Below are 267530 nucleotides of genomic sequence, written 5' to 3' on the forward strand. Positions count from 1 at the left end.
ACACTAGTAAGCGGTCTCTTCCATATTTGCACTTGGCAGAACTTCACGTCGCAGCAAAGCGTTCCTACAGTAAGTGCAGAGTCAAATGGAGGCGTTAGAAGCATAACCTGCAAAACAGTAATGAAGAAAAGCTTGAATCAAAGCCAAATTAACTTATACTAACAAAATTCAAAATCCAGCAAGATAACACTATAAAGAAAATTCAAAATTCCTGGAGAGAAGGGAAATACATTTCCTAGATCTCCAGGTGAAAGGTGGATAAACAACTTAGAAAGCTTCACCCCAAAAGGCCTCCTCATAGACAGCAACCTAGGGTGGTCTCACTGTTATTACTAAGAAGCTGAGCTACAGCCCACTACCAAGAACACAAAGAAGCTGAGCTACAGCCCACTACCAAGAACACAAACCACAGACGACCAATAACGCCTTAAATCATAATGTGCCTTTCTCTTAAAGTGAAGAAGGCTGAAGAAGAAAGTTACTGGGATGCTCTCGGCATTCTATATAAAATGATTGAAAGCAATCCCTGCCCCCAAAAAGAGGTACAGAGGGCTTTGGGTGGGTGGAACCTCTTCTTGGGGGCAGGGAATTCCCACCACTATTTCTAGGATGCCCTAATGTCTCGGGTGCATGGGGTATGTAATACCAATGTGATCCTTCCTTTAGACTGCTAGTGAGAATTTGCACACTAGTAAGCGGTCTCTTCCATATCTGCACTTGGCAGAATTGCACGTCGCAGCAAAGCGTTCCTACAGTTAGTGCAGAGTCAAATGGATTCTTTAGAAGCATAACCTGCAAAACAGTAATGAAGAGAAGCTTGAATCAAATAACCAAATTAACTTCTACTAACAAAATCCAAAATCCAGCAAGAGAACACTATAAAGAAAATTCAAATTTCCTGGAGAGAAGGGAAATGAATTTCCTAGATCTCCAGATGGAAGGTGGATAAGCAACTTAGGAAGCTTCACCCCAAAAGGCCTCCTCATAAACATCGACCTAGAGAGGTCTCACTGTTATTACTAAGAAGCTGAGCTACAGCCCACTACCAAGAACACAAAGAAGCTGAGCTACAGCCCACTACTGAGAACACAAACCACAGACGACCAATAATGCCTTAAATCATAATGTGCCTTTCTCTTAAAGTGAAGAAGGCTGAAGAAGAAAGTTACTGGGATGCTCTCGGCATTCTATATAAAATGATTTAAAGCCATCCCTGCCCCCAAAAAGAGGTACAGAGGGCTTTGGGTGGGTGGAACCTCTTCTTGGGGGCAGGGAATTCCCACCATTATTTCTAGGATGCCCTAATGTCTCGGGTGCATGGGGTAGGTAAAACCAATGTGATCCTTCCTTTAGACTGCTAGTGAGAATTTGCACACCAGTAAGCGGTCTCTTCCATATTTGCACTTGGCAGAACTTCACATCACAGAAAAGCGTTCCTACAGTTAGTGCAGAGTCAAATGGATTCTTTAGAAGCATAACCTGCAAAACAGTAATGAAGAAAAGCTTGAATCAAATAACCAAATTAACTTCTACTAACAAAATCCAAAATCCAGCAAGAGAACACTATAAAGAAAATTCAAAATTCCTGGAGAGAAGGGAAATGAATTTCCTAGATCTCCAGATGGAAGGTGGATAAGCAACTTAGGAAGCTTCACCCCAAAAGGCCTCCTCATAGACATCGACCTAGAGAGGTCTCACTGTTATTACTAAGAAGCTGTGCTACCGCCCACTACCAGGAACACAAAGAAGCTGAGCTACAGCCCACTACCAGGAGCACAAACCACAGACGACCAATAACGCCTTAAATCATAATGTGCCTTTCTCTTAAAGTGAAGAAGGCTGAAGAAGAAAGTTACTGGGATGCTCTCGGCATTCTATATAAAATGATTGAAAGCCATCCCTGCCCCCAAAAAGAGGTACAGAGGGCTTTGGGTGGGTGGAACCTCTTCTTGGGGGCAAGGAATTCGCAACACTATAACTAGGATGCCCTAATGTCTCGGGTGCATGGGGTAGGCAAAAACAATGCGATCCTTCCTTTAGACTGCTAGTGAGAATTTATACACTATTAAGCGGTCTCTTCCATATTTCCACTTGGCAGAACTTCAGGTTGCAGCAAAGCGTTCCTACAGTTAATGCAGAGTCAAATGGAGGCTTTAGAAGAATAACCTGCAAAACAGTAATGAAGAAAAGCTTGAATCAAATACTTCTACTAACAAAATCCAGAAAGAGAACACTATAAAGAAAATTCAAATTTCCTGGAGAGAAGGGAAATAAATTTCCTAGATCTCCAGATGGAAGGTGGATAAACAATTTAGGAAGCTTCACCCCAAAATGCCTCCTCATAGACATCGACCTAGGGTGGTCTCACTGTTATTACTAAGAAGCTGAGCTATAGCCCACTATCAAGAACACAAAGAAGCTGAGCTACAGCCCACTACCAAGAACACAAACCACAGACGACCAATAACGCCTTAAATCATAATATGCCTTTCTATTAAAGTGAAGAAGGCTGAAGAAGAAAGTTACTGGGATGCTCTCGGCATTCTATATAAAATGATTGAAAGCAATCCCTGCCCCCAAAAAGAGGTACAGAGGGCTTTGGGTGGGTGGAACCTCTTCTTGGGGGCAAGGAATTCGCAACACTATAACTAGGATGCCCTAATGTCTCGGGTGCATGGGGTAGGCAAAAACAATGCGATCCTTCCTTTAGACTGCTAGTGAGAATTTGTACACTAGTAAGCGGTCTCTTCCATATTTCCACTTGGCAGAAATTCACGTTGCAGCAAAGCGTTCCTACAGTTAATGCAGAGTCAAATGGAGGCTTTAGAAGAATAATCTGCTAAACAGTAATGAAGAAAAGCTTGAATCAAACACTTCTACTAACAAAATCCAGAAAGAGAACACTATAAAGAAAATTCAAATTTCCTGGAGAGAAGGGAAATAAATTTCCTAGATCTCGAGATGGAAGGTGGATAAATAACTTAGGAAGCTTCACCTCAAAAGGCCTCCTCATAGACAGCAACCTAGGGTGGTCTCACTGTTATTACTAAGAAGCTGAGCTACAGCCCACTACCAAGAACACAAAGAAGCTGAGCTACAGCCCACTACCAAGAACACAAACCACAGACGACCAATAACGCCTTAAATCATAATGTGCCTTTCTCTTAAAGTGAAGAAGGCTGAAGAAGAAAGTTACTGGGATGCTCTCGGCATTCTATATAAAATGATTGAAAGCAATCCCTGCCCCCAAAAAGAGGTACAGAGGGCTTTGGGTGGGTGGAACCTCTTCTTGGGGGCAGGGAATTCCCACCACTATTTCTAGGATGCCCTAATGTCTCGGGTGCATGGGGTATGTAATACCAATGTGATCCTTCCTTTAGACTGCTAGTGAGAATTTGCACACTAGTAAGCGGTCTCTTCCATATCTGCACTTGGCAGAATTGCACGTCGCAGCAAAGCGTTCCTACAGTTAGTGCAGAGTCAAATGGATTCTTTAGAAGCATAACCTGCAAAACAGTAATGAAGAGAAGCTTGAATCAAATAACCAAATTAACTTCTACTAACAAAATCCAAAATCCAGCAAGAGAACACTATAAAGAAAATTTAAATTTCCTGGAGAGAAGGGAAATGAATTTCCTAGATCTCCAGATGGAAGGTGGATAAGCAACTTAGGAAGCTTCAACCCAAAAGGCCTCCTCATAAACATCGACCTAGAGAGGTCTCACTGTTATTACTAAGAAGCTGAGCTACAGCCCACTACCAAGAACACAAAGAAGCTGAGCTACAGCCCACTACTGAGAACACAAACCACAGACGACCAATAATGCCTTAAATCATAATGTGCCTTTCTCTTAAAGTGAAGAAGGCTGAAGAAGAAAGTTACTGGGATGCTCTCGGCATTCTATATAAAATGATTTAAAGCCATCCCTGCCCCCAAAAAGAGGTACAGAGGGCTTTGGGTGGGTGGAACCTCTTCTTGGGGGCAGGGAATTCCCACCATTATTTCTAGGATGCCCTAATGTCTCTGGTGCATGGGGTAGGTAAAACCAATGTGATCCTTCCTTTAGACTGCTAGTGAGAATTTGCACACCAGTAAGCGGTCTCTTCCATATTTGCACTTGGCAGAACTTCACATCACAGCAAAGCGTTCCTACAGTTAGTGCAGAGTCAAATGGATTCTTTAGAAGCATAACCTGCAAAACAGTAATGAAGAAAAGCTTGAATCAAATAACCAAATTAACTTCTACTAACAAAATCCAAAATCCAGCAAGAGAACACTATAAAGAAAATTCAAAATTCCTGGAGAGAAGGGAAATGAATTTCCTAGATCTCCAGATGGAAGGTGGATAAGCAACTTAGGAAGCTTCACCCCAAAAGGCCTCCTCATAGACATCGACCTAGAGAGGTCTCACTGTTATTACTAAGAAGCTGTGCTACCGCCCACTACCAGGAACACAAAGAAGCTGAGCTACAGCCCACTACCAGGAGCACAAACCACAGACGACCAATAACGCCTTAAATCATAATGTGCCTTTCTCTTAAAGTGAAGAAGGCTGAAGAAGAAAGTTACTGGGATGCTCTCGGCATTCTATATAAAATGATTGAAAGCCATCCCTGCCCCCAAAAAGAGGTACAGAGGGCTTTGGGTGGGTGGAACCTCTTCTTGGGGGCAAGGAATTCGCAACACTATAACTAGGATGCCCTAATGTCTCGGGTGCATGGGGTAGGCAAAAACAATGCGATCCTTCCTTTAGACTGCTAGTGAGAATTTATACACTATTAAGCGGTCTCTTCCATATTTCCACTTGGCAGAACTTCAGGTTGCAGCAAAGCGTTCCTACAGTTAATGCAGAGTCAAATGGAGGCTTTAGAAGAATAACCTGCAAAACAGTAATGAAGAAAAGCTTGAATCAAATACTTCTACTAACAAAATCCAGAAAGAGAACACTATAAAGAAAATTCAAATTTCCTGGAGAGAAGGGAAATAAATTTCCTAGATCTCCAGATGGAAGGTGGATAAACAATTTAGGAAGCTTCACCCCAAAATGCCTCCTTATAGACATCGACCTAGGGTGGTCTCACTGTTATTACTAAGAAGCTGAGCTATAGCCCACTATCAAGAACACAAAGAAGCTGAGCTACAGCCCACTACCAAGAACACAAACCACAGACGACCAATAACGCCTTAATTCATAATGTGCCTTTCTCTTAAAGTGAAGAAGGCTGAAGAAGAAAGTTACTGGGATGCTCTTGGCATTCTATATAAAATAATTGAAAGCCATCCCTGCCCCCAAAAAGAGGTACAGAGGGCTTTGGGTGGGTGGAACCTCTTCTTGGGGGCAGGGAATTTGCAACACTATAACTAGGATGCCCTAATGTCTCGGGTGCATGGGGTAGGCAAAAACAATGCGATCCTTCCTTTAGACTGCTAGTGAGAATTTCTACACTAGTAAGCGGTCTCTTCCATATTTCCACTTGGCAGAACTTCACGTTGCAGCAAAGCGTTCCTACAGTTAATGCAGAGTCAAATGGAGGCTTTAGAAGAATAATCTGCAAAACAGCAATGAAGAAACGCTTGAATCAAACACTTCTACTAACAAAATCCAGAAAGAGAACACTATAAAGAAAATTCAAATTTCCTTGAGAGAAGGGAAATAAATTTCCTAGATCTCGAGATGGAAGGTGGATAAACAACTTAGGAAGCTTCACCCTAAAAGGCCTCCTCATAGACATCAACCTAGGGTGGTCTCACTGTTATTACTAAGAAGCTGAGCTACAGCCCACTACCAAGAACACAAAGAAGCTGAGCTACGGCCCACTACCAAGAACATAAACCACAGACGACCAATAACGCCTTAAATCATAATATGCCTTTCTATTAAAGTGAAGAAGGCTGAAGAAGAAAGTTACTGGGATGCTCTCGGCATTCTATATAAAATGATTGAAAGCAATCCCTGCCCCCAAAAAGAGGTACAGAGGGCTTTGGGTGGGTGGAACCTCTTCTTGGGGGCAGGGAATTCCCACCATTATTTCTAGGATGCCCTAATGTCTAGGGTGCATGGGGTAGGTAAAACCAATGTGATCCTTCCTTTAGACTGATAGTGAGAATTTGTACACTAGTAAGCGGTCTATTCCATATTTGCACTTGGCAGAACTTCACGTCGCAGCAAAGCGTTCCTACAGTTAGTGCAGAGTCAAATGGATTCTTTAGAAGCATAACCTGCAAAACAGTAATGAAGAAAAGCTTGAATCAAATAACCAAATTAACTTCTACTAACAAAATCCACAATCCAGCAAGAGAACACTATAAAGAAAATTCAAAATTGCTGGAGAGAAGGGAAATAAATTTCCTAGATCTCCAGATGGAAGGTGGATAAGCAACTTAGGATGCTTCACCCCAAAAGACCTCCTCATAGACATCGACCTAGAGAGGTCTCACTGTTATTACTAAGAAGCTGTGCTACAGCCCACTACCAGGAACACAAAGAAGCTGAGCTACAGCTCACTACTTAGAACACAATCCACAGACGACTAATAACGCCTTAAATCATAATGTGCCTTTCTCTTAAAGTGAAGAAGGCTGAAGAAGAAAGTTACTAGGATGCTCTCGGCATTCTATATAAAATGATTGAAAGCCATCCCTGCCCCCAAAAAGAGGTACAGAGGGCTTTGGGTGGGTGGAACCTCTTCTTGGGGGCAGGGAATTCCCACCACTATTTCTAGGATGCCCTAATGTCTAGGGTGCATGGGGTAGGTAAAACCAATGCAATCCTTCCTTTAGACTGCTAGTGAGAATTTGCACACTAGTAAGCGGTCTCTTCCATATTTCCACTTGGCAGAACTTCACGTCGCAGCAAAGCGTTCCTACAGTTAGTGCAGAGTCAAATGTATTCTTTAGAAGCATAACCTGCAAAACAGTAATGAAGAAAAGCTTGAATCAAATACATCTACTAACAAAATCCAGCAAGAGAACACTATAAAGAAAATTCAAAATTGCTGGAGAGAAGGGACATGAATTTCCTAGATCTCCATATGGAAGTTGGATAAGCAACTTAGGAAGCTTCACCCCAAAAGGCCTCCTCATAAACATCGACCTAGAGAGGTCTCACTGTTATTACTAAGAAGCTGAGCTACAGCCCACTACCAAGAACACAAAGAAGCTGAGCTACAGCCCACTACTAAGAACACAAACCACAGTCGACCAATAACGCCTTAAATCATAATATGCCTTTCTATTAAAGTGAAGAAGGCTGAAGAAGAAAGTTACTGGGATGCTCTCGGCATTCTATATAAAATGATTGAAAGCAATCCCTGCCCCCAAAAAGAGGTACAGAGGGCTTTGGGTGGGTGGAACCTCTTCTTGGGGGCAGGGAATTCCCACAATTATTTGTAGGATGCCCTAATGTCTAGGGTGCATGGGGTAGGTAAAACCAATGTGATCCTTCCTTTAGACTGATAGTGAGAATTTGTACACTAGTAAACGGTCTCTTCCATATTTGCACTTGGCAGAACTTCACGTCGCAGCAAAGCGTTCCTACAGTTAGTTTAGAGTCAAATGGATTCTTTAGACGCATAACCTGCAAAACAGTAATGAAGAAAAGCTTGAATCAAATAACCAAATTAACTTCTACTAACAAAATCCACAATCCAGCAAGAGAACACTATAAAGAAAATTCAAAAATGCTGGAGAGAAGGGACATGAATTTCCTAGATCTCCATATGGAAGTTGGATAAGCAACTTAGGAAGCTTCACCCCAAAAGGCCTCCTCATAAATATCGACCTAGAGAGGTCTCACTGTTATTACTTAGAAGCTGAGCTACAGCCCACTACCAAGAACACAAAGAAGCTGAGCTACAGCCCACTACTAAGAACACAAACCACAGACGACCAATAATGCCTTAAATCATAATGTGCCTTTCTCTTAAAGTGAAGAAGGCTGAAGAAGAAAGTTACTAGGATGCTCTCGGCATTCTATATAAAATGATTTAAAGCCATCCCTGCCCCCAAAAAGAGGTACAGAGGGCTTTGGGTGGGTGGAACCTCTTCTTGGGGGCAAGGAATTCGCAACACTATAACTAGGATGCCCTAATGTCTCGGGTGCATGGGGTAGGCAAAAACAATGCGATCCTTCCTTTAGACTGCTAGTGAGAATTTATACACTAGCAAGCGGTCTCTTCCATATTTCCACTTGGCAGAACTTCACGTTGCAGCAAAGCGTTCCTACAGTTAATGCAGAGTCAAATGGAGGCTTTAGAAGAATAACCTGCAAAACAGTAATGAAGAAAAGCTTGAATCAAATACTTCTACTAACAAAATCCAGAAAGAGAACACTATAAAGAAAATTCAAATTTCCTGGAGAGAAGGGAAATAAATTTCCTAGATCTCCAGATGGAAGGTGGATAAACAATTTAGGAAGCTTCACCCCAAAATGCCTCCTCATAGACATCGACCTAGGGTGGTCTCACTGTTATTACTAAGAAGCTGAGCTATAGCCCACTATCAAGAACACAAAGAAGCTGAGCTACAGCCCACTACCAAGAACACAAACCACAGACGACCAATAACGCCTTAATTCATAATGTGCCTTTCTCTTAAAGTGAAGAAGGCTGAAGAAGAAAGTTACTGGGATGCTCTTGGCATTCTATATAAAATAATTGAAAGCCATCCCTGCCCCCAAAAAGAGGTACAGAGGGCTTTGGGTGGGTGGAACCTCTTCTTGGGGGCAGGGAATTTGCAACACTATAACTAGGATGCCCTAATGTCTCGGGTGCATGGGGTAGGCAAAAACAATGCGATCCTTCCTTTAGACTGCTAGTGAGAATTTCTACACTAGTAAGCGGTCTCTTCCATATTTCCACTTGGCAGAACTTCACGTTGCAGCAAAGCGTTCCTACAGTTAATGCAGAGTCAAATGGAGGCTTTAGAAGAATAATCTGCAAAACAGCAATGAAGAAACGCTTGAATCAAACACTTCTACTAACAAAATCCAGAAAGAGAACACTATAAAGAAAATTCAAATTTCCTTTGAGAGAAGGGAAATAAATTTCCTAGATCTCGAGATGGAAGGTGGATAAACAACTTAGGAAGCTTCACCCTAAAAGGCCTCCTCATAGACATCAACCTAGGGTGGTCTCACTGTTATTACTAAGAAGCTGAGCTACAGCCCACTACCAAGAACACAAAGAAGCTGAGCTACGGCCCACTACCAAGAACATAAACCACAGACGACCAATAACGCCTTAAATCATAATATGCCTTTCTATTAAAGTGAAGAAGGCTGAAGAAGAAAGTTACTGGGATGCTCTCGGCATTCTATATAAAATGATTGAAAGCCATCCCTGCCCCCAAAAAGAGGTACAGAGGGCTTTGGGTGGGTGGAACCTCTTCTTGGGGGCAAGGAATTCGCAACACTATAACTAGGATGCCCTAATGTCTCGGGTGCATGGGGTAGGCAAAAACAATGCGATCCTTCCTTTAGACTGCTAGTGAGAATTTATACACTAGTAAGCGGTCTCTTCCATATTTCCACTTGGCAGAACTTCACGTTGCAGCAAAGCGTTCCTACAGTTAATGCAGAGTCAAATGGATTCTTTAGAAGCATAACCTGCAAAACAGTAATGAAGAAAAGCTTGAATCAAATAACCAAATTAACTTCTACTAACAAAATCCACAATCCAGCAAGAGAACACTATAAAGAAAATTCAAAATTGCTGGAGAGAAGGGAAATAAATTTCCTAGATCTCCAGATGGAAGGTGGATAAGCAACTTAGGATGCTTCACCCCAAAAGACCTCCTCATAGACATCGACCTAGAGAGGTCTCACTGTTATTACTAAGAAGCTGTGCTACAGCCCACTACCAGGAACACAAAGAAGCTGAGCTACAGCTCACTACTTAGAACACAATCCACAGACGACTAATAACGCCTTAAATCATAATGTGCCTTTCTCTTAAAGTGAAGAAGGCTGAAGAAGAAAGTTACTAGGATGCTCTCGGCATTCTATATAAAATGATTGAAAGCCATCCCTGCCCCCAAAAAGAGGTACAGAGGGCTTTGGGTGGGTGGAACCTCTTCTTGGGGGCAGGGAATTCCCACCACTATTTCTAGGATGCCCTAATGTCTAGGGTGCATGGGGTAGGTAAAACCAATGCAATCCTTCCTTTAGACTGCTAGTGAGAATTTGCACACTAGTAAGCGGTCTCTTCCATATTTCCACTTGGCAGAACTTCACGTCGCAGCAAAGCGTTCCTACAGTTAGTGCAGAGTCAAATGTATTCTTTAGAAGCATAACCTGCAAAACAGTAATGAAGAAAAGCTTGAATCAAATACATCTACTAACAAAATCCAGCAAGAGAACACTATAAAGAAAATTCAAAATTGCTGGAGAGAAGGGACATGAATTTCCTAGATCTCCATATGGAAGTTGGATAAGCAACTTAGGAAGCTTCACCCCAAAAGGCCTCCTCATAAACATCGACCTAGAGAGGTCTCACTGTTATTACTAAGAAGCTGAGCTACAGCCCACTACCAAGAACACAAAGAAGCTGAGCTACAGCCCACTACTAAGAACATAAACCACAGTCGACCAATAACGCCTTAAATCATAATATGCCTTTCTAATAAAGTGAAGAAGGCTGAAGAAGAAAGTTACTGGGATGCTCTCGGCATTCTATATAAAATGATTGAAAGCAATCCCTGCCCCCAAAAAGAGGTACAGAGGGCTTTGGGTGGGTGGAACCTCTTCTTGGGGGCAGGGAATTCCCACCATTATTTCTAGGATGCCCTAATGTCTAGGGTGCATGGGGTAGGTAAAACCAATGTGATCCTTCCTTTAGACTGATAGTGAGAATTTGTACACTAGTAAGCGGTCTCTTCCATATTTGCACTTGGCAGAACTTCACGTCGCAGCAAAGCGTTCCTACAGTTAGTGCAGAGTCAAATGGATTCTTTAGACGCATAACCTGCAAAACAGTAATGAAGAAAAGCTTGAATCAAATAACCAAATTAACTTCTACTAACAAAATCCACAATCCAGCAAGAGAACACTATAAAGAAAATTCAAAAATGCTGGAGAGAAGGGACATGAATTTCCTAGATCTCCATATGGAAGTTGGATAAGCAACTTAGGAAGCTTCACCCCAAAAGGCCTCCTCATAAATATCGACCTAGAGAGGTCTCACTGTTATTACTTAGAAGCTGAGCTACAGCCCACTACCAAGAACACAAAGAAGCTGAGCTACAGCCCACTACTAAGAACACAAACCACAGTCGACCAATAACGCCTTAAATCATAATGTGCCTTTCTCTTAAAGTGAAGAAGGCTGAAGAAGAAAGTTACTGGGATGCTCTCGGCATTCTATATAAAATGATTTAAAGCCATCCTTGCCCCCAAAAAGAGGTACAGAGGGCTTTGGGTGGGTGGAACCTCTTCTTGGGGGCAGGGAATTCCCACCACTATTTCTAGGATGCCCTAATGTCTAGGGTGCATGGGGTATGTAAAACCAATGTGATCCTTCCTTTAGACTGCTAGTGAGAATTTGCACACTAGTAAGCAGTCTCTTCCATATTTGCACTTGGCAGAACTTCACGTCGCAGCAAAGCGTTCCTACAGTTAGTGCAGAGTCAAATGGATTCTTTAGAAGCATAACCTGCAAAACAGTAATGAAGAAAAGCTTGAATCAAATAACCAAATTAACTTCTACTAACAAAATCCAAAATCCAGCAAGAGAACACTATAAAGAAAATTCAAATTTCCTGGAGAGAAGGGAAATAAATTTCCTAGATCTCCAGATGGAAGGTGGATAAGCAACTTAGGAAGCTTCACCCCAAAAGGCCTCCTCATAAACATCGACCTAGAGAGGTCTCACTGTTATTACTTAGAAGCTGAGCTACAGCCCACTACCAAGAACACAAAGTAGCTGAGCTACAGCCCACTACTAAGAACACAAACCACAGACGACCAATAATGCCTTAAATCATAATGTGCCTTTCTCTTAAAGTGAAGAAGGCTGAAGAAGAAAGTTACTGGGATGCTCTCGGCATTCTATATAAAATGATTTAAAGCCATCCCTGCCCCCAAAAAGAGGTACAGAGGGCTTTGGGTGGGTGGAACCTCTTCTTGGGGGCAGGGAATTCCCACCATTATTTCTAGGATGCCCTAATGTCTCGGGTGCATGGGGTAGGTAAAACCAATGTGATCCTTCCTTTAGACTGCTAGTGAGAATTTGCACACCAGTAAGCGGTCTCTTCCATATTTGCACTTGGCAGAACTTCACGTCACAGCAAAGTGTTCTTACAGTTAGTGTAGAGTCAAATGGATTCTTTAGAAGCATAACCTGCAAAACAGTAATGAAGAAAAGCTTGAATCAAATAACCAAATTAACTTCTACTAATAAAATCCAAAATCCAGCAAGAGAACACTATAAAGAAAATTCAAAATTCCTGGAGAGAAGGGAAATGAATTTCCAAGATCTCCAGATGGAAGGTGGATAAGCAACTTAGGAAGCTTCACCCCAAAAGGCCTCCTCATAGACATCGACCTAGAGCGGTCTCACTGTTATTACTAAGAAGCTGTGCTACCGCCCACTACCAGGAACACAAAGAAGCTGAGCTACAGCCCACTACCAAGAGCACAAACCACAGACGACCAATAACGCCTTAAATCATAATGTGCCTTTCTCTTAAAGTGAAGAAGGCTGAAGAAGAAAGTTACTGGGATGCTCTCGGCATTCTATATAAAATGATTTAAAGCCATCCCTGCCCCCAAAAAGAGGTACAGAGGGCTTTGGGTGGGTGGAACCTCTTCTTGGGGGCAAGGAATTCGCAACACTATAACTAGGATGCCCTAATGTCTCGGGTGCATGGGGTAGGCAAAAACAATGCGATCCTTCCTTTAGACTGCTAGTGAGAATTTATACACTAGTAAGCGGTCTCTTCCATATTTCCACTTGGCAGAACTTCACGTTGCAGCAAAGCGTTCCTACAGTTAATGCAGAGTCAAATGGAGGCTTTAGAAGAATAATCTGCAAAACAGTAATGAAGAAACGCTTGAATCAAATACTTCTAACAAAATCCAGAAAGAGAACACTATAAAGAAAATTCAAATTTCCTGGAGAGAAGGGAAATAAATTTCCTAGATCTCGAGATGGAAGGTGGATAAACAACTTAGGAAGCTTCACCCTAAAAGGCCTCCTCATAGACATAAACCTAGGGTGGTCTCACTGTTATTACTAAGAAGCTGAGCTACAGCCCACTACCAAGAACACAAAGAAGCTGAGCTACAGCCCACTACCAAGAACACAAACCACAGACGACCAATAACGCCTTAAATCATAATATGCCTTTCTCTTAAAGTGAAGAAGGCTGAAGAAGAAAGTTACTGGGATGCTCTCGGCATTCTATATAAAATGATTGAAAGCAATCCCTGCCCCCAAAAAGAGGTACAGAGGGCTTTGGGTGGGTGGAACCTCTTCTTGTGGGCAGGGAATTCCCACCATTATTTCTAGGATGCCCTAATGTCTAGGGTGCATGGGGTAGGTAAAACCAATGTGAACCTTCCTTTAGACTGATAGTGAGAATTTGTACACTAGTAAGCGGTCTCTTCCATATATGCACTTGGCAGAACTTCACGTCGCAGCAAAGCGTTCCTACAGTTAGTGCAGAGTCAAATGGATTCTTTAGAAGCATAACCTGCAAAACAGTAATGAAGAAAAGCTTGAATCAAATAACCAAATTAACTTCTACTAACAAAATCCACAATCCAGCAAGAGAACACTATAAAGAAAATTCAAAATTGCTGGAGAGAAGGGAAATAAATTTCCTAGATCTCCAGATGGAAGGTGGATAAGCAACTTAGGATGCTTCACCCCAAAAGACCTCCTCATAGACATCGACCTAGAGAGGTCTCACTGTTATTAACTAAGAAGCTGTGCTACAGCCCACTACCAGGAACACAAAGAAGCTGAGCTACAGCACACTACCAAGAGCACAAACCACAGACGACCAATAATGCCTTAATTCATAATGTGCCTTTCTCTTAAAGTGAAGAAGGCTGAAGAAGAAAGTTACTAGGATGCTCTCGGCATTCTATATAAAATGATTGAAAGCCATCCCTGCCCCCAAAAAGAGGTACATAGGGCTTTGGGTGGGTGGAACCTCTTCTTGGGGGCAGGGAATTCCCACCACTATTTCTAGGATGCCCTAATGTCTAGGGTGCATGGGGTAGGTAAAACCAATGCAATCCTTCCTTTAGACTGCTAGTGAGATTTTGCACACTAGTAAGCGGTCTCTTCCATATTTCCACTTGGCAGAACTTCACGTCGCAGCAAAGCGTTCCTACAGTTAGTGCAGAGTCAAATGTATTCTTTAGAAGCATAACCTGCAAAACAGTAATGAAGAAAAGCTTGAATCAAATACATCTACTAACAAAATCCAGCAAGAGAACACTATAAAGAAAATTCAAAATTGCTGGAGAGAAGGGAAATGAATTTCCTAGATCTCCATATGGAAGTTGGATAAGCAACTTAGCATGCTTCACCCCAAAAGACCTCCTCATAGACATCGACCTAGAGAGGTCTCACTGTTATTACTAAGAAGCTGAGCTACAGCCCACTACCAAGAACACAAAGAAGCTGAGCTACAGCCCACTACTAAGAACACAAACCACAGTCGACCAATAACGCCTTAAATCATAATGTGCCTTTCTCTTAAAGTGAAGAAGGCTGAAGAAGAAAGTTACTGGGATGCTCTCGGCATTCTATATAAAATGATTTAAAGCCATCCTTGCCCCCAAAAAGAGGTACAGAGGGCTTTGGGTGGGTGGAACCTCTTCTTGGGGGCAGGGAATTCGCAACACTATAACTAGGATGCCCTAATGTCTCGGGTGCATGGGGTAGGCAAAAACAATGCGATCCTTCCTTTAGACTGCTAGTGAGAATTTCTACACTAGTAAGCGGTCTCTTCCATATTTCCACTTGGCAGAACTTCACGTTGCAGCAAAGCGTTCCTACAGTTAATGCAGAGTCAAATGGAGGCTTTAGAAGAATAATCTGCAAAACAGTAATGAAGAAACGCTTGAATCAAATACTTCTACTAACAAAATCCAGAAAGAGAACACTATAAAGAAAATTCAAATTTCCTGGAGAGAAGGGAAATAAATTTCCTAGATCTCGAGATGGAAGGTGGATAAACAACTTAGGAAGCTTCACCCCAAAAGGCCTCCTCATAGACAGCAACCTAGGGTGGTCTCACTGTTATTACTAAGAAGCTGAGCTACAGCCCACTACCAAGAACACAAAGAAGCTGAGCTACAGCCCACTACCAAGAACACAAACCACAGACGACCAATAACGCCTTAAATCATAATGTGCCTTTCTCTTAAAGTGAAGAAGGCTGAAGAAGAAAGTTACTGGGATGCTCTCGGCATTCTATATAAAATGATTGAAAGCAATCCCTGCCCCCAAAAAGAGGTACAGAGGGCTTTGGGTGGGTGGAACCTCTTCTTGGGGGCAGGGAATTCCCACCATTATTTCTAGGATGCCCTAATGTCTTGGGTGCATGGGGTAGGTAAAACCAATGTGATCCTTCCTTTAGACTGCTAGTGAGAATTTGCACACCAGTAAGCGGTCTCTTCCATATTTGCACTTGGCAGAACTTCACGTCACAGCAAAGCGTTCTTACAGTTAGTGCAGAGTCAAATGGATTCTTTAGAAGCATAACCTGCAAAACAGTAATGAAGAAAAGCTTGAATCAAATAACCAAATTAACTTCTACTAACAAAATCCAAAATCCAGCAACAGAACACTATAAAGAAAATTCAAAATTCCTGGAGGGAAGGGAAATGAATTTCCAAGATCTCCAGATGGAAGGTGGATAAGCAACTTAGGAAGCTTCACCCCAAAAGGCCTCCTCATAGACATCGACCTAGAGAGGTCTCACTGTTATTACTAAGAAGCTGTGCTACCGCCCACTACCAGGAACACAAAGAAGCTGAGCTACAGCCCACTACCAAGAGCACAAACCACAGACGACCAATAACGCCTTAAATCATAATGTGCCTTTCTCTTAAAGTGAAGAAGGCTGAAGAAGAAAGTTACTGGGATGCTCTCGGCATTCTATATAAAATGATTTAAAGCCATCCCTGCCCCCAAAAAGAGGTACAGAGGGCTTTGGGTGGGTGGAACCTCTTCTTGGGGGCAAGGAATTCGCAACACTATAACTAGGATGCCCTAATGTCTCGGGTGCATGGGGTAGGCAAAAACAATGCGATCCTTCCTTTAGACTGCTAGTGAGAATTCGTACACTAGTAAGCGGTCTGTTCCATATTTCCACTTGGCAGAACTTCACGTTGCAGCAAAGCGTTCCTACAGTTAATGCAGAGTCAAATGGAGGCTTTAGAAGAATAATCTGCTAAACAGTAATGAAGAAAAGCTTGAATCAAATACTTCTACTAACAAAATCCAGAAAGAGAACACTATAAAGAAAATTCAAATTTCCTGGAGAGAAGGGAAATAAATTTCCTAGATCTCGAGATGGAAGGTGGATAAACAACTTAGGAAGCTTCACCCTAAAAGGCCTCCTCATAGACAGCAACCTAGGGTGGTCTCACTGTTATTACTAAGAAGCTGAGCTACAGCCCACTACCAAGAACACAACGAAGCTGAGCTACAGCCCACTACCAAGAACAGAAACCACAGACGACCAATAACGCCTTAAATCATAATGTGCCTTTCTCTTAAAGTGAAGAAGGCTGAAGAAGAAAGTTACTGGGATGCTCTCGGCATTCTATATAAAATGATTGAAAGCAATCCCTGCCCCCAAAAAGAGGTACAGAGGGCTTTGGGTGGGTGGAACCTCTTCTTGGGGGCAGGGAATTCCCACCACTATTTCTAGGATGCCCTAATGTCTCGGGTGCATGGGGTATGTAATACCAATGTGATCCTTCCTTTAGACTGCTAGTGAGAATTTGCACACTAGTAAGCGGTCTCTTCCATATCTGCACTTGGCAGAATTGCACGTCGCAGCACAGCGTTCCTACAGTTAGTGCAGAGTCAAATGGATTCTTTAGAAGCATAACCTGCAAAACAGTAATGAAGAAAAGCTTGAATCAAATAACCAAATTAACTTCTACTAACAAAATCCAAAATCCAGCAAGAGAACACTATAAAGAAAATTCAAATTTCCTGGAGAAAAGGGAAATGAATTTCCTAGATCTCCAGATGGAAGGTGGATAAGCAACTTAGGAAGCTTCACCCCAAAAGGCCTCCTCATAAACATCGACCTAGAGAGGTCTCACTGTTATTACTAAGAAGCTGAGCTACAGTCCACTACCAAGAACACAAAGAAGCTGAGCTACAGCCCACTACTAAGAACACAAACCACAGACGACCAATAATGCCTTAAATCATAATGTGCCTTTCTCTTAAAGTGAAGAAGGCTGAAGAAGAAAGTTACTGGGATGCTCTCGGCATTCTATATAAAATGATTTAAAGCCATCCCTGCCCCCAAAAAGAGGTACATAGGGCTTTGGGTGGGTGGAACCTCTTCTTGGGGGCAGGGAATTCCCACCATTATTTCTAGGATGCCCTAATGTCTCGGGTGCATGGGGTAGGTAAAACCAATGTGATCCTTCCTTTAGACTGCTAGTGAGAATTTGCACACCAGTAAGCGGTCTCTTCCATATTTGCACTTGGCAGAACTTCACATCACAGCAAAGCGTTCCTACAGTTAGTGCAGAGTCAAATGGATTCTTTAGAAGCATAACCTGCAAAACAGTAATGAAGAAAAGCTTGAATCAAATAACCAAATTAACTTCTACTAACAAAATCCAAAATCCAGCAAGAGAACACTATAAAGAAAATTCAAAATTCCTGGAGAGAAGGGAAATGAATTTCCTAGATCTCCAGATGGAAGGTGGATAAGCAACTTAGGAAGCTTCACCCCAAAAGGCCTCCTCATAGACATCGACCTAGAGAGGTCTCACTGTTATTACTAAGAAGCTGTGCTACCGCCCACTACCAGGAACACAAAGAAGCTGAGCTACAGCCCACTACCAGGAGCACAAACCACAGACGACCAATAACGCCTTAAATCATAATGTGCCTTTCTCTTAAAGTGAAGAAGGCTGAAGAAGAAAGTTACTGGGATGCTCTCGGCATTCTATATAAAATGATTGAAAGCCATCCCTGCCCCCAAAAAGAGGTACAGAGGGCTTTGGGTGGGTGGAACCTCTTCTTGGGGGCAAGGAATTCGCAACACTATAACTAGGATGCCCTAATGTCTCGGGTGCATGGGGTAGGCAAAAACAATGCGATCCTTCCTTTAGACTGCTAGTGAGAATTTATACACTAGTAAGCGGTCTCTTCCATATTTCCACTTGCAGGAACTTCACGTTGCAGCAAAGCGTTCCTACAGTTAATGCAGAGTCAAATGGAGGCTTTAGAAGAATAACCTGCAAAACAGTAATGAAGAAAATCTTGAATCAAATACTTCTACTAACAAAATCCAGAAAGAGAACACTATAAAGAAAATTCAAAATTGCTGGAGAGAAGGGAAATAAATTTACTAGATCTCCAGATGGAAGGTGGATAAACAACTTAGGAAGCTTCACCCCAAAAGGCCTCCTCATCGACATCAACCTAGGGAGGTCTCACTGTTATTACTAAGAAGGTGAGCTACAGCCCACTACTAAGAACACAAACCACAGACGACCAATAACGCCTTAAATCATAATGTGCCTTTCTCTTAAAGTGAAGAAGGCTGAAGAAGAAAGTTACTGGGATGCTCTCGGCATTCTATATAAAATGATTTAAAGCCATCCCTGCCCCCAAAAAGAGGTACAGAGGGCTTTGGGTGGGTGGAACCTCTTCTTGGTGGCAGGGAATTCGCAACAATATATATAGGATGCCCTAATGTCTCGGGTGCATGAGGTAGGCAAAAACAATGCGATCCATCCTTTAGACTGCTAGTGAGAATTTGCACACTAGTAAGCGGTCTCTTCCATATTTCCACTTGGCAGAACTTCACGTCGCAGCAATGCGTTCCTACAATTAGTGCAGAGTGAAATGGAGGCTTTAGAAGAATAATCTGCAAAACAGTAATGAAGAAAATCTTGAATCAAATAGCCAAATTAACTTCTACTAACAAAATCCAAAATCCAGCAAGAGAACACTATAAAGAAAATTCAAATTTCCTGGAGAAAAGGGAAATGAATTTCCTAGATCTCCAGATGGAAGGTGGATAAGCAACTTAGGAAGCTTCACCCCAAAAGGCCTCCTCATAAACATCAACCTAGAGAGGTCTCACTGTTATTACTAAGAAGCTGTGCTACAGCCCACTACCAGGAACACATAGAAGCTGAGCTACAGCACACTACCAAGAGCACAAACCACAGATGACCAATAATGCCTTAATTCATAAAGTGCCTTTCTCTTAAAGTGAAGAAGGCTGAAGAAGAAAGTTACTAGGATGCTCTCGGCATTCTATATAAAATGATTGAAAGCCATCCCTGCCCCCAAAAAGAGGTACAGAGGGCTTTGGGTGGGTGGAACCTCTTCTTGGGGGCAGGGAATTCCCACCACTATATCTAGGATGCCCTAATGTCTCCGGTGCATGAGGTAGGCAAAAACAATGCGATCCATCCTTTAGACTGCTAGTGAGAATTTGCACACTAGTAAGCGGTTTCTTCCATATTTCCACTTGGCAGAACTTCACGTCGCAGCAATGCGTTCCTACAGTTAGTGCAGAGTCAAATGTATTCATTAGAAGCATAACCTGCAAAACAGTAATGAAGAAAAGCTTGAATTAAATACTTCTACTAACAAAATCCAGAAAGAGAACACTATAAAGAAAATTCAAATTTCCTGGAGAGAAGTGAAATAATTTTCCTAGATCTCCAGATGGAAGGTGGATAAACAACTTAGGAAGCTTCACCCCAAAAGGCCTCCTCATAGACATCAACCTAGAGAGGTCTCACTGTTATTACTAAGAACCTGAGCTACAGCCCACTACTAGGAACACAAAGAAGCTGAGCTACAGCACACTACCAAGAGTACACAACACAGACGACCAATAACGCCTTAATTTATAATGTGCCTTTCTCTTAAAGTGAAGAAGGCTGAAGAAGAAAGTTACTAGGATGCTCTCGGCATTCTATATAAAATGATTGAAAGCCATCCCTGCCCCCAAAAAGAGGTACAGAGGGCTTTGGGTGGGTGGAACCTCTTCTTGGGGGCAGGGAATTCCCACCACTATATCTAAGATGCCCTAATGTCTCTGGTGCATGGGGTAGGCAAAAACAATGCGATCCTTCCTTTAGACTGCTAGTGAGAATTTGCACACTAGTAAGCGGTCTCTTCCATATTTCCACTTGGCAGAACTTCACGTCGCAGCAATGCGTTCCTACAGTTAGTGCAGAGTCAAATGGAGGCTTTAGAAGAATAATCTGCAAAACAGTAAAGAAGAAAAGTTTGAATCAAATAACCAAATTAACTACTACTAACAAAATCCAGAAAGAGAACACTATAAAGAAAATTCAAAATTCCTGGAGAGAAGGGAAATAAATTTCCTAGATCTCCAGATGGAAGGTGGATAAACAACTTAGGAAGCTTTACCCCAAAAGGCCTCCTCATAGATATCGACCTAGAGAGGTCTCACTGTTATTACCAAGAAGCTGAGCTACAGCCCACTACCAAAAACACAAAGAAGCTGAGCTACAGCCCACTACCAAGAACACAAACCACAGATGACCAGTAACGCCTTAAATCATAATGTGCCTTTCTCTTAAAGTGAAGAAGGCTGAAGAAGAAAGTTACTGGGATGCTCTTGGTATTCTATATAAAATGATTTAAAGCCATCCCTGCCCCCAAAAAGAGGTACAGAGGGCTTTGGGTGGGTGGAACCTCTTCTTGGGGGCAGGGAATTCGCAACACTATATCTAGGATGCCCTAATGTCTCGGGTGCATGAGGTAGGCAAAAACAATGCGATCCTTCCTTTAGACTGCTAGTGAGAATTTGCACAATAGTAAGCGGTCTCTTCCATATTTCCACTTGGCAGAACTTCACGTCGCAGCAAAGCGTTCCTACAGTTAGTGCAGAGTCAAATGTATTCTTTAGAAGCATAACCTGCAAAACAGTAATGAAGAAAAGCTTGAATCAAATACTTCTACTATCAAAATCCAGAAAGAGAACACTATAAAGAAAATTCAATTTTCCTCGAGAGAAGGGAAATAAATTTCCTAGATCTCCAGATGGAAGGTGGATAAACAACTTAGGATGCTTCACCCCAAAAGGCTTCCTCATAGACATCGACCTAGGGTGGTCTCACTGTTATTACTAAGAAGCTGAGCTACAGCCCACTACCAAGAACACAAACCACAGACGACCAATAACGCCTTAATTCATAATGTGCCTTTCTCTTAAAGTGAAGAAGGCTGAAGAAGAAAGTTACTAGGATGCTCTCGGCATTCTATATAAAATGATTTAAAGCCATCCCTGCCCCCAAAAAGAGGTACAGAGGGCTTTGGGTGGGTGGAACCTCTTCTTGGGGGCAGGGAATTCCCACCACTATTTCTAGGATGCCCTAATGTCTCGGGTGCATGGGGTAGGTAAAACCAATGTGATCTTTCGTTTAGACTGCTAGTGAGAATTTGTACACTGGTAAGCGGTCTCTTCCATATTTCCACTTGCCAGAACTTCACGTTGCAGCAAAGCGTTCCTACAGTTAGTGCAGAGTCAAATGGAGGCTTTAGAAGAATAATCTGCAAAACAGTAATGAAGAAAAGCTTGAATAAAATAACCAAATTAACTACTAACAAAATACAAAATCCAGAAAGAGAACACTATAAAGAAAATTTTAAATTCCTGGAGAGAAGGGAAATAAATATCCTAGATCTCCAGATGGAAGGTGGATAAACAACTTAGGAAGCTTCACCCCAAAAGGCCTCCTCATAGACATTGACGTAGAGAGGTCTCACTGTTATTACCAAGAAGCTGAGCTACAGCCCACTACCAAGAACACAAAGAAGCTGAGCTACAGCCCACTACCAAGAACACAAACCACAGACGACCAGTAACGCCTTAAATCATAATGTGCCTTTCTCTTAAAGTGAAGAAGGCTGAAGAAGAAAATTACTAGGATGCACTCGGCATTCTATATAAAATGATTGAAAGCCATCCCTGCCCCCAAAAAGAGGTACAGAGGGCTTTGGGTGGGTGGAACCTCTTCTTGGGGGGCAGGGAACTCCCACCACTATTTCTAGGATGCCCTAATGTCTCGGGTGCATGAGGTAGGCAAAAACAATGCGATCCATCCTTTAGACTGCTAGTGAGAATTTGCACACTAGTAAGCGGTTTCTTCCATATTTCCACTTGGCAGAACTTCACGTCGCAGCAATGCGTTCCTACAGTTAGTGCAGAGTCAAATGTATTCATTAGAAGCATAACCTGCAAAACAGTAATGAAGAAAAGCTTGAATCAAATACATCTACTAACAAAATCCAGCAAGAGAACACTATAAAGAAAATTCAAAATTGCTGGAGAGAAGGGAAATGAATTTCCTAGATCTCCATATGGAAGTTGGATAAGCAACTTAGCATGCTTCACCCCAAAAGACCTCCTCATAGACATCGACCTAGAGAGGTCTCACTGTTATTACTAAGAAGCTGAGCTACAGCCCACTACCAAGAACACAAAGAAGCTGAGCTACAGCCCACTACTAAGAACACAAACCACAGTCGACCAATAACGCCTTAAATCATAATGTGCCTTTCTCTTAAAGTGAAGAAGGCTGAAGAAGAAAGTTACTGGGATGCTCTCGGCATTCTATATAAAATGATTTAAAGCCATCCTTGCCCCCAAAAAGAGGTACAGAGGGCTTTGGGTGGGTGGAACCTCTTCTTGGGGGCAGGGAATTCGCAACACTATAACTAGGATGCCCTAATGTCTCGGGTGCATGGGGTAGGCAAAAACAATGCGATCCTTCCTTTAGACTGCTAGTGAGAATTTCTACACTAGTAAGCGGTCTCTTCCATATTTCCACTTGGCAGAACTTCACGTTGCAGCAAAGCGTTCCTACAGTTAATGCAGAGTCAAATGGAGGCTTTAGAAGAATAATCTGCAAAACAGTAATGAAGAAACGCTTGAATCAAATACTTCTACTAACAAAATCCAGAAAGAGAACACTATAAAGAAAATTCAAATTTCCTGGAGAGAAGGGAAATAAATTTCCTAGATCTCGAGATGGAAGGTGGATAAACAACTTAGGAAGCTTCACCCCAAAAGGCCTCCTCATAGACAGCAACCTAGGGTGGTCTCACTGTTATTACTAAGAAGCTGAGCTACAGCCCACTACCAAGAACACAAAGAAGCTGAGCTACAGCCCACTACCAAGAACACAAACCACAGACGACCAATAACGCCTTAAATCATAATGTGCCTTTCTCTTAAAGTGAAGAAGGCTGAAGAAGAAAGTTACTGGGATGCTCTCGGCATTCTATATAAAATGATTGAAAGCAATCCCTGCCCCCAAAAAGAGGTACAGAGGGCTTTGGGTGGGTGGAACCTCTTCTTGGGGGCAGGGAATTCCCACCATTATTTCTAGGATGCCCTAATGTCTTGGGTGCATGGGGTAGGTAAAACCAATGTGATCCTTCCTTTAGACTGCTAGTGAGAATTTGCACACCAGTAAGCGGTCTCTTCCATATTTGCACTTGGCAGAACTTCACGTCACAGCAAAGCGTTCTTACAGTTAGTGCAGAGTCAAATGGATTCTTTAGAAGCATAACCTGCAAAACAGTAATGAAGAAAAGCTTGAATCAAATAACCAAATTAACTTCTACTAACAAAATCCAAAATCCAGCAACAGAACACTATAAAGAAAATTCAAAATTCCTGGAGGGAAGGGAAATGAATTTCCAAGATCTCCAGATGGAAGGTGGATAAGCAACTTAGGAAGCTTCACCCCAAAAGGCCTCCTCATAGACATCGACCTAGAGAGGTCTCACTGTTATTACTAAGAAGCTGTGCTACCGCCCACTACCAGGAACACAAAGAAGCTGAGCTACAGCCCACTACCAAGAGCACAAACCACAGACGACCAATAACGCCTTAAATCATAATGTGCCTTTCTCTTAAAGTGAAGAAGGCTGAAGAAGAAAGTTACTGGGATGCTCTCGGCATTCTATATAAAATGATTTAAAGCCATCCCTGCCCCCAAAAAGAGGTACAGAGGGCTTTGGGTGGGTGGAACCTCTTCTTGGGGGCAAGGAATTCGCAACACTATAACTAGGATGCCCTAATGTCTCGGGTGCATGGGGTAGGCAAAAACAATGCGATCCTTCCTTTAGACTGCTAGTGAGAATTCGTACACTAGTAAGCGGTCTGTTCCATATTTCCACTTGGCAGAACTTCACGTTGCAGCAAAGCGTTCCTACAGTTAATGCAGAGTCAAATGGAGGCTTTAGAAGAATAATCTGCTAAACAGTAATGAAGAAAAGCTTGAATCAAATACTTCTACTAACAAAATCCAGAAAGAGAACACTATAAAGAAAATTCAAATTTCCTGGAGAGAAGGGAAATAAATTTCCTAGATCTCGAGATGGAAGGTGGATAAACAACTTAGGAAGCTTCACCCCAAAAGGCCTCCTCATAGACAGCAACCTAGGGTGGTCTCACTGTTATTACTAAGAAGCTGAGCTACAGCCCACTACCAAGAACACAACGAAGCTGAGCTACAGCCCACTACCAAGAACAGAAACCACAGACGACCAATAACGCCTTAAATCATAATGTGCCTTTCTCTTAAAGTGAAGAAGGCTGAAGAAGAAAGTTACTGGGATGCTCTCGGCATTCTATATAAAATGATTGAAAGCAATCCCTGCCCCCAAAAAGAGGTACAGAGGGCTTTGGGTGGGTGGAACCTCTTCTTGGGGGCAGGGAATTCCCACCACTATTTCTAGGATGCCCTAATGTCTCGGGTGCATGGGGTATGTAATACCAATGTGATCCTTCCTTTAGACTGCTAGTGAGAATTTGCACACTAGTAAGCGGTCTCTTCCATATCTGCACTTGGCAGAATTGCACGTCGCAGCACAGCGTTCCTACAGTTAGTGCAGAGTCAAATGGATTCTTTAGAAGCATAACCTGCAAAACAGTAATGAAGAAAAGCTTGAATCAAATAACCAAATTAACTTCTACTAACAAAATCCAAAATCCAGCAAGAGAACACTATAAAGAAAATTCAAATTTCCTGGAGAAAAGGGAAATGAATTTCCTAGATCTCCAGATGGAAGGTGGATAAGAAACTTAGGAAGCTTCACCCCAAAAGGCCTCCTCATAAACATCGACCTAGAGAGGTCTCACTGTTATTACTAAGAAGCTGAGCTACAGTCCACTACCAAGAACACAAAGAAGCTGAGCTACAGCCCACTACTAAGAACACAAACCACAGACGACCAATAACGCCTTAAATCATAATGTGCCTTTCTCTTAAAGTGAAGAAGGCTGAAGAAGAAAGTTACTGGGATGCTCTCGGCATTCTATATAAAATGATTTAAAGCCATCCCTGCCCCCAAAAAGAGGTACAGAGGGCTTTGGGTGGGTGGAACCTCTTCTTGGGGGCAAGGAATTCCCACCATTATTTCTAGGATGCCCTAATGTCTCGGGTGCATGGGGTAGGTAAAACCAATGTGATCCTTCCTTTAGACTGCTAGTGAGAATTTGCACACCAGTAAGCGGTCTCTTCCATATTTGCACTTGGCAGAACTTCACATCACAGCAAAGCGTTCCTACAGTTAGTGCAGAGTCAAATGGATTCTTTAGAAGCATAACCTGCAAAACAGTAATGAAGAAAAGCTTGAATCAAATAACCAAATTAACTTCTACTAACAAAATCCAAAATCCAGCAAGAGAACACTATAAAGAAAATTCAAAATTCCTGGAGAGAAGGGAAATGAATTTCCTAGATCTCCAGATGGAAGGTGGATAAGCAACTTAGGAAGCTTCACCCCAAAAGGCCTCCTCATAGACATCGACCTAGAGAGGTCTCACTGTTATTACTAAGAAGCTGTGCTACCGCCCACTACCAGGAACACAAAGAAGCTGAGCTACAGCCCACTACCAGGAGCACAAACCACAGACGACCAATAACGCCTTAAATCATAATGTGCCTTTCTCTTAAAGTGAAGAAGGCTGAAGAAGAAAGTTACTGGGATGCTCTCGGCATTCTATATAAAATGATTGAAAGCCATCCCTGCCCCCAAAAAGAGGTACAGAGGGCTTTGGGTGGGTGGAACCTCTTCTTGGGGGCAAGGAATTCGCAACACTATAACTAGGATGCCCTAATGTCTCGGGTGCATGGGGTAGGCAAAAACAATGCGATCCTTCCTTTAGACTGCTAGTGAGAATTTATACACTAGTAAGCGGTCTCTTCCATATTTCCACTTGGCAGAACTTCACGTTGCAGCAAAGCGTTCCTACAGTTAATGCAGAGTCAAATGGAGGCTTTAGAAGAATAACCTGCAAAACAGTAATGAAGAAAAGCTTGAATCAAATACTTCTACTAACAAAATCCAGAAAGAGAACACTATAAAGAAAATTCAAAATTGCTGGAGAGAAGGGAAATAAATTTACTAGATCTCCAGATGGAAGGTGGATAAACAACTTAGGAAGCTTCACCCCAAAAGGCCTCCTCATCGACATCAACCTAGGGAGGTCTCACTATTATTACTAAGAAGGTGAGCTACAGCCCACTACTAAGAACACAAACCACAGACGACCAATAACGCCTTAAATCATAATGTGCCTTTCTCTTAAAGTGAAGAAGGCTGAAGAAGAAAGTTACTGGGATGCTCTCGGCATTCTATATAAAATGATTTAAAGCCATCCCTGCCCCCAAAAAGAGGTACAGAGGGCTTTGGGTGGGTGGAACCTCTTCTTGGTGGCAGGGAATTCGCAACAATATATATAGGATGCCCTAATGTCTCGGGTGCATGAGGTAGGCAAAAACAATGCGATCCATCCTTTAGACTGCTAGTGAGAATTTGCACACTAGTAAGCGGTCTCTTCCATATTTCCACTTGGCAGAACTTCACGTCGCAGCAATGCGTTCCTACAATTAGTGCAGAGTGAAATGGAGGCTTTAGAAGAATAATCTGCAAAACAGTAATGAAGAAAATCTTGAATCAAATAGCCAAATTAACTTCTACTAACAAAATCCAAAATCCAGCAAGAGAACACTATAAAGAAAATTCAAATTTCCTGGAGAAAAGGGAAATGAATTTCCTAGATCTCCAGATGGAAGGTGGATAAGCAACTTAGGAAGCTTCACCCCAAAAGGCCTCCTCATAAACATCAACCTAGAGAGGTCTCACTGTTATTACTAAGAAGCTGTGCTACAGCCCACTACCAGGAACACATAGAAGCTGAGCTACAGCACACTACCAAGAGCACAAACCACAGACGACCAATAATGCCTTAATTCATAAAGTGCCTTTCTCTTAAAGTGAAGAAGGCTGAAGAAGAAAGTTACTAGGATGCTCTCGGCATTCTATATAAAATGATTGAAAGCCATCCCTGCCCCCAAAAAGAGGTACAGAGGGCTTTGGGTGGGTGGAACCTCTTCTTGGGGGCAGGGAATTCCCACCACTATATCTAGGATGCCCTAATGTCTCCGGTGCATGAGGTAGGCAAAAACAATGCGATCCATCCTTTAGACTGCTAGTGAGAATTTGCACACTAGTAAGCGGTTTCTTCCATATTTCCACTTGGCAGAACTTCACGTCGCAGCAATGCGTTCCTACAGTTAGTGCAGAGTCAAATGTATTCATTAGAAGCATAACCTGCAAAACAGTAATGAAGAAAAGCTTGAATTAAATACTTCTACTAACAAAATCCAGAAAGAGAACACTATAAAGAAAATTCAAATTTCCTGGAGAGAAGTGAAATAATTTTCCTAGATCTCCAGATGGAAGGTGGATAAACAACTTAGGAAGCTTCACCCCAAAAGGCCTCCTCATAGACAGCAACCTAGAGAGGTCTCACTGTTATTACTAAGAACCTGAGCTACAGCCCACTACCAGGAACACATAGAAGCTGAGCTACAGCACACTACCAAGAGCACAAACCACAGACGACCAATAATGCCTTAATTCATAAAGTGCCTTTCTCTTAAAGTGAAGAAGGCTGAAGAAGAAAGTTACTAGGATGCTCTCGGCATTCTATATAAAATAATTTAAAGCCATCCCTGCCCCCAAAAAGAGGTACAGAGGGCTTTGGGTGGGTGGAACCTCTTCTTGGGGGCAGGGAATTCGCAACACTATATCTAGGATGCCCTAATGTCTAGGGTGCATGGGGTAGGTAAAACCAATGCAATCCTTCATTTAGACTGCTAGTGAGAATGTGCACACTAGTAAGCGGTCTCTTCCATATTTCCACGTGGCAGAACTTCACGTTGCAGCAAAGCGTTCCTACAGTTAGTGCAGAGTCAAATGGAGGCTTTAGAAGCATAATCTGCAAAACAGTAATGAAGAAAAGCTTGAATCAAATAACCACATTAACCTCTACTAACAAAACCAGAAATACAACACGAAGGAAAAATGAATACGTGAAATTAAGAATTGTACCGATTATATAGAGTCCATCTGTCCTTCAGAAGAACTAGGCATAACAATAAGGAGTCTGAAGAGAACTATCACGTAGCAACCAGGTAACATCAACACCATGATCTCATGGTATGATCCTTCATAGGTATAAAGAAAATTCAAAAATCCTGGATAGAAGGGATCTAAATTTCCTAGATCTCCAGTTGGAAGGTGGATAAACAATGTACGAAGCCTCACTCCAAAAGGCCTCCTCATAGACATCGACCTAGGGAGCTCTGACTGTTATTACTAGAGATGCTCACTGACCCCCGTGAAGTGGTTTTAGATCTGGATTAACTTTGTGTTTTGGTTTTGTTTTTGTTTTTTAGAAAAAAATGCTAAAATATGCTAAAATTACATAATTTTGCTCTTTTTTTGTTCCTACATTATTATTAAGTTCAATAACACTTATTTCAAGTCATTTGCAGTCAATTTGGATTAGAGATGGGCGGGTCTGGTTCTCCGAGAACCGAACCCACCCGAACTTTGGGTATCCGAGTACCGAGCTGAGTAGCTCGGTACTCTCCCGCCCATTCCGAATCCAAATCGAGGCCGAACGTCATTGTGACGTCGTCGGATCTCGGGGCTCGGTTCTCGCGATACTTCAACTTTATAAATACACGCCTCCACAGCAATCCATCGCCATTTGACAGAGGGAGAGAGCAGGGTGTAGTCATAGGCTAATTAGAGCAGGGACAGAGAATACAATATTGTTCTTGCAATTGCTCTAACCAAAATCGCTAGTGCAGAGAGGAGGATAGAGGTTTATTATTTTTTCTTCATATTTGGCACTCCCCAGCGCTTTTGGGGTGTCCCCCATAATTGTGCATTAATATTTCTGGCTGTCAAAAGTCATATCTGCCAGCAGTATCTACTAAATAATTTTTAGCACTCCTCAGTGCTTTTGGGGTGTCCTCCCTAATTGTGCATTAATATTTCTGGCTGTCAAAAGTCATATCTGTCAGCAGTATCTACTAAATAATTTTTAGCACTCCTCAGTGCTTTTGGGGTGTCCTCCCTAATTGTGCATTAATATTTCTGGCTGTCAAAAGTCATATCTGTCAGCAGTATCTACTAAATAATTTTTAGCACTCCTCAGTGCTTTTGGGGTGTCCTCCCTAATTGTGCATTAATATTTCTGGCTGTCAAAAGTCATATCTGTCAGCAGTATCTACTAAATAATTTTAAGCACTCCTCAGTGCTTTTGGGGTGTCCTCCCTAATTGTGCATTAATATTTCTGGCTGTCAAAAGTCATATCTGTCGGCAGTATCTACTAAATAATTTTTAGCACTCCTCAGTGCTTTTGGGGTGTCCTCCCTAATTGTGCATTAATATTTCTGGCTGTCAAAAGTCATAACTGTCAGCAGTATCTACTAAATAATTTTTAGCACTCCTTAGTGCTTTTGGGGTGTCCTCCTTAATTGTGCATTAATATTTCTGGCTGTCAAAAGTCATATCTGTCAGCAGTATCTACTAAATAATTTTTAGCACTCCTCAGTGCTTTTGGGGTGTCCTCCCTAATTGTGCATTAATATTTCTGGCTGTCAAAAGTCATATCTGTCAGCAGTATCTACTAAATAGTTTTTAGCACTCCTCAGTGCTTTTGGGGTGTCCTCCCTAATTGTGCATTAATATTTCTGGCTGTCAAAAGTCATATCTGTCAGCAGTATCTACTAAATAATTTTTAGCACTCCCCAGTGGTTTGCGCTCAGAATGGATTCAAAGCAGTCCACATATGATCTGAATGAGCAACCAGGTTCTGTCACCAGTCCTGATGTTAGTGTTCCCAGTACGTCATCTGGCCAAGGCGATGTCAAACAACAGAGTGTTTTCAAATTAGTGCAAAAAACAAAAACCCAAAAAAAAATTACTGTATTGAAGCGAAAAAGAAGTGTAACTGAGCAAAAGTTAAGTGACGATAAAAAAAAAATTGCAAGCATGCCATTCTACACACGCAGTGGCAAAGAGAGAATGAGGCCTTCACCTTTGGCTATTAGTGGCAGATCCCAAAAAGTTACCCAGCCTACAATTGGTGCACAACTACTGTTACGCGTCAAAGCCGAGCTGCAAGATAACAGTGAGGCATTACAGGAGAATATTTGCTCTGATTCACAAATGACAACAATCCCTGTGGAGAGTCCATCCAACAGTGGGATGTCTAATCGTGAGCATTCTGCTGATGTGTGCCTTAATAGCCCGAGTGTAGCCGGTGATACCCAAATTGAGGATGCCACTTTGGAATTAGAAGAGGATGAGGGGGAGATTTGTGTAGGCGACGAGGGCGCTAATGATGATGTTGATGATTATGATGCAGACAGATACCAAATTGCCTTTCTCAATTTCTATTTATATTCTAGATTATATAACGGCTGAATAGTTTTCTATTTTACTCCTAGTGGAGAGAGGATCTGATGCAGACAGATACCAAACTGCCTTTGTCCATTTCAATTTATATTGTACAGTATATAACGGCTGAATTTATTAGTATTTTATACAAGTGGAGGGGGGCCTAGAGAGACAGAAACCAAACTGGCTTTCTCCATGTCAATTAATATTGTACAGTCTATAACGGCTGGATTTTTTTGTATTTTATACAAGTGGAGGGGGGCCTAGAGAGACAGAAACCAAACTGTCTTTCTCCATGTCAATTAATATTGTACAGTCTATAATGGCTGAATTTTTTAGTATTTTATACAAGTGGAGGGGGGCCTAGAGAGACAGAAACCAAACTGGCTTTCTCCATGTCAATTAATATTGTACAGTCTATAATGGCTGAATTTTTTGGTATTTTATACAAGTGGAGGGGGGCCTTGAGAGACAGAAACCAAACTGGCTTTTTCCATTTCTTTACATATTTAACTATAAGTGTAGGGTGTAATATACATTCAAAGACGATGGCTGCATTGCCAATATGCATAGATGGAGAGGAAGACAATCTGTTTTGTGTGTAGAATAGGCCTACCAACGAAGAATTAAACTGTTTTTTTGGATGATTTATTACCTCAACAATTAGATTACTTGTCTCTAAAACAGTTGGAGCACTAAATTGGGTTAATTTAGGCCCAAAAACATGGATTTTCCAAAAAAATAGCAAAACAAAACCAAACAAAACCAAAACCAAAACCAAAACACGCAATGGCAGTTTTGCAAAACCAAAACCAAAACCAAAACACGACGGTAATCCAGATCCAAAACTGAATCCAAAACCAAAACACGGGGATCAGTGACCATCTCTAATTTGGATCACCTTACAGGTTACATTATTATTTTTATACACTTTCGGACAAATACTGTAGCGACCTTGTGGATGCTAAGCGACAGACCAATGACTCATACACTGCAGTTCCTACCACATCTATGACACATTGACACACACAGCAGTGGCAGAAAAGAAAAGTCAGAAGAAAAGCCTGCAAGGCCTAGTATTTTTTATTTTAGCAATGACAATTAGCAATGGTGCTCTTCTCTTTGTGTGTAACCTATATAACACCGTACAATTTGTCTGCAAAGTCAGAAGAAAAGCGTGCCAGCACTAGTATTTGTATTTTTCTGCAATAAGAATTACCAACACAGCTCTCCTTTTTGTGTGTTACCTATATAACACAGTAGAATTTGACTGCAGAATTACACCCACTCCCTGACAGAATTAGTATTTGTATTTTTCTGCAATGAGAATTACCAATGGAGCTCTCCTGAATGTCACTGTAGACTTTCTTGAACACTGCTACCCCCTCCTCTTTCAATTCTATCTACTTGGATGACCAACTGCTCTACACAGTGTGCTACCCCTTCTGTGTCTGTCTTTCAATGGCGCTAGATCGTCGCAGAGGGCGGTATTTATAGATTCCAAAACTCGTGAGATCCGACAACGTAACAATGACGTTTTGCCTCATTTTCGATTCCGAAAAAGCGCTAAAGTACCGAGCCGGCTCGGCTCGGTACTCGGATCCACCAAGTTCAGGTGTGTTCGGTTCCCGAGGAACCGAGCCTGAGCATCTCTAACATTTATACAAACTGCATTGAGCAGTGTTTATAAATGGCCCATGAATAGCAGTTTGCTCTTGTCCTATCCCAGTCCTGACATAGGACAAATATCTTTATCGTTAACAGGTTTTTTTGGTGAAAGTGCTAAAAATCTTTCATAAATGTTTTTTTTTTTTTTTTAAATAAAACCTGACCAGTCTGCAGTAAGCAGGAGAGGATGGAGGTGATGGAAATGTTCTGGAAACACTATTTCATAGATATAAGCAGATTTAATTTGCCTTATTGTGGTTTGTACCTGTGTACCTTGATAAAGGTATTTCCACCAGTGTTACCTGTGTACTGACCAGGGCCTGATTATCCAATAGGCTGACTAGGCTGCAGTCTAGGGTGCAAGGCTCTTGGGGGGTGCAAAATTGTGGCAGTGAGAGGTATACACTGAAATCCATTTTAAAGGATAAGAGAATAGCTGTAAAAAGATGACATGAAAGAAAAAAAACTTAGTAAGGTTTTTATCTTGACGTAGTCCCATGGTAAAGGCTAAAGACAAGCGCCAGCGCAGGCAGGCGAATAAGTGAGAAGGAGAAACACGGATAGTGACAGATACAGATGTGAAAGCCCCTGCACATCTTCACCATCAGTAAACTCTCCCGGAATGCCCGGGAGATTCCCGAATTCTGGGACTCCCAGGAGAGCTGACGATTCTCCCGCATCTGCCCACTTCCTAGTGAAGTGGGCAGATTTGAAGCCTCCATGATGCAATTCTCTGGGAATCGCATCATTTTGGTCCACCCTCTGTGCTAAAATTACGCATTTGCATCATTACGTCACGGGGAACAGGGCCAAAATGATGCGATTCGCTGAGCCCCGCCCCCTCACGCCCACCTCTAGACCTAGGCTCCCGGAGGCCAATCGTTAAAGGTTGGCAACTATGCAGTAGCTCTCACACAGGATCATAAACATTGGTGATAGTGAGGGGGCGGGTGAAAAAAAGTCAGATTTAAAATTTAGGAGGAGTTTGTTTTTACCTTCCGCATATAAGACCCGGTGTGGAGGCCGAAGGGTCATCACTACGAGCGTATTGTCGAAGTCAGCAAATTGGATAGAGTCATTTCAATTAATATCGAGCAAATTTGGTTGTCTTTGTCTGAAATTATGCGTAGAGCACGCTACGGCGTGGAAGGGCGTATCCAGCCGCAACACGTGGCAATAACAGGTTTTTACACTTTTACACACATTCACACTAACACACACATTTGTAATTAGTACACATTAATAGTAGTTGCAACACATAGTTATTTATGTCAAAATATAGCAGTATTTATGTTTAATTAGATAAGATATATGCATTTTAGTGAAACCCAAGGTTCAGGTTGCAGGAACTGTGTCATGTTTAGTATAATTTTAATCCCCTATTCATCGACAGCTGTCCGGTTCATTCGCCGAAGAGATCGCACATTGCATACTCTAGTTATTGATATTAGGGAATAAATGTTTAAAGTGATACCAACTGTAAAATGCTAATAGACTAGTTGAAACTGGATTCTTGGCGGGAAAGTCGGAGCACATCCCCTGGAGAGATGACCCCCACCTTTGGATATTTTGGTTTGAACTGGCCTATGACCTGCAGTACACTGGACCTTCCTGAAGCCTGGACCAATAGAAGCAAGCCACATCATCTGCATTGTTGTACTGTATTTCTGACTGCATATAAGCAGGGGCTCTGTGCTTAGTGACCAGTCTTCCTTGACCACAGCCTTCAGACCTGAATGACTGTTCACTGGATCCAGAGCTCCTGCGATAAGTAACGGCTGTACTTATTATTATTTCGCTTGAATTATTCTGCTACTTTTGGATAATGAATTATGATACATTCTCTCATCATCTCCCGTCTTGACTATTGAAACCTCCTGCTCTCTGGCATTTCCAACACCCATATAGCCACACTTCAATCCATCCTAAATGCTGCTGCAAGACTGATCTTCCTCTCTCACCACTCCACATCTGCTGCACCACTTTGCAAATCCCTACACATGTTCCCTGTGTCCTCCAGAATCAAATTACTCATCTTTACTTACAAAGCCCTCAACACCACCATCCCTTTATACATCTCAAATCAAAATACTCTCCCTCCCGCCCTATTAGATCTACCTCTGACCTGCTCCTTGTCTCGTTTCTGTTAATCACTTCTCACTACCGCCTACAGGATTTCTCCCGTGCTGCTTCCCACTTATGGAATTCCCTACCACACTCAGACTTTCCCCCAGCTTTCAAATCTTTAGACGCCCTCTGAAAACCCATCTCTTTTTTTAGAGCTCACCTTATCCCAGACAATACTACTTATACTAAGGCTTCTTCACAACTTCCCAATTCCCACTCTGAGCAAAACCTGCTTCTCTTGTTCCAACTGTGTCCTCTTCCATTTAAAATGCAAGCTCTCCAATGAGCAAGGTTCTTCATACCCTTTGTTTTCATGTCTGCATTTATTTGGTCTACCGTCAGGCACGGGCTGGGAGAGGCGTGGCCGGGGGGCACACAGGCGGCCGCATCTCATGAAAAGGGATGCGGCCGCGTCATTGATCCCCTGTCATGTGATGCGGCCGCCTGTGCGCTGACACGGCCGTATCTGATGTCATCAAATGCGGCCACGGGTGAAAGCATAGTATTTTGCAGCCGGGGGCGGCCGGCCGGCCTACCCCCCGCCCTAATAGCGGCCTGACCAAGCGGCCCGGGGGGCCGATGCCCCCCTGCCCCCCGGGCCAGCCCGCTCCTGTCTACCGTGTATGTCCAAGTTTTACGTATGTACAGTTTTCCCTACTGTTTGCCGCTGTGGAGCACTGTGGTGCCTTACAAATCTATGATCATATCATTATCCTATATTGTTATTTGGTCCATTGATAGCAATTTATTTGCATTATGGTGTTACCATGTCATTTTTTTTTCTGGATCCACCCCTGACCAAAAGCAACTTTTCCTGGTAGCGTTACTTCACACTCACCATTGTCACTTGTATTCAATGCAGTATCTCTCGTCGCCACTGCAGTTTCTTACATTTGGGTTAGACTAGACTGGACACTGGGGGGTAAATGTATCAATATGCGGGTTCTTCAACACCCGCGCGTTCAGCCTCTTCCGCGATTAAATTTCAAGCGGCGCTGCATTGTAAAGGGTTGAAGAACCCACATATTGATACATTTACCCCTGGATGTCATTTTGTACTTTGCTTCCACTGATTACTGAAAAATATGAAATAAATGATTAATTGTACATTGCTCTTCAAAAACGAATGAGATCTATACTATACCTCCAATCCTAACATCCATTGGCCGAATTACCATGAAAAATGCAAAGCTTCATTAGGTATGTAAAACAAGGGGGCACCATCTACTTATCTGTACTCTCTTTCAAGGTCCATATAGTTGAATAGATTTCACTCTAAGAGGAGACATGTTGGGGTGTCCTACACAAAGTGTTTGTTCATTTCCTTCCACTTTCTGAGAGCAGTTAAAAACACCACAGTTGAAAAACCTCTGATGCTGCCAATAACTAACTTCACCTGCTGAACTTATTTCATGTTCCTGGACATTGTGACCAATAATTACATCTTGTGCTTTTTTTGTAAGAAAAAGGTGCCGGAACTCACATCAAGTAGTCAACGCTGAAGGGGGCGCAATTTAGGAATATTTTAGGTTCATTCGGTTAAAATTGAGGGCTAGGGGGGCGGCATTTGTCTTTCTCGCCCCAGGCGCTAGAATTCTAAGTTACGGCTCTGGAGCAGAGGTGCCTACTTTTTGGAAACCCCCCCGGAAGATCCTGGAGAAGAGGTCCTGGGGCAACTGTTGGGGGCGTGAAGATGCGATTTACCCGTGCAGTGGTGAGAATTTTGCCCTCGTGCAGCAGAGGCATTCAAATCAGTCCCTGCCACATTAGAGTTTATAGTCTAAATTCCCTAACACACAAACTAGGGGCCTGGTGATGCCAGTTGCGTCATGAAGGCCCGGTCCTGCCCACTAGGAAATAAAGCTATGCAGAAATCGGGAAAGTAGGCAAGTATGAGCTTGATTCCCAACCACGGCCTTATCTGTATGGAGTTTGTATGTTCTCCCCGTGTTTGCGTGGGTTTCCTCCGGATGCTCCAGTTTTCTCCCACACTCAAAAAAAATACTGGTAGGTTAATTGGCTGCTAACAAAATCGACCCTAGCATGTGTTTTAGGGAATTTAGACTATAATCTCTAATGTGGCAGGGACTGATTTGAATGACAAATATTCTTTGCACAGTGCTGATGATGATGTCACTTTAACACTGACCACTAACTCAAAAATTGTTGCATGCAAGAAACAACTGCAGTGCCAGATAGTCATTCGTAATGACCAGACGTGACAGAAGTGATCTGATAACAGTTTTGCATATTGATTACATTATTTGATATTAATTGGCTTGTTATTGATTGGCTCAACATCAGTAATCACTTAAAGACTGAAATAATTAGTGATCTGTGTCACAGCAACTAGTACTATAATGTGTTAAATCCTGGGGGTATAATTACTAAACTGCTGGGTTGAAAAAGTAGAGATGTTGCCTATAGCAACCAATCAGATTCTAGCTGTCATTTTGTAGAATTTACTAAATAAATGCTAACTAGAATCTGATTGGATGTTATAGGCAACATCTCCACTTTTTCAAACCCACAGTTTAGTAAATATACCCCCTAGGACCTAGGTGTTGCTGCACATTGCAAGCATGCCATTCTCTTAATGCATTGCAAAATGTAACCACTAGGTGTCCCCATTCTACCAGAACAAACTAACATCACAAGAAAAACAATATGAAAAGTATATCATATATATATAGTAATCCAAAATTATACCCAAGCTGAACCTACTGTTACTGCACTATGTGACGCTGCTATCATAAAACGTGTTCCTACATATATATTTATATATTGATATATCACTTACTAATAAATATATGAGAAACTGCAAATGTTATCTTATTTTAGAAACTTACCAATTTACCAAATACGTATCAGTCATGTCTTGTGATATATAATACTTGTCACCCCTCTGCGATTGCTAATCATTGTCCGCCTCTTGAGTGGATTTTTTTGTTATTATTCCTTGGAAGGAATTGCTATAAGTCTGTTACTCTGTATCCCACTCTATTTCTCCTTTATGCAACAAGCGATTTATTAGGATGGTATTACTTTTAGTGCAGAGAGAGTTTTGTGCCCGTCCTGTTATTTGGACATCAAGAAACGATGTGAAGCTAAATATTCAGTAGAATTTACAGAGCAGGAATAATGCTGCCTGATTTATCAATGGGAAAGTCTGTTTATTCATTATATCCCATCCCCTCTGACGTAACCTTTTTACACTATACACTACAAAGCTACTTGTTATACTCTCTTTTATTTATCAATCTAGCATGTGAAAAGGACACATGAAAAAAAAGTTAAGGGCTGTGGAGCCCCCAAAGGGAAGGGAGTAAAAGGGCCACAAGGGTCAAACAAACCAACATTAACAATTACAACACACACCTGACCCCCCACCCCCACCCCCACCCCAACAACCCCATCGGGGGAGCAGCAAATTCTTCTTGACGGGCAATACATGTCGAAGAAAGAATTATATAAGCGGGGTCTAGCTCAATTATATAGCCCACATGGCATTTGAGAATGTCTTGCAGGATTGAACCCACAGGTCCCATAAATACGTGAGAACAGGGTCGTAACATGCAGTTCTTGTGCCCCCTACCAAAATTTCAGGGGACACTCTGTTATGTGTGTCTGTACCCCTATAGGCTTTTGGTTCTGAACCCCTTATTGCTCTGGACAGTTTTTGTCTGTGGCAGCTAAATATTACACAGCTGCCTGTGACTCTCCAGGTGTTGTGAAACTACAAGTCCCAGCATTCTTTGCTAATATATGGCAGCTTATTGCTGGAAGGGTATGCTGGGACTTGTAGTTTCCCAACACCTGGAGTGTCACGGGTTAGCCAACACTGGCCTAGAAAGCACTGCCCAGAAAGAGGACATCAGTTATGGAGTACCTTACAACATTGTCCTGGAGGTAATAGCGAGTTCACACACAAAATAGGGGTATGGTCATTTCACATTGGAGGCATGTCCAGACAACCCCCACCCCAGACCTGTGGCAGGTATACCGTGGTAGGAGGTGGCTGTCTGTCTGTCTGTATGTGTGTGTCTATATTAGGGAATTTAGACTGTAAGCTCCAATGGGGCAGGGACAGATTTGAGTGAGTTCTCTGTACAGCGCTGCGGAATCAGTGGCGCTATATAAATACATGGTGATGATGATGACAGTTGGGGTTCAGGTAAGGAGACTGCACAGTAGCCAATACTATTAAGTCAACATTTAGCTACAGTCTGTAGTGTGGATGTTGATCTCATGAAAACAAATCTCTGATTGATTGATATGGGTTACATTACATTTATATGCTGAAACCATAACCGTAAATAAGACAGACTAAGTGATAATGTTGCCATGCAACACAAACACTTGTAGACACATAACTTTATCTGTAGATAGACAAAGACTATGGGATAAAACTGGTCACACAGAGGTCACAGGGAAGGAAAAGCTTTCTTCTGCTGTGAGGTTTCACTGCTCACAAAATGCTTTCAATGCGCAACGCTTCGCCTGCAGGTTAATAGGATGTACTGCACCCTAATGAAAGTGCAAGAGTTTACTGTTTCTTTAATAAATTTTCAATGCGGCATTACCCATATATGGGATCATCTACATTGAAATGCCTTAAAAACGTGGATGCACCCCTTTGAATATTACATTCAGAAATAATTACAAAAACCTTGTCTTGGTTGCATTTAGCTGGCAACATGCAATAATGCATCACTGACAGATGTTTAAAGATGATATCAATGCAAAACACCTGGCTCTTGCTATGAAATAAATGTTAAATAAACTCACTTGGGGTTTGCTACGATGAATTGTTTGCTTAGTTTATTTGTTGTAGATCATTGCGTGATGAATAAGTATTTTTATTAATTGTAAAATATTGCTTTTGTATATCATTTTTTATATTTATTATTTTCTTACACTTCTCCCCATCGTTTTATGTTATTTCTAATCGTGCAGCAAATGCCAGAGTATAATCAGTAATTTATAAAAAAAAAAAACACAACTGTCTAACATCACCTGTCCTCTTAAATAATAATAATTTCATTCTGTATAATATTTATGCATATTTTAATGATTTATTTATTTTGATGTGTATACTTTTATTTAGTTTTAGAAGACCTAAAATAAACATAAATTTGCTACAGATGTAAAGGTAGAAACTACTAAAAGATAATACTGCTAATGTTACATAGCTTTGACTAGTTGTAGAAAACTGGCTAATTCGTTGATTGTTTTATTACCATGTCCGGTTGTTGAATTAGCAAATCAGATATTTTAAATGTCTAGCATCAGAGATTATAATGTCTTTGGGTAAGATGCCCAATATGGCCCACTCAGGTGTGAAAGGAATATAATTTACTAGTTCGTCGGTGGAAAACCTCCACACTCCGATCCAAACCCCCTTATCATGGAACACATTCATAGGCAGAGGACTAGATCTGCTGTCGGCTCCTGACAATTGGAGAAGTTTGGGTTGTTTGTATGACCAAATATAAAGCTCCAATGTTACTTTTCCGAATCTTTAAGTGCATGGAGTCGTGAGTGTAAGATGCAACCAAATCTGCATAAGGATGTATGCGTACGCATTTTTTATGGGTATGGAAATGTCTACTTTATGCAAATAAAAACAGCCCTACATGAGGGCCACAGTTAATAATCCAAACCATTTTCAATCAGGCTGTTGTCACATCTGCATTTTGGAAGCAACATTTTTAGTGTAAGTAACAAGTAGCAGATATCTGCTTTTAATTCATATCACTTAGAGCAGGGTTTCCCAAACCCAGTCCTCAGGGCTCCCCAACAGTGCAGGTTTTCCAAATCTCCTTGCTGGAGCACAGGTGTATTCATTACTGACTGACACATTGTAACAGATCCACAGGTGGTCCTAATTACGTCACATGTGATTCAGAAAACCTGCACTGTTGGGGAGCCCTGAGGACTGGGTTTGGGAAACCCTGACTTAGAGTCTATGGGATCTGCTATCTGCTTTTACCAAGATTAAAAAAACTGCTGACATCATGGTCAATTGAAATGAATGTAAAACACTACTGCCTGTCATACACAAGCTGTAAAAATATATTGACGTATAAAAGAGATTCATTATAAACACACAGAACAACAGCCTTATTCAAGAAGTAAATAATTTTGCCAGGCTGGGACATAAATGGAGCAAGATGGTAAGTGTTTGCTGTGCCAAGGCAGGGTTCACTAGCCTTTTGCCCCCCTTGATAGATTCCATTGTATGACATAAAAGGAGATGGGAAGCAGTTTACAGGTACCACAGCCCACATAGGGAATGATAGGTGGCAGTGTTCTATAAGTTTAAGTTTTAGGATAATGCTGCTCCTGCCATTTTTCTTTCCAATGCAGATACTCAAGTCATCCAGTCATATGTGAATTATGGTAGTGATCCTTTCATGCTAACTTAATTTCAGCTGATATTTAGTTAAAAGGACATTATACAGACAAACAGTGCAATATTATATTGGATAGCAGAAAATCATAAACATTGTAATATCATTATAATTCTGAGGATGCTCACATATAATTCAAACAATACAAAGCGGCCATTAGTTTATATGTATTGATAATAAAGTGTATATTTTATTTTTTCTTTGTTGGTACTTTAATAATTAAAAGTTAGGTCATCTTCAGCACCGTGGTTTTTTTTTTTTCTACATCCAATATTGTCTTTGGCATGTGAGGGACATGCACCATTCTCTGCTGTAGTGAGGCTGATCCAATCTTTGCAAAATATTTTGGATGAATTAGGTTAAACCAGGGTTTCCCAAACTCAGTCCTCAGGGCTCCCTAACAGTGCAGGTATTCCATATCTCCTTGCTGGAGCACAGGTGTATTCATTACTGACTGACACATTGTAACAGATCCACAAGTGGTCCTAATTATGTCACATGTGATCCAGAAAACCTGCACTGTTAAGGAGCCCTGAGGACTGGGTTTGGGAAACCCTGGGTTAAACTGTGATAATTATAGAGACATAGGGGGGACTTCAATTCCCCCCAGAATACCACTGTGGTAAACCTATTACCGTTAGTACAGTAATTTTAACACAGATTTCTGCTCACGGCTCAGGAAGCTGCGAGCAAAAAGCTGGTGTTGAAATTACAGTATTAACGGTAATTATGTAATATCGGTAATAGTGTGCAGGTCGCGTTACTTTTTATAGTAACGTAGCCAATTTAATTCCTGTCATAGAGTGCGTCAATAGTAAATCTTTTGCTGACTATTAAGGCCTACTACCACACAACTACATATATACTACAAGTTTATACATTTTTAGCTACATATTGTATAAAACTAGCATGTTCCTGTCTCTCAATAGCAGCTAAAATCTTGGTAAATGGTTCCTCTGACCAGCACACCCTATGTGATGGCCCAGATAAATGCTGCCATTTCTATGTTATAAAGCCCAGTCACACCAGACATTTATGTACAGTGAACTAGCAGGAAGGGAATCACATTATTACATAAGTATTTGTGAGGAAACGGGATGCTACTGGACTGAGAAATTTTTATTATCGGTTTCTCACAGTTTAATGTACTTTTTAATCCTTGGCCCAGTCTGAGTATATACACCAGAGCATCTGTGTATTATTCTTTCATGTTATTAGGTACATTTTGCCCTTGCTATTACCTGCCATATTGTGTGAACATAACAGGACAGCAGAAGTCATTTTGCTTGTGTTAGCTGAGGTAATTACCATTTATCTCAAATGTCCATTGTCATGACGTGTGGCTTAGATCTGGTTTGTAATCGGAACAATGCCCGAGTGACTTGACATAGCTAGCTTGCAGCCCACATTAATTAGCTAGGTCAACAGGTAATCTGAGAGGCAATTAGGTTTGAACTTCTAGATGACATGCAATGTGCCTCCACAGTAATATACTGGCTGAAATAGCATTGGGAAATGTATTAACGTGTATCAATAGAAATGTTATTGTATCAAAATGTATCAGACTCAGATTGTGTAATGTTGCAGATACAATGTGTCAAATGTCTTGTTGTTTCATGAAAGCGTGAAGTGTCATTCCTTGATGTTATATTGTAATTCTTTGTTTAGTGCATCCAGCCAAATAGCTAATTGAGTCAAGCCAGTCAATTGTATAATCAAGGTAACAATGACTGTATGTCTAATAGTTAGTCTCCACTGATAGACCCCTGCTGTAAGGGGGAGGATTCAGACATTTGACCCTACTCCCTGTATATACAGCCAAGAATATGGCTGTATATATGGCTATAAGGAGAGCAGAATGCCAAGGAAGCTATTCTAGCTTGGAGGATACTGGTGTACAAGACATCAGTGAAAAAGACTATGGGCAGGCATTGTAGTGCCGCTGGAGGAAACCCTACCAGGACAGGGTCTGTGTGCGCCAGTAACCCAGGCTGGGCAACATAGTAACTGTCTAGCTAAACGGTAGTGGTAATATTGCGGGAGGATAAGACCCTGGAAGAGACTGAGATTATTACTTTGGAGGGCTGACTGCAAGAGGCTGCTGGAGGATACATGCTACCATTTACCCTGTAACTTGTGAACGTCTTGTGGTGTTGTGCTTTCGTAATAAAGACTTATTTTGGATATACTATGGTCTACCTGAGTGAGTTGAATCCCACAGAGGATAACTGCCATCCCAGCTAAGGGTGGTATCCTTACAGTATTTATTAAACTTTTTTCTTTACCTTTTAAAAGCTGCCAACTATGCAGTTTTGTGCTTTATTTTTGGCTTCCCGCACTTGTTCTAATTTGCAACTTATCTGAATAAGTCATTGTATAGTGAGAAAGGAGCTTATATAAGCCATGAACTGGTGTTAACAAATTAGCTGGCACATCTTTCCTAAGGTTGGTAGTGAATGTACCCCAAACAAGTATGGTGATAAGGTGTTGTTATGTTATAAATGCAGAAAACAAGCTGTAAATACTCAGTTATATGACAATATGTACCTGGCTGTATTTAATAATGTCTTTTGCTTCAGAGTCATCGCCGAACTCCCGCGAGTTGACAAAACCGGACCATAATACATTTACCCCCTGGTGTTGTAAAGCTGGGTGAATCTCCATTAGTTTTCCATCTAGGCATCCCAATAATCTGCAGTGGTCCAGCTCTGTGCAGGACATTATATAACCCTTTGTGGTCCTTCTTTGTCTATACCCTGGTGGTCACTAACAACGCATTGGTTTTGTTACCCAAATATCGACCACGCATTCACAGATTCTTATTCAATAGATTCTTTATTACAAAATAGCAATAAAGGTGAGACAGGCTTCTCACATACAAATAGTAACAGGCATTGTTGTAATACATTTCATATATAACAGAGTTCAAATTACATACAGTGCTCCCTCTTTATACCACTCCCTTTATAATGTCAACAGGTATTTTTTCTGCACAAACGCTGCACTATGTATTACTGTAATTCCATTATATTTGCTCTGATCATAAACACCATCATCACCATAACACTAGATTCATTGTGTTTTAAGCAGCTGTTATAAAGAGGGAGCACTGTACCATTTTTTACCTAACTCTATTGTAAACAGAAGTATTGTCTGTAAAGTGGTCTTATTCACTATAATCTAAAATCTATGATTTCACAATGGAATGTTATCTATTCTCCAGAGAGGATCCAATATAAAATGTATATTCGTACGCTTTCTCCCATGTGCTTCATACATTTCACAGCAGTGTTCCAACACACACTTGAGCACATACATATTGGGTTGAATAACATTTACACTTGGAGGGTTTCTGCACCCAGGTGGTCAGGGGCCAGGGGGATTGGGGTGCACATATGGCAACTTTACTGCTTGCAGGTTGTACAGGACTGCAGCAACAGCACTGTTGATGTCATAGGGTGGAGTTTGCTTTCTCCAACCAATTCAAGGGCTATTTGTGAGAAGATGATTGGCCTTGGGTTGGATTGAAGTGGAAGACTGTGCTGCTGCCGCAATGTTATAGCAATGACAAGCAATACAGTAACTATCTGTGCGTCTCCCTGTGCACATGCTCTTGACTGAATAAAGTGCCTGCATGCTTGCTGTTTATCGAAGCTGTGAGCATGATATGGAGACTAGTCAGGTAAGCCAAGGGACCATTTAAAGCTGGGCAAAACCTGGGGACCAGTCCAATACTGATTATTTGCTTGCATTGTATTCATTTTCACATACTGAAAATAAACATACTTATAAATAAATGATGATGATGATGATACTGAAGCAGGGTCAGGTGTCACAATTACCTGATTGCAGCTTTAGATCTGCATGCATTTATTTCCATGTAGCAAATGACCCTTTTTATTTAGATAAATGTGCAACTACTGTGGGCGCTTTGCTGGCCTAATATGTATGAGCTCTATTGCTATAATGTACTGTTGCACTGCTGGTGTAATGCACAGGGCACTGTTTCAATAATGTATTTGGGGATTGCTGCTTTAATGTGTGGAGCCCTTCTAGGAATAATGTGTATATAATGGCAGTGTACCAAAGTGTGGAGCCTTATTTGGGGGCACTACTGGCTACAATGTCTGGGGACAATGCTGGATATCGTATGTGAGGGGAATGATAGGTGTAATGGGTGACTAAAAATTAGTTAATACTGCTTCTTTCTTTTGCCAGGTTCTTGGCTTCTACAGAATCCTGACTATGATATCAGCATTAATGGCAGGAGTGCCTAAGTGTAGACATTTTCCAATGACAACATATCTCCACTACCCTCAGCTACAAATTGGTTAAAATGTGGCATACAATAAAAATGAACTTATTTTGCAGTGTTAGAACATTGATGGTCGATTGCACCAGATTTAGGCACGATAACTCTGACTGCCATTTCCAAATCTCGCAATTAATTTGTTTTATAAAAAAAAGTTCAATGAGGGAAATCTTTACCACAAAAGCTTTGGAGTTCAACATGGTCAACACATTCATTTTTCACAACTCTAGAAAATGTGGAATTGGTTAGCAATATAAATTCTTACTCATGACCATAGGTAAAAGAAGTTGTGGTGGGATATTGCATGAAATGAACTTCACAGCAGACCAGGCCCTTTCACGGAGATGTGAAGTTCCAAAGATACAAATTCCGCTTTTTGCTTTGCTATTCCATGGAATGGCATTTCATACTGTATTTGTCAATCCAGCAATCCGCAGTATTTATAGTCTATAAATACAGCTGGGTAAATAAGCGATATTCTGTGGTGTGTTTGGAGTGTAATAAAGTCTGGGTGGAAGAAAAATGATTGCATAATTGCGGGCAGAACAAAAATGATAAGGGGAATTCTCTAGATGCCTGAAGCTATCTCCATTAAACGTTTAACGCCTACTGTAAAAAATACATGGTAAAAACAGGGAAAGGGGAACTGTCGCACCAGATTATATAAGTTAGCAATGTATATCAAACCAGATAAGCTAAAGGATAATTCCATCTAAACTTAACATTTCAGATTTAGTTGGTGTATCCCAAGTACAACCCGGTCCCAAATGGTTATATGCCTGTAGAGTGGCATTGAGGCTATGAGGCGGAGTCTTCCAATGCTTGTTTATACTGGCGTCATGTTGGTGGTAGACAATGTGCTGCCTGTCTTTATAAAAAAAAAAACAACAGGTCGGCAGCAATGTGGAATGCAGATGCCACCGAAGACATACAGGATGTGCTAAATCATAGGTAAGTAAACATTTGTGGATGGTTGTACTCAAACCATTTCACCCAAAATGGAATTTTCAGTTTTGGGTGGAAGTTATGTTTCAGATATTTTTTTTCCTTCTTGTTAGCTATTGGTTAATTCGGGCCACTTCTTAATTGGACACTTTAAAACTGACCGGAATGCATGATTTCCACTATTTTCCAGCTTGTAAACTAATGAAGTAACAACTTCAAAAGAAAAACACATTCTGTTTTTGTCCTTTGCTGCTGGTAATGTATAATTTTAAAAAAAGTGAAAAGTGCAGAACAAAATAACTTAAAAACAGATCCAACTTGGAAAAGTCTTAAAAAATACAGAAAAGTTTTGGCAATAACAATGCTCCGGGCACATGAAAAGATTACCATATGGAGCAAATCCATAGATCTGAAACAATGATACAACTTTCAGAGGGATGTAACAAAAGTTTATCCATTAATTTCTTTGGTGTAAGAAAAATGAAGTGGCTTGCCATAAAAATGTATAAAATCTGTGTCAATGATTCATGTTCCTTTTTATATACATTTCATGCATAAAATCCCAAAATTTATCCTGGTTTGTTTCATTGCGTGTAATCATGGTGGTAAGTGCTTCTCCCTGATCGAAACCCTGCCAATAATCTTGCAGCCACATCTGCTTCCAGCTAAAAGACACAAAACATAACATAAAATGTATAAAACAACATAGAAGAAACAGTGGACATGTAGCTTTTGGTCTGTGCCAATAAAGGAGCCTGCATACAAATATGTTTCAAGAAGTTGCACTTTCTATTATTACTTTTTATTTGATATGAATAGCTATATATTTTTTTTTTACATTTCCTAACAAAGTAAAACTTAAAGTGCATTACATAGGATTATATATTCTCTTAAACCAGGTTGCACTGTCCTTTTATCATTGGACAGTCCAGATCAAAAATATCCAAAAGAGGTTTGGGAACATATGGGAAGGTTATGGTAATTGTGAATGTTGGACGGTATGCTGAAATTGTTCTTACACCTAGTAGAGGGAAATAGTGAAGAACACCAGGGGGTATATTTACTAAACTGCAGGTTTGAAAAAGTGCAAATGTTGCCTATAACAATGAATCAGACTCTAGTTATAATTTATTTAGTACATTCTACAAAATAATAGCTAGATTCTGATTGGTTGCTATAGGCAACATCTCCACTTTTTCAAACCCGCAGTTTAGTAACTATACCCCCAGATGTGCACCGCAAAACACCTTGGTTTTACACCAGTGTGTGCCTCGATGGTCTGTCTACCGCACAGCAAGGTGCACATCTCCTCACTGCACTCAGGAGCAGCCTCTGCAAACTAAAAGCGCTCTTTGAAGTGAGGAGAGTCGTAAAAATCTTAAGTGGTGCACTTTTTGGTCCGTAATGAACTTTTTGCCTCTAAAGCATACCCTAAATTGAGGCTAAATTGGCAACTGTCACGCTGTGTTTTACCTTCCTCTGAAACATAATTATAATTTATGAAGACTTTAACTTGATGGCCATGTGTAATTTTCAACCTTATATTCTACATGTTATATCAAATTGTTGCTTCTAAAGGTGAATGTGAAATAACAGTACCTGTCACTTTCTGGGAGCTCATCAGCACTTCCAATACCAGGCACAGGTATGGGGCATCCCATGTGATTATAGCCAGCAATGCGTGGTGCAGGAACTGGAGTCCCCTGGGTCTTCTTATACCTTTTCTCTACTGTAACCCTAGCATTCTCCTGATCACAGACAAAGCATTCAAAGCCATTGAGGTAGTTAGGCGCTGTCATGTCATTCACACCCCATTCTCTCTTTTCCATAGTGTCCAGTAGCAACTTGTTGGTTGTCCCATCAGTTTTCTTGTAGTCCAAGTATTGAAGATATGCTCTATCATCCCTGTCCAAAGAGAGAATAAACTCTGCAAGGTCCTTGGGTGAAGCAAAGTCATCAATCAATATAACAGAGTGGCTGTTAGGCATCCAGTCTTTCGCAGAAGGGGAGCCACGGTAAATTGGAACCACTCCTAAATGCATAGGGCGCCAAAGCTTCTCCGTCATATAATCAGCACATATGGCATTCTCCATCGCTAGGTGAAACTTGTACCTTGCAGTAAATGTCATGAACTCTGGATCTTCAGTAGTGGCTGTTGAAGTGTCCTCAAGTCTCTTGCTAGGCAATGGGCGGTTCTTCAGGCACTGGCCATATGAATCAACCTGAGACATTTTAAAATGACAAATTAAGTATATCTTGTACAAAACTGTCTATTTTTACAATATAGAAAAAACCCAAGTTACTTCCACTTTGCCTCAGACCTTAATGTTTCCCCCTTTTGCTCTGAAATTATAAGTAAATGTAAGTTTTTAAATTCAAACTGTTTGTTATTTATTCCTGGATCTCCTATTTATTCACAGATTAACTAAAAAGTATAGAAACCTAGCATAAAATAGCATTTTCTTAAATAATTTTGATACATAGTCAATAGAGAATATACACTTACTATATCACCATTGCAGATCATATTGAAAATACTTACCTGTATGTACTTCATTAATTCCTTTACGTAGCGGTCTCTGTCTGATGGGACATCACAATGGGACTGCATGTACAATACAGGTGCATACCCTTTTTCACGCAACCTGTTCTTTTCAGCTACAGACACTGCTGGATGCTGCAAGTAAGCAATAGTAGGCAACCACTGCAATGTGAGGGGATAATCAGAATCTCGTCTGAAGGTGGCAGTGTAGTTGAAAAGCCTTATCCCTGGCAAATGTGACAGAACATAGTTGTTCATTGGAGATTCCTCGTGAAACAATGACCATGTCTGGTGGGGCAACCTTGGCAGGGGTGCCTCATAGGCTCTGAAGTCTGTGCCATAAAAAATAATAGACTTAGTCCTCTTGTGAAGTTTTACCCTCTTGTCTTTTGTCACCATGCAGGAGCTTAGGGGACAGTCGATCCGCTCTGTCTCCCCAGGAAAGTGAGGGAATAAGTTTTCACTCCACCACAGAAGAATGGGCAGCTCTTTGTTGCTTCTTCTGTCACTGTTACCTGGACCCCGATAAGAGTCGACCATCACAGTGCCCAGATCAGCTGTAGCGAAAGCACTGGACGGCTGGAAGGCGGACTGATCCCAGTTTTCATGCATCATCACTCTATTCTGCTCTGGGACTATATCGGAGTCCTCAGAAAGTGACTCGCTGTACAAAGGGAGCCCGTGCACAAGATCATAAGTTGTGTCCTCCACTGCTGGATCTGACCACCCTATTTCCCTCTCTGGGACATCTACATAGTCAGGACCATGATTATCCCAATAGCTAGAGTCAGCATCAGCACAGACACATGTCAACAAACACAAAATACACATTGCAACATAGTAACAGGTAGTGTGCCATGATGCACATGAGATATTCATAGCTGTGGTATTATAGAGCTGTGCCATGCAGTAGGTGCAGGACTGATAAGAACATCTCATTCCAGCTTTGACCTCTCCCCTATTCATAGAGTCTGACACTTTTAAACGTTGCAGCATGTAAGTATTGTTTCTATGAGAATCAGTCCTGGGGAGAGAGCAAATAGTCCTACCAGCAGTCCATGTGCATACTGCTTCCATCTCAGAACTTCTTCTACATACAGCTGTCCACTCTGCAGCCCAATTGCATCAATACACAGTGTGTGTGTCTGTAGCAGCCAGTTCCATATGGGCGCTGTGTCCAGCAGGAAGTGGCAGCATTCTGTGACTGTGACCATTACTTCCTGTGTGTGTGGCTGCTGGAAAGAAATGAAACGTCACCCGATTTTTGTTTTTATCAACCAACTTTATCGACATCTTACAGTATGAAAACCCCATCTAGAACTATACAGAACAGTACGGAAAATAATGTGCGGTTTGTTTGTCCGCTTACGTATTACGAGCGATCAATATATTGATTCAGCTGGTAACTTAGTCACAGTTTACATTAAAGCATACGCAAATAGAACATTGTGTTTTGTTACTATAATGTACAAGGTAAGGGATACATATGCAGAAACGTTACAAGAATCAGCTTCTTACGTATTGCAATCAGGACAAACCACCAGCTTTGAAAACTAGTACTTTATCACAAAAAAATGCATACATAAAGTTAATTTATTGAAAATGCACATAATATAGTGTATAATACACCGTTGTCTATGTGTAGCATCAATACTTGGCTAAAGTATCAAATAGTAAAAATTGCTTAATAAAAAAAGACTAAATAAAATGGATTGCTAAATACCAGAATTATGTAGTAGTTGAAGTTCTACCGTGTACAATACTAAAGAGCAACAATATTTGTTTAACCCCTTCATGACCTGGGTTATTTCATACCTTTGTGACCAGACGAGATCACTGTTTTGCTATTTGTTGATTGCACCGAGAAAAAAAAACAACTATCTATCTATCTTTAAACTGCTTTATTTTTTAAGTGGTTTGTGTTCCTTAGTAATTTTGACATTGTATTTTCAAGAAAGAAAGGGTTTTACTGACTGAATAATGTTTTTTTTTTAGTACATTACAGGGAAAATGCTGACAAAATGAGTTTTCCCATAGTTCAATCCCCATACCTCCCCACATTTTAATTCTGCAAGCCAGGACAGTTTGGTGGCTTGGATGCATCATGTTGTGGCTGCCACTTCCCCTGGGGGCAAGCCTAGTGCTTTAGAAGCTCTAGGCCATCCCTTACCTTAAAAACATCTCCATATTGCCATGGACCCCAGTGGCAGTTGAACACGCCAACAGCCTGTAAAGAGACTTGTTCCGCTGTGAAATTCCGCTGCAACTTTTCCATCTCTAAACGTCAGCAATACCGGTAATTTAAATATTCAGTACATTGGCACCATGGTTAGCCTTGCTGCCACATAGCACGGGAGCCATGGGTTTGATTCGGATGTGTGGCATTTCTATATTCTCTCTGTGTGGATTTTCTTAGTGTGCGCTAGTTTCTTCCCACAGTCCAAAACATACTGGATTTAAAGTGTAAGGACCAATGGGGTAAATGACTGATTTTTTTTATTCCTATGGGCTACAGCCCTGTGTTTCATTTCTATCAGCTAAGAACAGGAAACAGACTAAAAAGGCCACAGGCTCATCAAAACTGGACAGTTGAAGAATGGGAAAACATAATTTGGTCTGCCAAATCTTGGTTGCTGTGACATGCATATGGTAGGGTCCGAATTTGGCATAAACAACATTAATCCATGGATCCATCCTGCTATATGTGCAGAGGGTCAGACAGGCCAAGAGTCAGAAGTCAGAAAATACACAATGCCAGGGAATAAACAGGAACAAGGTCAAAACAAAGCTGGGGTCTAGGTCACAAGAGAAAATGCAAAACAAAAGGTACTAGCAGGAGTCATTACCAGGAAGAAAGTCAGGATGAGGTCACAAAAATACATAGAGAAACCAGCAGCAGCAATGACAATTGATGAATTGGTTTAGATTCCAGGGAAAAACAGTCTCTTTAAGGCCAGCAACAGGTGATTAAGATCCACAATCAATGATGAGATGATAACTCCTTGCAGACAGGATCTGCAGAAGGTAAAGCAGCATCTATGAAGAAGATATTGCAGTCTAGCATCAGGGAGATTATAACACAGTCATTGGAAAATGCAAGTAATTGTAAGACATGGATCAATGACTCTAGAGGCTTGAAAGGTGGCTTCTGTAGCGCCAAAAGGACCATGTTCAGATCTGATGGTGATATCGAAGGAACATAGGGTGGTTGCACCTGAATAACCCCATGAAGAAAGGTCTGGACCTCAGGTATAGTAGCCAGTTTTCTATGGGAGAAGATAGTTAAAGCCACACTTGTACCTTAAGTGAGGCTAATCGAAACTCACAATCCATCTTGTTACACCAGCCTATGTAACTTTTCCACACTCTGTGGTAATTTTTAGAAGAGACCAGTTTCCTGGCTTTGGTCATGATATGGATGACCTTTTCAGAAAGCCCCTTAGCTTGAAGAATCATGGCCTCAACGGCCATGCTGTCAAAGCCAGCCATGCAAAGTCCTGCTAGTAAAATATGTCTGACCCCAGCAGTCCACAATTTGGTTGGAATGGGATGAATGGCATGCAGTCTCGAGAAGTAAGCATCTCAATAGTCCACCAGTGTTAAAGACCGCTGATTTCACTGGAACATGACTTGTCACACAGCACATTATCATGGCTGCCTCCTTCATTGATAGAGGACTTCTACCCCTCCCCACCCTTCCTTCCCAGGGGATTTACTGCCATGGTGTTGTCCAATTGAATTGGTTAGGTCTGTCCCTTAAGAGGGACTGAGCCTGAAACAGAGCATTTAAGCCCAGCTCTTACCCTGAAAATAAAAGGAACCAAAGCCCCTGTAGGCGGATGTCCAGCATCACAGCTCACCATCCCTGCATGCTAGTGTCTCTGGTTACAATGCTCCATACCCAGGCAGAGAAGGGACGGCCCAACTTGAGATTTATCCTCCTCAGCCATTACAGAGGGGACAGTCAGGTCTGCAGAGACAGTTTGACAAACTGTGCTGCCAAATGAGAGTCTACCACCTGGCTAAAATCTTTCTGGAATGTCCGAGAGTGGAAAAGAGCAAACTGCACCATTTTTTTTTTAACTCAAAATTTTATTGCATAATAAAGTATGAATGACATAAAACATAAAACAACAAGCATTTTGATTGAAATAATCACAGAGCAGAGTAGATATCCAGCAATGTCACTCACAAAACAGTAAAATGTATTGGAATATAACAAGATAGTAATGGGTAAGGGACGGGATGGAAAGGAAGTGGGCATTGAAGGGGGTGTAGGGTAAACAAGGGTGGGGGGGGGAGATGGCCATCTTATGGGGTATACTAAGAAAAGCATGTTCACCTTCAGAAGGGAGCGCTATCAGGTCTGCATGGGAGTATTTTAAAGTAGTAAGGGGGTCGATGTTATCTGGAATTGTGTAGGGGGAGATTATTTGGAGGAAGAGAAAACTGCGGGGGTCCTAGGCATAAAGCCAGGGGGCCCAAATTTGATAAAATTTGTCTCACAGTAGCGACGTGATTTTTTTCCATTTGGCAATGAACCATATATATGATCTAAGAGAAGAGATGCGGGGGGTGTCCGCCTGTTTCCAAAATTTAGCAATCAGGCATCTAGCGGCTGCCAGGACATGTGAAGCAAGTTTTGCAGAGTGGGTGTCTAGGTCTTGTATAGGATAACAGAGTAGGAAGGACCATGGGTTCTTCCTAATAGGGCATTGGACAAGAGAGGAAAGAAGTCTTGAAACCCTGTCCCAGAAGGAGGAAATAACAGGGCATGACCACCAAATATGCACAAAGGTGCCTCGATGACCACAATTTCTCCAGCAATCGGGAGAAGCTGACTGGTACATCTTTGTGAGCTTGTCAGGTGTGAGATACCACCTGTAGTAAACTTTGTACGCATTTTCCTTAATTAATGTGGAGATGGAACTAGAAGCCACATTCAGCCTGATAGTCTCCCAGCAGTCCTCCTTCGGGGGAGGGCCCAGATCCCTCTCCCATTCCCTCTCATGTGCGTTCCCGCCCTGGTCCATAGCCGAGAGAAAGATCGAGACATTCCCGGAGGGAAGGTGGGGTTATGCCACAGGGGTATAATGTGCAGAGGGTTAGGAAAGATAGAGAGATGGCCCTTGCAGGTCTCCCAGATCCGAGCCGCAAACTCCAGAGTTGGAAAACGTTTGGTTAGGGCCTTCCGAATAACAGAAGGAACTCCCCAAAGGCCAGATAGGCTGGGTATGGAAAGATAGGCAGCCTCCAAGTCTGCCCATGCATGAGAGGCCAGAGGGGCAAACGAAGAGGCTATTGAGCTAAGCTGGGCTGCCCAGTAGTAGGCCTTGAGGTCGGGGAAGCCCCTGCCTCTGCAGCCCTTAGGTTTGTTGAGTAGTGCCAATCAAAGCCTGGGAGACCTGCCCCGCCAGACAAATTTAGAAAGGTGTTGCTGCATAGAGTAAATTTCAGTTAGGGGTATTCTCACAGGCAATGTCTGGAAAAGGTAAAGAAGTTGAGGGAGAACAGTCATTTTTACCGCAATGATCCTGCCCAGCCACGAAATGATTAGGGTTCGCCAGAAGATGTCTGATTTGAGTTTGTGAAAGAGAGCTGGATAGTTCTCCTGCTATGGGGATTCATATGAGGTGGTTATATATACTCCCAGGTATTTTAATTTTTTCTTCTGCCACCTAAAGTGAAAATGGGAGGTGAGATCACAGCAGTCCTCTGAGGGCACATTAGGAAATAGGGCTTCGGATTTAGTTATATTGATTTTATACCCGGACAGGTCACCATACCTCGATAGGAGGCAGAACAGGTTGGGCAAAGATATTCTTGGCTGCTGGAGCGTGAGGAGTATTTCGTCAGCAAACAGTGAAAGCTTACTCTCCAGAGGCCCCGTCTCCACTCCTCTGATATCTGGGGAGGCTCGGATAGTGGCTGCCAAAGGCTCAATGACCAAGGCGAAAATTAAAGGGGAGAGTGGGCATCCTTGGCGGGTGCCGTTGCTTATTGGAACGGGATCAGAAGGAGAACCATTAACCATAACCTTAGCAGAGGGATGAGAATGCAAGGCCTGGACCCCCGACAAGAAATCCCCAGACAGACCGAAATGCTTGAGGGTATGAGTCATGAACTGCCAGGAGATCCTGTCGAAGGCCTTTTCGGCATCCAAGGATAAAATAATGGAGGGAGTTTTCCTAGTGTTAAGTATGTGAATGAGGTCAATAGTTCTCCTTGTGTTATCTCTGGCCTGCCTACCAGGGACAAACCCCACCTGATCATAGTGAACTAACCCGGGGAGTACAGTGTTTAAGCGATTGGCCAGGATCTTAGCGTATAGTTTCAAGTCGTTGTTAAGGAGGGATATTGGGCAATAACTAGCACAATTATGGACTTCTTTACCCTCCTTGTGGATCAGGGATATCCGAGCCTCCAGAGATTCTTTAGGCCAGGGTTTGCCCTTTAGAATAGAGTTAAAAAGAGTGGAGAGTTGAGGGTCTAGAAGAGCAGCAAATTTCTTATAGTAGGCTGCCGAAAACCCATCAGGACCAGGTGCCTTTCCTGTTTTCTGAGCCTTAATAACCTGCACTACCTCCTCTAAGGAGATGGGTTCACTAAGACAATCTGCAGCCTGGGGAGTAAGCTTCGGAAGGCGAGCGTCTTCCAGAAACTTATCTATACGCTCTGCCTGTTCCCAATGGGCCGAGGTGTTGGGGGGTTGAGGGAGATTATACAGTTTTAGATAATCGTTCTGGAATTCTGAGTGGATTAATTTTGGGTCATAGACCAGAGCTAGGGAGGAATCCCTAATAGCCATAAGATTACGGTCCGCAGCCGAGTGGCCAAGAGCTTGTCCGCCTTATCACCCTTTTCGTAAAAGCGTTGGTTCAGCCATTTCAGCTTGTTGGCCACTTGGTGGGAGAGAAACAGGTTAAGTTCACCCCTCAAAGAAGCCATCTGTTCGAATAAAGCAGGGTCAGGATTAGATTTATGTTGTTCCTCCAACTGGTGGAGGGCCGTGAGTTTAAGGGTCAGGTCGTGGCTGAGCAGGACCATGTCGATTCAGGAATAGGTGCTATGGACTGAGGAATAGAAAGAATAATCTCGGGCCAAGGGGTCAGAGACTCTCCAAGTATCGTACAGACTGTGCAGTTTCATGAAATCTTGCAAGGGCCTGGAGTTCCTCCTGTCCCTCCCGTCGGAAAGAGCAGCTGAGGGGGCAGATCTATCCAGATGGGGGGTGAGGACCACATTGAAGTCTCCTCCTACTATCAATTCTCCCTTACGAACCTGAGAAAGTGTAACTCCCAGGCGTTTAAAGAATTTGTGCTGATCTTGGTTCGGGGCATAGATACTCTCACTAGCGTGCACGGAAGGTTGTTCAATTTACCCACTAGGATAAGATAAGATATCTACCTTCTTTGTCTCTGTGCATATCTGCGAGATCAAAGACAAGGTTACGCGTGAAAAGGATTGCCACCCCGCATCTCTTCTTGGCAGAGTCACAGGCATGATAAGAAAGGGGGAATCTTTTGGATTTAAGTTCCGGGTGCAAGTGCTTAATAAAATGGGTCTCCTGTAGGAATACTAGGGCGCCCTTAAGGGCCTGTAAAGAAGCGTAAAGTTTGCCCCTTTTTTGGGGAGAGTTAAGACCTTTAACATTAAAAGATATCAGGCGGAGCGTCATGAGAAAGTCAAAGGGGAGGAGTCAGGAGGAGAAAATATGTGTAGTGAGTTGTAGTTTTGATTTGCTGGAGGGGTAGATACCAAAGACGACCATGGTTGGGGAAACATTGTAGGTGTGACGGGAGAGTGGGGGTAGGGGGCAGGTGTGGTGCAGGAAGCCCGTCCAGGGTGCTGGTGGGGCAGAAGGAGTGGTACCCTAGGTACCCGGGGGACCAGCTAAGAGCAACCAAGCTCTATGTGGGAAGTGGCTAGGACTTACCAATCGAGAGGGCGAAAGGCAAATGGCTGACAGGTGGGGGGGAGGCGAGAGGTGGGTATCTGCTACCCAGTGGGCCCATGTGTGTGGGTGCGGGAAGGGGGAGGTGACAGACTAGGGTATATCAGTAAGATGGGACCACATAATGCAAACATATACATTAACTATGTAACATTGTCAAACTAGAGGGTACAGTGATAGCAGGCGGATGCTTACAAATGCCAATATGTACCAATGTAAACGTGTAAAGAGATCCAACAGTTAAACGAAAAACAATTATTAATTAAAATCAGACAAACAGTGGTCATAGGAGAGGTACAGCCTTTCCGAGGGGGGTCCATAGCGGCTTTACGCTGTGACTCCAAGAAGGCCATGGGTATGGAGATCCACCTGTAAGCGGAGAGAGCAAAAACAAAAAAGGGCAAACAGAAACAGCAGGCCTAGGGCATGTAAACGATACAATGAGAAATTAGTCAACATATGAACATTTCGGAGGGCTCGTCCTCGGATAGGCATATTTCCTCAGATAGCCTCCAGTAGGGGTGGCCATTAAACGATCAGGAACGGCTCTCAATAGCCCTGTTCCAGATGGACCTTCCTTGGGTGGGGAGTTTCTCATCCCTAAAAGACAGTCAGGGAGATAGATTACGAGGTCTTGCGAGGAGTGGAAGATTTCTGTACTGTGGACCATTCGCCTCGCGGAACTCTTTTGGGCCGCGGATTTGTATCCTGGTTGCCCGAGGTAGATGATTGAGAGGCGCCAGGGGGGGGGGGGGGGGCGCTCGGGAGCAAGGCCTAAGTGTTGTAGAAGAGCCTGAGCCTCCGGGAGTGAGCGGGCGGAAATCTGTCGCTCCTGATGCCAAAGGAACAGGCGGAAGGGGAAGCCCCAGCGATAACGGACATTATGATCTCATAGAACTTGCGTTACTGGGGTGAGCTCCCGACGTCTGGCAAGAGTGGTCGGTGACAAGTCCTGAAAGATCTGTATGTTGTGACCCTCGAATGTTAGGGTGTGTAATTTTCTGGCTCGACCATCTCCTTGGTAGTATAGAAGTGAAGTCGTAAAATGACATCTCTAGGCTGGTTCTGGTCTGTCTGGTCTTTAGGGCCCTATGGGCTCTGTCCAATAGTAAGTGGTTCTCCGGGACCTCAGGGGCCAATTGGGAGAAAAGCTTCTTCAAGTATTGGTCCAGGTGAGCAGATTCGACCGTTTCCGGAATGCCCTTCAGACGCAGATTGTTCCACCTCGCCCGATTGTCCATATCCTCTTGATGTTCCTGGACAGATGTCAAGTCACTACGTAGGCGCACAATGTCCTCCTCCATGCCTTTCTGGGAGGACACCACCGTCTCCAATCTTTGTTCAACTTGGTCAGTACGGGTTCCAATTGAAGCCACCTCCGCCCGTAGTGAGTGGAGGGCAGCTTGCACTTCTGAGTGCATGGAAGATTTCAGTTCTTTCATTTCTTTGATTAACGTTAGGAAGTCCCGTCTGGTTATCGGGGACGTGTCATCTTCCTCCGAGTCAGATTCAGCAGAAGTATGTGGGGAATCCGTCCTCGACTGATGCGGGGTTGAGGTTGATTGCTTCGAGAAATATTGAGGGAGGTCTTTAGGGTGGGATTTCTTACTTCCCTTAGGCATTGTGGAGGAGCCTCAAAAGCAGGACTTTCAGACAGCAGGAGGGGTGGTATGTCCAGTCCGAATAGTAGAGTGGGCCCACATAGGGAAGAGGATTTACATGGATCTGAGTAAAAGCAGTATAGAAAAGACTCCTCCCCCCCCCCGTCAGCATTTTAGGGGTTAACAGGGTCATTGCGCACCCCTGGGAATCCGGGGCTGGCTCCAATAAAAGGTAAAATACAAATAGACTAGGACCGCGGTAATTCAGGTAACATGAAGCCTGTAACCTTAGAAGAATCTCAGAATACTTGGAGGAAGCAGGCAGGATGGGCAGGGATAGTGTAATTGCCCCGTGTGTGGCAGGTTTCTCGCACTAACCTGACTCCTATGTGGTTGGGCACTGGCAATGGCTGGCTTCTCCGGTCTCCTCGCCAGCTCGACTTGTCCTCTTTCCTCAGGTAGCCGAACTTTGGCCACAAACTTAGCCCGGGTCCCCTGGTCCAGCAGCTCAGCGCTGCGTCCCTCACCAGCTGCAGCAGGGGGATCCACTTGCGCCGCTGCTTGTCAGACCGGAAGTGCGCCCGGTGATTGACCACTGGCAGGCCCCTGATGGTGGGAGCCCCCGATCCCCAACCCGGTCACAGGCCCCAACTGAAGGCCCTCTCTGCGGGCAGACCCAGCGCAGGGAGTCATGGTGCCGTCCGCCCGGCCGGAAGTTTCCACGGCGGAACCGGAAGTGGAGATGTCCGCCGGGTAACTTGAGCTCCGGGTCTTCACCGGAAGTAGGCCTCCGGGTCCCGCTTACCTGTCTTCAGACAAAGCACGTCTCGTGAGGAAGTGCTATAGTGCAGCCGCACACCCAGGACAGCCTCCGCCCTCAGCTGCCACCGATTCCCAACTGCACCATTTTGAAGCAAGATATTATTCTCCCCATCAGCTTCATGCATTGGAGGATGGAGACCTGCCTGAGGAATACAAGGCTTTTACTTGTTTTTGAACGGTCAGAATCTTTTCTGATAAAAACACTCTGACACTAGATGTCAAAGATTTGACCCAGAAAAAAATCATGCGTTGGGCTTGGACAAGACAGGACTTTTGATAGTTGAGCACCCAGTCGTGCGATTCCAGCTTATTCGCTGTCAAGTGCAAATGGGTCAGGGGAAGAGGGACAGAGTTCACCTTTATCAAAAGGTCATCTAGGTATGGTGTGACAGTCACCCCTTCGGACCATAAAGGGAGCTGAAATAACAGCCATAACTACCACACCAAAGAGCAGTGCCCTGAACTGGTAATATAATTTCTTCAGTGGAAATCTGAGAATGCTGTGGTGTCCTTCTCATATTGGGTTGTGAAGATAAGCATCCCTTATATCCATGGAGGTGAGGCATTTGGTGTTGATCACTGATCATTTACACTCCATCCTGAATTTGTCCATCTTCAAGTGTAAGTTTAAGGACTTTATGTTCAGGATGGGCCAGAAATTAGTCTGGTCTCTATACAAGAAATAAGTTTGAGTAGTAACCCAAACTCCAACAACACAGACTGGATGGTCACCTGCAGGGCCAGCTTTCTAGCTCTGTATCTTGGAAGGGGAGTGGAGAAAAACCAGTTGGGTGATGGCCCCAAGATGTATACCTCTTTCTAATATGCCTCCAACCCATGCATCTGAAGAACGGATCCACTGGTCCCGAAAGAGCAAGAAATGGGCCTCCACCACAGATCTTTTTGGATGGGGAGTGAATTAGTCATTGGGGTTGTTTTTCAGTGGACTAGGAACCAGAACATCTGTCCCCAAGCCTACTTATGCCTTTGGTGAGCCCTATGTGGGGTAAATAACTCCTCATGGAAATTCCTTTTGTTTTACCAATGTAGCAAAAAAACCCGAATCTCTGGCCTCTATCGTTCAGGTTACAGAAAGGAAAGAGCTTTGTCCCCCTGTGACCTGAGATGATTTTGTCTAATTTTGGACCAAACAGGAAAACCCCTTCAAAAGGTAAGGCCTCAATAGTCCTTTGGACTCTGCAACTACCTCCCGCAATCTTAGCTATAGAGTATATCTGGCTGCTACCATAAACTTCAATGTTCTGGATAAACCCAGATTGCATCAAGGATAGAGTCACCCTTTTACGCAGATGCTTCCTTTAAATGGCATCAACTACGATTTAGGCATCCCAGTTTGTATACCATCACCGAGTTGCCCAGTCCATTTTTCCACCAGTTTGATTACACAAGTGGCTGCAATGATGGTGATCTAGATGGCTATGTATAAGTATATAGCACAATAGTGTTTTATGTAGCATCCCCTTCCCTAGCACACCAAAAGGAGTGGTGAAATGTTCTCTCTCTTCAGTACCTCCACCCAAGTCTTCTACACAGTATGGTGGAAAGCAGACAGACTGAATCCAGCAGGCCCTTGTACCCGACCACACTAACCCTCTAAATAATGTACCGCACACTGTGGTTGCAAACAACCAAGTGGGTGTTTAGATTGGGGAAAATAAATGGGGGAGGTGGATTTTAAAATAGGGAAGTTATGAACGGGATAAATGGGACAGTGAGTAAAATATTATTAAAAGGCACCAATACAGTAATAACTAAACAACAAAATGGCCACCACACATATGTTCACTGGCGCCCCATGCTCCCACAACACACCCACACAGAGTGTGAAAATATAAATCAACAATAATCACAATCCTGTCAATATAGTTGGTGAGGTTAATTAATGTTGGTGCACTTGTAACGCCAGTAACTTTCATTATATCTGACAGGTAACACAGCCTCTGCTATATGTGCAGCATTAATAGTGTCATATTGTTAAGTGTGTTTTTACTTATCTCTCTCCCTTTGACTGAAGATGAGGGTCTTAGTCACTGTTGGGTCATGGACTAACAGCAAGCCTGATCTTGCTAGCTGTCCTTCACTGCTCATACACAATTCGCTAATAGCGGGAGTCTGCCTCTCTGTACATAGGCTGCTTTGCATGTGCCATCTCCCTCAGGCTGCTTAGGCAGCTTGATAGTGGATTTTTTGTAGTGATCCAGCTACATCACCTTTCTATGCAAATCTACACCCAGCTTCTCTTTTCATAGCTTGGGTATACCTCTCTTCCTCTGTACACTTGGATTTTTTAGCAGACTATGCTTTCCACACACACACATCACTACTTCTACTGTTGCTGCCACCTCTCTCAGAACCCCAGTACCTCTTCCTGTCTCTCTCTTCTCCTTACAGACTCTCTGGTATGGCGGACCTCTGCTTTACCCTGCATTTCCATAGCAACCCCAGTACATGGCTGCTCTATATAAGCTAGCTTGGTTACATTTAAATAAGACTAAAGTGACCCACTATTAAATATAGTCAGTATTCAACCATATCGAGCAAGCACAGTGACAAACTGGAGCAATTTAAACATGGTCAGTACAGTGCAACAATAGTGGTAAATAAGAACTCAATGTGTAAAAGCAGAGAGAGTATAGTGACAACAAAGGGGTAGTTAGTATTCAATAGATAAAACTAGAGAGTACAGTCACAGTAAACAGGGTATTAAAATGCTGAGCGAGAGCACATTCACAATACCACACAGTCAATCCTGCAGTGAAAAAAACAACTTTTCCCAAATGGAGAGACGCTATGAGACACCACATAGGTGAGGAGAGTGATTAATTGCAGGCTTTCTTGTACAGAATCCAGTCAAAATGGAGGTGCAATTGCTGGATGAAAAAATACCTCCTCCCCTAGGTACAGTACAATAATCGCAGCCGCTTTCCCTGCCATAACTATCCCTGGTGTGGGGCTTACCCTGTACAGCCCCCAATAGACCATTCCCTGACTGCCTGAATGTTCATCATTGTTTGTACATAGTGCCTCTGCTCTTCTAGGAGACACTTATCTTCCTAGTAGCCAGACCAGGATATCGCAACTAGCCCAGTCTACACCATGCTGGAGATGGCTGGGGCTTGTGCTTGCCGCAGATCCCAGATGCAGTCCAATGCTGCACTGTGCAACCTAGTGCAGTTCCTGGGTCCCCGAGTCTGTGTAGCTGACCAGGTGTTTGCCAAAAAGTCGCTGAAGGCCTCTGCAGAACTCTCATGCAGTGGTGTTCTCCAAGAGAACACCCTACTACTAAAACGCAAAATAAATTAATAATGAAAGTATAATAAAAGAAAACTATATTTAAGTGCCCAAGGAGTAGGGCACTTTTAGTTAAAGTGAATGGCCTCCCATACAGGAGGCATAAAGGGGGACATGGCTAGATAACTCTAGATGCAAAACTCCCAGCACAGCAACTTCTATAACCCATGGTGGTAAGCAGTGTCCCCCAAACGGTATGAATGAGTAAATAATTTAGACCTGGTAGAGGTTAGTCAAAACATAAGTTACATAGCTCCCCTACCATCCTAACAACACAATAACATAAATAAAATACTACGTTACAAAGTGTAAAGTCATAATTAAAATAAGATGGCTTAACCAGTCATCCCAATGGTATAATAGCATAAATTATTAGCGATTCATAAAGGTTAGTCATAATTTAGACCTGGTTGATCATAGAGCCCAAATCATAATTTAAATTAAATGGCAAAGCTGCAATTCCAACACCACTATTATATAAATGCATTTAAACGTGGTGAAATCATAAATGTTACAGTGATGGCTTAGACATGGCTGTTTATATACATAAAATGGCAAACACCCATATCAACCTCTGGGTAACCCTTGCTTTTAGAGCACTAGAGGGATTGGCAGCTTTACGATTCACAGCATCTGCCAAGTGCTTTACAAAACAAAATTGACAAGGAGATAAAACTACCCAGTCGCAGTTTTTCTGGGTTTTTTCCTCTGACTAATCTACATATCTGGCTAACAATACTGTAAAACTGGACTAGCTGCTATAACTGGACTCCTACAACAACTAGGACTCTGCATCATTTATTACCCCTCATGGTTATTTGCCTCCCTCTAATATCTTTACCCATCATGTTTGGCGTCCAACCCAGACTTGTTACCCCGACCTCACATCACTGAAACTGCCTTTACCAAATCTCTTCAATAATTTTCATTCCCAGTCCTAGAAGCTCCACCTATGTGAACACCCCCCTTCTAGATGGTAAGCTTACAGACGCAGAGTCCTCTCTACACTCTGTCTCACATCTGTTTCTCGTCATGTTCATTTCAGAAATAACCTGTCCCCTGTGCACACCATAACTTGTGTGCACTCAAGCTGGCTGCCAAGCCCTCTTGTCTCATATCAGTCTCTGGTCTCAGACAATTTGTTCCTTATAATCAATCCTTCATGCATAACTCAAGATAGCTGCCTTCCCTCTGCACTGACCTGTATCTAATGTACTTGTCTACCTTACATGTTTTGTATTATATATTCTATACACTCCTATTGTAAAGTGCCAAATACCAAATTATTATAAGTGGTTGAAAATGACATTAACAATCAGTTTTATCTAAATAATACTAACACTTATGTTTTACAAGGTTTAAATGCATTTCGAACATTGTTATTGGTATGGGAAGTTAGGCATTTAATTTAAACTTCATGATTAACCATCTTTAAATTAATTCACCATTTGTATTTTATGCTAGTACACAACAGTCTGTGTTTTGATATATATGTTCCAAATTTTTAGGTCTTCAATGTGGTTGAGGTTTTTTTTTGTTTTTTTTTCTTAAAAAGATGACGATCTACATTGGGTTAATGATTTAACACAGGACTTTCATTTTACATCTTAAACAAAAGTTAAATGAAAGCATTTAGTTAGTTGAATAAAAGGGGAGTACAATCTGCAGGTTTGACTATTCACAAGCAATTCAATAAAAATATGTATCTGTTTATTTTTATACAAAATTTAAAGATGCATTGGAAAACAAACAAGTGAAGAAAGATTTTAATATAGAATTTATATTTGTTCCATTTTCAAATCAACACATTAACACTAAGCACTGGGAGATTTGCAAAGGCCTAGTTCATTTGCGGTGTCTTGGATGTTTTTTCAATGCTTGTTATACAAGGGGAAAAATACTCAACTAATATAGACTTCCATGGTACTTAGATGAGCCATAGCTAAATCTCCTGTGGAGAAGGTCCTCCATCTGAGGCTACATCGTTGCCCTCAGAGATCACTGTCCTTCCCGTTCTGCAAAGTGACATGCAAAACAGCTGAAAAAGTATGGGACATGAAATGCTAAATTTGTACGGCTAGAATATAGCTTGGTGTCTAAATATGCCACATTCGCTCTTCTAGAGAAGGCCATATAGGGAGATTCAATTATAGTCCGTCAACCTTAAATTGATTCTCAGCAGCGCTGATAGATCTCCCCCATAACAATGATTTACATTTCTTGAAACAATTTGTGCTAAAAAATAAAATAAAAAAAAATGTACAAAAATCCTTAAAGCCATAGAACAAAACAAAAAACAAAAACAAACCTTTAAATGTATCAACAATGAAACTCTAGTCTTCCAAAACCTCTTCAGTGCTTTTTGCCACCAGTTTGCAGCAACACAATAGTCAGCCATATTGTCCTGAGAAACTGCATGTTCTTAGATTCAGTACAAGCTTTTCGTATAATATAATAGGAAGGAGATGCTTGTAAATGCTATGGTCACCTGTGACACCCTTAAAAACACTCCCTGTCTTAACTTTATTGTTTAATCTTTATTTAATACTTTTGTATACAAACCTATGCTGCTATTTGGACCATGGAGTTTACAAAGTGGTGATAAACAGAAATTTAATAGTAAATCAAAGTAAGTGACATGGATGTGTCATTAATATAGCTGAATAATGCACCAAACTACATTTGTAAACCACTTTCACACAGAACAAATAATGTGCAGTCTAAGAGAACATTAGAGAAGGATAATTTAATTATGAATAAAAAAAAAAAAAAAATTAAGTATTACCAGAAGCCATCATTTAGAGGGGTTAGATAATTTTGAATGGGCACAAACAAAATAATTTATCAGTTATATTGACAGTATGTTCGTGTATGTGTGTGGGGTTCTCATTTTAATTAATGACAAATGGAATAAAACAAAGGGACACCCATAATTCCAGGCACAGCTTCACACACACAAAAAAAACCTCTTATGTCTTAAAAGTATTTTTTTTTTTTTTTATAACATATTGGAAGTTTGATCTTTTTATATACTGTCCAAACCAGTTCATATGTGTTGTCTAAAGAATTTCATAACCTTTCTCCAACACCTAGATCAATGCAAGTAAGCAATAACCAACGTATTGGGTTTCTGTCTTCAATCTCTTCTGAGCGGAAAGTCTACATTCATTACAACCAGTGAAAGTTTTGTATTCCTCAGTGAGAACTGTTGAAGCTAGAAGAAGAATTTTTTTTTTCATGGGTAGGAGTATTCAATTTACTCTTCATTGATAACCTTCATAAAGGGGAGAATTTCTCTGTGTAAGCAGGGAGTTATGTATTCTGGGTGTCCTGGTTGTAGTAGGGTAATTAAAAGACCAAGATGGTTAGCGATATCTCTCAAATGTCACTGAGAACCACCGACTCTTCTATCTCTAACTTAGAAGTTGTCGGATCTCCTTGTGCATATGACAGAGGAAGTCTACGTAGGAAGCGCCTCCATTAAGGTTCTTGTCTTCTACCAACAAGTGTTTGAAGAACATCTCAAGCTTGTCATCCTGTTTCACAATCAGCAGCTGGAAAAGGATAATTCGAAAACAGAAGAAAAATTAAAATAAAAGCCCCTAAATTATTAAGAGTGCAAGTCACATTTAGATTAAAACAGCCAGTGAAAAGTAATATCTTCTCACCTTCATGTATCGTGGCCTCTGTGCTCTGAACATGGTGATAATGGCATGCATTTTATTTGAAACAGGATTATCCAGCACTGGTAAAGCACTCTGTAAATATAAAATTCACAACAAGCCTTTTTATAGTATCAGATGAAGATATATACAACAACATTTTAAATGAACCTCCTAATTAGTACAACACATGATAATGTAAATTTACTAGAAAGGGATAAAACACTATGCAAAATGAAAGTAAATATGTGGTGAATGCTGCTGCCACAAAAGCTATGCACAGCTAGTACCACATCCAGGATCAAGAGAGGCTTTATCCTGTACTGACTGCACAGCTTGGAGGCTCCTCAAAGCCCCTCTATTACAGTAACCAGTTGCCACTAAATGCAGACACTTTACTTATTTCCATTAGGTTAAAGCTCAGCATTACATAGACAAGATGTGTGTTTTATATATAAAAGAGAAAGTCTGAGTGGCTCAGACGAAATGCGTTAGTAGAAGGATCTACACTTTACTATACTCTATTCAACTTGGAGAATATATCATCATCACCACCATTTATTTATATAGCGCCACTAATTCCGCAGCGCTATACAGAGAACTCACTCACTTCAGTCTCTGCCCCATTGGGGCTTACTTCGTTATCCGATCAAGCAGAATTAAATCATTGAAGTACGACATGTGTTATTGTGCGGCTTACAACACAGAAGATCTCAGCGTGTCTCTGAAACTGCTGGAGGTGGATCATACATAGGAAGCGGCTTATTGTACACTTCTGGCTGTCTCTCGGAAGGGTTGGATGGAAGGGTTTTGAGTCCACCGCTACCAAGGAGTATGTATTAAATCATTCTCTCCAGTCACCACATTTTTAATAATCTGCATCCTATATACGCTGTAAAGTTCTTAGGGTATTTGGTACCAAATGAAAAAAATCGGAATTTTAAGAGTATATCACCAAGACTGCATATTTTTTCTATTCAAGTAGATACTGGATATAACTGAACAAATAATTTATCATACGCCACCGAATGTTGAAAGTATAGCTTTATAAATAAAACTTTAGACATATCAAGTGTCGGTACTGAGTAAACGTTACCAATTGTGCTGATATTTTTCAGACATATCGTAAGCAGGCGCTTACATTTAATGCACACTTGCTTAATTCTATATTATCCATTATTTATGGGTATTTTTTGTCTATGCCGTTGAGTTTTATGGGTTTTTTTTTGACAATATTCTTTTTATATAAATATTGTGTGAATTAATTTAAATTATATGTTTCTATGCAGAGCCATCCTATCTGTTTTTATTCTCATTAGTTTTATTGTGACCATTTGTCCTGTTTGGTATTTATACATCTGATAAGTAGTTTTTTTCCACAATATGTTATTTGATTAATAACCTAGTCCAGGGTAAGCGCTGTTTAAGAGATTCTTCGGGTTTCGGTTTGTTGGTTGGGATTTTAGCAAGGTCCCTTTCTATTCTTTCACAGCTGTGACTCTTGTTGACTTTATCACCAACCATCACTAGCTCTGGTCAGATCTTCCATATACAATTTTATATATAAAAGACAACTTGCATGAGTTGTTGAATGGCCAATGATTACTAACTCTTCAAAGTAAACTAGCCAACTCTACCCAGTAACAGCTGTGAAGTTACTGCAAGTGTTTGGGTACACAAGTTACAGAGAGGTTTGGGGAAGGGGGAAGGCAAAGAGATAACGGTAGATCGTGAAAGAACAGGGAAATCAAATAAAATGAAGAAATGCTTAGGCAGGAGGCAAGGTGGATTGTAAGAGCTAGGACTGTGTCTTACAGGGGAAACAGTAACAAACGCACTGTGTACTAGTGGTGAAGGCAAAGAAGCGAAAGTGCACTTATGTTTTATAGTGTGGATGGTCTGCAAGTCAATTCTACAGGTCTCTTTCATTGGGAAACCTCTGGCATCAGGCCCTCATGGGGCTCGCCTTTCAGCAAAAATTATTGTATACACGTTATATTTGGCAAATCGTAATACAGATAAAATAAATAGTAATACAGTTTCCAGGATTGAGTGGAAAACAACAGCAAAGGTATATTAAAAAGCACAGCACACAAAGTATGACTTACCATACTACAGTCTATCTGGCTGAAAGAGGAAACTCCGAAGAGGTTCTGGATCAAGGCCTGTTGCACGTTTGCACCAACCCATATAAATAAGTTCAAGCCATTCTCAAGCAAATAAACTTCACCCTTAGACAGTCGTTCTTCTGAGGTGCGGATAGCAGTGGGCAGGGAATCGCTGACAGGGTCCACTTTGGTCTACCAGAAGAAAATACCACAATGTTCTAACATTATTCTAATATTATAATAAGTATATGTATATAATACTGTTTATCCAGCCAGTAACTGTTGGCAATGAAAAGGAGTAAAGTATGCACTTTGACTTTCAATATACGTTTACCAAATTTTCCTGGCATTACAGAATATGGCTTTTGTTTAACTCTAAAGTGATATGCTAGGCCTGACTTAAGACTTTATATTCCAATATGCAATGGCTATTCACAGCTGCAGCAAGTTACACTCATGAACGATATTGGCAATATAGTCTTATAACAGGTTGAAACATCACATATTGCTGTAAAGAAAAGGTTGTTAACAAGTTTCCTGTGTGTCTACAGTGTTAAAAGAAACACTATTGATGCAAATGGTAGATAATCAATACCCTTTCAATTAGAGAAACCTATACACAGGAAAATACACTTACAAAGGGCAGAAGCCTTGGGTAGAAAAAGACATTTGTATCTGCAACATCCATAGCAGAAATGAGCTGGCGGACGTAGGCCCGGTCATCAATGGTCACCTCAGAACCCGGCTGCAACACATCACTTTTCAGTATGCAGTTCAAGTAGACCGGAAGCAGCTTCATGCATTCTGGCAGGATCAGCTGGTACACAAGGAAGGAGAACAATTACTTTCTGTGTAAAACATTTTCTAGGTATCTTAAAAACAGAGAGTACAGCAGAGAGACATTACCTGGCCAGCAGAAGAAGGACTAGCACAGTTCTTGCGATAACAAGCCAGGATTTGTGCACACTGATTAATCAGGGTGTCTCGAACAGTCTTTGTTGGGTTATTCAGGACGCCACGGAAAGCTACAAACAAAAAAGTTAAGACAAGTGTATAGAGGTAATTTCAAAGAGAATAAAAGTTACACCTTTACAAAAGGAGAAAATTTACATATTAAAAAGAAAAAAAAGTTACTACCTAATCTTAAACAAAAAAAGATATTTGAAACTGTATGTGCCATTTCTTTTACTAAGAATTTTCAGCTACTCTTTCTTCCTATGAGCACGAGGATCAATTACAAGGCACAGGAGATCATGGGTTGTGATTAGCCCTTTTTAGCCCCTGTTCCGCAGCCATTCAATGTTAGTGAATACAATTTATTTGCTGGTTCTGCAATACAGCACAGACAGAGCCAGGAAAAATGGCAGCCCTCGTGGCTCTGGCTACAAGAGCTTTACGATAATGTCATTATGCCAGACTGGGTGCCATATCTGCTCAGTATATCTGTACATCTGGGTGCACAGTGCTGAGTGAACTCAGCACTGTGCACCCAAAATATCTGTAGATCTATTTAGTGTGTTCTCCAAATAATGCACACATTGAAGCACAGAAGTTGCTAATATTACATTCCCAGCAGATTACTTCATGACACCAAAGATGTACTCACTTGAGGCTCTCCAATTACCAACAAAGGTGATAGACATTAAATTGTTCTACGGACAGGAAGCACTCACCAAACTTTGCAAAGTAGTTGATTAGTGTGTCAGTCTCGCAGTTTCGATACAAATCTGCCAGCTGGGTACAGCAGTTCAAAGCCATATTGTGAATACGAAGCCTACGCTGTCCCCTGCAGCTGGTATACAGTATAGCACACTAAAAGATAAACACAGGAATAATGTGTTATGGTCAAAGTTCAAGGTTAAGGTTGTGTAGTAATGGGTGCCTTAACAATTGCATATCCCGGCGGTTCCCAAAATGTGCGCCATAGCGCTGTCAGAGTTGCCACTGAGGCCAGGAAATAAAAAATAAAACAATTCTTACCAACACGGCGGCGCCCGGGACCCAGCATCCTCCTCCCTCCTCCCTCCTCACTAAATGTCGGGAGTGATGACGTCACGCCCGACATATTAAGTGAGAAGCAACAGGAGAGAGGTGGATGGATCCTTGGTCCTGGGCGCAACCGAATTGGAAAGAAAACAGAAGAAAAGATAGAAGAAATAATGCCAAGTATGGTAAGTAAAGGGGAGGGGAAATGGTGATAGGAAACAGCAATGGAGTAGCAAAAGGATGTAAGAGGGCACAGTGTGACCGTGAACGGGCACAGTGTGATGATTTTTGTACATGTTTTATTTTGTTTGATCTTATTCCTCTTATTAGCTGTATATTACTCTTCGACAGAAATATAATTAAAAAAAACATATATAAAAATATTCTTTTCCCTTGGATTTGTGTGTGTTATTTTTGCAAACAACTTACTAAGTATTTCTGTCCGGACCTAAATACTTATTACATTACTTTGACCCAACTACTTATACAACTAGACTGCTCAGTAATTATTTTGGAGGGGTGCCTTGAAAAAATGGAGACTAAGGGTGCCGAGAACTGAAAAAGTTTGGGAACCACTGGCCTATCCTCTATTCACAACATGGTAAATGGTGCGCTATTGCGGCATTAAAACATTAATATACATGGCACAACAGATAAGCAGATGCAGGCAATTCAATTGCTTAGGTTTAAAAGTGTAACATATAGGCCACACGAGTCATCAAAAAAATAATGAAAATGATAATGAAAGCATTCAATATATAGTATATACAAGAATAAAAGGCCAACAGGGTGCATCTTTATAGCTTTTCTCCATATCCTACCTGGAGAAGGGCACCGGTGTCTTCATTCAGTTTATCATCGTGCTTGAACTCCACTGTTACAGTTTTATCACAGTCCAGCCCTGCCAGCTCAATGTCAGTGGTGTTGCTCATGTAGAAAGCCCCGAAGAAATCAGTTGCCCGGATGCCTGAAATGAAAATGGTGCAATGCTGATATTGCAGGCACACACTTTACTTTAAATGTGTCTCATGCCAACTTATGTGAAAACACTTTTAGTAGAGGTTTGGAAGGGTAATTTAATTTGATCATAAAATACTCACCGGTGCTAGTTCTGACTCTCATGACTGCATCAAACCCGATCTCTTTTTGGACATCTCTGCGCAGATCATTCAAAAACCTCTCTTTATCAGTTTCCACCTACAGGGGAAAAATGATTAAATAGTAAATGTTATTTATTTTTGGGGTCTTAAAGAAAAACTCAGTTGTGTTACATAGAAATATTTAATTTGACATCAGAAAAAGACTATATTGGGCAACAAAGACTGCTATGTACATGCTTGTTTACATTTAGTTTTGCACTGTGCATTTGTCTTTTTGTTTTGTAAGTTCCCACAATAGCACAATCAAATATTTTTTTATTTTATAACTCTGCAAGCCTCTTCCACGTCTGCTGGGAGATTTCTCAAAGCATAACCCTTTCTGTAAAGCAAAGCTTCTTTATATTAAAAGTTTAAATGTAATTGTAGACCTGCATCTGAAAACTTCAAAATAATGCACTTAAGAGCATTAAAAGTAAATGGTGTGAATCACTGTACTACATCATATGGAGTCTGTTCAACCTGCCAGATTGAAGCATTTAGATAAGCTCAGTTAGTCCATTCAGAGAACAGACTGCCAACCACACCAAGGTGACAGCACATCTAATTACATCACTATGCAGTGATCCAACTGGACAAGGCTTAATTCAGCTCTGTACCCATATAAATCAACCACAGGGACACAAACAGATGAATACATGGAAGTCTTGGTTCTCAGAAGATTCATCAACAGAAGACTGAGCAGGAAATGGAGAAGTTTGCTACATCAAATTCATAAATTATTATTCCTATGGAATAACAAAAATTGTAACAGTCTTCCTTCCCCCACCCAGACTGCCATCCCAACACAACCTCTCTATCGCTGTTAATAACTCCACTATCTCCTCTGTCACCCAACTCCTCTGCCTGGGAGTCACTCTTGACTCCTCTCTCTCTTTTGCCCCCCACATTCAATCCCTCACCCAAGCCTGTCGCTGCCAACTCCGTAACATTGCCCGCATCCGTCCCTCCCTCTGTCAAGATGCCACCAAAACTATCATACATGCTCTAATCATCTCCCGCCTCGATTACTGCAACCTCCTCCTTACTGGCTTCCCCTGCTCCCACCTCGCTCCCCTCCGCTCTATACTCAATGCGGCTGCAAGACTCATCTTCCTCTCACGCCGCTCCTCCTCCGCCTCCCCTCTCGGTCTTGCCTTACACTGGCTCCCCTTCCCCCTACAGAATCCTTTTCAAACTCCTCACCACCACTTACAAGGCTCTGTCCCAGTCCATTGCCCCTTATATCTCTAACCTTCTCTCCATTCACACTTCTGCCCGCTCCCTGCGCTCGGCCAATGACCGCCGTCTCTCCTCCACTCTGATCACCTCTTCCCACTCTAGAATCCAAGACTTCTATCGTGCAGCCCCCCTTCACTGGAACGACCTCCCTCGCTCCATCCGTCTCTCACCCAATCTGTGCTCCTTCAAACGGGCACTTAAAACTCACCTGTTCCTTAAGGCCTACCAACCATCCACTTAACCTCTCATCTCTTCTGCACGTTCTCCCCTGGCCCTTCTTTTCTCTCCCCTTTGCTTCAATGGCTCCCTTCTGTGCCCGATTTTGTTTACCCTCCCTTAGGATGTAAGCTCGTATGAGCAGGGCACCTCTTCCCTCCTGTCTCCATAACTGTTCTTCCGCTCAGTCTACTGTATTCGCCTGCCCAGAGTTTCTGAAGTATTGGTACTTTGTGTTTATTGTTCTGTAGTGTTTTACCCTGTATAGTCTACTGTTTGTACCGTGTATGGCGCTGCGGACACCTTGTGGCGCCTTACAAATAAACAATAATAATATTATTATTATTATTATTAATTAACTAGTACCTCGTCTCACACAATGTCCATCATATATACACACAAGGGGTTGTGGTGCAGTTGAGAGAGGTTATCCATGTGAAATTCTACACACAATTATGGAAGAGTCTTTAAGCTCATCTCAAACACTACAAAATTGTATTTCATCTTATCCCTGGTTAGCATTACAAAGACAACCAGAAAAGATCTCCCAAAATCAGCCTTCCGTGTGGCAAAACATATCTAACTGATCACCTGATGTTGTGTGGCTAAGAAAAAACCCACTATACCCACAAACTGAAAATTTAAACGTGTGACTAACATCTCTTATAACAGGGATAAGAGCCTCCATCAATGACATCTATGTCCCCACTTGTAATCCCTATATCCAAGACACAAACTCTTGGTGACCTGACTGCACCATGTCCCAACATAAATCTCCTCTAGGAATTGAGACACGATCCTCTCACACACTCCCACTGCAGTCATCCCTTGTCTGTACTGTCCTCTTTCCTGACTTACCACTTTCCCTACACATTGTTAGGACCATGGCTATTAGATAAGCTTTTAGAATTGGATATATAGAGGTCTTTACCTTTAGCAGCTGCCTTTCCTGTAAAACTGATATTGTTCTGAGGTACTCTGATGCCCCCAGGACAAACTTAAAAGGTAGTAGAAGCTTATCAGTATAACTGCAGCACAGGGTAGAGGAAACCTCAATACTGAAAGCAGGATCCGGGAACATGCAGGAGGGTTGAGGAACAGGCCAGAGGTTGAGGGTCAGTAGCGAGCAGGAGGATCGAGGAGCAGGCCAGAGGTCAGGGTATGTTGCAAAAACAGGAATTCCAAGAAACAGACAGAGGTCAAAGGACACAGGAGTTCAAGCTAGGTCCAAGAAACAAGCCAAAAGGTCACAACATGACATAATAAGGTCAAAGGATAGCAGAATATCCACAGGAACAGGAAAGTTGCTCAGCAATCTGTGCAGCACACTGAATGCTATAATCAGCAGGGAGACAAAGCCCTCCCTGCCTTATATACTACAACTAACCAATCAAGGGACAGGAATCAAGAAGTCATTATTAGCCCCCAGGATGTTGCTAATTAAGCAATGCTATTTGCGCACATGCCCAGCTGCCGGGACGCGGTGCCGATTGTGAAAGCGTTCAGGCCGTTGGTAGGGCAACGGCCGGGATGGAACTACCAGAAGTGACGTCCCAGACAGAAGAGAAAGGACAGAAAAGAAACTATTAACATTATAATTTGTCTTGCTTTACATGCACTGGTACACAGAATAGGAATGTGATCAGCTGTTGGTATTTTTTCCATCAGCCAAAATACATACCAGTTATATACTTTTTGTATTTTTTTTTTTTATTTACTTGCTTTGCTAAGCAAATTTCAATATAAAATGTCAAGTTTTAAAAAAAACAAAAACTAACACTCTGTTTCTATTCATAGTATATATGTTTTGTTAACTGATCAATGTTTCATTTCTTCTTTGACCAGGGGTTGGTATGATAGATACAATGGAATGCTTACCTGGAAAAATGTATATTTGTAAACTGAGCCCCCAGTCTGGTAAGGAACAACCCCAAGTGTGGCCACATCCACATACTGGTTAGGAAACAGAAAAAGGTCCACAGAGCAGCCCTGGGCCACGCAATCCTTGGCCAGGTTGTTGTAGAACGTTGTCTGAGGTTGGAACAAGGTCTGCAGATAAGATGATAATCTAAGGATTAGATATTTGAAATAAACGCATCTGGAACTAAAGCTGAACTATTTTACATTACATGGATTATATGCTATGAACTACAGCTTGTGGTGAGTTTATCACTATTAGCATATAACAGTCAGACCGGGTTCATGTGTATTCTTATTTAGAACACTTTAATCTTTTTTTGATAATCTATCTTCAGAAATTTCCTGCCCAATGACAGAGACTAAGGGGCTGAGCTTCAACAAATTTGTGACAAAAATGCAGACGTAAAATACGTTCACAAAATACCCCAATTACACAAATATGTAAAGTTGGATGAATCACAAGATGTGAGCAGCTCTGCACCAGGCATACAACAGATACACATTTGCCAATGGGTTGGAATAAAACAAACCCTTTTAAATACAGCAGGTATAACTCGCCATCTTGGCTCTCATTACATTAGACTGCAATTTCTCTCCCCACTCGCAAGCAGGAGCGAAGCAAGTAAACCTGCATACATGTGTATCTTGTTCTGTAGGCATGCGCAGTATAAATTTGTGAATATTACACTAAGGAAACAGACTTAAGTCCAATGGCTCAGCACTGAGCCCTAAGTGTTCCTAAACCAGCCTTCACCCTCTCTTCAGCACAATCTAGATGTGGAAAAAAAGGAGCTATGTAGATTGTAAGCTCACATGAGCAGGCTCCCTAAACCTTTCATCCAGTTTTGTACTTGTTCATTACCTTTTCCTTATCTGTACCAAGGAGCTTCTTATCATCCCTGTTCTTTAGCTTCCCTGGAGCTTCAGCAATAGGAAGAGTTGTGTGAAATACAAAGAGCTTCCCAGCACAGTCTGCTGCCTAGAAGGACAATACAGAATAGGTTGCATGCAGAGCAGAACAGGTGGACTTCAGTGAAACATTTATGGGACTGCTGTAACACGGGGAAATGTCAACTTATGATCCTCACCTTCAGGGCTTCCAAACCAGCTTGGACAACTGGTGCAAAAACAGTCTCTGTTTCTCTTGTGTCTGCAAACAGCTCTGGAATCTGGTCCAGCAAACTTTGTGCCAAAACAAGAAAACATTGCAGCCATTACTATGCCTATGAAAGCACCCAAGCGCTCTATGATGTACATGAATATAATTAGCAAACAAGGGATGAGATACACAATTAAAATTTTTTAAATAATTAATAGATGGAACTGCTTGAAGAAAAAGTAAATCAACTCATCCCCCAATGCAGAAAGTGGCTTTAAGTAATAATAATAAAAAAACAACAAAAACTACACAAATACACATTTTAAGTGTATTTCGTATACACATATTTTGTTTGTTTTGATGTGTAAGATGATGTAATAATATTGGGGGATATTTTTTCCCTACACAACAGACTGAAAATAGCCGACATCCACAGACACATGCAGAACGAACGTCGTGTTGAGCAATGGGAAATTTTACATTTACTATTTGGAAAGCGTTTAGTATCTAATTAAAATAAGGCATCATTTATCTTGGGTTAAATGACTGTTTAAAGGAAATGCATGTTTACGATCCATTTGCACGATAGTATAGTATATGGCATTCAGGCTGTTAAAAAAACAAAACTTTGGTGATTACCTGGTGATGACTGTTCTCGATTCATTTATGTTAACAAGAAAACCATCCAGTAGAGGCACAAACATATCAGCCACATCAGACACGACCATCATCTGTGGCTGGGCCAGGGAGCTTTTCACATTGTAGAAATGGAGAACTTTGTTATAGGTCACAAAGCCCACTCGTATCACAGATTCCTCCATGTCACCTTCCCTGGAAAAAAGGAAAAAAAAAAGATATTGAATTTGTTAAAGGATAAGAAAGCAAAACAACCCATTTCATTTGGAATAGCAAGAGCCCTACCTATGTCCAGGTTAGAGTTTCATTTAAAATAAACAGAAGACGTCAAAAATTAAATATATCTAAAAAACAACAAAAAAACCCCCCACAATATTGGAGACTGGGTATTAATTTACCAAAATAGCTTAAAACCCCAGGGATCTGTGGCAAACCTAACTGCAGGATGAATGATACAGACACTGAGGTCCACTACATCTTCCTGGGATTACTACATGATTTACAGGAAATTAAGTTACTGCTGATACTCACCTGGGCAGGTAGTCAATTAGCTGTTTCAGTTCCTCACAGACCAATGCTACCAAACCACTCTTCACAGCATTGTACGAAACGTCAATCATGAAGATGAAAGCCGGTGGATTTGGGAATTTGTTATTCTGTTAACCAGAAGAAAGAGAAACATATCTACTATGCATCTGTACAATGCTTTCATTTTCTTTAACGCTCAATGCAAAGCATATAGGTGGAGAAGAGAGAATGTTGCAATATTGTAGAACTCCTTTTGCAACCAAAAGATCACATAAAATAAAAATATCAGAGCTGAAGGAATCTGCTCCAGCTTGAAAGGGAAATCCATCCCATTTAATTTGTGAAGTGTGTTTCACTGTGCTATTCCTTTAAGAAAAAATACCCATACATCTAAGAATTGTTCCCATACACATGATACGTCAGTCAAACTAAAACCGTTAAATTACATCACAAAACAGGTATCACTCTCTTAACAAATGTCAAAACTAATTTTTTAAATTCAGAGGAAATCTATGTATGCAGAGAGGGTGACAGATAAATATAATATTGTCACCCAACGGGGAAAGATTCTTGGGTCTGGAGACACTCTAGTTTATGTCTTCACAGAGCATGTTTATATCCAAGTCTGTGCTGCATGTGAGAAGTCAGAAGTGATCCAGTAACTAAACTCACAATAGAGTGAGGGAAGGCATGGCTTCAAAAGTGCACACATGCATATATACAGTCACTAAGATATGGCCTGATAATTTGCATCTTTATAATCATACATACCCACTGGCAGTTTTAAATGCATGTAATCAGATGTGATACTAAAAATCATAGGTTCAAGTAATACAATACCCATTTCCATTATTGCATTTTCTAAACACAGCTTGTTCCATGTCCATGCATTTGCAAAGCTGTAACACATTTATAAATATCCAATCTTCTCTATACCGCTTGTAAAACATATCAAATATGTATGGCTTTCATATGCATTTTTACTAGTGTTCTCAAAACACATGTCAAACACAGAAGAGAGAGCCTGAGCTGCAGTCTCACACACTGGTAGCATAAAAGCCTACATTTTAATCTCTTATCAAAATGCCTAAACTTTATGTTAGAAGTAGTCATTGTTTCACCCTGATATGATCAGCTATACAAAATGTGTTTTTATATTATTAGGTATACCAAAAAAAAAAAAAAAAAAAATTGCTTTACCTTGCAGTAGTCAACCGTTGCTGTGAACTCATAGGATCCCATAGACAGTTCAGGTCTATCATAACAATCTACCCTCTTGCCGGTGTGGTCCAAGTGTTGGAAGTATTGAGGGGGCACTGGAACAAAATAAATTATTGACGACATTAAAAACACCTGGACAACAAGTCAGTAATGGCAATAGAATGCTTGAAAATGAAAGATTCCAACAGTCCAATAACACAAGTAACTTCCAGCAGTTACTGCAACACTGCTCCCAGCGAAGAGGGACAATGACCGATATTTCATCACTATTACCCCCAACCACCTGACATTACCAGGTCCTCAGTATGGTAAAGCTTTTTATTCTTTGGCAAAGTTGAGCTATATATTTTCAGTGAGAACAATGCAATGTTACTACACAGGAGTTTTTCATCAATTCACAAATGTATTTATTTTTCCTTTGCCAAATGACAAGTTACGTTTTAATGGAATTTGTCTCATAAGGTCCTTTTAAGCTTTTTGTCTTTAAGAGGGCAGAAAATAGGTCTCTTATTGGATGGTAGTGCAAGAGTCTAGATACGCTTCTCTTTTTCTACTGAACATTGTAAGATCTCACATGAGTATTGACCTATTGGCTTCTCCTACTCGTATTTTATATACTGTGCGAATATTACACACTATTTTCAAAGAGTATAACTATGTTACACTTCACATGTTCCATATTTATATACAAAATGTATATATTTATTGTACAAGAAACATGACTGGTTAGAAGGCAGCAGTTAATAAAGTAACTCACCTTCAGTGACACAGCTGCAGAAGCAGCACTGGAACCTCCTCCCTCCCTCAATGAACTGCATATAAGGGCACATGTAGGCTTTACATCTATTGCACCGAATAGGTCCAGTTTCACCATGATCAACCACACACGTGGGGGCCTATACAGGGGAAAAGAAAGAAAGGATATTATATGCAATGCACAGCTAGACAGGGGAAAAAAAGGCAGTAACATTTATAATACAAGTTTTAACAGTGATGGAGATTATTAAATCATCCCATAGAAGAAGTATGAAGCATCAGGTGGAATATAACCATGTGAAGCACGGTACAGTTTACTGATGATGTCCTGATATCCAAAGAAACAGCCAGACCATTTTATCAGCAGTAGTATGACCTCATCACTTGCGTACACCCAGGAAGAGATTCACTCACATGTAGTCAACATTAATATTACTCCGTCAAACTAATGGGTTTATCACAGATGCCGCTGTGCCGAATGGGTTAAACCCCAGTGCTTGGGGATTTAAAAAGTGTATTAAATGGAATGCTTATTAATTTAAATGATATATATTTAATGTATGAGCACTGGTTAGTAACTGGCACACAGAGCAAAGATGGTTAAGCCCCGCTGCTTGGCAATGGGAGTGCAAAAGAATTTATATTCATATAAAATTTGTTAAACTTCCAAGTACATTAAATCCAAGTTTAGAGAATATAATACATCCTGCATATGCTAAACATAGAATGAAATTATCTCACACTTTGTGGTGCCAAGTATGGGCAATGGACTGGATTAGCCCTGCCAACATGTATGTTGGAAACTATAAAAAAAAAAATTGTATTTTGTAAGGTAAGGGTCCTTATAAAAGGATTTTTGAGCAATAAACATCACTGCTTAAAGATTCTTCCTGACACCAATTATCCAGTAACTAATAGATAACTGTTTACACTAATCCATTCCCCAGCTGACCCATAGTAAGCAGTCAGGAGGTATGTGCCTGTCCATAGCATAGAGGTGGTGCAGCAGCTTTACCAATTACTCAGAAGTGGTTCCAGGTGTCGGTGAAGGAGTCTGGTGGTGGCAGCCCTACCTTCCCACAACTATTGCGCAGTTGGCAAGTGTCTGGTGGCAGGCGACAACAGCAGGAGTGGTCAGTACCAGTCGATTACTAACTATGAGGAAGCGACCCAGATAAACTTTGTAAGATACCACCCAAACTGGTGGCAAAGTAAGTTCATCCGGTCACATTATCATTATCATCATCAGGGATCTTTTTATTTTCACCCAGTAACAAAACTGGAAGTCAAAGGGGATTGAGAAGGTCAATGTGGGACACAGGCTCTCAGTTCTGGTCCTCCTAGCCTATATCTAAGTAAAGGTTGGCTTCTCCCCAGCAGGTCATACCCACAGGCATAGCATTTGTTACTCAAGTTTTGTACCAGTGGAAGAGAAGCCACAAAAACATGCAACCTGAAAAAAACCCTCAAAATTCAACGGAGAACAACAACAACCACAACAACAGAGTCCAAGCATATACAATAGAAAAAAAAGGGAATGGGAGAATCTGTGTACATACTCAAAGAAGTCAAGAAAAAGGTACAAAGAGTACAAATAAAATACAATAAACACCCTTCTGTCACACACAATTCATTAGTGTACACAGCTCAGTGGAGCCAGCTTGGATGGAAAAAGAACATGTTTTTAGACAGTATGCAAGCAGCTCTAGAGTACCTCCATCTACAATAAAAATAATTTCTCTACCTTTCCCTACCCCCTTCTACATACCTCATAATCCTCTTCATCTCTCTATTCCCTCAATTCTAATCCTCTATACTCCTTCTCACTCCTAAAACACTTTCACTCCCCTACATAGCATAATCACTGCCCCCTCAATACCCGACTCATTCCCAATACGCAATTTCATCATACTCTCCTAATTCCCTTCATCAATATGACCACCCTGCCCCCCCTTCAAATTTCCCAAATGTCCCATCCAGTCATCCTTAACCCCCCATCTAAATTAATCACCATATATAGACATTTTCCTTCCTGCATTAAAATGAACCCCAACCTCCCATTATAGACCAACCCATCAGTTATTAACCATTTAGCATGCTTATTACCTCTCCCTCATTAACCTACCATCTTATCATTATCATTAACACCCTCCATCCTAACATCATCCCTTAAATTATTAACAACGCCACTCCCCCTCTCACGCTGTTCAACTGAATTTACCAAGACTTAATTCCTCAATTCCACTCTGAGTACTAATGTTACCACTGCAAAGCCTGCTTGGTCAGAGAGGAACTGAGGAGTGCGCGAGTATGTTTTAATTCTACCCCCTGTCCCTTATACCTTTTGTCGAAGTCAGATGGTCATTTCAATTAATGTCTAACAACAAAATTGTCTTTGTCCAAAATTATGCGTACATCACGCTACGACGTGGAGGAGCGTAATAAACCGCAACACGTGGCGGACACTTTTACACACATTTACACGGAAACATACACTTGTAAATAGCTCATATTAAAAGTAGTTGCAACACAGTTATGTGTACTGAAATGTAGCAGAGTTTATGGTGAAATATTATGTTATATGCACGTCACAGGGAACATGTTATGTTTAGTATCATTCTAATCCCCTATTTGTCCGCAGACATCCGGTTCATTCGCCGTAAGGATCACACATTGCGTATGCTAGTTATGGACGATAGGGAATAAATGATTAGAATGATATTGTCTGTGAAATGCTAATAGACCAGTTTGAATCAGTTCTAGCGGGAAAATTAAGTATGCATCTTTTGGAGAAGTCAAGCCCACCCCTGGATGGCATCGTTTGAACTGGCCAATGACCTGCATTACACTGGACCTTCCTGAAGCCTGAACCTATGGAAGCAAGCCACATCATCTGTATTGTTTTCACTGTATCACTAACTGTATATAAGTCGGGGCTCTGGGACCGGTGTTCAGTCTACTTGACCACAGCCTTCAGACCTGAATGACTGTACACTGGATCCATAGCACCTGCTAAAAGTAACGGCTTTACTTATTTTATTCTGACTTGTTATTCTGCTACTTTTGGCTATTAAATCACATTGTGCTTTGGAACCACATCACGGTAATCGGACAATCGTTATTGGATAGCAACTAGACGTGCATAACACTATCCAGGTTGTTTCACTTATCTTATTACACATAAAACATTATAGGTGAAAGGGGCCGTTGATTTGGCCCCTGTGCACACATTGCCAGAGTGAGGGAACTTAGCTCCTGTCCACCTTGGCACCACTTTAAATCTCTTGCCCAAACTACTTCCAGGGTCCATCCAAGCTGAATTTAGCTCCAGGAAGAAAGCAGAGTTGCAGTCCTACTACTGTCACATCTCTTTGAGAACTTGGGAGCAGGGAAGGCTGCCCGACAAAGCTGGGGCCCAGCCGATTCCCCTGACTAGACCAATAGGGATGGGAGCTGTGGAATAACACCACTGGATTTAGCCACAGGACCACCAGGGTGAGTTTTTAAACATATAGAATGTTTTTCCCCAACGTTATGCTGTGTGAATGTAGTGACGATATGATTGCACCAACAGTATTATTCATTTGACCCATACAGCACTGTTGAGCCACAACTTAGAGTCAAACATGTCTCGCAACACGTCCCTTACCCATTAAAATACATGCTTGTACTAGTGTTAAAAGACTGGTATGGGAATGGAACCCACTGGTTCCAAAGACCTCATACCAACTAACGTTTTCACTTGCAGCAAAGAGCCTTTGTGTTCTCCATTTACCCCAGGTCTGATCACAAATGCACAAACACTGCATGTCAAGAGTGCTAAACACCAGCATTATTTTTCACTAAAGGAACAGATCAGAAAGCTACACCTGACACATTTCACCATGTACATGGTCTTCAAGGACTATATGTAATTGTGTAAGTCTTTCATTGAGGTGAAGGGACCCTCTCAAATTGAAAGCTAGTGCATCTTCCACGCTTGATGGTTCAATATCTTATCATCGACATCAATTTATTTATTTATATAGCGCTACTTATTCCAAGGTGTAAGTAGTGCATGCAAGCTTCCTATGCTTAATATATGCCATATGGAAATAGTCTTTCAATAGATACTCTATGTGTAATAGGGCCACTCTGAAAACTATAAACAAAAGGGTAGATTTTAAAGCTCCAATGTAAGCAACCTGGTAAATATATATAGTCCAAAAATACCAAATGACAAGAGTTTTGGGCACACACACACACACACACACACACACCTAAACTCAAAAATAAAAGGAAAAACCTTATAGTGTAATAAATTAATCAGGTATCCTCCACCCAAATAGCATCCAATTGATTAATTTATTACACTATATGGTTTTCCTGTTCTTTTTGAGTTTCTGTTTAGAAATTGGTTCCTCATCAACGAATGTTTTATTATGGAGAAACATATCCAGTTAAAGAAGTACTGTCTGAAGATTTTTATGGTCTACTTACTTAGATGTGTATGTGAGTGCTCAAGTACGTAAATAACTTTTTTGTCACTCTGAAAACTATGCCTGAAAAGCTAACGCCATCTATAAAACTTGTAAAGAACTGTATGTAGTAATACTAGAATCGCACAGATTTGTCAATATTAAATCCCTAAAGCAATGTGATGGTTAAAAGAGCACTAAAATAATGAGAAATTCCCCCAGCAAAAGCACAGAACAGATTGTATTCTGAAAGCCCTCATGCGTTATTAAAGGAACAACAAAGTACTTAGTTGCTCCATTTATATACAACACCCTATGTAGGTTGTATTGCATTTGAGCTCTCCCTTTAGTGTTCAATTCCAGCGACAGCTGCAGAGATAAAGCATTGACCATTCCTAATACAGGGAATATAGTCAGTTCTAAGGGGGCCTCTGGTGTTATAATCTGCATATACAAGAAACAACAAAGGTGCTCATTGATTATCTGGTAACCACAGACAGCCAACTTAAGACATCACATTCATCAAGATATACATGAAACACAGCAGTAAAGAGTTGGACTAACCATACACAAATTGTACTGTGTTACAAAAAGATATTTAAAAAATCCACACCTTGACCAAAAACAGTCTAACCAGAAATCTCTGGATTATGTGCGTTCATTTTGCGTCCGTCAGCTCTATCAAGAAATTCCATAGTCTGTATAACATACCCATAGCAAATATTTAGTGCAACTATTGCCCCAAATAGGAAAATTTGTAATAAAGAAGAGTGAACAACTATTTTATCTTTGATTAAAGTTCAGAACAGCTTCATTTAATCAGAAAACCATCCAAACATTCCAAATAGCACACTGCAATTTCTGTGCCTCTACATATAGTGGAAGCAGATTTTGTAAGCTAAATTGGCATCTTCATAATGCAGCCTATCAGATTATTAGGAACCGGTGACATCATTAGGGTACCTCATGGCCAATATTTATGAAGCACTGAATAAATATGAATAAATAGGCTGTAAATTGACAGTCAGAACAGAAAAACAGAACAATTTAAATAATGAAAAAAAAACACACATACATACATACATCTACACACACACACATACATACATACATGTACACACACACACACATATGTACATGATTATATTCTTACCTCATTGCATGGTAAGGTTGCCAGAGGTTTAATAACCGCAGCAAGTGGAACCTGGGACTGTTTTGCCATATCTGAAGTGGCAGGAAAGTTGTATGAAGTGCATCTTATATAACGTGGACTTGCATTTCCTTAATTGGGTTATAAAGAAAAAATAAATAAATTGATAATTAAAAAAAAAAAATGGACATTTTAGCTGACAATACGTGCCCACTCTCACATAAGCAGTTGCAATAGACAATGGGTATATGGGACAACACTGAAATAAACTGATATCACGCTCTGTCCCGCCATTAGAATTAATTTCATCAGGTAAAACCCGCTCTGCTCATGAATATCCCACTTGTTTATTTCTGTAACCAAGGTTCAATTGTTGGATGTTCAAAAACAGAAAAAAAAAAACCCTCAAACCTCATCAAATACCTGTCACACCCAGGTAAATGCAACAGAGAAAAAAAGTGGAAATTTAGGATGCAAGTACAGCAAGATATAATGGGTGCAAATGGCACCGGCTGAGAGGTTTGGAAGTTCGAAGGGTAGTTCACATCCACACTAATGTGGCTAAATTTGGGGACAGAGCAGATTATGTCCTGGCGGGCAGTAACGTGGTGCTGCCACACACCATTCCTGGACATTATCTGTGTTCTGCAGTTCTACAACCATATATGAGCACTAGAACACTTTACTCTTCTTCAAAGTGTACAAAACATCTCTGTATTCATACTGCTAAGGGGTTAAACTGATAGTTACAAGCATCAACATATAATGTACCTTGATCTTTGACCAAGAAGCTAGTAGTTACAAGTGGTGGAACTTGTCCTCGCAGTCCAGTAATAAAAGGCTCAGAGCTTCTGTTGTTTCTATCATCTTCTATTACTTGGATCTAGGCAGAGGGAGAGTGGTTGTTTAACAAACCATTTTACAGCAGAATGAAGCAAAAGTCAGTTTTAAAATAAAATGTACTTTAGATACCAGGAGTTTGGTGTGCCAGCACAGGCCGGTTATATGACAGAATATGACCATCCCACATGCACAAATGTAATATTTAGAACATGAAGTTAGTTAAGTTTTGTCTATAATTAGCAGCGACATAGTCCATGGACTTTCAAGATACCATCCAAGAAAACTATACTGGGGGACATTTCTGAAAACTGTTCCAGTTAGATGTGCAGGAGAGTTGGTGTTGCCATTAGCAAACAGATCCTAACTCTTTTATCTATTACAGTTTAAACTGTGACAGCAAACATCTGATTACTAAGGACAACACAACCTTTTTACCTGCAGAAAACCTTTCATAAGTGTCCCTTCGTATGCCAAATGTTTGGGTTAAAAAGAATAAAACATGTTTTCAAATACTTACATGATTAGGAAAACAAAACTAGCCTGCTATATAACTATTTAAGGAAAAAAAACACTTGTGAAAAAGAAACCACATTTGGCAATCTCAGATCAACAAGATTCTGAAATAAATCACAACTAAGTGAACACTAACATTGTTACTGTTAGAAACACTTAAATATAGTTTATTTGGCATTAAAGAACTTCTAGAAACCAAAATCTACCATGTCTACCAATAGGTAGACATAGGGATCAGTTGAAATTTAGGAAGTGAAAGGGCAGCGAGGCTTAAACAACTTCAGTTATTAAACAACAACAACACTAAAACAAATAGATACAGATTCTTTTGAAAAATCATGTTTGTTTTTTTTTAAAAAAAGGTTAACAGCAACAAAAAACAAACAAAAAAAAAAAAGAAAAAAAAAAAGATATTGCAGTATCAGAAAGTGCATCAAATTATCTACGTGCAACATATTAAAAAAAATTATAAGATACAAGGTAAAGGAAGTGGATGATTCGTGGGATGAAGATGAAATTGGTGGGAATGATGTGTAATAAACATAGTATAAATTCCAAATGCCTTCCTCCATATTTTTTTTTATAGTTCTCTATACAAGTTAAACTATAGCAAAAGAGAATAAAAAAAAAAAAAAAAAAAAAAAGAAGAGGGGAAAAAAAACCACAAGAAAGATATTACTTCAAGCAAAGCAATATTTTATATTCTACTTTCACTAGCAACACACTGTACCTTAGAGAGTCGTGAAAAATCAGTGAGTGATGGGTGTAATATCTGGAGTTACACTCCAGCCCTGAAGTTTACTTACCTGGGGGTCCAGCATTTAGGACGTACAGTGGGTGCCCTGATGCTCTGTGTCACCACTTTCCAGGCTCCTGCACATCACATGGTATGAGAAGGGATTGGCAGGAGCGAGGAGAGGGGCACACAGAAAACAGACGTAGGAGAGGATGAGGTACAATTGACAGTGACAAATGGTGCCTCCCTAATTTTCACCATTGAAGTCATCCGAACACCAATTGTTAATAAGGTTTCTATTGCAAACATCTATCAAAAAGTATATCAGGATTAGAGAGGTCCCAGGAAGTCACAGCTACATTTTTTTTTTTTTTAAAAAACACACCCAACCTGCTTTCTCCAGCGACATGCACGGAAGTCGAAAACCCTGAGCTCACAGGGTGGAAACTGATCAGACTTCAGGCCTACACTGAAACCCATCCTTTCATTCAACAAAGATTTCAATACTGCTATGAGCACACTGCGACCACCAGCCCTCACCCTTGTGGAGATCTGATGGCCTTTGATCAGTGGTATCAAAGATAGAGCCCACCTTACTTCTACCGGTTATTGCTTAGTAAAATAAAGACTGCCAAAGTATGCCATTTCAATGTGCCCATTATTCAGCAAGAAAGCTTAACAAGAAATAGGTTAGGATCAAAAAATAATATTTTCCCTTAGATGTGTGTGCGGACAGAACATTAGCATAAAATTAATTCATTCATGATTCTAGCTTGCTAAAATGAGCCACTGTGTCAAACTAATTAATTATACAGGTGCACTGTGTGAAAGTTGCAACTGAAGTGAATGGGGCAGCAACACAGTAACAGGTAATGGTGCAAATCTATACTGCACAGGGATAACCTGCTCACATATCACTGATAGAAAGATTACAGGAACAGGAAGGTTCAGATGTCTATGGAGGGAGGGTTTCACTGTTAACAAGTCTTTTAGCGCTGTATTTAGGCTTGTACTACCTTAGCTAATAAAGTAGGATTGCAAAACTTTAACTCTCTAGAACAGTTTCCTTGTGGAAAGAGGTTATTGACCAATGTACAAATGATTTAAGCTGAGGATACTGGAGGACTGGTGATAATAGTTTGAATGGAAAAGCTTAAATCTGGGGAGGAACAAGACCCCCAATGGAGCTACAGAGCAGTGGCACACATCAATGTACAGCTATTGATAAGCTGCTTTACTCTCGCAACAGCTGGAGTCCCCAGCAGCACCTAGTTTATTTTCTTTTTAATTTGCTTTTTTTTTCTACTTTATCTTTAAAAACCACCCATTTTTAACAGTAAAAATAATGGAGAAGGCAGGTGGTATAGGATCAATTACTAATCTATAGTATTCACCGTTGATGTTCGAGACAAATCTTGATCGTGAAATGCAATTTTTTGGGGGGCCAATTCATTTTTAAGTGAAGTAATTAGCTGTCATATATACAGCATCCTGTTAATCTTAAACGTGGACCTGCCAACACCCCTTCCCACAAAATGACGACTACACCGGTGCGCATACAAATTATAACATATAGGTTTACTGATACAAGGTTCAATTGCTTTAAAAATACACAAACAGAAACAAAAACTTTCATATCACTATAGTGTTTCATCGTTTAACCCCAATTCTGCCATAGTAGCTTTCCAGGTGATGGTGACAACACAATGGGGGGTGTTCAAGTGGCCGCCAATCAGCTCGATGTCCGTCTGTACACATTGCTGGCCAATACGGTAACAAATCTCAGCTCATTGGGACACGAATCCAATTCCCACCATATAAGGTGATGTGTAGCACAGGTTTAGGTAGCCTTTGGCTCACTAGTTTTTATGGAGTTAATACCAACATGTCCTGTAAGCCGATGGGCAAAAGCTGAAGAACCACAGGTTGCCTACTTTCTGGTACAGTATACATTGTTACAAGAAGAGTTTGTTCAGGGTAATTTGCTATTGGCTATGTGAACACAGTGGTATCGATTCAGCTATTAACACACTGGACAAATGAAGGAATCGGTGGTATTAGGAGGATGGAAGGCTGCATGCGTTAGTGAGGTGAGCAGCATGCAAAGGGCAGAGGCAACCAGATGATGATCACACACAAAACAAGGGAAGGACACACTTCACTTACTGGACTAGGAATTGCATCTGGATCTATCCTGTGCCTTGTTTTCTGCTGGGGTGGCAGTTCATTAAGTTGCTTTATTGTTTAAAAGATGAGAACAAGCGATGCCACAAAATAGCAAAGAGAAAGAGAATTAAAAGCTAACGAAACAATATGGAAAAGGGGCAACATTGTTATTTCCACCCACCCCTCTACCCATCCAAGAGGTAGACGGTTGAAGCATTTCATGCGTCTAACTCCATATCAAAAGGGACATTAATTGACTTAGCATGTTAAGGAATACTAAGCAGTCTAAGGAACACACAGGTAACTGTTTTGTACGGACTATATAAAGACAAAGACTGCAGTAGTTTCACATCTAAAAGTGGATTACGCAGTTGCCACGTGCAAAGACTGCAGCTTACAAACCGAGCATGGCACAAACTGCAAGCTGTCAGAAAATTCATTATGTCAAACATAATCTACTCCAGAAATTTGTAACAGTAATGGATTAGTATTTGGGAAGTAAAGACTAACAAACCACACAAAACAGAAATATACAAGCAGCACAGATTCCCCATAGGACACCAAAATTCAACAGTTACTTCTAAAACGTGAAAAATAGGGAACTGCAGGATTTGTTTTCTGTTACACTATTCAATGGAAATGTATTCAGTAATAAATGGCAAATTCTTACAATTTGAGAACAAATGCTTAGACATGTTTCATACAAACATTACAGTTGTATTTAATGATTCCTCCTCACCTAAAGATATATTGGGAAAATTACAATATTTGTGCATATATAGAGCAAACAATTACTGATCTGCTTTTTTTTTTTTTTTTTTTTTACTCTACTCGTATCACCACATCCGAGAATAGAAGCCACAGTTGTATTGCATTCCATGGAACAGAACAACAACAGGTGCCGACCCTAGTGAACACTTACAGGACTGGGGATGGAGTCTGGATCCAGTCTCTTCTGTGCGGAGGCTGGGGGTGCAGGAGGGCCCTGGGGACCTGGCTGGCTTCCGTAATTGGGGGCATGAGGATAAGTGGCAGGATATCCAGGCTGTGGACCCCTTACTTGTCCAAAAGAACCTACAAATAAAATAAGACAGCTACAAGTACAATAGTCAACAAACATGGCTTGATATTATTAAATCCCCTTCCATAGCTACATGGCATTAATTGTATAAAATAAAATATTTTCTATTAGTAACCAAAATGGTATTTGTTTATAAATAGGCAGCAATGTGTGTCAAAACAGTCACTCCCTCACAACCATAAGAACTAAAATCTGCATCACAAAGTCCAGGCCCTGGTGTGGTCTTTCCAGACACACACACAAAACACTTACAATAAATAGAGAAGTGCAACTTTTTTTTTAATAAACAAAGTAGTTAACATATCAGTCAATATCATATTTCCCTTACTATCCATAAAATCTGCTTACTAACCTGTCTAGAGGAACAAAACAGGGTCATACAATCACAAAGCAACCCAGGAAGAAAGCTAGAATAGTCACAAATCTGACCTACTCCTAAATATCTATAGAGTTAAACAGATTCTTAATTCTGTCAGTGTTAAAATGGAACAAGTTCCTGCTTAGGTCTCCTTACATGTACTACTTAGCAAAGACTCAGATTTGTTTTTTTTTCATATTTGCTTTGTATTTGTCTAATGTAAATATAGAACAACTTCATTATAGGACTTTAGTGAATAGTAAGCTCTGAAAATGGCAAAGAGCAAACAAAGTAACGAGGACACTATTTAGGCCTGTAGAGTGAAAACAAAGCAGTCTGACATATACAATAGATGATGCAAACGAAAATCTTATGAGATCAGACCACCATTAAAGCTGGAACGGAGAAAATAAGTAGGGTGTTGATTACCTTTTTCTGCAAAAGTTTGCAGCACATAACTACACCAGCTTTGATTTGAAAGCAACTATTTCAAAGTGTAATTAAACTAAAAAATTAAACACATTAAGGAGTAACTGAATTAAGCAGCAGATTTTAAACGACAATGGCTTTCAAGGCAAGTTTTGACTTGGAAGCCAATGCCGTTTTAAATTTCCCCTGCAATGTCGCTAAATAGCGGCAACTTGCAGAATCTGCTGCTTAATATATTTACCCCTAAATCTCTAGAAGAGAAGCCTTTTCACACAATATAAGAACAGGCATTTTATGTTGATTTACATTATCATCATCATGATTTATTTCTACATCAAGCAGTTAAAATTTTTTAGATTTGCAGATTAGAAGCAATGGTCATGATGCGCTCTGTCAAGGTGTACTATGCAAGAGTGGTTATCAACCCAAGATGCCCATTATCTGCTCTTTACACAGGAACATTTAGTGAAAGGCAAAAAATGGACAACACCCCACATGAAAAACTTGTACTTGAAATGAAATTAAACAGTCTGCTGTAACATAAAGAACAATAATAATTTCCTGAACTTAGTGGCCAGGAATGATTTTCTGATCAAACCGAGTTGAAAAATCAAGAAAAATTCAAGTAAAGACATTACAATGTCCCTTCCGCTACAATATATTGTAATACTTAGTTTATTCTATTTAGTTCCACATAAGAACTTTTTCTTCCTTCTAGAGAAGAGGGATCAGGAAGTGTGATTATTTCTGTGTCTCATAGGAATGAGGTGTGTGTGTGTGGGAGGGTGGAGGCCAATAACAGTGTCTTCGCATGCAAACTCTCTTATAACGCACTGAAAATAGACTGACAGCTAGAAGCTAATGGGCCCACTTGCAAAAATCTGTAAACAGTCTGTGTGCAGGATGACATGAGGGCAACAGAGACACAATTGCAGATTATGTTCTTTGCATATAGAACCTTACAGCTGGAAAAGTGTAATAGATAATATCTTAGAATAACCAAAAAAAAGGTACAATCTGTCAAACAGCAAGCATGGATGTTTCACAATAATCACACCTTTGCCCTGTGCTGATGTGTTACAAATATAATGAGGGTAATTTACAGGAACTTGTAGCAACAACACATTTGCTTTTACCGTCACATTTGTACTAGACTAGTTGTTACAAGTTACTGGACATCTTGGGATTTTGTTTAAATGAATAAAATACATCAGGCACGAAAATCTTAAAAGGGTGAACTCAACCCGCAGATGAATTATTTCAATTTCTAAAAAAACAAAACCTAATTTAAGACAATTAAGTTAAGTTAACAGCATTCCTAGATCTACCTCAAACCTCAACTGAAAATGACCCAGTCACAATTCTGTAACTCCTGCAATACGGAGTACAAGCAATGCGTGATCTCATAACAAAATATAGTTTGCACAAGAAGAAAAACTTAAATAATGATTTACATTTTATATTGCATAGTTTAAAGCTACACTACCAACTATTATACACATATTATGAACTTGGCGATACCCCTAGCCTGAGCCCCGGGAGCTGCTCTATGCAGTGTTTTTATTACAGGGGCTCAATTGCTTTTCTTACAATATCTGGTTGGGTAGAATTCCCAAGGTACACATCTAGGCAATGGAACCAAATATCAAAATTATAATAAGAGTGTTAATTGAAAGATCTTATTGGCTATAACTTGTAAAACAGATATGCTGAAGGCCTAATGCCAAGTCAATATAAAGCAACATGCACATAAGTTGCGTTTTTAAAAAGGAGCGCAGAACTTGTGCGTAGTTCCGATCATATTCAAACTAAGTGTCTCTCAAGTTATGTTTCGATATGAATCTGGGTGTGAGCCTAAACAGTACCTGCACTAGACAAGCAGAACAGACTGCAGAATGCGCATTATACTTACTTGGGCAGCACAGTGGCTTAGTGGTTAGCATTTCTGCCTTACAGCGTTGGGGTCATGAGTTCAATTCCCAACCATGGCCTTATCTGTGAGGAGTTTGTATGTTCTCCCCGTGTTTGCGTGGGTTTCCTCCGGGTGCTCCGGTTTCCTCCCACACTCCAAAAACATACTGGTAGGTTAATTAGCTGCTAACAAATTGACCCTAGTCTGCCTGTCTCTGTCTGTGTGTCTGTTAGGGAATTTAGACTGTAAGCCCCAGGGGCAGGGACTGATGTGAGTGAGTTCTCTGTACAGCGCTGCGGAATTAGTGGCGCTATATAAATAAATGGTGATGATGATGATGATGAAAGTAAAGAAATTAATGAAATAATCACTCTGAAAGGCTACACAAGCATTAATAGAAACGGTGCTCATAGAACTCAAGCACCATCCTAGTAGACGAATACAAACATAAGAATAAACTCTAAGATAGAAGGCTAAAAGTGCCTTAGTGGATCAAGTTACTAGCACTGTATCAGTATGCTAAATAAAGCAGGAGCGAGAAATAAAAAAACTACACATTCAAGATCTGAGGACGGAAGTCCTGTTAAGTATGTGTGATGGTGAGAAGCAGTCAGCTCTGCAGTAGTGGTTGCTAGAAAGACAACTAGGGCCAACGTGTGGATGAAAAATTATCATCCCTCCTCTTTACAAACAATAGGATATAACCATCTCTCACTCACGCCTACAAAGACTTCTCCTCTGCTGCTCCCCACTTATGGAATTCTCTACTATGCCCATCCTCACAGCTGTTCCGATCTCCACTCTAAGCTACACTCGCTCCTCTTGTTTCAGCTGTGCCCTCTTCCACTTAGAATGCAAGTTCTCTAATGAGCAGGGTCCTCCTTACTGTTTTCATGCATGCATTTATTTTGTCTGCCTTGTATGTCCTTGTTTTATGTATGTCCAGTTACCCCTACTGTATGGCACTGTGACACCTTACACATCTACGGTAATAAAAATAATAATTAAGTTCCGGATAACGAACCTTTTATAGATAAGGTATGTGATCTGAAACAAACAGCTTGACAGAGCAAAGCAAATGTGAGGTGCGCTCAAGTGGATGCAGCAGATCGCATGACTATCGCTAGATTGCTAAACTGAATCCACCTGTCCATGTATCTACATATTTTAATAAACACTTCTGTATTAAGAAATGTATTATACATGTCCCTAGTATGAAAAATACAAAGGCAAAAAAAATATACTGCAATATATAAGCATATATAAATGCACATTTGTGCAATGACTCACCATTCTGCTGAAGAGGAAATCCTCCCTGGCCTGGCTGCATTAATGGAGGTGGACCCTGAGGACCTGCCATTGGTGGCCCTACCATTGGAGGACCTTGTAAGATACCCGAAAGAGCTGGTTGGGATTGAGTAGGTGAAACATGATTGGGTTGAGATAATGGTGGTCCAGATGGAGACTGTACTGGTATTGTAGGCCCTTGCAATGATGTGGGTGGAGGGCCTCCAGAAATAGAAGGGGGGTAATTTGAAGCTGCTGCACCTGGTTGAGGAGGAAAACCTTGTGGTCCAGTAAAATGTTGAGTTGGAGGTGCTTGAACTTGTGGCAAACTGGTAGGAGGCATCCCTTGTGCCAAATTCATAGCAGTGAGACCTTGGTTACTGGAATAAGGGTTGTAAGGACCTGATCCTGAGGCAGGAAAACTTCCAGTGGATGGTGGATGAGAACTTTGAGGGCCTATGGGAAAATAAAATATTCACCAAGTTTAAGGAAACATTTTGAACAAACACCTATACATAGAAATGTAATCCTAAGAATTCCCATCACAAAACAATCTTGAATTATGGAAAAGTTCTACTATTTTGGCATGGGCTGCCCAAAAGGGTTCAGAACAATGAATACATTCTACAAGCAGTTTATTGCAACATTTTAAACTACAAAGTTCAAAGCCTGTCTTTTGTATTGGGTATCTTACCAAAGCCTTGCGTTGTTTGCAGTGGAGCGGATGTACCACCACCACCGATATGCATCCTAATCATTTGGTTATTTAGTTGCTGAGTACTGGTTGAGGATGGAGGGTATTGCTGAAAGTTAGCTGCCTGTGGAACAGTTCCTGTTTGCATGTATGGTTGGGGCACTGGTGGTCTGAGAAGGGAAGAAGAATCAATTAAAACAAAATATTAAGAATATAAAATTCTACACCCCAAAATGTTGACCCTATCCTATGGTAGCTTATATCATCATGTCAATGGCAGTGGGTAAAGGCCATTATTCCTATTTATTCCTTTCTGAATGTGCAACAAGACCCTAAAGCCTCCACAGCTGTCGTTGTAATGCGGCAAGTTGGACAGATGCAATAAGCAACCGATAAGCCCCGAGGACAGAGCTTTATTTTAGGTAGAACAGAGACTTATCAATCATACACTTAGGCTGGGTACAAACTACATGTTTTTCACCTGATTATTGGACCAATTAAACAAGAAATGAATGTTAAGTGAAATATCTCAGTATGTATGGTCCAACGATTAAAGATTATGGTTCGATTTTATTTTATAAACGGACTAAAATTCGCTGTAAACAAGGGAACGATATTGTTCCCATTCTGCAGTGTGTACATACTCACGATCAGCAGTGTAGGCAGAACTCCATAGAGTTTACAGAGTCACATTCTTTTCAGCCAATTGTTATGACAGATGAAGAGCACAGATCTGAAAGTTAATCTTGTAAATCGTGTATAAAGTGTAGACATGAATCGGCATGCTGATCGGGACTTTCAGTTGTTGGTAAAATCGTTAATGATATTGCAACGGGAACAATTTTCGGCAGTGTGTACCCAGCCTTACTTTTAAGATCTGTGACACCTAATAATGCACCTAGACCCTACATCTGTTAGCTCAAAGAATAAAAGCACATACCGAGCAATTCAGGGCAAGACCACAATGTTTACCTGCGAAAGCAGTGCTAATAAATCAGGTGCATTTTTATTTTTGTGCAATTGGTTATCCGCAGGTGGAAAAAACATTGGTCTATCTTTAGGATGTTTCCTAATCTCATCTAAATAACAATTAATCTCTCCAGGTTTATATTTTTAATATCACGGGGAAAAAACGCCATCGACTATGAACAAGTCATCTATGTTTCAATATTTGCATAAGGTATGCATTATGAAGCTGCTAGCATACCTCTGCATCTGAGCATTTAATGATGCTGGTCCATTCTGCATGTCACCTTGGCCATACTGACTGTACTGCAGCTGCTCTGGAGGAAGAGCTGTTCCGGGTGCGGTGGAGGCACCAGTTGTAGGTGGAGACCTCACGGGACCTGAGAAATACAATATAAATAGGCACCAAGTGTAAGTAACAATTAACGTTATCTTCACAAGGCAACAAGCTGAACAAGAAAGATCCCTAAGGAGTTTGCCGAATAACCCTTGGTTCATTACAATGAAAACGTTCACTCCTTTATTGCTTAGAATATTAGAGAGTACCATATGAACCCAACCTGACTGCAAAAGAGTTCTCTATTGTGAATGCACCAATGAGCTGCATGGTACAATATTTTTTTTGCCAAGTGCTTCTTGTTAAGTTACAAAACCGGGATTGGCAACCTTCAGTAGTCCAGCTCCATTATGTATGTGCCCTCAGTCAGGAGGAGTTCATCAACGCCAATTATAAACATCTAAATAATTTTTCTAAATATAGAAAATCTAATCCAATCGCAGAAACACAGCTGAGCTGCTGGAGAACACTAGCTAGCTATACAGTACATGACATTACCTATATAATGAGAGGTAACAGGAGAAGAAGTGCCAGAGGTGAAAGAATCAGGAGACCCTTTCTGAGGGAATCCCGAATGAGAAGGGAAACCTAGAAATACAAATAGGAAGATAGAAGTATGAGTTAAGATAGGGAAAAAACGCAAGGCTTGCAGAACAAATACCTGATATAGCAAATGGTTTGTACAATGCACATTGTAATTTATTATTCCTATTTAGGGAACAAAAGAGGATATACAAATATAGTAGAGTCATAATACCCGAATGCCATGGATAAGGTGGTGGACTGCATACGGGGGAGCAGAGTTGTAAATCTTTTGTTTTTCAATTATCATTAACTTGAGAAAGTGTAAGGGGTGGAAGTTATTGTGGCAATAGGTGGGCACCGGTCATCCATAACAAAGTGCATGATTGTTCAGGTTCTAACTTTCTCTTATCACTGTTAAAAACGACAACTGTATATGTAAAGTTTTGGTTTGTTCTTGAATTGCCAGATAGCAACTTGTTATTTCTTTAAGTATATTACTGACTGTATAGGTGTTCTTCTGTTGTGTGTGCCATGTCTCAGTAGCTACTGCATGTTATGGTTTAACCCAATAGCAAAGCTTCTGGTTGCCAGGGAGGGACAAGGGCTACTTTATAATAAGATCCTTTCCGAAACAAGTTATTTTGTACTACAGACCTTGGGCTAGATTTACTAAGCTGCGGGTTTGAAAAAGTGGGGATGTTGCCTATAGCAACCAATCAGATTCTAGCTATCATTTTGTAGAAGGTACTAAATAAATGAAAGCTTAAATCTGATTGGTTGCTATAGGCAACATCCCCACTTTTTCAAACCCGCAGCTTAGTAAATCTAGCCCCTAGGCTGCAATCCACAAATTAGACTTAGGCAGTAACTAGCACCAGTATAAAAAAAGATGTACTCCAACAAAAGAAGGTTTAATTTTTATCAAGCGTAACTTGTAAAGGGACGTCTTTCAAATATTAATTTATACAAAGCATATTACAAAAATATATTTCCCTGTAAAAAGTGAAGACAACATAGAGCTGAAGTCTTGCAATGTGCAATGATGCAACTGTGGGTCATGCATCTATATATGTAAAAAAGACAAACACAGTTCTCAATCAGATCCTCAAACATCATATAAGTTGGGCTCACTGCATTTGGCAAATGTTTTAGAATTTCCTCCAACACTTACGTTGGTAAAGGTCTTGTGCAACCAAGTACAGGGAACTGCGTGAAATGCTTATGTCATCACTCAATAGACATGTAGACATATTAAGATATAAAACACAATTCCCTATTTTAACAATGTAAAAAAGTGGCAAAAACAAAGCTTCAGGTATAATAACCAAGTTATAGGCTAATGTCACAATGGTGATTTGTCACTGCGATTTTAAGCTCAGCTACAACTGCAATTAATCGCAATTCATGGTGATTGTAATACCAATTTCTAGTATACATTGTAATTACTTAATCACTGTAACAGTTGGGTGCATAACAGCAGAGAGATTTCCCATTAAATACATTGTGCTGTAAATATAGATTGTGTCTGTGCCTCATCGTAAAATATCAGCATACGACTACTGCAAGTGAACATCACTGCTACGATCACGTGTGCCATTCAAGCACCTTTTTGCATGTGTAAAAACGATGGTAAAATATGGCATTTTGTAGTCAAGCTTTTATTTTTGTTTAAATTAAAGCAAGAAATTTCCCTAAGACCGACTTCAGGATCACGTAAAGTTTCAACTTTTAGTATCCGACTAAACAAAATTATGTAGATAAGTGTACGAGTAATAATTTTGACCCGGCTTTTTTTGTGATGACAAACTGCAAGGCATATATAGCAATTACTTCAAGTAAGGGGGGGATTATATTTCCAGATTTAACAATGTCAAAAGTCCAACATTCTGCTAAAAGCAAAATAGACAACAATGGTGTCATGGAGTACCTTTAAATGACTTGCTAGACTTTTTCAAGAATATAACTATTACTAGCCCCAATAGATGCATACATTTGCTGGAATTATTTCTCTGATAAGATAACATGTTGAGCAATATTATACAAATAAAAATGCTATTCCTGCTACGCTGATTCCACTGGTAAAAAATAATATGCAATACAAAAACACATCTGAAGTGTAATACCTTGTGACGGGACATGCTGTGGATACCCTTGAACAGGCCCATTATATCCAGGATACTGAGGACCTCCCGGCATTGGTTGACCCCCATAGACTGGCTGTTGGTACCCTCCAGGCTGGGGCTGCATGTAAGGTGTAGCTAAATGAGGTGGCTGGTTTACGTTCATCTTGTGTGCATCCCCAGACTGGTCCTATCTGCATAAAAAGACACAAACAATGGTGTTAAATGACTGAACAACATAGTCATATCATATATTGACAATTTTACTACATAACATGAAATGTATCTTTTTCTAAAACTACATAAATCAATTCCTCTTATAGAAAATGAACTTATCACCCAAAATTTACTTTTCCTAATTTAACAGTATTAAATATAACAAGGAAATAATGGTATATGATGCTTGTTTCTTGCTCTAGAAATGTTTTTAGGTTTGTTTTTTTGTATAAAAAGGAAAGAATGTTTCCTATGTACTGTAACGTACCACTATGGGAACGTTTCACAGCTCAAACCAAACAAACAAAAAAAACAAATAAAATCAAATAAACATTCAATCACTCCCATAGCAAATGCATCTTGTACTGCAGTTACAGCATTGCTCTTAATGCTTGTCAATCAACCTTTGCATTAAGCAGTCACAAATGCAGTTAGGTTAGTTCACACCAATTCCGCCTGTCATTTTCACACCTGTTATTGTAACACTGTTTCCCATGTAATCCTTGCCTGTTAAAACCTACAAACTATTCTGTAACTTCCTAAATAGGCTCTACATGCATAAATCCAGGAATCTCAAGCCTTCATGTTCAAACCTATGCTTACTTCTGCAAAAGAAAGCAGGACCCCTTTGCCAGCTATTCTACCAAAGCCTACATACACACCTGCACAAAGTAAATCAGACATTAAAAGGAAGTTACAATGATTTGCTTTTAAAACGGGTGCTTGTTTTCATTTTCAAATCTGGAACTATCAGAATATATCATGGCAAAAAGTCTGCATATCTGTTTAACAAACACATATAGAAAAAAATAAGCACTACAGTATGAATGCGTTAGCTTGTACAATGAAGCTTTAGTTTATTTGTAAGACAGCATGTCACTGAATTAACAACATAATTCAAAGAAGCCCAAACCAGTCTAGTAGCGTAGACCATTGTCAATTGTAAGGATAAGCCAGATGCACATTCCACAATTATCTAAACAAGCAATTGGTTTAAATTATTACAATCAAAGTACCAATTCACAACTAATATGTAAAACATTAATAGTGTTCGTTTCACTTAAAAAAAAATCCAATCATAGTATTGTTATTTTTTTTACCTACAGTAGGGTTTTTAATACTTCAATATTGACTACAAAAAAAATACAAAAAGATAGACAATATAAACCACTACTTTGTAAAATTCTAAGCACACTTTATTTTTGTTATGAGGCATGGGGGGGGGGGGGGGGGGGAACCTGTTGTCCAACCATTTACTATAAACTTTTGTGTAACACAGTAGAGAATATTTGACATAACAGGTTGCAGATTACACTACAGTGAAACAATGTACATGACAGAAGTAGATCTCCATAATGATAATAAAACCAACTGCTTGCTCTGCAGGTCAAACAAATAACTAGTTTTTGTTATTTTCAGAGAATCCTTTTTCAACGACCATAATCATCAATATGAGGGACACAAGAACAATAAATGCAACTATAACGCAGGGGCAGTAAGGCTATATGTTAGATTTGTAAATATGAGTTGGTAAAGTGCTGAATGCATTGGTTTTGCCAGTGAAATGCTAATGTGCATGTGATCTGTCTTTCCGGTGGGCTGTCAGTGTACTGGGGAGGTTTCACGAATGTCATCATAGGCCTGCTACGCCTGGCCCCGGCCTCCTGACCGGAGGACTGACAGCTTGGGTGTAGGGACACCCGGGATGCGGGCCTAGATGTGCTGCCAGGCTCAGACACATAGAAGTCCGGGATTCCGGTCACAGCGCCCACCTGCTTCCTGGGCCCCAGCTCCTCTGAGCAAAACTCACCTCCTCCCGTTCCGGCTCCTTCACTCACTTCCCCGTCCGCTTCCAAAAAGCGTCGTCTCCAGTTCCTACCGGAAATGATGTAGGAGCTCGCCCACAGGATGAGTTCGGCTTGTCAGGTTCTGCCACGTTACCACTCCGCCCAGACAGGGAAAGCAGGAAAGAGGCTTCAAGAGGAGCAATGCGCATGCGCAAAAGGCAGGACCTGCTGATATTCACTACGCGTGCGCAGGAGCTAGCTCTACATCTTTCATGTGGGCATTGCCAATATAATGTAGCAAATGCATATAAATTATGCACCCTAAGTAGTATGTTCACATACTATTTTCAACTCACTCTTTTCAAAAACATAATTAATAACAGTATAAATAGCAGACATTGTAGGTAGTCTTTAATAATAGTTTATCACTTAAAATAACAAGACAGGATCATAAAGCTTACAGAACATAAAGGTTTGCACAGAGAACGTGCTTTAAAGTTGACCACATTCCTGCCAACAGTTCCTCATTTTTACCTAAGTCTGTCTTTCCTTTCTAAAGCATACTTGCCAACTTTTCCTTGTTGGCTTCAGGGAGATCCTGAGGGAGGTGGGCGTGTGGGTATGGGGTATGACGAATCGCATCATTTTGGGGCTAAGATGACGCAATATATTTGTGTAATTAAGCCCTGCCCCCACCACTTATCTATTGTGGGGGCGAGAACCGGGAGGTTGCCCTGCTCTCCAGGGAGGTATTCCAGAAATGCAGAAGTCTCCCTGACATTCCGGGAGAGTAGGCAACTATGCGTTAAAGAAAAGCAGCTAATGAATCTCTAGAGACTGAAGTGTCTTTTACATTTCTGTCTCCATTACTGAAGTCATGTTGTCTTACCTGTCAGTCTTTGATTAAATCTTGGTCTCCATGAAAAGGGTCGACTCCATAGGCATCAATACATGGACATAGGACACAATTTCTGAACTGTGTCATCATGCCACAGATGGCGACGCCTTGCACTGACTCAGCATCAGGGAGAATGCCAGACTCTTCAGGGAGTGAGGGAGATCACCCCTATTTCAGGGAGTCTCCCTGACATTCAGGGAGAGTTGGCAAGTATGTTCTAAAGTATCTCTGTTTTTGGTGTGGTATAAGTCGCTTCTCCATGGGTCGGGGACTTAAAGCGGCCTCCTCTAGCTTTGGCGAAGGGGAATCCGAAGACCATTAGCTCCCCAAGGAACCTTTTGGCTCCGGGGGATGAGGAGGAACGGGGCCCTTTTGTTTTAGCGATAGGTCCAAAGGCCAGGGATAGGTCCAGAACTCCAGCACTGTTTTTTTCACCGCACTGGGTGTTATGGAGCACCGCACTTCGGGCTTCAATAAAAATTAAAAAAAGCCTCTATAGGTCAGACATGTCAAACTGAAAACCACAATTGTGTCAATAATCAAAGACTAAGATAGTGTGGGCCATAAGAAAAATAAAAAGTCTCATGCAGTTTTGTCTCCCCCTTCATCATCACACTGCTCCATTCATGCTGCTTTTACGCCTCTTCATGTATCACACTGTGCCCTCCATGCTGCTTTTTCTAAACCTTCACCTGTCTCCCGTTTCACACGGTACCCTTCATCATGCTACTTTTGCTCCCCTTCACCTGTCTCCTCGTTTCACACTATGTTCTCCATACTGCTTTTGCTCCCCTGCATCTGTGTCCCCTGTTTCACACTGTGTACTTCCTGGTGCTTTTGCTCCACTTCATATTTCCCCTGTTTCACACTGTGCCCTCAATGCTGCTTTTGCTCCCCTTCATCTATCTCCTGTTTCATACTGTGCCCTTCATAATGCTGCTTTTGCTCCCCTGCATCTGTCTCTTGTTTCACCCTGTGCCCTTCATCATGCTGCTTTTGCTTCCCTTCATCTGTCTCCCCTGTTTCATACTGTGCCCTCCATTATGCTGCTTTTGCTCCCCTTCACTTACCTTTCTATTGCCTTCTTTCTTCTGATTTCTTCTCTTCTGTCTCTTTTGTCTTGTCCGTCGCGGCTCGTCACTGAAAATGTTGGGACATGAAGACGTCACGCCCGACATTCAGTGTGAAGGAAGGAGGGTGCCGGACGCCGCCAAGTCGGGTAAGTATTTTTTTTATTTTATTTCTTTTTTCTGGGCTGGTGTCTCTGGTGGGGCACCAAAAAATAGTGGTTTGGGCCGCATACAGCCACGAGTTAAACTCATCCATTGTATGTATATATATTGGTCGAAGTGGAAATTGAGAGGTGGCAGTATGGAAACATAGAAGTGGAGATACAGAAAATGTTAGTTTACATTGAAAGCAGTAGGAGAAGTAGCGGTATGGCATAGGTCACAATAACATTCACCTACCAATTAGGGATTTCTCTTCTCTTTTATTTAAAACTTTATTTTTAACGGACGCAAGTAGCAGTTACGTATATTTATTTATTGTATGCTGATACAATAAAAGAAGAAAGTACAAAGGATAAGGTCATAAAAACATAAACAGGAACAAAAAAAGAAAGAGGAAAGATGGGGTGTGTGGCTGGAGGGGGAATGGTGGGTACAATTAGCCACAATACTATTACTACGGTAAAATCTCTGCTTAATTTTCCTCGCACCCCAAAATCAGGGTAGAGTTCTGTAAAAATCCTTCGGCCGCGATGTTCTGAGGAACATTGTTGCTAACTGAATTCCCCCATCACGGTCTTATAATATACAGCCAAGAGGTCATCTGATACAATCCTTCTCTGTTTTATGGTCTTTAATGGCCTGGGCTCTTCCCTAGGAATATGTATCTAGGTTAAGCTAGCCTGAAGTATATGTGCCAGTTGTTGTTGGCCTTATCCCCTTTTTCATAATATTTCTGATTGAGCCATTCTGTAGAGGCAATATTAATATATTTAACTTTTCCTCTAACTTGTTTAGATGATGGATTTGTGTAGGGTTTCTAGCTTTTGGGGAAAAAAGTGAAAAAGAGGACTTGACACCTGACAAAACACACAGTGTTAGTTTACTGATGGCTCTGCCACACTAACACTTAACACATCCCGGAATATCTGGGAGGCTCCCAAATTTTTAGGAGTTTTCCCAGAATCCTGGAAGAGCAGGGCAACCTTCCGCATTATGCTTACTTCTTTGGTGAAGTGGGTGGGGGTGGGGCTAATTGCATCATCTTGGCCCCAATACCTGCTGTAAATTGGTATGATGTAGCAGAGGGGCGGGACCTAAAGATGTGATTCATGTGACCACGCCCCCACGACTCAGCTTGGAGAGCTCCCCACCCGGATGGGAGGTCTCCAAAGTAGGCAAGTATGGTTAAACGATGAGCGTGGGTTACTTCAGTGATGCAGCCAATTTCACAAACTCAGCAACACTATATCCACACAAAAGAGGATATCCCTGGGGGCTGATCTAAAATATGTAGCCACAACTCTATTGACGGGGAATTTATTTTTTTTACGCAGCTTCCTATATAGATTGTTATAGCAAAATAAATAGACTAAAAGATAGAAGCGCAAACAAATCCTTTCCTCGACAATTATATACCTACAACACAATATCCAATTAAAATGTTTTATTTAAGAACAATTTTACATAATATAATATACCCATAAGTCATATTATGGATAGCTCTCAAAATAATGGAGAAACAAGCCGTTGTTGGTGTCTGTCTCTCTGTCTGTGTGTGTGTCTCTCTGTGTGTTAGGGAATTTAGATTGTAAGCCCCAATGGGGCAGGGACTGATGTGAGTGAGTTCTCTGTACAGTGCTGCGGAATTAGTGGCGCTATATAAATTAATAGTAATAATAATTATAATAATAAATATAAAATTAGATCAAACAGGTTTTTGGGAAAACCACAAGTGACTGTGGAGAAACGCATCAGATTTATGAATATTTGGAGTTACAAGCCTTTTTTGCACTCATTGTTTTTTCTGTGGATTAAGCGAAACAGGCTTGGATTCAGTCATTTGACTCAATTGCTGTGCCCTATAAAGAACAAGTATCCGAATTACGGATATTTGATTAAGGATCTTATTATATACCATCTATTCCCGGGAGGGAATTGTAACAAGCCTTTGAAGGTACTAAATAAATGTAGAAGGTACTAAATAAATGAAAGCTAGAATCTGATTGGTTGCTATAGGCAACATCCCCACTTTTTCAAACCCGCAGCTTAGTAAATCTAGCCCTTTGTCTTTTTCTGCTGTGAGATCGGAGGATACATCACCAACAAAGCTGAGATATAGGACGGCTGTTTCAGTGAGTACAAATTAAATAAGAGACGGTTTGTCAACTGCTAACTCTGGACGGCCAGTTTATATAAACACTTCAAGAGCGACTTTCAATTCTGTAATTATCGTGATTTATTGTTTGTTCATGGGATAGAAGTTTTAAATGACACAGAAAATTAATTAATCTGTATTGGATTGTTGTCAAGGTCAAAGAAGTATTTATCTATTCTACTAATTACTGCGGTAATAGATATTCTTTATAATTCTATCTCATGTGCACCACCGAGTTCTACAATCAGAGACTGTCATAAAAAAACAACCTGTTTTCTCTCATGTTATATTTGAGCTTTTAATTTAACAACGGCTTGTCTCTCCATTATTTTGAGAGTTATCCATAATATGACTTATGGTTATATTATACAAAATTATTCTTAAATAAAATGTTTTAAATGGATATTGTGTTGGTGGTATATAATTGTCGAGGAAGGGATTTGTTTGCGCTTCTTTCTTTTAATCTATTTCACTTCACAAACTGAATACAACAGACAGACAAAAAAAAGATCTAGCAAATTTGCTGAACTTATTTCTGTTTTCCAAGTCATTGAAGAAACTACAGACTCTAATTCTCTACACTAACAGTGAGGCCCTGTTTAAATGACTGACTGGATGCCCTCTTGTAAATATATTACAACAAGACAATTAAAACTAAACCCATTTTGGGAAGAAACTGCTGTGTGAGCGAAGATAGACTGCTGTCCATAGCCAGAGTGGGATATGTTAATGCACCAGTAATTTGCATAATGAGAAAGAAGATAAACTAACTAAAGTAGACAATGTACAAGTTACCTCAGATGAAATAGCACTAAAGGTATTAGGACGCTGGGTACATGAGCTATCAGGCCACAGAGGAACTGAAGCTATATTCTAATAAACTCAAAATAAAGGTATTCCATGGATGCAAATTATGAAAAGAGACATTGTAAAGAACTGTCTGCAATGTCAACAAATGAAAACCTGGCCTACACCGCCTGCTACTGGAGAAGGCTATATTTACTGTGGGACAACAGCTACACTAGTGTGGCAATGTAATTTACTACCATAAGGTGGAGGAAGAGTGTTATATTGTGCAATATTATATCTGCAAATACATTTACTCACAAGGGATGATAGCTTAACCAGCTATTAATGCAAGTCAAGAGATTTCCTTGAAGTTACTACAAATACTTAATCTACATTATAAGATACCTGAAGCTAATAGCACAAATTTTACTGGAGAGATAGTGTGACAATGTGAACAAGAAAATGGAATACATTGGGTCACCCATACTCCATATCAACACAAGTTTTTATTGAGCAAATTAATGTTTTGTGAAAGAAGCAGATATATAAGCTTATACCAACATACACACATGGGGAGGTGTGATAAAGTTATTACACAGGCTCTCTGTCATTTCTGAACAACAGGCCATTGGCAGGCCACCATTACAGAGGATGTCTGAACAGAAGAAAAATCAGCAAAATCAATTAGTGGTGACTGTGACAAAAAGACAGGCATTACATAAACTGTAAAACCCCTATAAAATACCATTGAAGACCAGGAAAGACATAATCATAGGAGACACTTTTGACGAGCTTCAACAGCTACAACACAAGGTAAACCTAGATACATTCCAACAGGTATACGTGACATATCCCCTTTTTCCACACTTTAGTAGGTGTCACATTCTGTCTCTAGCTGCACTACATCATCTTCTCTGGGGATGCTGCTTTGCCTTCTTGAAACCCTAACTGCAAGGGGTTAACTTCTTGTAATTGAAGTGGGATCATAATCACCTTTGTCTGGCCTTTATAAGACTGCCTGTTCCATCAAACTGTGCCAGATAATCATTTGTCTCTGCCGTTGGTTTCTGTGAAACTCCTGTGTTCTGGTCCTGTTTGTTCCTTGGCATCTGATTTCTGCTTGTTCCACCGCCCTGCACTGTTTCTTGTTTCCCAGACTCCGGCTACGTTTGACCTTGCCGCTGTCTACTTCCTGACTTTGTTGTGGATCTACCGGCTTCTGACCCTGGCTTGTCTGACCTTTCTCCTGTCTGATTCTCCCGTGGATAAATCAGTATTTCTTGCTCCAGTGGCTAAACCTGGTAATCCAGTCTCCTTGAGCCTGCACCTCTTTTATACCTGGACACCGGTATCTCCTGCTCTTGTAGCTAAACCTGACAATCCTGATATCCTGTGCCTGCAGTCATTCTATTTGTGCCTCATCTCCAGCTTCCCAACAAACCTAGTGATACTGATGTTCTGTATCTGCCACTCCAACGGGCTTGTGCTTGCTATTGAACCATCGACTGCACCTAGAGATTACATTTTATATATATATATATATATATATATATATATATATATATATATATATATATATATTATATGTCGTGAACATAGAAAACTTACAGTTATTTACAAGGGTTAACCCATCACATAATTGTGGGAAATAAATATGGTATATCAAATGAATCCATTGATAAGTTGAGCTACTAAAGTGTAAAATGTGAATCCAGAGAGTCTGTGTGTGTGTATTCGGTGACTCAGCACATCCCATTGTTAGAAAATATCAGTGTCACCTGTAGCAGCTTCAAATGCCCCTGCAGTGAGATATATCCTTGACTGGGATGGAGTTTTAACACCTGAATAGACTCTTTTAGGAACCGCTCAGCATGGTGTCTGGCTCAAAGAGACCATGTGCTGACTTGGCTATAGTATATAGACAAGAATAATTCAGTTTTAAAATATGCCACTTAATATTAATAAAAGTAGTAATTAACCACAAATTCCTCAATAGCATGATGAAGGGTAGCTAATGTGTCAAATTAAGAATTGTGCCAGACAGAGAAGTGGAGGAAATGAGTATAAGTTCAACTGATACCCTATACCTAGGTGTCTTTGGTATGAAAAGATGGACAAATTCACAGGGGATTTATTAATAATATAATTGAGTCTGTGTGACGCTCCACAGAAAAGTTAGGTCACATAGTAGAATTGGGTAGTAAATCAGACAACATGCAAATGGTGATTGAAAAAAGTATCACAGACCACAACCCCCGGGAGGTGGGGAAAGGTGTAAAGGTGTCTTTAAAAAGCCCAGACCAGTTACAAAAAATTGTCAGTCTTTTGGGAAAATCAATCCATATTGATAAGCTGTCCATCTTCCTAGCCAATTCCCCATGGCACAGATTATACAACTCATGTAAGATATACTCTGAATGTAACCACTTTTATTTTAAACTGCTTTGCTTGTGTATGTTATGTCAATTGTTTATTAATTGTTTATTTTTATATATTTGAATGCCCTGTACCTTTATATATTAAATCTATAAATTTAGTAAGTGGTGTCCTTGATACTCTAACGAATCCATTAGATTGTTAAGAAGCATATAGCTCAACCAAGTTAACCCTTTGAATGCTGGTGTGTGATTTGTTGATACATTTGAATAACAAGCCTAGTGTGTTCTTGCATTTAAATCTGTATAACAGTCTGGAGGTGTGAAGAGTTAACCCTTTGCTGGTGTGGACCTTGCTAGCCTGTGGGTAGCCAGAAGCCTTGCGTGCCAGTGTGGGACAGTGTATTGGGGTCCTATTGCCCGTATTCAATAGGTGGTGGCAAAACGGATGTGTGTGGGGGGGTGTGAGAGTGCGGTGTGGGGGCGATTCAGTAGGTCTATAACCTGTGTGATAGGTAGAGAGAGACTGTGGGCTGGAATCGCGTGACCTCATACAGCAAACACCCCCAAAGTCACGGCAGCTGGGAGCGTGTTTGTGACAATATATATAAATTATTCATTCATATATTTATTATTTTTCATCAAATAAATGATTTGAATATTTGGTGAATGAACCAAAACAAATCCATTTAAACCAGCTCGATTGTCCATTAACTGAGTCTTGATTGAAACTCCTAAAACTCCATGTTTGTTTTGAAAATTAGAAGTATTAATATTTTACATATTGTCTCTTTACCACCTGAATAATATTTCTCCCTCTATGTGCTTGTTATATATGAGATGCTAATTTCTATATTATTTTATCTGTATTAATAAATCGTGCTGATTATATCATACAAGACTTTTAGTAACGATAATTTTAATTAATCTGTCCATTTGATGAGCAATGCAATTTTCTTTTAGTGTTGCATCAAACACCAATTACATTCACAATTGATTATCGTAGTGGTGTATTTTGTTTGTTGGAAGTTCTCACAGAGTTTTCTGTAAATCCTGCAATAAGTGGTTTCTTAAAATATGGTGACTCGGAACTATTTGTGAGTTCTTAAGACCTACCCACCCAAGGTGTTTTTCAGTGAAGTATAAACATCAATTAGGACATTTTTTCTTCAGCAAAACTTTCCCATAAAATTCAACATACTCAGGCACAGCATTATGTTATCTATGTATTTATTCTTGTTTGTGCTGTCTTGTGTGTGTCTCATCACATGCCATTGACATACGGCCAATATTTGTTCTACAAGATATGAATCCTGAAATAGTACTAGAAAGTGACAGTCCACTTAAACACTCCTCACATTATCAGTAATTGCTCTGATTGGTTCTTTAATGGCTATGTTTCACAATGACCTATTTGACTTGTCCTGTATTGTTGCACAGCATTTACCTATCTTCACCAACACTCTTAAATTCCTTTCAGAGAGATCACTAAAGGACCATAAATTCAGGCCTATGTATTCCAGTTCAAGATTGTGTTGTTCCTAATGTACCTGGTATGAACCTTACCTGCAACAAGAAATCAGTGCCTTTTATAAAGTGAAAAGTGGTTTCTTGGATCATTGCCATCACTGAATCCCTGGATGAAGTCTCAACACTACACATCTACGAACCCTTTCATTGAAAAAAACAAACAAACAAACAGGATTTAATCAGCTTCAGGTTACTGTCCTTAAATTCTAAATTGTATATTTTCTTATAATTGCTTACTGAGACTTATTTCATACCATGGCCATCCATCCATACATACATCCACTCCTACCATGCTTCTTTCCATGACCATTCTGAGATAAACACTGTCAGCCACACTTGCTCTAGGAGTATAGAAATAAACATATATGCTGCTAATGACTCAAAAAGTGTTTTTTAATTTAATGAATGCTTGTAATTTATATGTGCTTGACTCCTCCCATGTAACTGTTTACTTCTATAAAAACAGATACAATTCACATTTCCAAATCTTTTGATTTAACACTTTCAGCAATTAAGTTACAAAATGAATACTGATTTTTTTTGTACAATAAGAAAACAAATACAGAGATGGATGGTATATTCATGTGTAAAACAATTTTTGAAGGTGTCAGCTGCAGCATTAATTTTTTATCCCTGAAGCTATAGCCAGTTTGTTGTTATTTCTTCTAAAGGTAATGCTAAAGTTTCTTCTAAAGGCAACGTTATAATTTTTGCACACATAAATCAGAGAGAGACCACCACGAGAATGGAGTACAGGTGGGTGATATATGGAAGCACATCTACATAGGTGCCATTGTGGATTATTTTCTAATACAAAATGTTAAATAAATGGCCTGGATTATTATTATTATTATTATTATTATTATTATTATTATTATTATCTTGTAAAAAGGTGCCAGTAGGCCATCTTTATATGATCACCTTGAAAATCTCAGTGTGGCAGCCAGTTTACTTTAGTATTCGTGAAACATTTAAAGAGTGTATGCTCTCTTTTTTTTTTTCTTTTACATGTGTTTGAATAAGGTTAGTGCACCTATTGTACTCATCCTTCAACAGTGTACACACAGACCAGCAGGAAAATAAGTGGGCAGGGCCAGAACAACCTCTGTCAAATCAGATGATCAGAATATTAACAGTAGCAGATGATTTCAGCTTAGCCAACTTCTGTGTGCACATTTGTAAACCAGTTTGAAGTGGGAGGGTCAAAGTCAACATTCAGCCAAGCAGAGCAGCCGAATATTAACAAAAGAACAAAGAAATGTGCGATGATTATAGTGTAAAACCATACATGTCAACTTTTAAGATTTCATGTGACGTGACTGAAATACAAGATTTGCTTTTAACAAGGATTGAGATCAGTCCAATAAAGGCTTAATCTCTTATTTTTTGTTATAACCATTAAAATGATGCTGTTAATCTGCTCCCAATAACCTAGAGCTCTCAGAATATAAATTCAGTGTAAATAAGCAGTATGGGTTTCTCTATGAAAATCAGCATTAATACTTATTTGAGACTATGTGGAAACTATGTAAGTGAGGGAGGGCTGGCAAATTTAGGAACCTTTTAATGGGAGAAAAATGCAGGTGGTCCAGTTATCCAGCCCAAGGTAGCCCGCTATCGGACCGGCCCGGGGTCCCATAGCAGGCTACCCTACCATACAACTGCCCCCCTGCCCCCCAGCCCAGCCTGCCGCTGTTGGAAGTTTGCTATTTACACAGTCACAATCATCTTTTTAAACTTATTTAAGGTTTATTTAAGCTTTGGGTTCATTAGTATGCACTACACACCGAGCATCATGTTGAATATATCAAATGTGGATTAAGGAGATATTCCAGTTGCAATTTTAAAGGAAAGAATGTGTATATGTATTTTGGTGTAGTGTTGGCCCATAGCAGTGCCTGCATGTCCAAGTACGAATGCCATCAATGTCATTTTGTCCACTGTTCCAGTAGTGTTGCTTTTCATTCATTATATGTTTCTCCTACAGCTTGTATATGTTTAATATTTGGCAATAAATGTCCATCACATCATGCTTTACCAGATCAGCGACATATGATGTATTGAGGATCTCACCACATACTATAGGAAATGCACGTAGTACCTTATTTTCTAAATTTTCCTTTTCCATATATTATGATGTTATACTCTGCATTGAAGAACAAAGTTCACTATTTATACTGCAGGATTTGTGAAAACAATATCATGTTCCCAGCTCCCTTTACATATACTATAGATCATTTCATTATACATGCTTGGTACCGTCCAAAATCTACTACCTATAAGTTTCAGAACATTATATCACATTTATCATCATATATAATAGGGACTACTGGAGATAATAGTAGGGTTGTAATTATCTAGTGGCCACTGGGAGACTTAAGGCTGTATGGGGTTAATTCTTTTTGTAATTTCCAGGGTTTATACTTGTTTGTAGATCTCTAGTAGTGCAGAGTGAATCAGATCTCTGAACCTGTCTGCTCTCTGTTCGACAAGGGCAAAAATGCCCTTCTATGTTTGATTTTGTTAAATATGATTTTTTGCTAAGGCCTCATAAGACTTTTGTTCAGCAATTTATTGTAACTTGCATAGAAATATTATTTGCTAAAAGAGATTATTCATTTTTCTGCTGATATGCAGTATTACAAGATGTAAGCCCATGGCCTTGAGGTTAAGCTGACATAGAGAACACCTGAAGAATGTATCAAGATATGAGAACAATAAGTAGCTTCATGTTCAGCTTGTAGTGTGGGAGCTGTGCCCTTGTGGCATATAGGAGATGAACCTCCAGCTCCCCTTGAGATAAGAATAAAAGGCTCATCTGTCCTTAGAAGGAGGAGAAAGTTAATCACCTCAAGAATATGTGAAAAGTTAATCAGTAGCGCTTCCCATAGTATGCTTATGACCTAGAATTCATTTATTCAGTAGGCTATAAAAACTTGTATCTTTGTATCAATAAATCAGAGAATATTCCTTGTATACAGAACTTGGTCTGTGTCAATTCTCTCCAGCTGATGGAAGCGCTTCCAGATGTACTTGACACCATAGGCAAACTTGGATCAGAATTTTAGATCTAAAAATTTCATCACAATTTCTGGCAACCTTTTCTGGATTTTCTGGATACATAATTCGTAGGTAATATACAATACACATAAAAGTATTCTCTAACAGGCACAATGCATTTAGACACTATGTTAATTACACAATGATGCTTGCTGGCAAACTTTAGCTCGGGGGTGATGAGACTTGGCTCAGCATCCTATTAGGAACATTTCAATGGAAAAAAAAAAGCAAGTAGCCCAGTGACCCAGCCCAAAGTAGCCCACTATAGGTCAGGCCCGGGGGGCAGATGCTGCCCTGCCCCCCAGCCCTGCCAGCCCCTGCTAGTGATGAGTCCTCCCCTAGTATGAGAGTTAACACTAACAGGTGCTTCATAAAGCCCCTGACACAGCTGTACAAAAATAAAACAAAGTTAGGCAATCTGTACTGCAGTAGCTGCCTGTTGTAAAACTCACCAAGACCTGCTGAGAATGAAAGTTACTGCAGCTGAACAACAGCTGAGGTCTCAAAGTCTCTTTATAGGAGTTTATTCATATAATAACTTCAATATATTGAAGAAAAGGAAATAACTAAAGGTCAAAATACAGCATAATATTATGGCATAAATGTTTAATAAACTGATGATAATATATGTATCGACTTCTATAATTAAAATCTGAATAAATATCTTGAGTTTTGATGTCATTGTTTATAATCAGTGAGCTCTGATGCCATCACGTCAGCATTCAATAGGAAAGCTTGTCATTTACAAATAATAATATACATACATGCATAAATACATTAAAGTGGAGTGTTCTGGCACGCAAAAGAACACATCATAAAATTATTTTCCATACTGAAGGACATATATGTAATATTGGTGCACAGATAACTGTGCAAGAACAGTCCTATAACAGATAACAACCAATCAGCTCATAATCTCATCTTACAAGTACAAGTTAGAAAATTAATGCAAAAGTCTGAAATATCTTGTATGGTATTTTGTGAATTGTAATATAATGTCTTTAACTGTGTGCAAGTGTTCAGGAAGTTATATTTACCTTACAAATTGAATGACCTTATATTTCCGCAACTGGCATTACTTCTGAGTGGTATTTAAACAATTTGAACAGGTGGGTGCAGAAAGGGGTCAAACTGCATTATTACTGTAAGGCAGTTCAGAAAGAGCTGGCTATAATTAGACTGAATTAAGGTTTGTGTGGTAACGCTCCATAGATTGGTAGGAGGGATCTGCTTTCAGTGAAGGGGTAAAAAAATAAGGGAGGGAGAGCAAGAAGGAGAGGGCAGCAAGATTGACATGACATGTGCTGGGGACACCATTGGACTGTTCCCAAAAGTATCACTGACTCATCGTAACAAGTGGTGAAGCTCCCAGAAGCGTTCAGAGCAGCCTGGATCTATGGTCCTGCTGTTTGCTTGTGTAGACCTTATGGGAAAAGGAGATATGATGGAGATCAGATAGACAGAGCTGCAGCACAGGATACACAAGCATGGGTAGCAACGACCACATCCTCATCACCTTGTCCGGAGAGGGCCCCTGGGGCTTCAGACTGCACGGGGGATCGGAGAAGAGCTTACCTCTCCTTGTGTCAAAGGTACGCTCTCATCATCAGGCCTGACACCACAAGGCCAAGTGGTTGCACTGACAAACACCTGATCAAGTTACAATCAAATTTAATATGTCGCTTCACACTGTTTCATACCATTTAATGATTATTTTAAATTAATTATTTATAAGAATTTCATCCTTCCCCAATAACTCACCTGTATTCTTTTTTTTTCCACAATTCTGCAGAGCAAGCATGACTTGTTCAAACAATATAAAAGAATCACATTTAGTAAAAGTATTGCATGTCATTACCAGTATGTGCAAAAGCAGTGCAGTTGCAGCATAATATTCATTTGTTTGAATGTAAAAGTCATCAAGTTACAGGTACTTTATTTAGCACATCAGGACCACCTAGATAGAACAAAATAGTGGCACCTTCTGGTAAATAACAGAGTTTATCTAAGAACCTGTATTTGAATTATCCTTGTTCTCATTAAATTTATTTTAAAATGTATTTTATTTTACCTCCTACTTAGTCCACAGATAAGTAGTTTTAAAGATGCATTCATGTGAAATAAAACTCTATTATATCTCAAAAAAGACTAGTAGATTAATTAGCATCTTATGAAATTAACCCTAGTGTTTGTGTGGTAGAGAATTTAGACTATAAACTCCACTGGGATAGTTGCTGATGTGAATGACTAAACATTCTCTGTAAAGTGCTGTGTAATATATTGGCGCTGTACATAAAAAAGGATAATAATAATAATAATAATAATAATAGCAGGACAAGTGCTATAAACAGAAAACAATAAGCTATAGCTGAAAAAGCCACATTGAATAGCTCTATTTCAGGATTCTTACCTCCTTCCCTAAAAGATTAACATTTTAGTCCTAACAGTTTGCATCCTTTAAGGTGCAATGAATAGATATTGTTTTTATTTGCATTGTTTTCTTTCACAAGATCCCTTGATTGTTCTTCTTGCATAGCACCGCTTTGGTTTTAAGATTGTATAATACAGAATACTAATAAATGAGTGTGATTGATTTACAGTAGTACAGTAATAGACATTTTGATTTTATAGAACATTTGAATAAATCTCAAATGACAATTCAGGTAATCCTTGGTAACAATTTTTTTTAAACATTAAGTTGGTGTACATATAGAATGTCTTGCGGTGGAGGGGAATATTATAAACTTACTTGTGGGTCACTAGAAATGGGGAAGCAGTAGAAATGTAAGACCAGCTTTAGTATAACTCATGAGAGCTTTTGCAAGCTGGCACCTATATGTCAAAAGCATATGTCTGTATTCAGCATCGCAATATATCCCACAAACACTGTGAGGCTGGTGCAGAGTGGGAAGTGTGCCAGTTTGTGTAGTGCAGAGTGAGCGATGAGTGTAGGAGAATACTTAGAGATGAGGCTGCACATGTAGGTTAGGGACCAATTATATATTGCTTATGTGCTTAATAAGTTAGGATATAAATTCAAATCCTGAGTCCTATAGGGAACCTGTGCTATGGCTGGGAGAGTGCGCCACAGTACAGTATGTCCTGTTGGTGAAGTAGCTGAACCAGGAAACAGGATTTATAATGGATTGAAGCAGAGACAATCAATAGAGTGAATGGCCAGTTAACAAAAGGTTGCAACAGGCAAGAGTTGCTAGATGAGCTGTCTAAACAGTCATGTTGAGGCAGCTAAACTTGAATCTCTGTATTCTACTATTCCCCACATATTTTAGTTAATTTTACTCTATTCCTCATCTTTAACTTCTTTTTTTTCCCATTCTGTACATGTGGTACAGAATCATCCACCCCTAGCAGTGGCATGCTCCCGGCGGCTGCAGTCTATGTGCAAGTTAATGATGCTGTCCGCACATACAGGCAAACAGAGAACCCTGCCCGGCCGCTCTGAATATGGCTTAAATATAGTCAGAGCAGCCGGTCAGCATACTCTGACTGCCTGTCTGCCACCAGCGACACTGTCCTGCACATAGAGTGCAGCCACCGGGAGCCCATGGTGAAAAGTAAAAAAGGAGAGGGCCTAAATCGTCCCTTCCCCCTAAAAAAAACAATCTAGGTCTGCCCCTGGTTTGGAACCAGAATGATCTGTAGATGTGATGCAGGAATACAGCCATCAGCAGAAAGAATACAGCAAGTAAGGCTTGATCAACGCAATTTACAGCCTCTCCGGCTTTGCTGGATCCCTCACCGTGGAAGTATTATGCGCATGCACATAGCACTTCCTCCATTCACCGACAGCACTAGGCTGCTGGTCAATAGGAAAAACAAATCGCACTACAGGGAGGACTTTGCCGAGGCTCCCAGAGTAGCCTGGCATGGTACATTTCAGTGGTACTTAAATATGCATCACTACGATTGGCAGCTATTCATATTTATTGGCACCATCAGTGGCGGATCCAGGAGGGGGGGGGCGCAATTTACCCGCCTAGCAGCAGTGGACATATAATTGCAGCTCATCAGTATACTTATGTTTCCGGCGGCTGACAGACAGGCGAATTCTGTCCGTCTGCTCTGATTGTGTTTTAACACAGTAAGCATGGCCGAGCAGCATACTCTGCCTACCTGTCAGCCGCCAGAAACATGAGTATAGTGAGCTGCCGCTGGATGCCCACTGTTTCTGTTAGCAAAAGAGAGGTCGGGCACAAGTGTCCCCCCCTAAAAAAATTCTAGGTCCACCCCTGGGCACCGCATGATATTAATACATAGACCCCTTAATTTTTTAGATATAGTTACATCGGTAGTTGTAAACTCTGCAGTCTTTAAAATGAATCCAAGCATTAATAGATTCAAAGTTTTATCATAGCAAGCTTTTCATGCTGGGACTTTGAATTCACTGATGTAAGGTGATTGACATGGTAGTCAGTGGATCCTGTTTCATCTGTTGTCTTGATAAGTGTGAATGTGACATGATTGTGAAAAGAACAGTACTTCTTTATCATCTTTCTGATGGTATTTGTTCAAAAGATCTATTGTTGACTATGTTATCGCTTGAAAGGATACTGGAGAAGAGGAGGGTACATTTTATTTCTAAAATTCGATAGCTGTGTTTCATGCACATCATTCCTGCAGCAGAACAAAAGTAAAAATCAATCTACGCCACCTGTCTTAGAATATCTTGACAATATACGGCTTCCTCACATTGTTTGCTATTATATAATGCTCTAGGATACCATACACTGGGATATGTCACTGTGTGCTGTTTGATGATCAAGTGTACCAACCAGGTGTCATTATATACATCTTCTTCATATTGTATGCTGCAATACCAGACCTACCGTGATGAGAGAAGAAAATGTGAAGTGCAAGTTAGGTGTTTGTCAGGTTCTTGTAGGTCATCATTTGGTTGTGGGATAGGCAGATCATTGGATTTGGCCTTGACCACACTAAGGACCATGTGGAACTAGAGCTAAAGATTTGGGAGATTATGGATTGTCAGGTATTAAACTTCCCCAATTCTCAATTAGTTACTCTCTTAGAACTTGGCATCCGGATCCAGAGATTTTGTAAAATACTAATTTGACTATAGTGCACATTTATAGGAATCAGGATTCACAGGATCAGTAAATGGGGAGTGTATGCCCTGCCTTTTGTAATGATAGCATGGTGTATTAATAATGTCAGCCATATAGAATATTTGGTGGCCCTTACGCCTTATTTAGAGCTGGAATTTTTTTTTGTGTGCCATTGTTCTGAGTCCACAATGCCATATAGGACATCATGGACCCAAACAAAAGATTTGGGAACCCACTAGGGATCCTGACCAAGATCCTGACCCAGAGGCACTAGGTTGCAATGGGAGTCCTTACTTGCAAAGCCTTGCATTTCCTTGTTACCTGCCCACAATTTGACTTCCTTTCTTCGAGCATCCTTGAATGATATATGGCCAGGGCCAAAAATATTGGCGCCCTTGCAGTTTTTTTTTTATAATACACCATTCCTTTAAGAAATATATGGCATGCACATATGTATTTATTTGGTTTTTGGTTATTTTTAATAAAACACAAAAAGCAGAAACATTTACTAAGCCTTAACTTCTTCCACACAGAAATCCTTAAATGGCCCAGACACAAGTAGTTAGAAATAATTAGATTTCAAGCAGTTGATTCTCCTTTACTTTTGACCTGTGCTGTGTGGCAGGTATCTACAATATAAAATTACTCATTCCATGAGTTTGAATAGAGAGAAGGACTTATTCTCCTGTTTTGTGTCACTGTTGTGTGTATAGCAATAAACATGTAGAAAAAAACATAGGCAGAGATTTGTCTAAGGAGACCAGGAAGACGATTATAGCCAACAATGGACAATCTCAAGGCTGCAAATCAATCTCCAAAGACATTGATGTTCCCCTTTCCACTGTAATATTGTTATCAGAAAGTTTAATGTCAATGGCACTGTCGACATCCCTAAATGATGCTGCAAGAGAAAACTTAATCTAAGTTTGCATCATAGGATGGTTCGAATGGCGGAGAAAGCACCGAATAGAACTGCCAAACAGATTTAAGCTGACCTTCAGGCACAAAGTACAACAGAGAGAGAGATAGAGAGAGGGAGACATACACAGAGAGAGAGAGAGAGAGAGAGAGACAGAGAGAGAGACAGAGAGAGAGAGAGAGACAGAGACACAGAGCAAGAGAGAGAGAGAGAGACAGAGAGTGAGACACAGAGAGAGAGAGAGAGACAGAGACACAGAGAAAGAGAGACAGAGAGAGAGGGAGAGGGAGACACACACACACACACACACACAGAAAGAGAGAGAGAGAGAGGGAGGGAGAGAGACACACATAAGACAGCCCATCAGGAGTTTGTCAAAACACAACTGAAAAACCCAAAATCCTGTCCTGTGGACTAATGAGACTAGATTAGAACTTTTTGGTATATCAAAATGAAGATTTCAAAGAATGAAGTCTGGAGATTACCAGGCCATTTGGAATGCAACATTGAACCAAGTGTCAGAAAACTGGGTCTTAATGGAAGTTCTTCCAGCAAGACAATGATCCCAAACTTTCAAAAAGTGGCCAACGATGAGTCCAGGGAATATATTTACTAAACTGCGGTTTCGAAAAAGTGGAGATGTTGCTTATAGCAACCAATCAGATTCTAGCTGTAATTTTGTAGAATGTACTAAATAAATAATACCTGGTATCTGATTGGTTGCTACAGACAACATCTCCACTTTTTCAAACCTGTAGTTTAGTTAATATACCCCCAGATCTAAATCCCATAGAAAATTTGTGGAGAGATCTGAAAACAGCACTTGGGAGCCAGCAACCTTTCAATATAGAAGAACTGCAGTTTGCAAAAGAAGAGTGGACCAAATCGGTAGTAGAGAAGTACAGGGAGTTCACCCATGGCTATAGGAAGTGATTACAGTTATTTTGACCAAAGACTGAGCTACCAAAAATGAAATAGTTTTGTCAATGCCATTTCTTTTCATTTTCTGATTTAAAAGGATAAACAGTATTAAATTCAGAATATAAAACAAAGGTCCTGTAATATTAACAGATAAACAGTTTGGAGACCAAATATTGAAGTTTTAAATTATGTTTAGTGGTTTTTGCGAGTTATTTGAAAAATCTGCAAGGGCACCAATATTTTTGTCCACAACTGTGTACAAATATTCTATGCAAAGAGGCTTATGTATATGTTTTCTTTATTTGTTTTATGCTTTTACTTCTTGTTGTTTTGTTGCTATTGTGCTGTTTTATTTTTGTTATACTTTACTATGCTATTGTTTATACGTGTCTGTTTATTCTTGAAAATGAATGAAACCTATAAATATTGTCCTTACAAAGTAGTCTAACTTTCCTACCCATTTAGTGCAGCCTAGGATACATGTGAGGTTGGCTAAATCAATGAATCATATCATATAATATAAGTTACGTAGCCATGTACAATGCAGTTAAAAAGCTGTTGAAGTATTGTACAAAATTCACATGTCATATATGAGGATCGTGGATTTGCAGAATGCAGAGATCACTATGCACAGAAAAATAAGATCATTCTTTTATTTATTTAAACTCTTGAACCACTTCTTGCACGATCCAGCTGTTCAGATATATAAATGGAATTATAATACCTACGATTGAGCATGAGTTATTTTTATTTGCAGATAATGAGCCTGATTCGGAGTTGACTATAGAAGGAATATAATTTATGTTGGTAGCATATGCACTTAGTTTCCGGCAGGTGTATTTAAACGTAGCAGAGCGCATTTAGACATATAGGGCCTGAATCATTAAGGAGAGTAAAGCATAAAACATGACACATAGTTGTGCCCCCAATTCATATCATACCACATAGATGTCCCCACTAGTCATAATATGACACATAGTTGACCCCCTAGTCATAGTATGCCACAGATGCCGCACCCATATTCATAGTATGCCACAATTGTCACCCCTAGTCATAGTATGCCACAGTTGTCCCCCCTAGTCATAGTATGCCATAGTTGTCCCCCTAGTCATAGTATGCCATAGTTGCCCCCCCATATTTATAGTATGCCACAGTTGTCCCCACTAGTCATAGTATGCTACAGTTGTCCCCACTAGTTATAGTATGCCACAGTTGTCCCCACTAGTTATAGTATGCCACAGTTGCCCCCGCATTCATAGTATGCCACAGTTGTTCCCCCTAGTCATAGTATGCCACAGTTGTTCCCCCTAGTCATAGTATGTCACAGTTGTTCCCCCTAGTCATAGAATGCCACAGTTGTCCCCCCTAGTCATAGTATGCCACAGTTGTCCCCACTAGTTATAGTATGCCACAGTTGTCCCCCCTAGTCATAGTGTGCCACAGTTGCGCCCCCTAGTCTTAGCATGCCACAGATGCCCTCATTAGTCATAGTATGCGATAGTTGCCCCCCCATATTCGTAGTATGTCACATTTCCCCCCAATATTCTTAGTATGCCACAGTTGTCTCCCCCATATTCATAGTATGCCACAGTTTTCCCCCCTAGTCATAGTATGCCACAGTTGCCCCCCCCAGTCATAGTATGCCACATTTGTCCCCCCTAGTCATAGTATGCCACAGCTGTCCTTCCATTGATAGTATGCACAGTTGCCCCACCATTCATAGTTTGCCACCGTTGCCCCCCATAGTCATAGTGTGCCACAGTTGCCCTCACTAGTCATAGTGTGCCACAGTTGCCCCCCCACATTCATAGTATGCCATAGTTGTCCCCCCTAGTCATAGTATACCACAGTGTCCCCCTTAGTCATATTATGCCGCAGTTGTCCCCCCTAGTCATAGTATGTCACAGTTGTTCCCCCTAGTCATAGAATGCCACAGTTGTCCCCCTAGTCATAGTATGCCACAGTTGTCCCCACTAGTTATAGTATGCCACAGTTGTCCCCCCTAGTCATAGTATGCCACAGTTGCGCCCCCTAGTCTTAGCATGCCACAGATGCCCTCATTAGTCATAGTATGCGATAGTTGCCCCCCCATATTCGTAGTATGTCACATTTCCCCCCAATATTCTTAGTATGCCACAGTTGTCTCCCCCATATTCATAGTATGCCACAGTTTTCCCCCCTAGTCATAGTATGCCACAGTTGCCCCCCCCAGTCATAGTATGCCACATTTGTCCCCCCTAGTCATAGTATGCCACAGCTGTCCTTCCATTGATAGTATGCACAGTTGCCCCACCATTCATAGTTTGCCACCGTTGCCCCCCATAGTCATAGTATGCCACAGTTGTCCCCCCTAGTCATAGTATGTCACAGTTGTCCCCCCTAGTCATAGTATGCCACAGTTGTCCCCGTTAGTCATAGTATGCCACAGTTGTCCCCGTTAGTCATAGTATGCCACAGTTGTCCCCCCTAGTCATAGTATGCCACAGTTGTCCCCCCTAGTCATAGTATGCCACAGTTCACCCCCCTGTTGATAGTATGCCACAGTTAACCCCCCTGTTGATAGTATGCCACATTGATGTGCACCTCAATTTTTAGTGGTGCTCTTACTTACCTTTTGGAGGCATGCATCTTCTTCTACAGAAACCCGGGAGCTACTTCAGTAAGGCAACCGATGACGGCCGAAATGGATCTTTTGTGCATGCTTTAGTGAGACAGCTGCAGCGCTGGCGTGCCAGCCAGAATAGGTACTCATGCCCCATCTGGCACGCATACCGGGGGTTGCCGACTCCTACCTTAGAGTCACATATCTCCATCTTGCCTGTTTGATCATTTCTGCCGTATGCATGATTGTCTCATCACAAATAAGTCTTGAGCTCTCCCAGGGAATTTGCCAACCAGTCTACGGATTTGAAGAGATGCATCATATATAGTCTAGACATGGATATCTTTCCTATTTCGAAAAATTTCGAGTTGGTATCAGGGCTACATTGTTCCATCTACAACCTCTACGATGTGCAGAACACCTGCAGTTGCAGTTGCCAGTGTCAGAGATGACAATGTGTTTGGGGCATATAGAGGGCCATTTCGCCCACAATGTTCTATGGGGCATATTCAATTGTTTAGAATCCCCGCGGCGTTAAAACTAATACCGGTATTACGGTAATAGTAAGCTGGATTTCAGCTCGAATTAAATATGCCCCTAAATGTCAGAAAAATGAGACAGGAAGTTAATCTAAAACAGTTCTACATAACAAATAAGGAAAATAAGAAAATAACCATTGGAAATATGTTGGAAAAATATTACCAAGAAAAATTATCTGAATTAAACGAATAAAAATACTATTAAAAACACGAAAAACAAATAAAAATATTTCCTTACTACAGGTGGTTTTGACAGGTGTGATTTACAAAAGCATAAAAATATAATAAATAAATAATAAAACAGTAATTTGTTTTCAAAAGTAATTTTTCAAGTGTCTACACAATCAAATAAGCCTAGGTCAACATTGGTGCAATGTAATTTGCTAAGCATACACAATTACAGACATTCACTTTACTAGCGAGAGACACAAATGTGCAAATATGTGAACAAAATTAAGTGTGTTCTCAATGACCTAATATAGCTGTGCTCAATGAATTCATTGGTCCCGGCTGTGGAGGTGCTTCGGTAATCATCCAATCAGAAGTGGTGAGGTCATGGTGGCATTCATCATCATTATCAGCGTGTGTCTGCACAAGCCCTGTAGCTGGTGCAAATCGTATGCCTCCTATCCGACGTATTTGCATGGGTCTGCTGCATGTGTAAAATTAGCAGCATCAGACACATTTACAAGAACACTCCCTTACAGGACTAGTCCTACAGTAGACCACCTCTTCTCTCCTTCTTGCCGCCTCTCCATTAGTAGGGAGCCATAAATGTCAGATATGAACTAGTCTGAATACGCACATTTGCATATGTTTGCTCTCTAAGCATGCGGAGTGAAAAAATGACGCAAGACACACTATGCAAATTGGTGTACGTCCCGCTCTGCATCAGCCCCAACATATTACAGACATTAATACATCCAATTATTAGACTTTTTTTAAATAGAATTCCAAGTATTTTTATAAAAAAAATCCAACTTGGCAAATTTCAGCCCTTAATTGTAGCACTGCACAAACTAAATGCTATAATGTCCCTTTACCCAATTTCACATGGCAAATTTTGGAGGATACTTACCTTTTTGCTCGGAGAAAAAAACATTCCCTTATTACGTATTAATGTAGCATAAGTTCCATCAGAGCTATATAACTTGAACTACCCGGCCAAAATAATATGAATACTATCCTTACTTCGAAAGCTTAACCTTATCTAGATTTCAAAGATAAATGCAATACAATTAAGTACAGCCTAAGCTTCCAAGTCCTTATACCCTGAGAGCCAATACTAATTTATCCATATAAAATCCACACGATGCGTTAATACAATTTTGTAACTGAGATCATTATATTGTGCAGTAATGTCATATCAGCTAAAAGAGAATATATTGAATGTAGAGGTAATTAAATAAATACTTTGTATCATATTTCACTTACTCCTTTTTGTCAACACAAAATTGACAATGATGTGCATAAGATCAACTTGATTTATGCATGTCTGATGACATTAAAATAAAGTAAATAATTTTTGTTGAATGACAAAACGCATACTAAGTCCAGTATTCAAACAGAATATTTATTTATAATATTCTTTACAAGTCCTACTTAAACAGCAAATAAACGAATATAGTCTATAATACTTTCAGCAAGGAAGTATATAGCCAATTGCTGGAAATAAAAACAATTTTATCACAGGCACAGGTTAGAAAATAAATCAAACATTTGCATGGCTTAGATCTGAAAACAGCTAAATGACTAGATAATCAATCTGTGCATTATTAGATGGGTACTGATTGTGATGTTTTCACCAACATTTATTAGTTGAATAGTTTTATATCAATTACCATTACAATTCTTCTTTTTATTTGTTTTTTGTTTTTACAATAGTTTTAATTCAAATAGAAACTGATCTGATTATAAAAGTTGATGTACTGGTTTGATTTTTTTTGTATATGTTTAGATATATGTACTGGTAAGTATGGAGAAAAAAGCTTTTTGTAGACACATGTCTAAATGTAGTAGGACACATGTCTAAATGAACAGCTGCAATACGTTCATGTTTAAAGGAGAAAGTCAAATGACCTTCAGTCATCCACATTGTTAGTTACTAGCCGAACGTGCATTTGATGAGTATTTGACACCATGTTTCTCGCACATTGTTTCAGCTTTCAGCCTTCAATTGATAAATCTCGCCAATAGAAAAGCATTGAACAAACTAACCTAGAGATAATAGAAATATGAGGATAATATTTATGCAATACTTATGTGATATAACTAATTGTATATAAACCTGTAATATCTTAACTGGTATATTCTGATTTCCTCATTATAATCAGTGATTTCTGATGTCAGAATTTCAGAGCCTGCTAGGAAAACTTGTGGAATATAAGGAATAATACACTCCCTTCCTCATTAGAAATGACTACTAGCAATCACCTCCCAGCTCTATAATCTATATACATTTTATATGGTCACAGAATATTACGGAAGATTCACAAGATTTACCATAAGGTTTACATTAATGGACATTTGCAAAAGGCAAATGTGCACCAACTTGTCCGCCTAATGCATTTCATGGTACATGCCATCTTTACGTCTTTGGAAACACTCTTGTAGAATCAACCTATGTCTATCAACGGGGATAAACCAGAAAATGTGCATGGTGGAATCAGTAAAAACATCACATTTGTGACAACTGCCACCCTTTCCCACACCCTTCATCTTCAAAATTTATAAAAATTATATTATTACATGTTTCAGTTTGTTTATCTGTTTGTTATATTTCATGTGGTTTTTCATTGTGATTACAACTGGTTTAATTTATGCCGTTTTTCTCTCATTCCTGTCTGTATTCCACGATTGCTAAATAAAAACCCAACTCAACAAAAACCAACCTACTTCCACTTCAGAACCACTCTTGTCATTAATTTAAATGTTTGAGTTTTTCTCCTAACGTAGTCTTAGCCTCAATGATGTCGTAAATGAATTAAGAGAGTGTTCGGATATCAGGATTATTACATGTGACACTTTTGTGTGTTTGAAGCTGCTTATTAAATTGGTTGAAGTGGACCTAGAAATGTAATTTCCTGCAGAAGTGCAACTGAAATTTGCATCCCACTATAAGTATAGGGATCAAAGCAATCGGCTCACGGAAAAAGTGTTTATGCATGGAGAAAAAGGCTCTGTGGCCCCCAGCAAAGCAGGGCATGCTCTGTAATACCCCTTTATTTTTCTTGTTTAGCAAGGTACGTGCCTTATCCACTGAACTCCCCCATCACCTTCACATACAAATGTATTCACTCACAAGTTAAACCAGGTGCAATTTGCATTGCTGCATATTATTATTATTATTATTAATTTTTATTTATAGGGCGCCACAAAGTATCCTTAGCGCCGTACAAGGACAAACAATGGCACAGTACAAGGTGAAACAGCACAGTACAAGTAACAGTAAGCACTATACCTCTGGGGGCTCAGTCACAGCAAGAAAGAGAGGGAGGGGAAAAGTGATTACAGGCAGGTAACTATGGCCCAAGAGGGTGGGCACGGATTACAGGTAAAGAGTCACTGAGGGGAGTGGAGAGAAGCGAGAGGAGACAGAGGGCAGAGGGTTGGAGAGGAGGTGAACTGAGTAGCTGGAGAGTGCAGTTAAAAGTGATGGAAAAAGGAGAGCCCTGCTCAAAGGAGCGTACAATCTAAAGGGAGGGGAAGACAGACAGGCACATGGATGAGACGGGAGAGACGGAGACGGAGTCGAGGAAGAAGGGATGAGAAAGAGAGGTAGCCGACCGGTGGGAGTTTAGGCATGAGACTGGAAGGCTTTTAGGAAAATGTGGGTTTTTAATGTTCATTTGAAAGAGGACAGATTAGGGGAAGTTCTGATGGAGCGGGGGAGCTTGTTCCAATGGAGGGGAGCGGCGCGGGAGAAGTCTTGAATACGTGCGTGAGAGGAGGTAATCAGGGGGGAAGAGAGGCGACGATCATTGGACGATAGCAGAGGGCGGGAGGGAGTGTGAATAGAGATAAGTTTAGAGATGTAGGGAGCAGTGGAGTTGGCGAGGGCCTTGTAAGTGAGAGTGATATGATTATTTACGCGTAGTTTGTTTGTTGGTGGCACATGTTTACCCATGAAATATGAATTTTTCTCAGTGAAACACTGTTTCCTGCAAGTTATCATTGTGCCTTTCCATGGACTATTCAGTGTGGAACAATAGACATAATCCCTGCTCTTAATATAGACTGTATTGTGCCTTGCTCAAGGTCTCACACATCTGACACTGGAGAACAGTCCTTTCCATTGCTCATTGTTAAAGCAAATATTCTATCTTGCATTCATGTGAATAACCGCTACAAATGTTTATATTCCAATTAACTATTGTTAAGATAGTATTGTTTAAATGTGATGTGTAAAATACAATTTAACATTTTCATGAAAATAATTTCATTAAAGAAATACAGTTTGCATTACATTGATTTTGTCATGACATTGCTAACCATGAAGAGATGTACTCAATGGAGGTAATGGGCAGAGAAGTTACTATAAATTACCTGGCACCCTGTAAGAGGCCCCATACTTTTGATGCTCAGCTCTTTTGCTGTAGTAATTAATACTTGTTGGCGCCACCCTTCCAATACACGGAGGACCTCATTAATGGATGATCACTGCACAACAGTTTGGTTTTGCACAGGTGCGCTTAGACCAGTGATGGGGAACAGGCATTCCTAGGGATGCATGTATCCCGCCAAGTCTTCACCTGCGGACCCCAAATCCTTCCTGCTTTATTTCTTGCAGGATCTTTTCACCGATGTATGTCCAGACAGCACCAACTATTATATAATAAGAGCTGTTGAAGAGGGTGAAGCAGACAGCAAGTCTGAACGTAATCTAATTTTTGCCCAAAGTAGCCAACTCCTGCATCATGTAACTTACTCTGCATCATGAGACCTCATCTGCACATTGCAGGGAGTTCACACAGAGCCAGCAGCACATATGAGGTCAAAGTAGAAGGGATGGGGAATCTGCACCATGTGGTCTTCATTTCCTCCCTCCTCAGCTTGAAAGAGCTGTGTCATTCACCTACTCTCCCAGAATGTCCGGGAGATTCCCGATATTCTGTGAGTCCTCCCGGACTCCTGGGAGAGCAAGGCTTCCGGCAAGTTCAGTTAGTTAATGTCACGGCAATAGGGTTTCTGGGTTCCGTGTCGGGACCCCAGGGACTAGCTGTGGCAGGAGTGTAGTGGAAGCTGGAGTCTGGATAAATGTCTTGCTCATAGAGCTTGCTTGCAGTTGCAAAGAAGGTGAATCCACACGAGGAATAACTACCAAGGTATTTATTTCAGCAGTAGAATGAGGCTGAATTCAAACAAATGGTTAATGGTTGTAATTCATGTAACAGCAATAGATGAAGTTGAATTCACACGAATAGTTAATGTTTGCAGTTCATATAACAGCAGCAGATGAGTTGAATTCACATGAATGGTTAAAGGTTTGCAGTTCATGTAATATCAATAGATGAAGATGAATTCACACGAATGGTTAAACTGTTGTGATAGGCTATAATGGTTGTGTCCATTTAGGGGTCGGAGCCAATTGATGTGTTCCGCTTGACCACGCCCCAGAAATCACTAGTGAGATCTCCACTCCTGGAGAGATCTCACAAGTCAGCAAGTATGACCTACTGTACGCTCTGAGAGACGACTTAGTAAACTAGAAGTGTACATTGGTTTTCAGGAGCCAAACAAATTGCAAAAGGCTCACTGTGCTTACTGTCACATAAAAGTACAGCCAGCTACCACTGTGGGAACATCAGGGCTGCCTTTATTACATGTGATTTTTACATTGGGCAAAGTGTGCCTAGAAATGCACTTCATCCCCAAAGGGCAACTGGGAAGGGGGAAAAGCCATCCTATTCATTAAGTTCATTTTATTGCTTACCAATAAACATTGCCCAATGCGATTATTGTGGTTCCAACGCACGAAGATATATAATTGCAAAATATGCCAGGATTTACAGCAAGCCATCATAACGCATAAAAGATATTGTAATAAAGCAGGAAAGTATAAGAACTGAATACATTACATTTTCTCTAGCGCTTCACCTGGGCAGAGGTCCATGTAGTTATACAGTCAGGGAGGTAAAAAATGGCCAAGAGAAGCTTGCTTATATGTAGCTTCAATTTACAAATAAACACTGATGATGTCACTATGTACACAGAGAACACTTAGAGAGGTCTTCATTGGTCCAGAGTTAATGATGCTCCAGTTGCCTGCTGGTCATAGGTCAGTTCAAAGAATTCCTCTGATAAGGTGTAGCCAGCTCACTCTAACAGCTGAGCACATGTTGTGTCTAAGGGAAATGACCTAAACCAGTTTTTACCAACCTCTTTGCATTCCAAACACAATATCATTTTGAGAATTAATCCTTTATCTTCCATAACTAGCGATCGCAGGAAGCGATCACTTCACCGATAGTAGCAGATTCATCATGGAAATTTTTTTTAGATCAAAATGACACTAAGCATGATACATTTCCTATATCTTGAGCCTTAGTATATCTTGAGCCTCTAATATATTATCATTTATGTATAAATAATCTCTAATACATTTTACTAGTAAGTAAATGTGGATTGAAACCTTAATAAAAGTACATTATTTACAAGTGTAAATGCGAATGTAAATGTGTATGTTATTAATCCGTGCAATTGCATCATTAAGGGAGGCATAAATTTACCAAACTTAAGTGTATCAGGAGCAAAGATGTACAAGACAAACAGATATAGCTATATCCTATGCTTCAAATACAATTATTAAACTACACCAAAGAAACCACTAGAAAGAACACACACATATATATATATATATATATATATATATACACACACTTGCAAATGGTTGATTAATACATAAAACACACAGAGCCTGATTCATTAAGGACAGGAAAGCTAAGATAATGGTAACTTTGCACCTGGGCAAAACCTTGTTGCTTTGGAGGGGTTGGTACAACCCCTCCAAAGCACAGTGGCCTAGCAGCATGGTGGCCTAGTGGTTAGCACTTCTGCCTCACAGCACTGGGGTCATAAATTCGATTCCCGACCATGGCCTTATCTGTGTGGAGTTTGTATGTTCTCCCTGTGTTTGCGTGGGTTTCCTCTGGGTCCTCCGGTTTCCTCCCACACTCCAAAAACATACTGGTAGGTTAATTGGCTGCTATCAATATAGACCGTAGTCTCTCCCTGTCTGTCTCCCTTCTCTGTCTGTCTGTCTGTCTCCCTCTCTGTCTGTTTGTCTCCCTCTGTCTCTGTGTTTGAGTGTGTGTCTACATCAGGGAATTTAGACTGTAAGCTCTAATGGGGCAGGGACTGATATGAATGAGTTCTCTGTGCAGCGCTGCGGAATTAGTGGCGCTATATAAATAAATGATTATGATGATAATGGTACATTTCAAAATGTGGGGACATGTTTATAGATGAGGTAGGGCATGTCCTAGATCAAATTTAAATTACAGTGTAAAAATAAAGCTATCAAGTATTTGTGTGTAATGTGAAAAAACAGCCAGTATTTAACTTATGTGCGAAATAATAAACTAATATGTACCCCTTGTATTGAAACATGGTTTTGTCCAGGTGAAAACTTACTTATTTTTTTTAATTACTTTCATTAATAAATCAGGCCCATATTAGTTTGCAAACACATTAAAATGTCACATTCAAAGTTAGACAGATTGCGCTGTTCTCTCTTATCTGATCTTGTAGTGTAGACTACCAGATGTTCTCTCTTGCTTGTTCTTGAAATGTTATTATCAGTTTGCTGGCTTCTGAAAACTTGTAGCCCTGTATTGAAAATGTGCAAAAATGCAAAATGTAACAAACCCTGAATGATTCAAACACAACACTCCATTATGATCAAATAAAACAACCCACCTAGTACAGGCATATATAGGCAATAAAATATATGAAAAATATTTATAATCATATACTAACATCTACCAACAGTCAGTTAATTAACCCCACAGGCTTTAGCCAATTCATAATTTTGATGCCCGCTGCGGCATATTTCCCTCCCTCCGAGTCATGATCTCCCCTCTGGCCCACATATAGAGAATAATAATTACCTCCCTGCAGCTTATGCCCCCCCCCCTCTGAGTCATGATCTCCTCTCTGGCCCCCATATAGAGAATAATAATTATCTCCCTGCAGCTCATTTTCCCCCCTGAATCATGATCTCCCCTTTGTCCCCATATAGAGAATAATTATTATCTCCCTGCAGCTCATTTCCCCCCCTGAGTCATGATCTCCCCTCTGTCCCCTATATAGAGAATAATTATTTCCCCCCTGCAGATTATCCCCCCTCCCCCGAGTCATGATCTCTGCCACTGCCCCCCCATTAAGAATAATAAGTAAGACCACACAGCCAACGACTTCTTGCTGCCTCAGGATTCTTTCTGGGGCCCTCTTGGCAGGCCACACTTAGCCCTGACAAGGGCTCCCCATCTCTGTGGTCTTCTTCTTCTTCTTTACTTCACTTGGTGGCGTCTATCTGGGTCTGTTGCTCCGGATATCCCATGACGTCCTTCTTTTTCAAGCTCCACAGATGAACTTCCTAAGCGCGCCAGGCACAGCGGCTTAAATAATGATCGCAGTGGCACCAAAAATACAAATGACCAGAGATGAGCCTGGTTTGGCACACCTTCCCAGCCGCTGATTGGCGGACAGTGGAAAGTGAGCCCTGATTGGCTCACGTGCCAATTGTTGCAGGTGCCAGGACCTGCAAAGAAGAAAAAGATGGACCTACCTGCGCTGGATCCCAGAATAGGTAAATGCAATATTCTCCTCTTCTTACTCCGTCCTGTCTTTGCCCTCTTCATGGACTCAGGATCACTGGACCGCCTTCTCACACTTGCCTGCCTGTTACACATTGCCCACTGTTACAAGCCTCCTGGGCTCACTCTATTCTGCCCCCTGCGTCCCGGCCGTCTCCTTGATGACCGGGACGTCACTTCCGGCTTCCAGCCCGACTATTGCTAGGGCAACGGCCGGATGCCGTCCTGCCAAAAAACGTGTCCCAGCGGGGAAGTAGCTTGGCGTGAGGGCAGTAATGATTAATTCATTATCAGCCTCCTGGGGCTGATTAGGGTACCCTGTGGTCCTCTTAGCCTATTGGCTGCTCTGGGTATTTAAGGCCTGTTTGCCTGTTGCCCTCACCTTTTGGCTTGAATATTGGACTCCGTTGTTTCACTTGTGACCCTGACCCCTGCTTGGATACCGATTTGCCTATCTGCTACGGACCCCTGACCCCTGCTTGGATACTGATTTGCCTTTCTGCTACGGACCCCTGACCTCGGCCTGCCTCTGACCATTCACTTCAGCCTGGGCTAGCGCCTCCGGTTCCACCTGCGCTTTTACTACACTGAGCTTAAGACCTGGGGGCATCCAAGTACCTGTGAGCATAGAAAGCTCTACAGGAAAGGTGGCTGCTAAAGGTGAAGACCTCAACACTATTATTCTAAAAGCTCATCTTGGTGGTCGTGAGTCCTAACACCCTTATATTGTAAACCTAACTATTGCATCAGACAGATAAACGCCATAGCTGGTTCCTTAGAATGATTTTAGTGCAGATTTGCACTTTTAATCAATGTTATTATATAACCCTCATTTCTACAAGGCAGCTCTAAGCACATTACCTATTTTTTAGGTTTTGTAATATATAGTTTCATAAATGAGAGCAAGTTTTGCCAGTAAAATATTGCCCATAAAACACTTGAATTTAAGTTAATTGTATGTATCATTTTGACGAATTGCATTATTTTGACTTTAAATCACCATGAACAATTAATTCATCTAAATTGCAAACATAATAAAGACCATTTACAACCTTGGAAAAGTACAAACTTACAGTGCAAATGCTGTTTCTATCGGGAAATACATGGATTTGTGGGGTAAGAAGGTGGATTCTGAAGTATTGCAATTGTGCCTGGTGCTAACCAAGAACAGGTTCTTACCAATGATACCTCAAAAAAGTATGCATGCACAAATTGGTGAAGGGATGCAAACAGTAACCAGTTAGTGATAAATGCAATATACAATAATGTAAGTAATGATACCATTGTGCTGTATTTTTTGTGACAACTATGACAAAGGGAGGTGTCTGCCACAGGCTTCTAAAGGAGGAGACAGATATTTAGTTTGCAATCTGCAGAGAAAGACAGCAAACCGAATTACACATTTGTACAGTAGCTCACCTAATTTAAAGAGATATAGAACATATGTGTGACAAAATAATAGTAAATAGTCTGATTTAACCTACATGTTTTGAAGTGATTTTAAAAACCATCCTTTCCACAGCAAGCAGCAGCCTGACAGGGTGTGTCTGCAATCAAAACAAAGCACCTGCAACGAACTCCCTTTTAAAAGCAAAGTGGGAGTGTCTACTGTCCATCAAGATAGGGCTGTGAGAGGAGTGTAAAATATTTAAACATGTCTGTTTTATTGCTCAGTTGTGACCGATGCCAGATAGTGGACGGTAGCTAGGGAGGTGTCCCTGTGTGCATCAGCTGAAGTGTGCACGTGTCGCACAACTTAGTAACACTCGAATCAGAGCCTGAGTTAATATTATAATTAGCATTATTATTATTGTTGTTTGAGCTAAATAATATCTTTTATGAAGATAACTGTGCAACATGGGCAAGGTGGGGGAATAAGGGGCATGAGCAAGACGGAGAGTTTAAATGACTACTCTCTGCTTTTGCTCGTACATAAATATATAGCCTGTCACACTGTCTCTCTGCAAAATGATATCGTAGGCATGATAATGATTATTTGAATACCATTTTTTAGAAGTTAATATTTCCAATTAATTGAAACTGTCATATTATGGGATAAGTATTTATTTCACATTTATGAAATGTATGTATATCATGTATGTAACTGAATCAGTATTCTAAACTCAATAAAATGTCTAATTGCACCCTTTTATAATGTTTTCAGCTCAAATTACAAAGTTGCAAAATGCTGCCAGTACTGTTTCCTGGTCATCTGTTGAATTTACACACACCACTGGGAATAATCTGCCAAATTAAATCGAATTGAATCAGATTTTGATAGTACAGAAGGAGGTCATTCACATAAGAATGCTGAGCTAGATTAGTTAAAAACTTCCAAATTAGTATGAATACACTTGGGGCTAGATTTACTAAGCTGCGGGTTTGAAAAAGTGGGGATGTTGCCTATAGCAACCAATCAGATTCTAGCTTTCTTTTATTTAGTACCTTCTACAAAATGACAGCTAGAATCTGATTGGTTGCTATAGGCAACATCCCCACATTTTTTAAACCCGCAGCTTAGTAAATCTAGCCCCAAGTGTATTCACAGTATACATACAGTATACATACTGTCCCCCTCCAAAATAGGAGGGGGACAGTCACTCAATTAGTCTCAAATACCCCAACCTATCTGGTTGGGGACTGATTTATTTGGCTATATGGAACTTACTTGAATGATTCCCTAGGTATCTGTCTCTATATCTGTGTGTGTTTGTGTGTGTGTGTGTGCTCATAGCTTGTGGTATTTTAGCTGTGTATAGTAACAAGTGCTTTATGTGATATTACATTCAAGACGTAGCCGAGGGATGTGCATTTGTCACATTAAACCGTTTATATATTTTTTTTAATAAAAAATAATGCATCCTTGAGCATTTCAAATATTAAGAAATATAATAAAGCAAAAGCTTTCATGCAGCCCATGTTTTGGTAAATGCTAGCTCTATTCTAAACACCAGCTGTCTGTAAGTGTCTGCATAACTGAGGGAACGTTTTTTTTTAATTAACTATTTATAGATCATCATCATCTTCATCTTTGTAAATCTGACTGTCCGGGGCTGCTGACTTTTGTGGCGCCTTACAAATCAGTGATAAAATTGTAGTTGGCAAATAAAACATAAGTAAATTTAAACTAGACACTTAGACATGAGTACAGTGCCTCAGTTTTGTTCTGTGGGGATAAAGCCTGTGTGAGTACTATCGGGTCCAAAAATACATAGGGCGTGTCAGGGGTATACCCAGACAGTAAATGGTAGTGGAGAAATAACAAATATGTCCCCTCACCCAGCAGAAGTCAGCAATATTTATACACTAGTATAAATAGCAGGATATAAACAAAAAGAAGACCATAGTTATGTGAGGTTTTTGGAAAACTCACATAACTCATACTTGCCAACTCTCCCGGAATGTCTGGGAGACTCCCGCATTTTGCGAGAGTGTGGCAATCTCCCGAATTCTGCCCACTTCACTAGGAAGTGCCCCACTTCCTAGTGAAGTGGGCAGAATTAGATCCCAAACACCGCGATTCCCGATGAATCGCGGCGTTCAGCCCCGCCCCCGCTGTCAAATGACGCAATTTGCGTCATGACATCACAGGGGGCGGGGCCGAAATGACACGATTTGCGCGTCCCCGCCCCCTCACGCCCCCCTCCACTGGCTGGCTACCGGAAGGGAGTTGAAGAAAGTAGGTAAGTATGACATAACTATAATTTATATTTGGCTTTATTTGGTTGCCAGACCTGCCAGCTTTATTTATTTGTGATCCTGAGGACAATCTCAATACACCGTGACGTGGAAAGCTTTTTTTTTTAACTTTGTATTTTCAAACCATATCAAAGATGCTATACCAAATTGTCAGCAAATAACAAGAGTTTATATGGTTGGGTCTGAGTTCTACACCTGTGATGTCAGGGTTAAGGCTGATGCTAGCCGCCAGGGGTTCAATGCAGAGGGCGAGTAAGAGAGGAGATAATGGGCAGCCCTGTCGGGTGCCGTTCTGCAGACAAATGTGTCCAGAGATCTGGCCATTTGTCATGAGTCTCGAGGTGGGGTTCGAGTATGAGGCTTGAATGGCCTGTAGAAAGCAAAGTGGAGAACATGAAGGACCAGGAGACTTTGTCGAACACTTTCTCTGCATCCAGCGAGTATGACTGAGAGGATCTTTATTTTGTATTGTTATAACAAATTAGATCAAGCACTCTACGTGTATGGTCTGTCTGTTAGGAATAAACCCCACCTGGTCTGGGTCAATGACATGGACCAAAACCCGATGCTTTTGAGGACTTCTGGGAGACATTCTCAAACATCGGCTCTGCCCTTAGTGAGCTTAGTCTGAGTAACTTACAAGATTTCAAGTACCTGGTAACGTCAGACTGGTGTGAGGTGACACCTCCGGGGGGAGAGAAATTGTATAGTTTCATAGAAGGAGCAGAATGTTTTATTGATAACCCGGGGATCATAGGACATAGAGCCCTTAGGATCCCAAATGGCAGTAATCAGTTCCCTGTTTGACCTTAATGCTATTGGCCAAAAGGATGTCAGTCTTGCTGCCCTTTTCCTAAAACCTCTGCCCCAGCCAGTGAAGACTCTTTTCAGTTTTTTCGGCTAGCAAGTGGTTTAATTCGCCTCTAAGTTGTGTCAACTGGTCGAGAATAGTCTTGGAGTGAGTACGCTTGTGTTGCAATTCCAGGGAGGTAATTTGGGAAGAAAGCTAAACGATCCAATGTGTCTGCTGTCTTTTACGATAGGTGGCATACTTGATAATTTCCCCGCAAAGCGTTGTGTGCTTCCAAAATAGTAGAGTAGGGGACATCTTTCATGGCGTTGAGCTCAAAGTATTCAGATAGTTTATTGTTCACAATCTCCTGAAAGCAGGGGATCATTAGGAAAGTTTCATTTACACAAGTTTGGAACGCCCTTACTTTATATTGTGCATATGCCCATTCCCCTCCCAATTCTGCCCCTGAAATCATAGGCTATCAAAAGTGTTATTTGCGCTCAAAGTTTAATTGGACGTTTTTGAATCCACTGGCGTAGCACAGTGCAATTTAATGCAAAATATGGCATGTATCGCCATTTACATTCCTTAATGAAGCTGTCTCTTAGTGTGCATGGTACAGTGATAAAGCAACACTGGAAATATGCAAAAAAAAATAAGCAATGTGATCATCAACTGTCCAGAATATGTCTTAGCCATATGGTCCATCATACAGGCCAATGTTGTGCAGGTACAGTACATCTCAAAGCTCACCACCAGCATAAACCCATGCTACCATATGCAGCCCCACAAAACCATATTGTGGTATACCAACTACATAATGCCACCATATCACAGCCACTGAGGCTCCATGTCGCTCTTTCCCATACTGCTTCCTTTTTTCTCTCCTTACTCTCTTTTCTTCTCTGAGCTCTCTCTTTTTTCACTCAGGCTTCCCAGTTTTTTTTATAAACCCATCCTTCTCTTCACCAGTGCTCTCAGTTCTCCCTCAGATAATTTTTCTCCCCCATCTCCATTAACTATTTTCCATCTCCCACTCACTTTTCTTTACATGCAGCCTCTCTACTGCAAGAAGTAGACAGAAAGCCATGGATGGGAGGTAGAATAAAATCCAGACGAAAGTTATATCCCTGGGGCCCAGGACTGAGACAAAACAATGCACCTCTACAGACCTCTTCTGTATGGCTGCATATTGACTTATCGAGGCATCAATCAGATATAGCCATTTCTGCGAAGAAAAGGATTTTGTATACATTTCAATCATCTGCTTGCTTTATAAATAAAACTTAAAAAGGTGTGCTAACATAACAGCTACAGTTTTTCTGAAAAATTTGCTATTAACCGTTAATTGCTATTACTATATATCAATTTTCCTATATAGATCAAACTACTTAAAGTTTGTGAAGAACAAAACAGTAGTAAAATTGGCATGCAAAATGAAAGAGGGAACGGCAGGTTTCCAAATTAGGGAAAGATAATAAAGGCACCAGTTTGTTCCTCAGAATGATTCAGCATTGGATGGGTTAGAAGAGGAAGGTGGCCAAACTAGTCAAGACCTGGTCATTTTGAGCATAGGGCAAACAGCTGAATCTTTTCTGGCTTCACTGGGGCCTATTAGTGTGGTCAGAATATGACTGCATACCTGACCCATTAGTGGTTATTCTCCAACAGCATGTACCAACATGTACGAGTGATCCAGTTGGACTAGTTTCCAGCAAAGGGCTAATTTTAAGGTTTTGGTCAGATTGCTCCATGGTTTCTTTGTTTATCTATATGTAATGGCAATGTCCACCACAGTCAGATAAATCTGGTTGAGTTATTTTCTATAGTCTTCCACTGGCCAGCAGAGGGGTAGCAGAGTCTTCCTTGTGATCCAGTCCCATAATATTGTCACACCATATGGCATAGCTATCCAGTCTTCTGAAAATCCCACTAGGCAGCTCAAAATGGAAAATACAAAGCCGATGTGGAAGTGAAAGGAAAATCACAGCCTTCGCAGTACTCTGCAATGTTAGAGTTCCCACATTCCTTCCAAGAAGGCAGCTTTGGGTAAAATACATATAGAATTGGACACACATGTGTGTCAGGACTAAGTTTAGGTAGAAGAGTAACTATATAGACTTCATGACAGTTCGCTTGCATGCGGGTGTATCTTAGTTACCTCTTGTAATCAAATCAGTGTCAGCAACAGAATGGTGAGAGATGCAGGTTTGACATTCTTAATTTGAGGGTCAAAACACTTAGTCCTGGCAGTGAATTTATCTAGAGGACAACTACACGTGGCTCTCATAATTGTGTGCAAGTAATTTCCACACTAATCAGGCACCTTTCCATGATCTACGTTATAACATGTTATAATAACAGGCAGCTGCTATCTTACAAGATTATTTACTGTATTTCATTGACTCTAAGATGCCACTAATTTCAGTACCACCAACAGAAACAAACTTTGATTATATGGTCATTTCTCCAACGGCGAACATTTACCTCACTAATGTCAAAATGTCGACTTCCAGCTCTATTTCCATTTTCTTCTGCATACACAATAACTTTTTGTTTCAATGTGGCTTCGTAGTGCAATCTTTTTGACAACATTATGATTGCAGTAAGGGATCAAAATGAACGAAATACAGCTTCACTCTAATGAAATAACAGTGTCTCCACACTTGCAAAAAGCGCCACTGTATTCAGAGAACAACAACTGTGAAACTTCCACCTGCTATTCCAAGACTCACCCGCGATTCTAAGACACAACCTGGTTTTAGAGATGTTTATATGGGAAGAAAGGAGCATCTTAGAATCAAAGAATATATATATTTCTCTCTGGAAATCCCTGTTTTTATTATTAATCAGGTACAAAGTACCACTTACCTTGTTCAGTATCTACATCTCAGTATTTGTATTTTTTTCTTATTTTATTTATATAGTACCAACATATTATGCAGCACTGTACAAACAGATGTTTTTATTCAGACACATTGTTTTCTGTCCTGGTGGAGCCTACTATCTGTGAACTCATATGTCCAGAAGACAATTAACCTACCAGAATGTGTTTTGACCGATGTGAACATGGTTAGAATTTGTTCTTTTCCTGTGCACAAATGCACAGTACAACCTTTCTTGGTTTACACGTGTGGACATGACACAATAGACAGCATGGGACATCTCCCATATCATTTGTGTAAGGCTCTCATAATTTTTATTAATGATAATTTAAGTTTAATCAGGCCATTGGTATAGTCATGAATTTAAATGAAAGGAAAATGAATATTGTGAGTTAATGATTTGAGGTATGTCAAGGGAAAACACAGTCACATATTAGCCCCAATCTTAGGCAATATATGGTGTCAAACTACATGACATCATAATTTGTCATACTCAAGGATCATGATTCATCAAAATAAAAGAAGTCTGTGATGTGTCAAGAGTAAATATGAGAAGTGATGCATTATACCATATCAGAGATGAATGATGAGGGATAAAAGATGACTCATGATGACTCCCAAGAAGTCACAATGATAAGTAATACACAATATGAATTTATATTCTACCATATCATCATCATCATCATCTATTTATATAGCGCCACTAATTCCATAGCGCTGTACATAGAACTCATTCACATCAGTCCCTGCCCAATTGGAGCTTCCAATCTAAATCCCCTAACACACACACAGACAGAGAGAGACTAAGGGCAATTTAGTAGCAGCCAATTAACCTACCAGTATGTTTTTGGAGTGTGGGAAGAAACCAGAGCACCCAGAGGAAACCCACGCAAACGCGGGGAAAACATACAAACTCCACACAGATAAGGCCATGGTTGGAAATCGAACTCATGACCCCAGTGCTGTGAGGCAGAAGTGTTAACCACTAAGCCACCGTGCTGCCACCATATCATACATCAGATTGGTTGCTGAGCAAAAGAGAAATGTATGTTCCTATATATGGCACTGTGCATTTATCTCCACAGTGTAATATGCATTTTCAATCCTTTATATTGAAGTCAATCAGAGAACAGCTAACAAACTATTTCCATCTCCTTGGAATAATACACACACGTATGCACCCTTTTTAAAGTTGAGCCTAGTGAATATAGAAATAGCATGTGTTAAACAAGGATCATCTATTTATTTTTCTCTACAGCTGATAACAGAACAGAACAGTTTTCCTACCTACGCTCCGCATTATCATCTATTATCATCTATTGGGCATGAACAGTTTAAAAACCAAACTGATGAGTGGTGCCTGATGTGGTAAAGTACATCACACATCACACATCATTCTGACGCATTAGGAGTTCCTCCTGAGTTGTTCCTCTTTATTTGTTACTCGTCACTCATCCCTCATCATATGTCACTGATTACACATCACATATTCATTTCATACTCACTCTTTATACATCACACTTGTTTGATTATGCCAAATGATGGTGTTTCATTCTCATAAATAATGATGTCCTAAAATAGACACTATATCAAGACACCATTTGTCGCCAAATCCTATTCTGACTTGATCATCCATACATTACCACTTTGTTTGATACGTGCGATTAAGTGCCCCATATTGCATATTGGTCCAGGCAGATTTTAAGGGTAGAAAGCGCTTTGTGGGGCTAAATGATCAAGCCACATAGAAATGTTCAGAGGGTTGTTTGAGCAAGAGAACACATGCAAGTTTTGTGTGAGCTGTTTCTAGAGGGGTGGTAATCAGGTAGAGTAGCCTAAAAAGGTTAGAAGGGTAGTTTTTTTTTCAGAAGTAGTCACTGTATGCTTGAGTAATAATGGAAAAATAGCAGTGGAGAGAGAAATTACAGATTTTAGTTTAGGCTGTAAGGGCATAGGCTCAAGTGGTCAGGTAGCAGAGTAGGAAGATATGAAGAGAGTAGAGACTTTTTATTCATTTGTGGGATCAAATGAAGAGAAGGTACCAGAGTAGAAATGAAATTGAGAAGGTTGTTGGCCGAGGAAGAAAACTCCATTTCTTGTCCTAACTAACTACCTTGGGTATTGATAGTAGTCAGAAGAGTTGGTGTGAAAGGGTTGGGAATGTATTAAAAAGGGTTAGAAGACCGAGCATAGGTGAGAGAGTACAAGCACTCTTGTTTGGCAGGGTCCAGAGTATTTTGATAGGAGTGGTCAATAGCAGCATATGTGAGAAAGTCATTAGAAATGCAAGATTTTAACCAATGTCATTTCACTTTGCGCAAAACCTTTGAAGGTAACGTGTTTCTTCAGTGCTGCATAACTAACATTTAGTTTGACATGGGATGTAAAGTGTAGCTGGAGCAACTTGATCAAGGGCTGGTCCTAGGGTTTGGTTAAGATGTGGTACTACTAGATCAGGAGAGGAGAATGCATGTTTAATATAAAATGTATCTATGTCTGGACAGCTTCTCTTGTTCTGTATGCTTGATGTAAACATTATATTTTTCTATATACTGGTTTCCTAGATACATATGTCCAACTGTTACATGATCAACATTTATGTTGTCACCACCATAATATAGAAAGCATTGGAAATTACACAATAATAACGTCAACAGTATTATTAGGTTGACAATTCTAATGTAGACAGTAATTAGGTCAACAATAATATCCTTAACCCTAGCACTAACCCTATCGCTAACTCTAACCCTCACCCTAACCCTATCCCTAACCCTAACTCTATCACTAACCTTAAAACTATACCTAACCATAACCCTAACCCTATCCCTAACCCTAACCATAGGGTTAACCTGTCTACATTTGAATTGTCAACATAATAATACTGCCTACATTTAAATTCTCAACCTATTAATACTGTCGACATTTGACTTGCTGACTTAATAAAACCGCAGACCCATTCTTATTTCATATGTATGTAAGGGCATTTTCATAGCACCACTTTTTTGAACTGCATATTTCCCAATACCTGCTATAGTTATATATGATTTGTGTATATGGTGCTACCCTTAATACCTGTTCTTATTTGTGTGACATAAAATGTAAAGAATATATATCCTCTAAATAGCCCATCTCCACCATCTTTAATAAATGTATTTTATTGACTGATTTAACCTTTGATCGCAATATCAGCCCAGATTCACGCTGCACAACAGTATACTGCTCTGGCACTCTTTTGTCTTGCTTCAATGTACTGTATGCAATAGTCTATGTGGACTTCACTAATTTTTGTATTGTTAATTACATAGTTGCATATCATTACATAGTTATTGAGCTTGATAACAGAACACAACTCCATCAAGTTTAATTTAATATTAATTTTAGATGTCTTGATCCATGGGAAGAAAAAACAAAACCACTAGCCTGGCATCTGCCAATTTAACTTCACGGAGGGGAATAAAATCCATCCTGACCAATATATGTCAATATATTTAATCCCTTGGATCAATCATAATTGCAGAAACTTTTTATACCATACCCTGTAAGAAATAACCACATTTAATCCATTTTTAAAATGATACAGTCAATTTTCAATTACTATCTCCATCGGTAGTGGAGGGCAATGAACAACTATTTATATGTAGCTCTCAAAAACAACATTTAAACCAAATATATAGACGCTACAATAAAATAAACATGACATTATAATCCTGTTTCCAGTAAAGGAGACATTTATTGTCACACAGAATTTTGTGCAATAAATTAATTAATGTACTGTGAATGAAGGGGGTACATATAGTTTAAGTCAAGGGGCTATATTTACTAAACTGCTTGTTTGAAAATTGGTGATGTTGCCTATAGCAACCAATCAGATTCTAGCTGTCATTTTGTAGAATGCACTAAATAAATGATAACTAGAATCTGATAGGTTGCTATAGGCAACATCTCCACTTTTCAAACCCGCAGTTTAGTAAATATACCCCAAGGAGTCCACATTAAGACAGTGACAAGGTAAATGAGAAATGTTGGAAATGGCCTCTGGATTAAATTGGCCTTGTTAGTATCCCTGATACATATATTCTAATGAAGGTGAGCTCCTATAATAGTGTGTGCGCGTCTGTGTGTTAACTTACAAGTATGCCAGAAACCACCACTGTACACCACAATTGTGTATGCTTATGTGCAGGATATATTGTTCAAGAAAAACATACAAAATATATAGTTTTTAATAAAAACTGCATAATGGATCAGCAGTATATACCTTTTATGACATCCCCATTAGAATCCCACGCTATTTTTGTCAGCAGTATTCAGCAGTCTCTTCCTTCTAGTTAGCAGGTGCTGTGATAAAGGAGAATGTATTTATGTTCAAAAATATTTTCCATACTCTTGTTTCCACTTGAGATTAACCTTTTAACCAGTGAGTGACAGCAATCACTACCTAATATTCTATCACTGATACTAGTGGTACCACGAAGGTTGCATCATTAATACAATGGCTCTGCACTAGTGAGCAGCTTACTCTAACAAATATATCCCAAGGTCATCCTGGGTCTCCAGTCAGTATTGTTTAGCAATCATTTTCTGCAGTTAATAGAGCAAAACTATAAGGTGTGAGCTTAGCATCTAGGTGGTGGTCACGGCCTGAATAGTTTCCCCTCTTTGCTCTATTGTCTTATGATTCTGCTTTAATAGGGGGAGATTTATTTACCGGCAAAGTGCCACAGAAGCATCATACAGTGTGTAATCACTTGATGCTTTGGTAAAGATATTCGCTCTATATTTGCTCGCACCTCATGGAAAAAAAAAAAAAAGTTTTAATTACGTGCATTACCATAGCCGCAGGGTTAATTAATTTCCCCATGGAGTGAGCCTTCACATAGGTGTTGAGCAGTTTATTGTATAATTGAATTAAGATGTCTTCACATCAGCTTGATTGGCAGGCCTTAGTATAGCCTATTGTGTGGACTAGGTGAACATTTTATGCTGGTGTTCTCATTTCATAATATGATCTGATGCTTCTCTATAAACGTAATATGCGACCACTGGCAGATCACCAATCATAGTGAAGGAGGTTTGTGGTTATGCAAATTCCCCCCCCCCCTTCCCCCCTAAAAAAGTCCAGGTCTGCCCCTGTATACGATCATATATGGAACCAAGGACTATGTGTGTGAGGCCTGATAAGTATCATGTTGTCTGTCACTGGCTTACATCCAGAATTGGATCACAGATTATTATTTCACAAGAGGGGTCTCCTACTACATTATGTAATAGAATAAGGACCATGAACTGTTGAGACAAAACTGTACATTTATCAACGACAAAGCCCATCGGGTTTTGTCTTAATAAAACTGTCGTTTGAAGAAAATACCTTCAAAGTGCCGGGAATCGTAGGTTCTGCAGAACCGCTGCATAGTACATATACCCCTGAGACTTAGGGCTAGATTTACTAAGCTGCGGGTTTGAAAAAGTGGGGATGTTGCCTATAGCAACCATTCAGATTCTAGCTATCATTTTGTAGAAGGTACTAAATAAATGAAAGCTAGAATCTGATTGGTTGCTATAGGCAACATCCCCGCTTTTTCAATCCCACAGCTTAGTAAATCTAGCCCTTAATGTTGTTTGAGTGATTACACTGGAGGAAAAGCAGGCGGCGCTGTTACTAAATGTGTTTATGTGTTATCACTCTGTATTATAGAAATGTACTCTGTTGTACAGCAGGAGAGGGCTGGCACATTTTAGCCTGGGGGGCAAGACTTGACTCAGCAGCTTGTTAGGATCCTTTAAAATGGGAAAAAAATGCAGGTGGCCCAGTGACCCAGCCCAAGTATGCCCCCCTGCCCCCCAGCCCAGCCTGCCCCTGTTGTATAGGAATGTTATTGTTCATGTAAGACCTGCCATATGTGGATGCTGATAACTAAACAGTTTATTTTAAATAGTAATACCACAAAGAACTTTCCAGTCTGTGCCCATTGACAATATATGAAAGAAGTATTGATCTGCTAACATGACAGTAATCGGTATATACAGTGAAGAAGGAATTTTCAATTATGTTTTCAAAATCAATGTATGTAGCAGCCATCAAACCATTGTTATGTTTAAACCCATTGCTGGGAGCTTCCGACATGGAGATTTCAGCAGTGTATTTTACTCTCCATTTGGAAGCAGGGAATGACCTCAAAGTAATTTACAGAACCTTATGACAAGTATTAAATGCTCTCCAAATGAGCAGTGTGATACATTGCCGAAATTTCCGGATGATAAGTTTACCAGGACTCCCTGCCTAGGGACATATTTTAAATTTCTTGCCTTCTTATCCTTCCGCTTACACCTAAGCCAGTCTTCCTTGTACAGTTAAAATCATACTTGCCAAGGGGAGAGGGGGCGTGACTAGGGGCCTCGCCCCCCGCGAAAACATAATTTACATTGCGGCGGGCGGGGCCAAAATAACACGATTGGCCTCGCCCCCTCCCGCCCTCCAAAATGGCGTGAATCACCGAGAATCGCGTCAATGAAATCCAGGATGCGGGAGAAATGCCAGCTCGCCCGGGAGCCAGGAGACTGACCCGAATTCCGGGAGTCTCCTGGACCTTCCGGGGAGAGTTGGCAAGTATGGTTAAAATGAAACATAATGAAATACAATGCTAAAAAAACGTAGAACCTTTATGACACATTCACTGAACTAATCAAAATTTCTGGTATCTTTATTTTATTTTTATTTTTTTTTTATCAAAAAAGTTAAATTATTTGAACTAAAAGCCATGTACAGTTAGAAAACAGATACTTTTATACATTAAATAGTTTTGTCAAAATGTGTCCATTTTCCTCTTGCCGGTCATGATGTGCATGGCAGATATTTATCTTCAGAGTATCAAGAGTAAATTCAGAGAGAACAGCCACCCAACATGACAAAGGGTCTGAATCAAGGTAGCCCGATGGCTACGTTGTTTAAACAGGCAAATAGTATCACATTTTTGCACGGTCAACATTTAACGTGTTAAAACATATAGCTATTCACTTTACAGGCAATAAGTAAGTATAGTATTGTGTTCCCATTGTGGGTCCTATTTATCTAGCTTTAAACCATGCGGAAATGGCTTTCCCACATGGTTGAGGCATTTTTAAGTATAGTGGTAATTTAACAAAAGGCTAACGTAGTAGATATCAGAGAGATATTAGACAACGTACTGCACAATACCGCAGTCCCCATAATACTCAAAGGGGACTGCGGTCTGGGAAAATTGAGGTTTTTGACCCTGATGGCTAACGCTATCTGAAGATGGCATTAGCCATTCAATCCTATGTGGAGAGCATGGCAATAAAGGGATCTAGCAGCCTTTGTGCTCTCACCTGTGTTGATTAATGGAACTATCAACTGCACATGTGCAGTAAAGACTCCGGGTCAGAACCCAGGGATGTGAGTGAAATGGAATCATCATTGGGACAGACTGTTATCGGATACGCTGTCCCGGGATGACTTTTTAGATAAATGGTTATCATATTTCATCCCTTATTGCTGTGAGAAATGGGGGTAAGGTATGATAATGTACATACCATTTTTGCGGTGGGTCATGAATAGACTCCTGGGAGTTCTAAAAATGGGGTTTCTGAATAAGTAAAGAAAAAGATTTTTGCCGTCCATGTTTCTATTATCTTAAATATCAATGGGAGAATTCTAGAATGTGCTATGTATAAAAACAGTTTTGTTATACACCTACCCCTGACTTTAGATGGAAGTTGAATCAGAATTTTGTATAGAAAAATGTTAAGATGCTTTTCCATCTACCAATTCACCTAAAGGTGGCAGCAGTGTGTATGTTATCAATGCATGAGCTTTTCAGGGAACGAATTCACTGCAACACTGCGCTGTATATAATGTGTATATAGCTGAGATATCTTACTATTCCACACATATGTTGAAGGAGATCATGGTACATGATCTAGATTTTACAAATTAAACAGGATTACACAAAGCCTTTCCAATATTAGGTTGAGGCAAAAATAGCAACAATCAGATTGCAAACTTAATTTTCTTTAATTTGCTCTGTACCTCCAGACATCCCTTTCACATAATTAAACTGCATTTATATTTGGGATAGCACAAAAATATAAATTGCTTTTATAAACCATATATCACACTATAACAAAGTTTGTAAATTGCCATGGGGGTCTGCCTGACATGGAAGAGGGGCAATTGCCCTAGGGTTTGTTAAATGTATGGAGAGCTAAAGCCAATACATAGTGATAACTGCACTGTGATCACATTCTAATAAATATATGGTTCCCTGTTGTATCTATGAATGTCACCCAGACAATCCCCACACAGGTAGAGCCCTGGTTAGATTTGAATGAGGCAGCAATGCTAACCACTGTGTCACAGTGCTGTCTAAGTGATGTCATTAGTTCCTAATGAACTGATAGGCCACCTTCTCATGAATAGTAAGTAATTCAGGTCACAAAATGGCTGCCTATACTGTGTGCAGATGACAGTTACACTTTAACAACTCTGGGATAACATGCTGCAGTTGGATTTCCCCTCTACAACGATAAAAGTTTCTGTCAGTGAAACTGACAACCTGTCATGTAATTTAGTCTGATCCCCAGAATCTTCCTAAAATCTCCTTTCAGGAATGTCCAGACAGCTGGAGAGCAGTCTTTTTATTTTTAGTCTACAACGTGCGCCCAGGATGAGTTCTCTTCAGTGCTCTATACATAGCTGCGTAGAAGAGTATATGACAGTTATACAGACAGACATCATCTGTGTCCTTGGCCGGCAGTCACTGCTTTTATGCTACAAAAGGATCTCCTATGTATTTTTGGTAATGACCTATTATAAAACATTTGCTGCTTAATGTTCCTTAATAGCAACAGACGTTATCTTGGAACTTCATTTACTTCCATCCCTTGACTGTTTAGCAATATAAAGTATAAGAAAGGTTGAATTGATGCATTTTTAAAATGTACACATGAAAAAGATAGAAATCTATATATTAAAATGACTTGTTAGGGGATTCTAGTCATAATACATCATCATCACCATTTATTTATATAGCACCACTGATTCCGCAGCACTGTACAGAGAACTCATTCACATCAGTCCCTGCCCCATTGGAGCTTACAGTCTAAATTCCCTAACATACACACACACAGACAGAGAGACTAGGGTCAATTTTGATAGCAGCCAATTAACCTACCAGTATGTTTTTGGAGTGTGGGAGGAAACCCACGCAAACATGGGGAGAACATACAAACTCCACACAGATAAGGCCATGGTTGGGAATTGAACTCATGACCCCAGCGCTGTGAGGCAGAAGTGCTAACCACTTAGCCACCGTGCTGCCCAGTATGTATATAACAATAGTTTCATAATCATGGGACCTGTCCAGAAGATTTATGTAAAATTGGTGAGCATTGGGCTGGAATAATACAAACTACAAAATTTGATTTTTAAATAGGTAAATAAAAGTTTGATGAACCATACCCTGACATAGGACATCTGTAATAACAACTAATGAATATAAAGAAGAAACCACATTCACTCTCTACTATTAAATATAAAAAATATTTATATTAATTGATACATTAAGTACAATAGTTGATTGGATTAGAAATTGTATACAAGAGATACGAAGATACTAGCTCACTGTATTGCAAAAGCCATATTTAGATTTTCTGCCCTCTCCCCTTTTTATCAAAGCAGTACTTCAAGGGGTCATAGGTGCCCAACTAATTCAAATCCGACCATGGCCTTATCTGTGAGGAGTTTCTATGTTCTCCCCGTGTTTGCGTGGGTTTCCTCTGGGTGCTTCAGTTTCCTCCCACACTCCAAAAACATACTAGGAGGTTGATTGGCTGCTATCAAAATTGACCCTAGTCTCTCTTTCTCTCTCTCTCTGTCTGTGTGTCTATATTAGGGAATTTAGACTGTAAGCTCCAATGGGGCAGGTACTGATTCGAGTGCTTTCTCTGTACAGCACTGCGGAATCAGTGGCGCTATATAAATAAATGGTGATGATGATACCCGTCCCCCCGCACAAGCATAGGCACAAATACAATACAGGCAGCCAGTGGGGACTTTAGAAAACAGAAGTATAAAGAAGGAACAGCTTGTCCAAGATATCAACATGTCAAATTTCCTGGCATAATTCAAAAAACCATATGGGAATCAAAATATTGATACATTCTAAAACATAATACACTACATTGTTCTGTCCAAATTACCAGGATAAGAATAATTTTAGACACTGGCTTTAATTTCCCTGCCAAAATGTAGTTATAAAAAATATGGAGCTGTTCTAAAATCTGTTCCTCAAAACATGAAAGTACAACATTTATCTTATTAAACATATATCTCTGTGACCAAAATATACCGAAAATTAGTTAATGATCTCTATGTGTAATAATATAAACTTTTGATATCGGGCTTATATTGTATTTCTATTACAACATTATAGCTGGGAAAAAAGCTTAATTGTGCTATAAAAAAAATCACAAAAGTTCCCATACATAGATCCGACGATTCATCTCCGGCCTGGCCAGATCTATGTCTAATTCGGGTACATATTTGTAGATAAATTGGAAAGATCGAACCACTTGTCGCTGGGGTCGAGTGATTGGAACCTATGTGGCACAAATACTGCAATCAGCATCTACATGCTAAAGTGTGAAAGTCTATTTCTGAAATCTGTCATGCATATATAAACTAATAGTGTCATTGTCATCAGTTTTTGCCTTTTTGAGATTTTTGTCTATTTTATAGTCAGAAACTGACTATATGACAGTGAATGCAAGTGCATGCAATTCATCTTCGAACGCAAAGGACACTTCCGACTGCCTACAATTTCAAGAGCAGAACGGGGAGGGAAGGGATGTATGCTTGTAAGCAGTGTACAGGGAGTGCTAAGGTAGAGCGTGCACACATTCATCAGATTCAAGCTCTGAGCATCCCTAAGGTACATGATTTTTAGCCGTATCACTTGCACCAGCCACAGGGCAGGTGTAAGTGCCGATTGATAGTGATGACAGTCGCAGATGCATGCTAGAACATGTATTTGCAATTAAGAACATGTGTAAAAATGCGTTTTATGGGCAGTAGACATTAATAACATTGATATATGTATTTCATGTTAGGGAAAAAAATACTTTTCCAATGTATTTTTATTAATGATTATAGATATAGTATTAACAGGTGTTAATGCAAATTGTGTTCACTTTGCGCTCATTGATGAATCAGGCCCACAGTGTTTATACCACATCCCCTTTATAATACCACATTGCTTACAGCCAAAAATTATTGTATGAACAGCCACAACTCAAGACCTTCTTTTCAACATGCACAACGGTGTGATGACAAATGTTTACCAAGTACTGCCTAATTTGTTTTCATTTATACTAAGCAACCCTCTAATGTGTGTAAATGTATTCAAAATACACCTAAATCTAAGTGCAGTTATACCATGCATTAAGTTTATGATTCGTTTTTTTGATATGTTTATTCTTTACTAATAAATTGAATGTAAATTTGAGTTACATTTAACAGACTGAAATATCCTTTGCATCTGTCTGCATTACTCCCTGGGGTACATGTACACAGGTTGAGAAACTAAGTTATTAACTGTCCACCATCCATCAGCTTTCTAATAAGTACAATGGAACAAGTCAGGATTCCAAGACAGATCAATTGAAAGACTGATGCACACACAACACCTACTCATTCTCAAACAACACCTACATAGTAACACATAAGGCCTACATACTCACATTCAAGACACAGCAGCCCTTAAAAATGTTTTTTTTTGTTATTGGACTGACTGTGACTGAACTATGATAAACCATTGCTTATGTATCTTATCTTCGCACTATAATGCTAATGTTGTCCATGCATCCAGTCTAATGGCGGAGGACTGTATTTTATAACACCTGCCTCATTCTCTGGGCCAGTAAAATTAATTCAAGCTCATCTCTCCCTCTACTTATTTTGTTATTATTTTAAAAGGATCTGCTCACACTAAGGTTTGTATTTCTTTCCTGGGACTGAATTGAGTGCCAGCTGGATAGATGTCTTGATATATTTAAAATTTACTCTGGTCAAGCATCAGGTCTTGATAATGTGGCTAACAAGTAAGGTTATTATAAATACATTCATAAACAAACATTAGTAATTTCACCAATATGTACTGACCTGTGACACCATAGGCTGCTCTTTCATTTGCCACAATATACAATGGTTTTAAAATCACTTGGGAGTTGAGGGTAGACATAAAAATGAAATTAACTAACAACCATCTGCACATGTGAAGTCAACTTTTTAACTTTTACAATCCAGAACTGCATATAGGTAATATCCCCCTTATATGAACTGCAGAACAGGTGTTTCTAGTGTATTTTGTTTATTCTCAATTGTACAGCACTATGGAACACTTTACAAACAGTTTACAATGACGCAGTCAGAATACTTCACAGATCTAAAATACTTACTATAATCCACATGTCCATGTCTATCAAATTCAGTTGTTTTTTTCCATTAGCAATCCAGCTCAGTCACTTGATATTATAGGTAGCAGTGACATGATCTGCATGATAGTTTAATCATATAATATTACGCTTGTGTGACCTCAACCATGATATCATTATAATTCACATAATTTGTGAGAGCATGATAAAGTAATACGATCTATTTAAGGTTTCATTTATGTATCAACATAAAAAAATAATACATAGGAACATACAACATAAAATCAACTGGACCATTCTTAGATGCAACTCCAGCAAAGTACACCATCCCGTTGCATTTCTGCCTGACTGGTGAGTGGCTTTGGGTATTACTGGTGGTTTGGACTGAAGATAGGTCAGAATGGATTTATTACATAATGTCATAGCCAAATAGTAAAGGAAAAGCAAAGTCATAAGGGATAAACTAGGTCAGGGCAGGTTGTGAGAAAATATAGTCTGTAAGGAAGAAATACCTATAGTCAATCACTGTAACCATGGAACAGGGCCTATAATTGAGCAATTAGCTTCCACACCTTCAGGTTTATAAAAGCCCAATCAAGAAGAAGATGGCTTTCATGAGAATGCATGTTAGCCATCTTAGTTGAGGGCAGACAGCCTTGCTGTACTGACCTCTATGGCTAGGAGGTCTGTCTTGCAGATAGAATCTTAACACTGTAATTGATGGTTGTAAGTCAAATGGCATCAGAGTGGACACAGTGTATAGCTATAAAGGGATGTGGCACAAAAACAGGTGAACACCATAAGCAGAGTGAATGGATAGCGACCTGGGGAAGTAAACCCGTTGAGTAATATTAACCATATGAGGCTGAAGCTGACAATCAATTCACAATGCAGGTTAATCCCAAGGTGCCTTAACAGATGTCTTCAATGTGGCATGTCTCTTGAAAGTTCACCAATGGGGCCGAAATGTTATAAAATAATTCCTATTCGTGTAGGTAAATTTACACTGCACTGAACTGTTATATCTACATTTACCACACTAGACCATGAAAAGTGACTTTGGGATCCATTTAAGAGATTTGTAGTCATAATGCATCATTACTCTATATATAGATATTTCAGATTGAGTAGGAAGAGAGTAACCCAGCAGTTGAAGGAGACATGTTCCAGGAGAGCTAAGCAATGAAATGACCATCTGTTGAAAGATAAAATTGGAAATCTTATACAAGGAGGGGCAAGTACATGTGGAATAAAGACTCCACTCCACAGTTCATGAATTTGTCAGTTTCTTATCCTCCCATGCAGTGTAATTATGAAGGAGTCCTATGCAGACACCTGAGCTTCACAAGTCTGTATCTAGAACTGATGAAGGTGTCCATGAATGAGGACTGTACTTCTTCCCAGTGGTCCTCAGACAAATCCAGAATATCCTTAACTCATTTAATATAATATAACATAACATAACATAACAAAAAGTGTGATTCCTTTGTAGAATTAAGTCCAGAGTCAAGAAAGGGGGGAATTCAATTGTCTACAGAGTGCCTCCAGGACGGTGGTGGGGGGACTCCACGGTGATATAACATCACAGATTTCTGGAAGTCCGCAACACTGGAAGTCTCGGAAATGTGCATAGCTGCGATGTTCACGGGTTATCGAATTCCCCCCCAAAGGGACATATCTAAGGCTTGGTTACTATGGATTAAACAAGGCTTTAACCGAACGTCAAATTTGGAAATACTTGAAATATATAAGAAAGCTTGAATTGTTAATTAAAACCTTTAAACCGCTAGTCCTGGAATATGTGAATTATATATTTGATCCATGCTTTGATACAGTAACCAAAATCTAGAAAACAATTGTGGGGTACATCGGAGTGCGGCTATTGAAGATAGAGTGTGTGGCATAGAGGAGTGCAATGAATTTGCATTTCAGCACACATTCTGGGCTGCAATAGTTGCTAAAGTAAGATCTAGCATATATAGTTTTTGCATGGGCTTTATATAAGTTGGCAGCTTCTAACTAAAGATAGGCATTTGTGGGTCAGGAAACTAGTTAAGTAATACTAATAACTGTGATACAAAATAATAGACTTGAGGATTTGGAAGAGCCAAGACACCCATTGTCACTAAGAACCTGCCTACTGATCTGGAGTGTCACAGTCCCATGGTAAAGAAGAAATAAAAATAGGTACAGTTGCCTAGATAGTTTTGTTTAGGGAGAATTATCAATATGAATATATTACTAGTGTCTTCTAGAAAATGAAGACCTTGACCAAAGGGCAATCTTTACCTGAAAGATATTCTGTATTGGCCTCAGATTCAGAGAATATTACTAAGTCAGAGATGTATTATTGATCACAACTGTGAATTTGAACTAGTCAAAATACTACAAGGGCATGTTGTGGGAGGCCATATTTTTGGCTGCATGGTCCAGCAGAAGCACCAGGTACTCGTCCCAGTTCATCTCCAATCCGGAGAAATCACAAAAGCACACAATCAGGGCCAGGAAGGAACCATGCATCATTAAGGTAAATCTACATGTCATCTGCATACACAATGTTCTCTTCTCTCACTTGACCATATCTCAATCTCTGGATGAGAAGTGAAGAATAGATCAGCAAGACCAGGGGATCAACTAATCAGAGCGAAGCAGAGAAAGGGGTAATTCCTGCCCCGTTGCCTTGGTCAGCTGAAAAAAAAAAATCTATTATTTGACATTAGCTGATTCTCTAACCCTCTGAGGAGGTTTACCATTATTTTTGGTAAAGCACTCTTGCCTCAGTTAGACATAAGTACACTAGCTATAAAGTATGTTCTACTTGTCCCACTTTTTCCAAAATATACCAAGATAAACACACACAACAATGTTTGGTATAGAAATGTGACATAGCACTCTCTATTTAAAACAAATTGAATTATATATTTTTATTTGTAAAATTTGTATGAGAGTGCCCTATATCCATTACTAAGACTGAACTATCATAGATGATGCACACTAGTTTAGCGTGCATCAACTGCTTAGCAACTGCAGAGTGAGTACAGTGCTGCTTATCTTACTCTGTAACCATTTGGAAAGAACTTATAATGTTCAAGTCAGGCTACACTGACAGTATTTGTCCTACTCCTTATGTGTTCTTACCTGTCAAGACCAGGATTTTATGTAAAGAGGAATGCTGCAATCTGCTATATTTTGGGCCTGATTCATTAGGGTTTCGCTCAGAATATGTTGCCCGCATATCGGCTTTGCGTGTGTCTGAATTCATCAAGCCAGGGATCAAAAGATCTGTGGCCTGTTGAATTTGGGTGCAGAGCTGCTCTGTCCCTCCCCTTCTACACAGGCACTGGAGGTCACCCCCTCTAAACAGTATTAACCCTAGAGCTGCCAGGCTAGTACTGGTTGCAGCAAAATCAGGAATAAAATGCGTGGGTCATCCCAATTTCACCGCAACCAGCAGTAGGCCAACCAGCTGGGCTGGGTACCACTATAGCAGGCAACACATGTGGCAGGGGTCCCCTGCCATAATGACAAACTAATCCCAGGCTTTTTAGCACTGGGCTGGATTCTCTAAGGAGTGGGGTCCACCAAGCAATTGTGCGCCCCCCACTAGGAACACCCAGCTCAGTGCTGAAAGCACTAGGGCTCTTTCTACACCACTAGGGCAGTGGGGTGGGGTAATAAAATGTGTGAAAAAGTTTAAAACACCATTTTAGTTTGTGTAACTACAAGTCCCAGCCAGCTGGGCTTGTAGAACTACAAGCACCAGCATACCCATGGCAGCCAGGGCATGCTGGCACTTGGAGAACCACAAGTTCCACCATACCCTGACACCCAGGGCTTTCTGAGTCATGTAGTGTTACAAACTAAAATGTAAATAAACCACAACACCCTCATTATTACCAAATTAGTTTACTAAAAATAAAAAATAAATAAAATGAAACACAACTCCCTCGTTATAACCACATCCCTTTTTTTAAAAATAATAAAACCCCAAATACTTACCATCAGATGTCTTCATCTGTATAGGATTCAATCTTCTAAGCTTTCAATCCAATAAGGCTTGTGACCATAACCAAAACAAACCAAACTATAATATTCCAATGGTCCTGTAGCTGTCCAAACAAAAAGTCCTGGAGTAGTCCAAAAATAATAAAGCCCAAAGCAATTATATTCCAATAGTCCATGAATTCTTCTTTTCTTCAGTCCAAAGGCCCCATATAATATGCAAAAATTGCTTGAAAAATCTTCTGTTCTTAAGCCTAGAGGACTCCAAAATAAATACACTAAAACAGGTTTGGCAAAACAAGAAAGCAATAAGAAACAAATGGACTTTTTTCTTCTATGGAAGAACACACAACACTGAATGAGAAAGAAACAGACGCAAGGTCTATTCATACTGTAGGGGGTTTCCCATGGCAACATGGGAAAAGATCCACCAGCTAACTTAGACTAGCCCCAGAGCTGGAACAAAAAATACGGGCAAAATATAAGGTTACTTCTACAGCCATAGAGCTTGATACAACTGTGGTTGAGTGCGCTCTAGTTTGGCATCCCCACACTGTAAAGTGACTTCAGCTACATGCCCCTTCCCCACTCAGGACAATTCCCTTTCACATAGGGGATAGTAACAGCCCTTTACGTGCGTTAGAGCATGGAAAAGCGCTGTTTTACCAGATGTATCTACCGCTTCTGAACTTGCGTAGAGTGATTTTGAGGATGACTATACGCTTAAAACCGGCAGATAAGTGCCCTAATGAATCAGGCCCTTTGTGTCTTCCTTGTAGCATAACAAGGCGATAACACAAGACACAAGAAAGGGAAACAAAAATTAAGAATAAAGGTAACAATAATAAGAAACATGAAACACTTTTTTACCCACAAAGACTGAAAACAATGCCAAAGCACTATTCTGCCACACTGCTTAAGCCCCTTCCTCATCTCTTCTAGAGTTTAAGATTATGATGGTAGCCAGATGCATAACACTTTGTGCTCCGCACTCGAAGACCTATACCCTAAAATTATTGCAAGTGGTAAAGGAACTAAATAGAATGGGGAAGAGTATAAGAGACAAACATGGAGTTAAAAAGAAATACATAAGCAACAAATTATGTATGTATTTAGATCCTATGTTTACACTTGAATAAGTTCATGAGTGTGATATGTTAAATTGAAAACAGGTGTCAAGATAATTATACTATTTGCAGACTAGTGCATTTGCTATAACACTAGTCATTTGTATGAATCTCTCTATGAATGCAATTACTTTATGGAATAGGTGGGTTCTGCTTTTTGCTGGCAATAATTTTGTGAGGCCCATGAGAAACGTTTGACAACCACTGCCGTAGCCGTTACAATCTTTCCACTGTGTGTTTTGTTTTTTTAAATCTGATATGCTCATTAATTAACCTTGTTTACTGTTTATAGACTACATCTCAATTTCATAGGCCTGGAATTGTTGGCATTATGTCACATGCATAAAGCAGTTGTTGGACACAAGAAAACTGGCAAAGCCTTAGTGCATTCAGTACTAGTCTATAAAGGACAGGGGGGCATCAGCCCCCTGGGCTGGTCCCATAGAGGGTTACCTTGGTCTGGGTCACTGGGCCATCTGCATTTTATTTTAGTCTTGCCCCCCTGGCTAAAATTTGCAAGCTCTCCCCTGTAGATTATCATGACTATCATGGGATAAGCATAATAGGCCAGTGTCTAGAGGTGTCAAGCCTTAAACCTTCCTCAATTAGCCAATGCTATACAGGCCTAGTGGTGACTGTTATTACATGGATTTAATTTACTACAGTATGTGCCACTTACATGTCATTTCTGTCACTGCCTGGATGAGTCTTGATGGCTTCTAGAATATGCGCATCCACAGTAATAGTGCAACCCACTCTGAAATTCAAGTATAGAATTGGGAAGGTACAACAGGGACAGCGGTGGCACTAATGACTCCAAATAGCATCTAGGAGCCAATGGCTACTGGTAGAATGTGGGGTACAAGCAGCAAATACAATGTGGGACATTTCTCACTTTTTTTCGAAAAATTTCCCCCCCCTACATCTGCAAAAGTTTAATAGAGGGTGAAAACGAATTAAATTGATAAGTCCTTAGGGCATATTCAGTTAGGTCCGGTGATCGTGATTACGCATGGCTGCGCACATAAAGTGCCAATACGGTACTGCAACATTGCGGATTTCCCTTTGCATCCCTATGGGGTGCGCATGGAAATCTGCCATGTTGCGGTAATGGGAAGTGTGCAGCCTCGCGTATTCGCGATCGGCGGACCTAAATGAATATGCTCCCTTGTGCTTAGATGTGGCTAACAGCAATGATTTATGGTAAGATTATCTCAAAGAAGGGTGATATAAATATCTCAGAATATATAGTGCAACATGCAGCATTGCTGTACAATTGAATAGTCTTGTTCTAGAGAAATGTTACAAATTAAGTCATGTAGGTACATGACACACTTATGTCAATGTGACAGATTGACAGCAGGGTAGGACAGAGACATGACGGAATGCACTTCCCGCCTCTGGAATAAGTAGCAGAGTGGCCTTCTCTTCCGTTACCTCTTAAATCTAGCCAGGAATAGGGTTATATGAAGCCCCAGATATTCTGACCGGCACAATTCAGATTCATTTTCTCTCAAAAGTCATATATTGTTTTGAATTTTGTACTGATTAAAAAAAAAATTATCCCCCCACCTCGACTTGAGCTCTTGATTTCACAGTTACAGCACTGTTTAAAGTAATAAATACAAAGTGTGTTGCCCTCTCAGATCCATAACCATTCACGTTGCTAGACAGTCTGTGACTGGTTCCCACAGATCACACATGTGGTGTCTCCCTACTCTAGTGAAAACCAGCCCCAGGTTGGTGAGAGGAGGGCTGGTGCCTGAATGGTGAGGTTGACAAGCATAGAGTACGCCCTTCTCCAAGGGTAGCAGATGTGCTGAATAGGGTTGGGGCTCTTCCAAACCCTCCTGCGCTGCAGGGGCCAAATTAACAAGCCAGATTAAAACCCATGGAGGGACTACTTTGCCATCCCAGTGGCCCCAGTATAATGGAGACAGGTCCATACAACCCCTGTCTATTAGATCATATGAGTAAAAAGTTTAAACACATACTGTAAACACACTTTTAAGATAAAATTTAAATGAAGAAAAGTCAAGACTTTATTATGTATAAAATATATAGTCAAATGGGATGACAGTAACAGAGCAGGTATAGCAGCGGTATTTACTTGATAAATAGGAACTTTCATGCAAAATCTGGTGATAAACCCTACAAATATAAGCAGTATATTTGTCACTTGCAGGTACGTAAGCGCAGCAAGGCATGCCGAGGTGGACTGCGGGAAAATGATGAGCTGATCTCCATCAATGGGAAACCTTGTGCTGGACTATCACATGCAGAGACAATGCTGATGATAGACTCATCAGGCGGCACTCTCCACATTCGTGTCAAGAGGTAAAAGCTCCACTTTATTATTTTTCTTCCTGCCTTCGTGTTATTTTCCAATGTGGGATTTTGCATAGCCAGTCTAGAGAATTTATAATCCAGTGTTTAGAACCCAGTCCAGGATATTTAGGTGCATTTGTTGCCCATGCACAGCAGCTGCAGTACCACTTGTGGCTTAAAGGATGAGATACAGATCCTAGCTATTCTGCCATTTATATGTATCCCAAACCTTTTTGAATTGCAAAGAAACTTTTTTTGTGGTTCAAAATGGGAACTTTCAAGCTTCCCAGACTAAACTCTGATGAACATACAATTTCAATCGGTAATGCCCACTCTGATGATCCAAATTCAAATTCAATTGGATGATAGACATTACCTTTGTGTATGTATGTGGCCATTGACTGAAGCAATAAGCCCTGATATGATACTGTCTTTCTGTCTATTCTTCAAACAATAGGTTCTGACCAATCTGATCACCAATCTGTGTCTAGTTCAAATTGTATACAGATCTAGATGTATGGTGCTCAGAACAAAGAGTTGGATCAATCTGTGTGTGAAAATCTTTTTCAATTACAATAGAATTAAAACCTGACTATTCTGATCAGCAAAACAACCAAGTTATGATTTGTATAAGGAGGGAGTGGGGGTGAGACACTCAAAAGAAGGATGAATAATAATAGGCTGCAGAGCAATGGAGCTCCCACCGTTAATTGATAATAGCCAACTCACCACTTCATGTCATAACAGGTACTCCAAGCACCTGGACTGTGGATTGGATCAACAATTTAAATTTTCAAGAACAAAAAGTGTGCAGTGAATGGAGAGTCATTGGACATGTCACTTCTTGGACTTACTTAGTACTTAGTAGTAAGACGTACTTAGGACATTACTACTAAAGAGTACTTAGGACATTATTTCTTAGCACTAAGGAGTACTTAGGACATTTGGCACCATGGAAGGTGCTGTATCACCTTTCTTTGCCCTAGTGTTTTGACCGGGTATGGATCATTTTTTCAAATTCTGTAAGAAAGACTGGAGCTCTTCATCGCTTAATGTATTCATTTTATTAGTTTATAGCCTATATGGGCTCCCACCTCCCTAGTCCTAGAGGAGGTGAGGATGATCTTTTGTCTCCCACCCCTCTGAACGTTTTTGAGACTTCCTCTTATGGCACAGACAATGACCCTTGACCCTACTGAGCCTTATAGTTCTAGAGATTAGGAAGTAGATGGGTGCTCTTAGCCTTGTGGAAAAAGGGGGTGAAAACCCTTGCCCCTACGGCACTTTGTGTAGGTGGTATATTTTCTCCTGCTGTGAAATGGTGCAATGGTGTTAGAAGTGAACGTTAGTATTTTTCCATCTAGAAATAATTTAACACTCACAGTAATCAATTCTTGTGCTGACACACTGAAGTGAAAAGGAGACGCTCGCCTGGGCTTGATTAAACTCTTAACATCCTGCATCCAAGTCTTCTGAGCTTATTGACTCATGTGTGACAGAGGAGGAGAATTCCACCTAAACTTCAATGTACTGGGAGAAACTATGAACGCTAGAGTTCCTCTTGCTAGTGTTGAAAGCACCCATCTGACACCACCCTTGAAAGTGGACAGCCCCTTTATACATATATATGGTATATATTCATTAAAATGTTAAAGGTTTTAGCATGTGTTACCATGATGCCTAACTGAACACAGCTCTACATGTATTCAATAACGCTTTAATTAACCCTTTTATACCAAAGAAGTGACCTATATGTGCTCTGCTTTGATCGCTTGAAATATGCTCATATAATGTAGGCTCTGAATTTTTGGCTGACAGCTGTGAAAATGAGATGTACTAACGGAGGCTGTAAACGACATCAAATCAGTAAACGGCTGAAATGTGACCTGTGGATCCTTTTTTTCTGCAGTATACAGCTGCTTAGAGAACAAGCAGGAGACATAATAGTTTATTATAGTAGCAAAGTCAACAGCTTTACATGTCTGAAAATAGCTCTCCCCTCACCCACCTTACTTAATCTTAGCATGAAGGACTCTCTCTCCACCTGTTGAGAAGAAATAACATCACTCCCAGTGATACACTATTGATTTTCACATGGCATTAACTGCTTCTCTCCACAGCTCACATGTACGTTGCTTGTTGGCTGAACATTAATGTTTGAAACAGCAGAGTGGAGCCAGTGCTTTGTCACTGCTAACTGATAGCTGCAGAAATATGTATACAGTGAGGAATTTGTGTTATCCTCCTAATTAGTATTCACCCTGATAATGGTGCAAGAGATGAAAATAAATAAAAACGTAATTTTATAAAACAAGCACATTTTTAGTTATCAAATTAATATTCTGACCATATTTACAATTTTTACAATTTATTCAGCTTATACAATTTAGCTCTGTTTTATATATATATATATATATATATATATATATATATATATATATATATATATATATATATATTTCTGTTTAGATTATATAGGAATTGGCAGTTTCCCAGAAACTAGCTGCTTCTTTGTGGTATTTGATTAGCAATCTGACTGCTTAAAAGTATATTTAGCTCTCACTGAATAATATCACAGGGCAACATAGAGTGGTACAGTTAGAGACAGAGTATTATAATATATGTATAAACAACTATAAATAATCCAGTTCTCCATTCCCCCTCCCTGCCACCGTCACTTTCTCTCATGTATATATTGTGTACAAAAGTGCAATAAAATGTCACTATAATTTAAACCTGGGTTTTAATTTGGCATTATAAATGCCAATGCTAATATTTGGTGAGTACCGATGTCATCACTTAAGTGCATACATGCCAACTTTTAAGATTTCTCCACCGGGAGATTCTGTGAGAGAAGTCATGTGATAAGGGGTAGAAGGGGGGCGCGGTGACATTGTCGTGTCACCATAACCCCGCCTCCACTATAAAAAGTCGAAATTCACGGCATTGAATGGAGGGGCGGAGTTTAATGATGCAATTAAGCCCCACCCCCTCCATTCACTAATGTGAGTTTGGAAACTGCAGCTACTTTGCCTACTCTTCCGGGAGTCCGTGAGGACCCTCCGAAATTCGGGAGCCTCCCGGGAATTCCGGGTGAGTAGGCAAGTATGCTTAAGTGATTATTAAGAAAATGTGTGTATTATAAAGATTATTGTACACCCTAGTGTAAATTATTACAGATATTAGAAGTCAGTTTTGGTTTCATCAACCTATGTAAATGTGGATGTCCTGAAACATCATTCCTTGATATGGTCACGGAACTCCGTGGTTATTTCTTATATCCTTATCGTTTACAGTGTGGAGTGCGTTATCCCATGTATAGAACATATGTAGAGTGATTTGCATATTTATGTTTGGACCTTCACATATACAATTATGCCTTCTATTATGGAATGCATTTTAACTAAATGATGCTATACAACTGGGTAATGCCTATTTACTATATATATATATATATATATATATATATATATATATATATGGCCAGGCATATGATTTGGGCAAGCGCAATAAGAGTTTTTGCATTTCGCAAAACATACATTAAAAAAAAGAAAATTTATATTAACAAAAGAAATCTTAGGTCTCAAAATCCAAAACATAATATACAGTTAGAAAACAATTTTAATTGGCAAGCACATGTAAATCTCATAATCATATCTGTAGGAGGAACTGTTTTATCACTTTACAAAAGCATTTTTCATGTAAGCTGAAGAACCCTTTTCAGCTGAGCAGCTCATCAAGATGAATTTATTCTAAGCAGAATTATCACCTTTGTTCTTTCAGTGGGATGGGGATAAACCAATTCCCTTTCATAACATGATTTATAGCAGGTGTCAAATTCAACAGATTCCTTCAATCCATGCTGATATAACGATGGGCCAACATAACCTTAGTGTCTGGTAGACAGCTATTCTGATTTGTAAATAAACATAATAAGTAACTGTAAAATTGATTCATTTTTTGTCATGTTAGCACAATTAGATCCAACGTATGAAGTCAACTAACTCTGGAATTATTTAGTGCTCATGTGTAGAGAGGCCTAAAATGAGCTATATAATCGTCATTAACCAATTCATAACCAAACCAGTGAAATCACCAGATGCCATCTGCACTATGTGCAGACGGATAGCCATAGTTTCTGTTTAGAACTTAATGCTATTTAATCTCTGATCTTTTTCTTTTCTCATTATTATACTTTAGATAGCCACACCTGCTATTTGCATAACCGCTTACACTTTTTCCCGCACATTGTGCTTTATACACTGCAATAAGCTCACATTCTTATATTCAGGATTATGTCACCACCTTAGAACAAATATATTTATCAGCAACTCATTTTCAATAGACATCACTGCCACATCCCTATCTTAAATGAAAAAAAACTGTGAAGTTGGTTCATTTTCTATAAATAGGTGGATTAAATCTGCCCTCCCAGGTAGGGAGAAAGATCCCTCTGCCCAGGTTGACATTTACCATTGGTCCATCTGTGAATGGGGGAATGTGTGATTGTGAGGACCAATCAGAATCTGCAATCATGGAGAATGTGGCTTTTAATTGATCCTTCCACACACATACCCCAACTGATTTTAAAATAGTAAACGTAAAAGTTTTGCTACTTGGGTGGCAGTACATGGTTAATAGAAAGCCATATCTGTTAGACAATTTGATGCTTTGGCTATGTCTAAGCATACCATGACTGTAGCATCCATATTGGAACAAGTCACATTAAAGGTACAATAAAAAGCATCTGCTGTTAGCTGTACTGCACTAGCTCAGAATAAAGTTAATTCTGATTGACCCAGAAGGATTAAGGGATAACTAAACTTTCATACTAGTTTCAAGAGCCTGTAATACCATTTTCGAATATGCAGGTAAAAGTTGTCCTACTTTGACTGAACTTGAGATGTTCCTCATTGTATTTACCATATGATTTGGACCGCAAAATACATAAGACACTTCTTATGGTCAAAAAATAAATAAATTCCCCCTTTAACACCTTCCCTTGTGTCCTAAAAAACGCTACCTCTGCTTCTAGGAACAAACAAAACTGACTCGATAACATCAAACTCCTCTTCTCAAGAACTTCCCTTTGTAGTCACTGACCACATCAGTGCTCTGATGTCCAGCATACACAACCGTGTTCAACCTCATCTGTAACTAGCTGGTAGCATTGGGTATGGTCACACCAGACCAGTAGACAGAGGTCATTACTTTGAGAGAAAAATGTGTCATATGTGGTCTGAAAAGTATGGTACAAATATCGTACAAGATCCCTTCTCTGTTCTCAGCAAGAAAAAAGAGGCTGAATATAGCAATCATATTTTTTAATTCACTACAGGCAATTATTTTTTTATATGTACAGCAATTCATTGTTTAGTGACAAAAATGAGCTAGAATTAAATTTAAAATATATATATATATATATATATATATATATATATATATATATATATATATATATCCATTATTATTACATAAAGTAGGAAAGAGTGACAGGTGGGACGTTTGCCTTTAAAAGAATGAGTAGCGTTCTTATCAATGTATTAGATAGTAGAAATGCCCCCTACAGATTGATTGATTAGTACACCATGGATGGAGATATCAAGCATAACTGACATCTGATTTTATGCCATTTGAGCTAATTTATCTTTTTATTTCAGGTATAAAACAATTACATTTTGAGATTTAGTTGTGTTTTAGTATTTAGTTGTGCAACAGGTTTATGCCAAATTCAGTTTGTTAAGCAAGAATAGTGGTTTGCTAACTCTAGTTTGCCCTGGGTGTAGTACTGCTATTTCCCCAGCATATGGCAATCTTACTCTAAAAATAAGACGTTGCATTCTAGAATCTGAGTATTCCTTTTAAACTTTAAATAAGATCACTAGGCTCTAGTATGAAGTAGAACTTATTTTTAACAAGCACAGCTGCCTGTCTGTAAAAGAAAGTTACACCGTAGAAAATATAAGTCCCTAACCAGCTCTGTGACTCAGCGTAATAGGTCAGGCAGCCAGTGAATGAGTACATCAATTGAAATCTACAAAATGACACAACGTTAGTAAACTGTTGTAATGCTGACCCTCTGTTTCTTACGGGACACATTTACCTCTATAATACTATAACACTAGGTATTTTAATTTATTTATTTATTACTAAGAACGACCCACTACAATTGGCATAGCATTGAAGGAGGATGCAATGTGAGTAAGCATTAAATACAAGCCATTAGATCATACGTCAAAGAAAATTTGAAATATATCATTCACATTAGACAACTTTTTGTAAGTTCCATAACATAAATGTAAAAAAACCAGTCAAATATTCATAATTAGTATCAATTATGCAGCCAATATTTTAGAGGAAATTGTACTCTAAAAGAAGAGTGAATCTGTCCAGCCCTCTCATAGACTGGATTTATAACATTAAAAACCATAGCGGCACAAATATGCCTTATATGTATAATGTTACTTTACAAGACTCAGCACAAAAGGAAATACATCCTACATTTATTATTTGTGGGTTATCTAGACTGACTGGTCTCTAGTAGTAGCTGAGTGCATGGATCACTGCTCTTTCTACATGTACAGGTCATTCCTATTACAGCTCACTGCTGGCAGTGTATGTTTCCCTGGGGAAGAGAGATATTGAGATGTGAAGTATATAGCTGGGACAGTCTGTGTATCACTTGTATTCTGAAGCTAATTCATTCCACTCATACTAGAGCAATCTCCTCTCCTTTGCACTCCTCCCAACTAAGAGCTGACTGGATGTAATGTGACTCTCTTTTTTTATCCCATACAGGACAGCAGCCGGAGCTCAGACACCTCGATCCCACAGAGTGCTTCCTTCCCCTAGCAGCCCAAACTCCATCAGAAGCCCAGACCCCCCTGGCTCCTGGGCTGCATCACCATCCATCTCAACTACACCTGGCCAACCCCGTCTGCTGCACTTGGAGAGCATTACCTCTCCCCCAGATAGTGAAGCATACTACGGGGAAACAGATAGTGACGTTGACATCCAAACATCTCCAGGACATCCACAGGGGGCCCAGCAGCATCCAAGCCAGCAGCAGGCACCCCCAGAAAAACACCGCAGGGCACGGAAGAAGAGTCCAAGATCTCCACCTGGGAGCAGCAGCAAAATAGAAAACGAGCAACAGTCACTGTCTGAGATGAGTGGCTATGAGAGTGGTCCTGGTGGCATTGCAGAGGGTGCCTTGCAGCCAACAAGTGGAGTGGCCAAGAGAGAAATAACATACCAGCCTGATAGTAGCAGAGCTGAAACTCCCTTCTCTGATGTGGAAGGCTTCCTGCCAGCTGAAGAGCAGGAGAAGATATCCGATGTCACTGCAGCCTCACCTGAATCTATGCTGCTGCCCCATGCCACAAAAAGCATCCGAGCCGAGAGACATCTTATCCCAATGATAGGACCAGTGGAACATCCTGTAGATGAAGATCTGACAACGAGCTATTCAGATAAAGCCAAAGAAGCAAGTAAGTGCTAAATCAGATCTGTCTCCCAAAATAAACCCTGTTTACTTGAGGTGCTGAAAATATTAGTATTGTGTTATTTAATTCTAGTATCATCAGCATTCATGTGGCTGATCTCAGTAATATACTCAAGTACAAGATCAGCAATGGAGAGATCAGTGGTCTGTCTCCACAAGCCAGCACTTCTTTGGTAGTGGATTGAAGTCTATTAAACGTTTGACTAAGATGTGATCTGGCTCCTGTGGTTCCTCTATTTTTAAGGCCATATTGAATTTCATCAATGGTCTGAGAAATAGGAGAATCCTGCCAGAAGCACAATATTGCTGTAACTATCTCTTACTATCTTCCCAACAATCCATCTGTTGGGCCCCTGCTATTGAGACATGTCTTGGAAAATACACAATCAAATAGATCAGCAGCAGCCATTGACAACTTACAGTATATACAAGAAAACTAATATTGCTAATTCACAAGCAACAACTTTATGAATAAAGGGGTTATTGTAGAGATTATTATGTTTTAGCAGGGTAGAGGCCTATGCCAGATTACTAGAGCCAGTGTTTTTTTGTTTATATCTAGTCTACCCACTGCTGAATTAATAATACTGGCATACTTCCTGCTTCCTTCTTGGCGACTGTGACATATCAGTGCAGTGACATGTCTTGAAAAGGGTTGCTGGTATGTTTGAAAACAAGATGTCATATTTATCTGCATTCAGGTTGGGTGTGCAACTTGTCGGTCAGATCAACCCGTTATTATTATTGTTTATTCATATAGCGTCAATCAGTGATGGAAGTGGGGGATTATACGGAGGTATGCCATACCGTCACTTCTCCTACTGCCTTCACTGTAAAACTGTCAAATTCCATTCACTTACATTCCCATTTCGTTTTTCATACGCAACTTGTAAATTTCCACTTTGACCTTTGGCGCAAATTATATTAAGCAGCGCTGTATCCCAGATCTAATCCCAGATCTGAGAGAACAACAGCTCTTATAGTTTATGGGTTGATTAATAGAAAACGAGGAAATAATAAAAAAGGGATAAACTTAGCACTACCGTCGGACTCACATTAAATAAACTTATAAATTAATCAACCTAATATTACTTAAGATAAAGAATAAATATATATCCATGGGGAATAACTTATTTTTACTTAGTAGATAACATATGCATCTTTTTAGTTTCAGTGCACACATCATTCCTGTGTATTTACTAGTCATCTCCGGGGCTGATAAGTATGGTGTCTGGGAGAGTTACATCCTTCGATGATGATGATGATGATCAGTTAGTTTCACTTTACAAAATAGATGCCTATTCATTTTAACATGTAGTAGGTGTTTTTTCTGGAAATAACATGCAACAGTAATATTCATATGAAACACTTAAATTATTCAGATTGTGCACTGTTAGACAAGTTTTCCAACCTGAGCTGTTATTAGGAACATTGGACACACTCAAAAAATAGGTCTGATGCATTTTTTCAACTACTGATCTTCTGGATAATATAAGTGCAATCCATTGTTTAGATGAGAAAACCAACATATACGTATACATTGGTCTTCCCGTCACAAAAAGTAATTGGAAGCCTTTAAACTAACAGAATGGGATGCTGCCCAGTACATGGGTAGTAAAATCAATAGTGGGTCAATCCTCCCTCCTTTGTCTGCACTTATTATAGTTGATTATTGAGTATTACTGCAATTGCTTACAATGATTATATTAAAAATGGACAGTCTTGAAAAGGGACAGAACGGTGCATCGCTGGGCCCCATAGCCAAATTTGGGTAGGGGGCCAGTGATGCTGCTCTAGCCTCTCAGGCCACCCGCTCTGCTCTGCCCACTGGGCAAGCACCCAGCGGGTACCCAGAGGCTTCTCTGCTCTGGAAAGAACAGAGTGGGACCTTGGGGGGCTTCAGAGGGTGACCGACTTGCCACTGCTGGGCCACCCCCCACATCTGGGTCCTGTAGCGGTCATAATCCCTGCACCTACTGTAGTTCCGCCTCTGAACTTCAAATGCAAATAACAAATTCATATATATATCAAGAGAATTTCTTCCCCTAAAGAATGATATTTTATAACTCAGTGAAGTTACAGCATAACAAGGACTTAATATTTATAAATAATTGCGTTTAATATATATCAATTAACTGAATTCAATTAGGTCAAGAATAATAATTTAATTAACAGTTTGAGTATTTGTCTTACTAAAACCAAAGGGGTAAAAAATAAACAGATGTGAATAAGAAGAATACTAGAGAGTTGTTACAATAGTGACAGGTTTTGTTTGATTTCTGGAAGAGGGGTAAAACGTGTTGTTTCCATATGTCATTGAGTCGACCTTAGCTTATATAGAGACTGTTAGTAGGAGCTGTTCTAAAGCAGCTTGAGACAAACTCTCACTGTATGTAATCTATTTATTATCACTTTACTTAAACTTTTGCTCCCTGGTTGTATGTCCTCAACTGTTCATGTGCTGGTCCATAAATGTCATGGAATGCAGAGTAGTAAAGTGCATACAAAGTGAGCATTTTAATATGAGACAAACACTGCAACACAGCACATATTATTGTGGGGATAATGCGTCAAGTAAGCTCAGCCCACTTAATACAGTGTATATGTTAATGCTGGACACCCGAGTAGGCTCTGCATTGCTCTGTTTCTGTCAAAAAAAAGTGCTCCATCTGCATATATTTGTTGGAGCCTACCAATATTTGTACACAGATTGAAAACGGAAAAAGGACTTTTAGGAAGTCCCGCCAAATGCAGGAGAATTTCCTGGACTTCTGTGTCCACCGTTTATTTAGCTCTCTTGTTGCATGGATTTACGTGTGCTACACAAGTTGCCCTCTAAAAAAAAGTCCCTGCAATGAGATGTACATTGGAGACAAAAACAGGACAATGTTCCATCCCAGTGGCTTACACGCAGTGTCCTGACTAAGCAAACACCTCCTGAGGCAGCATTCTGGTCCCAAGCTCCACTTGACCTCTTTGTAATACCTATTCTCTTACCTGGTGCATTGAGTCTCCCTCCAGGATAACATTATGCTGATCACTGCTACAAGCATGGCGAGAGGCCTACTTTGCATGATATGTGCTTTCTGACATTTCACTTAAAATTCTAACAAGGTACAGTACTCTCTATTTTTAAGCTAAACAACTAACTCCTGTTCTACAGTATTTTGTCAAGCATGCAGATGAAGGAAAAATCATAAATAAATTGTTCATTTGCTTTCATCTATTTAAGAAGGGTAATTATGGCTTTTGAGTTTGAGCAGTGTTTACATTTATTGTTAGCCTACTATAATGGAATATTCAGTGGTATAGCTAAAGGCTGGCTTTTGGGCCTTGATGGAAAATTGGAACTAGGCCCTTTGACACCTTATTGTTAATGATAGCTACCACACAGTAATAATCACTACCTTGTCAACAGATGTTTTATTATTTGCTGCCTGTCTGTTGGGTGCTCCTGAAATCTGTCCCCTATTTCCGGTCCCTCTCAATTCTTGTTTGCATCTTACACCTCTTTTGTGTTCCCCTTATGCTTAACCTGCCTTGTTTCCTGTCAGCTCCCTATGCTGGACTTCTCTTGTCTGATGTCCATATTGTTTGCCTCCACCTCCACTTATGTCTTGTGTGTCTCTGTCCTTGTCTGGTCTCCTTGGCTTCCATGTATGTCTTTCATTACTGCTTGCAGTTTCACTTTCTCCTTCCTTTTGACAAATAAAGCAACAGTAGATACACTATACAAGCATTGATAATGCTCCTAATTTCCAAATTCCCATGACTGCTAAGCAAGCAGTTTTCCCATGACTTCCATGCTGGCGAGGAGAGGAAAACAAACAACCAACTCTTAGCATAGCATATAGAGATCAGTGCTAGGCCCACATGGTGGCTAATTCTTCTCACCCATAATATATACAGCATTGCAGTTATACTGAAAGTAACACAAATATAGAGGAAAAGTGCTATTGAAATTTGGGTGGGCGATGCATTGTTTTTTTGTATCACCATCTCTGGAAGCATAAACAAAGCTGGATCATACGTGGTAATATGCTTTCAGCCATTATACCCAAGAAGGAAATAACCAGAGTCATGAGGGTAAATAATAAATAAGACTCATGTAAAGATACTTCTAGCTGCTTACAAGTACTGAAAGATGTTTATTAAGGACTCAGTTCAACAACCTATACTGCAACTCTTTTACTGGAGACTTTTAGGGGCATATTCATATTCAAGTAATATGGCAGATCGCGGTTACGTGCGGCCGCACACTTCCCGTTACCGCAACATCGCGGATTTCCCTTAGTACCCCATGGGGTTGCAAAGTTGCGGTACTGTATTGGCACTTTATGTGCGCAGCCGCCAAGATCTGCCGTCTTAATTGAATATGCCCCTTAATGTCCTGGAGAATTGTATTATTTCTATACTAATGTAGATTAATACATTGTGGTGTTTTGTATTTATTAAAATTAGCAAGCGGATCTCTATTAATATTAATGGTCTCTAGAGATTAATTTATTAGACCTTGGCTCATCATTTTTTATACCACATTTATTACTGTGAGTAATCTATTAGCACCTCTCTATACTACAAAGTAAATATGCACAGAAATAATACAGTACATAATACAGTAATAATACAGTAATAAGTAGTAACACAGAAATAATACTGATGCCTAAAAGTGTCTTCTGCATGCCATTCCTTGAAGCTCACAGATGCCGGAGGAAGAAGCAAGTACCATAAGAAGGGATCATAGAAAGGGATACTGCTTCTTAGCTATTTTCAGAATGGTACATTCCTTAGTAACATACTATTTTTTATATATCACTATATATCAGTTATTTAATGTAGTAATGTGTTTGTAGTGGAACAAAACAAATTACGTTCCTGCTGCCCTGGGAATTACTTAATAATGTTATTGTTGATCATAAGAATAAATGTAGAGGTGTCCTAAATTTAAATATCCTGTACTTGAGGAGTGATAAACTGTTTATATATATATATAGATAAGGTAGACAGCTATGGAACTTCCTGGAGCCATCTCCTATTATGGAAGATTCCTTACAAGGATTTGCACATGGATATGCTGCTATGCTCTACATAGTGTTTAGTAAACATTGCTCTGAGCGTTGGCTTTAATTAGTGACAACCCTAAAAGTCCAAAGATGACCAATAAGAATTTGATTGGGAATGTTTGAAATGCAGCTGATAAGTATAAGTGTTATGTATATAAGGCACAGTCAAACACTGATAGCACAAGTTGGCCCCTGTATAAACCCATTATTCAGCCAGGTTGCCAAAGGATAGACTCTGTCCATCCTGAGTACTGATTGCTAACTTGAGAAAGATTCACAGTTGGGCTGAAACGCGTTGGAAAGTGCAAGTTATGTGCTACAGGTCCACCTGCCGAAAATACTATTTTTTTGAGAGGAATTGGCTATTACTCGATCCTGGGACCAAAACAGCATTTTATGTGATGTGCCTGTTATCTTTCAATATCCAGTAGGAGTACCTGCACTCATTTTTTTATTTGTTTTTTTAAAAGGTGTGTACGTCTAGTGTTTTAATTAATAAATTTCTCTATGAAATTTAATCAAAACATATTTCACTGGATCGTGTTTTTTCTATTATTTTTTACTTTGGTAAAACACCCTCAAGTGCATTGTCAGATACCTGGTACTGATCTTATTGAAGATTTACAGAACTCCAGAAATACGATTTTCAAGAATATGTCTAGTAAGCCTTATACCTAAAGGGAAACTTCACGATGAAGGGTGATTTGTTTATGAAAGCACACTTACAAGTTTGTGTGGTGTAAGTTTACCCACAAAAGGGGACCAGAACTATGTGGATTCTGTTATTTTTACCATTTTATTGAATTATATATGACATTTCATATTGTACAAATAGGATTGCACTATTTTGTGTATGTTTTTCATGGTGTGGATCGCCTGTAAGAAATGTGGGAATCTTTCTACTCACGATAAAATATACGTTTTCTTATTCCTTATTAATCTATGTGAAAAGGGTAGCGCTTGATTTGTTGTCCTATCTTCTTTTTGTTTACTTGTAGGCTCAGACAAAATTGGTATCACCTCAGGGCCTGTGGTGGGATCACCAGCGCCCCCGTGCCAAATTTTGCACATGAGAGACTCCACTGAGCATGTGCCTCTCCCTCGTCCCCCCACCGCCCATTCCGATCGTGTAACGAGCTGCGGTGATCAGCGGCGCACTTCTCCCAGCTGGGGGACGTCATATCCTCTTTCCTTCTGTTGCCATGGTGACGGTTTGGATTCTTTCTAAGCAGTGCCGCGTCCCGGCAACACTGGGCAGCCGGGTGCTTGCGCATTTAGTAAAATAAAAGCTTGTGAGCTAATTAATCTATTCATTTAATTAGACAGCCCCTGGGGGTACTTTACAGGCAGGGCTCTGATTGGCTACTAACTGTATTTAAGGCAGGGAGGGCTTACCCTCCCTGCTGTCTCTTTAGGATTTGCTGACCTGCTGTGTTTAGTACCTTGTGTATGATGCTAATACTCTGGAATGACCCATCGTTGTGACCACTTGCTTGTTATTGGATCTTGCCTGTTTGCCAATTGCCCTGACCTCTGGACCTGTTTCTTGGATATTCCTGTTTGCCGCCAGCCCTGATCTTTTTGCCTGTCTGCGACCATCCTATCTGCTGCGGACCCCCTGACCTCGGCACGCCTTCCGACTACCTGCTACCATCTGGATACCCTCCATCTTCCATCCGCTCTGGTGTTGTTCATAAACTTACACTACATTAGAGTTAAGTCCTGGTGCATCCAAGAACTTGTGAGCATATCAAGCTCTACGGGAAAGGAAGCTGCTATAGGTGAAGACCTCTACCACCAGTTCTGTAAGTTTATAACAAGACCCGCCAGCCTAACAGATCGGACTTGGATCTTACGGAGGGAAATCACCTGCACCATGTTAAACATCTATATTTAATGTATGAGACATTTTTGTAGTTAAGTGATTTTGTCACTTTAAAAAAGCAAAGTTAGGATAAATTTTTAATTCACTGTAATATTCTTAGAAGGCAATTACTAGAAGGAAAAGGTACAGCGCTGACTTGTATATTTTGTACATATTCTTCTCACACATGGAGAAGTTTTCTCAGGCAAATTGGATGTTTTCCAACAAGTCCAGGTAATAGTCCAAGTAATGGGATTTTGATTGAGAGACCCAGAAATGCAGTTGATATCCTTGATCGCTATTTGTATGCGGTCATTGGCTGACAGCACTGAGATCCATGCAGTCGTTACTACCAAACGACAGAGCCTGACCTATTAGTTCCTCTGAGTGCTGAATGACTGGATCTACCTGCAGGCCTTGTCTTACATGAAGGTTGATATCCTCTATTTCTTTGACTGTGTGCATGCTCCTCCACCCAGTTATCTGCACACACAAGGCCCTTCCACAACCACTACACATGCTCAGGAGAGAGACAGATGTGCTTCCAGGCTTAGCTGCCATTTTGAAATATGATGTCTTTTGTTTCCTTTGTAAATAAAGTTACAGTTAGAGTCAGAGAATAATTGTACTTGTGATCAAAGATGTATCTACCATAGCTGTTAAGCAGCCTGTAGATGGGAGATTCATCCTACCCTGTCAAAGCCCTATGTATATATGTGTTTTGTTCACCCTTGGTCGATACATGAAGCCATTACAGAATCTTATTATTCACCCCTGCTTGTGGTAAAGTGTTATTGTTGGGTTAGTTAACACTTTCAAAACCCTAATTGAAGTCCTGATTCTAAAGCAGCGGCGCACGGAGGATTGTCGGGGGGGGGGAGGGTTTCCCCCCGCCGACCCAAAAAACCCCAAAAAAAACCCCCAGAGAGAGCTCCATTTCGCCAGCGCTGTCCTATACAGCAGACGCGGCGCTGTCTAAGAAGCGTCTGCGGCGGTGCTGTATACAATACAGCACTGCCGCGGACGCTTCTTTGACAGCGCCGCGGCTGCTGTATAGAACAGTGGCCACTTAGTTAGCGCAGGGGGGGGGGTTTCTAGAGACTCAGAAACCCCCCCTGCATGCGCCACTGTAACCCTATTGACTGTATTGAGAAAATGTGATATTACACGACAATGACAGACAATTGCAACTTGATTTCTACAATTCTTAACCCAAATGGGCAGAAAAACCTGCTGCTGACTATAGCAGTCCATACCTTGTATAGTATAGATATAAAACCGATTCAAATAACAATTATTATACTTAGATAGGAAAATATTTCTGCTTATTGATTGAAGTTGTTGTGCATCAACTTCAATTATAATGGAAGAAAACAAAAAAACAGAAGCAAGCACAAAGACATCTAATAAATACCACCATAGATTTAAAATATATAATAAAATTTATTTGTACAATCATTAATACATATATACAACAAAGGTGAAGTGATCGATAAGCGCTCCTTAAGGGATTAGGGTAAGGAGTATGGATGCTCCCAGATTAGGGAAAGCCTGACATTTCCCAAATGTTATTAACTTGAAAAAAATGGTGAGGAATGGGCGCAGTAGGGTGGGAAAAACACAGAAAAGGAAAAACACAATATTCTATATTGATTCTACCACCTGTTAACTGGATTTACAGCTTCTTCAGTTTTAGATTTATGTAAATATTTCAATTCCCAGATACATAGAACAAATACACATTACAATTCATAGACATTCTCTCTTCAACATCGGAAGTGACACTTCCTCTATTTGCATACTAGTATACTATTTGCATACTAGTAGATTATATATGTCACTTAAAGGATCTTTTTAATCAGACGGGTATGTTCTGTATGCATATAACCATACAGATGCAGAGTGTTATTATCGATTACCAGACCCAATTTGTATGCAAGATTAAGTCCCTGTGCTGTAAATAATCTTCCACATATATTTTCAGTGTTTTAATCAGTCCTATAAGGATACTCCCCCAGTTACCACCGTCATGGATGTAACGATATAAAGAAAGAAAAAAAGAGGGGAGAGGACTCGTGGTGCAATATATTTCTGTAAAATTTATTCAATAAAATTATATAAATAAACTCACATTTATTAGAATAAAAGATTTTCTCAAAAGGTATCTTTAGCTTGTCCCTCCGTCATGGAAACGACTCACAGTCCAATTTAAGCAATGTTAGAGTGGGGCTCTCCAGCCGCAGCTAGATCAAGCGGCAGAGGGAATCCTGTGACGTTAGAGTAAGATACGTATCTGTACTGTGATAGGTCTAGCGCTAACCAATCGGCTTTCACTATGCAGTAACTTACTGCATAGTGAGAGCCGATTGGTTAGCGCTAGTATTTAAAGAACAATACTGAGATACAACACACTCCCTGATGAAGTCACCCCTAGTGACGAAACGCGTTGGCCCTTATAACAGTACAGCTATGTATTTTACCACGCCCCCTGATGTCAGGGGATTCCATCTGCCGCTTGATCTAGCCGCGCTGGCGAACTGCGCTCTAACATTGCTTAAAGTGGACTGTGAGTCGTTTCCATGATAATAAATGTGAGTTTATTTAAATCTAGGAATTTAAATATTTATTTAAATCTAAAACTGAAGAAGCTGTAAATCCAGTTAACAGGTGGTAGAATCAATATAGAATATTGTGTTTTTCCTTTTGTGTGTTTTTCCCACCCTACTGCCCCCATCCCCACACCCATTAATACATATATAAACAAAAAAGTAAAAAGAAAAGAAAATATCAAAACATACTCCACTAAACCATTAATCTGGACTAATTTTGGTCTTAAATTTTGTTGAAATCACCTATAGTGCACATTTAGGGTAAAAAAAAAGAAAAAAAGGGTCTCATAGCCAATAATTCTTTGCATAATCCGGAATTTGTGATAATAAGAGATCACTGGATTAGACCACAGTACAAGACACGATTGTATCTATTAATTTTGCTGATTCGTTGTATGTATACACCACACTATTATGTGGATCACAATTCCTTTTTCAGTCACGATCATTCATATGATACAGCCGTCAGTACAACAACCTGACTCATGAAGTCCTGCAAGCGGCTTTAAGCTCCACCTACTAGAGCTACATACCGAATAACTCTTCTGCAATTTAAACTTGTTCTCTTCCCGTTATATCGATCTTACCCCATTCCAGGCTTCGTAAAAAGGGGGAATGTGCAATATTGATGGTGGAATCCAACTGAGATTGTGATATCTCCTTAAGTCAGTTGATCCAATCAGTAGAGTTATAATTAAGTCCTGTTATCACGGTTCAGAGAAGTTCCAACAGATGCTTTTCTCCACTATTGATGTGTGGCTTCCTCAGAGATGGCTATTTGTTTGGTTAGCCTTCTTTTCAACTCACGTCTTCTCTTTTGATATGTAGTTTCCTTTTGTTTTTTTTTGTTTTCTTCAATTGAAACTTGATGCCTTCTCCTGATCATGTGTAGCGGATGGGAAGAGGCCTCAGGTTCATGGAAAAAGGATTTAGCGGATAACAATCTACATCGATCACTGGATTTTTTTTGTTTTTGCTGAGCATCCAAATCTCTTCAATTAACATTGTGATTCATAGATCCAACTTATACCACATCTGTACAAAGGAAAAACAAAAGTAGGAAAGAAATTTAAAAACAGATGTGGTAAACAAAGGACAGCCCCCTACAATTCTGATGTCCTGATTGTGGAAATGCAATTGTCTAGGACATCAGAATTGTCCTAGACAATTGCATTTCCTTAAAGTAAGTGCTATAAAGTAAATGTTAGGACATGATAATTGGCCTGAAGAGATTACCACTTACATAATGTGGTACAGTGCCAAAACACTAAAGCATGGTACAAAGCAGCTGCACTGTCATTATTAAAAGTGAGATATATTGCATTATGTGAATTTATGACCAGTACATTTGACTAATACATGGTTACATGCAACCATTTTGGCAATATATCAAAATAGCTTCACAAACCACTAGATATATGTAGCCAATGTAGCCTCTAATAAATAGAAAAATTTCTGCGCTTGAATCAATGTTTTAGGGAATGGATAAACATGTAATAAAATCATTATTTAAAAATAACAATCAAAATGGATAGTAATGCAAAACACAAAGGGAAACAAAAACAATTCAATGCAATAGTCCACTATTATCCAAATGGAGGAATGTAATCCGAAACGGATGTTTCCAAGGAGGAGAAATAAAAGTCAATAAGTCAGTGTGTTGTATTTGAAATAGAATACTTGTGGTTGTTCCTCCAAGTTATTGCAATCAGTAGGATGTAATTAGGAATCGGATACATGTGGGTGTTCCCCAATCTGTAGCAGTGATTCCGTGTGTTGAAGGTAAAGTTGTGATCAGGGAGCTTCTGAACCGCTGTGGGTAGAGATGTCTATTTGATGCAGGTAGGCGTGCGTTCCAACCTGGAACTGACGCGACTGATACCGGAAGTATTGGTCCCGGAAGTGACGTGTAGCATCAACACGTTTCGTCACAAGACGTGACTTTCTCAAGGCTTGTGTTCAGTGGAGGGAGTCTCTGGCTATCTGCAAATCTAGTGTCCATAATCGGCTGGGATTGGTTAAGGAGACTTCATCAGTAAATCATTGAGGGAATGTGGATAATGTCCTCCGTTATTGATATTTGGATTTAGATAGCTCCATTCGTGCCTAATGTCACCAGAGTGATGCACAGTAATGAAATACAATAAACGTAATTTACAAGATATGGAGTTATTAGTTTTAGAATGTTATTCTGGTAAACAGTAAAAACATATATTTGATCTTTCTCAGAGGTTACTCATGCATTGGTGTTACACATAATTATTTGAAGATGATAGATAATGTTGTGTTTATCTACTCATACCAATAATAATGCAATGAGGCAATAATGAGTGCCGTTTGTATCTCTGAATTACACTAGTAAAGAAAGTATGATGGTCAAAAGGCTTGATAAATCATTGAAAATAAGAATTATTACCTCAATTGATTGCGGTTAGTGTGTACATTCAGATGAATGGTCTGATAGTTGCATTTTAATTAAAGATATGCTCATCAAATTCGATGCACTGTATGATGAAAGGATAATGGGATACCCAGTGTGGACACTTTCAATGAGCATTCTGTTTTAACAAAAATGTGCTTAATACAACAGATAAAGTCTTTATTTTATTTAATGTATACGGCATTGTAAAATTAAAACTGTGTACCAATTGTCAGCTCTGCCTCCATATGATCTCACTGCCATGATATAGGCAATATGCTAATACAGGGTTACATGCTACATTTGGGCAATATATCTATATAGCTTCACAAACCACTAGGTACAGTATAGGTAGCCAATGTAGCTTCTCAAGCCAGAATATAGCTAACATGCCAATATAGCCTCACAAGCCAACAGCTATCCAATATGCCAATATCAAATTCAATATCAAAGTCACTTAATCATATTGACTGACCACATTGTTATGTGTGAGGTTAGCTAAATTCCTCAGGTGAAAGTATATACTGTATAATATCTGTTTTAAATAGTGACACCATAACAGAAAAGGATGTATTAAATGACGCAGCTGTTTAATGCAGCGCAAATGATCACTACAGTATTCTACATGTGTGCTGTTAATGTCTTTATAATGACTGCAGAATGCTAGGTTTGACTACTTGCACAGTTACATAACACCATTATGGGTCATCCTCTTAAAAAACTAAGCGGCGAACCTGTTTTAACACAGTTTACCCTTTCCCCAATTTGCACACACGTTGTATGTAAGCTATTTTCTGACCGAGAAGTCTTCTGCATGAGATCAGTGCTTAGAAAAGCATGTTCAGCTGCTTTCAGCTGTCTGATATTCCAAGCTTTGGTGAAGCAATAATACTACATCTAAATGTAACCAGGTCATAGCACTTGCACACTAATGCTTACATACTGCATTACAAGGGAAAAATATGACTTTATGGGGCAGATTCAATTGATCATGTTACTCTCGAGAGTAATGTGGCCTGCGCACTATTACTGTTAATACGGTAATTTGAACCCGGATTTCTACTCGCGGCTCCCTCAGCTGCGAGCAAAAATCAGCGTTGAAATTACCGTACTAACGGTAATAATGTGCACTATTACCGCAGCAATGGTAATAGTGCCTGGGCCGCATTATTCTCGAGAGTAACACAGTCAATTGAATCTATGTTATTCAGATCTTGTTATACAGATGAAATGTTGTAAAGTTTCTTTTGTTAACCAGCCAGAATGGCGATGTAAAACAAGACGATCAAATATGGTTTTACAACAATAAACAAGGCAGAAAAAGGGATATGTTTATATACCCACATGTGCATATTATTTTATGAGATGTTTAATGGGAGATATATTTTAAGTTAGTACTGTTTCATCCACATTAACATTTTTTTAGAGCCTTGGAACATTTCCATAGAAAGTGTAATTAAATTGTTAAACTACTTAATGTGCTTAAATGTTACCTACGGCAGCCAATCAGGTTTGTACTGTCATTTCTTGAATACAAAATGAAGGAAAACATGTGATTGGTTGCTGTGAGTTACAATAAGTGTGTTGATAATTTAGATTATATTACGGCAGTTGACTGTCTGTGCTGCACCATTGTAGAATGTACAGTAGGGGGCACCCATATGTTTATAAGCACATTATTGTATCAGTGAGTATCAATTGTTTCTATGAGCATTCACACCACATAAAAACTGTTACCATTATTCTCTGTAAGCTGAGATTTTCTGAAATTAATTATGTTAAACTTTGAAATTGTTGGGAAATTGTGCAAAGTTGGAATTAACATAATTTGAGATTGATTTTTGTTTTCTTTTGGCTATAGAATTACAGTATAAAAACATGATTGCTGAGTTCGCAATAAATAGAAAGTAGGAAGTGCAAGGATTGTTACCTTTGTTGGGGTTATGATATAGGTTTATAGTATGCTTACATATAGTATGAATATACTATATGTATTATTCCTCTTACCTAAAGGGTAACAAAATTTTGCTGTTTGGAAAATGCTCTTCTGCTTGTGTACCTTCATCATTGCCCATTTCGGGAAGGAATATAGAGTAGAAATGAAAAAATGAATAATTATTATTTTCTAAAAGCAGTAACTGTGTCAAATGTAAAATATGATTATTGTCTTTATATAACTGCAACATATTATGCATATCTGTTCAATCATATAACTATATTCAGGCACTTCAGCCAGAGTAAGGTAATTTAGTTGGAGGCCACTTAACCTACTAAAAAGCATAAACATGGGGAGAATTTACCATCTCCATGGAGATAGCATTCTGGATGGAATGAAACCAAAGGCCCCAAGATTGTGAGGCCACATGCCTCTCAGACCTCCCCACATAACCCTCAGACCTCCCCACATGCCTCTCAGACCTCCCCACATGCCTCTCAGACCTCCCCACATGCCTCTCAGACCTCCCCACATAACCCTCAGACCTCCCCACATGCCTCTCAGACCTCCCCACATGCCTCTCAGACCTTGCCACATGCCCCTCAAACCTCCCCGTGTGCCCATCAGACTTCCCCGATGCCCATTAGATCTCACTTATATGCCCACCATACTTCCCCTGACATGCCCATCATACCTCCCCTCATGCTCCTCAAGCCTGACAAACTGCTCCACAGACCTCACCACATGCTCATCATAAATCATCACATGTCCATCAATTCTCACCACATTCCCATCACACCTCTCCACATGCCTATCACACCTCTCCAACATGCCTCTCACATCTCCCTCAACCCTCCTCTCAGCTCCTCTACATGGCTTCTCATTACTCCCTCACATACCTTCTCACACATCCTCCACATGCCTTCTCATACCTCCACTGAGACCCCCACAAGCCCTCTAATATTATATGTGCTTCACAACTCCCCCACATACCCCTGGGACTATTTTGGACCAATACAATAGGGGGACGGGGTCACAATGATGCTTACACAGCGTCAATAAGCCCCACCCCCTCTGTGTACAGAGCTGGCTGGGATCCAGGAGAATTGCCTACTCTCCTGGGAGTCTGGTAGGACTCCCATAAATTCGGGAGTCTGTCGGACATTCTGGGAGAGTAGGCAACTATGGTTAAAAGTAGATGTGTATTATCTTCAGGTAGTGTGAAAATGTAGTACATGTTAACGTTTACTCAGGATTTACACGAGTTACTATCAGTCTTTAGCATGTAAGTGATTGTAACGGACATCATCATCTTATCTTTTATTTAAGAGATGCCACAGATTCCACAGCGCTGTACATTCAGCAATATATAAAAAGAACATAGTACAAATAAATATTGGAGAAAGAGACCAAACTATAGCAGAAGATATAACCTAGAACATAAAGAAGACTAAATAACATAAAGACATCATGGGCCTGAGTTGTTAAAGAGAGCAAAGCCTAAAAAAGAGCAACTTTGCACCTGGGCAAAACCATGTTGCATTGGAGGGGGGGAGGGGTTAAATGTAAAATGTAGGGACAGATGTATAGTTTGGGTAGAGCATGTCCTAGATCAGCGTTACATTTCAATTTAAAAATAAAGCTATTAAGTATTTGTGTGCTAGATGAAAAAAACAGCCCCAAAAAAATTATACTAATTTGCACCCCTTGCATTGTAGCATGGTTTGTTCTGGAGATCATTTACTCCTTTTTTTTGCTTTACTTTCCTTAATGGCTCAGGCCCCACCTATCTATTGTGGACTGGTTGTTATCATTGTTACTATTATATATGTGCTCATAGCATTATAAAAAATGTGTAGGTCACAGTCAGCATTACAGAGAGACAGCTGAAAGATTAGAGGCTTCACTATTATTTTGGTTAATTCCCTTTGCAGAAGGGAACGTTCCAGCCTTTATACATGTAAACGTCACCTCTTATACATCTGGAGTTATTTCAAAACAGAAGCACTGCCAGGGGTCCAGTAGTCAGCTAAATATTCTAGGAGGTGTTTCATTGAGACAGAGTTCAGTGTTCAGTCATAAGACCCTAGAACCTAATACTTCATGAAAGATAAGTCATCGGATTCTGACTCTCAAGTGTTTGTCCAGTAAGTATGTGCCTAGATTCCATTTTTATTATGAACTTCAGGATGTAATCTTGATCTAATCTAAAATTGTATCTCCCAACATATTTTTATTTTCTATATTTTCAGAAATTAAAATCTACTTTTGTATCGATAGGAGTAACATATTTGGCATTAATATTATTTCGATATTTACTTTATTCATGTTGCTTCTTGAATAGTATTAACAGCACAGGGAATCACTAAACTGATTATGTACTGTAAGAGATGCAATGTATTTTAATACTGTTTGATTTTCCTACTAGTCATGAGAGTTTGTGGAAAATAAGTGAATGAGTTTTGGTAAAATTTCTATCTTTGTTTAGCTATACTGCGGAACACAACTGCTAGCAGATATTTCCTGCCAATCTTAAATGGGGACATAGTTTTATATTAAATATGTATGAAAGTTGTAGGCTGGACATTAAAAGAATACATAGTAATCATAAGTTGGGCATAATAAACAATTGTATAACACATACTAAAGTAAAAGGTTCTGTAATGTCTTATAAGGTTAGTGTATATGAATAATACAAAGAAAAATATTTAAAACACAATACAAAATTGATTTGTTTAATGCCCTTTAATTACAATTGTGTAAAAATTCTCAGTAATAAGATAATAATACATTTATAAAAGCTAGAGACACCTATCTGTAATAACATATTAGCAAACATTTAAAACAAGCCATAACAAACAAATCTGACAATAAAGCAGGAAAGAGCTGGTGGGAACAGATGAAGGGCTAGATTTACTAAACGGCGGGTTTGAAAAAGTGGAGATGTTGCCTATAGAAACCAATCAGATTCTCTCTCTGTCATTTATTTAGTACATTCTGCAAAATAATAGCTAGAATCTGATTGGTTGCTATAGCAACATCTCCACTTTTTAAACATACAGTTTAGTAAATCTAGCCCGAAGACTCGTGGCTAAGAAACCGAAAACTTAACGGAGAACTCAGATTTCTCAACAGTATACTACAGGCCATGATGCCTGGAAAATTTTAAATGTGAGTGGGACATAAGTCAGGTTGTTAGTTGCAGCTGGCTGGATGAGCTTTGAAAGTGTCGGCACAATGCCATAGCCTAGCTCACATTGTGTCAGTATCAGAGGAGGAATTTATACTTAGTAAGTTCCCCAGATGAGGCAAGCTACTATTATATTAAAATGCTAATGTTAATGGAGTTTTTCTTCAAAGGAAAGAAACAAGTTTTCTGTTACCTTAAAAATTAAATATATAATTTGAAATAACTTTTTTTGTAGCTGTTTTCCACCTTGCTTAGTGCAGGGCTGGAGCTTCTGTTAGGCAAAACCTAGGATGTTGCATATGGTGCTTATGGTTAGGTGGCTCCTAAAACACTGCATGAGAGCCATACTGCCATTTTTTCCAATGCCCCTATGGTGTCCCCAGATGGCGCATCAGCCGCTGACAGGAAGAAGAAGCAAACAGCTGCTTCTACCATGTGAAGCTGTTGGCTGCTGCTTCTCCATGACAGTGTTATAGCGGGAGTGTGGCGCTTAGCTATGATGTCACAGCCAAGTAACATACATCCACGTCCAGGAGGAGAGGTTGCTGTCTCCCACCTGCTCAGGTAAGGTAGGGGTGCAAGTTGAAGGGGTGGTATGCAGGGGGGCGGGCACCTGGGGTGTCCCCCCGGGCTTGAGCTGATTCTCTTTGGGAGGATGATAGGTGAATGATACAGATAGTTACATTCTTAATCAAAAATAATATTTAATAAAGCAAAATAGTTTTCCTAACAGTGTATGTACAAATGAAAACTAAATATTTCACAGTGAGATATCACATCTGATTCACTAAGAAGCAATTGAGCAAAATAATTAAAGAACCTTTATACTTCCTTGGCATATCTTAGTATGAACTTGCAAAAGCCATCTTCTTGGGAACACAAGATATACTCTACTTATATCACCTTGTAAATTTGTGATAACAGCAAGCTTGTCTATTTTTGGGACATTCAAATATATTTTTACATATCATCTTTTTGTATCATATTGCAATGTAGCCATCAAGGATTGCAGTAATTGAATTTGTCACCTCTCTGTGACCCCATGCTACCTCTGTGCGCCCCCAATACTCCCTCACCTTCCCTGGAATAAAGGTCCCTTTGGCTTAGTGGTGCTGCTAAAATGTACAGGTCCGCAGGATGTTAGAATCTAATAGTTACTGGTGCTCTGGCTGCCTCAAGCAGTGAACACTGATTGGCTTCCACAGTTCACGGAATGAAAGGCAGCCAAAGGTTTCATAACCAGGAATAGTGCATGTTACTAGCAGCTCCTGACTGCCTGCACCTGGCAATCCTATCCATTTCGGTTAAAGTTCCAAGGCAGGGGTGAGCACTACTGGGACATGGGAGCAGTACTTTGTGCTGGGGCATGGGAGCTGTGCTGTGTGCTGGATGGGTGCTGTAATATTATATAGTAGTGGTAAGGCAGGTATACTAAATATTGGGGCATTAATCTATACTGTATACTGAGAGCACAAGTCTGTATAGTATTCTGAGGATAGAGTTTTTATTGTATTATTGGGTCATTTGGCTGTATTATATACTGCCATTGGGTTAATATATATATGATGCTTTATAAAAGTATTTAATCTTATATTATACTGTAGATTATACTGTCAAGTATGCAGTTTGGGGCTGTGTAACATGATGTTGGTAAGTTTTATTACGATTTACGAGGGAGGAGGACAGAGCTCAGACCCAGGGCTATGCTACTGAATATTCTTGTGCTGTAGAATGTTAGTGTGAGTCTTGTATGAATAGTGTAGTTGCTCATTTCTAATGATGAACATTTGTATAAACAAAGCGTTCGGCATGCTTTCCAGAACATAACGACTTCTAGCAGGAAATAATGATATGTATCCCTGTGGAATGTCTGAACAGGTGATTTTACTGCACAGAAAGCTATTTCTTTAAATCCTCTGCATTAACACCATAGTACAGGCATTCCTTCAGAAGGGAGGACTATGTCAAAAACAAATATTTTGCAACCTGATATGTCCAACACCAGTTAAATATTTGGGACAGAATATTAAGAAACATCTGTTCATTTTCTTCCTATATGAAAGGTCCCACAAAGAAATATTGGTGTAAAAGACATGTTATGTGCTCACATTAAATTATGCTCAAACTTCCCCCTATTACGGTTCATTAGTCTTAATGATTCTGATTTTAGCTTGATGCAAAAAAGCATTAAAAGTGTAAAATAAAACCCGATCTCTGACACCTCAGGATTATTGGAATAATCAAATCCATTTGTTTGGAAAAATTCTGTTTGTCTGCCAGTAAAACTGGGGACTTAAATATTCTCCAAATACATACACTTAATTTTAAAACCGGGAACATTTGTGCAGAAGTAGACACATGTCATCACAAAAGCCCTCTTGCGGGGTGTGAAATGAGCCTTACTGTGTTCAACCAGATCTCAGCCTACATATATGTTTACTTATAAATATCTGAAGATGAAGATGTGTCCAGGTGTACATCAAACGCATATGCACCATTTTCATGTCATCATCATCATCAGTGCTCATTTTGAACCTGTTCTCAAGCAAATGCATGGGATACCCTCCTGTCAGGCGCATATGTGTCAGACGCAGTCGCCTTCAGGTGAACACGGTCTTACTGCACTTAGCCTATGGTTGCACTCCCCTTCTTCCACCCATCCGTCTCTCTAAACGTAATGAGTTGTGGTGTAAGCCGCACCTGTTTCTACATAAGAACTATGCGCTTACACATTTCTGGTGCACATGCGCAGTACCAAACTGTGTATGTTGCACAAAAAAAGATGCTTACGTCCAATGCTACACCAGTCCGAGATAGTCTATATTTTTTAACAAAAGAGTCCAGTTAAAATTATCAGCGTAAATCTCACAACATATTTCCAGATCTTGTAGCTTTCAAGCAGATTAGTCAGATTTAGCACCACAACGTGTGATCTTTCAAACATTCATTCTGAATGATTTAAATCCGGTTGGTTCAGATTTGACTGATTATAATGGAGAATCAGGTTAGCCAAAGAGGCCCAGTGACAGTTGTGTGAAGTCATCAGTCATCATGGACATGGAAGGATCCCACTTTTACTACGAGTTCCAGTCGTTTGGTCTGATGTCTAGATGGCAAGATCTGTGCAACTTGACCATGCAAAAATTGTTCATAGAGCCAGCTGTCCCATGATTAGGTTGAACAACCGCACTGCAATATGTGTACGCAATGATAGACTTATTAACACATTGACACAGTAATTTTGTGCACCTCTTTTGTACGTGGTTCCTGAACAACGGCAAACAATTTTCTTTTGACTTGATGACTGCACACGTAATACTTTCACATTTTGCACACAAGGGTGCTACAGTATAAAGTCCAGAAAAGCACTTTACTGCCTCAGTTTTGGACCTTGTATTTCAATAAATGTAATTTTGCCTATTTTATTTTCTATGACCCTCATTGGATATTAATTATTTTAAGAAAGTAAGAGGAAAATAGGGCTCTTTTTATTATTATAGTATAGTATAGTATTAGTACAAAGCCATAGCTTACAGGCTTTTTACATAACACTATATATGTTTGTAATTATATTTATCATGTTTTTTTGGATCAAGCTATTTTTATAAAATTTTTCCAAATGACAAAACAAAATACAAAAAACAATGTAGTCTCCTAAGAAATTCAAACTAACAACAATATAAAATACAGGACCAATTATACTTATATAAATAATGCAAGCAATAGAATGGCCATATCATGAGAATATACATAAAAGTATAGTGAACATATTAAAAGATTATTATGCTGGCCAACATAATTATTATTATAATTTTAAGTATTATTAATATAAAGACTATGTTCTGGATAGTCTTTAACTAGATAATATTTAAAAATGGCTAAAGATGACCTCGCTCTAGTTTTAAGGAAATATGATCCTTGTATCCAGCTCTTAATGACATACTGACCCACTAACCAGTTGAGAACCCCTTGACTATCCTATCATGTATGCAAAAACTGGGGTACAAATATGAGCTTGCAAAAAAATTTTTGGGTGCCCATCACCTTCTAATATTTAATTACATTTGCAGAGAAATAATTAAAAATGGTGTCTTAAAATTTTTTATTCATTAACTTACATGCATCAGATTTCTAATTCACAATGGTATTGTTCCCCTGCAAAGGCATCTCTCTCCCATTATGTTTTACTGAGCCAAGAGAAACATTGATTTTTCCCTATCAGGATTTTTATGGAAGAGCAGTATTTTAAGTGCATTGACCTCATGTTTCCAGACTGGAATACATATCATTGTTTCACACCCCTTTTAAAGGGGGGGGGGGGGTAAGGAAATTTGCGGCTGACAGAAACTATTTCTTTCTAACTCAATCGCAGGAGAAGAGGAACATAGCTGAAGTGACAGGTGACAATGTCCATAGCCTGGTCCAGCGATAAGCCCAGGCACATATAAATAGAATCCATGATCTCATCAGCTTCTGAGAGCCAGTGAACCCAACAGCTATGCCAGGGGAGACAAAAGTGGGGACTTAAAAAGGCTTGTAGAAAGGGCAGCAGAGAGCTGGGGAGATTTTCCTACTTTGGTTAAGCTCCAGCTCGGAGTGCATTTGTCCCTTGTCGTTCTCTTTATGGAACATTGTGACTCTAATGGTGTATATGTCATGCCTGATTCACCGGTATCTTCTTACCACAGCACAGATAATCCCTATGCAGGTAAATCACATCTCCTACTGTTAGCAATGTGATACTCTTCTGTTAGCTGAAGTTATTGTGTGTCTTTGCCTGTTCTACGCACGGAGAGAGTATATTGTAATTGTCAAGTAGAAGCCTATTCTATGAATATGATAGTAGAATGTCAAGAAATACATCTACGTTTTATCTGTGATTTGGCTTGGAGTGCTTTATGTACTGCAGGCGAAGGTGTTGAGTGATAGACTTGACAATTTGAAGAGCTTTGGAAGCTTTGGAAGAGAAGTGTATTTAAAGTGGGTTGACCTGCTTCAATTAATGGTAACACCACCCTGACTGCATTGCTTTTCATTGTGCTTGTCAGTAAATGAAAATCCATGTGTAGTCATCATTGTCATTGTTGAAGACACAGGCTAGCAGTTTGTAGTTATGTCTTTCTGTTTGTTCTTAGAACAGGAAAACTGTTACAGCCATGACAATATGCAAAGCATAATAGTGCATTTCAAGACTTCACATGTGCTATTCCCTAATATTAATATTTATTTATAATTTCTTGCAAAACCATTTCCTTTTCAGAATCGTAACCTTTTATGTATTGTCTGCTGGGCTGATTGTGTTTACTATAACTGTAACAAAGTGTAAGGGAGACAAAGTTCTCCCTTTCTCGTCGCTTCAGCTATTCATTCAGATATTTTATTTTAAAATGCTAATCACTCTAGTCTAGGATTTAGTGTTCTGAATGCTGGTTTAAATAAGTAAATAAGAATCTTACAGCTCCCTTAAGATATGAGGAGTTTTGTCATCAATGTATTTCTTGCATTTATGCTATAGTGAGAAGAGTTCATCTATATTTTTGAATATACTGGAACGCCTGTAGAATATATGTCTGGCTCATTCCCATGCGATAAAAGTACTTAAAGAGAAAGACAGGGTGATAGTTAACTGAAAAGTAATAATGATAGGTTCAGTTTAATGAACGGTTACTTTAAATGCAGAGTACCAGTTGATCAGCTTCGTAGTGCAGAAATGAATATTGCATTGCTCATGGTTATATGATATAAATACGGCATACCATTCCTCCTTTTAGTAATGTCATCTGTATTACCAGTTCTGCAGGGATCATTGGCACATCAGGAAGTTGAGATTGTGCTTTAAAACTACAGAAGCCAAAGCTTACAACACAAATTTATGAATTCTCAATCACAATCTTAATTTAATAGTTTTGCTCATATGATGTTACTAAATTGGTAATGGTCACTCTGAGGGTTTTGCTTTGCCTTTTTCTGGATCAACACAATTAGAATTTATAAAATGTTGAACTTGATGTGTGTATATTGTTCAATTGAAGACAGTATTGGTTTAATGATACAAATATTCTCTCATTTCTGCCCTGTAACCAGTATGTTTATATATATGGCCATATTTTGAATATGAAATACGGCTATAAGGTGCAATGGTGCACCTTAGCAAAATCATGTTGCGTTTCAGAATGGGTATATTATTTTTTTTCACAGATAAGAGTTGGGAAAGAAGCGTGATGTAGCTCAACTATAAATTGCAGTGTTAAAATAAAGTTGCCCAGTGCTGGTGTGTTGCATGCAAATGCAGCTAGTATTTTCCTTGCATGTAAAAATAAATATTGCATTTGTACCCTATACTTTGCAACATGGTTTTTCCAGGTGTAAATTTGCACCCTTTATGCTTATTAATCTATATGTAGCCCATGTTGCTGGACCTATGTTCTTTACTGGACTATATCAATGTTAAGATTAGCAATTAAACCATATGTCTCTTTTATTGTCTTGCAGAACTTCACCGTAGTGAGAGCGTACAGGAGAAAAACGTCAAGGAGGCTAGAACCAAATGTAGAACCATCGCATCTCTGCTAACTGATGCTCCAAATCCTCACTCAAAGGGTGTTCTTATGTTTAAGAAGAGGCGGCAGAGAGCAAAGAAATATACTCTTGTGAGTTACGGAAGTGTAGACGAGGATCGTTACAACGAAGACGAGGACGGTGTTCTCCCAACAAGTGAATCAGAATTTGATGAAGAAGGATTCTCTGATGCACGGAGTCTAACAAACAATTCAGACTGGGACAGCACCTATTTGGACATTGAAAAGCCTAAAATGGAACACGAGCTACAGGAAGAAAAGGGCCTGAGTGAGGCATCTGGGAAGGGAGCAGCACTGTTTGAAGTGCAAAGACAGAAATCAGAACAGATGGTTGACAACAATCCAATACAAAATCCGCAAGAGCGTCAGAAAACTCCAATTGCCCCTCCCAGAAAATCAATGAATAACGGAAATGTAATACACCTGGTTAATTACGATAGAAGCCATGAGACTCAGAGCTCAGAGAACACTAAAGTGACAAGCACTAAAATATCACTAGCCCCACCGCAATCTCAAGGTCCACAAAATGATAATGCCCAAACATCTGTAGCTGTAGGTGGCATCTTCAATAGGTCAGCACGACCATTTACCCCAGGTCAAGTTGGACAACGGAATTTGGCCTCATCAGTTGTGTTCAAACCTACCCCAACCAAAAAAATTGAAAGTTCACCAGTGAAAAATGTTGCTCCATCACCATTTACTCCATTTACAAATGGCACATCTTCAGGTTCTCCAAAGGCTCCAGTTAGCTCAGTTGCATCACTTTATATTCCTGCACCAGGGAGACCTGTGTCATCATCAGCAACACAATACATTGAAAGTGAAAAAGAGAACCTTTCAATTCCAACAACACCGAGGACTACTACGGCTTCAATATATCTCTCATCTCCCGCCCGTCAACCAGGACCTCAAATGGTTGCTTCCCAGCCATATGTAACAGATTCCTCTCCAGTGGCCCCATTGACTTCTACTGTGCCACAGTTTATTAGTCCAACAGCCAGTGTTTTGAAGGATACTCCTTATATCTCACCAGTTACCCATGTGAATCAATCACCAGAGACTGTAAATTCAAGAGAACAGAGAATCTCTGTACCTTTTGGGCGCACTGGTATCCTAAATGAAGCTCGAAAGAGAGGTGGCAGGAAACAGATGTTTGTCAAAAAAGAGGAGAAGAAATACTTACCTAACCCAGAGCTACTCTCTATGGTGCAGAATATAGATGATAAACCAAAACAAGAGCCACATGGAGCAGGCTTTGAGTCTGGCCCAGAAGAGGACTTTCTCAGTTTAGGAGCTGAAGCTTGCAATTTTATGCAATCTTCAGCACGAAAATTTAAAGTTCCTCCACCTGTGGCTCCAAAACCCATTTTAAAAACATCAGAACAACTTGTGAATGGAGGTCAAGATATGCCCCAGTTGAGAGGCAAAGGAGCAGAATTGTTTGCAAAACGACAAAGTCGTATGGACAAATTTGTCGTGGATTCGGACCATAGATCTAGCTCTAGGCCTAACTCAAGGCCAAGAACACCATCACCAACACCATCTCTTCCATCATCTTGGAAATACTCATCTAATATTCGTGCACCACCTCCAATTGCATATAATCCATTGGTGTCTCCATTTTATCCATTAGCAGCATCCAAGTCTCAAGGCAGCAAATTTAACAGCAAAGTAAAAAAAGGTCCTGCGGGCAAACCAAGAATGCAAGCCATTGATTTTATGCGTCATCAGCCTTACCAGCTAAATTCAGCCATGTTCTGTTTTGGTGATTCTTCTAACAGTCAGGATACACAAAAATGTAATGTTACCCCAGCTAGGCAAGTACCCGTGAAAACCGCTAGAGCTCACGAGATTAAGCGCTTCTCAACTCCAACACCAATGTCGTCATCAGTCAATATGACCCCTACAGTGTTAGCACCCAGATCTGCAACAACTCTTGCAGAACCAGTTTGGAGAACCGATGTAGCTTGCCAACCTATGCCAACCAATGTTACATTGCCGGTGCCTTATCATGCTCCTGTCCAGGAGGCTCAACAGAATACTAGAGCTGCTTCAGTACTTAGCCCTATTAACTCATTCAACTCCCCTAGATCATCACTTTCAAGAATCCAGGTAGCAAAACCTAGGTTCTCTGCAGCAAAAACAGGGATGCAGGCGAATGTATGGAGACCAGCTAAAGTTCACTTCTAATCTTGCAGATTACATCTCATTGATGTTCATGACCCTCTAGTGAAAACGCTTTTAGAAGAACTTTTTGCTTAGCTGTTTTGTAATATGTGTGCACAAAATAACATCCTTATCATCCTTGTAGTCTAGTCTGGACACCTGTGTATTAAGCAAAGACTGTTATAACGTACCAAAGTAAACATAAGGAAGTATGAAAGAAGAGCATGAGAGGCCTGTTGATGGATTATAGAAGGAAAGCATAAGATGAACTATTAAATGAATGCCATTGCAAAATAAAGACTCAGACACTTTGGAGGCAATAAAACTTTTGAATTGTACAGAATGTAACAGGGAAGTAATGTAAAGCTCTTTAAAGAAAGAGCATGCACAGAGATGGGTTGATATAGAACATGGACATTGTGTCAATGGTGATTAAAGGTTGATGCGGTTACAAGAACTAAGGGGCTTGAATGCAGAATCTGTTTTATGTCATACCACCATCCAACTTGAGGTGACACAAGTTACACACATATCTGCCAAGATAAGAATTGTTTTCTTAAGAACTAGTGCTTATCTAAAATGTATTTAGAGACATTAGTTTGCATGAAGTTTCTTTTCTTGAGCCAGATTGAAAATGTTGGAACGTCTCAGTACATTTGTTGGACTGGATTATAAAATAGGCAAATCATAGTCACTCTGCAATGATTTCCCCAGCGTTTTTTAAGCAGTTTGAGAAATAACTGCATGTTAATGTTGTTTCCTTGGTGTGTGCATGCCAGTTTGACACAGTTTCTACATCATAATCATTTTGTGTTCCGTGCTCAAAATGTATATGATGCCTTTGTTTACAAAGTGTGATGTCTCTTTTATCTGAAGACAATTGTCACGTGGATTTATGCACATTATATTATATTGTAGTTTGGGGCTGCATTTATTTACTAACATATGGTGATACTTCCCATTCTACAAGTACAGGGTAACATTGTGGGAAAATATTAGTTACTCTGACTTTTTTATAACACAGTTCTAAACTGACATATGTTTGCAGTGATTTATTTGTTATTATTTCTTAGTTAAAAAAACAAAACATGATAGATAAAACAATAGCAACAAAAAACAAACACAAATAACAAAGCTTCATTTGCAAAATTGATGTAAAATCATAGCTGATATATCTTTCATGTCTATTAACAATATGTAGTACAGCACGACCATGCTTTCCTAGACACTGGAGTCCAGTGTATAAGTTCATTACTGTACTGTTAAATAAAGCATATGTTCCCTGTTGCAAGTTTTCATTCCTAGCTTAATGCTGCTTGTAAATGCACAATCCTAGTAAAATTGAAGTCTAAAATGGTCATTCAGGAACCACACAAGTATAAAACGGGCAAATGTTATTTTTTGAACGCTCCTAATTTTGAACAATTGCACCCAGTTTTACGGCCAGAGCAAAGGTTTGTGGGCCTATGGTGGTGCAAAAGTTTCCGCTGGCTGATGGGAGTAGCTGGGCAGTTTTACAGTGAGGTATAGAAATGAAATGTCATTTTATGCTTTTTGATTATTTAAATAAGATAAAGAGGTAGAGAAGGTGTATTTACCGGTGTGCACAGCTTTTTCCTCCACACAAAAAGGCTTGAATTACCTGCCATCTCTGCGGTCCCAAAGATTAGGGGGTATATTTACTAAACTGCGGGTTTTAAAAGTGGAGATGTTGCCTATAGCAAATCAATCAGATTCTAGCTGTTATCTTGTAGAATGTACAAAATAAATGATAACTAGAATGAATAACTAGATTGGTTGCTATAGGCAATATCTCCAGTTTTTCAAACCTGCAGTTTAGTAAATATACCCCTAGGTCTTTTTCCTATACTATATAATTGATAGATTTTGTACCTTATAGCTACAGTTTTTTTGGAAAGCAAACTTATATGCACACTTTGACCAATATAATAAAAACTTCAAACATATGTAATAAAAACAGCCCCGATGTCCCCTTACTTTCATGATTAATGTAAAGTTAAACCAGTTAAGCAGTATTTTACCATAATGTTTAAATTAATCAAGAGGATGGCCCTATAATGGTAATAAGTTGGACTTGTTGTGACGCTTTTAGTGTGTCCACCATGCACGTTTTATAGCGCATCATATTTTCTAGGAGCTGACTTAATTTACATGGGTGTTCCAAAAACCATGAAAAGAGCATACACTTTGAAATACAAAGGCACACCTGCACACATAAAGAAGCAATGCATGTTCAAAGATTTTTTTGTTGTCTAAATAGTCCTTTAGGTTTCCCACAAGATTCCTTAAATGTGTATCTGTATTTAACATGCTTCTAGAAACCTTTAGCATCTAAAAGTAAATATTAGTCATATACACCCCATTGCAATCCGAGCCAGTACTTATAAAATAAAATATTAGTTGCCATGTCACGATAATCAGATTGTTTTCTATGCATGTTAACCATGGATTGTGTCATATGACCGTTGCCTACACCGAGGAAGTAAACATATGTAACAATTAATCTTCCCATACAATGTCAGTGATAATGTGCAGTTCACCATTTTTTCTCGCCACAGAGATGGTTTAGGAAACATTCCCTTTCTAACAACGCAAACATTTGGTCGAAAGGCTGAATTCTATATGTGTAATTTGATAGACTGACAGAACTGAATCTATGTATTTATGCCATTTTCCTAGTGCATTGAGATCGTTTCAATTCTTCAATTCTGATTTTGCAGGATAACCCAGTGTTTTAGAACTATTACAGTTGCTTTTTATGTGATATTGTAGTTTTTTTTTTATTTAAAAGCAAACTGCTGTGTCTTATTTTAGGGTTTTAGTACAATTTTTTTAGATTTTCTGAGAATTTATGTTTATTTGTAGATCAAATTCTCTTTATCCAGTTTTTTTTAAAAAAATGGAGCAAGTAATACACAGATGATTAAAAACGAGTCACAGTTGTGACTTATCTGGGAAATGTGTAGTTCTTAAAATGTACAGTTCTCATTGTTTCCTAACAAATTTTGTATGTGAGACAGTTGAGAAATATATCCAAAAACCCATTATCAAAATAGTTCCAAAATATTGAAAGAAATAAAGTTAATTATTTCTGTATTTCTGTGATTATGTATTATATGCACAGACTTGATCACCAAGGGCCTGATTCATCTTCAAACGCTATGTGAACGCAAATAAATTGCACGTAACTTGTATGCACATACGCATGTATTCAAATACAAGTGGATCTCTACAAAAGTTTCCTTTTGAATGGGAATAGACTCTGTTTAAACGTTACTTGCTGTATGTAGACAGACAGAACACGGTATGCATATGTGCAATATAAAGTCCCATTAGAACGCATGCAAAAAAAAATTCAGAAAAATAATTTACAACTCTTAAAACTATAATCATTGATAAAAAATTTTTTAAATTAATTAATTATAAAAAATAATATTAAATTATTATGTTGTTATTTTTTTTTACATGAAATACATAAATCAGGATGTTCTTTTGGCAATCATATGTGTAGTCAGTCGGCACTTACACCTGTCCTGTAGCTGATGCAAAATGATATGGCTAAAAAACACATACCTAACAGATGCCCTTAACTTGAGTTGACTGCATGTGCATACGCTCTACCTCTGCACACCCTTACTATACATTTGTCACCCTGACTATACATTTTACCACCCCAGACCCTTCCCACCTCTGTTCTGCCCTTCACATCGTAGGCAGTGGAAGTGTCATTTGCATGTGGACATGAACTGCATGCAATTGCATTCTCTGGTGTTCTGGTCCTGGTCTGGGGCAGACACAGAGCAATTTCACGCAAGATGCGTCATCCAAATGGACTTGTGTTCAAAGAGGAATCAGGCCCCAGGTGTTTAATCCTGTAGATACCATGAGGAGCTCTTTAGAATAATTTAAGGAAAGGAATGCTAGTGCTGTGCGTGGAAAGAAAGGGAATATTTAAATATGTTTTAGTAGACTTTGGTGTTCCAAATTCTGGAAAAAGTCCTTATCTGGAAAAGCTTAAATCCCAAGCCTTCTGAATAAGACGTCCCATATCTGTATATTAATCACCAAGCATTATATGCTGATGTCATATGAATGCAGTGATGTTTATTGGAATAACAGGCAGCATATACCCTTTGTAAGAGATTCTCATTTTGTTATATTATTTTAATAGTTGATATCTGATAATAATACAGCAGCTTAGAACACAGATATAACTTGTTACATTCACCAAATACACAATTTGAACCCAATCATAAGTTGTAAATAATACATTCTACATTGTGGTAAAATACAGGAATTTTGATCTTAAAGTGCACCTCTGAAGACAGCCATTTTGTGGATGAACCAATCCACAGACCAATCAATTGACTAGGAATTGGCGTCTTAATAAACATTTGACATGACTTCTGAATATTCACCATAAAATGCCTCAGTGACGTCTCTAGTTCCAAATAAATTTATGGGCTGCGTTTTAATGAATATTGCCTGGCTCACAAAATGGCTTCCTCCGCTATGTGACAAGTACGCGTGTGTGCGTGTGTGTGTGTGATGTAATGAAGTTGGTTTAGAGCAAGGACAACATCAGAGCATAAAAACCATTGGAAGTCAACAACATTCATTTTGTTCTGCACCATTTGAGGCATAACATTACAAAATCTAAGTGGTGGTATTGCATAAAACACCATTAGACATTCATAATACCTACCTGCTTGAATAGCTTGAAAAGATTTCACAAAATGCTTTTGCTAAGTTTGCTTATGAAGATCAATACAAAGTGTTCTTGAGAAATCTTTGAAGTCCAAACTCTATCTGAGCTATGCACATGATCGGGATTCAGAGGCAAGATTGATTTGACACCTGTAGATGATTATAAATGAAATAAGCCTTCAAACTGTTGTTTAAGAACAGACATTGTAAATCCAGCATTGGATTAATATTGTGACTGTATAAGTTAAACTAAAGCAAGTGAAGGTGGTGTTGTTTTGGTGTGAGATGGGGAGTAATGTACAAGGATGATTTGAACGCAAATGTAAAACATTCAAAAAGTCCAACAAAAAGCTTTTTGATCTTGAAAATACAACTGCTTAGCTTTTTTTTTTTTTTCTACTAAATACAGTAACTTATTAGAAAATTGCAAGACTAGAATGTGACTTCCTTTCCATCTGAATTGACTCCAGCATTTTTTTAACTAGTTTCCAGAAACTAATTTGAAGATAATGGCACTGTGTAATACTGGGACTGGAGAACTGAGCATCAAAAGGTGTCAGTAGAATGTTTACTTGCTGTCTTGCACTGCTGAGTATAGATTTCTAAAGTGTTCAATAAACTCTTTTTTGTCCAAGGAAAAGATACATTTTGTGTCATTGACTTTTTTATATATATTTTTTGAAATTTTTTCAGAAAAGGCAAATAAACAAAATGGAGGGAAACGGTATGCATAATTCCATATATCATAAGCCACCATAAATATATGTTACGTGAACAAGAACACCTTATCCACACAGAAAGTTTACACATGCCAGCTAGATGCGATCGCTACTGTGACGAAACCGGGTTAATGCTGGTGAAATAAGCTTTAAAATGAGATCAAACTCTTTACATTTTAGAGGACCTGAACCATAGATACCTTAACTTTAATATTATCTATGTATAATTAATCTCTAATACATTTTACTAATAAATAAATGTGGATTGGAACTTTAATAAATGTGTACTATTTACAAGTGTAAGAGCGAATGTAAACGTGTGCGTTATTAATCTGTGCGATTGCGTCATTACACGTAGCGTACTAATCGCACGGTAAAACAATATTAATCAATTTAGATTACTTCATCCAATTATTTGACTTCCACAATGTAGAGATCAGTCAGCTAAAATAGTTTGCTGCTAATCGATACGGTGTCAGAGAGTTTAGATTGAGTAGTGGCTACTGGTTGTTAATAATAAAATTATGGTAAACTATTATATATACTGGTATAGACATTTTAACTAGTATGTAGTTGATAAAAAGAGGGTGCTGTTGTAGTATGACTTTGAGCAGCACACACCAAAAAACAAATACTAAATAGATGTCTTGCTTTTAAAATACAAAGTGTTTGAAGCTAGATTAGTATTCTGTTTTGCACATAAGTTAAATACTGACTGTTTTTTCATGTAGCACACAAATATCAACTCATAAATTTTAGTGTACAAATAAGCTATCAAGTATTTGTGTGCTAAATGAAAAAAACAGTCAGTATTTAACTTATGTGCAAAACAGAATACTAATTTGCACCCCTTGTATTGTAACATGGTTTTGTCCAGGAGACTGAAATAAGAAGTTTCTTAAGTTAAGATCCTTAATGAATCAGGCCCATAGTTCTTAATTTCTTTCTTTAAACTTCTAATTGTTTTTCTACTAGTCAGTCGGTGACATCTTCTTTATTAAGCATGCAAAAACCAGGGTGTTCGTAGTGTGTGAGCAGCAGCACCCCCCAAAAATTTTGTTAAAAAATTAGTTAGAAGAAACAATTGTCTAAATTTAAATTATGTTATTGTGGAACAGTGTCAAATGAATTGTAAGGTAATTCCCTCCTTTTCCTATCTCTTTGGGTGTTCACCTGTTATGGTGGCAGCTACAAGTAACTCCAAATTCAAGTAGCAATACTCCTTTTGTCAATGTCAATGGATCATTCTAAAGATCAGGAGCTTCCCAGGTTCATCACTGACATGAGCAGTATGTTTTCGATCTGTACTAGTAAAAAGGTCATGTGGGAACAAGGTGTAAGAAAGCGTCCTAAAAATCCAAACACGGTTTTAAATCTCAAAGAGAATACCAGCTCTTGATATAAGGAGGATTAAGTGATATTAAGTGATGATGAATGTAGTGATAAAGGAAAATAGCTAAAATTCCAGACTCCACTCGCAGTGGCAAGACAAGGCTAAGACCATGCCCACATTTTGCTAGTAGGTGTCCTGCTAAAGCTGGTACGTGGTACATGTACTAGAATGCCTATTGCAAAAGAGAGTGACCAACACAGTCTTGCGTCTTACTTAACTTTGCATGGACCACCTTCTTGCTCAGAATGAAAGCCAAATTTGTGCCTGAAAAGAACACTGAGTCTGAAGACCAATTTGAGCACTCACAGAATTCTGAGGAGAATCTAAGAAGGGAATCCATGAGTGCTGTATGCGGATCATTAGTAGTAATACTAATGATGATTTACTGCGAGCCGCTGCGGCTCATAGTAAAGCCGCAGCGGCTCGTAGTAAAGCCGCGGCCAGTGACAGCTACTTTTCAACTTGCAAATGTGCAAGAGGATGGGGGAGATAACTGTGGTTCTGAAAATGAATGATTTGTATTTGAATGAGATAATGAGGATGCTACTGTCACGACTACCGGTTATAGTCATAAGCTTGTAGAACAGGCGGTAGAGATCTTTGCCTTTAGCAGCTGCCTTTCCCGTAGAGCTCGATGTGCTCACAGGTACTCAGATGCCCCCAGGTCTTATGCTCTGCGTAGCACAAGCTTATGGTTTAAACCATAGCACGATAAAGGAATGGCACAAGGAGATAAACATAGTCAGGAACAAGCCAAGGTCAAAGGGCACAAGCAGGCAGCGAAGTGAGGGCCAGGCAAAAGGGTCAGGTCCATCAGAAAGACAGGATATCCAAGTCACAGGCAGAAGTCAGGGTCGCCAGCAGAGAATCAGAATCCAATTAACGAGCCAAGGGTCATACACTGAAAGGGCAATCCAAGAGTACAGGAACTCAATACAACAGCAGGTCAGAAGTCAGGGAACTGAACGCTATAACCGGCAGGGAGGCTAAGTCCTCCCTGCCTTAAATACTAATAGTGGCCAATCAGGAGCAAGCTCCGTAAACAAACAATGAGTCCCAGCTGTGACAGGTGTAAACTGCACATGCGCCCGAGTAGCAACTTGCTGGGTCGCAGTACTAAATAACATTAATTACATATACACGCGCCTGGTTGTGTTGTTACCTGCTGGAACGCGTCAGAGGCTGGAAAAGTACCCTGATCGCTGCTATTAAAGTAATTTTATCGTTTTCAAATAAGCATTGTCTAAGTAATTTCTTGTGTTTCTGACGCACAAACAATTTATTTTAGCAGATGCAAAATTTAGCAGTTCAATACATAATTATAATACAGTACAGCCAATACCAAAGATATATACATACTGCGCCCGCATGCGCTCGCTGCGCTCCACTGGTACCAGCTACAATACTTCACTCCAGAATATTGTGGTCAGAGAATGACTGAAGCCAGTGCCAACAAAGCTGTATTATATACACTCAGTGTTACAGAGAAAACAATGCAGATGATGTGGCTTGCTTCTATTGGTCCAGGTTTCAGGAAGGTCCAGTGTGCTGCAGGTCATAGGCCAGTTCAAACCAAAATATCCAAAGGTGGGGGTCATCTCTCCAGGGGATGTGCTCCGACTTTCTCGCAAAGAATCCAGTTTCAACTAGTCTGTTAGCATTTTACAGTCTGTATCACTTTAAACATTTATTCCCTAACATCCCTAACTAGAGTATGCAATGTGCGATCTCTTCGGCGAATGAACCGGACAACTGCTGATGAATACGGGATTAAAATGATACTAACATGGCATAGTTCCTGCAACCTGAACCTCAAATATCACTAAAGTGTACATATAATCATAAAATATATATATATATATATATAACTATAACCTAAATACCATCTGCTCATAAATAGCTGTGGAATGGAACCAATATAAATATGAAATATATAAATAACTAAATGTGAGAGTGCGAGTGTGTGCGTGCGTATTTTACCATGTGATCGCGCCATGCCACGTGTTACGTGGCATACTGAGCGCAATCGCACTTTAAAACAATATTAACCAATATACTTTCGTTCATCCAATTATACGATTTCGACACTGCCCTGGCAAAGGCTGGGTAGAGGTGGAAGTGACATCCTGGTCGTCGTGACGACGGCCGGGATGAAGAGCAGTGAGTACAAGCAAGCCGTAGCGGCTCGTAGTAAAGCCACGGCTCGTGACAGCTACTTTGGAACTTGCAAATGTGCAAGAGGATGGGGGGGATAATTGTGGTTCTGAAAATGAATGATTTGTACTTGAATGAGATAATGAGGATGATAATGATTGTGCTGTACTAAGACAGACACATCATCATCATCACCATTTATTTATATAGCGCCACTGATTCCGCAGCGCTGTACAGAGAACTCATTCACATCAGTCCCTGCTCAATTGGAGCTTACAGTCTAAATTCCCTAACATACACACACACACACAGACAGACACGGGACAATTTTTGATAGCAGCCAATTAACCTACCAGTAAGTTTTTGGAGTGCGGGAGGAAACCGGAGCACCCGGAGGAAACCCACACAAACACGGGAAGAACATACAAACTCCACAAAGATAAGGCCATGGTTGGGAATTGAACTCATGACCCCAGCGCTGTGAGGCAGAAGTGCTAACCACTGAGCCACCATGCTACCAGTGGTACCACCTCATGCCGATGATAAGTGCATTATTATGCCAGATAAAAAGCACCTCTTCTGTCAAAAGGCCAAATTCCAAAATAATTGGAGGCAGGAACATTGATCATTTAGGCACCTCCTCCTTGTTACATCATTTGCAGTAAGTGTATTCAAGTCGTTTGTTAAAATGTGGCAAATTGTGTATAGTAGCATACAGTCCAGCATCAGTTAGCAACTGAGCTGATAGATACCTCACGCAATCATAACCGGCGTCAACACCTTATTCATCAACCTCCTGATTATTAGTACGTAGTCCAGCATCCAATTTTCCAATTACAACTGACTTCCCTAATGCAATTCATGATTTCTAAGGTACATCCTTGCATGCTATGGCTCTGCTGCTGGGGGTAATATATCTATACAGAAGAAGGGGACCAAAATGAATAGGCATTTTACACAATTGTTTGTGAGCAAGTGTTTGAAAGAGGAATAAGCTATGATATTCAGCATCCTATTGCACAGGAAATCACTAAAACCATGACAGCTAGGCAACCATTGTATGTGCATCCCATATCCGCCATCAATGCACCAGGTTTTAACAATTAGTTTGAGGTCATGTGTCCACACTACCAAATTCAACAATGAGGACAAGCGGTACTGGTCACACAAAACACTATGTACATATTGTCTATCTTCATTGGTAAAATGAAAATGTAATTAATATAGTATGCCAGCACTACATCAGATATGAAAAATGTTAGTGTGGAATGGAGTGTCTGTGGCCCACGATGAAACAGAAAGAGCCGTCTGTAACACTTCCGCAGAACCATTCATTCTTGTCTCAAATGTGGAGTAGTGAGACCAAGCAGCTTAAGTTATCCCTGAGTGGCTTTCAGTGCCTTCAGTTCCTCTGTAACTGAATGAAACTGGGCCAGCCAGTTTAGAAAATCAAGTTCCTGGTGGGGATACCAAAGCATTGTTTGGTTTCTGACCAAGGGCTTATCTCTGTCCTGTGGAGTTTGCATGTTCTCCCCGTGTTTGCATAGGTTTCCTCCTTGTGCCTTAGTTTTATGTTTCTCCCACACTCCAAAAACATACCAGTAGGTTGATTGGCTGCTGACAAATTTAACTCTAGTCTGTGTGGGTTAGGGACTGTAAGCTCCAATGGGCATAGACTGATGTGATTGACAAAAAAAATATTCTTGGTACAGTGCTGCAGAATTGGTGGCGCATTATAAATAAATGGTTGTGAGAATGATGACTATTTTCCATTCCTTGGCTACCTGGTTGCTTAGGGACAACTTCCTATCCACTGGCCCAATCCAAAGAAATGGTGGTCTTGTGACTGTTGAAGGAATATGGGTTCATCTTGACTGAACAGGGGCTGGCTGGGCAGGGGGACCAAAAAAATTCTTCTGAAAAGGAATCCAGCTGCGCTAAAGTGTGGAGTGGAAGGGACGCAGCCCACGATGAAACAATAAGTAGTCTGGAACACTTCCACACCTCCCCCCAGTCATCTTTGCCTCAAATGTGAAGCAGTGACACCAAGCAACTTACGTTTATCTGAGCGGCCAACTCTTCAGCACTTCTGGGACACAATGAAACTGGGTCATCCAGTTTAACAAACCAAGTTTCTGAACCTGTGCTCTTTTTGGTGATGAAGATTTTCGGATCGAGTGGTGGGACTGACAAAGCATTGTGTTTCGTTCACTGGCTATTCCTGGTTGTCCCTCTCCAAAGTGTCATATATGCCTCCTAATGGTTAGCTACTTGGTGTATCTTCTTTTTAAAAATTTCAATGTAATCTAGTCATCTGTGATGAGGATGTTAATGAGGGTGATGACATTGTCGCCATTGAGGGAGATGACTACTGTTAGCCAAATGCCCATTAGTAAACCATTATTAATATCCCTATCTATTCTCCAGTTCAACAACCAACAACCCAAATGTTCACTATTGTGGAGGCCCAAACAAATCAAGCACTTCAGCCACAAAAGTGGCAGTCTATCACGCTTCAATGTAAATCACAGCTATGGAGCCCGGGATGTGATGAAAGCATAAAGGTGTTTAATGAGCAGGTTAATCAGAAAACACAGAAAATAGTACAAACAAAATATTGCTGATACTGCACGGGGATTTCAGGGTAAAGCTGAATACTGGTAGCAAAGGAAAGCAGCAGATGCAGGTAGAATAGTTGAGTGGAGAAAAATCCGGAGTAGTGATGTCAGCAGCAGTATGAGAAAGTCCCAGAGCACAAGAGAAACAGGAGCACAACCATAAGGAGTAGCAACAAGACAACAATGACCAGCACAGGCAATAGAAAGAGGCAGGTATAAATAGGGTATCACCAGGTGCAGGAGATAATTGGTGACACAGGTTAACCCCTAGTAATGCCAAAAAAAAAATAGAGGTACTGCCAGATAATACATTTAATTTAACAAGTCTAAAAGTCCTAGAGGCAGGAGCTGCCAATAGAAAGCAGCATGCATATGCAGAAGTTGCAGGCAGATCGTAATACAGTCCTTGTTGCTGAAGTGCATGTTTTATTTAAAATATGGCTTGATGAATGGGCCCAAGGATAATTCCATCTTGCACTTTTTTACATTATGGGCTTTGTCTATCATTATCTATTAAATGTCTACTGATGTCGCTGTCCGTAGTTGAGGTCATGTGTCAATTCCATTTCTCCTGAACAGCAAAGTCTCAGCTGTATTGTGAGGTTAAACAAAAAGTAATTCAGTAATTCATTTAGGGCCCTGGACATACAGTACCTCCCAACATTCCTAGCAAGATGGGACACATGTCTTATTTCCCAAACCAGCGGGATAGTCCCCTAGAATTGAGTCAGTCCCACCTAAATCAGGACAGTAGGGAGGTATGCTGAAATGACAGTAGGAAGTGGCTTCTGAGAAGCGTTCGCTGCATAAAGTGTTGGTTCAATTTCTGTTTTTCCTTATTTATTCTTTTTTATTTATGTCATTCGATTTTTCATTTTTATCTTAATTTTTTCTATTGTTTTCTTACCTCTTTTCTTTTTCTCTGCCTTTTCCTTTCTTTAATTAGGGAGGGGGCACAAGAGAGCACAAGTCTGATATAATCAATGGCGGCACAGGACTGGTTTCCACAATAGTACAGGGTTGGCATAGAAAATACATATTGCCAACTTTGCCTTGTCCTGCAATGTATGTTTGTGGCGCACAGCTTATACATCTGTTTATTTTGCAAGCAGGAAAAACCGTTAATGCCCCCACTCTGACTGCTATAGAATAAGTCAGAACTTAGGACGGGGGTTAAGATCAGTGTCACATAATTCGAGCATTTGCTCCTGCATCGCGTGACTGCACACTGCAGTAAAAGCAATAGTGATTGCAAATCAGAGGAGAAGGAGGATGGAGTGCAATGCAGTGAGTACCATGTGATCTCCTTCCTTCATCCATGGATCATTCCTGTTTTCTGACCCAAGGTAGGAGGACTTTTTGGGTAGGATGGCATGAATTAGTGGTGGCTGAGCCTATTTTGGCACTTTTTGGGTTGCTCGCATTCTAACATCAATGTCAGTAAATTGTATGATAGCCAAACAAATTATATCATGTTTTTTTCAGAAGTCTAAATTCTCAGAAAATACTATTAGTTTTCTTATACCTCCTGTCACTGTCAAAAAACTTACCTAAAATGGGCAAAAAAGTTTCTTTATTTGAAATTACAAGAAAGTGAACTAAAAGCAAATACGAGTGCACCCAATTTTTTTTGAAGCCATAGTGGGGGACATCTGTGCTCTCCTTCTTCATCACTGGACTTCTAATTATTTCTGCAGTGTAGTGTATTATCGTTTGGCAAACACCAGATAATAACCATTAAATGAGCACCTCATTTCAAAAGGGGAACTCCCCTTTCCCTGGCTCTGCATTATATTTCTGTAGGCAGTGGATGAGGAGGCAACGCTTAATGACATCATAACAATTGTATATTCAAGCAGCACCCCTTCCCCAATCAGCAGATTTTAAGAGTGGCTCTGCCATCAGCTTCAACTCATTATCTATGGAACGGTGTCCAACTTTTTCGGGTATCTCACCTGCCCCTCTTGCGGAGGGTAGACTGTTTCATTCAATTACTTCAGCTCTGCAAGATGCCAATATTTCATATAAATGGGGCTTTCTAACAGGCCTTATTATACACTTCAAAATAGGGATCACACGTTTATATCCTCCCCAGATTTTGTTCTCACCTTGTTAAAAGACTGGAATATCTTCATAGACACTCATGGCCCTGCTGTCCGCAAAACAAGAATAGACTTCAGTTGATTCCTGACTGTTCGACTATTGTCCCACTTATGGACCCACAACTGATGTTGTGTCTCTCTCTGCCACTAACCTTTCCTTCTCCAGCATCCTGTAGGATCAACTGGCTCTGTGCTATTTGGATCTACCCTGGTCAAGTTGTGTAAGTTGGATTTTTTGCACAAATTAACCTTAACATTTCAAGTGTTTTGTTGTTATATACCTTCTTTGCAAATAGTCTGCTCTTTGCGCTTCTGTACAATACCTTCAGCATTGTATTGCTTTGATATTCTGTTATACTTGTAGCACATCCATATCTGTTAGTTTCACTGTTACTGAAAATGTTGGTTATCACTGATTGGCTCTGATTTCATTGTCATCAGTGGTGGTCATCTTACGCATGTTTTTTATACTGTTGGTTATTGTTAATGTTTTTGGTATTCAACGACCCTAGTTTCTCTATGTTTCTCTATGTGTTTTTATGCAGATTGTCAGGTGGGCCCCCTCATACTAACCATTTTTTTGCTACACTGTACTTGTAGCAAAATATCTAGTTTCCGGTAATGGAACCTATTTCTATTTCCTCAGCTTGTTTTGCTTTCCCTTTTTTCTCCCTGGAAGGACTCTTAGGTGATCTTCTATAAGCTTAATAAATTTAAATCTGATGTTTTTGCTATTGCGTTTTAGGTGAAATTTGGATACAATTGGCAAATATCTTTTTTGGCGTATTTAGGTATTCACATTTGCGAAAATCATTCTGATTCCATTATATGTAATTACTCATCCCTTTTAAACCATTTTAATGTGGGTTAATTATATGCCTCAGTTGCTCATTTTTGAAAATCTGCTCCCCCCCATCTATTTCGGTAATCAAGACTGTGGCTGGATCACTTAAAAATAATTTATTGTATAAATGTATTTCAATTAGTGGCGCAGAGCACCAATGTATATCATTGCAAATGTACTGATATTTGTATTGTAAATGTATTGATTTCTGATGCAGTAGTCATATGTTGGAGGAAATTATATACATATATAAATATATTGCGGCGCTGTGGTTTCTGTGGTGTCATATAAATAAAATAAAGTCATGATGATGGTCATAGAGTATGCTGTGATGCATGAACTACTTACTATTCATCCAGCAAATTCTATAAACATTGAATGGGTTGAAATGACTAATGCCAACAGGGTATTCCACATGGGTTTGTTTGTATGTTTTTTTTTGCTGTGCACTAATCTAGTGTATTCATTCTAGTTTTGTTATATGTACAGTCTTTTTATTTGTTTACTTTACATACAGGCAAAATTAAATAAAAACAAAACTGAGGGTCTGATTCATCTTTGGACATAAGTATTGTTTTGTGCAGTATCTTGTGTGAAATTGCTCTGCGCATGCTCAGAAACGGACTTTACACCAGTGGATGCAATTGCCTCCAATTCAAGCCCAAACACAAATGACACTTTCGACTGCCTACAACTTGAAGGGCAGAACAGAAGCGGGAAGGGGTGGACGCACAATCGTCCGATTCAAGCTCTGGGCATCTCCCAGGTACGTGTTTTTTAGCCGTATCCTGATTTATGTATTTCATGTAAAATAATATATATAATTTTTTACATATATTTTTATCAATGATTATAGGATTAATAGTTGCAAATAAATGTTGCATGGTACTTGATATTACACATATGCATGTGCATATCCTGTTGTCTTCTATCGTTCTGCATACTGCAAGTAACATTTAGCCAGAGTGTTGTTGTATTCAAATGGAAACATTTCTTGAGATACGATTATATTTGAATATGGGCATATGTACGTGCAAATTAGGTCCGTTTATTTTAAAACACAGGTTGCTTTCACATTGCGTTCAAAGATGAATCAAGCCCTAAATCTCAACTTGCTCACCTCCCAATAGTCTAGTTTTTGATGGGACAGTCTTGATTTTCACACCCCAAATGGAGAGCGGTTTATGGGGGGTATAGTTTCTTAGTGGCAGGGATTATTTTTTGTCCTGATTTTTTTCATGTTAATGTTTGTAGGCATAAACTTTTATTTCTCTTTATCTATGAATCATAAAATAATGTAATACAAATGTCATGCTCAATGATTGCCACAGAATAAGATATTAGTTAGAGCTTCTGTTCCAGAAACTGACAGGGTATGCTAGGGTAGGGTGTGCAAGTTGAGTACTTCAGCCCCATTTAATCATTGTGATGGTTATGAGACTTTAAGTTTTTACTTTTATTTATAAACATAGGTGTAATATTACAACATGAACACTAGATGACACTAGAAAACTACATGTTAAATTGACATGGGTGCTGACTGAAGCTGAAAACTGATCTAACTGTAAAACGAGCAACTGGTATTCTATAAAAATGAAGTACAGAGCAAAAAGGTGCAGAAAAGGTGTAAACTAGTGATGGGCAACCTAATACACTACTGGGGCTGCATAGTGCAGCCCTCTAACCCTCATAGGGCCGCACATTATCCTTAATCTCAGTAATAATTTAAAACAATACATTTAATCAAAGAAAGAGACAGGTGGTTTAAACAAGTGTTACAAGCTACAAACAAGTCTTGCAGGAAAGAGCTGGGGACAACAGGTGAAGGCTCGGGGGGCCACATGCGGCCCTCGGGTGGCCTGTTTCCCATCACAGGTGTAAGCATTTTATGTGCGTACAAATAACATGCCCATTTGTAGTGAAAACATGACGATTGCTAAAATGTTAAATTAGTCCTTAATTGAAAAAAAAAATGTTTTAAAATGTGCATAATGAGATTGTAGGAATATAAGTGTTTTTGATATATTCTTGGTTATTATCTAAACGCAAAGGAAGCAGGAAGTGGTGGTAATTTTCCTTAAAACAGTGGTAACTGTACTCAACATACTTAAAAAAACACTACCACATTTAGCTACATCTTACAACCACTGTGTGCGTAGAACTGTTATGTTGATGTTTTCTTAATAGAATGAGGAGTATAGTTACAACAATTTTAAAGACAAATTAGCTCATATTTCAATTTCCTCCACTTTTAGAAAATAGGATTGTAATAATTTTTAAAAGTTATGATAACATTGTTTAAAATATAAACTTCTAATTAAGGCTGGGTACACACTGAAGGTTTTTCAGGCAATCATCGGGCCAATCACCCGGTAAACGACAGTTTGGCCAGATATCGCATTAGTGTGTATACTGACACGATGAACGACAGTCGTTCCAAGTACTGATCGTCCTTTCATTTGGTTGGTTGTACTGTTTAGTAATCGTGTTCCAATCACCTTCTGGTTCTGCAGTGTGAATGCACTCACGACTGTCTGCCCAGAGAAGGAGTTGGCAACCTGTCACCAGTGGAAGTCACTTTTACAGATATAATAATGACAATTCTGCGGATCTTCCCTTGTAGTTCGCTGCCCGTTTGGTTCCGACCCGGCTTGATTGACTGCGCTCCGTCCACACCGTTACTATGCTGGTGCCTGACCTGGAGAGCCGCGACCTGCGCACCCTCTTGCAGCGAAGTCCAAACTCCCTTGCGGGGGTGCCTGGTGAACACTTGGAGTGCGTTAGACTCTGCGCTTCCTTGCTCAACAGTGCAGATACCAGCTAGTAGCTATCCTACAGCTCGTGACAGCAGGGGTGTACTAATACTCATACTTGCCTACTTTTTAAATCTGAGGGTGTGCCTTACTGCATGAGGGTACCACTCTCTACCCTAGTGCACATTTACCTATCGTTATATTTTGGACAGATAGGGTCCTAGTTGGAATCTAAATCATGACCCCAGCACTGTAAGACAGCAATGCTAACCATTGTGCCACATGTCAGTGGTAAAATTCAGTTGCGAGTTTATCTTCATGATGAGAAGCTCTGCCCCATTATTTTTGATGAAAGAAGTCACTGACTGTTGTGTCCTCATACTTCATTGCAGAAGGACCAGTGTGGTCCAGAGTCAGTGTGAAAAACCGTGAAGATCCTTTATTGTTTCAAAATTTAACACCAACCCTTCCACTTTGTCCATTCTGCGGCTCCCTGCTTTACTCATTTAACACCCCTAATAATAGTATACTCCAAGAAAGTCACATGACTTTCTGTCTGCCGGCTTCTGCATTGTTCGCGATTGTGACAAGTACTGATTTGCAACCTCAGCTACTCACTTCTGCGGCAATGTTGGCATTCTAAAATGAATTATTTTTACTAATTATTATTTTAATAAGTATTTTCTCTCTCTCATAAATATAGATTAGTTGCAAAAAACTCTTAATTCATATTTTGTTATTTGTAATAGTGAACTTACGCCTTGCTATCTCCCCCATGATTTCTGCAAGGAGCTGTGGTTTTCTTCTTCGGAGGTCACTCCAGCAGCGTTGCAGCTGCGTAATTGTCCACCTCCTGCCCACACTTTATCGTAAATAATATTTTGCAGCCCTACATGCTGCATATTTGCCCACATTCTGGAAATACTGAGGTGCTGGACCCAACAAATGATCCATTACTTTTGTTAGGGTCCTCCATTCGTGAAAAAGCAGTCGAAAAACATATCTGGAAGTGAATGAGGGTTTTCAACCTTCTCCTCACCGATTGGCTCATAGGACTCATGTGGGCATAGGTACGTAAGTCGCGGTTCCCTAAAAGACCATATCTAAAATGGTGGATATACTTTTCTTTCATTACAATACCCCTTTCAGTTATAATACTGGGCGTACCAACACAATTAGGGGCATTCCCATGCAAAAAATGGTGGCAGAATATGGCTCCGCAGACACTATATTAAGCTGAATAGATGGATTTTGCATTGCCATTTTTTTAGAGATCATATCCAATTTGGTATTTTGCTGATTTTCAATGTTTTTGTTTTTTTGTGTGAAAACATGCCGCATCCTAAGGATGAGACGCTTGGGCCTAGCTAAGAATTTTCGAAGCGTTGACAGCCCAACATCGGCTATCAAGAAGTGGAGCTGCTACTGCAGCTCGCGGTGGATAGGCTGCACCACACTACTCGGCAGCTATCCACAGAGGCAAAGCTATGCATTCGGGAAAAGATAAGCGCGCAGGTCAATGCTGTTGCTCCCATACGTGGATCGGTGAGTGAAATCAAAAAGAGAGGAGTCAGCTAAAATGTTTGTAAAAAAATATTCTCATAATACATTAGGAAAATGCCCAACTTCCTTCAATATTGTTCAACACAAATGTTGGCTAAGGCATGTGATTTTATATTGTCATAGGATCTCTTCCTGAGTAATGAAATTCAATAACAAAACAAGTACAAAAGTTAACATTTTTTCATTTTAATTTGTGACCTCAATTGTTTGTTAAAATATGTTTATGGCTGCGCAGCTGTCTGAAATTATTGGGTGCCAATAAATAACAATAGATATCTATATGCACCAGAAGTTTTCATATGTGTGCCACTATCAATAGCAACATTCCAAAATTTGCACATTTCACATATTTAATGCAGAATTATAAACAATGCCTTAAAGATAGAATCTTTAAGAACCGGAAACATGCAGATGGTGGACCCATGGCATCTTTGGACCTGACACCTCTGGAGCGCACAGCATTGACCTGTATCAATGAACAACTGATGCAGAAACGTATTGACACCGGTGAAAGTCCTCCGAAAAGCATGTTAACAATCGCCATCAAGAAAATGTCATAATACATGCATTAACTATTCCAAAGATTTTAATGATATGACTAAATGAGTGTTGCTACACTAGTAAACACTTGCTTAACTATGTACCACTCTTTGATGTAAACAAGTGATCATACATTGGCAAGTCATGATTTAAAAATAATCATACATAAAATGACGTTTCAATCTTAGAATTTTATAAACACAACATACAGTCATGTAGTGATTATGTATTAGACATAAAACATGGTCAAGTTTACTATATATTTTCTGTGATTATCCCTTGGAGAATAAATAATTAAAATAGATGCATATGTAACGTTGGCAGCAAGCCCAAAAAATGTAGTTTGCACTTTATGCATATTGTCAATCTGTTTTGCTTTTTTGTGTTTGCCAAATTACCCTAAATATACAAATATGTCAATGCATTTGACATGTTAAATTAGTAATGTGTGTAATAAACTTTAGTAAACAAATCTACATATAGGATGACAAACGTAGGATAAAGTAGATTATAATGTTTATGCCCAATGTAAAAGCAATGTAATGGACTAAAACATACATGACTTTAATAATATTCTCTTTTTTCCATTATGTGAGATGTACATGGCGAGGAACCCGGTGGCGAGGAACCTGGTAATGGTGGCGATGAACCCTGTGACAGTGAGGGCGATGAAGAGCTTCCAGAAAGGCCACTATCTTCATCTTCTGAATGGCCAAATGACACCAAGACACAACACATGTTGATGGCTATGCGGGCAACCGGCAGCCAAATCCAAACTACTTTGACAGACATATGTCAACAGTTAAAGAAGATGAAAGATTAAAATGCCAAAAAACTTTTGAGCATTTTTGTGAGACAATGATCAGTCACTTTACTAAACAGATTGTGGTCACACCTGTCTCCTGTTGCACCTGGTGCTTCTGGGGAGCTTGAGCAGGCAGAGCCACGGGCTGTACCATCTGCTTCTGTGCCTGTTCCATCCCCTGACTCTGAGACAGGTGCACTCCAACACTGCGAATATTGGACCAGGGGGAAAAGATTGTGCAAATGAAAATGATTTAAGTGCTTCACTTTTGTTTGTGTGTGTCAATTTTTTGATTTATTTCACTAAATACACTGTTTTGGGTAAAAAAAAATGGGTTTTCACTAGTTATTTTTTCATTTATTGTAACCATTAAATTGTAACTAAATCCAAAAAGTACTTACGTGAAAAGTAACTATAGAGCACATTTACCTTGAAGACGGCATAGCCTTGTGTTTCTGGAGGACCATCATCAACGGCCTCTTCCTCCTGGCCTGCAACCTCACCCTCTTCCACCCATTGAACCCCACTCTGGATGGCAATATTATGAAATATCACACACAGAGCGCTGATGTTGCACACAGCATCTGACACATACATTAATGCTCCCCAGACCTGTCCAGACAACAGAATTAGGCTATTAAAAACATAAAAGTCTGTTCTATAATCAATCTGGTTGATGCATGTTTGTAATTGTATGCCAGCTCTTGTTCTGTGTGTGGATATAAAATAGGAGTGAGTAACCAAGAGTGGCCAGGGTAAGCATTATGTCCTTTGAAAGAAAATAAAAAAATAAAATTAACATGTATGTATTAGGACACAATTGTGTACATATAAATGCGAAACTTTGCCATTACATGGAGCTATTAACATCAAACATTATTCAACACATTTTTAAATAAAAAATAAACATCTATTTGAAATAAAAAAGTACCTAGTAGCCACGCATCTCAATGTGGCCTTGCACCTCCTTGTCTCTGGACTTATCTGCGCTCCATGACTGATTGCCTAAAGGCTGTATCCAGGCCATTTAGCAACTTGCCATAAAATCTGTAAAGATACACCACATATAGCCTGAACACATGACTAACGGTAGGCTGGGACAATCCTACTGTAACAACCACTGTGGTCTGGAATGACCCAGATGCATAGAAAAGTAACACCGCCAAGAAGTTAAGCAGCAGTGGTATTACTGTTGGGATGTAGTGCTGAGGTTCTAGGTCACACAACTTACAGTGTATTGATGGTGACGTGCGTCGGAAGCCAATAGCGATGTATCACCTCAGCATCTGACATGTCTGTCATCCTCCAGAATCACCTTTTGTGCAACGCATGGCTACATGTGATAAAGATGAGGGGGGAAGGGGGGGGGCGTAGATAGTTATCTTATACATTAAAGGTTTTTGTGGCCTCTTGGAAATTTCACATTATATACAGAGAATACAGCTAGCACAACTTCTATAGTTGCAAATATTTTTCTTCAGGTTCTGTGTGGGGGGAAACATGTTACAGATTATGTTTGATATAATAACATATTTAAAAAAAAAATTGCAAAATATGAAAAACGCTATGCTAATGTATGAAATTGCTTATAAAGGGTAATAAAAACCAAACATACTGAGCAGGTATGCTAATGTATGCAACTGCTTATAAAGGATCATGAAACATTTAACAAAAAAGTAACAGCAATGCTAACATATGCAAATGCTTAAACAGAATCAGAAAACATTTTTAAAAAAAATTGCTTAAGATAACGTATGTAAATACGTTATCTTTAGCAGAAATTGAATAAATATTCAAGCACTATATATCCCTCACAAACCAAAAGTTGAATAAAGTGATGAATATCATAAATGGTACTTATAGTTAAACTGACGTGTGGGGTAATCCTACTAAAGTGTCAGCAGTGTGTTCAACTGTAAAAAAGATAAAACACAATAATAGTGCAATACTGTAAATAGCAAAATATACATGAGTTGGAATATTCATGAGGAGTGTAGTCCTCCTCTTGTGATTAAACATAAAAGGAAATTACTTGTAATATTTCATAATAACAACAATTTGTGTTAACCATCATGTGAAACAAGTGTTCCCAGTGGATATTGAACTTATGAGACGTATTCTTTGAAATCTTGCAATAACAATCAAATAAATGGTGTTGATGATGAAGTATCACGGGATGTTGCCAGACAACGCTTCACATCAAGATGTTACACTGAAGGTAGGTTCTTCTGTCACAATCAGCTCACATCCCAATGCTCTTCGACAAAACTTTTTCAGGGTAGGTCTGTATATAAATACTTAAAACGAAAAAAAAAAATGATGATTATTTCTGTTTGTTGCTACAGAGATGCATGTGTGTCACTAAACACGAAATTCAATCATTGGAAACAGAATGGCACAATAGGCATTCCTCCAATAATATTTATAGTGTTGATTGATGAGATGAGTGGTGTCAGGTTTGCAGGTGAATTGGCAATCACCCATAGATTGTGAGAGGCAATGCCGTGCTTGGTCATCACTATCATCCATCAGTTACGCATGCCCTGGAGTGGATGCAAACCATATGTCTGAAAAGAGGTGTACTTATAACAAAACAAGGATTTGAATTGACTGCTACTGCGTGGGAACGACTATACTATACCTGGACTAAGTTAGTCGTCCCCTTCCCTCCCCCATTCTGCCTCTGAAGTTTTAGGCAGCTGTAATTGTGTGATTTGCATCCAGACATTAATTGCTTGCAATTGGGTAATTGGCATAACCTCCCTTCCTGGGTATGCAAACTGCAGAATCACGCAAGGTATAAGCTACGCAACCTGATGTACAGTACGTTCGAACTTGAATCAGGCACTATGTTTGTATTGTGATGTCCCGTCTTATTATTATAACTATAGATGTGCCCTGACCCTCGAGTTTCAGTTTCAGAACTTGTGTCGGTTTTAAACTGCATTCGTTTTTCGACTACTGGTTTTGCCAAAAAATCAGGAAAGGTATATCTATATTTAATTAAAAAGTGTGAAAAATAGGTAGAATAATGTCATTTTCAGCTGTTTTTGCTCCTATATTACTATTTATAGCATTATTATTCATTTATAATTGTTTCCAGTCTATTTTCTAATGATCCCCTCACAACTGTCCCTTTATTCACCAATTTTGGCCAAAGTCTGCAGCGAGCTGCCTTAATGAAAGATTTTATAACTTTGCCATCATTGCATTTGCTTTCTCTCGATTCAATTAAAAAAATAAATAATAATAAACTGCATAGTGTTGATATTTCCCTTTCATTGCACTCAAACCTCCTTCTCATGGTCAGACTTACTATTACTGTCATTGAACAAATAAATAACCACACATATTTTCAGCCCTCCCTCCCCATAAATTTATTTGAGTCCCCTGGTTTCATTCAGAAAGGCAGCATTATGGTACAGATCTACCTCACTCCATGGACAATGTCATCTTGAATTACACAATTTAACATTGTGCTCTCTCATCATCTTTTAAATGTCTACTAATGCCGCTGTCCGTAGTTGTCCACTGTTTTTAAATTGATTTTGTAAATCTGCCATTGGTGCATTTGCTTTCTCCGATTCAATTAAAAAAATAATTAACCATATTTTAAGGTTCTCTAACTCCACACATAGCATAAGTCATCAGTCATCATATCTCCATCTATACGTATATTCTTTGTCAGGCCCAAAATCTGTCCTCTTAATTTCTCGGAATGTAGACTTTTAATTGCATTGTCCAGACATGTTTTGGGCAGCCAAATCTGCATCAAGGTATTATACATACTTACGTGTGTGGGAAGGGCAACTATTGGCCTATCTGAACTGTCTCCTTTGCATATTTCTTACACTTAACTAATAGAACATATAAATATTATTTATATACCTTCCATATTTATATACAAGGGTCTTGGGGACCACCTCCGCAGCAAGTCTTGGGAAGTCTCCTTTACCCTAAGGTTGGATGAAGTTCACCCAAGGGAAAAAGATTTTCAGCCCTCCCTCCCCCCATAAATATATACGAGTCCCCTGGTTTGATACAGAAGGGCAGCATTACGGCACAGAGCATATAAGTGAAACAAAGTAAGGAACGCCCTGCTCTTGGCTACCGATGAATGCTCTGTCCATCAAAGATGCATTGTGTGCGCAGTCTTTAAAGGCTTTTAGTATGGCTGCAGGTCACCTTCATCTCACAGCATCCTCAATTATTTATAAGGGCGAGGTAAGGAAAACTCTGCTCTTGGCAACCTATTAATACTCTGGCAATGTATTGCATTGTGTGCATAGTCTTTGAAGGCTTTTAGCATGGCTCCAGGCCACCTTCATCTCTCAGCATCCTCATTTATTTATATAGTAACAGCAAATTAGGTAGCTGTTTACAATTGGGTATCTACTTCCTAAATATCTACTGATACTTCTGTCCATTTAATGACCTGATTGTTACTGCCTCTTCTTCACTACATAATGCATGTTGTCCAATATTTCATATTTAGCATGTGCGTAGCGTTTCAATATTTTTATCTCTTGCACCTGTCGAAAATGCCCAGAAAAAAACCCTCTCACGCAAACACACTTTTTTAACGATATATTTCACTGAATGGCCCTTTCAAATGAACACGTATTAAAAACAGAAAAGATTAGAATATAATAATATATATATATATATATATATATATATATATATATAGCCTTTTTGGGGGGGGGGTGCAACTGCTGCTGAATCTCACACGCAAACATCCAGTTTTTTCCTAACAAGATTACTTTCACTAAAAGAACCTTGTGAAGAAGTTCTAGAGGCTTTATTATTTAGACCAATATTGCCCTACCAAATTTATATACATATTACCTGCTAGAACAATCTGTTTGTCACTGTCATCCACTGTGGTCCACTACATATTGCCATGTGTTCTTTTTCCCTTATTTTCCTTAATATTTTAAGTGTTTAAGACATTTCTGTTAGGGATGATGGCAAATATCATAAACTTGTAAAACAGGCAGTAGAGGTCTTCACTGCTGCTTTTCCCGTAGAGCTGAGCGTGCTCACAGGTACTCGGATGCCCCCAGGACTTAAACTCAGAGTAGTGCAAGTTTATAATATTATCATAGCGCAGGCGAGGGCCAGGTGGTAGCAGCAGCAGCAAAGTCTGAAAACAGGCCAAGGTCAAAAGGATTTTAGCAGGCAGCGGTAGTGAGGTCCAGGTAAAGGTCCGGGCTGACAGCAAAACAGCGTATCCAGGTAATAGGCAGAGGTCAGGGTCAGAAGCAATCCAACAAGGTCCAGTAAACAAGCCAAGGGTCATACCTAGAAGAATCAATCTAAATAGCTTAGGAACAGAAAAAAGGAGCAGGTAGTACACTGAAGCAGAGAACTATAACCGTCAGGAAGGTTAAACCCTCCTTGCCTAATATACCAGGAAGGAACAATGAAATTGCAGGGGCAAGGATAATAATAATTCCCTACTTGGGAATGAATGACTAATTGCCTGACACGCGCGCCCAGCTGGCCAACTGGATGGGTCGTGGCGGTGATGAGAGGAGCGTCCCGATTGTCGTCATGGCGACGGCCGGGGCGAAAACCGGAAGTGATGCCCCGGTCATCATGATGATGGCTGGAACGCGTCTGTGGGGCCAGAGCGAGTCGTGGTAGTGCCTGAGCCGTCGTGGCTCATATCAATTTCCTTAATTTTCTACCAATTTTTCCTAGACCCTTGAAAAATGGGGATTTGATTATACTTTTCTATAAATTTATTATTTTTATTGTCATCACCCTATTATTTTTGCAACATAGATTCTTATATTAATCCACTTTAAGTTTACCATGAACATAATAAATAATTTTCTCCATTAGTTTGTAAAGTAATTGAGTCGTTTAGGATGGGAGTTCAGTGTTTGGGAATGAAGACTTCTCAAGCTACAAGAGATGTACAAAATGCTAGTTCTGGCTATTTATTCTCTTTGCCGTTATGTGATAGCTGTTGAATATTTTGGCAAGTTTCCCACAAATACCAGTGTACACATTAAAAGTAATGGAAGGGACATTTGAAAACATTACTGTTGCAAAGGATCAAGAACATCAGTGACAGTAGACCACAGTAGTTCCTTTCACCAGATAATTACTGAGATTCAGGTACTGAACATATAACTGTTGATGTAGCCGTTCTTCAAGACTCCTAAGTTTCTTTGCTAAAGAAACTTAGGAGCACCGATGCTCCATTTTTGAAAGAGCGGCGTCATTTAGCTATTACATATAATGCAGCTTTACTAAAAAACAGAACAGAGCTGACCTGTGCCATATCAGAGGTGATGAAGGATTAAAGCACAAGTAGGAGGGAAGGAAGCATCACAACATGCTGCATGGCAATGATTTCATTACCATACTTGAGCGACCTCTCTCTGCCCAACTCCTCATCGGAACACGCCTCCAGGCAGATGGAAGTGCAAGACAAATGCGTGGAAATATGGCGCTCTTTTTTCCATATTTGCCTTAACACATTGACCCGATAGTTGCCATTGTCCCTAATTTCCTGGGACAGCCCCAGGTTTTAAATATTTGTCTTTGAAGAATTTTGTTCCTGGAGATTCCACTTCTCTGTATGTTAGGTGCAAAACTTACCACTGTTTCATACTTTATAGGTTTTCTAAATTAATATTTTCAATTTGTACTCAGAAAAAGGAAAATTCTTACAAGCTTTTATTTCATTGGTATTTAGTCCCTTCCAGACTGAAATCTATTTATCCGACAGCTTCTGATTTTTTCTGGCGTAATTGTGGTCAATGAGGGAACCCTGTCCCACATCTGGTGGAATTTCCCAAAATTTACAGTTACTGTTAAAAGTAACACGGCTTGCGCACTATTACCGTTACTACGGTAATAGTGCGCGTAATTACCGTTAATACTGTACCTTTAACGCCGGCTTTCTGCTCGCAGCTCATGGAGCTGGGAGCTGAAATCCGGGTTAGAATTACCGTAATACCGGTAATACTTTTAACGCTGCATTACTTTTGCGAGTAACGTGGCTAATTGAATAAGCCCCTTAGGGGCATATTCAATTCTTTGAATTCCCCGTGGCGTTAAAACTATTACCGTTATTACGGAAATAGTAAGCTGGATTTCAGCTCGCAGCTCCCTGAGCCGCGAGCAGAAATCCAGCGAGAAAACTACAGTAATAACGGTATTTACATGCGCTATTTCCGTAATTACCGGTAATAGTGCACGCACCACGAGATTTTTGGCTATAACGCCAAGAATTGAAAATTTCCCTTAGACTGATAAAAGAAAAATGTTTGTGCTGTTATTCTAAACTTGTCTAAAATGTGTTATGTGCGTATTGTCGCTAACCAATAACGATTGTCGAACCTCGATTTGTGTTTCCAAAGCACAAAGATTTATTCGCAATAAGTGGAATAATATGCTCAAGCGAAGTAATAGTAAATACAGCCGTTACTTATCGCAGGCGCTCTGGATCCAGTGCAGTCATTCAATCCTGAAGTCTGGGGACAAGATGTCTGCACTCTGGATCACAAGCTGCTGCTTATATACACAATCAAATACAGTAATACAATGGAGATGGTATAGCTTGCATCTATTGGTCCGGGTCTCAGGAATGTCCAAGGGGTCGTCAATCATTGGCTGGTTCATCCTAAGGAATCCAAAGGAGGGGGTCATCTCTGCAGGGGGTATGCTCTGCTCTTCCCGCCAGGATTCCTTAGTCTTAAATAGTTCATAATTCCCTATCATTCATAACTTGCGTATGCACTCTGCGATTCTCTCGCAGAGTGAACCAAACAGTAGGATATGTAACAAGGTTCATTATGATACCACTCATGAGGTTATTCCTTTAACCCGTTCCGTGTATTTCACTAATAGGCATGTAACTCTGATATAACATATAAATACTACTATATTTCGACATAACTGACTATGTGTTGCAACTACCATTAATGTGTACTATTTTATAAGTATGCGTGTTTGTGCGAATGTATGGTAAAAGACCAATTACTGTTGCTGCCACGTGCAGTGGATGCGTACGCCCTTTCACGCCGTAGCGTGCCCTTTTACGTCATAGCGTACCGTACGCATCTTTTCAAACAAAGACAACCAAGTTTGCTAGACTTTAATTGAAATGACTTTATCCAATTTGCTGACTTCGACAAATGTATCTAATGTTTTCTTCTATTATTATGGGATTTGGTCCTGTTTCATTCTCTGTACCTCCTACTTTTGAAAATCCTCAATAAAATATATATTAAAAAAAAAAAAAAAAAGTGTCAGATTAGGTGAAGAGGAAGCAAATGGAGGATATTGACAGAAATTTAAAGAACAAGATTAGAAAATCTCTTATAAATAGTGAAGGAGTACAATGGGAGACAGTAATTATTGTATAATTTTTTCAGTTTATTTGCTCTAATATCCAGTTCATTAGTCCATTATATATTATATGCACTTACATTCCCACTACATTTCCATATCCCCACTTCTAAATTTCCACTTCGACCACTGCTATTATCATATTTAATATAGATGACATGATAGGAATTGTAGTGTTCCAAGATCTGCTGAGACAATATTGCACATAACCTGCAAGTATGCACCAGCTCAGCAGAAAAGTGTCCCTGAAGAATATTCTGAAATGTTGTAAACTATGAGAATAATGTGTCTTTATGTGCTGTGATGTACAGCTTGCCCAAACACCTGTGTGGTACAACATTATGCATATTCAATGTTGCCTCTCCAATCTGGTAAAATGATGTCATTCATCTACCCCTTAAATGTCACTCAACACTTCAATACATGAACATTTAAATTATATCAAAGTTAGTCTTATTGTAACACCCCTAGTGGTGTTCTAGTAAAACCCTGCACTTCAGTTAATACAGGAGGGGTCATCTAGAGGGTAAGCTAGAAGTTTATAAAAAGTTACATAAACTGGTTACCATGGTGATAACCCAGCCCAGCCTGTGAGACTGAGTAAAAGGAAGGAAAGGCTTTCATTAAGGGGGGATAGAGAAGAGAGACACAGGAGAGAGAGAGAGAGAGAGAGACAGAGGAGAGGAGAGATGTAGCTGGGGACCTGGGGTGGAACCTCCCAGGCTCCCCCAGCATTGCCTGGCTGTCTGAGCGTGGTGACTGAGCCAGGGCAAGGAATGTGTGCCCTGGATGAGGGGGAGAACTCCATGCCACTATAGATAACCCATGAGAGAGGGGGACACTTGGCATGGAAGAGGCCCTGGAGTGAGGGCTGCTACAAGAGGCAAGGTAGCTGTAGTGTCAGATCCTGAGGCTGAGAGTACACAGAGTGACGTGTCAGAGCACAGGAGATATCATCCCCGCAGAGGAGGGATGAGCTGCAGTTGAGAGGTACACAGAGTGTGTCCGAGCTGCATGGAGGAGAAGCTGCCTGCCTATTAGCATCCATGTGAGTGCCCTTGCAGAGGAGGGTGATCTGCAGTGAGTATAGAGTGCAAGAGACATGTAAATTATGTTATTTAACATCTGGATAACATTAAGAACTGTGCTGGAGAGAGTGAGGAGCTGCATATATTTTTCTTTATTGCTGCAACCATTATGATTATCGTGCTGGAGGAAGAGGAGTGTAAATAAAGAGTTGAGTTTATCATAGAGATGGACTGGTGCCCAAATGATTGTGACTTTTATTACACTGCATCACAAAGTGACATTACCTGTGTCTCACTAACTACAGAGAAACACCTGCATGTGCAGGGACCCCCTGATCATCTACACCCATGCCCATCAGCTAGCCAGGGTTTGAGAAGGAGGTGCACTGTGTACCCTTTGCACCCCACAATACACACAGTGACAGGGGGTTACATTATATTATTGGATTTCTGATTAATATTACTTAATATACTTGTATAGTACTAAGAAGTTCTGTAATCTATATATAGTGAGAAGCTGTCTCATCACCTCTATTTCTCATGTTGTCAAGTTTGTTAAATCGATTCAGAGAAGAAGTATGGGTACTAGGAGAAATATAAAAAAAAATAGGTTGCAAATACTCAACCTCTACAATACAGTGAAATTCTGTCTTTTCTCCCGGCCACTTACCACCATTGAGATGCTCTGCCTGCACCAAGCATTCACGCCCGCCCTCAACTATTTACTCGGAACTAACTTTCTTGACCACTCCTTCCCGTGACCCTCATGAACTAGCTTGGGAACAGGACTTGGGAGACCCTCTTGATGATGATGACTGGACCGAAAATAGAAACAATGACGACTCTAGGTCCATTTGTGTTAGGATAAAGGAAAATGTTTATAAACTCCTGTTTCGCTGCAACTATGTCCCCACCCGTCTCCATAAGATACTACCCGACTCATCGGACAGATGCTGGTGTGCATTCTCTGGCATAGGCACATTTCTACTCATATGGTGGGACTGCCCGAAACTAACCAGGTTCTGGTTGGCTGTGAAATACCTCATAGAGTCCATACTTCGGATAGAATTCCAATTAGAACCCAAATTTTTTCTTCTGCCCTTGGGCTTCCCTTCTGCCACAAGACACCAAAATAAACTATCTCACCACATCATCTCGGTAGCCACCTGTCAGATAGCAGCAGACTGGAAGTGATTGCTCCCCCCTCTATTTCTACCATCATCATCAGAGCCTGGCAAGTCCATTACATGGAATTCATGACCAGTATCATTAATAATTCATCCAAAACCTTCAATAAAGTCTGGGACACATGGCTGTCATACTGTCAAGTTTGCTCCCCATTCACATAGCCTGAGCACTACTCTCGACCTCCCATTCTCCATAGGCAAACCGAGGGGGGGATTCCTAGTGCCTGGAAATCTGCCTCCCAGACTGGGGCACTGTATGCTTGATGGACCCTGCCCCCGAGACCAGCCACTTTGCAGCTTGTGTGCAGATTCTTTCTTTCTCTCCCACTGCCTGCATGTCTCATGTGTGCAGCAGGAGGACACAAGACACAGCACTAGATGAAGAGGGTGAGTGTGTGAATGTACTTTTAATGTAAGTGGGAGGATTTAATGTATAAGTTCCTTTGTAAACATAAGCTTGGAGGGGCTTTTAATATAAGTGTGGGGGAGGGGAAAAAAAGGATGTTAATGTAAGTGTAGGGGGACATTTTTTGTGATGTGGATGGGGTGTGAAATATTAATTTCATAGTAGGTTGAGAGTGGCTGCTTTTAATTTATTGGTGGGGTGACGGTTGGGGATATTTAATTTAATAGTGGGGTTATGGCAGACCTATTAATGGTGGGATGATGAGACTATTCATTTAATATTAGGTTGGCTTGGGTGCTATTAATTGAATGTGTGGCTGAGTTTGGGGAGAAGAAGAGCTATTTCTTAAAGGTGAATGCTAGTTATTTAATGTTTGGGAGAAAATAGGTCTATTTATTAAATATAAATACTATTAATTTAATGTTGGGGTTGTTTGGGGGGAAATGGATCTTTTTATTAAAGGTGAATGACATTAATTTACTGTCCGGTTTGGTTGCTGGAAGGCCTAATTATTAAATGTAGGTGCTTTTGATTTAATCTCTAGTTGCTTTGGGGGAGGGAGGCCTACTTGCTGGGATTTCTATATCATGTACCTATCCTTTTTCCAAATAGGGACCCCACATTACAGGATCCAGAGAAGCACAACTGAGCTTAGGACACGAGCACTAGCAACAAGTATTGAAAGCAGAAAGAACAGGTAGGAGAGAGCAGGACAGTCTGCCAACTGTTCTGACACACTCAGTCAGGACTTGGGGACAGTTGCGAGGTATATCACACAGCTCTGCTCAAAAAGGGAGAGCTGCGTGCCCCTAACAGTAGTGCACGCAGCATTTCCCGTGTATATGGTGCGGATAGGAAGAGTTGGAGAGCAGCCAACTACTGTCTAAAATTGTAGCCACATCCCCATGCATGTTGGTCACACCCATTGGTGGCATGGCATGGAAACCCCCCACTACAAATCCTGCATTTGCCCCTGATCCCCCCCCCCCTTCCAAGTCTGCTCTAGCCACACTTCCTTTCCTTTTCTTCTGTCTTTATCTCTTCTCTTTCTCCCTCTGCTTCTCTCTCTTTCTCTTAGACTTCGCTCCTCCTCTCTTCTTTACACTCTCTCTCCTCTCTCTAAATCATCTTTACTTTATAAACACAAAAAATCCCGAAATATATTGCTGATGGTCTTACTGAAAACATATGCTTGTCCAAACAATGTGCATCTTTTATATTTTCATGTATGCACAAAATCTTTTCTTAAGTACTTTTGTTGTAATCTCTGATTACACTGTACTTGTTATGTCTGTTAATAAGCAACGTTTAAAAAACAAAACAAAAAACAATATGTCAAATGTACAGCAAATGTATATATTATGCTTATAAATGTAAGCAATTACAGTAATGACCTGAGTAGCAGACTCTGGACACTTAGGCTGTCAATTGGCCTTTTTGGTTTTCTGTGTCCCTGTACTGGATGTGGAATGGAATTTCCGTAGATGAAATACACATTAGAGCTTTTAGTAGTGTTGAACAAGATAGAAACAGATAACTACTTTGGATCTTCCAAATTACTATTGTTTTTATTTTTACTTTAACTAATGTAGCCAAGAGAATAAACCATACTCAGGATTTCTTGGTCAGGGACACATACCTGAGACATGGTAGTTTTACTGAAGAAAGATGAGAGGCATGAGATGCAGTGCTAGATTTAGGTATGTGTACCAGTATATCCAGTTACAAAGGCTGTCCATAGAATAGCAATGATGTGCTTTTGTGCACCATATGTATTGTATACCACCATAAATGTTATACATAATTATTCTTTATTCTCTACATTCCCACATTTTCTTTGTATCAAATTTAGTATCGGGCCAACCAAAAGGTTCTTTGGTAGCTTTAATTTCCAGTCCAAGGTTGATAACCTGATTAGCACTAGTAAGTATTTGTACATTAATAAATTACTTTACACTGTTGAAGTAGGCTTAGAGTTACACTAGAGGTCATTTACAAAGTCCATCTGATGTGCACCACAAGACACCTTGCTTTTATACCAGTAAGCCTCAGGTCTGCACAGCCCACATCTAGGTGCACACCTACTTCCCTGCGCTTGGGAGTTGCCTCCAGAAAGCTGAAGTGTGACTCAATGGGCCTGAATCATCAAGGCACACATTCTGGGCCTGATTCATCAAGACACGAATGCATACTGAACACATCCTTAGTTTGGTACTAAACGCACATACATACGAGTAGAAATGTACAAATTCATTAAGGCATGGGTCTCAACAAGATACGTTGCTAGATGAATTCAGTAGCAACAACATTTAAGTGCCGTAAAAGCTGGCGTGGCGTACTACTGTGCATGTAAGTGTAAGTATTTGGTCCACCAGGTACTTCACAGACGCATGTCTGAGTACACTATGCATTTGAATTGCCAGTCTGTTATAAATAGGCCCATTAATGCTTGAGCTCACTTTGCTGTGCAGTGGAGCTCTTAGGAAATGATTTAGCATCGTCTACCCAAGTTTTGTTTTTCAAAAAATCCCGAAATATATTGCTGATGAAAAACCCTTACTACATTGATCAAACAGCTCACTACATTGATCAAACAGCTCTATGGGTGAACATTGTTGACATATTTTGCAAACTCAGTAGAGTTCGAAAGTGGTAAATAAGTAAAACTTTTGGCAAAGGTGTCACGAGCCGCGGCAGTACTCACAGCCGCCGCGGCTCGCTTCTCATGCGCCCCAGCATCCCGGCCGTCACCTTGACGACCGGGACGTCATTTCCTCTTCCTGTCCGGCCGTTACCAGGGCAACGGCCAGACGCTAGTACACTAGCGCTGCGTCCCGGCGGTGCTGGTAGCCGGGCGCATGCGCATAGCAGGCAGCCTGTGGGCTCATTAGGCTTATTAACAGGCATTAGCCTGCAACTGTGTAGGTCAGGGGCAAGCCCTGATTGGCCCTGCTGGATACTAGTAAATTAGCCTGCAGGAGTGTGTTCAACTGCTGATTGTTCTGTGTCTGTACTTAAGGCAATGAGGTCTGCTGCCTCATTGCCGGTTATAGCTTCTGTGCTCCAGTCTGCTGACCTGCTTGTTCCAGTTCCTGTATCCTGTATCTACGTTTGACTTCCCGTGTATGACCCTTGGCTTCGTATTGGACTTCGCTTGTGTTTCCTGTGACCCTGATCCTTGGCTTGTTACCCGTTCTGCTACTTTGCCTGTGACCTCTGACCTCAGCTTGTTCATCATTACTGTTACCTGCTGCCGGCCTTTGACCTCTGCGTGGACCTGACTCTTCTTGCCTGGGTTCTCCCCAGCCGGTACACACTTCACGACCCTCTGTCAGTCTGCAGCCCAGTCTGTCCCCACCATCAGGGGCTCCAGTGAACACCTGACTGGCAGAGTAGACTCCGGGTTGTGTTGTGCCGGCTGGAGGGGTTCCTAACATTATAACCGGCCCACTCACGGAGACAAGATTAGGATGGATGCAAGTGGATCCACACCGTCTCCGGCACAAACCATAGCAGGCCATGTTGAGTCTTTGTATCAGATGATGCAGGGATTGGCTGAGCGTATGTCTGTTCAAGAAGAAGCCACAAAAGCTTCACAACCTCCTCCAGGTCCCATCTGTGAGCCCAAAATGAATTTACCGGATCGGTTCTCCGGAGATAGAACCTTGTTTCGGAACTTCAGGGAGAGCTGCAAGCTCTATTTTCGGATGAGACCCCGCTCCTCCGGTTCAGAGCAGCAACGAGTTGGGATTATTATTTCCCTTCTACAGGGTGACCCCCAGTCCTGGGCGTTTTCTTTGCCACAGACCAGTCCGGCCATGCAGTCCGTAGACTCCTTCTTTGAGGCATTGGGTTTACTGTATGATGACCCGGATCGAGTGGCCTCCGCAGAAGCTCATCTACGGTCCTTGAAACAAGGCCGACGGTCAGCAGAAGAATACTGCGCGGAATTCCGTAGATGGTCACCTGACAGTGGATGGAACGACCCTGCCTTACATAGTCAGTTCCGTGTCGGCCTATCTGAACAGATTAAAGATTCGCTGGTGCAATACCCGTCTCCTAGCTCTCTGGAGGATCTGATGCACCTCTCCATTAAAATTGACAGGAGATATAAAGAGTGGAAAACTGAAAAGGAAACGTCATCTCCTCCATCCGCCTTCGTTCCTATCTCCCAGGATGGTGAGGAACCAATGCAATTGGGAGCATACCGTCTTTCCTCTGAGGAAAGAGACAGGAGACGGTCACAAGGCTTATGTTTATATTGTGGCTCAAGAGGCCACTTCTCCCGTTCTTGCCCAAACAAGTCGGGAAACGAGCATGCCTAGGGAACGAGGGGAGAGTTCACTTAGGTCTACAAATTGTCTCCCAAAAAAATGCGGTATTGGTTCCTGCACAGCTCATGTTCAGTGCTTGTTCTGTGGGTCTGGCGGCCTTCATTGATAGTGGAGCTGCAGGTAACTTCCTGGACTTCGAGTTTGCCCGCTCTGCTGGAATTCCGCGGGTTAAACTCAAATCCGCCATCACGGTATGTGGCTTAGATGGTGCTCCATTGCCAGGCGGTAAGGTTACCTGGGAGACCCCGCTACTACAATTGAGGATTGGGGCTCTCCACTCCGAATCTATAGTCTTTCGTCTCATTGAATGCCCATCAGTGCCTTTGATTCTAGGTCATCCTTGGCTATCCTGTCATAACCCTGTCATAGATTGGGCAAAAGGAGAGATTGTCCAGTGGAGCTCTCATTGTTCACAGTCCTGTTTGACAGTACCTCTACGTGTGGTTCGGTCCATTCCGGAGCAGCTTCCCTCCCAGTATCATGACTTCTGGGATGTCTTCTCTAAAAAGGCTGCTGATATTCTACCACCGCACCGGGAGTTCGACTGTGCCATCGAGTTAATTCCAGGTACTAAACTACCCAAGGGACGTTTGTATTCTCTCTCCGGTCCAGAGACCAAATCCATGCAGGAGTACATTGATGAAAATCTGGAGAAAGGCTTCATCAGGCCATCTAAGTCTCCAGTAGGGGCTGGGTGCTTCTTTGTGTCCAAGAAGGACGGTGGACTCAGACCATGTATCGATTATCGGGGACTGAATATGATTACGGTTAAAAACACCTATCCGCTTCCTCTCATCTCTGTACTCTTTGATCAATTAAGAGGAGCAACGGTCTTCACAAAAATCGACCTTCGTGGTGCTTATAACCTCATACGCATTAGAGCAGGTGATGAGTGGAAGACGGCGTTCAACACGCTCTCGGGCCACTACGAATACTTGGTCATGCCGTTTGGCCTTAGTAACGCTCCTGCTGTGTTCCAGGATTTGATTAATGAGGTGTTACGTGAGTTCCTGGGACACTTTGTTGTTGTCTACTTAGATGACATTCTCATATATTCCAATTCATTGCCGACACATCGGAGTCATGTCAGACAAGTCCTACAGAAACTACGGGAACATCATCTCTACGCGAAACTCGAAAAATGTGAGTTTGAGGTTAAGAAGGTATCCTTTCTTGGCTATATAATCTCTTCAGAGGGTTTCTCCATGGACCCCACCAAGGTCCAGGCAATCCTGGATTGGGTACAACCCAATAACCTCAAGGCGGTCCAGAGATTCCTAGGATTCGCCAATTATTACAGGAGATTTATTGGCGGTTTTGCTGACATCGTGGCTCCTATCGTTTCCTTGACCCGCAAAGGGGGTGATCCGGCTGTTTGGTCACGGCAAGCAATAAATGCATTTAAAACCTTAAAGGAAGCTTTTGTGTCCGCTCAGGTCCTTAGACACCCGGACCCAAAGGTACCATTTATTCTCGAGGTAGATGCTTCTGACGTCGGTGCTGGAGCTATCTTGTCACAAAAGGATCCTCAGACTCACCGCTTGCATCCATGTGCCTTTTTTTCCCGCCAATTCTCCTCAGCAGAGACCAATTATGACGTGGGAAATCGAGAATTACTAGCAACTAAATGGGCCTTTGAGGAATGGCGACACTGGTTGGAAGGCGCTGCACACCAGATCTCCGTTATAACGGATCATAAGAACCTGCAGTATATTCAGTCAGCTAAACGCCTAAACCCCCGTCAGGCTCGGTGGTCACTGTTCTTCACCCGATTTAACTTTATTATCACTTATCGTCCTGGTTCTAAAAATATTCAAGCAGACGCTCTGTCTAGAAGTTTTCTGGCACATCATGCCCCAGTCACTAACCCAGAGCCTATTGTTCCTGTATCCATGGTTCATGCCGGATTAACTCAAGATCTGAGCTGTACCTTACAAAGGTTTCAGAAGTTGGCTCCTGACAACACTCCGGTAGGACGGTTGTTTGTCCCAGTTCATTTAAGGAAGACAGTTCTTGCTGAAACACACAACAGTCGGACTGCTGGACATCCTGGCATCTACAAAACACTAGAGATACTTTCCCGTACTGTATGGTGGCCGTCTCTGTCTGCTGACGTCAAGAGTCACGTCCGGTCCTGTGAAGTTTGTGCCAGGAACAAAGTTCCCAGGACTCGCCCGGTAGGTCAGTTAGTTCCGTTGGCCGCTCCTGGTAAACCTTGGACACATCTGTCCATGGACTTTATAGTCGATCTGCCACCCTCTGCGGGACACAATACCATTTGGGTCGTGGTAGACCGGTTCAGCAAGATGGCGCATTTCATTCCACTCACTAGGCTTCCTACTGCTCGAGATTTGGCAATCTTGTTCATTCAACACATTTTCCGCCTCCATGGACTCCCTACAGACATCGTCTCCGACCGGGGTTCCCAGTTCATAGCGCAGTTCTGGAGATCATTCTGTACCCTCCTGGGAATCAAGGTCAGTTTATCATCTGCATACCACCCTCAGTCAAATGGGCAGACTGAAAGGGTTAACCAGTCCTTGGAGAAGTTCTTGCGATGCTACATATCGGAGTTCCATGACAACTGGTCCTCCTTGTTGCCCTGGGCAGAATTTGCCTGTAACAACTCCTGTCACTCATCCACGAAAACCTCTCCGTTCTTTTGCAATTATGGTTTCCACCCCAGATCTAACTCTTTGTATTCACTCCAGTCCGTTGGTATTCAGGAGATCCGTTCCACTGCCAGGGATCTCAGAGTTGTCTGGAAGAAAGTACATTCATCTTTAAAACAAGCCTCACTTGTTGAAAAAAAAATTTCGGACCGACACCGTACCCCCTGCTCTCTTAAGGTTGGCCAGAAAGTCTGGCTGTCTACAAAAAATATCAGGCTGAAGCAACCTTGCAAGAAGTTGGGCCCTAAATTCATCGGGCCGTTTCCCATCATCAAGCAGGTGAACTCTGTTGCATTTAGGTTAAAAATTCCGGGCTCGTTAAGAATTCCAAACACATTTCATTGTTCTCTGTTAAAACCAGTTCTTTATCCAGCTCAAGCCCAGTCTTCAGGCAAGCCACAGAGGTACAATGTTCAGAAAATCTTGGATTCCAAAAAAGTGCAAGGACAGGTGCACTTTTTGGTACAGTGGAGGAACCGCGGGTTAGAAGAACGATCTTGGGTTCCGCGGAGACAACTCCATGCTCCCAAACAATTGAAGGAATTCTTCAGGAAATTTCCAAGAAAACCTGGGTGTCGGGGTCCCTTGACCCCTCCTCAAGGGGGGGGTACTGTCACGAGCCGCGGCGGTACTCACAGCCGCCGCGGCTCGCTTCTCATGCGCCCCAGTGTCCCGGCCGTCACCTTGACGACCGGGACGTCATTTCCTCTTCCTGTCCGGCCATTACCAGGGCAACGGCCAGACGCTAGTACACTAGCGCTGCGTCCCGGCGGTGCTGGTAGCCGGGCGCATGCGCATAGCAGGCAGCCTGTGGGCTGATTAGGCTTATTAACAGGCATTAGCCTGCAACTGTGTAGGTCAGGGGCAAGCCCTGATTGGCCCTGCTGGATACTAGTAAATTAGCCTGCAGGAGTGTGTTCAACTGCTGATTGGTCTGTGTCTGTACTTAAGGCAATGAGGTCTGCTGCCTCATTGCCGGTTATAGCTTCTGTGCTCCAGTCTGCTGACCTGCTTGTTCCAGTCCCTGTATCCTGTATCTACGTTTGACTTCCCGTGTATGACCCTTGGCTTCGTATTGGACTTCGCTTGTGTTTCCTGTGACCCTGATCCTTGGCTTGTTTACCCGTTCTGCTACTTTGCCTGTGACCTCTGACCTCAGCTTGTTCATCATTACTGTTACCTGCTGCCAGCCTTTGACCTCTGCGTGGACCTGACTCTTCTTGCCTGGGTTCTCCCCAGCCGGTACACACTTCACGACCCTCTGTCAGTCTGCAGCCCAGTCTGTCCCCACCATCAGGGGCTCCAGTGAACACCTGACTGGCAGAGTAGACTCCGGGTTGTGTTGTGCCGGCTGGAGGGGTTCCTAACAAAAGGTACATTTTATGCTGAACACAGTAGTAGCCAGAGGAATCTGGGTTTTTGGAGGCACATGCAGATATATATTGTGTGTGGGGAGTTTGTTTTCCTCCAAACTTTAGTATGACTATGATGTCAGACACCTCTGGAAAACTGTGACCAGGTCCAGGGTAAATCACATCTGTGAATTAAAGTGTTTCAGAGGACAACAATTATGCTGGCAAAACAAAATGAAACAATTATTCTACATTCAGATACTTACTTTTAGGAGTATATTAACAAGGTAAACAAGAGATATGAGGCATACTTACCAACTTTGAGTAGTTGGTTTCCGGGAGCTTGTCATGGGAGGTGGGCGTAACGGGGACGGGGCTCCAAAATGCTTGTCATTTTGGACCCGCCCCCGTGACGGCATGACGCAAACCACTTCATTTGACAGCGTCATTTGGGAGCTAATTCTGCCCACTTCACTAGGAAGTGGGGCACTTCCTAGTGAAGTGGGCAGTTCCGGGAGATTGCCACACTCGCCCGGGAGTCCGGGAGACTCTCGCAAAATGCGGGAGTCTCCCGAACATTCCAGGAGAGTTGGCAAGTATGATTTGAGGATGTTTTTATTTTAGTTAAAGTACTTTTTATAAGGTGTCCGCATGTTCCAGTGGGCCCTCAATGATATTGGGCATGCTAGGCTTGTTTTTTCACAAACTCCAGCATGCTGTGGCAGCCATGGGCATGTTGAAACTTGTAATTCCATAAGTGCAACCATGCTTAAGTCAATGCCTGCCAGGCCCTTGCAAGTTGCACAATAGTATTTAATCTAACTTTCACTTTCGTGTATTACCCTGGCACCCACCACCAATTTTTGTCCTCAGGGGATTCCCCCATAGGGATTTCAGCCTCGTACTGGCAAGGATGTGGTTGGTTTTAAATTATGACAAGGGGACAGAGGGTGAGTGGTTGCTTTTGCAGGGAGTCTCCATGCTTGCTGTCTATATGCTATAGTATTAACCAACAAAGGTTACTGGTGCTGCTTACTCATTTAGTGGGAGCCACCAGGTTTTAAATTTAATTAGTTTTTTATATCATACTTGCTGATGCTGTCGGTTTAAATAGTATGTATCTTTACGCCAACCCTTAGGTATTGAAAAGACATACGTCTCCTAAGTGTAACTAGGCTACATCACCAAGAGGCTACGCTTATGTGTGCACACCCTCTACTGTACTGAACTTGCAAGCCTGATTCGCTTCTCCAAGGGCCAAACACTAAATACAGACATATTTTTTTAAGCATGCGCAACGTGGCAAATCACATTTTGTATGCTGTGAAATCAGGCCCATGGTGAGGGGGCCTGGCGATGGCCATTCATCTGCTATGCATGTGTGGGTTAAGTATGTGCAGTAAGCCCTGGTTATGCTTCACTGCAAGTACACCAGCACTCACGCATGCTCAGAAGACTAGAACGAGGGCTTCTGGGGGAATGGAAATGTAACATTGAGCCATTCACCCAAAGTTTACTAGGGGGCCCAGCCATTGCAAGTTAATCAACAGTAAATAACCCTTCTACCAGCCATTAAAATGTTACAGAAGGTATGGATTTATTTATCTCCAGATGGCAAGAGGAAGTTAACTGCTCTTCCTATACTTATAAACCTTCCCAGATATAAATCTTTCCCCTTAATACCCCCTGATTGGCTGACTCACGTCCCACTACATCCCACTACATCCAGCTAAATTAACTCTTGCTATACCCAATACTTTTCACTTACATGCACCCTCAGCATTTATGTCACTTTGGGCTAATTCCAGCCCTCTGTTATCCTTCTTAAAATGTTAGCAGCCCTAGCATATCATCAAATTCATTCAGATACTTTATTTCCTATGATGCAGAATGGTATTATTGCCAATAATATAGTTTATATAGGATAACATAGCTCCTGGAGTACTATTTGGGTGATTAGCTATGGAGCCGGAACTGCAGTATTGGCAAGCCCTTTTCCATGATAGTTTTTGACAGATGACCTGAGGAAAGACATATACTCACCCAAAGATCTTTGATCACTGTGGAAAGATGTTGGTATGGTGCACACATACTTCACAGATAATATTTCACTTATTATTAATCCATTCATAGAACAACACCTCCGCTGCACAAAAGGATTAGGTGTGTGGGATATATATCTGCCTGCTAAAATTGACTCTGTGTGCAATTGGAATTCTATCCTCTGTTGCAGGTCTGTACAACTAGTGACTCATTTGGCAGGGTATGCTGGGATATGTAGTTTCACAACAGCTGGAGAGCCACAGGTTGTCCAGGCCTGTTCTGTTGCTTTTTGTTACACAGTATCTTACTTATAGATGGACACATCAATTTTAATAGAAAATTCTTCACCCTCTGACTACACCAACACCTTCATGTCAACAGTCGCAATTTTACTTACTTGTCCTAGAAGTGTAGGACGATGCCATAAAAAGACTCAATATATGGCTCTATTATTTATTGATATATTGTAATTGATCATTTGTTCTCTAGACAAATATGGCTAAAATCTAAATAACAATAAGATTTTTAGAACCAACAAGAATAGCCACCAGATGAGAAGGGCAGCTTACCATGGGAAAAGACACTGACCTGTGAAGAGCAGTTGACCTTCAAAGTGTTACGGCTACTCAGTGCTTACATAAGCATTTAGAACAAAGCAGAAGAGGTCCACCTATAGCAGTGTCAGGAGCCGTCTCCAATGTTCTTCTGTGGAGCAGGGACGGTCGCCTGGTAGTTCCGTCCGGGCGTCCTGTTGCTAGGCAACAGGTGTGCAGCGTCTCCGACCGACCTCATGCCATCGGTCACATGCTCAGTAGTGCGCCCCTTTGCTAGGCAATGGGACACTCTTGTGTTTGGCGGTCAGCGTGTCTGACCGCCCACTGTTTCCTCACATTACACTTCCTCTGCCTCTATTTAAACTCTGCTCTGGCACCATTAAGGTGTCAGAGTATCAGGTCTCCTGTCTCCAGCATTATTTGTATGTTTATGCTTCCTTTGACTATTCTTCTGGATTGTGCCTATTATTACCTATTGTTCTGACCTCGGCTTCCTAACCATTCTCCTGGATAATGCTATTCTCGTTTGATCATTGTGACCTCGGCCTGTCTGACCTCTCTGTGGATCTCCCTTCAGTGCAGTCTCCTCCTGATTGGCTTGACCCGGACCGTCCTGACTATTTTCAATCTCTACACTGGTAACTGTCTTGGAGCACAACGACCTGCATACCCTTTGCAGCTTGTTACAACTCTTCCTGTGTTTTGTATCTAGCAGCAGTACCTTAAACCACCAGAGGTGCTGCTGTTCTGTTCCTAAACTCTTCAGCATGCCTGAAGGAGTTAATCATCTTGCCTGAGGCCTAATTAGAACTGCACCTGTCACACTGCTTTAAATACCTGCCTCAAGCTGTGCTCTGTGCAGTTCATCCCGTTTGTTCCTGGCTGCTGCTAACCTGCTCCTGTGTTATTTGATATATACCTGCTGGACTGAACTTCTGTGTATGACCTCTGCCTGTACCTTGGACCTTGCCTGCTTGCCTGAGACCCCAAATCATTTGCCTGTACCTTGGACCACGCTGTTTTGCCTGTTGCCCTGACCTTTTTCCTGACTTCTGACTTCTTGATTATTTGCTTGTGTCAGTTACTTTGCCTGGACTCTGTTTGCTTCCTGGACAGACTTTTGCATTCTGGAATTGGGTAACTCACCATTCTTATCCCTGCATTCAAACTACATTAGCATTCTGTGGAACCCTTTATTTCTGTGTACCTTCCTGCCACACCTGTTCATGTTTATGTTGGGAGTTATACCTGTTTATGAAAACCTGCATGTTCATTGAACTGAACCCTTGCTTATATATTTTGCTGGAATAAAGACATTTGTATTATACTTCCGTGGCTGCTTGCTGAGTTTACAAGGACTCGTAACATGATGAACTGCCATACAATCTTGGCCTGCTGACTGCACGCCCTTTGCTTAGTCCCGGGATTCCTAGTATTTTTGTATTGAACTCTGTGTTTGGCTATTGAGACCATGTCACTTAATCCACAACTACAAATACTGCAGATGGACATTATTCAGCTCCGCTATCAAATCATACAGGTATCCACTCTACTCCAAGAACTGCTTAAAACCCTTCCTGCTGCTGTGTTAAGTAGTTTCAACAGTAATTCTGATTTTAAAGCAACAAACTCCTCTAGTGAAAGCATGCAGACCGCAGAGAATCTTCCCAGAACTTTTTCTGACAGTGGTGCTGCATCTATGGTGCTGCCTGCGGTCCCTACCATTAGGGATTCTAAATGACCAAGCTACCTGAGTCCACATCTCACTGAGGAGGAACGATGACGCAGAAGGATTGGTAAACTATGCCTCTACTGTGCCAATGGCGAACATTTCTTGCAAGGCTGTCCGCTCCGAAGACCACAACATCCTATGGAGCAGCCTTCAGTGTGCTCCTCTCCAGACCCTGGATTGTTCTGCACGTCACCTCCTGTTGCTTTACTTCAGCCTAATCTGCCAGTTCCAGTTGCTGCCTGTCCTGCGGTGCCAGTTCCAGTTGCCGCCTGTCCTGCGGTGCCAGTTCCAGTTGCCGCCTGTCCTGCGGTGCCAGTTCCAGTTGCCGCCTGTCCTGCGGTGCCAGTTCCAGCTGCCGCCTGTCCTGCGGTGCCAGTTCCAGTTGCTGCCTGTCCTGTTGTGCCAGTTCCAGCTACCGCCAGCACTGAGTCTCCTGCCGCTGTGTCCGGTCCTGAGTCCACTGTGTCCGGTCCTGAGTCCGCTGTGTCCGGTCCCGAGTCCGCTGCGTCCGGTCCCGAGTCCGCTGCGTCCGGTCCCGAGTCCGCTGCGTCCGGTCCCGAGTCCACTGCGTCCGGTCCCGAGTCCGCTGCGTCCGGTCCCGAGTCCGCTGCCTCTACTCCCGAGTCCGCTGCGTCCGGTCCCGAGTCTGCTGCCTCTACTCCCGAGTCCGCTGCGTCCGGTCCCGAGTCCGCTGCCTCTACTCCCGAGTCCGCTGCCTCTACTCCCGAGTCCGCTGCCTCTAATCCCGAGGCTTCAGCCGCTGCCTCTACTCCCGAGTCTTCAGCCGCTGCCTCTACTCCCGAGTCTTCAGCCGCTGCCTCTACTCCCGAGTCTTCAGCCGCTGCCTCTACTCCCGAGTCTTCAGCCGCTGCCTCTACTCCCGAGTCTTCAGCCGCTGCCTCTACTCCCGAGTCTTCAGCCGCTGCCACTACTCCTGAGTCTTCAGCTCCAGAGGGGGCGCTACCCTTAAAGTCTGCTCCAGAGGGGGCGCTGCCCTTAAAGTCCGCTCCAGAGGGGGCGCTGCCCTTAAAGTCCGCTCCAGAGGGGGCGCTGCCCTTAAAGTCTGCTCCAGAGGGGGCGCTGCCCTTAAAGTCTGCTCCAGAGGGGGCGCTGCCCTTAAAGTCTGCTCCAGAGGGGGCGCTGTCCTTAAAGTCCGCTCCAGAGGGGGCGCTGCCCTTAAAGTCCGCTCCAGAGGGGGCTCTGCCCTTAAAGTCCGCTCCAGAGGGGGCGCTGCCCTTAAAGTCCGATCCAGAGGGGGCGCTGCCCTTAAAGTCCGATCCAGAGGGGGCGCTGCCCTTAAAGTCTGCTCCAGAGGGGGCGCTGCCCTTAAAGTCTGCTCCAGAGGGGGCGCTGCCCTTAAAGTCTGCTCCAGAGGGGGCGCTGCCCTTAAAGTCCGCTCCAGAGGGGGCGCTGCCCTTACAGTCAGCTCCAGAGGGGGCGCTGCCCTTACAGTCCGCTCCAGAGTTGCCTGTCCATGCGGTTCAGCCCGAGTTGCCTGTCCATGCGGTTCAGCCCGAGTTGCCTGTCCATGCGGTTCAGCCCGAGTTGCCTGTCCATGCGGTTCAGCCCGAGTTGCCTGTCCATGCGGTTCAGCCCGAGTTGCCTGTCCATGCGGTTCAGCCCGAGTTGCCTGTCCATGCGGTTCAGCCCGAGTTGCCTGTCCATACGGTTCAGCCCGAGTTACTACTTGGTGCTGTCTGCTCTGGGGCATCTCACAGTGCTGTCTGCTCTGAGGCATCTCACAGTGCTGTCTGCTCTGAGGCATCTCACAGTGCTGTCTGCTCTGAGGCATCTAGGAAATAACAAATACAGATGACAATAGATATCAACTGAACAAAGTAGTGTGTGAGGCACTCCTGTCCGAGAGAGTATATCAATATAAAATCAACTTTATTGATGGTTACTTAAAAATGCGACATAGACAGATAGCTAAATCCCACCTGGATCGGTGAATTTAAAATATACAAGTGAATAGAATTGAAATATAGTGTAAGGAGAATTAAAAATGACCCAAAAATGGGAGCCGGTCAAATGTTATCAAAATAGAAAACTCGTATAGTATCGTAGTTATTAGTGATAACTAGGGTCTGGTCCTCTAATTATGTAATTATAGTATGATAATTCATAGGACCATTAAGACCTGTTGTGAAGTGTCTCTCCAGAAAGAGCCTTTAGACATAGGCAATTCACTCTGTAGCTAACATAGAATAATATGAATCTCACACAGATTGAGATATGGGCGTATATTTATATATGAAACGCTTCCATATAGTATTTATGTGTCTCTTATCATGTGTAGAAAAAGGGGGAAATGCCAGATATATTATAAAAAATGTATGATATTAGTAGCAAGCAGTTCCATATATGCTTAGTACACCATCAAAAAGGGGCATTACATATAATGGAATGCCTATAAGTGTGATGGTTACTTCACATATATACCCAGTTTAGATGTAAATAACCGGACAATTTGATTTATGTCCTATGTTAATACACATGCCACAGTATAATACACCTTTATTGTGAAAATGAATTCAATCTAATCTATTATACCATTATTGTTGGATTGCATTGTGGGGTCATAATCTGCCAGAATATTAGCGATATATTGGCTCTCAAATATATCCCTTCATGCATTAGTATTGCAAAGTGTGTATCCAAAATTGGAAAATTCCAAATAGATCTTGCTAGATTGCATTACAGGGTGATTCTTAACCTGAGTGCTATCGATGTATCCTCAGATATGTCCCTTCATATAATAGTATTACCAAATATATGGCTGGGTTGTAATAACTTCCCTACAAACCAACAGCAACAAGGTTTATGGTATAGAAGAAATAAAATACAGTGCACTTTCTGGGCATGTGTAAGTATACAGGAATGTGTGTGAGCTGCTTGTTGAAGGTCCCAATCGTAATGTGTACCTCCTAATGAGACAGCCTGCGCTGCCAGTTGTAATTATCGGCGATGCTCGATAGAACTGGTATTACCCCTAATATAAAACCTAAAGTTAGTCTTCTATAGAGGAGTTGTCTATTATTTGGCAATGAAAAATTACTCTGGATTAGCGAGACACAATCGCGGGAGAACTTTTTGTAATATCATACATTTTTTATAATATATCTGGCATTTCCCCCTTTTTCTACACATGATAAGAGACACATAAATACTATATGGAAGCGTTTCATATATAAATATACACCCATATCTCAATCTGTGTGAGATTCATATTATTCTATATTAGCTACAGAGTGAATTGCCTATGTCTAAAGGCTCTTTCTGGAGAGACACTTCACAACAGGTCTTAATGGTCCTATGAATTATCATACTATAATTACATAATTAGAGGACCAGACCCTAGTTATCACTAATAACTACGATACTATACGAGTTTTCTATTTTGATAACATTTGACCGGCTCCCATTTTTGGGTCATTTTTAATTCTCCTTACACTATATTTCAATTCTATTCACTTGTATATTTTAAATTCACCGATCCAGGTGGGATTTAGCTATCTGTCTATGTCGCATTTTTAAGTAACCATCCATAAAGTTGATTTTATATTGATATACTCTCTCGGACAGGAGTGCCTCACACACTACTTTGTTCAGTTGATATCTATTGTCATCTGTATTTTTTATTTCCTAGATAATTCTAGTTATGAGAGCACCCCCTCGGATTATATATTATAAATAAACATATCCAAGAGGATTGTCCGGACCTTGGAGCGGATTGGTCCATTCCCTTTTTTCACTGCTCTGAGGCATCTCACAGTGCTGTCTTCTCTGAGGCATCTCACAGTGCTATCCAGTCGGTGTGCTGTGCCCAGTCCAGGCTTTCCGTCAAGTGTGCCCAACTTGCCGTCCCATCCGGGGACTCTCCAGAGACTGCTGCACAAGCTGGGAACTCTTCAGAGTCTGCTATTGAGCCTGAACGCCCAAAGGCTTCTTCTGAATCTTCAGACCCTCCTCAAGTCTTCTTTGACGGAGACCTGAGACAATTTGCTTTAGTCCTTCAAGTTTGTATAAAGCAATTTGAAGAATTTCCAGAATATTTCTCTGACCAATTTAACCAAGTTGGTACGATTATCATGAATTTCAGAGGGGAGCCGCAGACTTGGGCTTTTTCCCTTCTTAATTCTAATGATCCCATTACCCACAACACCATGGACTTTATAAATGCAGTCTGTCAGAAATATCTTTCATCTCCAGTCAAGTCACCTGATCGGGGTCTCTCTATGCCACCTCAGTCTCCAGAAGCATCAACCTTGGTGACTGGCTTTTTGGGCATATCACCATCTTCTAATAGAATAAAAGGTCCTATCCCGACCCTTGGCTGAGACTCAGACTCTGAAAGTGAAATCGTTGAAGATACAAGAGACTTAATGGACGAACTTGCCAATTATTCTTTTGCTTTTGAGGAATTGAGTCTTCTCTGTACTCCTTTGGAGAAAAGCCCAATTGGATCTTCAGGAAGATCCCATAAAAAGAAAAAAAAGAAGAGGAGGAAGACTTGAAGGGAGCTTGTATGGAGCGTCTGGAATCCGCTCCTTAAAGGGGGGGCTATGTTACAACTCTTCCTGTGTTTTGTATCTAGCAGCAGTACCTTATACCACCAGAGGTGCTGCTGTTCTGTTCCTAAACTCTTCAACATGCCTGAAGGAGTTAATCTTCTTGCCTGAGGCCTAATTAGAACTGCACCTGTCACACTGCTTTAAATACCTGCCTCAAGCTGTGCTCTGTGCGGTTCATCCCGTTTGTTACTGGCTGCTGCTAAACTGCTCCTGTGTTATTTGATATATACCTGCTGGACTGAACTTCTGTGTATGACCCCTGCCTGTACCTTGGACCTTGCCTGCTTGCCTGAGACCCCAAATCATTTGCCTGTACCTTGGACCACGCTGTTTTGCCTGTTGCCCTGACCTTTTGCCTGACTTCTGGACCTTGATTATTTGCTTGTGTCAGTTACTTTGCCTGGACTCTGTTTGCTTCCTGGACAGACTTTTGCATCCTGGAACTGGGTAACTCACCATTCTTATCCCTGCATTCAAACTACATTAGCATTCTGTGGAACCTGTTATTTCTGTGTACCTTCCTGCCACGCCTGTTCATGTTTATGTTAGGAGTTATACCTGTTTATGAAAACCTGCATGTTCATTGAACTGAACCCTTGCTTATATATTTTGCTGGAATAAAGACATTTGTATTATACTTCCGTGACTGCTTGCTGAGTTTACTGGGAATCGTAACACAGCTAAGCCCAAACCTCCTTTCGGGGGTCCCTGATGAACATCAGGGGTACGTTAGACTCCGCACTCCAGTGGTGTAAATACCAGTTAGTGATTCTAGTACATCTAGAATCTACAGTGCATCTCTGAGTATGACAAGCAGTTGCCTTTCCCGTAGAGTTAGATGCACTCACAGGTACTTGTATGCCCCATGACATATCTCAGAGTAGTAAAAGCTTATGACTAGAGACTGGCAGCGCAAAGATAGGATCCGGAGAAAGACAACTCCCAGCAAGGAATAACCATGTCCAAGCCAAAGGTTGTGTGTCAGAAGCAGGCTTGAAGAGTCGTAAATCAGGCCAATGGGTCAGGGCTGGCAGCAGGCAGGGATAGACCAAAAGAGTAAGCCAAGTGGTCATGGGCAATCAACAAACAAAAAGGGTCCAGGAAACATGCCAAAGATCAAAACAGGTAATCAATCAGAGGTTCACAGAACAAAGAGCAGGTTTAGCAATATGCGGGCCATGAGCGCCATAACAGGCAAGGAGGCTAAGCCCTCCCTGCCTTAAATACTAATGAGAGACAATTAGGTGTGGAGGAAAATGGACACCCACCATGACTTCACAGGAGGGCAATTAGATGATTGTAGCCGTGTGCCCCGGCTGCCTGTCAAACAGCAGAGGCGGAAATGTGGAAGGTGTCCCAGTTACCCTGGTAACAGCTGGGCCCAGAAAGGACGTCAAGGCTTCCAGGACAGCAGCCCGGACACGATAACTGACAGGTATTCGAGCCATCACGGCTAATGCGGTGGCTTGTGACAAAAAGACCCAAGGATTAGAAGACCTGACCAGATCAGATGACAGAAGAGCCAACTCCTTCCTTACTAAGCAATTATCTCTATAAATATCACCTGTATCAGTGGCGCACGCAGGGGGGGGGGGGTTTGAGTCTCCAGAAACACCCACTGCGCTAACTAAATGGCCACTATAGCGGCACTGTCTTATACAGCAGCCGCGGCGCTGTCAAAGAAGCATCCGCAGCGGTGCTGTAGTGTATACAGCACCGCCGCGGACGCTTCTTTGACAGCGCCGCGGCTGCTGTATAGGACAGCGCTGCCTAAACGGAGCTGCTGCGTGGGCACATGCGCAGTAGCTCTCGCGCGGGTTTTTTTTTTTTTTTGGGGGGGTCGGGGGGGAACCCCCCCGACAATTCTTCGTGCGCCCCTGTGTATGTACAATACAAAATGATTGGGACCTACTGCCTTGAATATGCCCAGAGGAAGTGCAATACAGTAGACAAAACCTTCTCTGTAAGAAAAGGGATGTTTAATTATCCATTATAAAAGCTATTTAATTTTCTTCACCAAATTAGTGCTGAGTTTTTATTGTATTTTACAATTAATGTTAAACTAAAATAAAAAAAGGAATAGCATGAAAATAAAAGCTCACATTATCTCTCATAATTTCTGGGATATGTATTCATGTGTGGATAGGTTTTGTCAACTGATGTAAGCAAAACAGAACCTCAAACAAACCTGTGCAAATACATATGACACGAATAGTGAACTGGAGCAGTTATTTTATTTTTCTGGCTTTATTATCTTTTTGTATACTAGGTCACCAATTGTAGGTGCGACATGTGGCATATGGAGGGCTATATGATAAACCTGTTACTGGCAGTAGACATATCGTTTCTCACCACTCTCTAACAAATCCTGCATTCTGCATAGAAGAAGTTATGCTTGTTAGAGGGTGGGACAGCAAGCAGCCTGTGATCTTGCTTCATGGTTACAGTATGCTATTATTAGTAAGTAACAAGTTCTATCTGAATAAAAAAAACAGCCAAATGACGAACGCATTAAAGAGAAAACAACTATTTTATCAACTTTAATGATATTTACTCAGAGCTATAAAATATTGAGTTAATACATATTAAAAACAATGCTGGCATATACAACATATATCACCAATCCTAAACTTGTAATTTTCAATGCTAAATATGATTGCTGTCACATGTGGTAAGAAAATTTTAATATTCATGAACACATTGTTGACACGAGTGATCTTTTTTTAATGTCTTGGATCAGAAATTGTCAAAGTAAAGGTTTGCATGCATATGATGTGGCATGGCTGTCATATATATCCACCCACCCAAAGTAAACATGGTTTTGTTTAAAAGGTGTCAATTTGCTACTCAGTTAACATAAACAATCTCTCTAGCCTGCTCTTTGTAGCAAAGTTTGTTTTCTAGAATATTAGCACAATCATAGAAATAAATCTAAATTTGAAATTCCTTTCCAAATTATGTTTCTTGAGCATTGATCTTTCCCCCAACAAAAAGAGAACTTTCCCCTGTAGCTTGAAGGCAATAATATTTAATTGCACCGAACAACTAATGATAGACTTTGAACAATCATCTCTGTTTTCAGCAACAAAAAACTCAAATTTTCTCATCACATCCTTAACTTGCACAATAAAAGCATTGCATCCTTACAGAACTTTTCAGTTCAGGTATATTTTTGGAAACCTTAAGTACGCAGAGATACCAAAGAACATTCCATGACCTTTACATTAATTAATGGACAAAGCAAACATCTTGCACATACATTAGGAAGCTATTGCTACTGTTAGTGATTACATCAACACCTAGGTCTCTAATTAACCTGATCTCATCCAATGCAATGTAGTTTATGATACTATACTCCAGCTGATTGGGTTTGCAGTGTATAATCTTTTTTGTCTGAAAGTTTGAAATAAACTGACATTCTGAGGACAATGTGGTGCAAAGTTCACATCATCAGACCCATGTTTGCATAAAATTGCTGAGGTTGGGTGAGGGCCTGTCCAAAGTTGCTCGGCGCCCTAGATAAAGCTTCAGCCTACCGCTCCTTCTCCCCCTCAATACTCACTTCCCAGCCTCTCACATACTTGACATTTGTAAAGATAATAAATCTTACCTCCTCCTGGCTGGCTGGTAAGGATGCAGTCCAGATGCACAGATGTCCAGATATACTGATGTCTGTTGCAGAATGCTGTCCAGGCTTCACTGCTATCGCAGGATATGTAAAGGGAAGGCTCCAAATGTTAGATTTCAGAACAAAAAACAAACAAAAAACTTGACATCACACACCTGCTACACACAGGGCCGGATTTACCGCTAGGCAACCTAGGCACCTGCCTAGGGGGCACAGCTGGGGGGGACAGGAGTCGTGGGGGGGGGATGGGGGGGTGCCGCGAATCGGGGGAGGGGGGGTCGGGTGCCGCTGCCGGGACCCGACGAGCGATCACATGACTCTTTTTTTAAAAAAAAAAAAAATCTGTTTGGACTGACCGAGGAGGAGCAGCGCGCCGGAGAAGGAAGGCAATATAAAGGTAAGTAAACAACGGAGGGACAGAGGTGGTGATGGGGAAGGGGCACAGAAGTGGTGATGGTGATGGGCACAGAGGTGGTGATGGGCACAGAGGTGGTGATGGTGAAGGGGCACAGAATTGGTGATAGTGATTGGCACAGAGGTGGTGATGGTGAAGGGCTCAGAGGTGGTGATGGTGAAGAGGCACAGAGGTGGTGATGGTGATTGGCACAGAGGTGGTGATGGTGATTGGCACAGAGGTGGTGATGGTGATGGGCACAGAGGTGGTGGTGAAAGGGCACATGTGATATTGTGAAGGGGCAAAAGTGACAATGAAGGGGCACAGTGTGATGATAGAGGGACAAAAGTGACAAGAGCACATACTTGGATTTATGCGTATTATTTTTGCAAACAACTTAAGTAAGTATTTCTGCCCTGACTTCAATATTTATTAAGTTGTTTTGACCCAACTACTTAAAAAAACGGGACTGCTTGGTAAATATTTAGGGGTGCCTTTTTCTGCAGCAGGGTGGCCTTGCTCTTTTCACATGATAGGTACGCCCCCAAAGATGCAAGCCACGCCCTCACCTCCTTTGGTGGCGCATGCTTTCATATCTACTTAACTATAGGGGTATATGGTAGGCATGCGGCGGCACATGCTTTCACTTCTACGTAACTATAGGGGTATGTGGTAGGCTGCAAAAATATAGTGCTATGGATTGTTTCAGGGAGGGGGCCCAAAAACAGTATCCTGCCTAGGTCCCTATGAGGTCTAAATCCGGCTCTGGCTACACACAAATATGCCCCCCGCTGTCCACCAACTTTTCATACACATGCCTATCTGCCCACAGGCTATTCTCACAGATGCCACCCTTTGCCCATCAGCTTTCATCACATATACTACCCGCATAACACCAGCTTTACTTACATGCCCCCCTGCCCACCAGCTTATCTCTCACATACACCCTGCCCTAGGCACCCTAGCCAGCTTTATTTTCACACATGCCCCTCTGCCCAAGAGAAATGTCCCCCCTGCCCAGCTGTTTTTCTCAAACAACCTTTTATCTTAGCCCCATGCCCACAAGCTTTTAAAAAATAAACAGTTTATTACTTAAGCAACTGTCAAATCCAACGTATGCTATCCGTGGGTTGATGCCGAGCTTATACACAATCAAAGGAAATCTTCCTGCATGCATACATTATGATCGATCGGAGAACAGAATATACACAACATCTCTTCTGTGTAGAATCTCCTCTGCTTTAATGCATACCAGGTTAAACATTTATAGCAATTTTGAGGAACCTGTTCATGTGCAGAAACAGTTGATGAATCACAAGATCAGTTTCCTGACAAGCCTGCGGTTGTACTTGTTCTAGCGTTATGGTGCAATTTTCCAAGAAGCCTAAGGTAGTACATTATTTGTAATCAGCTACTTCTGCAGATGCCATTTTTACTTCTGCTTCTAAACTTCTCTGCAAAATACAAATTCTAGAATATATCCCTGAGCATATTAAAATGTGAAGCATTCTTAAAAGTACACTACATTTCATATAAAATACATTATCAGCAACAATTTTTTTTTTAAGTATTTGCCCACTAATTGGTTCTTCTCTGTTGCTGTCTATTGGTATCATTCATTTTACATTAACAGAATACATTAACACAAGGAACTAGAGAAAGTTAATCCATAATTTATTCTGTAGATGTATGCACATGTGCAAAATTGTTTTGCGATAGTAACCAGAGGGGAGAGCAGGAAGGCTGTACAGAGAGATCTGAAGATCTGTCTATGGCAATGCTCTCTCTATAGGGTATAACAGCTAATGCCATCTTCAAATTGCCCCCCACCCCCGTTTTATCCAGCCACATCTCTCCCAACTTTTCCCGCCTCCTCTCCCCCAGTTTTCTGTAACCTTCTCTCCTCCACATTCTCTTTAGCTCCCCCCCAGTTTTTTAGAGCTTCCTCCTCCCCCCCATTTTCTGTAGCCTCCTCTCCTGCCTATTTTCTGTATCCTCCTCTCCTGCACCCCCCCCCCCCCCCATTTTCTGATTTTCTGTATGTAGCCTCCTCTCACGTCCCCCATTTTCTGTAGCCTCCTCTCACGTCCCCCATTTTCTGTAGCCTCCTCTCTCATCCCCCATTTTAGGTTGCCTCCTCTAAACCCCCACCCCCACTGCTTTCTGTAGCCTCTTCTTACCCTCCCCATTTTCTGTAGCCTCTTCTCACCCTCCCCATTTTCTGTAGCCACCTCTCCCCCCCCCCATTTTCTGTAGCCACCTCTCCTACCCATTTTCTGTAGGCTCTTCTCCCTCTCTGTTTTCTGTAGATTCCCCTCCCCTCTCCATTTTCAGTAGCCTCACCCCCTCCATTTTCCGTAGCCCCCCTCCAGTCTCCAGTTTTCTGTAGCCTCCTCTCTCCCCCCCCTGTTCTCTCTGTATTAATGTACTTACCTTCTCCTCTTATTTTATCTTCTTGGCCGTGTTAAGTTAACAAATAATGTCACATCCTGAGACATTTTTATTGTGCTTTTTTTCAGCCACAGTGTTGCCCCCCTTCCCACCCAGAGTGGGGTGTGTCTGACCTTGCAACTAATGGTGCAGGCAGTTAGAGCGAGGGGCTCACACTCAAACCCAAGTATAGTTTGTAAAAACACTTATTATCTATTGTCACCTAATCTAATATTACTCTAGATATTTAGAGGCATGTCTTCTAATCTTAAAAAGGTTGTATCAAGTCTGAAGTCCACGGATTTCATCAGCAGGCAGCAGAATCCTACAGCACCTAGAGACTCACATGGAACGTCAGGGAGAGATAAACGCTAGGGGCCTGATTCATGTGCGCAACGTGTGTTTGTTTTAAAATGCACGTAAATAGGCTCTGTGCACTCCAGAATTCATCAAGGCACAAATCTTAAGATACATGCGCTGTTGAATTTGAGTGTAGGTCTTTTGTGCTCTACTATACAAGACACTGCACGATACGTCCAAAGCTTATGTGGATTATTAAGAATGCACACAAAAATCAAATATTTAGAATAAATGCCACTAGTCAATAATAAAGACATTAATGATAAAACAGTTAAAAAAACCTTTTTTTATTTATTTTTTTTTCCAATTAAATACATTTATTAGGATGTTGTTAATGTCTACTGAACATAAAATACATTTCTACAGTCACTCCTGGTTGCTAAGACAAGTTATAGCATGCATACGAGAATGTCATCACTAGTACCCAGGACGTAGACTAGCGATGTAGCTGGAGCAAGAGATAGAGGAGAAAAACAAGTAACTTTGCATGCCTAGAGCTTGATTCGGGCGTGGCTGCCTGTTCTTGAGTTTGGCACACCCTTACTGTAAATTGACTATGGCAAAATGCCCCTTCTCTGTCCTGTTCACTCCCCGTTCACCCCCCAAAATCGTAGCCTGTAGTAAGTGTAGATTTGTACTTTCAAACGAACAGCCTGAGCGATCATGTGGAACAAATATTTAATAGTTACTCAGCTCCATCTTACCTTTCCACTCCTCAGAATATTGAAAGTTATGGACTATTGAAGACTGTTCATAGAGTATTACACGGGCCCCAAGAACAGGATTGACAACACAAGATGTGATTACCATATTGTACTTCTACCACTCAACTACCACAATTGTCACTGTGTCACCCTGCTTGTATCTGACCTTCCCGCCTGTTCTCATTTTAGGCCGGCCAGACATTATCTACTCAGTTCCGGACTGCAGACCTCTGGACTGTCCCTAACTCCATGTTATTATCACCCACTCCTGTGTGCTGCTGTGTGACCATAAACTTGTACTACACTGAGTATAAAACCTGGGGGCATCTGAGTACCTGTGAGCGTAACCAGTCTCTATGGGAAAGGCGACTGCTATAGGTGAAAACCTCTTCCACTAGTTCTACAAGTTTATGACGCTGTCACGGGCACTAGGAGTCTTTGCCCAGGATATCACCAGATGATGTTCTTACCAGAGTAATATAGCTGGTACTATGGTTCTCTGGTAGCAGGGTGACAACGGAACAGGAGAAACAGCAGATGGTGAGAGAATGCTCAAGGAAAGTCTATGACTAGCAGCAACTGGTAATGAGTAGATGAATGTACACGAGGAACCAGATGGACAAGGAAACGTGAGGAAAGTCAGTGGTCTGCGTATAGCAAGTTGTACCACTGCTATAGTGAGGAGGAATGTCCAGGAGTAGCGAGGAGGTAGTGAGAGTCAGCGGTCTGCGTATAGCAAGTTGTACCGCTGTCTATAGTGAAGGAATGGAATCCAGGTGAAAGTAGGTAACAGGGGAGTCAGTGGTCTGCGTATAGCAAGTTGTACAACTGCTTATGTGAGAGGATACTTGAAACTGGTGTCACAGGGAACAGGAGTCAGTGGTCTGCGTCAGCAAGTTGTACCACTGATATATATATGTGAGGAGGGGCACGAGGAGATGAAAGTAAAGCAGAGTATACACGGGGCACACAGAACTTGATCCCACGATGATATCCACAATACAACGATAACTGACAAGCACTGCTTGAAGTATACAAAGTCACAATAGCTATCCAGGCAATAGGAAACAAAGTCAATGGTAACAATAGCTTCAGTGGATAGGAGGCTCCAGAGGAGAACACAACTCAGTCCAGATGGATATGCAATACAAAAGCAAAGTCAATGGAAAGTATGCATACCGCGGTTCAGGAGAGCAGGCTGTCAGAGAGACATGCAGGGATACCTGAACAGCTGAAGGCAGGCAGGAGGAGAGACCACTGGAGGGTGGAAGCGGTAATCAGGTTGGTGCAGCGCACGGCAGGTAATCCAGAATCAACGAAGCAATACTCAGGAAGCAGTAGTAAGTTAAACTGGAAACATGATGAACACGGGAGAGTTGAGGCTGTCTGGTATCCAGTAGTAGAGGTGGAGGCAGCGGAGAGAAGGCACGCTGAACACGGGAGAGTAGAGGCGGTCTGGAACTCTGTAGTAGTAACGGAGGCAGCGGAGAGCTGACACGATAAACACAGGAGAGTTGAGGCGATCAGGAACTCTGTAGTAGTAATGGAGGCAGCAGATAGGAATCAGCTGAGTGCAGGCATGATGAACACAGGAGAGTTGAAATGAACAGGAGTCCGGTAGTAATAGCAGATAGGAATCAGCTGAGTGCAGGCACGATGAACACAGGAGAGTTGAAGTGGTCTGGAAACCACAATAGCAGTAAACAGGAATCAGCAGAAGCTGAATACACGAGGAACACAGGAACACCTTCAGAGGCTCATGGGGAATGAGACTCCAAGATCAGGCCCCTAGGTAATGATCACAGGTGGTTTAAATAGGGAGGGTTGCCAGATCATCCAATCATTTAAAAGCAACAGGTACTGAAGGTTTGATAAGGGCTGCACATGCGCAGACCCTCAGGATGGCGGACGGCCACGGTTCCTGAACACACGGGAAATGGCACTCACAGTCCGGTGAGTGACAGACGCACTGGTAGCCATAACACACTGCTGCTGGTCTCCCTGTGAAAACTTCTGTTATCGTATCATGACTTGCTCCCTGGTATTTGACTCCTGCTTGTTCCCACGTTTTGCACCTCCTCTTGTAATCCAGAACATGGTTTCGTTTGACCTTACTCCTGCTTATTCTCTGGTATTATTGTGGATCTCTCAGCTTCTGACTCCTGGCTTGCCTGACCCTCCTTTTGACTGATTCTCCTGTGGATCATCCAGTGCCTCCTGCCTAAACCTGGTAATCCAGTCTCCTTGTGCCTGCCCTTCATCTGTTATACCTGGACACCAGTATTTACTGCTCCAGTGGCTAAACCAGGTAGTCCATTCTCCTTGTGCCTGCACTTTCTGCAAATACCCTGCATTGCCAAGCGATCATCGCTCTGCAAGTATCCTGTATTTCCAAAGTGCATATATTTCTGTAAATACCATGCATTGCCAAGTGTCCATATCTTTACAAGTACCCTGCTTATACTGACAATCTGTACCTGTAATCATTTTGTTGTGTCTTGTCTCCAGCTCCTCAGTTAAACCTGGTTAACCTGAGAACCTCTACCTGCAATCACCCTGTTGTTCCTGATCTCCAGCTCCTCAGCTAATCTTGCTTACTCTGACAAAACTGTACTTGTAGTTAACCTGTTGTGACAGGTATCCAGTACTCCTGTTCCTCATAATCCTGGGATCCTGTTTCAACAGTTTCTATGCGCTTGTGTTAGCTGCCTTACCATTTACTGCATCTTATTCTTACCTGTGTGACCTGTGTTTAAAATAAAGCCACATTGTTTCATTCACATTACTCTCCACGGTCTTCATATTACTTTGACTTCTATACTAGTTTAGACATATGTTTGCTGATCCGTGTGTAAATGTGTTAATATCCTTTACTAATATTTTAGTTCTGCTTTTCCTCAAATTCCTGCTTTCCTAAAATTCCATGTCTCCATTGAACATTCCCTGTATCCTCCCTCTTTTCTGTACAGCATGTTTGAGCAAAGAGGGAGAGAAGGAGGGTGGGCAGAAGATAACTACTTTTCTTTTCTGTGCCATGGTTACAGAGATAGAGAATGGAGCGCTAGTCCTGGCTTGTAAAGCCCAGTCTAGCACTCCCATCACCACACACAAGTAGATGCACTGGCATCGAGGCCTATGCATCATGTCATTGGGAGAGGAGTGTTCTGCGGTAGGTGTAGCCTCCTTCTGTACAAGCACTTAAGAGTTCTTTAAACCTATAATGAACATTGATATTGTGCAGGCTCTTGCCGGCAATGCCACTGTGCTGGCGTCGCCCCCTTCACTCTTGCGCAGGCAGTAGCAACCAGGAGGCGCTGCACTGGCTCCAGCCAGTACAATCACTGTGCATGTAACAGCCGATGCACAAGAATTCTGAAGCAGATACTCAAGTGGTCTCCAGTGCAACAATCCGGCCCCTGTAGCAATGTCAATGTGGTGGGTGTGGCCCACTCCTTTGCAGCCACATTGAGTTCTTTAATCCTATAGCAAAAAATATTACAGACAATGATGGTCATAATCTGTCGCAAGATCTTTAAAGATCTTAATTCGACCACAAAGTGAAAGACTGTATTATGGAGAATTACTGTATACTAACTAGAGATGTTCACTGACCCCCGTATTTTGGGTTTGGTTTTGGAGCTGGATTAACTTCGTGTTTTGGTTTTGGCAAAACCACCCTCGCGTGTTTTGGTTTTGGTTTTGGATCCCGATTTTTTTCTAAAATCCCTTTTTTTTTGTTGCTAAAATCACATAATTTGGCTCTTTTTTTATCCCTACATTATTGTTAACCTCAATAACATTAATTTCCAGTCAATTTTTGTTAAGTGACAAGAACACTGCTACCCCTGTTTCTGTGTGAGCAATGGCACTGAGCAATGGCACTGGAGACTGTAGAGTGACAAGAACACGGCTACCCCTGTTTCTGTATGACCAATGGCACTGTGCAATGTCACTGGAGACTGGAGAGCTACAAGAACACTGCTACCCCTGTTTCTGTGTGAGCAATGGTGCTGTATCTGCTGGGGAGGTACTTATGGAATCCAAAACTGGCGAGATTCTACAGTGCAACAATGACGTTTTGCCTCGAATCAGATCCGAGGCTGCACGAAAGTAATGAGCTGGCTCGCAAGCCTACTCACATCCCCTAAGTTCGGGTGGGCTCGGTTTTCAGAAACCAAGCCTGAGCATCTCTAATACTAACAGGGAACTCAGTACCTCTCAAGATGATGTGATCTCTTCTGCAGCTTAGTTAATATCCACCTGGGACATCAAACTCACCAAAATAGTTTTCTGCTGCTGCTGTATAATATCACCTGCTGTGGCTATGCCTTGCTCTCCTGCTTGTGGAGCTTACTCCCTGGCTGTTCTTACTCTGTAGCTGTTCCAGATTAAAGAGAAAGATTTTTATAACTTTTAATGATTAAGCGATAGCTTCTGCCAGCTAGTAATCACAGTCCATTTTCTTTCTCAGTAGTGTGCTAAAAATATTTATGATAGCACTTTTCTTATGATATATTTGCTCTATGCTTATGAGACGACTAGCTTTAATACATTCTTTTTAAGAAGATCTACAGTATACGGTTCTGATTCATCTTTGAATGAGTTGCTTTTTAAAACAAACACAGAACTTGAGCGTTTGTATGCTTACCTATGGACTCACCTATACTGCTGCTCCTTGCTTGTTCATTATATATGTGGACCCCATCTGGCAACATCTAAGAACAGTGTAATTGTAACATAAAGCACACAGAGGGTGATACATTTTAAAAATAAGCTATTTATTAGAGGATATGAAAAGGAATATACAACTTTTATTTAACGGATCTGCTTGGCAGCTTGCTCTCACCATATGGACCAATAAGTTGGAAACAATCTCCAAGGGAACTCTGCACAGCTAAAATACCACTTTGGTAAAGATTTGGGAGTAATGGAGTGCTGGTGGAAGTTTTTTTAATGCCAAGAACTGGACTTATTTGGAAAAATGATCTACTACCAGCAGGATGATGGCGTTACCTTGGGAGCTGTGGAGGAAGTGATGAGATCCATAGAGACATAGTTCTATGGCATCTGTGGAATGGGCATAAAGACATCCTTCCTGACAGTTGGTCACCAGATTTGTTGAATGATATCAGCTCCCAGTGACTGGAATCGACACATATCAGCATCCAGATAGTCCTGGGTATTACTGATAATGGTGTTATGGATCATTCATCCACAGCTTCTATAACCGTTGGTCTCAGAACCAAGGGTAGTTCCATCTTGCGGGAGAAGTCCAAATCTATGAAATTCTTCATGGGTCCGGAATACATGAATGCTTCGATGTCTACAGAACAGGGCAATGGACAATTTAAATTGCAGAAAGGAACATGGAGGAGAATTTGCAAACTGGTCTACTTGCATTACACACACAAACACACACACACACACACACACACACACACACACACACACACACACACACACACACAATACCATTATAATCATTGATTCCCTATAATCCATAACTAACATACACAAGGTGCGATCTCTTAGCTAATAGAAACAGATGTCTGAGGATAAATAGGGGATTAGAATGATAGTAAACATGATATGTTTCATGTATCCTGAACCTTAGATCTCAATAAAGTGATTTTAACATTATTATATTTAACTATTAACTCTATTACATTTGATTATAAATGACTGTGTGTTGGAACTTTTTTAAGATGAATGTGTAAGTGTAAATGTGTGTAGAAGTGTTCGCCCATGTTGTGGTTAAATACGCTCTTCCACGCCATAACGTGCTATTCACATATTTTCAGACAAAGATAATCAAATTGATGGATATTAATTTGAAACGACTTCATCCAATTATTTGACTTCGACAGAATGTATATAAGGAGGCAAATCCAAGGTCAAGTGTGGGGGAAGGAAACAGATTCATTCAAGAGAGTTTTTACAGGCTAAACAGATGAAATTAAAATTACTTTGATGCCCACTTTCCATTCTAGACAAGCTAAAGCCATCAGTGAAGGTGTGACCTGTAAAGGCCATGGCCAACATTAGGATAGCAAAAACCCTATCATCCACCTGTAACTGATATTTATTTCAACTTAATTAATAAATTCATGTATTAACACACACACATACTTGTCTTTATTACATAGTGAGGCCCCATGTCTGGAACATGTCTCATATGGACACCCCTTTCCTTATAACCTATCAACCCCTTTCCTTATAACCTATCAACCCCTTTCCTTATAACCTATCAACAAGGTATGTATAGGAACACTTGAGAATTTCAAAACTGACCTGGGACAAAAGACTGACATGTTACAGTATTGTGGGGACAGTTTCATGTATTCCGGATGTCTGAGGATATCCATAAACACACACCGACACCTTGGCTCATCAAACCGGTTACACCCACTGCTATAAGGTGAACAGTCATCAACCATGTATTGATTCCAATATTTTTATATATCTTTGGGGTTGTTTTCTGGTTGTTTACGTAGAATTTCACAGCTAACCAGTTCTGACCTTTCAGTGCGGATGGCTCAGCGATGAAGCAGGTGACATAATCACACTATCCGGGCACCCTGCATATCTGAATAAACTTCATCAGGAGCTTCTCCACAGCTTTGATCTCCTCTCTGTCCCATGTTTTTTCTACACTTCTTTATAATCTTAAAGAAAGCAGAATTGTCCAAGGACAGATGGATCTGAGAAACACAGACAATAAAGTGTTTTAGGTAACAAAGTATTGTGCTAAAACAACCGATGGAAACCTTGGTTGTGTTTTTGTCCTGTATTGCTGGATACTTACACCGTTCCCCATGTGAAAGAGAAGTGTCGACAGAATGCATGCCCGCTTGTTCCGTGCACTGCTCATCCTCTGACTCGTCACTCTGTAGCTGAACTGGGCCTAAAGAAATATATGTAGATATATAAATGAACTTTGTAAATAGTCAAAAACAAATGCAAAGATTGGATAAAATATTTCAAACCTACCATTTGGATCAATGTTAATCTCTTCCAAACTCTTGCCTTTGAATTCAGCCAGTGTTCCCCTTCTCAGAACCATTAAAAGTTTGCTGATCTTGGGAAGCTGGAGGGTGTCACAGGCACTAGGAGTTTTACCCAGAATTCACCAGGTGTAGCTACACTTACCAGAGGTGCGGACCTCTGGGTAGTGTGGTGAATCAGTGGAACCATGCAATAGAATAGAGGAAAGGAATGTCAATAGTATAAATGCTGAGTCTTGGCATGAGGAACTGTGATGGTACAGCAGATTAGTAAGCAGGATACAATGAGGAAAGAGTCCAAGTGCCTTAGCACGCAGGTAGCATATAGCAGGCCAGTACTTGATAACTGGATAACGTTAGGCAAAGACCAAGCAACAATGCAGTAGAAGAGTCAGCGACTTGCAGCTATAATACAGAGGCACTTGTAGACTTTAGTCCAGCTCATAGGTACCATACTGAGTAGTAGCTATATCACAAGGAGACATGAGTGGTCTACGGCTGGTAGGTTTCACCACAGATGTGTAGAGAAGACTTGTCCAGCGCAGGTATGTAACGGAATAGCGTGAGTGGTCCGCAGTTGGCAGTTTACATCACTAATGAGAAGAGAAGACTTGTCAAGGTGCAGGCATATAACGGGGTAGCGTGAGTGGTCTGCGATTGGCAAGTTTTACCACTGATGTGTAGAGAAGCCTTGTCCTAGCGCAGGCATGTAACCGGATAATGTGAGTGGTCTGCAATTGGCAAGTTGTACCACTGATGTGAAGAGAGGACTTGTCCAGGTGCAGGCATGTAACGGAGTAGCGAGAGTAGTCTGCAGCGGGTAAGTTCTACTACTGATGTGAAGAGGAAACTTGTCCAGGTGCAGGCATGTAACAGAGTAGCGAGAGTAGTCTGCAGCGGGTAAGTTCTACTACTGATGTGAAGAGGAGACTTGTCCAGGTGCAGGCATGTAATGGAGTAGCGAGAGTAGTCTGCAGCGGGTAAGTTCTACTACTGATGTGAAGAGGAGACTTGTCCAGGTGCAGGCATGTAACGGAGTAGCGAGAGTAGTCTGCAGCGGGTAAGTTCTACTACTGATGTGAAGAGGAGACTTGTCCAGGTGCAGGCATGTAACGGAGTAGCAAGAGTAGTCTGAAACAGGAAACACCTCAGAGTCTCAAGGGAATGAGAACCAAGAACAGGCAAAGGTAATAGGGCAACAGGTGCCTTAAGTACTGAGAGGTGATTAATTAACCAATGAGACTAGAGGCGAGGTATTAACAGTTCAGGGTTTCTGCACATGCGCAATCTTAGTCAAGATGGCGGACGGCCGCGGCTCAGGAGAGGCGCCGGCAGGAGGGAAAGAGACCCATGTCCCAAACTAGAGGCACTATCAGTCCGGTGAGTGACAGAGGGTACATTCTGGGAGGTGGAAATATTATAGGTGCAGACTGATGTCGTACCCATGGAAGCTTGCCAATTGATCCAATTTTGTGTTAAGTAAAGATCTCTTGACAGTGTAGCAACATGCTTTTGAAGCTTTGTGGAAGTCAGTGTTTGGGGATTTTTAGCTCCACATTCTTGAGAAAAAAAGGCGTATACAATCAGAAACCTCTAAAATGTGACAAAACAGCGGGTTTCGCAAATGTGTATACATTTTCAGTGGTCACTTCACCTGCTTCACGCGTCTATGCAAAAAGTTCCTTTGCAATTTGCATTGCTGGTGTTAGCAGGATTGGAACTTTCGTGCATTGTTTTCCATGGATTTCAATCCTTGTCAAGTGATGACAAAGCTTATTCACAAGTCAGAAAGCACGCTGGCAACATCTTTGTGTAGATCCGAATCATCTTTGGAATAAAAAGTAGTTAATAGCATCTTGGAAGCTTTCCCTTTCTTTCTTCGATTGAATAAGATCATCTGTGCTAGGGTGACCTTTGCAAGCACTGCCCAGTTTTTAAGGAAAGGCTCGATTGATAAATCGTTTTTTCTCATTGAGAAACAAGGGCATTTTTTTTCACCATTTCGGTGAAAGATAAGGGCTGAGGCATGTTCCATTTTGACTCCTTCAGAGTTTTAAAGCAGCAGATGATATCAACTCATTCCATGAACTCTGCGCCCTGTCCTATTACCTAGGAGTTGTGCTCAAAGTTGCCTCTATTCCAAAGATGTACATGTAGTTCATATTTCCTTTGAATACTTGGGAAATTTAAGTGCTCTTTGGCGACTTCAGTCTCATTATCATGAACATGCTCAAAATGCCAGGTTATCTTTTAGACAGGTTTGTTACAGTATAGGCAGTAGCGCTTTTTTTATATGCTCTGAATCCATCACTTTTTTTGGAAAGTGTTTGGACAGACTTCCATTTTTAAAGGTGGAGAATTGTTGGGCCTGATTCACCAAGGTGCGCATTCTGAGCGCAACCTGCACTCAGCATTATGCGGACCTATCTGGGGTTTGCATGCTGCCAAATTCATCAAGGCTACTACACAGGACGCTGCAGGTACGTTGTCGAAGTCAGCATATTGGATAAAGTCATTTCAATTAAAATCGAGCAAACTTGGTTGTCTTTGTCTTAAAAGATGCGTACGGTACGCTACGGCGTGAAAGGGCATACACAGCTGCAACACGTGGCAACAACAGTATTTAGTCTTTTACATACATTCGCACAAGCACTTACACTTCTAAAATAGTACACATTAAAGGTAGTTGCAACACATAGTCATTTATGTGTTAATATAGTAGTATTTATATTTAATATTATAAGTTATATGCATATCAGCAAAACATATGGTACACGTTGAAGGAATCGAGTCATGTGTGGTATCATACTAATCCTCTTCGCATTTGCTACTGTCCGGTTCACTATGCGAAGGAATCACAGAGTGCATACGCACGTTATTAATGTTAAGGAATTATGGACTATTATGACTGAGTAATCTTGGCTGGAAGATCGGAGCTCATCCCCTGGAGAGATGACCCCCTCCTTTGGATTCCTGTGCTTAAACTAGCCAATGATTGACAATCCCTTGGACCTTCCTGAAACCTGGACCAATAGAAGCAAGCTATACCATCTGCATTGTTTTACTGTATTTCTGTGTGCATATAAGTAGCAGTTCCTCATCTAGTGTTCAGACATCTTGTCCCCAGACTTCAGGATTGAATGACTGTAAACTGGATCCAGAGCGCCTGCGATAAGTAACGGCTGTACTTATTATAATTTTCGCTTGAATATCTACTGCTACTTTTAGAGAATAAATCTTTGTGCGTTGGAAACACAAATCGAGATTCGACAATCGTTATTGGTTAGCGACAATACGCACATTAACAACGTACATACCTGTCAGCACCTGCAGACACGGCAGAACAGGCACCATTAGATACATCCGACCTGCCGGCTCTATACAGTATAAATAAATGTAAAAAAAATAACATAAAGAAAAATGTGTGGGGTCCCCCCCTCCTAAAAATAATGACCCAAGCCTAGTGTCGATTGTCATGAAATCGAAGGGGAGGGGAGCATGCGATCCTCCCCTACTTCACACATACCAGCACCACCACGGGGACCCCACACGTTTATTTTACTTAATTCTTTTTTTACACTGTAGGCTCAACATAGACTAGACCCATAGCTAGAGCAAGAGACACACCAGCAAAGGAAGGTTACTTCCATGGCTGTAGAGCTTGCCGTGCAGTATGTGTTAGAGTTTGGCACACCCCTACTGTACACTGACTATGAAAAAACGCCCCTTCCACGTCAAGTTCACTCCCCGAAATTGTAAGCTGTAGTAAGTGTCCTTTGTGCTCGCAAGTGCACGGAACAGGATTGTTTCTGCCAGTTCTGGGCATGCACTGAGTAATTGTGCGCACAATACACTCAAAATCAGCCAATATGTGCCTTGATGAATCAGGTCCTTAGTGTGGTAGGACACATATATGTTGTATACATCCAGGGCCTGATCAACCACTAGGCTGACCAGGCTGCAGCCTGGGGCGCTAGGTCCCGGGGGGCGCTGCACTGTGGGTATTTTTTTTTTTTTTGCATTTTTTTTTTAATTTTTTTTTTTTTTTTTACATTTTTTTTTTTCATTCATTTTTTTTTTCGGGGTGGGGGAGGGGGGGGTCGCCGCTGGGGATCGCCACGGGGGGGGGGGATCGCCGCGGGTGGGTGGAGGGCTCGACGATCAAAAGCATTGGTGGTCAGTGGTTAGCAACACACAGCCAATCGCCAGGCTGCCTGTTGCTGTGCAGCAGACAGGAAGCAGGACGTCTTCACTTCCTATCTGCTGATCTGAGGAGAGGAGCGACGCTGGCACAACTACAGGTAAGTGAAGGGGGGAACTGCCCTGCATATCTATAGGGAGGGGGGGGAACTGCCCTGCATATCTATAGGGAGGGGGGGGGAACTGCCCTGTATATCTATAGGGAGGGGGGGGGAACTGCCCTGCATATCTATAGGGAGGGGGGGAACTGCCCTGCATATCTATAGGGAGGGGGGGGAACTGCCCTGCATATCTATAGGGAGGGGGAACTGCCCTGCATATCTATAGGGAGGGGGGGAACTACCCTGCATATCTATAGGGAGGGGGTGAACTACACTGCATATCTATAGGGAGGGGGGGACTACCCTGCATATCTATAGGAAGGGGGGGGAACTACCCTGCATATCTATAGGGAGGGAGAGGGGGGACTGTCATGCATATGTATAGGGAGGGAGAGGGGGACTGTCATACAAATCTATAGGGTGGGAGGGGGGGGGCTGCCATGAAAATCTATAGGGAGGTAGAGAGGTTGATATGTATGAAGGAGGGCAGAGGAGGGGGGCTGATATATGTGACTGGGGGAGTTTTGATGTGACGGGGGGGGGGATAGCTAGCTAGCAGAGTGGAGGTAAGGAAAATAGCTGCAAGGGGGATGGATGCAGGGTGGGAGGTAAAGAAAATGGCTGCAGCAGGGGTTAAGGAAAATGGCTGTGCGGGGGGGTTGTGGTTAAGGAAAATGGCTGCAGGGGCTTTTTAAAAAATAGAGCAGCTTTGGGGGGCAGAATCTCATGATTGTGTGGTGGTCACATGGGTGGTCTCAGCAATCACTAGAATACTAAATATTAGTGAGATGGGGCTGGTAGAGGTTTGTATTTGATTGACAACAAATATTCAGATATTGCTTATATATGCCTGTCCAATGGGGTACTTTTAGCTGGCCATAATGGAGTGTTTTGTTTTAACTAAAGGGCCTAATCATTCAGGGTTTGCATTATAATACATTTTTGCATTTTCAAAAAAGGACGCCAACTTTCCAGAAGCCAACGAGAGGATAACAAAATTGCAAGAGAGAAGAGCAAGGACAGGTAAGAGACAATGGCACAATCTGTCTAAATTTGAATGCTGGAGAATACACCTGAACATTCATATTCAGGAGTGTTCCTATACACCTATATATTCGGAGGAGGGGGGGGGGGGTTGCGGCCGTATTAGCCTAGGGCGGCCAGAACCCTTAATCAGGCCCTGTATACATCATAAGTGCCTAAATGCCATGCTTTATAACCTGCAGCACATTTCCCCAATCTGTTATAATTAGAGATGGTCACTGACCCCCGTGTTTTGGTTTTGGATTCGGTTTTGGATCTGGATTACCGTCGTGTTTTGGTTTTGGTTTTGGTTTTGCAAAACCGCCATTGCGTGTTTTGGTTTTGGTTTTGGTTTTGTTTGGTTTTGTTTTGCTATTTTTTGGGAAAATCCATGTTTTTGGGCCTAAATTAACCCAATTTAGTGCTCCAACTGTTTTAGAGACAAGTAATCTAATTGTTGAGGTAATAAATCATCCAAAAAAACAGTTTAATTCTTCGTTGGTAGGCCTATTCTACACACAAAACAGATTGTCTTCCTCTCCATCTATGCATATTGGCAATGCAGCCATCGTCTTTGAATGTATATTACACCCTACACTTATAGTTAAATATGTAAAGAAATGGAAAAAGCCAGTTTGGTTTCTGTCTCTCAAGGCCCCCCTCCACTTGTATAAAATACCAAAATATTCAGCCATTATAGACTGTACAATATTAATTGACATGGAGAAAGCCAGTTTGGTTTCTGTCTCTCTAGGCCCCCCTCCACTTGTATAAAATACTAAAAAATTCAGCCATTATAGACTGTACAATATTAATTGACATGGAGAAAGACAGTTTGGGGTCACTCTGTCTCTCTAGGCCCCCCTCCACTTGTATAAAATACCAAAAAATTCAGCCATTATAGACTGTACAATATTAATTGACATGGAGAAAGCCAGTTTGGTTTCTGTCTCTCTAGGCCCCCCTCCACTTGTATAAAATACTAAAAAATTCAGCCATTATAGACTGTACAATATTAATTGACATGGAGAAAGACAGTTTGGGGTCACTCTGTCTCTCTAGGCCCCCCTCCACTTGTATAAAATACCAAAAAATTCAGCCATTATAGACTGTACAATATTAATTGACATGGAGAAAGCCAGTTTGGTTTCTGTCTCTCTAGGCCCCCCTCCACTTGTATAAAATACTAAAAAATTCAGCCATTATAGACTGTACAATATTATGAAAAATGGACAAAGCCAGTTTAGGGTCACTCTGTCTATGACACCCTACCCTTAAGGATAAATTGCCCTAACAGCAGCCTTTCAAGATGGTATGTGATATGGAAATGCCACAAGTCCCTTTCCTCTTTGGGGGTAGATTGCACCCTACACTTACATAGAAAGTTTTAAAAAGATGTTATCGGCATCATCTTCAGCTTCATCCTCACCCTCATCAGTGTGTACGTCATCATCACAGACTATCAATTCATCGCCGCTTGAATCCGCCATTAGAGAACAGTCAGTGCTTGGATGTCTTGGATGGTGAAGGCCTTCCTCGTGGAAGATGTAGTTCATTTTTATAAACATCATTTTCTCCACATTTTTGGGAAGTAACCTTCTACGGCGATCACTGACTAAGTTCCCTGCTGTGCTGAACACTCGTTCAGAGTACACACTGGAGGGTGGGCAGCTTAGGTATTGCAAAGCAAGTTTGTACATGGGTTTCCAAATGGCCTGCTTTTCTTCCCAGTAAGGAAAGGGACTGTCTGACATTTCCATATCAACTACCTCTTGAAAGTAATCCTCCACCATCCTTTGCATGTTTATACTCATATTGGATGGAGTTATGGGCAAAGTGACACATTTTTTTGAAAAATCCTTCAAACCAGCCCAGATGTTAAATTGTTCTCGTCTGCCCCCTGTGTCTTCCCTGCTTCTTTTTTGGAAATTTAATTTTTTACGAGCAACAGCTTGAGAAAGTGAAGGAGGACACGTCGTCAAGCCGAGGCCCAGTTCAGCGGCCAACTTGCTGAGCAATAGCTCCTTGCAAAAGTTCACATCTCGCTCATTTACAAGTAAAGACTCAATGTAGGTTTTAAACCTTGGATCAAGCACAGTGGCCAAAACGTACTGATCCGAGTTCAAGATCTTAATAACTCGAGGATCATTGTGAAGCGAATTAAGTACTTGATCGACAAGGCCAACATACTTTGCTGAATTGCTTGCTTTCAGCTCCTCCTTCATTTTCTCAAGCTGCTTTTCCAATAGTCTAATTAAAGGAATGACTTGGCTCAAACTAGCAGAGTCTGCACTGACCTCACATGTCACAACTTCAAATGGTTTCAGCACCTTGCACAGCACTGAAAGGATTCCCCACTGTGCAAGAGTGAAATACATCCCCCCTCCTTTCCCAATGTCATGACTTGTGCAATATGCTTGGATGGCTTTGCGCTGTTCCTCCATCCTCTGAAGCATGTACAGGGTGGAATTCCACCGAGTTACCACCTCTTGCTTAAGTTGGTGGCAGGGCAAGTTAAACTGCTCTTGGAGCTGCTGTAATCTCCTACATGCTGTGGCTGAATGCCTGAAATGGCCTGAAATTTTACGGGCCACCGAAAGCATCTCCTGCACCTCACGGTTATTTCGTAGGAAGCTCTGCACCACCAAGTTGATGGTGTGAGCAAAACAGGGAATATGTTGGAAATCACCCAGCTGTAATGCTCGCACTATATTGTTGGCGTTATCTGAAATGACATACCCTGGGGAGAGTCCGAGTGGTATAAGCCATGCATCAATCACATCTCTCAGTTTGCGTAACAAATTGTCAGCCGTATGCCTGTTAGTGAAGCCGGTGATACAAAGAGTGGCCTGCCTGTGACAAATGTTACGTAGTGGTGTACATGCTGCTGCTGTTCCTGCTGGTGAAGGTGAATGACCAACCCAGTGGGCTGTCACAGTCATATAGTCTTTGGTTTGGCCACTTCCACTTGTCCACATATCTGTGGTTAAGTGAACAGTGGGCAGAATGGCATTTTTCAGCGCAATCTCTACATTTTTACACACTTTTTGGTATAGTTGTGGAATAGCTTTACGGGAGAAATGGTGTCGCAATGGAATTCTGTAACGCGGACACAAAACCTCAATTAACTGTGAAAAACCAGCTGCGTTTATTGTGGAGATTGGACGCAGATCTAACACTAACATTGCAGCCATGGCGTCTGTGATTCGCTTGGCGACTGGGTGACTGCTGTCATATTTGCTTCCCCTCGCAAATGATTGTTTCACAGTTAATTGCTGAAATGTAGGACTGCTCATTTTATTCACCTGCCTCTGGGATGACGATTCACCCCCAGCAGCAGCAACAGCAGCAGCAGGACTAACGCTTTCTTCAGAGGAATCAATAATAGTGCCGGAGTCATCCAGCCTTAAGTGGGATGCCGGGCTAACTCCGAGCGCTACTGAGGATATTGATGAGGATGGTGTGGTGGGTGTATTTTGTAGCCGTCGGTATGTCGGTGAGCGGAGGGTCTTAGCTGATGAGGGAGTGCTTGTATTCTTTTGGGAAGAACTTTCAGCTTTTCCCAACACTTTGCCATGAACTCTCGTTAAATGGCGTAACATAGACGAGGTTCCAAGATGGTTAAGGTCCCTCCCTCGACTGACTGTGGCTTCACATACACTACAAATGGCTATACAATTGTTGTCTGGATTTGGGTAGAAATAATTCCACACATAAGAAGTGGATTTTTTTGTTTTATGCCCAGGCATGACAATGGCCTTTTTCTTGTCACGTGCCAGAACTGCTGCCACTGGTGCAGGACTTACACAAACAACCTCATCCTCATCAACATCCTCATTAGCGCCCTCGTCGCCTACACAAATCTCCCCCTCATCCTCTTCTAATTCCAAAGTGGCATCCTCAATTTGGGTATCACCGGCTACACTCGGGCTATTAAGGCACACATCAGCAGAATGCTCACGATTAGACATCCCACTGTTGGATGGACTCTCCACAGGGATTGTTGTCATTTGTGAATCAGAGCAAATATTCTCCTGTAATGCCTCACTGGTATCTTGCAGCTCAGCTTTGACGCGTAACAGTAGTTGTGCACCAATTGTAGCCTGGGTAACTTTTTGGGATCTGCCACTAATAGCCAAAGGTGAAGGCCTCATTCTCTCTTTGCCACTGCGTGTGTAGAATGGCATGCTTGCAATTTTTTTTTTATCGTCACTTAACTTTTGCTCAGTTACACTTCTTTTTCGCTTCAATACAGTAAATTTTTTTTTGGTTTTTGTTTTTTGCACTAATTTGAAAACACTCTGTTGTTTGACATCGCCTTGGCCAGATGACGTACTGGGAACACTAACATCAGGACTGGTGACAGAACCTGGTTGCTCATTTAGATCATATGTGGACTGCTTTGAATCCATTCTGAGCGCAAACCACTGGGGAGTGCTAAAAATTATTGAGTAGATACTGCTGACAGATATGACTTTTGACAGCCAGAAATATTAATGCACAATTAGGGAGGACACCCCAAAAACACTGAGGAGTGCTAAAAATTATTGAGTAGATACTGCTGACAGATATGACTTTTGACAGCCAGAAATATTAATGCACAATTAGGGAGGACACCCCAAAAACACTGAGGAGTGCTAAAAATTATTGAGTAGATACTGCTGACAGATATGACTTTTGACAGCCAGAAATATTAATGCACAATTAGGGAGGACACCCCAAAAACACTGAGGAGTGCTAAAAATTATTGAGTAGATACTGCTGACAGATATGACTTTTGACAGCCAGAAATATTAATGCACAATTAGGGAGGACACCCCAAAAACACTGAGGAGTGCTAAAAATTATTGAGTAGATACTGCTGACAGATATGACTTTTGACAGCCAGAAATATTAATGCACAATTAGGGAGGACACCCCAAAAACACTGAGGAGTGCTAAAAATTATTGAGTAGATACTGCTGACAGATATGACTTTTGACAGCCAGAAATATTAATGCACAATTAGGGAGGACACCCCAAAAACACTGAGGAGTGCTAAAAATTATTGAGTAGATACTGCTGACAGATATGACTTTTGACAGCCAGAAATATTAATGCACAATTAGGGAGGACACCCCAAAAACACTGAGGAGTGCTAAAAATTATTGAGTAGATACTGCTGACAGATATGACTTTTGACAGCCAGAAATATTAATGCACAATTAGGGAGGACACCCCAAAAACACTGAGGAGTGCTAAAAATTATTGAGTAGATACTGCTGACAGATATGACTTTTGACAGCCAGAAATATTAATGCACAATTAGGGAGGACACCCCAAAAACACTGAGGAGTGCTAAAAATTATTGAGTAGATACTGCTGACAGATATGACTTTTGACAGCCAGAAATATTAATGCACAATTAGGGAGGACACCCCAAAAACACTGAGGAGTGCTAAAAATTATTGAGTAGATACTGCTGACAGATATGACTTTTGACAGCCAGAAATATTAATGCACAATTAGGGAGGACACCCCAAAAACACTGAGGAGTGCTAAAAATTATTGAGTAGATACTGCTGACAGATATGACTTTTGACAGCCAGAAATATTAATGCACAATTAGGGAGGACACCCCAAAAACACTGAGGAGTGCTAAAAATTATTGAGTAGATACTGCTGACAGATATGACTTTTGACAGCCAGAAATATTAATGCACAATTAGGGAGGACACCCCAAAAACACTGAGGAGTGCTAAAAATTATTGAGTAGATACTGCTGACAGATATGACTTTTGACAGCCAGAAATATTAATGCACAATTAGGGAGGACACCCCAAAAACACTGAGGAGTGCTAAAAATTATTGAGTAGATACTGCTGACAGATATGACTTTTGACAGCCAGAAATATTAATGCACAATTAGGGAGGACACCCCAAAAACACTGAGGTGTGCTACAAATTATTTAGTAGATACTGCTGACAGATATGACTTTTGACAGCCAGAAATATTAATGCACAATTATGGGGGACACCCCAAAAGCGCTGGGGAGTGCCAAATATGAAGAAAAAATAATAAACCTCTATCCTCCTCTCTGCACTAGCGATTTTGGTTAGAGCAATTGCAAGAACAATATGGTATTCTCTGTCCCTGCTCTAATTAGCCTATGACTACACCCTGCTCTCTCCCTCTGTCAAATGGCGATGGATTGCTGTGGAGGCGTGTATTTATAAAGTTGAAGTATCGCGAGAACCGAGTCCCGAGATCCGACGACGTCACAATGACGTTCGGCCTCGATTTGGATTCGGAATGGGCGGGAGAGTACCGAGCTGCTCAGCTCGGTACTCGGATACCCAAAGTTCGGGTGGGTTCGGTTCTCGGAGAACCGGACCCGCCCATCTCTAGTTATAATGCTGTTACAACTATCACTGCCTTGTTTTGCTCACTATATATAAAAAAGATTATTTTGTGTACAAATAATGTCATGTGTTCAAACACATCTGTGCTTTCATTCATAACCTTTCTAGTGGATTGGCATAATATTAGTTGGTGTATTGCATCAAACATTTCTTTTATGCAAGTCAGATGAAAAAATGGTACCTGCAAAGCTTGACAAAGTCTTATTTACTATATAGGTGCCCAACAAAAACTCCCAGGTGTCCAATGTCAGCAGATATATGTCCTTTAACTAACATGAAATATGAGAGCGGTACAGACAGGATTGTTAGAGGATTCTCCTTTTAACCACTGCTCATTATCACTTTTCTACAAACGTGGTGCAAATGGCTTTACATGACCGCATTTTCAAAACACTTCTTCAGATGCTTTGCGAGCCAAGAGTAACAAAGAATTATGCAGCACTTAACAATCACAACAGACAGCAAGTTACTGAGATCAACTGCACACACCTATCATTCAGCAAACCGGACAAGAG

General features: G+C 40.6%; 3 protein-coding genes across 8 annotated transcripts; 1 reads left to right on the forward strand and 2 right to left on the reverse strand.

Moving 5' to 3' along the window:
• Window positions 1–44006: 44006 nt before the first annotated feature.
• On the reverse strand, window positions 44007–50213 carry POFUT4 (protein O-fucosyltransferase 4). The gene is made up of 3 exons (XM_075216688.1): window positions 48990–50213; window positions 48047–48669; window positions 44007–47112 (listed from the first exon to the last, which is right to left on the reverse strand). Exons 1-3 carry the CDS (start codon window positions 50064–50066, stop codon window positions 46965–46967), a joined length of 1848 nt encoding a protein of 615 aa, XP_075072789.1. The 5' UTR covers window positions 50067–50213; the 3' UTR covers window positions 44007–46964.
• A 14153-nt stretch (window positions 50214–64366) lies between these two features.
• SEC24C (SEC24 homolog C, COPII component) lies at window positions 64367–100894 on the reverse strand. 5 transcript variants are annotated; one of them, XM_075216689.1, is made up of 25 exons: window positions 100789–100894; window positions 98766–98956; window positions 96616–96705; window positions 96022–96160; window positions 94815–94984; window positions 94124–94576; window positions 89976–90127; window positions 89054–89122; window positions 85567–85678; window positions 84799–84926; window positions 79190–79328; window positions 78412–78527; window positions 77215–77339; window positions 76687–76878; window positions 76037–76130; window positions 75811–75927; window positions 74907–75077; window positions 71535–71631; window positions 71256–71401; window positions 70122–70260; window positions 69355–69473; window positions 69086–69265; window positions 68449–68640; window positions 66347–66436; window positions 64367–66232 (listed from the first exon to the last, which is right to left on the reverse strand). In XM_075216689.1, exons 2-25 carry the CDS (start codon window positions 98926–98928, stop codon window positions 66092–66094), a joined length of 3534 nt encoding a protein of 1177 aa, XP_075072790.1. In that variant the 5' UTR covers window positions 98929–98956; window positions 100789–100894; the 3' UTR covers window positions 64367–66091. The 5 variants fall into 5 exon arrangements, with proteins under 5 accessions (XP_075072790.1, XP_075072791.1, XP_075072793.1 ...); XM_075216690.1 differs by lacking the exon at window positions 100789–100894 and adding an exon at window positions 100751–100775; XM_075216692.1 differs by lacking the exon at window positions 96616–96705.
• Window positions 100895–114154: 13260 nt separating this feature from the next.
• On the forward strand, window positions 114155–197670 carry SYNPO2L (synaptopodin 2 like). Of its 2 annotated transcripts, XM_075216694.1 has the most exons (4): window positions 114155–114396; window positions 158827–158978; window positions 165768–166459; window positions 190047–197670. In XM_075216694.1, the coding sequence occupies exons 1-4, from the start codon at window positions 114292–114294 to the stop codon at window positions 192320–192322; spliced, it is 3225 nt and encodes a 1074-aa protein (XP_075072795.1). In that variant the 5' UTR covers window positions 114155–114291; the 3' UTR covers window positions 192323–197670. The 2 variants fall into 2 exon arrangements, with proteins under 2 accessions (XP_075072795.1, XP_075072796.1); XM_075216695.1 differs by lacking the exons at window positions 114155–114396; window positions 158827–158978 and adding an exon at window positions 165144–165166.
• Window positions 197671–267530: the final 69860 nt, after the last annotated feature.

The sequence above is a fragment of the Mixophyes fleayi genome, chromosome 6 (assembly GCF_038048845.1).
Source record: "Mixophyes fleayi isolate aMixFle1 chromosome 6, aMixFle1.hap1, whole genome shotgun sequence".
Classification (NCBI taxonomy): domain Eukaryota; kingdom Metazoa; phylum Chordata; class Amphibia; order Anura; family Limnodynastidae; genus Mixophyes; species Mixophyes fleayi.

What these genes read in the sequence shown, in the direction of transcription:
- SYNPO2L (XM_075216694.1), top strand. Translation starts at nt 114,292, where the DNA reads ATGGGTAGCAACGACCACATCCTCATCACCTTGTCCGGAGAGGGCCCC. An exon ending in CTCCACATTCGTGTCAAGAG is followed by an intron (nt 158,979 to 165,767) that starts GTAAAAGCTCCA and finishes TATCCCATACAG; the next exon opens with GACAGCAGCCGGAGCTCAGA. An exon ending in AGATAAAGCCAAAGAAGCAA is followed by an intron (nt 166,460 to 190,046) that starts GTAAGTGCTAAA and finishes ATTGTCTTGCAG; the next exon opens with AACTTCACCGTAGTGAGAGC.
- SEC24C (XM_075216689.1), bottom strand. Translation starts at nt 98,928, where the DNA reads ATGAACGTAAACCAGCCACCTCATTTAGCTACACCTTACATGCAGCCC. An exon ending in TCGAGAACAGTCATCACCAG is followed by an intron (nt 76,131 to 76,686) that starts GTAATCACCAAA and finishes TTTGGCACAAAG; the next exon opens with TTTGCTGGACCAGATTCCAG. An exon ending in ACACCGGTGCCCTTCTCCAG is followed by an intron (nt 70,261 to 71,255) that starts GTAGGATATGGA and finishes TTTATCTTTTAG; the next exon opens with TGTGCTATACTGTATACCAG.
- POFUT4 (XM_075216688.1), bottom strand. Translation starts at nt 50,066, where the DNA reads ATGGAAGCAGTATGCACATGGACTGCTGGTAGGACTATTTGCTCTCTC. An exon ending in AATTAATGAAGTACATACAG is followed by an intron (nt 48,670 to 48,989) that starts GTAAGTATTTTC and finishes AAAATGTCTCAG; the next exon opens with GTTGATTCATATGGCCAGTG. An exon ending in GAGCTCCCAGAAAGTGACAG is followed by an intron (nt 47,113 to 48,046) that starts GTACTGTTATTT and finishes TGTGTCTTTTAG; the next exon opens with CTGGAAGCAGATGTGGCTGC.